Raw genomic sequence first — 288,358 nt, 5'->3', positions numbered from 1 at the left:
GCCTTCAGGCTTCCGTACCTCCTTCCTGATGGTAACAATGAGAAGAAGGCCTATCCTGAGTGGGGTTCTTAATGATGGACACTGCCTTTTTGAGGCACCACTCCTGGAAGGTATCTTGAATACTATGGAGGCTGGTATCTCAACTTTAGAAGTAATTATATATCAAACCTCTAAACACACAAAAACCCAGGCCAAGATGCCCAGTAAAAGATAATGGCCCAGATTTTGTGTTGGAGTCTCTGGAGGAGGGCTCAAACCGATAACCTTCTGACTCTGTGATAAGTTGGCTACCCACAGGGATACCTGAAGATTTAAGAACCCAACCAATAACAGGCAGTGCAGCCCACAACCAAATTAATTTGCAGTGGTTGGCCACAGACAGCTTTATTCTATACCTGTGTCACCTGATGCAGCGATCACAGTAAGCAGTGAGTAGATTTATGCCACTGGCTGGGTATTAGCTCTCCCTGCCCAATTTAGCCACCCTTACTACTCTAACAGAGGAAGGTCAAGCCTGTCAGATGAGTGCCACCTGTGACAAATGCCAGCCTGGTTTGACCAGCTGATCTTACTTCCTGCTTTGCGGGAGCCATCTGGTCTCGACTCGATCCCTTTCCCTGACCTGTCAAGGCTCGGATTTGGAACTGGTCCAAAGCTGGCATTGTCTGTTGTGCCCATGCCAGGTTTCTACAAAGCTTTCCAATTAGTCCCTCTGTTTTTGGATCTGTCCTTGAACATTGCAAATGATGCACCTTCAAGCATATTGGTTTCCATGTGTTTACTATGAATCTGATACACAGCCTGTGTTGGCACTGTATTCCAGGCCACAGCAACTAGTTGTGCAAAAGGTTCACAAACATGACAAAATCTAAAGCACCAAACACAAAATGCTGGAGTAACTCAGCAGGCCAGGCAGCATCTATGAAAAAGAGTAAATGGTCACTGTTTTGGGCTGAGACCCCTCATCAGGACTGGAAAGGAAGAGAAGTAAGAAAGTGAGGGGATGGGGAGGAAGAAGTACAAGGTGATAGGAGGGAAGAAGTAAAGGGCTGGGAAGTTGATTGGTGATTTAAGATGGAGAAAAGGAATCTAATAGAAGAGGGCAGAAGACCATGGAAGGGAGGTAAGGTAATACGGTGAGAGAGGGAAACTGGAATGAGGAATGGTGAAGAAAAGAGTGCGAGAGGGTTAATTACCAGAGAAATTGATGTTCATCCCAGCAGGATAGAGGCTACCCAGGTGGAATACAAGGTGTTGCTCCTCCAGCCTGAGTTTGGTCTTATGGAAGTAGAGGATTAACGTGTTGGAATGGGAAGTAGAATTGAAAAAAGTGGCCACTGTGAGATGCCACTTTTTCAGGCAGACAGGGCATAGGTGCTCGGTGAAGCATGAAGCCAATCTACATTGATATACAGGAGGCCACACAGTCGCAGGTGAACCGTTGAAAGGATTTTCGTTTTTCCTTGATCTTTAAATTTGCGCCCTCTACATACCACTTGCATGGAATAGAAAGAATTCAGAGCTTCATCTTTGGTTAATTTCCCTTCCTCTTCGACCACCTACCCCCCCCCCCCCACCAAACATGTGCATTTAGCCTCCCTCTATTCATACATGGGATGTTGTAAAATTTCAATTCCTTATGACCCCATAACTCTACCATGTACAGTCCAAGCCTGGTTGTGAAAGGGGGAGAGTTGGGCATGGGGTCTAGCAACACCATCCCGTAAATACCTAGCACTACAGAAATGCCAATAGAAGCTTCAACAACCTCAACCCTGGGAGAGGAAGAGTACACCAAGAAGATGGGCTACTCCCAGAAACATCGTGAAAGCCTGGCCCAGGACAGAGGACTAAGGCCACTGACAGCAGCTTGCCTATTTCGCCAGTAGAGGTGATGGGCTGAAGTAAATAAGTTATTGCCCCTCTGGAAGTAGTGATATTTCTAAGACATTTGATATGACTGATCAAGTCATATTGGAGATCAGTCAAGAATCAATTGCATTACTATGGCTCTTGTGTCAAATAAACCAAACATCCGATTTCCTACCATAAAGAGAATCTATAGACATAGGAGAAGAATTAGGCCATTCATTCAGCCTATCAAGTCTGCTCTGCCATTCCATCATGGCTGATTTATTATCCCTCTCAACCCCATTCTCCTGCCTTCTTGCAACCTTTGCCATACTTACTAATCAAGAACCTATCAATCTCCGCTTTAAATATACCCAGTGACTTGGCCTCCATAGCCGCCTGTGGTAATGAATTCCACAGATCCACCACCCTCTGGCTAAAGAAATTCCTCCTCATCTCTGTTCTAAAGTGACATCCTTCCATTGCGAAACTGTGCGCTCTGATCCTAGACTCCCACACAATAGGAAACATCCTATCCACGTCCCCTCTCCCTAGACCTGTCAATATTTTGATCGTTTTAATGAGATTCTCCCCCCACCACCATTGAGTACAGATTTGTAATTAAGGTAAGAGCTCTGATAATTAGGCAGCATCAGGACTAGGTAGTGTTGAACTGGCAGTTTCTTTTCCCAGTCTGTTAGATATTATTCCTATTAATAGACCAACACAGTTTTTTTTAATTCAAAAAAAGTATCCGGAGGAACTCAGCACATCCGCAGCATCTGTGGAGGGAAAAGTACAAAGTCTCAGATCGATGCAGACAAGGTTTTAACCTGAAACACCGACTGTCCATTTTCCTCCAAAGATACTAGCTGTCCTATTAACTTCCTCCAGTCTTGTTCGTTGCACTAAATTGCACCGGAGTGTAGAATAAGCGGAGATCTCATTGAAGCCTGTCAAATATTGAAAGGTCTGGATAAACTGGATGTAGGGAGGATGCTTCCTATAGTGGGTGGGTGTAGGACCAGAGGGCACAGCCTTAGACGAGAGGCTGTGCTCTTTCCCCACCGAACTGTCACAATGCCTGCACCAACCTTGAATGTGAATGTGCCAGTCAGCAGCGTTCCTCCTCGGACTTCTCGATGCGCTGGCAAACCCAAGGGCAGTAAAATTCAAAGTAAATTTTATTATCGAAGTACCTATATGTCACCGTGTACAATCCTGAGGTTCATTTTTTGTGGTCATACTCAGCGAATCTCTAGGTTAGTAATTATAACAGGATTAAAGAAAGCTCAGGAGAATGAAGATAAACTGTGAAAATACAAATAAATAACGGGAACATGAGATAACAAGATAAAGAGTACTTTGAAGTGCAAGCATTGGTTGTGGGAATATTTCAATGATGGGGCAAATGAGTGTCGTTATCCCCCTTTGTTCAAGAGCCTGGTCGTTCTGACAGCTCACTGACTCAGACCTGAAGGAGTTAAAGAAGGGGGAGACCTCCTGTTAAATAGCGGCTGATGTCAACAGCAAGAGGTGGAGCCTAATGCTGGATCTCACTGTCTGATCCATTTAGAGGCTCAGAAAGGGGAAATCAGCTGGGCAGAGACAGTGGGGAGAGCTATCATTAGTCAGCCTGTGGTCAAACCAATGCTGTGTGCCTAGTGGTTCTGAGCGCTGGTTTTCTATTTAGTCGATCCTCTGCGAACTGAGCTGCTGAGAGAGATGAAGGGGCTGACTGTGGCGTCCAGAGGGGCAATTAAAGTCGGGGCACTGGAGAAGCGGAGCGAGAGCCTGCTGCAGCTCTGGAAGAAGAAGCAGTGCACACTGACCCGGGACAGCCTGCTGCTGACCGACGGCGATGGCAGGGGCTGTCGCTGCAAGGAGCTGAGCTTCGACACCATCCGCAAGCTGGAGTGCGTGGAGAGGAAGGGCACGCGTGTCTACTTCACCATCGTGACCACCGACTGGCGGGAGATCGACTTCCGATGCGAGGATGCCAGCTCCTGGAACGCCGCCATCACCCTCGCCCTGGTAGCCTTCAAGAACGAGCGGGCGGTGAGGGAGTTCCACGCGAGGAAGCCCGTCAAGAGGTGGCGGGGGTGGGCTGCGTGAGGTGAGTGAGCCAGGGGAAAGCGGCTGGGTATTTGCGGGGGGGGGGGCATCCCACACCTAGTAACATCATTGGGATGAGACCATTCGGCCCGTCAGGTGCAGTCCACCAATCAATGAACCTTGGTCTTGCAACTCTGCTTTCCCCACAGACCTGCCCACACACCAAAGACACGACAGCGACGTTTAACAGGCATTCAGACAGGCAAATGGATGGGCAGCAGAATATTGGCATCATGGTCGGCGTAGTCATTGTGGGCCGAAGGGTGTCTTCTTGTGATGCACTGGTTTACGCTCCAACACCCAGCAGTTGCGGTCCTCCAGGCTGCCCGGTTAGATGATGAACTAAGGGGACCAGCGAGTTCCAAATCAGCTTCAGGAGATCAATCTCCAATAAAACCAATACTATTACCCTGTCAGAAGTTAACCCAGCAGCTACCCAGAAAACACATAGTCTGAGAGACGTGAGGTTAAAGGTTAGGTGAGACCTTCCAGTCTGCCTGTCCCACCTAAATTGGTGACTAACACCATTAGTAAGTTAGACCTTTCAGTTGTAGCTTCAACAGACCCCTGTGTTCCTCCATTAGCTACTTGGAACATTTCCAGAAGGCAGTGAATCTGTGGAATTCATCATCAAGTCTTTATGGATATTTAAGGCAGAGGTTGATGGATTTTGATAGTCCAGGGCATGAAGGGATACATGGAGAAGGCAGGAGATTGGGGTTAAGAGGAATGCTGAAATGGTGGAGAAGACTCGATGGGTCAAATGGCCTAATTCTCCTCCTATATCTTATGGACTTGTGGTCATATGGGTTACAATTCATCTGGGAGTTAGAAGCTCACAGGTTCAAACCCTGACCAGAGTCGGTCATGGGTGGCACACTGACGCAACTAGGAGGATTCCGGCCTCACAGTATCAGGGACCCAGGTTCAATCCTTACCTTGGGTACTCTCTGCCTGAGTTCAGACATTTTCCCTGTAACTGCAAGTTTTATCCCAAAGATTTGTCTGTTGATAATTTCCCAACAATTTTGGTTCTGGTGAATGCCATGTTTTTGTGAGGAAATTCTGACCCATTAGTTGTGGATCAAACAAAAGAGATTGAATTTCTCAGTCAGATTGTTAGACCTTCACCCCCCCCCTACCCTCAGACCATTAATTGTACCCACTAACAGAAGAGATTCTGCAGGTTCTGGAAACCTTGAGCAACACAAACTGCCGGAGGAACTCTGCATGCCAGATAGCATCTATTGTTGTTCCTCTCCGCACCTTGTGGTGCATTGTGTAGCAACCGTGCCGTTTCTTCAGCATTTGTCTGTTTTTACGAGGCCAAATTGCTAGCTCAACACTCAACACAGATGGAAAAGCATGCAAGGAGCCACTGGATGCTAACCCATGACCATTTGCCTCGATGTCCGGTGCTGATGCCACTACACCACCGCCCAGCAAGACAGCATCTAGGGAGAGGAATAAATAGTCAATGTTTCTGGCTGAGATCCTTCATCAGGACACCAGCCACTAACCCACTTCTGAATCCCAATCCTACCTGTGATCCTATGACAACACATTGTGGTCGGTTTCTCATATTCCACTTTGTAGAGTGTAGCTCATCCAAATTTCTGCCACCTGTGACATCCACACCAAGATTTCCCATTACTACTGCTACTTCTCAACCTGCTTGCTGAAGCTTCCCAGGCCTGAGATTTTAAGTTTCTCTCTGCATGGATGCTGCCTGGCCTGCTGAGTGTTTCAAGCATCTTCTGATTTTTTTTTTTTTTACACACATTTTCACCATCTGCGGTTTCGTTGATAATATCCACTGATTTGCCTCCCTGTATAATGGAGTATGAGTCGAATTGCAGGGACATTGAGTCCTTTGGTTCATTGAGTCTACCCCTGTCATCAATCCCAATTTACCTTTCCCACTTCCATCAACCTCATCTCCCCAAATATAGACTATTGGTTAGGTGACATTTGGAGTACCATGTGCAGTTCTGGTTGCCCCTCTATACAAAAGGCATGATTGCACTGCAGATAGTACAGGGGAAATTTGTCAGGATGTTGTTCAGGATGGAATGTCTCCTCTTGACTGTATGGGCCTGCGCTTGCTTTCCTTGAAACCGAGGAGGTTGACAGAGTTATCCAAAATTATGAGAGGGTAGGTAGCAGGAAACTTTTCCCCATGACTTACACTGGAGGGCACAGGTTTAAACTGACAAGTAAGAGGATTAGCAAGAAACTGAGGAAGAATATTTTTCGCCCAGAGGGGCTTAAAATGTGGACCGCACTGCTGAAGGTACTGGTGGAGGCAGAGAGATTATATATTTTTTTTCTTTGTATGTTTTTCTGAAGTCTTATCTAGAAGTGCTATTTGTGCTGTGTGATGTTGGTAATGTGATTTGCACGTTGGCCCCAGAAGAACGCTGTTTCGCTTGGCTATATTTATGTATGTTTGAATGATAATAAAACTTGATCTTACCCTTAACAACGTGTAAGAAGCAGCTGGAGGCGCACTTCAATCACCTAAACATAATATGCTATGAAGCAAGTGCTGGTGAATTGCAAAAGGGTTCTTGATGATTGGGGTGGACATGGTGAACTGACCAGCCATATGAATCTTATGATCCTATTTTACCACCCACCCTCATTGGGGGCCAGCTGAAGCAAAAAAAAAGAAACTACCAATTTGCACGTCTCTAGCATGTGGGAGGAAACCAGAGTGCTTGGAGGAGACCCATGCAATCACGGAGAGAGCATGGAAGCTGCGCACACGCTGGGGTTGCGAGGCAGCCACTCGATTGGTTGTGGCGATATGCCACCCATACCACTGATATCCAAAATGCACTCAGTTAATTCCGGCTTCTCGGCTGACCTTGAATTTAATCACTTGACTCTCAGTCATCATATCCTGAGCTCTGGAATTCCATTCCTAATCCTCCCGGTGTCTCCATTAAAGCACGGTCTCTTCTAATGTCACGTAGATCAGAGTCAGACTAGTGTCTGATTTCACACCCCGGACCTTTTTTATGAATTGGCAGTCACTGGGCTGTGTTTGTTCGCGGTACAGATAAGCTGTTAACGACATGGTGGCACAGCTGATGGAGAGGCTGCCTTGCAGCTCCTTACAACCTGCGTTCAATCCTGATATCCGGTCCAGTTTTTTGCGGGGTTAGCAAATTCTCCATGACACCATAGGTTTTCTCCAGTTACTCTTCTTCCTCCGAAGCCTATCACTGAGTGTATTTGGAGACTGGGATTATTCTGGGTGCTGGCATAGACCCAGTGGGTTATTGCTTTCCTTCGTACACTCAAGCTGTAGGGGACCTGAGAGGGACAGAGGGACTTGATCAAAAATGGCACGGTAGTTTAAGCACAAGCGACCCGGGTTCAATTCCTACCGTTGCATGTAAGGAGTTTGTACATTCTCCCAGTGACTGTGTGGGTTTTCTCCAGTTTCCTCTTATAGTCCAAAGAGGTACCGGTAGGTAGGTTAATTAGCCCCCATTCCCATTCCAACATGTCAGTCCATGGCCTCCTTTTGCCATGATGAGGCCACTCTTATGAGTAACACCTCATATTCTGTCTGAGTAGCCTCCAACCTGATAGGCATAAACATTGATTTCTCCTGTCGGTAACTTTTTCCCTCCCCCTCCCCTCTTCTTCTATTCCCCACTCTGGCCTCTTGCCTCTTCTCACCTGCCTATCAACTCCCTCTGGTGCCTCGCCCTCTTCCCATTGTCCCATGGTCCACTCTCCTCTCCTATCAGGCTCCTCCTTCTCCAGCCCTTTACCATTCCCATCCATCTGTCTTCATCTGCCACCTTCTAGCTAGTCCTCCTTCCCCCTCCACTCACCTTTTTATTCTGGTGTCTTCCCCCATTCCTGGCCAGTCCTCAGCCTGAAAAGTTGACTGTTTATTGCCCTCCGTAGATGCTGCCTGACCTGCTGAGTTCCTCCAGCATTCTGTGTGTGTTGCTCAAGATCTTCAAGGTTGTTTTTGAGACTGATAGGGATGTACAAATTCATAAGGGGCACACCCAGAGATGATGAATGCACTCAAGTCTTTCTCCCAGGGTCAGCGAATGAAAAACAAGAGAGTATAGGTTAAAGTGAGAGAGGAAAAGTTTAATAGCAACTTGAGCAGCAACCTCCTCATACAGAGTATGGATGCCGAATGAGCTGCTAGAGGACCTGAGCTACAGGGAAAGGTTCAGTAGGTTAGGGTTTACTCCCTGGTTCAAAGTTCAAAGTAAAATGTATTTCCAGAGTACCTACTTGTGACCTCATACAACCCTGAGGTTAGTTTTCCCTGCGGGCAAACTCAGTGAATAGTAACTGTAAACAGGATCAATGAAAGAGCAAGAGTATAGAAGACACCAACACTGCAAATGCAGAGTTAAATAGCAATAAAGATGATAAATAGATTAAATAGCAATAAATAACAAGATAAAGAGCCCTTAAAGTGATATCATTGGTTGTGGGAACATCTCAATAGATGAGAGTAGTTATCCTCTTTTGTTCAAGAGCCTGATGGTTAAGGGGTAGTACCTGGTGGTATGAGTCCTGAGGCTCTTGTACCTTCTATCGATGGCAGCAGTGAGAAGGAGCATGGCCTGGGTGGTGAGCATCTTTGACGATGGATGCTTCTTTCCTATGACAGAGTTTCATGCAGAGGTACACAATGGTTGGGAGGGCTTTTCCCATGACGTACTAGGCCGAATCCACTACCTTTTGTAGTACTTTTTGCTCAAAGATATTGGTGTTTCCATGCCAAGCCGTAATGCAGCCACTCAATACGCTTTCCACCACACAACTATAGAAGTTTGTCAAGGTTTTTGACGACGTGTTAAATCTCCGCAGACTCCCAAGGAAGTAGAGAGGGCATCATGCTTTCTTTGCAATTACATTTGTATGCAGGAGAATGACAGGAAATTCATTGAAAGTTGCCACGGGTAGCTAGGGTCGTAAAGAAAGCTTTTGGCACATTGGTCTTTATAAATCAAAGCATTGAATACAGAAGATGGGATGTTATGTTGAAGTTGTAAAAGTCATTGGTGAGGCCTAATTTGGAGTATTGTGTGCAGTTTTGCTCGCCAACCTACAGGAAAGATGTAAATAAGGTTGAAAGAGTGCGGAGAAAATTTACAGGGATGTTGCCAGGTCTGGAGGACCTGAATTAATAAGGAAAGATGGAGTTGGTCAGGACTTTATTCTTGGAATGTAGAAGATTTGATAGAGGTATACAAAATTGTGAGGGTAAATGCAAGCAGGCTTTTTCCACTGAGGTTGGTTGGGACTGCATCTAGAAGTCATGGGTTAAAGGTGAAAGGTGAGAAGTTTGGGGGGAACATGAGGAGAAACTTCACTCAGAGGGTCATGAGAGTGTGGAACAAGCTGCCAGTGTAAGAAGTGCATGCGAACAATTTCATTGTTTAAGAGAGGATAGGTAAATGGATTGTAGGGGTATGGAGGGCTATGATTCCACTGCAGATCGATGGGCGTAGGCAATTTAAGTAGTTTAGCTTGGACTAGATGGGCTGCAGGGCTTTTCTTCTCAATGACTCTGGGAAGTGGTTGAGGCAGGTACAATAACTGTTAAAGGATAGTTGGACAGATACGTGGATAGGAAAGATTTAGAAGGAACTGGGGTAAATAGTTTTAGCTTGGATGTCCATCTTGGCTGGTATGCACCAGATGGTCCAAAGACTCTGCTTTTTTTTAACAAAACTACGGAAGTTTATTTGCACAAAAAATGCACAAAATACAAACATCAAATATTTACATGACTGTGAATAAATTCAAATTAAAATATGATTATTACTGCCTATAAACCACTCAATTCACTGGGGGGTGGCCCCACCGCTCCTGGAAATCCCCCAGGAAAAACCCATCATGACCGCATGCTCCCTCTCCGAGGATGGCCGGGAATGTGTCCTCAGAAAAGGGGCAGGCAGTCGGCACTGGCGGAACCATCAATGTCCCGCCACCTGGACCCATGAATGGCCACCTTGGCCGGACCCAGGAGCAAGCCTGGCAGTAAATCCTCTGCGTGACCCGCCTCTTTCGTTTTGGGTCCCCGTATATAAGGAGCGCGAGGCTGAAATGTAATCCAAAGCTGAGGAGCAGCCCCTTCGGATATTCAAAAAGAGGCTGCCACCCCTCACATTCTGTATATCCCTAGTACACTGACTCCAGTCCCCGAAGAGCCTGTTTCTGTGCTGTGTGTGTCTATGACTGAATGAATCATCATCACTGTCATTGCATAGAAATTAACTATTATCTGTCCACCAACTCTTTCTCCTCCAGACTGCAAGCTAAACTGATCTTCAAAGCAACGTCAGTGTCGGGACCAATCATGAAGTTTTGGCTCCATATTTCAAAGCTGCAGGGTCCCAGACTCTCAGAATTTTCGCAGCTCGGACCCCCACCTCCCTCAACCTGACTTCCAGCCCAGCATCCAGTTTGGCAGCGAACTGGGGCCTCTGACCAGAATGGAATGAATTGGGAATAGTAATCGATCCCCGCTGGCAGTCCCTGTTCAGATCACCAGAGGGAAGAAAGCGAGTTGCCCCAATTCCTTTTATTGGACAGGTGAAAGTCAGATTTGAAATGCCCTCGTGTCCATTGGAACAGCAGGATTGGGGAAATCAAACTCAGAAGCTGCCACCAACATCAGTCCAGAGATACCATGGGATTTCCTGGAATTAAATCCAGGAAACAGCAATAAAAATGGACAGGAAAAAAATTATTTTGTTTTTTTTGAACTCTTTTGTTGTAGAAATATTGTAAGTGGGATGATTGAAGGACAGTTAAGAGTCAACCTGTCATTTTCGCTTTGGCATTCCAGTTGGCCCAGCAGAGGCGGGACATTGCAAAGATGGACGTACTGGGTGGGCTCTTGGAGACAAGACAATGTGGTAAAAACTCCAGGAATATTCCAGAATGTAGGGGACTAAGGATCGGCATACCTGGAAGCTCTTGAGGGCCCCTGGTAACTTGGGGACATAATCTCATGGAGGACTCAGTCACAAAGCCCGGGATAGCCTGTGCAGAGCAAACCTTTTGATCTTCCAAGTAGCTGCCAGCCCTTGACACGGGGTCACCTGCCGCCCAGACACGAGCGTGGCCCGCATCAATAAGCGTCTGCAGCGAGAGAGCTCTAGATGTGTGCCCACTGAGCAGTCTCCCCAGCGACGGCTCAGTGAGTCGGTGATGTCAGTGCCTTGCTGAGTCAGATCGCCTCAAGAGCATGCCAGTATTGACTGCATTCCTGCTCCTACTGGGCTTTTCCAGGCCTCCAGCTCCAGCTGCCCCTTCGCATTCATAATCAGAAAATCTCGCGGCTTTGTGAGGGTCCCTGCGGACTGAGCCTCCTGATGGAACCGGCTGCTGGGTGGTTCTTTCCCAACCCCCCCGTTTGATTTTTTTTTAGCGCTTCCTCTCTGTTTGACATATTTATTGTCTGTCTGCATAACGTTAATAAAAGTAAATCTGTCTGTCAGCCGTAGGCTGTTGGTTTCTGGTTCACTTGAGCGGCCGTTGCTGCGGCAACGTGTGCCGAGGGAGGCGGGGGAAGAACTCCGCAGTGCTCAGATGGGAGCGGTGCTGCGGTATTTTGTTCTCATAGAGTCGGACCCGTCGCAAGATCAGGCTGAGTTACATGTCATCCGCAGGGTGGTGAGGGCTCTCAGCCCCAGTGGTCAGGAGCAAAACTAGGAAGGGTTTTCTTTTTCCCATTCCCAGTCAGAACCTAGAGCTCGCTTTCCCTAAAAGGCTGAGGCTGATTAAAGAGAAAAGATCTTAAGAAATATACAAGAGCAATGGGTAAAGCTAGAGGGACGGAATGACCTGTTTCTATAGGAGCAGCTTAAGGGGCTGAACAGCCTTTTTTTATTACATGGTGTATTTGAGGGGCTAGATACTTTATACTTTATTGTCACCAAACAATTGATACTAGAACATACAATCATCACAGTGATATTTGATTCTGTGCTTCCCGCTCCCTGGGTTACAAATATTAAATATTAAAAATAGATGACCAGCAGAGTAATAGATCTCTGGATATTAAGAGAATCAAAAGGATATAGGGTTGATAGCAGTAAATGCCACTGAGGTAAAAGATCAATTATAATGGTGTTAAATGGTGGAGCATGATGGCCGGTGGGGTAGTGGGATCGGCACCGGACTTTGAGGCGAGTGGTCCCGGCTCCAAAATCTGTGCTGAGCTGAGTGTTGAGCTAGCAATTTGGCCTCGTGAAAAAACAGATTAAAAGTGCCAAAGGAACGGCAAGGTTGCTGCCCGATGCGCCACAACGTGCGGAGAGGAACAACAACAAAAATAAAACAAAGCAAATGGTGGGGCAGGTGTGAGGAACCAAATAACTTCCTTTCGGTTCTGTTCTTCTTGTGTCATGGCAGACTTGGCGGGGAGGGATTGTTTTTCTGACCCTACCCGCATTTAACAAGTTTCCATTGATGTCATGGTTTCAATGTAGTGTACCACAGCACAGGAACAGGCCCTTTGATCCATCTAGTCCATGCTGATCTGTTATTCTGCCTACTCCCATCAACCTGCACCAGGACCATTGCCCTCCATACCCCTTCCCATCCGTGTCCCTATCCAAACTTCTCTTGTGTTACAGTTGAACACTACATCCAGATTTCACCTGTCAGCCATTACCCACCCTCCCCTCCCTCTGGCTGAAGTTCAAAGTTCAAAGCAAAATTTATTATCAGAGTACATACATGTCACCACAAGCAACCCTAAGATTCTTTTTCCTGTGGGCATACTCAGCAAATCTATAGAACAGTAACTGTAAACAGGATCAATGAAAGAACAAGAATATTGAAGACAACAAACTGTGCAAATACAACTATAAGTAAATAGCAATAACTAATGAGAACATGAGATAAAGAGTCCTTAAAGTGAGATCATTATTTGTGTAAACATCTCAATAGATGAGTGGAGTTATCCTTTTTTTTCAAGACCACCCCCCCCCAAAGAAGATGCCCCTCAGGTTTCCCTTAAATAATTCCCCTCTCAGCCTTAACCCATGATCTCTAATTTTAGTCTCACATGACCTAAGTGGAAAAAGCCAGCTTGCCTTTACAATAGACAATAGGTGCAGGAGTAGGCGATTCGGCCCTTCGAGCCAGCACCGCCATTCACTGTGATCATGGCTGATCATCCACAATCAGTATCCAGTTCCTGCCTTATCTCCATAACCTTTGATTCCGCTATCTTTAAGAGCTCTATCCATCTCTTTCTTGAAAGCATCCAGAGACTTGGCCTCCACAGCCTTCTGGGGCAAAGCATTCCATATATCCACCACTCTCTGGGTGAAAAAGTTTTTCCTCAACTCCATTCTAAATGGCCTACCCCTTATTCTTAAACTGTGGCCTCTGGTTCTGGACTCACCCATCAGCGGGAACATGCTTCCTGCCTCCAGCGTGTCCAATCCCTTAATAATCTTATATGTTTCAGTAAGATCCCCTCTCAGCCTTCTAAATTCCATAGTATACAAGCCCAGTTGCTCCAATCTTTCGACATATGACAGTCTCGCCATCCCGGGAATTAACCTTGTGAACCTACACTGCACTCCCTTAATAGCAAGAATGTCCTTCCTCAAATTTGGAGACCAAAACTGCACACAGTACTCCAGGTGTGGTCTCACCAGGGCCCTGTACAGCTGCAGAAGGACCTCTTTGCTCTTATACTCAATTCCCCTTGTTATGAAGGCCAGCATGCCATTAGCTTTCTTCACAGCCTGCTGTACTTGTATGCTTGCTTTCAGTGACTGATGTACAAGAACACCTAGATCTCGTTGTGCTTCCCCTTTTCCTAACTTGACTCCATTTAGATAATAATCTGCCTTTCTGTTCTTACCACCAAAGTGGATAACCTCACATTTATCCACATTAAACTGCATCTGCCCACTCACCCAGCCTGTCCAAGTCACCCTGCATACTCATAACATCCTCCTCACATTTCACACTGCCACCCAGCTTTGTGTCATTGGCAGATTTGCTAATGCTACTTTTAATTCCCTCATCTAAATCATTAATATATATATTGTAAACAGCTGCGGTCCCAGCACTGAACCCTACGGTACTCCACTGGTCACCGCCCGCCATTCCAAAAGGGACCCATTAATCGCTATTTGTTTTCTGTCAGCCAGCCAATTTTCAATCCATGTCAGTACTCTGCCCCCAATACCATGTGCCCTAATTTTGCCCACTAATCTCCTATGTGGGATTTTATCAAAGGCTTTCTGAAAGTCCAGGTACACTACATCTACTGGCTCTCCCTTGTCCATTTTCATAGTTACATCCTCAAAAAATTCCAGAAGATTAGTGAAGCACGATTTCCCCTTCGTAAATCCATGCTGACTCGGACCGATGCTGTTACTGCTATCTAGATGTGTTGTAATTTCATCTTTTATAATTGACTCCAGCATCTTTCCCACCACTGACGTCAGGCTAACCGATCTATAATTCCCTGTTTTCTCTCTTCCTCCCTTCTTGAAGAGAGGGACAATATTAGCCACCTTCCAATCCACAGGAACTGATCCTGAATCTATAGAACATTGGAAAATGATTACCAATGCGTCCACGACTTCTAAAGCCACCTCCTTAAGTACCCTGGGATGCAGACCATCAGGTCCCGGGGACTTATCAGCCTTCAGACCCAACAGTCTATCCACCATTTCCTGCCTAATATAAATTTTCTTCAGTTCATCCATTACCCTAGGTCCTTTGGCCACTATTATATCTGGGAGATTTACCCTATGTACACCGCTCATAATTTTGTATACCTTTATCAAATCTCCTCTCATTCTCTATGCTCCAAGCAGTAATATACATGTGCTACATAGCTCTATCTCAATTATTTGGACTGATTCACAGCTCAATGGGATCATGGACACCTGCAGACTTTGTCATGCTAATGGGACACATTGTGATCAGGTAATGGGATGAATCGCATATTACAACAAAAATTCAAGGAGTGGATTCCAGAGTACAGCCAGGAGGAGAGATCAGATAGCAGAAGATCAGGCTAAAACCAGCAAACACAACTTGTATATGTTTCTTCTCCTTTCCACCCTGACCTGCAGTAATTTCTCTGGAGCTGCCAAACTGGGCTCCATCAGAAGGGATTTAATTCCCTTAAAGCCACAGACCCTGGCATTGTGAAAAGAGAGAGGTGGAATGTAAAGGAGTATTGCAGTACCATTCTATCTCAACATGAACTCTGTACTCATCTCTCTGGAGGAAACTCGTGTTTGAGTGGGTCTTGGTATGACTCTGAAGTTTGGAGTGTGAGCAGAAGCTGTGAAAGTAATGCAGGTGTGAGAAGAGGGAAATTATTCGCCCACTTTACATTTTATACAGTAGTAGTCATGCAATCCTCAACAAGTATGATGTTCTCCTGAAAGGTTGTCTATTGGTGGGTCTTCAGACACGTATAGAGGTCGACCTGAGACCCACATATTCTGAGGCGCTTCCAGACTTCCTGCCCCACTTTGCCACTTGCTGATTGCCATGGGACTTAATCCAGGATGTTAGGGTAGATTCCCTTAACAGAGAACATCTGTGTCTGACTTTGTTTAACACCTGGAGTCTGATGCACAGGCAGCCATCACACGGTTCTAGGTGGATCAGGATCAGGGGCAGGGTCCAGAGGCATGGAACACAAGGTGACTAAAGACTCTTCACAGCCATTGTGATCTTCTGCCAGCTCCACCATTGAGTTCTCGGTTGGATTGGTCTTTGTCTTGAACCTCTCCCTTGACCTTACCACCATGAGTAACTCTACCAGGAGACAACAGCCAGTTTGCTAACTCTTGGGAACTCACAAGCCTCCTCATGACAAGGTGACGGTGCTCAGAGAAGATGGTACATATGGTATATAGCTGTATACACACATATATACTAATGTACAGATGCTCACAGACACAGAATACATGTATTAACACTCACATATGTCCACAGTCATTTGCCATCCCTTCCCCCCCCCAGCTATCTTTGCTCCAATCCCTCTCCAGCAAATACTTGAAAACTGTAACCATTTGTAGTTAACCCTCCCCGTCCAGCCTCCTCCTCTTCCCATGGGACCTTTACCAGTGTTAGCAGGAGAGAATGTTCTTGGGATGTCTTGTGTCTAAAAAATGTCTGAATGCAGGGCAAAGTCAGACAAGGTCCTCAAAATAGAATTCAGCCACAATTCATGGGATTGTCACCTGTAGCTCAGGGCTAGGAACATAAGACATAGGAGCAGAATTAGGCCATTTGGCCCATCAAGTCTGGTCTACCATTCCATCATGGCTGTTTTATTATCCCTCTCAACCCCATTCTCCTGCCTTCTCCCTGTAACCTTAGACACCCTTACTAATCAGCCTCCACTTTAGTATACTCAACAACTGTCCATGACAATGAATTCCACAGATTCACTGCTCTCTGGCTAAAGAAATTCCTCCTCATCTCTGTTCTAAAGAGATGTTCTTGTTTTCTGAGGCTGTGTCCTCTGGTCCCAGATTTCTTTGACGCAGAAAATTGTGAGCTTGCTCTTGACTCTCAAACATGGCAAATTTAAGCTGATTAATTCACTTGTGTACTGAGGGAATGTGGCACTGTTAGCCCCAGATGATGTTTAGCCTTCAATTAAAATAATTAATAGTTTCTGATCAGGGGTAAACATTTGAACCTTAAGGTTTGCTGAGTCACTGCCTGATATGGAAACCGCACTGCGGCAGACAGGAAGACTAAACGGGTAGTCAAAACTGGCCAATGCTTCACCTACCTGCCATCAAGGACATATATACAGAAAGGTGCCAGAAAAAGGGCCAGTAACATCATGAAGGATCCCACCCACCCTGCTCATGGACTGTTTGTCCCACTCCCATCAGGGAGGAAGCTACGTAGCATCCACGCCAGGACCACCAGACTCAAAAACAGTTGCTTCCCCAAGCAATAAGGCTGAGCAACACCTCCACCAACCCCTCCACACCCCCCATTACCACTACTTAATCATTTCCTGTTAGAGTGACCTTGTGTACAGACACTCCTGTCCCTTGTATCACTTTATGGATGTACAATCAGTCTATGTATATAAGCTATATTGTGTGTTTATGTTTATTGTGTTAACTTATTCTGCTTTTTGTACTGTATCAGATCCATAATAATAATTATTTCATTCTCCTTTACACTTGTTTACTGGAAATTAAATTAAACAATCTTTAATCTTGATGTGGGGATGTATGATTGAGCAGTCTATATGCAATACCAGCATTCTGACACTAGATGGCAGGCTGTGTTCAGCGTTGCCATCTTGGCCAGTCATTTGGGACCCTAGGGGTTAAACCCTAATCTAAGGGAGAAGTAATTCATTATTAAGTTATAACCTGACCCAGCAAGGACCATTCCATACTTGACAGGATTTGTCAGATTTCAACCGAAAGATCTGTAGTGTGAAGGGTGAGGTGCTGGTCCTGACAGAGACAGTGTCACATGGAAGAACTGCAGTGACTCAACAAATTCATTGGGGCATGGAGTGAGGAAGATGCTTTTGGAAGAAAGGGGGCAGTAAATGTTGAGGCAACAAGATAGGCATTGCGTGAAAGAGAAAATTGAGGGAAGCCCGCCAATATAGGAGGGCTAACGCGTCAGGTCAAGACTCAGCTGTACATCTCCTCCTAAAGGACAAGGGACACTCGCTTGATAACAATGTGCACATTTTGGACGGGGAGGACAGGTGGTTTGAACGAGGGGTAAAAGAAACCATCTTGGTCAAACTTTTCCAACCCCTCCCTGAACAGAGGGGGTGCGACACCACCTATCAACTACTTACAATGCAGTCCTAACATCTCTACCCCTGCATCTCCACAACAGTTCACACCTCTATTCATGCAAAGATAAAACTCTCATTGCCTCTATGACTCTTAACGACCCTCATGTGATTGCTGTACCTTTAAACAACTCACAGAGTTTATAAGCCAGAAAACTAACCACCATGGATCAGAACGGAAGAAGCCTCCCGGATGGGTGGTGAAACGTCTCCTAGACAACACAGCAAGTCCAGCTGCCTTGATATACAATAACCTGGATGACTGAGAACCTTCATAGACATATTGAGGGAAGGGAGTTTCTGGGGGCTAGGAAGGGCAACAATGAGGAGGTCCATTGTCAAATAGAGGAACATTGGGAATGAACTGATGAGGAAAGATATTCGTCGTCATGTCTATCCCTCGAGGTCGAGGATGATGGTCTTCATTCTGTTGATCTACTTATGGACTCTCAAGTGGCTTATGAGTCCAATCTTGGCTTTGGAAGTTCTTCCGCATTCAGGACAGGTAGTTCCAGATGGCTTTGGTGGCTGCTGCCTCTCTTTCCATTTTCTTCTCTTTTCTTCTAATTCTGCACATCTGTTGGCTTCGAAAGTTGCTGTTCCTTCTCGGATGATGGCTTGCCAGAGCTTCCTGTCCTTGGCATTGGTTTCCCAATTGTTGATGTCGATGTTACATTTCTTCATGTTGGCTTTTAAGACGTCTTTGAGTCTCTTCTGTTGTCCACCTCTTTTACGTTTGCCTTCTTTAAGCTGGGAGTAGAAGATTTGTTTCGGCAGACGTACGTCTTTCATCTGAACAACATGACCGCTCCATCTTAGTTGGTTCTTGATGACGTAGGCTTCAATGCTTGTTGTTTTTGCTTCATTTAGCACACTGATGTTGGTTCTTCTATCTTCCCAGCTGATATTTAAGATGTTTCGAAGACAGCGTTGATGGAACTTTTCAAGTGCCTTATTGGGAGGGACATTGAGATGAAGTGGGGTTCATAAGTGGGGCATTCTGGAGGGATATTGTGGGGAGAATTGAGTGGCATGGTCACGGAGAAGGTGGCATTGAAGAGGGGGGTATTTAGTGGAATGGTCATCGAGTGAGGGTGTACCAAGGAGAGTGATGGGACTGTCGGGGAGTGGGTGGTGAGAGGAACAGAGCGGTGGTGGGGTGAATTGAGTGAGCAGAAGAGTACTATCAATGGGAGGGGAATGGTGTGAAAGAGGGGTGTTGGGTAGGCAGAGGGCAGTTGAGGAACAGGGCATTAAACTGAAGGCCTCTGTGAGAAAAGGCAGCGCGCGAGAAAAGGGGCGCGCGATAAACGGCAGCGCGCGATAAACGGCAGCGCGCGAGTAAAACAGCGCGCGATAAACGGCAGCGCGCGAGTAAAGCAGCGCGCGAGTAAAGCAGCGCGCGATAAAAGGCAGCGCGCGAGAAAAGCAGCGCGCGATAAACGGCAGCGCTCGAGTAAAGCAGCGCGCGATAAAAGGCAGCGCGCGATAAAAGGCAGCGCGCGAGAAAGGCAGCGCGCGAGAAAAGCAGCGCGCGATAAAAGGCAGCGCGCGCCCCGAGCAGCCAAGCTCCTCCCCCGGAACTGCGTTCTAGCCGGCACGTGCCTGTGAGCACCCGTGCTTTATGTCGATTTATTTTGAGCAGCCGTTAGCAAGGTGAGTTCTGAGGTATCGGAAAAGCCTAAAAGAGCTCGTAAGGTGTTACACTTAGCGTAAAACTAGGCATAATTAAGCGTTTTGATCGTGGTGAACGAAGTACGGACAAGGTGAGTTTGGCTTGTGGGAGGTGACGAAGATGATATTGAAGAGGTTTTGGCATCCCATCACCAAGAACTGATAGATGAAGAGCTGATGCAATTGGAAGAGGAAAGAACAACACTCAAAACCGACTGCAGTAGCGAAGGGACCGAAACTGAAGTTGCCCAGGAACTGAACGTGAAGCAACTGCGTGAGATGATAGAAAAATGCGCGAGGCTAAGCAGTCAAGCATACTGTCGTTTTTCAAGCCTTCCACATCAGCCACAGCAGACGACGAACCTCGACCTTCGACATCGAGGCAGGCAGACATAGAAGATGACCTGCCTGCCCTGATGGAAATAGACAATGAGATGACACCCCAGTGTCCCACCACCCCAATCCCCGGGCCGTGGAACGATACATTGCCGTGGAGAATGCAGCAGTAGCTGGGATGCACCCAGCACATCCTTAAGAAAAAATGCTGAAATAAACAAGCTAATTAATTAGGTGCCACCCAGTACGTAACTGTCGGCCCAGATCAGAGGCGATTGCCGATTGCGTCGCCTCTGATCTGGGCCAACATTTACGTGCCGGGCAGCACCTAATTAATTAGCTTGTTTATTTTGGCTTTTTTCTTAAAGATGTGCTGGGTGCATCCTGGCTACCGCTGTACCCCTGCATGTGTCACGGATTGGTATTAGTCGGCGGACTGGAGTTTAGGGACTACTGCACCACCCCAACCTCCGACGACTCAGCCTATCACGCCATCATCAGTGTGCTCGGCACTGTCTTCCTAATTCTGGTAAGTGATACTACACTGTACATACATTATTTCTACTTTATATAGGCTGTGTATTTTTATGTGTTATTTGGTATGATTTGGCAGCTTCATCACGTAAAGGTTACTGGAGAGAGTGTTTCTGCCCAGAGCGCCTGCGTTGTGTTTCTGCGGAGAGCGCTTGCGTGAGATTTTCGCTACGGAGAGCAGTGCGGCAATGATTGTAGAAAAGTATTTCTACTTTATATAGGTTGTGTATTTATCATATCATTCCTGTTTTTACTATATGTTACTGTTATTTTAGGTTTTATGTGTTATTTGGCATGATTTGGTAGGTTATTTTTTGTGTCTGCGAACGCTCACAAATTTTTCCCATATAAATAAATGGTCATTGCTTCTTCTCTTTACGACATTCCGGCTTATGAACCATTCCATAGGAACGCTGTACCTTCGGATGGCGGGGGAAACCCGTATTATATATCCGGACCTGCCTCTCAGTTTTTTTTTGCACTACCTTACTTTCCATTTTTCTATTTTCTACTTATGAGTTATAATTTAAATTTTTAATATTTACGAATTTTTACTATTTTTAATATTTTTAATATTTAATATTTGTAATCCAGGGAGTGGGTAGCGCAGAATCAAATATCGCTGTGATGATTGTACGTTCTAGTACGAATTGTTTGGCGGCTATAAAGTATTAAGGGAGGCACTTTTGTTGGTCCACAAATCAAACAGGTCACCAGTGACAGGCAATTAGAACTTATAATGGGTCTGGAGAAAATCACATGGAGGGCATTCAAGGATGTGTTCAAAATTTTCTTGGCTACGACAGAGCGCCAAACTATGAGCAGCTGGGTGACAACATGCTTCAAGCATACAAAACCATGAAGTGCAACATGTCACTAAAGATTCACTTCCTGCATTCCCATTTAGACTTCTTCCCTGCAAATCCTGGTACTGTCAGTGACGAGCTCGGTGAAAGATTTCACCAGGACATTGCAGTCATGGAGAAATGGTATCAGGCAACTGGGATCCATCAATGCTGGCTGATTATTGTTGGACACTTAAGCGAGAAGCCTCATACACTGAGTACAAATGAAAATCATCGACAAAACGTATTTAGCTTAGTTTGACCATTGCAAAGCATCAATTATTCAATTAAATACGTTATATTCAATAAGTTTGTTTCTTGTTTCTCCAAATTCCTGTGTGTTAAAAGTAGTCTGAAATTATATTTGTGTTCAGCTTCAAGCGGTCTATCATAAACAAAAAAAAAAATTCTGAGGAAGCAACACTTCAGAAAAAATTTGTTGTCCAGTGTATTCACCAACACTTTTATCCTTTGCAATACTGGCAGACTTTTACACCGTATGGGGAGAATAGAGGAAGATCAGCAGCTTAAATTTGCATCGTGGTTGGCACAGGCATTATGGGCCGAAGGGCCTGTTTCTATGCTATACACATACCCTCTCAGACAAGCCCCTTTACCTGAATTCTACCATGAACTGCAGCTGAATAATTTCACAAGAACGATCCCAGGAGTGGAAAGGCTAATGCATACGGAGTGTTTCATGGCTCTGGGCCTGTCCTCACTGCAGTTCAGAAGAACGATTGAAATCTCATTGAAACCAACTGAATATTGAAAGGGCTAGACAAAGTGGACGTAGAGAGGATGTTTCCTATAGTGGGGGAGTCTAGGACCAGAGTGCACAGCCTCAGAATAGAAGGACCCCCCTTTAGAACAGAGATGAGGAGGAATTTCTTTAGCCAGAGGATAGTGAATCTGTGGAATTCATTATCACAGGCAGCTGTGGAGGTCAAGCCGTTGGGTCTATTTAAAGCAGAAGTTGATTGGTTTCTGATTAGTCAGGGTGTCAAAGGTGAGGGGAGAAGGCAAGAGAATGGGGTTGAGAGGGAAAATAAGTCAGCCGTACTGGAATGGAGAAGCAGATTCAATGGGCTGAATGGCCTAATTCTGCTCTTAGGTCTTATGGTCTAAATCTGAATAGAGTTCAGATTAAAGTTCATGAACCTGAAAGGTTAATTCCTGATTTTCTCTCTCCTCTGATGCTCCCAGTTGCAGCGTTTTCTGTGACCTCCAGCCTTTGCAGGAAGTTGTTCTTGTTCAGGAGGTGAACTGAGATGGAACAAGCAGATTGTATGTCTGGGTCACACCCAGTAAGTCTGTGGCCACAAGAGTGTGAAACCATAGCTCTTAATCCTAAATGCAGACTTCCTTAGTAAATTAGAAACAGTGCTTTAATTGGAGTTAGACAGTCTTAGAAAAAATTACATAATTACTACATTTAAATATATTGGCATTTGTTGGTTTGACCAAGAATGGTCAGTATAGATGTGGCCAACAGCTTTTGAGTGGAAAAAGGGTTGTTTTATGCAGAATTGTTGAGGAACATATTGAAGTTTACTCAAATGAGAGGTGACCTTGAAGTATACAATATTCTGACGGGGTTGATGAGGTAGGTGCTGAGGAGATGTTCTGCCTTCAGAGAAAACTCACAAGGATGATGCCAGGGATGGAGGACCTGAGTTATAAAGAACGATTGAATAGGTTGGGACTTTATTACTGGGAACTTAGAAAGGAGATTGAGGGGAGATTTGATAGAGGTATATAAAATTATGAGGGGTGTAGATAGGGTAAATGCACGCAGGCTTTTTTCCACTGAGGTTGGGTGGGACTACAACCAGAGGTCATGGGTTAAGGGTGAAAGGTGAAAAGTTTGAAGGGAACATGAGGGGGAACCTCTTCACTCAGAGGGTGGTGAGAGTGTGGAACGAGCTGCCAGCACAAGTGGTGGATGCAGTCTCGATTTCAACGTTTAAGAGAAGTTTGGATAGGTATATGGATGGGAGGGGTTTGGAGGGCTGTGGTCCTGGTGCAGGATGATGGGAGTAGGCAGCTTAAGTGGTTCAGCACAGACTAGATGGGCCAAAGGGCCTGTTTCGGTGCTGTACTTTTCTATGACTATGATTCTTCAGGTGGGTGGAATTTGGAACAGGGGGTGGGATTTTGGTATTTAATGGCACTGGTAAACAGCAACATCCTGGATTTGGCCAGTGAGGGGTCAGAGTGTCTCAGTGCAGCAAGGCAAAACATGCCATAACAGATTGCCACATTACTTTGATAATCTGACCGATTTCTTCTCCTTAGTGGCTGGACGATTTACTATTCAGTCCCCACCCGAGAATGAGGCCCCCATTGGTCAGGGACAACCATGGATTTTACATCGTAGCAAAGACATAGTCGGCACGCAAGCTGGGGCAGTATGATATGGAGAGCAAGCTGTTGCCCGTGTAGCAGGCTCCCCTTCCCAAGCAGCTGATGAATCCAAAGGAACGTTAGTAACTGATACAGTTTGGCACCAGTGGCATTGCAGGAGTTGCCAGTCAGTGTTGAACTCAACGTCAGTCTGCCTTAGGGACTCCAGCTCCGGATTTTTCCCTCAGGGTTTACTCCCGAAGCCTTCCCAAAGAGTGGATACAGCCGCGAGGCAGTGATGGTTTGAGGTCAGAGTTTTCCTTCTCCCAGATAAGCTGCCAACCATGGCTGACAGTCCCCATCCCTCCCCCACCTCCCACTGTCACTAAATTCCAGCAATATTACTTATTTCTGTTTTGTTTATAAGAGCTTTGCTTCACTTTGAAGGGCCTTTGGTGTAATTCCTCCAATTACTTGAGCTCTAAACTTTTTGGGCTTCTCCTCAAGGGAAATTAATCTCATTGCACTCCATTCTGCCCGGCCATTCACAGTGCCCTGCCGTAGTCTGCCCGTGTCCTGCCTCACTGAAGGTGGGAGACGATAATCTGATTACGCGTCATTTGGACATTGTATCACCTGGAATCAGGGGGCGCTTCCTCAGAAGGTAATAACTCTTGGCTGCTCCTGGAACAGAAATCTATTGGACCTGTGGACATCGAGATAGTGGGAGGATTGTGGAGGAACTGGGTGACTATTGAAAAGGGTGCGGACTGTCTGGAGACTCTGGAATGGACAACGACCATGTGACGGACTATAGAAGGAAGTGGGACAAACAAATATATAATTCAATCTCAGCAGAGACACTGAAATGGTGGGACATATGGACAGGGGGTCATCTATTGCATCCGGTGCTCCCGGTGCGGCCTCCTCTACATCGGCGAAACCCGACACAGATTGGGGGACCGCTTCGTCGAGCACCTCCGCTCCGTCCGCCACAACAGACAGGATCTCCCGGTAGCCACCCACTTCAACTCTGCTTCCCATTCCCATTCAGATATGTCCATACATGGCCTCCTCTACTGCCATGATGAGGCTAAACTCAGGTTGGAGGAGCAACACCTCATACATCATCTAGGTAATCTCCAGCCCCTTGATATGAACATAGAATTCTCCAACTTCCGGTAATTCCCTCCCCCTCCCTTCCTCTATCCCTATGTCACTCTGCCCCCTCCCCCAGCTGCCTATCACCTCTCTCATGGTTCCACCTCCTTCTACTACCCATTGTGTTTTCCCCTGTTCCTTCTCCACCTTTCCTGCCTATCACCTCCCTGCCTCCTCTCCCCCACCCCTTTATCTTTCCCCTTACTGGTTTTTCACCTGGAACCTACCAGCCTTCTTCCCACCCTCTCCCACCTTATTTATAGGGCCTCTGCCCCTTCCCTCTTCAGTCTTGACGAAGTGTTCTGGCCCAAAATGTCAACTCATTGTTTCCACGGATGCTGCCCAACCTGCTGAGTTCCTGCAGCGTGTTGTGAGTGTTGGACAGAAGCACTGTTTCTTCTCAACTGCAAGGGTGCGTGGCCGCGCAGTGACTGAAATGCTCCTTGTCATGTGGGCAAAGTCACCGTAGAGACTGTACGAACAGTAGTCTTTTTATTTGATGCACACACTCACAAATAAGCTGACTATCTTTTGGAGGGTGAGGAGGGAGAGGGGGAGGATGGAGTGGGAAGGGAGGCGGGGAGTGGGAGGGTAGAGAGAGAGGTAAAAAAATGGAAAGAACAAACAGCTATTTGCTATATGTGCTAAACCCAAAAAGCACTCTAACAGAGATGAGAAAAAGCTTACAAAATGTGAACGATTTGCTTTGCTGTACTGTATTTCAATATACCCTTCAATTAATACATAAAATCATAAGTATGTGATTTTTCAATTTTCGTTCTAAATATTCACATTACAAAAAAAGCCATTTAAAGTGCCACTCAGTTTTCAGACTGTGCAAAAATTTCCTGCTCAGAGCAATGATTGGTCCACACAGCGGTAAAAAAAATTTAAAGAGAAAGTTGGATAGAGACAAAACACAGGACAGACACATAGACAGAGGGAGTCTGATGTAGACAAAGGGGGTTTGATGTAGACAGACCAGTGAGTCATGTATGGACAGTGAGACAGACATTGAAGGGTTGGTGGAAACAGTGTGAGATACAGACAGAGATAATAAAGCAGGCAGAGACACCGGGGGTAGTCTGATGCACATGGAGATATATGCAAACACCGAGACAGACACCGATGCACTGGAGTGGATAGTGAACCAGAGGTAGAATGCACAGACGGTGATTTGGAGAGTTTGGATGCAGTTAACTGCGCAGTAATGGTACCCTAATGATTACAAAAAAATTGGAAAAATGATATCGCAGCAACATTTGATGGCTCTGGGTCCGTATTCACTAGAATTTAGAAGAATGAGGGGTGACCTCATTGAAACCTATCAGATGGTGAACAACCTTGATAGAGTGCAGGTGGAGGGGATATTTCTAATGATGGGAGAATTTAAGACCAGAGGACATAGACTCAGAATAGAGAGTTGTCCTTTTAGATTAGATTAGATTCAACTTTATTGTCATTGTGCCGAGTACAGATACAAAGCCAATGAAATGGAGATGAGGAGGAATTTCTTTAGCCAGATAGTGGTGAATCTGTGGAATTCATTGCCACAGGCAGTTGAGGAGGTCAAGTCTTTATGTATAGTTAGGGCAGAGGTTGATAGATTCTTGATTAGTCAGGGCATGAAGGGATACGGGGAGAAGGCAGGAGACGGGGACTGAGAGGACCATTGGATCTGCCAGGATGAAATGGCGGAGCAGATTCAATGGGCCAAATGGCCTAATTCAGCTCTTATATTTTACCGTTTTATAGTATTATTACAGTACAGTGCCAGAAATCAACAATGGGGGTTTGATTCCCACTGTTATCGCTAAGGAGTTTGTACGTTCTCCCTTGTATGTGAGGGCTTTGTTACAGGTGCTCTGGGTCTCATATTCCAAAGATGTACCGGTTAGAGATTGGGTTAGTGAATTGAGGACATGATATGTTGGTGACACTTGCGGGCTGCCCCCAGCACAGTCCACGCTGATTTAATTTGGCGCAAGTGACGCAGTTCACTGTGGGTTTCGACGTGCATGTGAGAAATGGAGCTAATCTAACAGTCTGCTGATCTCAGTGCAGTCTCCACAGGGTCAGTGATGCTAGAAAAGAGGGAGAAAATAAACACAAGCACGCTTACAGGCAGGGTGCAACGTGTATCCATGGCAACGCGACTGGATGGAACAGTCCGACAACTCTTAAACAACAACTTGATATTCACTCTTGTCTTTGATGCTTTCATAGAAGTGGCCTGTGTCATTTGGATAGGTGTGCTCAATGTTCCATTTCCTTTCAATTATGTCCAGAATGCACTGGTGTAGGAAGGTATACAGAGCCTAGAAAAGCAGGAAATTGAAATGTTACTCACAGTGAGACGAGCCAAGCCATCCCTACTGTAGTTATGAAAAGAAGTAGGCTCCAGTTTGCCTACCGGAGCAATTAGTCCACGGCAGATACCATCTCATTGGCTCTTCACTCAACCCTGGAACATCTCGATGCTCTTTATGAAGTACAGCTTAGCATTCAACACCATCATTCCCACAAAACTAATCAAAAGACTCCAAGACCTTGGCCTCAACACCTCCTTGCACAATTGGATCCTCACATGCAGACCTCAGTCACTTCGGATTGGCAACATCTCCTGTATGATCTTAGCCCCCTGCTCTACTTGCTGTACACTTATGACTGTGAGGCTAAGCACAGCTCCAATGCCATATTCAAGTTTACTGACAAAACCACTGTCATGGGTTGAATCAAAGGTGGTGACGAATCAGCATATAGGAGGGAGATTGAAAATCTGGCTTAGTAGTGCCATAACAACAACCTCTTCTCAATGTCAGCAAGACCTAGGAGCTGATTATTGACTTCAGGAGGAAACCAGAAGTCCATGAGCCAATCCTTATCAGAGGATCAGAGGTGGAAAGGGTCATTAACTTTAAATTCCTCAGTGCTGTCATTTCAGAGGACCTGTCCTGGGCCCAACAAGTAAGTGCAATTATGAAGAAAGCACAGCAGCACCTCTACTTCCTTAGAAGTTTGCGAAGATTTAGCATGATATCTAATACTTTGACAAACCTGTATAGATGTGTGGTGGAGAGTATATTGAGTGGCTGCATTACAGCCTGGTATGGAAACACCGATATCCTTGAATGGAAAATCCTGCAAAAAATTAGTGGATACAGCCCAGTCCATCATGGGTAAAGCTTTCCCCACCATTGAGCACATCTACATGGAGTGTTGTCATAGAAAAGCAGCATCCATCATCAGGGATGCCCACCACACTGGTCATGCTCCCTTCTTGATACTGCCATCAGGAAGAAAGTACAGGAGCCTCAGGACTCACACCACCGGGTTCAGGAATGGTTATTACCCTTCAGCCATTGGGCTCTTGAACCAAAGAGGATAACTTCATTTGCCCCATCATGGAAATGCTCCCACAACCTATGGACTCACCTTCAAAGACTCTTCGTCTCATGGTCTCTATACGTATTGTTTATTTGTTTATTATTATTATTATTTCTTTAATTTTGCATTTGCACAGTCTGTTGTCTTTTGCACATTGGTTGAATGCCCAAGTTGGTGCAGTCTTACATTGATTCTGTTATGGTTATTATTCTATTATGGATTTATTGAGTATGCCCACAAGTAAATGAATCTCAGTGTTGTATATGGTGACATATTTGTACTTTGATAATAAATATTTTTACTTTGAACTTTGAATTTTGAACTTTAATGATTTTCACTGGCATCAGACCTACAGCGGCTTTTCAAAGTTCGAAGTTCAAAAGATCAAAGTAAAATTACTATCAAAGTACATATATGTCTCCATATACAACCCTGAGATTCATTTCCTTGCAGGCATTCACGGGAAAATAAAGAAATAAATCTAGAAGGGCCGAGATGGCCTGTTTCCGTGCTGTGACTGTTAATTGTTTTGTTAAATACAATACAATCAATGAAAAGTTACATACAAAGATTTGCAGACAACCGATGTGCAAAAGCAGAGACACTGTGGAAATACAAAATAAATAATAAAAAAATATGCTCAGTTCTTGTGAAAAATACAAAGCTCTCATTCATTTTTGAGGCATTAACAGTGGCTGAAAAGCAGATGGGGAAAGGTCCTTTGTTCTCTTCTGCACCAATTGTACATGGATTTGGCCGCAGAAGGAAGTGACATGAAGGAAATTTGGTCTTCTGAAGGATGAGGGTGGCTTCTGATCTCAGCCATCCTAGGTGAAGCCGGTTGGGGAGAACAAGTTCACTGGGATCAAAAAGTATCACTCTTGACATTATTGATCATCATTGCCCTCTAGAGAGCAATTAGGAATGGGTACCTCCTCCTTCCCTTTCTCCTGTGGTCCACTCTCCTCTCCCACCAGATTCATTCTTCTCCAGCTCTTTACCTTTTCCACCCACCGGACTTCACTATCACCTTCTAGCTTGTCTTCCTCCCCTCCCCCCACCTTCTTATTCTGGCATCTTCCCCCTTCCTTTCCAGTCCTGAAACATCGACTGTTTATTCATTTCCATAGAGCTGCCTGACCTGCTGAGTCTCTCCAGCATTTTGTGCTCTACCAATGGGCAATAAAGACGGGTCTTGACAGCGATGCCCACATCCCCCCAAAAAATAAGACAGGTTAAATAAGCAGTAAAATTCCTTCCGCACCACCCCGTCAAACACTCCCAAGGCAGTGATAACACAGGTTAGGTACAAAGTCAAGCTCCCCTAACACCGTCCCATAAAGCACTCACATGGTCTGGAGACCATAGGTCTCCCAACTGAGTAACAAATAAAAGAAACTGTAAATGCTGAAAGAAAAAGAGAAAATGATGGAATTATTCAGCCCATTAAGACAGCATCTGTGGAGAGAGAAATCGAGTTAATGTTTCAGGTTGAGACCATGATATACTCATGATATAGTCAGAAAGTATTTTAAAGGTCTCTGTTGACAATCTCATGATACACTCCTAAGGTAGGTTAGATACAGAGTCAATCTCAATCTGAATTGTCCCATCAGCTACTTCCAGGGTAATGTCAACATGGATTACTCTGTATAAGCTCCCTCTGCATTGGCGCACTAGGCATTCCCAGGGTAGGGATAGCAAACATTGCTGGTCCCTAAGGTCCTAGATACCTTAATCCCCGCTGCTAAAGTTCAAAGTAAATTTATTAGTAAAGTACATATAAAGATAGCTGGCTGGTGGTGTAGTGGCATCAGCACTGGACTTCGAGGCAAGTGGTCCTGGGTTCGAATTCGGCCAGCTCCTTGCACACTTTCCAACCGTGCTGGATTGAGCATCAGGCTGGCAACTCTGCCTTGGCAAGAATGCTGTTGGATGCACCAAACAAGGCGCGAGAAGGAACTGAACAACGTGTACAGTTCAATTCCGGCGCCGTCTGTAAGGATTCCATATGTCCTCCCTGTCAAATGCGTGGGTTTTCCCTGGGTGTACCGGTTTCCTCCCACAGTCTAAAGACCTACCGGGTAGGTAAATTGGTCATTGTAAATTGTCCCATGATTAGATTAGGGTTAATCAGATTTGTTAGGGATTGCTGGGGCAACATGGCTCGAACAGCCAGAAGGGCCTATCCTGCACTGTGTTGTTGAAAAAATAAATACTACCTTGAGATTCATCTTCTTGTGGGCTTTCACAGTAGAACGGAGAAATACAATAGAAGCAATGAAAAATTATATGCAAACAAAGACCGATGTGTAAAAGACAAACTGTGCACATTAAAAAAAACACGTTTTGTCCATACATTCTTCTTGTTTGACCGTGTTATTCATCTAGAGAACATCTATTGGTATATCTACAGTGCTTTCACAATCTTAGGAATTACCATCTCAATTAACTATTGAATTACTGTCACAGAAGCCTGAAGGCACACACTCAGCGATTCAGGAACAGTTTCTTCCCCTCTGAGGTCCGATTTCTAAATAGACATTGAACCCGTGAATACTGACTCACTACTTTTCATTTGTTTCTGTTTTTGCACTACTTATTTTAACTTATTTAATTATATATACTTACTGTAATTCAATTTTTTTCTATATTTACCATGTATTACATTGTGCTGCTGTTTAGTTAACAAATTTCACGACATATGCTGGTGATATTAAACCTGGTTCAGATTCTGATTCTATAGACAATAAAAACCCACTGACTCCACCACTACTTTATTATTTCCTGTCACTCACCTTATGTACAGACTAGTGTCACTTTCTGGTCGTACAATTAATCTATGTATATAAGCTATCTTATGTATTTATATTTATTGTGTGTGTGTTTTAGTACTATAGTACTTTTGTAGTTTTCTTTGTGCTGCATCGGATCTCGAGTAACAATTACTTCATTCTCCTTTATACTTATGTACAGGAAATGACATTAAACAATCTTGAATCTTGTATCTATGTGCATATCTATGTGTATAACCTATCATTTGTACTTATATTTATTATTTTTCTCGTGTTCTTTATCTTTTGTGTTTTTGTATGCTACATTGGGTCCAGAGTATTAATAATTTAATTAAACTTGTGCACTGGAAATGATATTAAACAATCTTGAATCTTCGACCTACCAAGTCTGCAGTGATCATCAACCACCTACTTACGGAATCAGAATGAGAATCAGGTTTATTATCACTGGCCTGTGTCGTGGCATTTGTTAAGTTAGCAGCAGCAGTTCATAACATAGAAGAAAAATAATAATAATCAATTATATTGATAAGAGTAAAAATCGTGCAAAAACAGAAATAATATACATTTAAAAAGTGAGGTAGTGTTCACGGGTTCAATGTCCATTTAGGAATCGGATGGCAGAGGGGAAGGAGCTGTTCCTGAATTGCTGAGTGTGTGCTTCAGGCTTCTGTACCTCCTACCTGATGGTAACAGTGAGAAAAGGGCATGCCCTGGGTGCTGGAGGTTCTGAATAATGGACGCTGCCTTTCTGAGACACCGCTCCTTGAAGGTGTCTGGGTACTTTGTAGGCTAGTGCCCAAGATGGAGCTGACTACATTTATGACCTTCTTTCAGTCCTGTACATCAATCCCATTATATTCTCCCACATTCCCCTCAAATCTTCTTTACTTCTAGCACACACACATGCACACACAAGGGCAATGGGCAATTTATAGCACACCACAACCTGTCTGGGATGCAGCAGGAAACTGGGACTCTTGAAGGAAATCGAAATGGTCAGAGGGCATATGTGCACACAGGGAACACCAGAGGTCAGGGTTGCGCACAGGTCAGGGGAACTCAGAGGCAGCAGGTCTGCAAGTGCACCATTGAACTGTCACTACAGGCGAGTCAAGTTCAAATCAAGTTTACTGTCATTTGTCATACATGCATACCATTAAATGAGACAGTGTTTCTCCAGACTAGGAGAAACACATGGCACACATATAATACACAATAACTTGGGAAAGTAAGGATGACACACGTATAATATACAATTGTACACATGACACATGTATAATAGTAGTAGTAGTAGTAGTAGTAGTCATACTTTATTGATCCCGGGGGAAATTGGTTTTCGTTACAGTTGCACCATAAATAATAAATAGTAATAGTAATATTACTATTAGTAAATAGTAAATAGTAATACTCATAGAAATAATAAATAGTAATAGAATAGTAGTAGAAAATAGTAATAAATAGTTAAATAGTAATATGTAAATTATGCCAGTAAATTATGAAATAAGTCCAGGACCAGCCTATCAGCTCAGGGTGTCTGACCCTCCAAGGGAGGAGTTGTAAAGTTTGATGGCCACAGGCAGGAATGACTTCCTATGATGCTCTGTGCTGCATCTCGGAGGAATGAGTCTCTGGCTGAATGTACTCCTGTGCCCACCCAGTACATTATGTAGTGGATGGGAGACATTGACCAAGATGGCATGCAACTTGGACAGCATCCTCTTTTCAGACACCACCGTGAGAGAGTCCAGTTCCATCCCCACAACATCACTGGCCTTACGAATGAGTTTGTTGATTCTGTTGGTGTCTGCTACCCTCAGCCTGCTGCCCCAGCACACAACAGCAAACATGATAGCACTGGTCACCACAGACTCATAGAACATGCTCAGCATCGTCCAGCAGATGTTAAAGGACCTCAGTCTCCTCAGGAAATAGAGACTGCTCTGACCCTTTTTGTAGACAGCTTCAGTGTTCTTAGACCAGTCCAGTTTACAGAATAACTTGGGAAAGTAAGGATTAAATCTACAAATAAATTACGCATAGATAAACAAAACAGTGCATAAATTAAATACTGTAGGGTACAGTACAAATTATCTGGTGACACTTCGAATGTGATGCAGCAGGGAGTTCAGAAGCCTAATGGCCTGAGGAAAGAAACTGTTCCCCATCCTGACCGTTCTTGTCTTTATGCATTGGAGTCTCCTACCTGTTCATAGAAAGTCAAAGAGGATGCTGGATAGATGGGTGGGATCCTTGAGAACACTAAGTGCCCTGTGTACACAATACTCCTGATAAATTTCCCCGAGTCGGGAGACCCCTACAATCCTCTCGGCCATTCTCACAGTCCTTTGTAGGAATTTCTGGCCCGATGCCCTGCTGCTCCCATACCAGATGGAGAGGCAGCTTGTCAGAAAGCTCTCAATGGTGCTCCTGTAAAATTCAGTTAAGATGGGGGTAGGAGGGGAAGGCTGAATTGAGACAATGCTAAACTGAGCTCAGCAAACTCCCACCGATATCACTTAGATAATAGCAAGTGTAATCTCTCCCATGGTGGCTAAATACTTGCCACAGGATAACTTTCCAGTTCTATAGAACAGGGCTATGGGATCTTTGGCATCCACTTGAGAAAACACAAAAGATGGTGTTACTTTCAGACACACAAAATGCTGGAGGAACTCAGCGGGTCAGGCAGCATCGATGGAAATAAATAAACAGTTGACATGTCGGCTGAGATCCTTCTTCAGGACTGGAAAGTAAAGGGGGGGGGAAGACAACAGAATAAAAAAAGATGGGGTGAGGGGAAATAGGCTGGCTGGAAGGTGATAAGTGAAGCCAGGTAGGTGGGAAAGATCAAGGGCTGGAGAAGAAGGAATATGATAGGAGAGGAGAGTGGATAGTAAGAGAAAGGGAAGGAGGTGGTGACCTGGGGGAAGTCATAGGTAGGTGAGAAGAGTTAGAAGGTCAGAGTGGGGAATAGAGGAAGAGGGCAGGAGATGGGAAAAATGTTTACCAGAAGGAGAAATTGATATTCATGCCATCAGGCTGGAGGCTACCCAGACGGAATATAAGGTGTTGCTCCAGAAGGACTGACATATCAGAATAGGAATGGGAATTAAAATGTTTGGCCACCAGGGAGTTCCGCTTGTGGCAGATGGAGCAGAGGTGCTTGACGAAGCAGTCCCTCAGTTTAAGGTCGGTTTCACCAATGTAGAGGCAGAACATCGGGAGCACTGGATACAATAGACAACCCCAGCAGATACTTAGGTGAAGTGTTGCCTCACCTAGAAAGGCTGTTTAGGGCCCTGAATGGACAGGAGGGAGGAAGTGGCTACTTTCTTAGAAGTTTGTGAAGATTCAACATTTCATCTAAAACTTTGACAAACTTCTGTAGACGCACATTGGAGTGTATCCTGACTGATTGCTTTGCAGCCTGGCATGGAAACACCAATGCCGTTGATCGGACAAGCCCACAAAAAGCAGTGGATACAGTTTAGGCCATCACAGGTAGATCCCTCCCCACCATTGCTGTCACAGGAAAACAGCATCCATCATCAGGGACTTCCACTGTCTAGACCATGTTCTCTTCTTACTGCTGCCATCAGACAGAGTGTGCAGGACCCTTAGGTCCTACACCATCAGGATCAGGAACAATTATTACGTCTCAACCATCAGGCCCCTGAACCAGCGTAGAAAACTTCACTCGTCCCGACACTGAACTGATTCCAGAACCTATGGGCTCACTTTCAAGGACTCTACAACTCATGTTCTCGATATTTATTACTTTTTGATTTATTATTATCATATTTCTTTTTCCTTTTTACACAATTTGTTGTCTTTTGCACATTGGTTGTTTGTCAGTGTTCGTGTGCAGTTTTGTATTGCTTCTATTGTGTTTCTTTGAATTTACTGTGAATGCCTGCCAAAAATGAATCACAGGGTTGCATATGGTGACATATACTGTATGTACTTTGGTAATAAACTTACCTTGATGGTTGTTGACTTCAGGAGGACACAGAGCGACAACTCTCCACTGAACATCGACGACTCCTCCATAGAGATCACTAAGAGCACCAAATTTCTTGGTGTTCACGTGGCGGAGAATCTCACCAGGTCCCTCAACACCAGGTCTATAGCAAAGAAAGCCCAGCAGCGTCTCTACTTTCTGCAAAGGCTGGGAAAATTCCATCTCCCACCCCCCATCCTCACCCCATTGTATTGAGAGCATCCTGAGCATCTGCATCACTGCCTGGTTTGGAAATTGCACCATCTGGGATCGCAAGACCCTGCAGCGGATAGTGAAGTCAGCTGAGAAGATCAGCGGGGTCTCTCTTCCCGGCATTACAGACATTTACACCACACGCTGCATCCGTAAAGCAAACAGCGTTATGAAGGACCCCACGCACCCCTCATACAAACTCTTCTCCCTCCTGCCATCTGGCAAAAGGCACCGAAGCATTCGGGCTCTCACGACCAGACTATGTAACAGTTTCTTCCCCCAAATCATCAGACTCCTCAATACCCAGAGCCTGGACTGACACCAACCTACTGCCCTCTACTGTGCCTATTGTCTTGTTTATTATTTATTGTAATGCCTGCACTGTTTTGTGCACTTTATGCAGTCCTGGGTAGGTCTGTAGTCTAGTGTAGTTTTTGTGTTGTTTTATGTAGTTCGGTGTAGTGTTTTGTATTGTTTCATGTAGCACCATGGTCCTGAAAAACATTGTCTCATTTTTACTGTGTACTGTACCAGCGGTTATGGTCGAAATGACAATAAAAAGTGACTTGACTTGACTTGCATTTCAGCAGTCAGTAGTACACCACGAGAGGCAGCCTCTAGATTTTCTGCTCAAGTCTCATGAATGGGACCCAAATCGAAAACCCTTAGAGAAGGAGGGTCCCAACCATTTTTATGCCATGGACGAATGCTGTTAAGCAAGGGATCTGTAGGCCCCAGGTTGGGAACCTCTGTCTTAGACCTAAATGGCAGTCAGTTACTCATCAAGACTATGCCCCTTACTGATATGGAATATGATCATGTGTAGAGACAAAGTCTAGGTAAAGATTTTTCACTCTAATATGGATCCCCAGCACCCAGGCCATGTTCTTTTCTCCCTGCTGCTATCAGGTAGAAGGTACAGGAGCCTCAGGACTCACACCACCAGGTTCAAGAACAGTTACAACCCCACAACCATCAGGCTCTTGAATAAAAGGGGATAACTACACTCATTTCCCCATCCATTGAAGTTCCCACAACCAGTGATCTCACTTTAAGGACTCTTTATCTCATGTTCTCATTATTTATTGCTATTTATTTATATTTGCGCAGTTTGTTGTCTTCTGCACTTTGGATGATCTTTCATTGATCCTGTTATAGTTATTATTCTATAGATTTGCTAAGTATGCCCACAGGAAAATGAATCTCGGGATTGTATATGGTGTCATATATGTACTTTGATAACAAAATTTACTTTGAACTTTGAACAAATTTCCAGTGAAAGAACACCATGGATGTGTGGGAGGCCAGAGTATTGTTAGCCACTGTGTTTTGAGAATTGGTCAGATCTTGCCAAGAGGGTGAATATTCCAAGCTGGAGTGGAACTCAGCGTGATAATTAATAATACTGAAGCTGAACCAACAGCAGAAACTTCTCACCTCAGACTGGACCATGGACGACCGATTCATCCTAATTTTACTGATGACCCCATGGACATCAACCACTGCCTCCTTTTCTACCTGTTGCAGGATATAGTCAAGGGCTATGAAAGTGCCAGTCCGTCCTGAACCAGAGCTGAAATGAAACAAGATTATCATCATTTTCAGATTTATATTCTTTTCTCAGTCTCCATGGCAACATGGGCTGCATTTAAAAATTCTGATTAAATCAGGCATTCTTTAGACAATTTTATTCACCCTCACAATAAATGTCTCCCTTACTCTGTCGGTAATACCTCGCCTCCAGCACCCAGTCTAACCTATATCCCTTCATGCTAATCCACCTCCCTTGTGCAGTCCCACTCCTCTCCTCCAGTGGACCATGCTACTAATTAGCTCTGTCCAGACATTAACCCAGCTCCCTCATATGTCCTTCAGTAATCACTTCCCTCAGCAGCCTGCATCACTGAGGTGTTAATCCAGCCCTCTCAAATGTACTCAGTCACCCCTCTTCCCCAGTGCCTTGCACTGCTGCCTGGTTCGCTCCCATGCTAACTCAGCTTCCTCACGCTGTCATAAACACAAGAGATGCTGGAAATCCAGAGCAACACACGCAAAATGTGGGAGGAACTCAGCATTTTGACTGTTCTTCTACAAGGCCACGTTGCTAGAATGGAAAGTGTGCAAGGAGCCGGCCAGATTCGAACTCAGGACCATTTGTCTCAAAGTCCAGTGCTGATGCCACTACGCCAGTGGCTGGCAGGGCAGTATCTATGGAGAGGAATAAACAGTTGTTGTTTCGGGCCAAGTCCCTTCATCAGGACTGGAAAGGAAGGGGAAAGAATGCCTAATAAGAAGGTGGAGGAGGGAAAGGAGTACAAGCTAGAAGGTGATAGGTGGAGAAGGAAGGGATGAAGGAAGAAGCTGGGAGGTGATAGGTGGAAAAGGTGAAGGGCTGGAGAGGAATGAATTTGATAAGAGAGGAGAGTGGACCATGGGAAAAAGGGAAGGAAAAGGGGCACCAGGGGGAAATGATAGGCAGGTGAGGAGAAGAGAAGAGGCAAGAGGCCAGAGTGGGAAATTTAAGAAGAGGGAAGGGGAAGGAGGAAACATTTCTGAAAGTTGGAGAAATCAATACTCATGCCATCAGATTGGAGGCTACCCACACAATTATGAATTGGTGCTTCTGCACCCTCAGAGGGGTTCTTATCATGGCAGAAGAGGAGGTCATAGTCCGACATGTTTGAACGGGAATGGTGATTGGAATTGAAATGGTTGGTCACTGGGAAATCCTGCTTTTTTGCAGAATTCTTCAATTCCCCTCTTACCTCTTCTCTTCAGCTGCCTATCACCTCCCCCTGGTGCCCCTCCCCTTGCGGTCACAAGGAGAACATACAAACTCCCCACAGTCAGCGGTGGAATTGGACCTAAGTCACTGGTACTGTAATAGCATTACACAAACCACTATGCTAGAGCCTTAAAGCATGGAAAGATGCATTTTGGTCAAACTTGCTCTTGCTACCAAGTTGTCTACCTGAGCTGGTTCCATTCTGACTACATTTGACCCTTATCCCTCTAAAACTTTTTCTTTCCATGTACTTGTCCAAATGATGTCCCTGGTCCTCACCTTTCACCCTACTGGTTTTATCATTGTCAGTTCCACCAACCAGCCACTTCCTTCCCCTTCCTATCCTACCTACGCCTTATATTCTGAGGACATCCCTTTAGAACGGAGAATGAAGAGGAACTCCTTCACCCAGAGGGTTGCGAACCTGTGGAACTCATTGACACAGATGGCTGCGGAAGCCAATTCATTGTGTATATTTAAAGTGGTGATTGGTAGGTTCTTGAGGAGAAGGCAGGAGAATGGGGCTGAGAGGGATAATAAGTCAGCCATGATGGAGTGTTGGAGCAGATTCAATGGGCTGAATGGCCTAGTTCTGCTCCCAGCCATTATGTTCTTACAGTTTTACCCAATCTGTTATCTGCTGGGATCCTCTCCTCATGACTCCCTGGTTTTGCTCATCTCTGCAAACCTGGCCCTTCCAGCTCCCTGGCACTTAACCTTTCAACCATAGGAAGTGCAATACTTGTCTCCACACCTCCTCCTTCATCTCTACTCAGAGAACTGAACAGCACTTCCATTCACTCCAGCCCCATCTACTGAATTCAATGCTTTTGTTGTGGCCTCCTGTACATCAGCAAGACCAGGCATAGACAAGACATATACATTGACTGCCCTAAGAAGCATTTGCTCTTTGTCTGGATTGGCCATCCAGAGGTCCTATTTGCAGACAAATTCAACTCCACTTCCCATTCCCACGCCGATTTACAGCTCCTGCCCTTCTCTACTTCTAGGGTGAGATCAAACACAAATCAGAAGTCATATTCTGCCTGTGTAGTCTACAATCCAATGGTATAGGCACTGTGCTTTCCATTCTCCAGTAACGCCCCTCCCGGCCCCCGTTCCTTTCTCCCTCCTTCTGATCCACCCTGATATGGTATGCTCCCGACCACTCCAGCCTCCAGGGTTTAGATTCTCCGATTCTCCAGAGTATGGACAGCTGGCATGGCCCCCTTAAACAGTCTAGCTTGCTCCGCTAATTGGCGGCCATGTTTTGGTGCCAGGATCTGGATATTTAAAGAGCACCTGAACTCAGGTTTGGGGCTCAATTGTCAGCTCAGTCTGTGATTGCATTTAGGATTTCTGTCTTGTTTGGATTCTCATCTAGTCTCGTCAGATTCTCGTCTAGCCAGTCAAGAACCCTGTTCTCGTCTCAGTCTCGAAAGCGTGTCTGGATTCTAGTCTCAGATTCTCAAGCACTTGGGTCCTTACCATCCTCATCTAGTCACACATCCATGTTCCTTCATGCTCCTTTAGCTAACCCCCTCTCTAAGTGCTAACCCGTTTAGATGGGTGCCAGGCCTTTTTCCATTTGTGTATAAGCCACACAATTAATATAATGGGTCTTTCTCCCCTCTCCCATCTGTTCAGAGCATCCCTCCTTTACCTAGATCCTCTCTTCAGCTTCTCACCTCACCTCTACAACACCTGCAGTTCCCCCTGTGGCCCAACTCCATCTGACCATCATCCCTTTTCTCACATGTTTCTACTATGGCCTGCCTAACTGACTCACCCCTTCATACTCTCAGTCCTGACCCACTATGTCATCCCACCCCTCTGCCTTCACAGATGCTGCCTGACCTGTTGAGTTTTTCCACCTTTTGCTCCTGATTACATCTGGAGTTGAACAGTTTTGGGCCCCTTATTTAAGAAATGATGTGCTGAGATTGAAGTTCAGAAAATGATTCCAGGATTGAAAGGCTCATCATATGAGGAGTGTTTGATGGCTCAGGGCCTCTACTCACAGGAATTCAGAAGAATGAGGGGTGACCTAATTGAAGCATATCAAATGTTGAAAGGCCTTGAAACCCAGTGATGTGGGGAGGATGTTTTCTATGGTAGGGGAGTCTAAGACTAGAGGATACAGCCTCAAAATAGAGGGGCGTCCTTTTAGAATGGAGATGAGGAGGAATTTCTTTAGCTAGAGGGTGGCGAATCTGTTGAATTCTTTGCCACAGGTGCCTGTGGAGGCTAAGTCATTGGGTATATTTAAGGCAAAGGTTGATAGGTTCTTGATTAGTCACAGCATGAAGGGATACGGGGAGAAGACAGGAGATTGGGGCTGAGGGAGAAAATGGGTCAGCCATGGAGCAAGCTCAATGGGCCAAATAGCCTTATTCTGCTCCTATATCTTATGGTCTTATCTGCAGTTTCTTCTGTCTAACTCCCTTTGTCATTTGGTAACCTCTTCTTCAAAGCTGTGTTGGATTTGACCTCCAGTGATGTCAGTGCAGCTCACTGTCACACAGTAACCCCTTTTCCCAATTTCCCTGCATAAGTTCTTGTATCCCTACCACTTCCCTCACACCATGATATAAAGATTAAAGTACCCACTATCACTGCTACTTTGATTATTCAACTAGAACATGCCCATAATTAGTTAACTAGGATATGAAATTAACACTCAGACCTCTTGTGAATACAAGAGTTGTAAGGTGATGTTGCAGCTCTATAAACCCCTGGTTAAACCGCACTTGACATATTGTGTTCGGATCTGGTCCCCTCGTTATAGGATGTTGAAGTTTTAGAGTGGGGGGCAGGAAGATTACAAGGATGCTGCCTGGATTAGAGAGCATATCTCATGAGGATAGGTTGGGCGAGCTGGGGATTTTCTCTCTGGAGTGAAGGAAGTGACTGGACAGAGGTGTACAAGGTGATAAGAGGCATAGGTTGAATGGGTAGCCAGATACATTTTCCCCCAGAGTGGAAATGGCTGAAGCAGAAGGGGGGTGGGCGTAATTTTAAGATGATTGGAGAAACGTATAGGGGATGTCAGAGGTGAGATTTTTTTTAAACAGAGGGTGGGGAGAGTGTGGGACGCCCTGCCAGAGGTGGCCATAGAGACAGATACATTAGAGACATTTAAAAATCTCTTAGACAGGGAGATGGATGATATAAATATGGAAGAGCTGGATTGATCTTAGATTAGATTATAAGGTTGGACAACATTGTGGGCTGAATGGCCTGCACTGTGCTGTAGTATTCTATGTTCTATAAATGAAGAGTCAGCAGAGCAAAGGCTGGAAGAAAAGGAAGTGTAGCTCATAACAGAGCAGTAGTAAGACTCTTGATGGGCCTTTTAAGACATACCCTTAACTGAGAATTGAAGTCCGTAAAGACTGAACAAAGGAGATGCTTACCTACAATGTACGACAGGAACTCCTCCCTGACCTTTGTTGAGGTAATTCCGGATCATCCCGTGGAACTGCAGCAGGTTCTCTGTGGTCTTAGGAATACTCTGGTTTGACCAGCAAGTGAATTGGAACTGGGTGACTCTACGTGACTCTGAGGATCCAGCCTAAGCGAAGAAGGCAAAGCATCAGTCACAGACTCAGAATCACAGTCAGGCTCATTGTCACTGTGGTAGATGACTTGAAGCTCATCACTCTGCGACAGCAGTGCAGCATGAAAGCAAACAAGAAACTTGAAATTTAAAAAAATAATGTGGAATAATGAGGGTTCATGAGCCCATCAGAAACCTGATGGTGGAAGAGATGAAGCTGTACCAGAATTATTGAGTGTGTGTCTTCATGCTCCTGTACTTCCTCCCGGATGGTAGTAACAGGAAGAGGGCATATCCTGGGTAGTGAGGGTCTTTAATCATAGAATCATAGAAATCTACAGCACATTACAGGCCCTTCAGCCCACAATATTGTGCCGACCATGTAACCTACTATAGAAACTGCCTAAAATTACCTAACTGCATAGCCCTCTATTTTTCTAAGCTCCATGTACCTACCTAAGAGACTCTTAAAAGACCCTGTTGTATCCGCCTCTACCACTGTTGCTGGCAGTGCATTCCATGCACCCACCGCTCTAACATCCCCCTTGTTCCTACCTCCAAGCACCTAAAACTATGACCCCTCGTGTTAACCATTTCAGCCCTGGGAAAAAGCATCTGGCTATCCACATGATCAAAATGCCTCTTATCATCTTATATGCCTCTGTCAGGTCACCACTCATCCTCCGTCACTTCAAGGAGAAAAGGCAAAGTTCACTCAGCCTATTCTCATAAGGCATGCTCCCCAATCCAGGCAACATCCTTGTAAATCTCTGCGCTCTCTCTATAGTATCTACATCCTTCCTGTAGTAATGATGGATGGTGCCTTCTTGAGGCAGCCTCTCTTGAAGATGGCCTCGATGAAGGGGAGGGTTGTGCCCTGATGGAACTGGCTGAATCTACAACACTCTACAGCCTCTTGTGATGCTGTGCACTGGGGCTTCCACACCAGACAATAAGAATGATCTGCACCATACGTCTATAGAAATTTGCACGAGTCTTTGTTAACAAACCCTAAGGAAGTTGAGCTGCTTGCATGCTCTCCTTGTGATATCTTCAATGTGTTTGGTCCAGGAGAGATCCTCAGAGATGTTGACACCCAGGAACTTAGAGCTGTGCACACTTTCCTCTGCTGACCCCTCAATGACAACTACTGTGTGCTCTCCTGACTTCCACTTGCTGAAGTCCACAGTCTTGCTGATACTGAGTAGGAGGTTGTTGTGGTGACACCTGTCATCCAGCTGATCTATCCCACTGCTGTATGCCTCCTCATCACCACCTGAGATTTTACCAACAGCAGTGGTGTTATCTGCATCTTTATCAACAGAGAAAGGGCTCGTGGTGTCCATTCTGGGGCAGATCACTGCTCTTTGGTCCCCTGTGGCTCCAAGTAGCTGCTGACACCCTGGTACACCGCTTCAACAGGTGGGCTAAACTGGGTGAGGGTGGCCGGCAGGCCTTATACCCTGGTAAGAAAGGGACATGCCTGACCTAGCATGAACACTCAGCTCTAGAGGACTGGGCAGATGAGAGTAACACTGAGATTCAGCAGCCAGGAAGCTGGGTTTGCAATGCTCCATGGAGAGCGAAGGGCATGACAAGGCACAGGAGAAGTCATAGTCATCCACTGCAACCACAGAAGACTCCAGTTTGTGATGACCGATCGTACCACAGGACCCAGACGCCTGCAGTTCAGAACTGCCCCAGTGCAGTGGCTTTTCCACTTCAAAAACTCCTGCACCGGTTTCAAAAAACTGTCATTGTCGGGTACAGTGGACAACCAATCACCACAAGTGGGAAGTAAAATGCAGGAACAATAAAACAGGCAATGACCAACTAAGGAACTAAATATCTGGCGAAAGAGAAAAACAAGAAAGTCTGCAGATGCTGGAAATCCAAAGTACCACACACAAAATGCTGGAGGGAGGCAGCAGGCCAGGCAGCATCTATGGAAGTGAATAAACAGTCGACATTTCAGGCCAAGATTCTTCGTCAGGACTGGAAAGGAAGGGGAGAAGTCAGAGTAAGAAGGTGGGGGGAGGGGACGAAGAAGTACAAGATGGAAGGTGATAGGTGAAACTAGGAAACGGGGAGGGGGTGAAGTAAAGAGCTGGAAAGTTGATTGGTGAAAGAGATAAAGGGCTGGAGAAGGGGGAATCTGATAGGAGAGGACAGACCATGGAAGAAAAGGAAGGGGGAGCATTAGAGGGATGTGATGGACAGGTTGTATTTTACTAATCAACTTCAGGATTTCAGGATGTATATTGTATACATTTCTCTGGCATTAAATTGAACCTTTCAACCCAGCTCCTTCAACCCCTCCCCCTGCTTCACCTCGCACCTGCCACTTTGTATTTCTTCCTCCCCTGCCCCCACCTTATTCTGACTCCTTCCCCCTTCCTTTCCAGTCCTGATAAAGCGTCTCGTTGTGAAACGTCAATTGTTTACTCTTTTCCACAAGTGCTGCCTGACCTGCTGAGTTCCTCCAGAATTTTGTGTGTTGTTCTGGATTTCCAGCATCTGCAGATTTTCTCCTGCTTGTGATAATGACCAGCTAATTTGCTTAAGCAATGTTGGCTATGGACTTTTAGCCAAATCATTCAAGAAAGGCATCATTAGGTGTGGGCAGTGAGAGCTTTGGAACAATTGATGGATAATTGATGGCAGATAGAAGGAGTGCTGGGATAAATTCAAAACAGATCCATAGAAATCATATTGCAGTGTGTAAATGAGAAGTAATTGAAACAAGCTCCTTAAGGAAATGATTCATGTATATACAAATAATATCAGAATCAGAATCAGAAAAATAAGGCACAACAGCAGCTAGGCTTCATTAGGAATTTAAGGAGATTTGGTATGTCACCAAAGACACTCACAAATTTTTACAGATGTACCATAGAAAGCATTCTAACTGACTGTATCACTGTCTGGTATAGGGGAGGGGGGCATTGCATAGGATCGAAATAAGCTACAGAGTTGTCTGTTGTCTACTCAGAGTTGTCTACTTAGTCAGCTCCATCATGGGCACTAGCCTCTGTAGTATCCAGGACAGTTCAAGTAGTGATGCATCAAAAAGGCAGCATCCAACATTAAGGACCCCCATCGCAGGTCAAACCTTGTTCTTATTGCTACCATCAGGAAGGAGGTACAGGAGCCTGAAGACATACACTCAACAATTCAGTAACAGCTTCTTCCTCTCTGCTATCCAATTTCTGAATGGACATTGAACTCATGAACACTACCTCACTATTTTTATTTCTATTTTTGCACTACTTAATTAATTTAACTATTATATATTTACTTTAATTCACAGTTCTTTTCCTCTATTATTGTGTATTGCATTGCTCCCCCCTTCCTTTTCTTCCATGGTCTGTCCTCTCCTATCAGATTCCCCCTTCTCCAGCCCTTTATCTCTTTCACCAATCAACTTCCCAGCTCTTTACTTCATTCCCTCCCTCTCTCCTGGTTTCACCTATCACCTGCCATCTTGTACTTCATCCTCCCCTCCCCTCAGCTTCTTACTCTGACTTCTTCTCTTCCTTTCCTGTCCTGATGAAGAATCTTGGCCTGAAACGTCGACTGTTTATTCATTTCCATAGATGCTGCCTGGCCTGCTGAGTTCCTCCAGGATATATACATAAGTGTAATTCACATTTTCTTTTATTATGCATTTCATTGTACTGCTGCCGCAAAGACAGCAAATTTAACATATACCAGTGATGTTAAACCTGATACTGATTCTGATCCTATTTAGAATCAGGTTTAATATCATCAGCACATGTCATGGAATTTGTTGCTTTGTGGCAACAGTACAATGCAATTCATAATAGAAAAAACTATAAAATTGTAACTGTAAGTTACAAAGAGAGAGGGAAAATACTGAGGAAATATTCATGGGTTCAATGTTCTTAATTTCCTCTCTGTTTGAGTACAGAGAGGAAATTAAGAACCTGGTGGCATGGTGCGAAGAAAATAACCTATCCCTCAACGTCAGCAAGATGAAGGAATAAGTTGTTGACTTCAGAAGGAGTAGCAGACCGCACGACCCAATTTACATTGGTGGTGCGCAAGTGGAACAGGTCAAAAGCTTAAAGTTCCTCGGGGTCAATATCACAAATGACCTGACTTGGTCCAACCAAGCAGAGTCCACTGCCAAGAATGCCCACCATCGCCTTTACTTCCTGAGAAAACTAAAGAAATTTGGCCTGTCCCCTAAAACCTTCACTAATTTTTATAGATGCACCGTAGAAAGCATTCTTCTAGGGTGCATCACAACCTGGTATGGAAGTTGTCCTGTACAAGACCAAAAGAAGCTGCAGAAGATCGTGAACACGGCGCAGCACATCACACAAACCAACCTTCCGTCCGTGGACTCACTTTACACCGCACGCTGTCGGAGCAGTGCTGCCAGGATAATCAAAGACACGACCCACTCAACCAACACACCTTTCATCCCTCTTTCCTCCGGGAGAAGGCTCAGGAGCTTGAAGACTCGTACGGCCAGATTTGGAAACAGCTTCTTTCCAACTGTGATAAGACTGCTAAACGGATCCTGACCCGGATCTGGGCCGTACCCTCCAAATATCTGGACCTGTCTCTCAGTTTTTTTACACTACCTTACTTTCCATTTTTCTATTTTTTATGTATGATTTATAATTTAAATTTTTAATATTTACTAATTTTTACTATTTTCAATATTTTTAATATTTAATATTTGTAATCCAGGGAGCGGGAAGCACGGAATCAAATATCACTGTGATGATTGTACGTTCTAGTATCAATTGTTTGGCGACAATAATGTATAAAGTATTCAGAAATCTGATGGCGGAGGGGAAGAAGCTGTTCCTGAATCATAGAGTGTGTGTCTTCAGGCTCTTGCATCTCCTCCATGATGGTAGATATCTGAACAATTTGAGACAAATGTATAATGTTTGGGAGGATCTTGGTTAGTTTTCCTGTGGTTACATCTGGGTTATTTTCAATTGAATTGATAGTTGTGATCATATGACTATCTGGATGATAATGTGGTTAACTGGATCAGCAAATCTGTGGATGACACCAAGTCTGAGGCTGTACTGACAGCGAAGAAGGCTATCATGGCTTGCAGCGGGATATGGACCGGCAGGCAAAAAGGCTGAAAAATGCAGACAGAATTTAATGCAGACATGTGGGAGATGCTGCACTTCAGTAGGACCAACCAGGGTAGGCCTTACACAGTGAGCGGTGGGGCACTGAGGAGTGTGGTAGAACAAAGGGATCTGGGAATACGGGCCCATAATTAACTGAAAGTGGCGTCTGAGGTAGTTAGGGTCATAGAGAAAGCATTTGGCACATTGGTCTTCATAAATCAAAGTACTGAGCACAGGAGACTGGATGTTATGTTGAAGTTGTATAGACATTGGTGAGGTCTAATTTGGGGTAATGTGTGCAGTTTTGGTTGGTTACCTACCCTCAGGAAAGATGTAAGTAATGTTCAAAGGGAATAGAGGAAATTTACAAAGATGTTGCTCTGTCTGGAGGACCTGAGCTATAAGGAAAGATCGAATAGGTTAGGACTTTATTCCTTGGAACATAGAAGAGGATGTAACTAGTAGAGTGGATAGGGGAGATCCAGTGGATGTGGTAAATTTGGATTTTCAAAAGGCTTTTGACAAGGTCCCACACAGGAGATTAGTGTGCAAACTTAAAGCACACGGTATTGGGGGTAAGGTATTGATGTGGATAGAGAATTGGTTAGCAGACAGGAAGCAAAGAGTGGGAATAAACGGGACCTTTTCAGAATGGCAGGCGGTGACTAGTGGGGTACCGCAAGGCTCAGTGCTGGGACCCCAGTTGTTTACAATATATATTAATGACTTGGATGAGGGAATTAAATGCAGCATCTCCAAGTTTGCGGATGACACGAAGCTGGGTGGCAGTGTTAGCTGTGAGGAGGATGCTAAGAAGATGCAGAGTGACTTGGATAGGTTGAGTGAGTGGGCAAATTCATGGCAGATGCAATTTAATGTGGATAAATGTGAAGTTATCGACTTTGGTGGCAAAAATAGGAAAACAGATTGTTATCTGAATGGTGGCCGATTAGGAAAAGGGGAGGTGCAACGAGACCTGGGTGTCATTATACACCAGTCATTGAAAGTGGGCATGCAGGTACAGCAGGCGGTGAAAAAGGCGAATGGTATGCTGGCATTTATAGCGAGAGGATTCGAGTACAGGAGCAGGGAGGTACTACTGCAGTTGTACAAGGCCTTGGTGAGACCACACCTGGAGTATTGTGTGCAGTTTTGGTCCCCTAATCTGAGGAAAGACATCCTTGCCATAGAGGGAGTACAAAGAAGGTTCACCAGATTGATTTCTGGGATGGCAGGACTTTCATATGAAGAAAGACTGGATGAACTGGGCTTGTACTTGTTGGAATTTAGAAGATTGAGGGGGGATCTGATTGAAACGTATAAAATCCCCGATGTTGGGGAAGTCCAGAACGAGGGGTCACAGTTTGAGGATAAAGGGGAAACCTTTTAGGACCGAGGTGAGGAAAAACTTCTTCACACAGAGAGTGGTGAATCTGTGGAATTCTCTGCCACAGGAAACAGTTGAGACCAGTTCATTGGCTATATTTAAGAGGGAGTTAGATATGGCCCTTGTGGCTACGGGGGTCAGGGGGTATGGAGGGAAGGCTGGGGCGGGGTTCTGAGTTGGATGATCAGCCATGATCATAATAAATGGCGGTGCAGGCTCGAAGGACCGAATGGCCTACTCCTGCACCTATTTTCTATGTTTCTATGTTACTAAGATGGAGATGAGATTTAATAGAGGTATCCAAAATTATGACGGGTATAGATAGGTTAAACACAAGCAGGCTTTTTCAACTGAGCTTGGATGGGACTACAACTCGAGCTCGTGGGTTAAGAGTGGTGAAACCTTTAGGGGGAGCGCAAAGGGAAACTTCTTCACTCAGAGAGTCATGAGAGTGCAGAATGAGCTGCCAGTGCAAATGGTCCACGCGAGCTCGATTTCAATGCTTCAGAGAAGTTTGGATAGGTACCTGAATTGTAGGGATATGGAGGGCTATGGTCCTGGCGCAGGTTGATGGGAGTAGGCAGGTTAAATGGTTTGGCATGGACTAGACGTGACGAAGGGCCTGTTCGTTTGATGTACTTTTCTATCACTCTTGTGACTCTGTGACATAGGAGCAGAATTAGGCCATTCAGCCCATCCATAATGGCTCTGCCATTCCATCATGGCTAATTTATTATCTCTTTTAACCCTATTCTCCTGCCTTCTTCCCATAACCTTTGACACCCTGACTAATCAAGAACCTATTAACCCCCACTTTAAGTGACTTGGCCTTCACGGCCACCTGTAGCAATGGATTCCACAGATTCACTAACCTCTGGCTGAAGCAGTTCTTCCTCATCTCCGTTCCAAAGGGACGACCTTCTGTACTGAGGCTGTGCCCTCTGGTCCTAGATTCCCCCACTGAAGGAACATCTTGTCCATGTCCACTCTTTCTAGGCCTTTCAATATCCGATAGGTTTCAATGAGATCCCCCCTCATTCTAAATTCCAGTAATTGCAGGTCCAGGCCCATCAAATGCTCTTCATTCCCAGAATGATTCCTTTTCATTTCCAAGATCATTCCCCTGAACCTCCTTTGGTTCCTCTCCAGCACGTTCCTTCCTTAGGTAAGGGGCTCAAAGTAGCTCACAATACTCCAAGTGCAGTCTGACCAATGCCTTAAAGTAACACACAGAAAATGCTGGAGGAACTCAGCAGGCCAGGCAGCATCTATGGAAAAGAGTAAACAGTTGACGTTTCAGACCGAGACCCTTCATCAGGGCTGGAAAAAAGTCCAGTCCTGATGAAGGGTCTCAGCCCAAAATGTCAACTGTTTACTCTTTTCCATAGATGCTGCCAGGTTTGCCGAGTTCCTCTAGCTTTTTGTGCGTGTTACTTTGACCTCCTGCATCTGTAGACTTTCTCCTGTTTGGAATGCCTTATAAAGTCTCAGTCAGCAATCAGCTAGTTCTCCATGGTGGTCTCTTTGTAAATAACTCTTCACCTTTTTGATATTAAGTTCCCTGATTGTCCAAGTAGGGCAGCGGCTTAGTGAAATGACATTCACTGTGAAGTCTCCGTAGATGTCAGTGTCGTTATCCTTTGGCCAGTATTCTTCGCATTTGTCCTGGAAACAAAACAGTTAAAAGAATGATTAGGGGACTAATCGGACTAGGAGCTGGCTTTGCAATCCTCTTCCCAGTGAGCCACGGTACTAAACGCAACCAAGTAGTTTCACTCTGGCCTCCAAGTTGGAAGATTCCAGGGTCAAACGTCTCCTAACTACTCTTCACAATTAGAATCAAGTTTAATATCACTGACAAATGTTGTGAAATTTGTTAACTTTACGGCAGCAGTACAATGAAATACATGATAAATTTAATAGAGAATAAACTGAGTTACATTAGTTATATATTAGTTATATTAGTTAAGTTAAAATAAGTAGTGCAAGAAAAAGCAGAAATATAAAAGTAGTAAGGTGGGTTCAATGTCCATTTAAAAATCAGATGGCAGAGGAGGAGGAAGCTGTTCCTGAATCACTGAGTGTGTGCCTTCAGGTTTCTGTACATCCTTCCCGACAGTAACAGTGTGAAGCGGGCATGTTTTGGGTGGTGGGACTGGACCCGGACTTCTGAGGTCAAGGGAGTGGAACTGTCCCAATGCAATGGCATTTCCACTTCTAAAACTTTTCCGCACAGGTCTCCTGTCATCATTAGACACGACAAGACAACCACCAGACTCTGAGCAGGCATGTTCTAGATGCCATTCAACATTAAGTTCTCTGGATGGGAAAGATTTGCCTCAGTCTGCCCCTCACCATTTTGCTGGATACTGAAGCAACTAAGGGAAGGAAAAGCTTCAGAGGAACATGATATCTCATCCCTGATTTTGGTGAAGTAGAGAGATGCAGGTAAATCAAGTTTCAAGGATCAACTTTATTTCCATGACATGAGTTATGAATTTCTGTGGTGTGTTGGTTGGGGTGCGACATGCAACAAAAAAGCAATAACATTTAACAATTTTAAAGAGTAAAGAATAATATAAAATATGAAGTTAGAGGTTAAAGTATGGATAGGTAATATAACATGCAAAATTATATAAAGTAAGAGTTGCATCCCCACTGCATATCCCCTGATGGCTGCTTTGAGTTTGGACCACACTGGGTATCAGCAGTTGTCCGATATACCAATTCTCTGATATTATATGTTTGCGTCATCACAGATTAATATTGGGCATGTGTTGCAGTACGTGTCTTAACTTACCCACTCCCCCGTGGGAGGCAGGAATTGGCTCGTGTAAGAAGCATTGCAGCCCCTCCCACTAGCTTCTTTACTAATGACGTCACAAAGCCGCTAGGGTTTAGATCTAGCACGCGTTCTCTTTTCCTCTTGGGTCATAGTGGAGCAGTTAGATTAGGTTGCCATGGATACGGTAGACAGTGGGGGGAGGGAGGCGAGCTGCAGTGCAAAGGGCCCGAGTACACACATTAGATAGACATTTGACACTGTGTGTATGTTTCACGTTTGCTTTGTCCTGATCCTTTGGACACTCAGTTTAGATAAGTATTTGTAACTGAGTTTGCTTGAAGGGTTTACTAACTGTTTAGTGTCTGTCTTGTCTTGTAAATAAATAGTTAACCTGCTTTCTGGAAATCTTTCTCCTATTTTCCACTCTCCTCTCCTATCAGATTCTTCCTTCTCCAGCCCTTGACCTTTCCCAACCACTTGCCTTCACTTATCACCTTCCAGCTAGCCTCTTTTGCCTCCCCACACTTTTTTTATTCTACCGTCATCGCCCCTCCTTCTCAGCCCTGATGAAGGGTCTCAACCCGAACGTCGACTGTTTACTCTTTTCCATAGATACTGCCTGACCTGTTGAGCTTTTCCAGCATTTTGTGTGTGTTTACTGGTAACGGGTCTCTCCTGTTCCCACTCACTGAACCCATGAACCTGATTTCCCACAACAAAATGAAAAAAGTGAAACAGATCTGGAAAGCTCATGGTTTAATAAGGCAAAGCAGCAGAATCAGGCTGCTCGATCCATCAAGCCAAGAATTGTACACAAGCTACCCAACCTGTTCAGCTAACGCATCACCAGTTTACTACATACTGCTGTGGGGACGTAGGTTCAATTCTGGAATTATGTACTGCCACAGATTTATAACCTCCAAGAGGACCACGTCTTTTCCTGCTTTGGAGGCTTGTATGCCTCAGTGACCTGGAGAGCTATGTTGGCTAGAGTCAGGGCTTTATGCTTTGGCTCATGGTAGGGTCACCCATGTCAAACAGGTCAAAGGATAGAGGCCAGACTAAGACTGGTCCACTGGTCCTCCAGGTTCGGAGGTTCAGCTCTGGGTTAACAACTCTGACTGGTCCAAAAAACTGTTAAGGAAACAGCAATGGGTATTCCTTTCACATCTGAGTGTGATTGTATTGCTGAGTCTCCACCCAGGACTTGCATGACTGATAGTAGTGAAAACTGAGCTACTGACATGATGAAGGAAGCCCTGAACACCATCAGAGATGGAGGACCTTCATTGTTGCCCTGAACACTATGACATAATGGGCTGTGGAGATGTTCTTCGTACACACACCCTCTCAAAGAGGCTCCTGATTTGAATGGAAGTCTGTGGGTTTTATAGTAGGGGTGAGTTTATAGCAGGGAGTATTTTGATAACAGAGAAAGACACGACACAGCTGTCATGGGGGAGCAGGGGGGAAGAAGTGCCCCCTCCCACGACAGCTTAAAGATGTCTATGGTTTCTATTAAGAATAAATTGGACAGATACATGGATGGGAGGTGTATGGACCTGCACATGGACCAGGGATATGGTCCATGTGCAGGTCAGTGGGACTAGGCAGAAAATGGTTCGGCACAGCCAAGAAGGGCCAAAAGGCCTGTTTCTGTGCTGTAGTTTTTCTATCGTTTCTATGGATTAAAGAACTGATGCCACAGATGCCAATGGGGAGGGAATGCCATTATGAAATGGAACAACCTCAAAGATATGAAAGTGATGAATTATGGTCTCTGTAAAAGTAAAAAAAAAATGGTTTGTTTTGAGCGAGAAGATTGAAGCTACTTTCCAATGACTTAATGGAGGTAGACCTTCCCTTGCAAATAATAAATGTGCATATAATTTGATTTGCTGTGAATTCGTTGTAGTTTGTTACTGTATATTAGAAGACCTTACTGAAGAGTAGATGATGCACAGTGCTATTAATGGCATGGGCATCGGAGTGGTGAGTTCAATTCTGATGTCCTCTGTAAGGAGTCTCTGTATGCCCTCCTCATGCAATTCATGATGTTTCCTCCAGGTGCTCCAGTTACCTCCCACTGTCCAAAGACATAGCAGGTAGGTTAATTGGTCATTGTAAATTGACCCATGATTAAGTTAGGGTTAGATTGGTGGTTGTTGGGGATGCTGGGCAGCACAGCTTGAATGATTGGAAGGGTTTTTTCCACGATGTATCTCCAAATAACGTAGAATAAATAAAAACTAGGGACTCACCTGATTGTGCTCCACACATTTGGTCAGCATCACAATGACCTCTGACTTCTGCTCCCAAATCATTTGCCAGAAGTCTACCACTGTATCCGGCAGGGGTCCCTGTGTAGCAATGAATGCCTTTTTGCGATTGTAACCCTACAAGGAACCAGAAGGAGAACCCTGAAGAGAAGCCAACAGAAGTAAAAGAAAATCCTGAGGTGTGAGATGCCCTCCTGGCTGGAGGTGGGAGGAGAAGGGTTGGAGTAAAAAGATGGGGTCTGGTAGAGTCTTCTCAACTAAAACCGAAAGACCTCCCAGTAAAGCCTCCATTCATTCATCCTAAGACACTAAAGCAGAGCTGATACATTACTTTTGGGCATCTAAGTGTGAGGCTAAGTTTATGGGTATAGTTTCCTCTCAATATGATCTTGTAGCAGGCAAAAACACAAGAGATTTTGCAGATGCTGGAAATCTTGAGCAGCTCACACAAAACACTGGAGGAACTCAGCAGGTCAGTTATCATCTATGAAGAGGAATAAACAGCTGATGTTCCGGGCTGAGATCCTTCATCATTGGAAAGGAAGGGGGAAGAAGCCAGAATAAAGGGCGGGGGGTGAGAGGGTTACAAGATAGCAGGTCATAGGTGAAATCAGGTGAGGGGGAAATAGAGTAGGTGATGGAGAGGGAATGAGACTGGAAGGAGATAGCTGGAAGATGTTAAGATTCCCTAAGATTAAAAGATGCCCGATGAGGTAGTCCCTATTCTGTGTTGGGTCTCACCTTTGCAGAGGAAGGCACACTGAGAGCAATAGAGGTCCCCGACAGACTCGCAGGTGAAGTGTTGCCTAAACCAGAAGGACTGAACGGCAAGAGAGGAGGTGTAGCACTCGTTACGCTTGCAGGAATAATTGCCAGGAGGGAGATCAGTGGGAAGGGATGAGGAAATCATGCAAAGAGCAATCTCTTCGGAAAACAGAGAGGTGACAGGGGAGGGAAAGATGTGCCTTTGTGATAGGATCCTGTTGAAGATGGTGGACATTATGGAGACTCGTGGGGGTGGTAGGAGAAGACAAGGGGGAACCCTATCCCTGTTATGAAGGTGGGATGATGGGGTGAGGGCAGATGTGCTGGCTTTTTGTGGGGTGTGACCAGATACTCCTCCTCTAAGAGGACCACGACCCTATCGTGATTTGGAAGCTTGTGTGCCCCAATGACCTGGAGAACCATGTTGGCTGGAGTCTGGGCTTTATGCTTTGTCTCTTGGTAGGGTCGCCCATGCCAAACAGGTCAGAGGGTAGAGGCCAGGCTAAGAGTGTTCCAGGGCTAAGAACCCTGGCTGGTCAAAAACAGATTGTTACAGAATCCTTCTTTATCTATATGTGATAGCATACGGCCATGGGCAGAGATGGAGGAACTTCATTACTTCCCTAAGTGCCAGCAAGACGTAATGAGCAGTAACTAACCAGGTACTGCTGTTCTAGCTGTCAGCTGTCTCTATCTTATCGCCATTTAATGTTTTGTGCTTGCAACGACACATGGGAACTTACTGACACTGGATGGTGCCAGAGAAGAGAAAGAATTAACATTTCAGATGGTAGGTCCTATGAGTTTATGAATTGTCCGTGTAGGAGCCACATCTGTTTTCTATATACATTGTATTTTGCGTTGTACGTTCATAATGGTAGATAGTCACATGGGTGGGGGTGTGTGGTAAAAGCGAAGAGGGTGTTGGTTACCTCTGCATGCTTTGTTTTTAGTTCAGTCTGAGTTTGGTTAGAGACAGTTAGAGGTAGAGACCGCCGGGTATGATAGATTTTTTGTTGACCTGTTAATTACGCTTAATGTGGCTTAAAAGAGTTCAATTACATTGAAGAAAGCTGAAGTACGTTTATTATGTTAAACCTGTTTATTTTTTATATCATTAGTTTTAGTTCATTAGTTTTATCACTTCAAGTTTGTTTTGCTCGTTGCTTAATAAAGGAACGAATATATTCCTTTGAATTTCAACCCTATTACAATGGATAACAAAGGTTTTGCTTCCTGAATAACGTTTGGGTGTATCTTTCGGATTTTGGACTGCTGATCATGAAAATCATCCTAAAATTTTCCTATCGCATGCCTTTTTAAAAAAAAAATCATCTCTTTGTTATTTCAATTCCTCATTCAAGTAAATTAAAATGTTGTACAATGTAAGCTGAAAAGTTTTCTATCTTGTTCAGACATGCTTAGGCAGGGCAGATGCTGCATGGCAGGACAGGATTCAGAAAGGATATAAACTTCCATTAAGGTTTTTGATATTTGAGACAGATGTTTCCCAGAGTAACAGATTATCATGATTAAGGAAGGCATTTTTATTGGTCTACAAATCAAACAAGTCAGCAATGACAGGCAATTTGAGGAACTTCTAGTGGGACCAGTGAAAATCACATGGAAGGCATTCAAGGATGTTGTTGAAAATTTTCTTGGCAACTACAGAGCACCAAACTACGTGCAGCTGGTTGACAACATGCTTCAAACACACAATACCATGAAATACAACATGTCACTAAAGATTCATTTTCTGCACTCCCATTTAGACTTCTTCCCTGCAAATCTTGGTGCAGTCAGTGACAAGCATGGTGAAAGGTTTCACCAGGACATTGCAGTCATGGAGAAACGGTATCAGGGCAACCGGATTCCATCAATGCTGGCTAATTGTAGTTGGACATTTAATTTCTTGTTTTTCCAAACTTCTACGTGATACGAGTCTTAAATTATTGCTCCACTCTCTAGGCCTTTCAATTTTCACAAAATTCTGGAGCTCAGCAGGCCAGGCAGCATTTGTGGAAAAGAGTATAGCTGATGTTTCAGGCCGAGACCGTTCAACAGATCCTAATGAAGGGTCTCGACCCATAACATCGACTGTACTCTTTTCCACAGACACTGCCTGGCCTGCTGAGTTCCTCCAGCATTTTGTGTGTGTTGCTTGGATTTTCAGCATCTGCAGATTTTCTCTTGTTTACCTTTCAATATTCGATAGCTTTCAATGAGATACCCCCCCCCCCCATTCTTCTTAACTCCAGCAAGCACAGGCCCAAAGCCATCAAATGCTCCTCATACATTAACCCTTTCATTCCCGGGATTATTCTCATGTACCTCCTCTGGACCCTCTCCATTGCCAGTACATCGTTTTTTAGGTAAGGTGCCCAAAACTGCTCACAATACTCCAAGTGCGGTCTGACCAGTGCCTTATCTAAGGCTTCGTCTGATCAAATGCGTTTGACCAGAAAAATTCACTCCTTCTCCCTCTGCAGTTGCTTGGTCTGTTCAATATTTCCATCACTTTCTGTTTTAGTTCAGACCTCCAGCACCTGGGATGCTTGATTCTTGGAGCTGAACTGGGAGTGTGAGGGCAAGAGAAATTGAGACCTAGAGATGACAGTTCACATCCTAACATGGATTAGAGGACTATGGCCCAGGTAGAGGCGTCAATGGGATTAGGCAGAACAACAGTTCGGCTTGGATTAGATGGGCCAAAGGGCCTGTTTCTGTGATGTAGTGATATATGACTCTGACTCGATTGAAGTTGGTACTTTTAAACAGTTAAAGAACAGGGAATTAAGGAAAGTTAGCATCTGTGCTGCTGACCGGTTTCCAGTTCACTGCAAGTTCCCATCGGGTCATGCTAATCCTTTATGAGTGGCACAGCGGTTGCAGCTGCTGCTTCTCAGCTCCAGTGACCTGCTTGAGCCTGACCTCAGATGCTGTCTGAGTAAAGTTCGCACATCTTCCTCTGACAACGCACTGTTTCCTCTGGGTGCTCTAGCTATGGCCTGTAATTCCAAAACATTAAACTAATTCAGAGACAGACACAGGAGTCTGAAATGCGGGTCTAACTTTAGGTTTACTTTAAGTGAGGCGTGCACATATCACGAGGTAGCATGATGAGGTATGCAATTCACATATTTATACTCATAACCTGTAATTAATTACTTAAATGAACAAGAATGCTTAATCGAACTATACATTTAGCCGGTTCTGCTCTGCGACGTTTTACACTGCTCTCCTCGGCGCTGAGGCTGTGAGACTGCTCCGGTTACTACGTACTTCGTGACTGCGAGCTTCATGGCGATTTGCCCCGCTATATGACGAACTGAGACCGAATCTGTGGGCCTATTCCGGCTTCGCCGGGGTTCAGGTTCACGGACTCAATTTCATTTTGAAAGCTGTTAATTGCTTTTATCGTTTGCATGGTTCGTGTTTTCTTCCTCTCTTTCTCTGCGCATTGGGTGTTGTCTTTTTTAAAATTGGGTTCTTGCGGGTTTCCTGCTTTGTGGCTGCTTGTAAGCAGACAAATCTCAAGGTTGTATAATTTGATAACAAATGTACTTTGAACTTTGATTGATATATATATTCAGAGTACGTTATCATCAAAGATTGTATACAACCTTGAGATTTGCTTGCTCTCAAAGAAACCCAAAGGAACCCAATTAAAGAAAAAAAAGAATAAAAATAAAAGACCAACACCCGATGAACAAGAGAAAGAAAAAGACACAAACCATGCTAACATTTCAAGCGGACAACAGCATTCCGAACCAAGCAACACATACAAAGCGCTGGAGGAACTCAGCGGGCCAGGCAGCATCTCTGGGAAAAAGTACAGTCGACGTTTCGGGCTGAGATAGAAGATCTGAAAGCTGGGGGGGGGGGAGGGGAGAGAGAGACACACCAGGTGATAGGTGAAACTTGGAGGGAGAGGGATGAAGCAAAGAGCTGGGAAGTTTATTGGTGAAAGAGACAGAAGGCCATGGAAGAAAGAAGAAAGCCGAGGGGTGGGTGCAGGAACACCAAAGGGAGGAGATGGGTGGGCAAAGAGATAACATGATAGAGGGACAAGGGGATGGGAAATGGTAAATTCCTCCAGCATTTTGTCTATGTTGCTCGGATTTCCAGTATCTGCAGATTTTCTCTTGTTTGCATTCCGAACCAAATTGAGTCCTCAGGTTCAAACCCAGAGCAGCCTGGAGTAGGCCCAAAACCTCGCTTACCAGCTCATCATGTTAGTGGGCACAGAGCACAGCAGACAGGGGAGTCTTCATAGCCTCAGCGCCATGGAGAGAGGAGTGACCATCACGGAGAGCGAGCGAAATCAGCTCTCACTTTGGATCCTGACACCCCGATATGAAACAAGGAAGGAAGGAAAAAATCTGCCAGCCTTATCTAATCTGACAAACGTGTGACCCGATTCCACACCCTCATGACTAATTCTCGAGTTTCTTTTTCCTTGATACCTTCTCATGGGAGAGTAAAAACGAGTAATAAATGTTGCCCTCACAGTCGGAGAGGGTGAGAAGTGGAGAAGAGATGATCGCTAGGCTGATTCAGTGTGCTGTGTGCATGATGTGGGAGGTCTGGAACACTGATGGTGCCTCTGGATCCCACACCTGCAGAAAATGTGTCCAGATTCAGCTTCTGAAGGACCGTGTTGCAGCACTGGAGAGGCAACTGGATGACGTTAGGTTAATCCGGGACAACGAGAGTTTTCTGGACAGGACCTACAGTGAGGTCGTTACACCCAGGATACAGGAAGAGAGTAGGAGGACGACGATGAGCAAGGAAAGGATGCTTGAAATACAGGAGACCCCAGGAGATGTGCCTCTCGTAAACAGGTTCTCCCTCTTGGAAGCTGTCGGGACAGAAGACACTGCCAGTCTGAGAGGTGGACGGCTCTGTGAATCAACAATTGGCGCTGAGGCAAACCCAAGGAGACAGAAGTCAGGCAGAGCCGTGGTAGTAGGGGACTCCATAGTGAGGGGTACAGAAAGGGGTTTCTGCGGCAACAGGCGGGATTTAAGGATGGTGTGTTGCCTCACTGGTGCCAGGATCCAGGACGTCACGGACCGATTACAAGGAATCCTCAAGGGTGAAGGAGAACATCCGGAAGTGGTGGTGCATGTCGCACAAATGACGTGGGAAAGAAGAGGAAAGACATTCTACAGCGCGACTTCAGAGAACTCGGAAGAAGGCTGAAAAGCAGGACTTCCAGGGTGGTTATCTCCGGTTTGCTTCCAGTTCCTCGTGCTGGAGTGGTCAAGAACAGGGAGATAATGGATCTGAATGTGTGGCTGAGGAACTGGTGCAGGAATCAAGGATTTACATTCTTGGACCACTGGGGTATGTTTCGGGGTAAGGATGAATTGTACAAAAGGGACGGGTTGCACCTTAATAAGCGGGGCACCAGCATTCTGGCACAGGTTTGCCTCTGCAACGCGGGTGTGCTTAAACTAAGTAGTGGGGGGGAGGGGACGAACTGGAAATATAAGGATGGAGATAAAGGGAAAGTGAGAATAAGAAAAGTTAAGAAAGGCAGCAGAATCAACAGAGCAGAAAGCTCAAGAAGGGATCGTACAGTATGGCCAAGTGAAATAGGAATTGATATGGGAGGTGAGGGGAGTTATGAACTAAAAGTATTATGTATGAATGCACGGAGTATAAGAAATAAAGTAGATGAGCTTGAGGCACAGTTGGAAATTGGTAAGTGTGATGTTGTGGGAATAACAGAGACATGGCTTCAAGTGGACAGGGCCTGGGAAATAAATATTCAAGGGTATACGTCCTATCGAAAGGACAGACTGATGGGCAGAGGGGGTGGGGTGGCTCTGTTGGTGAAGAATGATATTCAGTCCATTGTGCGGGGGGACATAGGAAGGAGACGTAGAGTCAGTGTGGATAGAACTGAGAAATTCTAAGGGTAGAAAGACCCTAATGGGAGTTATCTACAGGCCCCCAAACAGTAGTCTGGATGTAGGGTGTAAGTTGAATCAAGAGTTAAAATTTGCATGTCGCAAAGGTAATGCTACAGTTGTTATGGGGAACTTCATCATGCAGGTAGACTGGAGGAATCAGGTTGGTACTGGACCCCAAGAAAGGGAGTTTGTGGAGTCCCTCCGAGATGGATCCTTAGAACAGCTTGTACTGGAGCCTACCAGAGAGAACGCAATTCTAGATTTACTGTTGTGCAATGAACTGGATTTGATCAGGGACCTCTAGGTAAAGGAGCCATCAGGAGATAGTGACCATAATATGATAAGTTTTAATCTACAATTTGAGAGGGAGAAGGGAAACTCGGAAGTGTCAGTACTACAGTTGAACAAAGCGAACTATGGTGCTATGAGGGAGGAGCTGGCCAAAGTTCAATGGAACAATACCCTAGCAGGGATGACAGTGGAACAGCAACGGCAAGTGTTTCTGGGAATAATGCGGAAGGTGCAGGATCAGTTCGTTCCAAAGAGGAAGAAAGATCCTAAGGGGAGTAAGGGGAGGCCGCGGCTGACAAGGGAAGTAATGGACAGCATAAGAATAAAAGAGAAGAAGTATAACATAGCAAAGACGAGTGGGAAGCCAGAGGATTGGGAAACTTTTAAAGAGCAACAGAAGGTAACTAAAAAGGCAATACGCAGAGAAAAAATTAGGTACGAAGGTAAACTAGCCAAGAATATAAAGGAGGATAGTAAAAGCTTCTTTAGGTATGTGAAAAGGAAAAAAATAGTTAAGACCAAAATTGGGCCCTTGAAGACAGAAGCGGGTGAATTTATTATGGGGAACAAGGAAATGGCAGACGAGTTGAACAGGTACTTTGGATCTGTCTTCACTAGGGAAGACACAGACAATCTCCCAGATGTAAGTGGCCAAAAAACCTAGGGTAATGGATGAATTGAAGGAAATTTATATTAGGCAGGAAATGGTGTTGTATAGGCTGTTGGGTCTGAAGGCTGATAGGTCCCCGGGACCTGATGCTCTGCATCCCAGGGTACTTAAGGAAGTGGCTTTAGAAATCGTGGACGTATTGGTAATCATTTTCCAATGTTCTATAGATTCAGGATCAGTTACTGTGGATTGGAGGGTGGCTAATGTTGTCCCTCTCTTCAAGAAGGGAGGAAGAGAGAAAACAGGGAATTATAGACCGGTTAGCCTGACGTCAGTGGTGGGAAAGATGCTGGAGTCAATTATAAAAGATGAAATTACAACACATCTGGATAGCAGTAACAGAATTGGTCCGAGTCAGCATGGGTTTACGAAGGGGAAATGGTGCTTGACTAATCTTCTGGAATTTTTTGAGGATGTAACTATGAAAATGGACAAGGGAGAGCCAGTGGATGTAGTGTACCTGGACTTTCAGAAAGCCTTTGATAAAGTCCCACAGAGGAGATTAGTGGGCAAAATTAGGGCACATGGTATTGGGGGCAGAGTACTGACATGGATTGAAAATTGGCTGGCTGACAGAAAACAAAGAGTAGTGATTAACGGGTCTCTTTTGGAATGGCAGGCAGTGACCAGTGGGGTACCACAGGGTTCAGTGCTGGGACCGCAGCTGTTTACAATATATATTAATGATTTAGATGAAGGAATTAAGAGTAACATTAGCAAATTTACGATGACACAGAGCTGGGAGGCAGTGTGAAATGTGAGGAGGATGTTATGAGAATGCAGGGTGACTTGGACAGGCTGGGTGAGTGGGCAGATGCATGGCAGATGCAGTTTAATGTGGATAAATGTGAGGTTATCCACTTTGGTGGTAAGAATAGGAAGGCAGATTACTATCTAAATGGAGTCAAGTTAGGAAAAGGGGAAGCACAACGAGATCTAGGTGTTCTTGTACATCAGTCACTGAAAGCAAGCATGCAAGTACAGCAGGCAGTGAAAAAGGCTAATGGCATTCTGGCCTTCATAACAAGGGGAATTGAGTATAAGAGCAAAGAGGTCCTTCTGCAGCTGTACAGGGCCCTGGTGAGACCACACCTGGAGTACTGTGTGCAGTTTTGGTCTCCAAATTTGAGGAAGGACATTCTTGCTATTGAGGGAGTGCAGCGTAGGTTCACAAGGTTAATTCCTGGAATGGCGGGACTGTCATATATCGAAAGATTGGAGCGACTGGGCTTGTATACTCTGGAACTTAGAAGGCTGAGAGGGGATCTTATTGAGACATATAAGATTATTAAGGGATTGGACACGCTGGAGGCAGGAAGCATGTTCCCGCTGATGGGTGAGTCCAGAACCAGAGGCCACAGTTTAAGAATTTAGGGGTAGGCCATTTAGAACGGAGTTGAGGAAAAACTTTTTCACCCAGAGAGTGGTGGATATATGGAATGCTCTGCCCCAGAAGGCTGTGGAGGCCAAGTCTCTGGATGCTTTCAAGAAAGAGACGGATAGAGCTCTTAAAGATAGCAGAATCAAAGGTTATGGGGATAAGGCAGGAACTGGATACTGATAGTGGATGATCAGCCATGATCACAGTGAATGGCGGTGCTGGCTCGAAGGGCCGAATGGCCTACTCCTGCACCTATTGTCTATTGTCTATTGTCTAAATGAGGAACAGTAACAAAATAAGGAAGTAATTCCTGATTACTTTCAGCTATAGGGGAACCAAAGGGATTCAACCTCCCTCTCCTTAGTCATCACAATCCACAGATTAGACAACTGACAAAGGTAATCGCAGTCTTTCAGAACTTTCAGTTTTAAGACTACAAGATGTAGGAGCAGAATTAGTCCATTCAGCCCATTGAGTCTGCTTATTCCATCATGGTTGATTTATTAGCCCTCTCAACCCCATTCTCCTGAGACTTTTGATGCCTCGACTAATCAAGAACCTATATGTTAGGTATTTAATATTTAAGTAATATTTGAGGGATCTAGTATATATATAGGTTAATTAAGCTTTCTTGTTTGTTTAAATAATTAATTATGGGTTATATGTAAAACTATGATAATTACATAAGTCATCACGCTACCACATGATCCGTGCGCGCCTTGTTAAAAGTAAAGATGAAGCTAGATCCATGTTCCCAGACTCTTGTGTCTTCCTTGAAATTAGTTTAATGTTTTGAAGTTACAAAATGTAACACTATAAACCTCCGCTTTAAATGACTTGGCCTCCACAGCCACCTGTGGCAATGAATTTCACAGATACATCATCATGTGTTGCCTCACTGGTGCCAGGATCCAGGACGTCACGGACCGATTACAAGGAATCCTCAAGGGTGAAGGAGAACATCCGGAAGTGGTGGTACATGTCCTGGGAAGTGCTTCCCCAATCTTGGAAAGGCAAAAATTAAACGTGGAGTGGAAGGATACTTGAGTGCCTCTCAAATTCCAACTCAACATCCCGTCTCGAGAGGTGGAAACAGGCGAGGCTGGCCAACAGGGCTCTGGTGAAGCTCTGTAGGCCAATCCCCTGTACAGTGGATACAATGGTTACAAAAACATTGATGAACTCCAACCATACTATCGACTTTGTGAGAAGGGTTTTATCATCGAGTGAGCACATGGCACAGCACAGGGAAAGCCATCAGGATCCTGCATGGCCAACTTCTCTTTTGTCATCAAAGCTCATTTATCTGTCTTGGGCTTTGTGTGGGAACCATGTACCAGACAGGAAAATAACACCTCAAGCTTTCATCAATCAGTGCCCGAGAAGGATCCTAAACATCAGATGGACTGACAGGCCCTGTGGGGAAAACACCAACCAGGAATCCATAGAGATACAAACAGAAGTGGAAGTGGATTGGCCACATCTCGAGGAAGCCAACCAGCACCATCCCTCGGCAGGCATTAAAATGGAATCCCCAAGGAAAAAGGAAAAAGGACATGGAGGAGAGACGTCGAGGCCGAAATTAGACAACGGGGACACCCCAGGTGCCCCCTCAAGCAACTAGGTCAGATCAGAGTTCAATGGAGACAGGAAGTCATCGATGGCCTATGCTCCACTGGGAGCTAAGGGGCCAAGAAGAAGAAAAAGATACTTGAGTATCCATTATTATTGATCTGTTCAATTGGCAAGCAAGGGACTTAGCATCAGCAAGAGTTTCGCTATTTAACAATCTTTTGATGCTCATTTATAGATATAGCACAGTAACAGACCCTGTCAGCCCAACAAGCCTTCTTTGCCCAATTAACCTACTAACCTATGTAAATGGGATGTGGAAGGAAACCGGGAAACCTGGAAGACACCCACACGGTTGTGGGGAGAGTGTACAATCTCGTTACAGACAACGGGCCGCTGGTGCTGTAAAGCGTTATGTTAACTGTAGTGCTATTGAGCCAGCTGTAATACAATATTATTGTAATATAACCTGAACTTGCATTGGAAGCTAATCAAGGACATGATGACTACATCGATTTGGGGTTGCAAAACGAAGTTCAGTGCTTGGATGATCTTGTACTAAAAAGATTGAGAAGGGCTGTACTTGGGCAGCACACCTGCACTTGCATTCATTGGTAATGCACTGGTGGGTCCCTGCCCACCATGGTCCTTAGATGACAAAATCTGCAGATGCTGGAAATCTCTGCAACTCACACAAAATGCTGGAGGAACTCAGCATGTAAGGCAGCATCTCTGGAAAAGAGTAAACAGTTGACATTTCAGGCTGAGATCCTTCATCAGGACTTCATCAAGGACCACCATAGTTCTCATTCACTTGTACAATGTGTTCATCACCTGCCTTTGACAATGCTCTGCACTTTCTAGTTAAGCAAGTTCTCAGGAGTTTGAAGTGAATATTTCAACGAAACATACACACCCGATATTCGCTAGAAAAGCCAATGTTTTTGTTGCACAGCACGTAGCTCTTGTATTCACTCACGGGGATGGGCCTGGGGAGCAAAACAAAGTGTAGGTGACTTTACTTGATTCAGATGTTCACCCTAACTCAGCTAGTGCTGACTCATTAGGTTCTGCAATGCAAACCTAACACGAAACTCTAGGCTTATGTTTCAGTGTTACCTTGAGCAAGTTCTGCAATATTAAAAGAGTCTTAGCCTTCTCTCTCATCTTTCAAATGAAACAAAAGACCAAGACCATGCATTCTTTCTTTGCTCCCATCAAAAGGCCTTTGGCCTTGTTGTCAAGGGCAGTTGTACTGTTTTGCAGTGACTCATCCCTTAATCATGAACTCAAGAATTTCTGCAGATGCTGGAAATCCAAAGCAACACACACAAAATGCTGGAGGAATTCAGTAGGTCAGATAGTACACACATATCACTGGGCATTATACCACTGCTTGGTGCAATATCAGTCTGCAAGCTACCAGCTGCGTGGCTGTGTAAGGTTGTTATAGCCAGGGAAGGCAGTGGCGAATAGCTCCTACTACTATTGAATGTTCCCAATGGTATGCATCTCAAATCGCCTCTGGCGTAGCTAACTCACGGCTTAGTTACTAAGCCTGCGGGAACCATTTACACTGGCAGAATGGGCAAAGTAGGATTACTGGCACCTGAACACCAGTCACTTTGGGCAGATGGGACTCATCAGCCATTGTTGGCAGCTCATCTAGAAGGAAAACTCATCTCAAACCTCCTCTGCCTGTCAGCTATAGCCACTCATGGGGAGCAAACCCCAAGGAAAAGTCTAGAGCTAAAGTCCCTAAGGCAGTCCTATGCTGATCAGCAACCCCTGCAATACCACTGGTGTCTGAATGTATCAGTCTCTGCCGTTCCTCTGGATTCATCAGCTGTGTGGAGAGGGGGAGCCTGCTACATGGGAAGCAGCTTGCTCTCCACATAGTTGCGCTCTGACTTGCGTATCACGTAAATGACTAAAAAGCAATGTCCTTGGTCGGCCCCTGAACAGTGGAGGGCTTCAGGCAAGATGCTATTAAATTAGAGAGAGGGGCCAATGTAATTCAGAGTACAGCCAGCACTGATGGAGAGACAGCAGCTGCAGTATCATAGACAGTGGTGGAGGTAGGGGAGGGAGACAACCCAAGTCATCAAGAACACAAAAAAAATCCACGTACTTGTATGCTGAAGAAAGGGCAATCGTTGATAAAAATTCTGACTCACGATTCATCCTGGAATGATAAAAATGACTTGTTAATGTCAATTTCTATCACTGTAATATATTAAAATTTCTTAAGACATTCTGCAACAGAAATTGATGTTGATCTGTATATTAAATTGGGTCCTATAGGACTAAAGAAAAACAGAGGTAGAGAGTTTTAGGAAGAAATACCAGAATTTGAGGCGTAGATTGATCCATGGATGATAAGTTTAGGGGAGTGTAGACGCTCAGTGGCCATGTTATTAGCTACCCCCTGTACCTAATAGAATGGCCACTGAGTGTATGTTCATTGTCTTCTGCTGCTGTAGCCCATCCTCTTCAAGGTTCAATGTGTTGTGCACACAGAGGTGCTCTCCTGCACACCACTGTTGTAATGTTGTTATTTGAGTTACTGTCGCCTTCCTGTCAGCTTGAACCATTCCGGCTATTTTTCTCTGTCGTCTGGCATTTTCACCCACAGAACTACCACTCACTGGATGTCTTTTTGTTTCTCACACCGTTCCCTGTGTACACTATCGTATTTGTAAGTAGGATGCCGTGCACAATCCTGATTTGATGGAGACAGCCATGAGAAGCACGAAGGAACATCTGGAGAAACTTCTGAAGTGCCCGCTTTGCTGCCACTGCTACTGCGCGATCGAGAATCTCTGGAGGGGAAGGCCCCAAATCCTTGGCTTTGCCTGTTGCCGGGGCCGAGGTCGAAGCGCTTGGCAGAGATGGTGCTTGGTGCTCGGTGTCGGAGGGCTGGTCGGAGGCTTGACATTTTTGGACAGACTCAAGAGTCGGCTGTGGTCGGCTGCTTCCAGGGTGCTGCATCAGCAAGTTTGCAGCGCTGGAAGCTCATGGCAGGAAGAGAGTTTCTCTTCCTTCTACCATCTGCGTGAGATGATGGGACTTTCGAGAGACTTTGAGATTTTTTTTTACCGTGCCCATGGTCTGTTCTTCTATCAAATTACGGTATTGCTTTGTACTATTGTAACTATATGTTATAATTATGTGGTTTTTGTACAAACTTTGTAAGTTTTTTAGTCTTGGTTTGTCTTGTGTTTCTGTGATATCATTCTGGAAGAACATTGTATCATTTCTTAATGCATGCATTACTAAATGATAATAAAAGAGGACTGCGTGTCCTCAATCTAATCTAATCTAATCTAAAGACTGAAAATCCCAGGGGATCAGCAGTTTGAGATTCTCAAACTACCCCATCTGACACCAGCAATCATTCCATGGTCAAAGCCACTTAGATCACATTTCTTCCCCACTCTGATGTTCAGTCTGAACAACAACTGAAGTTCTTCTTCTTCTATTTCCGGCGGTTTAGACGCATCTAGGCGGATTACTGCCCTCTGCAGGATGTGTAATTATAGAACTTCAAGGAACTCAAATTCTCGAATATAACCTAGTCTCATGTATAAACTGAATAATAAACTCTTCAATCAGATGTTGGTTCTCATGATGGGCAAACAAAGATTTAATAGGAAACCAAAGTACATTTAAGCCAGATAGCCTCTTGAACAACATGCTTCTTTCAATTTTGTATCTATTACAGCTCAGCAAAACATGCTGGACTGTCTCTGGACTACCACGGTCACATAATCCAGTAGGATGTTTTCCTATTATCTTTGAATAATAGTTTAGCCCACAATGCCCCAACCTAAGTCTTGTTAATTTCTCCAGATCTCTACGATTTGAAAGGTAACAGTCTGAGACCTTTTTAACCAGTGGGTGACTAGAAAAATAATGCCTGCCCCTTAATTCATTTTTCCAATCCTCCTGCCACTTATTCTCTATACCTTTTTTAATCCTACATCTCAATTCTGCTTTGCCTAGGGGAGCTCTAATTTCTACTTGCCTGCTCTGTAAGGAAAACTTTGCAATGCCATCCACAATTTCATTTCCCTCCACCCCAGCATGCCCAGGTATCCATGAAAATCTAACTGCACAACCCATCTTCCCTACTCTAAACAACACTAAGAGAATCTCAATAACTATTTCAGGATGAGCTTTTGATTTATTCCTTTTATAGCCTCTAAGACAGCGGCAGAATCTGAACAGATGATAACCCTACATGGTTGAGAGTCTTCTATTTACCATAAAGCCCAGAGGATTGCTAGTAATTCTGTTGCAAAGATAGAAACACCTTCTGAAACCTGGTGACCAAACTTAACTCCAAGTTGAGACATATACATCCCAAACCCTGCCTACTGCTCTCTGGGTCCACTGAGCCATCAGTAAAAATCTTCAGATAAGATCCCCATTTATTATTTAAATATTCATTTGTGATGAACGCTGATGAAATTGCTCTGCTTCCTTAAAGCTGAAAAAGGAGGAATAGGACTACTTCTGGTTCCGGCAAGAGCCAAAAAGGGACGGGTGGCAAGCAAATTTGGTCAACTATGTCTTCCTCAGTCAGTTTCAATTTCACAGCCCAGTTATTAACCAAATCTAAAAATGGACATCTTTTAATTTTACTTTGGCACTCCAACTTCCCCTAAAAAAGACACTTTGGCAAACAGCTGTGATTGAATCCATTTAGTTTTGCCCAATACTGCAGGCCCAACTGAATTCGTCTTAAATGTAGAGGCACTTTCCCATCTCCATATATAATACCGGGACTGATGTTCTAAAAGCTCCACAACAGAGTCTAAGTGCTTTGGATTGCACAGTGTCTAGTTTTCTAAGCACTGCCGTAGCAGTGGAACCATAAGCAATACAACCATAATCAATAACTGATCTAATCATAGCTAGATATATTAAGTACATAGTTTCCCGCCCTGCTCCCCAGTCGCATCCAGCAATACTTCTCATAACATTTAAAACTTTCTCACTTTCCAATTGTTTTATCTATATGAACCCTCCAAGTAAGTCTTTCATCAAACCAGACATCTAAAAACTTGAATACCTTGACTTTTTCTAGTGGAGAATCATATAGACACAATTCACAATCAGGAATCTTTCTTCTAAAGCCAAAAATCATATATTTGGACTTAGAAGCAGAAATCCTGAAACCCCATTTATTACTGCAAATACGAGGAAATCTGTAGATGCTGGAATTTCAAGCAACACACATAAAAGTTGCTGGTGAACGCAGCAGGCCAGGCAGCATCTCTAGGAAGAGGTACAGTCGATGTTTCGGGCCAAGACCCTTGAGTCCTAATGAAGGGTCTCGGCCCGAAATGTCGACTGTACCTCTTCCTAGAGATGCTGCCTGGCCTGCTGCGTTCACCAGCAACTTTTATGTGTGTTACCCCATTTATTAGCCCAGTTTTCAACTGATCTTAAAGCCTTTTGTAGCTGCCTTGATATATACTCGATGTTTCTTCCTCTTTTCCAGATTGCACCATTGTCTGCAAACAATGATTTGCCAAATCCTGTCCCTTCCTGATCAAAGATATCATTTATCATGACCTTAAAAAGAACTGGACTAATGACACTTCCTTGAGGGGTACCATTACCTATTTTAACTGACTTGGAGCTTGTTCCGCCTATTCTTACTTGAATTGTCTTTTCCTTAAGGAAATTTTTGATCCAATTAAACATTCTACCTCTAATTCCCGCATCATAGAGTTTAATTAATAAGCTATCCTTCCATAATAAGTCATATGCTCTTTCAATATCTAGAAATACACTTACCATTACTTCTCTATTTTGAAATGCTTTTTTAATATCATGATCTAAAAGGGCAACAGATTCCATTGTTGATCTTCCAGTTCTGAAACCACTTTGATATGCAGCAAAATGTCCCTTATTTTCCAAAATATAAACAAGTCTGTTGGTGACCATTCGTTCCATAATTTTACAAAGCACTGGCATTAAAGCTATAGGCCGATACGAACTAGGACTAGACGCGTCCTTACCTGGCTTTAAAACTGGAACTACCACCGCATGCTTCCATTCTACTGGTAATTTTCCTTCTTTCCACTCTGAATTAAACAATGCTAGTATTTCTATTAATACAGAGCCATCTCAATGCTTAAGCGATTCATAACACAGTCCATCCCTACCAGGAGAAGTGTTTGAACCTGATTGGACAGCTTCCTGCCATTCCTGAAGGGAGAAAAACAAATTTATGGAGCTATTATCATCCAAACTCCTGTCCAATTTCCAACTTTCCTTTAACATAATTTCCTTTCTCAAATCACCTAACTCTCCAGAACTGTGTAACGCTTGGAACACCTCTACAAACATATCAGCCTTTTCCTTATTGGTTACAGCTTCAATATCTCCTTCCAGCAAAGCTGGGACAGATGGTTTCCTATATATCCCTGCTATACTGTGAATGATCATCCATAACTGCTTTATAGGTGTCTCAGGGCTCAGGGCTCCACAAAATCTTCTCCAACTATCCCTCTTTGCATTTTTAATTACTCTCCTTGCTACTGCTCTTTCCTTTTTATACTCCATAACATTATCTAACATTGGGTACTTTCTTAATTTCCTGTAAGCTCTATTTCTGTTTCTTACTGCTATATCACCATTTTTATTCCACCACGGAACTAATGCTCAAGCCTTAGGAACATTCTGTAGCAGAATAGTCAACTGAGCAACTTTATGAATTACAGAACAGAGGGATTCATTCCAATTGTCTATGGAGCTCTCGCTATTAATCTCTTCTATTATATCCACAGGTTTCTCCTGGTACTCATCCCAATGGGCCAAAGAAAAATTATACCTAGCAGACCTCTCCTCAACTTCTACTATCAAATTTCTACCAAATCTACATAATGTAGGATAGTGATCACTTCCTACTGTGTATCTGACCATAACATCCCATTCCCCAACCCTAGCTAAGTTTGAGGAAGTGATAGACAAGTCTAAGTGACTACAAATATTCTTTACAATATTAAATCTTGTAGGCCTTCCGTCATTTAGCAGTACCATGTTGTATTTATCTAGAAACTCCTCCACCACCACTCCATTACTATCTTTACTTTCACTACCCCATATAGGATTATGGGCATCGAAATCTCCCACCCAGATTACTGGGGATCTTACCTTATTCATAATTTCATCCAAATCTGATAACATCATATTACCTGGATTAAAAAAGTTAATGGAAGTTATTTGACCACGAGAGCTCCAAACCTCCACAGCCACAATTTCAAGGTTAAATCAAGTCTTCTAAACTGGAGTCCTGTTTTTATGAAAGTTGCACACCCTCCACCAGATTTGCCTGTTCTGTCAGCTCTCAAACTGTCATATCCAGGGATCACAAAATCTAAATGAGGCTTTAACCATGTCTCCTGTATACAGATCAAATCAGGCTTGTCTTTAAAAGTTCCAACAAATCTTTTTAATTCTTGACCATTTGCAGATAAACTTCTTGCATTACATTGTAATATTAAAAACATCCAAATACTAATTATTGGCCTCTTCATCCACATAAAGCTCCTCTGTACTCTCTGATCCTGACAACTGGGAAGTATTCATTGATTGTTTGTCTGTCATATACTCATGTAATTTTTCTGGCAAAATCTGTTTTATATTAAGGAATCTCTCGGCAGCTCCAACAACTACTTTTATTATATCCAACCTCTTGGTTGTAGTTTTGGCCCCAACCAGTACATCAACAACAAACGCCAAAAAAGACTCTTTAGTCGTCAACAACATGCCTGAATGAACCATAATTGGAGAACTCAGAATGTACTGACTCTCCATCATTCCAATTTTTTCTTTACTTATCCTTTGCTCTCCATCAACTTTCTTCACTGCCTTAGCATATGATATTTTTTGTTGGATACTAACATCCTGAATCTGCTTTGCCTTACTAAAATGCTCACATCCTCTGAATGCCGCTATATGGTCCCCTCCACAGTTACTGCATTTAGGCACCGCTGCCTTACATGCTTTAATATCATGATCCTCTCCACATTTCATATATCTTCTTTTACCTCGACATGAACCAGCAACGTGTCCATATCTCTGGCAATTATAACAGCACAAGGAAGGTCTAATGTATTCTCTAACTTGATAAGACATGCACCCAAGATAGACTCTAGTTGGAAGAACATCACCTGCAAAAACCAGAAGAACAGGAGAATCCCAATCACCGTCTTCTCTTGATTTTAATCGTTTGGCTTCAATCACTCGACCACCTTTAATATTGTCCAAAATTTCCTTTTCAGTCATGCCAGACCAAATACCATACACTACCCCCCTAACTCCCTTCCTTATGGAGTAATACACTCCACTTTAACAACCAATTTTCCCACCATTTTAGCACTGTTATATTGGTCAACATCTTTGCAACAAATTTTCAGCAATCCATTAGAAAAAATCTTGGTCGGGAATCCTTTACCTATTTGGTTCTCTAATGCTGCTGACAATTTCAAAGGATTAAGGGCTCTAAATCCTCCTTCCTCTTCCTTCTGACCTTTAATTTTATACAGAACTATAAATTCCTCCAATTCACCCATTTTCTTCAATTTGTTGTCTCCCATTACTTCGGGTCTTCCACTTGATACACCCCTTTTTTGGCTACCCTTACTTCTGGAGTATTCCACAGTCTCCTGCCCTCCTCCTTCAATCTCAACCCCTCCCCTCCCTTTTACAGCCATAGGCCACAAACTAACCCTTTCCAAACTACTAGGCTCCTCCATGCCCAAGACCCCACCCATTCAATCAACAGCCCCAACTGCCAGTCTCCAGCTGGACCTTCAGCCCAGCCACTGAACCTCTTGACCATGTCTGCATGCTTTTATGCACTGAAGTGCTGCCACAGGATTGGCTGATAAGATATTTGCATTAATGCGCATGTGTACAGGTGTGCCGAATAAAGTAGCCACTGAGTGCAGATCCTGAACAATCCTGGGACTGGAGGGGATTATAGAAACAGGAAGTGATGGGCCCAAGACAGGATGTAGAAACAAAATAATTTTACTAAAATTGAGGGTCTACTTAGCCAAGATACAGGTGAGTGAGCGTAGGATTATCAGTATGTGGTGCAGGTCCAAATAAAAAGTGTTGCTGAAGTACATGGCCCTCAGACCATAACATGTAGGAGCAGAATTAGGCCATTTAGCCCATCGAGTCTGCTTCGCCATCTCATCATAGCTGATCCATTTTCCCTCACAATCCCAATCTCCTGCCTTCTCCCCATAACCCTTCATGCTCTGACCAATCAAGTACCTATCAACCTTTGCCTTAAATATACATAAAGACTTGGCCTCCACAGCTGCCTGTGGAACTAATTCCACAGATTCACCACTCTCTGGTAAAGAGATGCCTTCTCATCTTTCTAAAAGGACGGGTATCTATGCTGCTGCTGTGTCCTGTGGTCTTAGCCTCTCCCACCAGAGGAAACATCCTCTCCATATCCATTCCATCAAAGCCTTTCACCATTTGATAGGTTTCAATTAGATCACCCCTCATTTTTATGAATTCTAATGAATACAGACCCAGAGCCATCAAATGCTCTTCATATGACAAGCCACTCAGTCCTGGAATCATTTTTGTGAACCTCCTTTGAATCCTCTCCAGTTTCAGCACATCCATTCTAAGACAAAGGGCCAAAAACTGCTCACAATATTCCAAGTCAGGCCAGTGCTTTATAAAGTCTCAACATTACATCCTTGCTTTTATATTCTAGTCCTCTTGAAATTAATGCTAACATTGCATTTGCCTTGCTCACCACAGACTCACACTGCAAATTAACCTTTAGGTAATCCTGCATGAGGATTCCCAAGCCCCTTTGCTCCTCAGATTTTTGTATTTTCTCTTATACTCTTCTAAAAATAACTGGAGAGAAAATACTTCAAACATTTTACACCGGAATGAAGAGAGGAAAAAGTCAACATAACTTGAGTGAGGCAGGCCTCCAGGGTCAGGAAACAATATCAATTGCAGTTCTCCATCTGTTAGTGTTGCTATCAGTGGTGAGAAGGTTTGGGCATCGTCAAGTTTCTTTAAATCTCCATCAGTACACGTTCATTACCATCACTGAGTAAGTCCTCTTACCTCCGAAATCTGACTCTATAGAAGAACAGTAATACTCCAATTAGGATCAGACCCAGCAGAGGGCCCACAGTCGCTCCAATGATAATGGCTGTAAATATGAAAAAATACATGGTTATCCCACTAGAAGGAGTTTGGGACATGTTATCAGGTAAACAAGGGATGAGCCAATCCGCGTAAAAGACCCCACTCACCCCATAACTGCTGCTGCCGTTATCTAACTGCAGTGGCCTAGCCCCCTTTCTTGCGGAAAAAACGTTTACTTAGATGTTTCTCGTGCGAATACTGCTCACCTGATGCTATGCCATGATCGACTCCATTTCTTGCTGATCTCGCTTCCAGGAAGATTGAAAACTTTGAGGCGAGTGTGGAAGGTGAGCAACTGTTGCCGGAGGAAGGTGTCTGTGTGTGACACTCTCTCTCTCTCTCTCCCTCATTGTTGTCAGAGGAAGGTGTCTGTGTGTGACTGTCTCTCTCTCTCTCTCTCTCTCTCTCTCTCTCTCTCTCTCTCCCCCTCTCCCCCCCTCTCCCTCTCCCTCTCCCTCTCCCTCTCTTTCTCTCTCTTCCTCCCCCCTCCCTCTCACTCACTGCTGCCAGAGGAAGGGGTCTGTGTGTGACTCTCCCTCTCTCTCTCACTCTCTCCCTCTCGCTCACTGCTGCCGGAGGAAGGGGTCTGTGTGTGACTCTCCCTCTCTCTCTCACTCTCTCCCTCTCGCTCACTGCTGCCGGAGGAAGGCCACTGCACTTGAATGATCTCTTTCTGCCTCGATGCTGTCGGAGGATGATGCCAGAGCAAAGTTTAAGTGGTGATAGTTCATATTATGTTGTGTTTTCTGGTTTCTGGTCGTTCATTTTTCTGTTGCTATCTTTTGGCGACTTTGAATTGGGGTGGCCTGCAGATAATGAACACTGAGCTGATCTGAACACAGTTGCGATTTGCTTTTTACGCATAAGGGGGGTGAGTTGATGTTTTTCTATGAATAGGTTCCATAGCTTTCCTTGTTTCGTGGCTGTCAATGGGGACAACGAATCTCAGGGTTGTATACTGCATACATACTTTGATGATAAACGTACTTTGAATCCTTTGGTACTTGCCCGTGATGCTGTTGCAAAGAAGTTCTCCATTGCACCTGTGCATAGATGTATTTGAGCCTATGACTGTAAATTCAGCTTTACTGTGAGTCAGTGTTTCTCATTGTACTACAGTCCCAGGTTTCTGATATTTTGATTTATTAGACTGAATCAGCTTTAGAAATAGAATGAGGTTTATTATCACTGACATACGTGGACTCTGGCCACTTTATTATGTGCCCCTTGTTCCTAATAAAATGGCCACTGAGTGTATGTTCATGGTCTTCTGCTGCTGTAGCCCATCCACTTCAACGTTCAACGTGTTGTGCATTCAGAGGTGCTCTTCTGCACACCACTGTTGTAATGTGTGGTTATTTAAGTTACTGTTGTCTTCCTGTCAGCTTGAACCAGTCTGGCCATTGTCCTCTGACCTCTCTCATTAACAAGGTGTTTTCACCAACAGAACTGCTGCTCAGTGATGTTTTTTTGTTCTTTGCACCATTCTCTGTAAAATCTAGAGACCATTGTGCATGAAAATCCCAGGAGATCAGCAGTTTCATATATGCTCAAACCTCCACAACTGGTATAGAGTCATAGAGTTATAAAACACTACAGCACAGAAAAGGCCCTTTGGTTCATCTACTCTGTGCAGAACTACTCTGCCTGGTCCTATTGACCTGCACCAGCACCATAACCCTCCATATTCCTCCCATCCATGTCCCTATCCAACTTCCTCTTCAGTTTTGAAATTGATCAGATATATATCAGAGGGATGAGGTCCTGAAGTGTGAGTTTCGGGAACTAGGCAGAAGGCTGAAGAACAGGACCTCAAGGGTGGCGTTCTCAGCATTGCTGCCAGTGCTACGTGACAGTGATGGTAAGAATTGGAGGAGATGGCAGCTGAATGCATGGCTGAGGAGTTGGTGCAGGGAGCAGGGTTTTAGATTTTTGGATCGTTGGGATCTCTTCTGGGGAAGGTGGGACCGGTACAGATTGGATTGGTTGCACCTGAACTCGAGGGGGAGCAATATCCTTGCAGGTAGGTTTGCTAGCATGGTTCGGGAGGGTTTAAACTAATTTGCAAGGGGGATGGGACCCGGGAGCGATAGAGCAGTGAAAGAAGTGCATGGAGTAAAGCCAGATACAACATTTAGAGAAGCTTTGAGGAAAGAGAAACAGAATGAAAGGTGTAAAGGTAGTAAAGTAGAAGGGCTAAAGTGCATGTACTTCAATGCAAGAAGCATCAGGAACAAAGGTGATGAACTGAGAGCTTGGATACATACATGGAATTATGATGTAGTGGCCATTACGAGACTTGGCTGGCACCAGGGCAGGAATGGATTCTCAATATTACTGGATTTCAGTGCTTTAAAAGGGGTAGAGAGGGCGGAAAAGGGGGAGGAGGGGTGGCATTACTGGTCAGGGATACTATTACAGCTCCAGAAATGGTGGGTAATGTAGCAAGATCCTCTTTTGAGTCAGTATGGGTGGAAGTCGGGAACAGGAAGGGAGCAGTTACTCTATTGGGAGTATTCTATAGGCACCCTGGTAGCAGCAGAGATACCGAGGAGCAGATTGGGAGGCAGATTTTGGAAAGGTGCAAAAATAACAGGGTTGTTATCATGGGTGACTTTAACTTCCCTAGTATTGATAGGCACCTGATTAGTTCCAAGGGTTTAGATGGGGCAGAGTTTGTTAAGTGTGTCCAGGACGGATTTCTGTCATAGTATGTTGACAGGCCGACTAGGGGGAATGCCATACTAGATCTAGTATTAGGTAACGAACCGGGTCAGGTCACAGATCTCTCGGTGGGTGAGCATCTGGGGGACAGTGACCACCGCTCCCTGGCCTTTAGCATTATCATGGAAAAGGATAGAATCAGAGTGGACAGGAAAATTTTTAATCAGGGAAGGGCAAATTATGAGGCTATAAGGCTAGAACTTGCTGGTGTGAATTGGGATGATGTTTTTGCAGGGAAATGTACTATGGACATGTGGTCGATGTTTAGGGATCTCTTGCAGGATGTTAGGGATAAATTTGTCCCGGTGAGGAAGATAAAGAATGGTAGGGTGAAGGAACCATGGGTGACAAGTGAGGTGGAAAATCTAGTCAGGTGGAAGAAGGCAGCATACCTGAGGTTTAGGAAGCAAGGATCAGATGGGTCTATTGAGGAATATAGGGTAGCAAGAAAGGAGCTTAAGAAGGGGCTGAGGAGAGCAAGAAGGGGGCACGAGAAGGCCTTGGCGAGTAGGGTAAAGGAAAACCCCAAGGCATTCTTCAATTATTGGAAGAACAAAAACATGACAGGAGTGAAGGCAGGACCGATTAGAGATAAAGGTGGGAAGATGTGTCTGGAGGCTGTGGAAGTGAGCGAGGTCCTCAATGAATACTTCTCTTCGGTATTCACCAATGAGAGGGAACTTGATGACAGTGAGGACAATATGAGTAAGCTTGATGTTCTGGAGCATGTTGACATTAAGGGAGAGGAGGTGTTGGAGTTCTTAAAATACATTAGGACAGGTAAGTCCCCGGGGCCTGACGGAATATTCCCCAAGCTGCTCCACGAGGTGAGGGAAGAGATTGCTGAGCCTATGGCTGGGGACTTTATGTCCTTGTTGTCCACAGGAATGGTACTGGAGGATTGGTGGGAGGCGAATGTTGTCCCCTTGTTCAAAAAGGGTGGTAGGGATAGTCCGGGTAATTATAGACCAGGGAGCCTTACGTCTGTGGTGGGAAAGCTGTTGGAAAAGTTTCTTAGAGTTAGGATCTCTGGGCATTTAGAGAATCATGGTCTGATCAGGGACAGTCAGCATGGCTTTGTGAAGGGCAGATCATGTCTAACAAGCCTGATAGAGTTCTTTGAGGAGGTGACCAGGCACCTTCTACCTCTTTGATGAGGGTAGTGCAGTGGATGTGATCTACATGGATTTTAGTAAGGCATTTGACAAGGTTCCACAGGGCAGGCTTATTCACAACGTCAGAAGGCATGGGATCCAGGGAAGTTTGGTCAGGTGGATTCAGAATTGGCTTGTCTGCAGAAGGCAGAGGGTCGTGGTGGAGGGAGTACATTCAGATTGGAGGGTTGTGACTAGTGGTGTCCCACAAGGATCGGTTCTGGGACCTCTACTTTTCATGATTTTTATTAACGACCTAGATGTGGGGGTAGAAGGGTGGGTTGGCAAGTTTGCAGACGACACAAAGTTTGGTGGTGTTGTAGATAGTGTAGAGGATTGTCGAAGATCGCGGAGAGATATTGATAGGATGCAGAAGTGGGCTGAGAAGTGGCAGATGGAGTTCAACCCGGAGAAGTGTGAGGTGGTACACTTTGGAAGGACAAACTCCAAGGCAGAGGACAAAGTAAATGGCAGGATACTTGGTAGTGTGGAGGAGCAGAGGGATCTGGGGGTACATGTCCACAGATCCCTGAAAGTTGCCTCACAGGTGGATAGGGTAGTTAAGAAAGCTTATGGGGTGTTAGCTTTCATAAGTCGAAGGATAGAGTTTAAGAGTCGTGAGATAATGATGTAGCTCTACAAAACTCTGGTTAGGCCACACTTGGAGTACTCTGTCCAGTTCTGGTCGCCTCACTATAGGAAGAATGTGGAAGCATTGGAAAGGGTATAGAGGAGATCTACCAGGATGTTGCCTGGTTTAGAGAGTATGGATTATGATCAGAGTTTAAGGGAGCTAGGGCTTTACTCTTTGGAGAGAAGGAGGATGAGAGGAGACATGATAGAGGTATACAAGCTATTAAGAGGAATAGATAGAGTGGGTAGCCCAGGGCACCACTGCTCAATACAAGAGGACATGGCTTTAAGGTAAGGGGTGGGAAGTTCAAGGGGGATATTAGAGGAAGGTTTTTTACTCAGAGAATGATTGGTGTGTGGAATACACTGCCTGAGTCAGTGATGGAGACAGATACACTAGTGAAATTTAAGATAATACTAGAGGAATTTAAGGTGGGGTGATATATGGGAGGCAGGGTTTGAGGGTCAGCACAACACTGTGGGCTGAAGGGCCTGTACTGTGCTGTACTATTCTATATGTACTTTAACAGAAAACGATACTGTAGTGGTTAGTGAGATACCATTACAGCTTGGGGCGTCAAAGTTTGGAGTTCAATTCCAAAGTCAACTTTAAGGAGTCTGTACGTCCTCCCCATGGAATACATGGGTTTTCTCCAAATGCTCTGGTTTCCTCCCACAGTCCAAAGATGTACTGGTTGGTAGGTTAATTGGTTATTGTAAATTGCCCTGTAATTAGGCTAGGGTAGAATTAGGGGTTGCTAGGGTGAAGCGACTCAAAGGGCCAGAAGGACATACTCTGCACTTTATCTCTAAATAAAATAACATTTTAAAGTATAAATCAAATAGCAGCTGGACAGCATCTATGGGTTGCTGAGACTTTGGGTCAACAAACAAAGATATCATGAACAGACTACTGGCAGGAGGTGCAGGCATTTGGATGTCATCTCTGGATAAGGGCAGGCATGGCGGTGATGCATTGTTGAGCAGCAGGTGATGGGTTCACTCACTGAGCCATCAGGAAAAGTTGCCACCTTTGAAAGGTGAACTTTTGATCTAGCCTCGCTGTTCAAAGACAATGATTAGGATATTAATGGTAAGACTCCTGGCAGTGTGGAGGACCAGCGAGATGTCGGGATCCATGTCCATAGGACACTCAAAGCTGCTGCGCAGGTTTACAGTGTTATTAAGAGGGTGTATGTTGTGTTGGCCTTCATCAACTGTGGGATTGAGTTCAAGAGCCTTGAGGTAATGTTGCAGCTGTATAAGACCCTGGTCAGACCCCACTTGGAGTACTGTGTTGAGTCCTGGTCACCTCATTACAGGAAGGATTACAGAGAGTGGAGAGGAGATTTACAAGGATGTTGCCTGGATTGGAGAGCAAGCCTTATGAGAATAGGGTGAACGAACTTGGCATTTTCTCCTTGGAGTGACGGAGGATGAGAGGTGACCTGCTAGAGGTGTATAAGATGATGAGAGGCATTGATGGTGTAGATAGTCAGAGGCTTCTTCCCAGGGCTGAAATGGCTAACATAAGAGGACATAGTTTTAAGATGCTGGGAAGTAGGTACGGGGGGATGTCAGAGGTAATTTTTTCACACAGAGTGGTGGGTACATGAATGCATTGCCAGCGAAGGTGGTAGAGGCAGATACAATAGGGGCTTTTAAGAGACTGTTAGATAGGTACATGGAGCTTAGAAAAATAGAGGGCTATGCAGGTGAGAAACTCTAGGCAGTTTCTAGAGTAGGCACAACATTGTTGGCTGAAGGACCTGTAATGTGCTGTAGATTTTCTACGTTTCTATAACAGCGGGGGAGGAAAAATTCGCATTCAGAATACTCACGCTCTGAGCTGGTCCAGCATTCCTTGATCTCCTGCTTGCTGTATGTCTGCCCGCTCACCGTGGTGATTTCGATTGTGTACTTGCGTCCAGGCTGAAGATTAACAACTCTCAGCGCATTCTCGTCCTTCCCAATGGTACGATTAATCAATAGTCGGTCACCGATGTATGTAATGGCTTTGAAACTGGTGAACTTGCCCTTTGGTTCGTTCCACTCCACCCCGATCGTGTATCCTGTGCTCCCAGTGCAGCGGAAGTTGGAAATAGTATCAGGAACTAAAAAATGGATGGAACAGACTGAGTCCAGTTTTCTCTCTGGTGACACAAACTGAAGTGAACTTTACACTGACCAGCAAGGCAGGGAGAGTCTGCAAAGGCAGGTGCAGTTGAAATAAAACACAAAATCAATCTGAGGAAAAAACAATATAACAGAAAGATAGAGACACAGATAGAGTGGTGAGGATGTAGAGAGATCTGTCTCTTATTTCCCATTGAAAGTCTGGTGGGATCAGAGTTACCAGGAACTGAGAAATCCACACAACTATGGAGAAACAAGAATGGCACTGATTGGAAAAGTGTTTCAAAGGGCTGAACATAAACAAGACACCGAATGACGATCTTAAACACAAGAGACTCTGCAGATGCTGGAAATCCAGAACAACACACACAAAATGCCAGAGGAACTCAGCAGCTCAGGCAGCATCTGTGGAGAGGAATAAAGATTTGAAGTTTTGGGCTGAGATGGTTCATCAGAAAGTCTCCCTTTCTGTTTTGTTTCTGTGACCACCCAAGGATGAAAAGCAATGTGGAATAATTAGCCCAACCTAGATTTTCTATATGATTTCAGCTGGTATGGCCTCTGCAAAGCCCTGATCTGAACATCATTGAGTCCGACTGGGATTAACTGGAGAGACAAAAGGAAGCGAGACAGCCAAAGTCTGCGGAAGAACTGTGGTAAGTTCCCCAAGATGCTTGGAACAACCTACCAGCCGATTTTCTCATAAAACTGTACAGAAGAGAATTGAAGTGTTTTAAATGTTCCATGAGGAGTACGCCACTACTGGCTGGTTCAGGCATTGTCCCTTCGAACTCCACCATGGATGGTCCCAAGCCTGGCTGTGAAAGGAGGAGAGGTGCACATGGGGACTAGCAATGCAATTCTGTAAAATCCCAGTGCTACAAAGCTCCAGAGACCTCATCCCTGGGAGAGGAAGGATCCTCGAGGATGGGCTAAACATGGGAATGACTTGAAAGACTAGCCCAGGACGGGGGAATCTGGTGAGCTGCTGTGGGCAGCCTACACCCCAGTAGGGCTGATGGGTTAAATAAATACTGTCCCTTCAGGAGTTACTTACCCGTGGTGTTTATCACCTCCTCAGGAGAGCTCAGTGTGTCCTCTGGAGTTACTGACTGCACTGACAGATCGTATTGATCTCCAGGATCCAGACCTGTCACTGTGAACATTGTCTCGTCTATTTTTGTGTTGTTGATCTGACTGTTATTATTCATCACATTAGAGACTGTAATTTTGTAGGTATAGTCAGAGGCTCTTGTATCAGTTGGCTTTGTCCATACAATTGTCAATGAATTTGTTGTCCTGTTTACCACAGACAGTCTGGTGACTGGTAATGGATCTGTTAAGAGAAAAGACAAGGGATGGTTAATTAGTGTGAGAGACCCTCCATCATGATTGCTCTGGGACAGTGAGACCTTTTCAAGGTGAGTGCTATTCTTTAGCTCTTTGCATGGATAAGCATTGGCCTCACAGTCAGACAGAAATATCTGACATCATCTGGCATGGATATAATTAAAAATTACCTGGAGTTTCTCCCATGGGAGAGTGTGTACTGTGAGACTTCTGCACTGTTGGAGAATACTATCAATACTGGTGACTTTGAAAATATCAGAGGATTTAAAATTAAGTGATGGTCATTCTATGACCTAACGCACCTATCCCAGTAACAACACCTGTAAAATGCTGGAGGTACACAGCAAGTCCGACAGCTCATGTGAATAAACAGTCAACATTTTGGGCCGAGACCCTTCTTCAGGAGGAGAAAGGAAAGAGGAAGATCCCAGAATGAAAAGGTGGGGGAGTGGGGAAGCAGGATAGCTGGAAAGTGATAGTCGAAGCCAGATGGTTGGGAAAGGTAAAGTTCTGGAGAAGAAGAAATCTAATAGGGGAGGTGAGTGGACTGTAGCAGAAAGGGAAGAAGGAGGGGCACCAGGGGGAGTTGATAGGCAGATGAGATGAGGTGAGAGGCCAGAGTGAGGATAGAGGAAGATGCAAGGTAGAGGGAATTTCTTAAACACAAAATACTCTGCATATGATGGGGTCAAAGCAACATGCACAACATGCTGGAGGAACTCAGCAGGTTCGGCAGCATCCGTGAAACCGTGGAATTTCGTTTCCCCACAATTAGTTTTCATCTTTTCATGCCTCTAGTTCTTTTTGGTATTTAAACAAAATTGAAGAAAAAGGAAATGAAGCTATTGTCCATGCAGCAGCTAATATGGATGCATAGCGTACTATACCATCACTTGAACTGCCAAATTCATGTTGTGAAGAGTTGAGACCTGAGACTCTTCTCTGAGCTGGGTGAACCTGATGCCCTCTGCGTGCCACCACCTGTACCTCAGCCAATATATATTATTACGAACTGTGACTATCTTGTATCGCTGGCCAGTGGGGTAATGACATCCGAAACAGTCTTAAGACGAGTGGTCCCAGGCTCAAATCTGGCCATCTCTTTGTACACTTCCCATCTGTGCTGGGTTGAGTATCAAACTAACAACTCGGCTTCGTAAAAAACAGACAAAAATGCTAAAGAAACGGCGAGGTTGTCACCCGATGCGCCACAAGGCGCGGAAACGAACAAGAAGAAGTGACTATCAGGTAACTCTACTTGACACAAGGAAGTTTAATGTCATTTCCTGTACACAAGTATAAGGAAAACAAAATAGTTGTTACTCTGGATCCAACACAGCATAAAAAACTGTAAGATAAACAACACAATAAGAATATTAAAAATGTAATAATATTGGAACTGTTGTTGACTGAGACACTGGAGCAGGTATTGACCTTTACAGAATTACTTACTTGTGGTGCCTGTCACCTCCTCAGCAGAGCTCTGTGTGTTATTCAGAGTTACTGACCGCACCGATAGTTTGTACTGATCTCCAGGATGCAGGCCTGTCGCTGTGAATGTTGTCTCACTTTTATTTGTGGTTCCGTTATCAATGGGAGCATTCGTAAGAGTAGTGACTATGACTTTGTAAGTATAGCAAGAGGCTCTTGTATCAGTTGGCTTTGTCCATTGAATTGTCAATGAATTTGTGGTCCTGGTTACCATAGACAGTCCGGTGACTGGTGATGGATCTGTTAAGAGAAAAGACAAGGGATGGTTAATTAGTGTGAGAGACCCTCCAACATGATTGCTCTGGGACAGTGTGACCTTTTCAAGGTGAGTGCTATTCTTTGGCTCTGTGTATGGATAAGTGGTGATCTTACTGTCAGACAGAAATATCTGACATCATCTGGCATAAACTTGATCAAAATCTGCATTAATATTCGTGGATGTTAAACTAAGTGATCACCATTCTATGACTTAACCCACCTTTCCCAATATTCTTCATTTCATTCTCAAAAACGAAATTAAATTTCTGTTGTCAAATGTGCAAGTACATTGCAAATTGTTCTAATACTCTGCTTGCTGAAGTTCAGCCAAACTTCATTTCTGAAAATCTAAGCATTGCTCTCACTCCGTACTGTTCAATCACAGACCACCACAATTAGTAACAAGAGAAATCTGCAGATGCTGGAAATCCAGAGCAACGCACACAAAATGCTGGAGGAACTCAGCAGGTCAGGCAGCATCTATGGAGCATCTAACGCAGTCGACATTTCGGGCCAAGACCCTTCTTCAGGACTGAGAAGGAAGGGGGAATATGCCGGAAAAGAAATTTGGGGAAGGGGAAGGAGCTGGCAGGAAGGTGATAGGTGAGCCAGGTGGATGGGAAAGGTAAGGGACTGGAGAAAAAGGAATCGGAAGAGAGAGGAGAGTGGACCATGTGAGAAGGGGAAAGTATTGGGGACTTAGGGGGAAGTGATAGGTAGGTGAGGGTAGGGGCAAGGTCAGAGTGGGGAATAGAGGAAGAGGGTGGTGGGAGTGGGTAGTTTTTCTACGGGAAGGAGAATTCAACATTCATGCCAGCAGGTTAGAGGCTACCCAGACAGAATATAAGGTTTTCTCTTCCATGCTGAGGGTGGCCTCATCACGACACAAGAGGAGGGCATGGGCATGGACCGACATGTCAGAACTGGAATGCCAATGGGAATTAAAATTTTTGGCCACCGGGAAGTTCCGTTTGTGGCAGATAAAGTGGTCCCCACGATTAGTTCTCATCTTTTGATACCTCTAGTTCTTTTTTGTATTTAAACTAAATTAAAGAAAAAGGAAATGAAGCTGTAGTCCATACAGCAGCTAAGATGGATGAATAATGTACTAAACCATCGCTCAAACGGCCCGGCCCATGTTGTGAAGAGCTGAGACCTGAGACTCTTTTCTGAGCTGGGTGAATCTGATGCCCTCTGCTTGCCGTCACCTGTACCTCAGTCAATACATATTATTACGAACTGTGACTATTTTGTATCGCCAGCCAGTGGGGTAGTGACATCCGCAACAGTCTTGAGACGAGTGGTCCCAGGCTCAAATTTCGCCATCTCCTTGCACACTTCCCATCTCTGCTGGGTTGAGTATCAAACTAACAACTCGACCTCGTAAAAAACAGACAAAAATGTGAAAGAAACGGCGGGGCTGTTACCAGATGCGCCACAAGGCGTGGAAAAGAACAAGAAGAAGTGACTATCTTGTAACTCTACTTGACACAAGGATGTTTAATGTCATTTCCTGTACACAAGTATAAGGAAAATAAAATAGTTGTTACTCTGGATCCAACACAGCATAAAAAACTGTAAGATAAAGAACACAATAATATGAAAATATAATAATATTGGAACTGTTGTTGACTGAGACACTGGAGCAAGTATTGACCTTTACAGAATTACTTACTTGTGGTGATTATCACCCTCTCAGGAGAGCTCAGTGTGCTCTCCGGAGTTTCTGACTGCACCGACAGCCTGTATTGAACTCCAGGATTCAGGCCTGTCAGTGTGAAATTTGTCTCGCCTTTTTTTGTGTAGTTGATCCAAATGACATTGTCCATCACATTAGTGACTGTAATTCTGTAGGTATAGTTAACGGCTCTTGTATCATTTGGCTTTATCCATTCAATTGTTAACGAATTTGTTGTCGTCTTTACTGCATTAAGTCCAGTGACTGGTGATGGTTCTGTTAAGAGAAAAGACAAGGGATGGCTGATTAGTGCCAGACATCCTCCATCCTGATTGCTCTTGGATAGTGTGCCCTTTTGAAGGTGTGCTCTATTCTTTGGCTCTGTGTATGGATAAGCGGTGATCTTACAGTCAGACCGAAATATCTGACATCACCTGGCTTAGATTTAATTCATTATTAAAGACTACCTGGAGCCCCTCCCATGAGAGAGTGTATACTGTGAGACTTCTGCACTGTTGGAGAATACTATCAATACTGGAGACTTTGAGAATATCAGAGCGTTTTAAATTAAGTGATGGTCATTCTATGACCTAATACACCTATCCCAATAACAACACATGTAAAATGCTGGAGGAACTCAGCAAGTCAGGCAGCACCTATGTAAATGAATAAACAGTCAACATCTTGGGCTGAGACCCTTCATCAGGAGGGGAAAGGAAAGAGGAAGATGCCAGAATGAAAAGGTGGGGGAGTGCGGAAGCAGGATAGCTAGAAAGTGATAGTTCAAGCCTGATGGTTGGGAAAGGTAAAGTTCTAGAGAAGAAGAAATCTAATAGGGGAGGTGAGTGAACTGTAGCAGAAAGAGAAAAAGGAGGGAATTTCTTAAACATAAAATACTCTGCAGATGCTGGGGTCAAAGCAACACGCTGGAGGAACTCAGCAGTTCGGGCAGCACCCGTGGAACCGTGGAATTTCTTTTCCCGGAAGATGAAATTGATTTTCATGCCATCAGGATGGAATCTCAATATTCCCAATATCCCAATATTCTTCATTCCGTTAATTCTCAATGTGAATTTGAATTTCTGTTGCAAATTGTGCAAGGGTCTTGCAAGTTGTTCCAGCACTCAGTTCGTTGAAGTTGAGCCAAACTTCATTCGTCAAAAGCATGGCATGAATTTTCACTCCGTGCAGCTCTGTCTTTGACCAGCTAAATCCATTTCAGTGACTTCACAGTTAGACAGAAATGTCTGATATCATCTGGCATAAATATGATTAAATTCTCCATGGAATCTTTCTTATGGGAGAAGGTGTACTGAAAGACTGCTGTACTGTTGGAGATTTCTATCAACACTAGATACTCTGGGTGTTGCATAATGAACCAGTTTTCATTAGGGTGCTTCAGGTAAAGGAACCCGTAAGAGACAATTCACCTTGAAGCTTGAGAGGGAGGAGCTAAAATAAGACATATCAAGATTACAGTGAGGTAAAGAGATTTACGGAGGGATCAGAGAGAAGCTGGCCAAAGTTGAGCAGAAAAGGGTGATGGCATAACAGCAATGGCTGGAATTTCAAGGAGCAATTGGGAAGGTGCTGGACAGATAAATCCCATAGAAAGTTGTTCAACATTGTTACAAATTGTTTCAACATGCTGCCTATTGAAGATGAGCCAGATTTCATTCCTCAAAAGCATGTCTTTATTTTCCACAATACACCGTTCATTCCTGGATCTGCATGACTAGCTTATGTATTTTAATCACTAATTCCTTTTGATATTTAACCTAAACAACCTGCCATTGCATGAAATGCACCAGCAGTTTCTGCATCAGTTAAGGTGGATGTATAGCTTTTTAAAGCATCATTTGATCTTCCAAATTCATACTGTGAGGATTTGAGCTTCTTTCCCCACCTATGCTAATCTGATGCCAATCCAGTCTGCCTTTTGACTGCCGTCACTGAAGCCTCAGCCAATAAATATTTTGATGAGCTGTGGCTCCCTTGTAATTCTAGTTGATTTGTACCCTCATGCAGGCTGCCCTTGGATTGCTATTGTCTGCCTCAGACAATGATACAATATATTGCTTTCAGGATTCACATAGGCAAAGCTCCCAGTATGTGGGAGTGTTGGTGTTCTAGTCCTTCATGTTCTGTCCCTTTTGATATCATTGCACATTGCAGTCAGGCCTCAAAAGGTTAATCATTTATGCTCCCTCTGCATGCACACAGTGGAGGCCAAAATGTATCTTTTGTTCAGAACTGTCAAAACTCTGCGTGGTAAATAAGGAGACACAGTGAGGGTTACTCCAGTCTGGTTCAGACATTGGAACTGTTATTGGATAAGGCACTGGAGCAGCTACTGACCCTTATGGAATTACTTATGGAATTTTGGACCCTTATGGAATCCACAATACCCTGAAAAGGGAGAGTGAGCAGCCAGAAATTCTGGTACATATTGGTAACAACAATATAGGTAGAAAAAGGGAGGAGGTCCTGAAAATAGAATACAGGGAATTTGGAAGGAAGTTGAGAAGCAGGACCTCAAGGGTGGTAATCTCGGGATTGCTGACTGTGCCACGTGACAGTGAGGACAGGAATAGCATAAGTTGGCGATAAATGTGTGGCTGAAGAATTGGGACAGGGAGCAGGGATTCAGATTTCTGTATAATTGGGACCTCTTCTAGGGCAGGTGGGACCTGTACAAAAGGTACAGGTTGCACTTGAATCTGAGGGGGACAAATATCCTTGCAGTCAGGTTTGCTAGAGCTGTTGGAAGTGGTTTAAGTTAATACGGCTGGGGGAATGGGAAATAGTATGACAAAGCTGAGGATGAGCCAGCTGGTTTACAAGTAGATGATGTAATATGTAATGTGAATGTAAGGAAGGACAAGCCAATGATTGGGTACAAATGCAGACAGAGCGAAGAGTTATGTTGTGCCACAGAGGCAAAATTCATATGGACGAAGAATGCAGGACTGAAGGTGCTAAACTTAAATGCACATAGCATGTGGAATAAGGTGGAAAAAATCGTGGCACAATTAGGGATTGGTCCATATGACATTGTGGGCATCACTGAGTTGTGGCTGAAAGGTTATAGTTGGGAGTTTAACTTCAAAGGATGTACTTTGTATTGAAAGGACAGGCAGGAAAGCATAGGTAGAGATGCGGTGCGGTAAGAGATGGAATTACTTCTTTAGAAAGAGGTAACATAGGATCAGAGAATCTTGAATCTTTGAGGGTGGAGTTAAGAAACTGCAAGGGTAAAAAAAACATTCTGGGAATTATATAGAAGCCTCCAAATAGTAGCCAAGATGTCGGGTTGAGATTGCAAAGGGAGCTGGAAAGGGCATGTAATTAGGGTAATGAATGACACATTAGTAATAGGAGACTTCAATATTTAAGGCAATTGGGAAAATCAGGTTGGTGTCAGTTTGCAAGAAAGGGAATTTGTTGAATGCCTACAAGGTGGCTTTTTAGACCAGCTTTTGCTTGAGCCTTTTCAAGGAAAGTCTATCTTAGATTGGGTGTTGTGTAATAATCCAGATCTAATTAGGGAGTTTAACATAATGGAACCCTCAGGAGGCAGTGTTCATAATAAGATTAAATTCATACTGCAATATGAGAGGGAGAAGCATTAATCAAATGTGTCAGTATGGCAATGGAATAAAAGTAATTACAGAGGCATAGGAGAGGAGCTTGCCCAGGTGGATTGGAAGGTGATACTGGCGGGGTGAATGGCAGAACAGAGGTGACTGAAGTTTCTGGGAATAGTTCACAAGGCACAGGATAGATATGTCCCACAGAAGAAGTAGTTCTCAAACTGCAGGGCTAGGCAACCGTGGCTGAGAAGGGAAGTGAAGAACTGCATAAAAGCCATGGAAAGGGCATATAAGGTAGTAAAAGTGAGTGGGAGGTTGGATATTGGGAAGTTTTTAAAATCCAACTAAAGGCAACTAAAAAAGCTATAAGAAGGGAAAAGATGAAGTATGAGGGCAAACTAGCTGATAATATAAAGCAGGACACTAAAAGTTTTTTCAGTTATATAAAAAATAAAAGGGAGGTGAGAGTTGATATTGGACCACTAGAAAATGATGTTGGTGAGGTAGTAATTGGGGACAGATGAACTTAATAAGTATTTTGCGTCAGTCTTTACTGTGGAAGACACGAGCTATATGTCATAGGTCTGTAAGAGTCAGGGAGCAGGAGTGAGGGCTATTGCTATTACAAAGGAAAAGGTACTAGGCAAATTGAAGTCTTAAGATGAATAAGTCACCTGGGTCAGATGAATTACATCCCAGAGTCCTGAAAGAGGTTGCTGAAGAGATAACAGATGCATTGGTCATGATCTTTCAAGAATCACTTGATTCTGGCATGGTACCAGAGGACTGGAAATTTGCAAATGTCACTCCACGCTTTAAGATGGGAGGAAGTCAAAAGAGAGGAAATTATAGGTCAGTTAGCCTAACCGCAGTGGTTGGGAAAGTGTTGGAATCCATTATTAAGTATGAGGTTTTGGGCTACTTGGAGGCTAATGATAAAATAAGTCAAAGTCAGCATGATTTCTGTGAAGGGAAATCTTTCCTGACAAATCTCTTAGAGTTCTTTGAAGAGGTAACAAGCAGGGTGGACAAAGAAGAGGCAGTGGATGTCATTTACTTGGATTTTCAGGAAACATTTGATAAGGTGCCTCATATGAGGTTGCTTAACGAGATAAAATCCTCTGGTGTTACAGGAAATATACTGGCATGGATAGAGGAATGGTTGACCAACAGAAGGCAGCAAGTGGGAATAAAGGGGGCCTTTTCTGGTTGGCTGCCAGAAACTAATGGTGTTCCTCAGGGGTCAGTATTGGTACCGCTACTTTTCACATTGTTTGTCAGTGATTTAAATACTTTGTGGCAAAGTTTGCAAATGATGTGAAGATAGGTGGAGGGGTAAGTAGAGTTGAGGAAGACAAATTGTAAGAATGGGCAAAAAATGGCAGATGGAGTACAGTGTTGGGAAATGTATGATAATGCATTTTGGTAAAAGGAATGATAGTGCAGACTATTATCTAATTGGGAGAAAATTCAAACATCAGAGGTGCAAAGGGACTTAGGAATCCTCATGCAAGTCTCCCAGAAGGTTAATTTACAGGTTGAATCTGTGGTAAAGAAGGCAAATGCAATGTTGGCCTTTATTTCAAGGGGAATAGAATATAAAAACAAGGAGATAATGCGGAAGCTTTCATTATGGCAGAGCATACTCGTGGGCTGAATGGCTTAATTCTGCTCCTATGTCTTATGGTCTTACTTACTTGTGGTGTTAATTAAGTCCTCAGCAGAACTCCAACTGCTGTTCGGATTTACTGACTGCACTGATAGATTGTATTGATCTCCAGGATCCAGGCCTCTCACTGTAAATATTGTCTCATTTGCTTGTGTGTTGTTGATCCATTCATGACTATTGATAACATTAATGACTGTAATTCTGTAGGTGTAGCTATCGGCTCCTGCATCATTTGGCTTTTTCCATTCAATTATCAATGAATTTGTTGTCTTGTTTACTGCACACAGCCCAGTGACTGGTGATGGATCTTGTAAGGGAAATGCCAAGGGATGGTTAATTAGTGTGAAGATGCCCTTCAGCCTGAATATTCTTGGGCTGTGAGTCCTCTTTAAGGTGCGTGCTGTTCTTTGGCTGCTGTGTGTGTCGGCTATGACCTCAACTTTAGACCATGGGAAAGAGTGCACTGTTGGAGCTTCCTCTTAATAATAGGAATAATCTTTTTTTAAATTGAGATATGGTGTAGAGTAGGCCCTTCTGGCCCTTTGAACTGTGCCGCCCTGCAACCGCCAATTTAACCCTAACCTAACCTAATGATCAATTAACCTATCAACCGGTAGTCTTTGGACTGGAGGAGGAAACTGGAGCACCCGGAGGAAAACCAAGCGGTCACAGGATAAACATACAAACTCCTTACAGGCAGCAGTGGGAATTGAACCTGGGTCACTGGTTTTAAATGTATTCCTCTTATTCAATGTTAATGACCTTGGAAAAGTGATCGTCCCACTCCACGGCAAGTACTGACCTGAAGCATGAACTCCGTTTTATGTCCTACAAGTACTAACAGTCCTACCAAGTAATTACTGGTCTATTGATCTCCTATTGATAACAGTCTTTAAAATATCAGTGGATGTTATACAAAATGATGATCATCTGTCCCACCGATCACTGTTCCTTTGGTTCCCAAAAGGTTATTCTAATTTCTGTTGCCAATTGTCTACCCTAATATGGGTCTTCAGAAAAGGATCTGAAATAAATCTCATCAATACTAAAGAGGGAAAATTAAAAGGTGGACAACTTTGTACTACTCTTAGGTTTTGAGAAAAACTAAGATTGCACATTCTTATATTAAATATATGAAAACTTTCAGATTTCTGGGTTCTTTCTTATCTGAGCTATGTGCAGGACACACCTACTTTCTATTTTAATATATCTTTAAATAAGGAGAATGAGGGGAGATTTTATAGAGGTATATAATATTCTGAGGGGTGTGGATAGCTGAAGGCATGCAGGCATTTTTCCCTCTGGTTGGGCGAGACTAGAGCTAAAGGTCATGGGTTAAGGCTGAAAGGTGAAGTATTTCAGGGGAATCTGAAGAGGAAGTTCTCCACTCAGAGGGTGGTGAGAGTGTGGAACAAGCTGCCAGCAGAATGGGTAAATGCGGATTCAATTCTGACACTGAAGAGAAGTTTGGGTAGGCACATGGGTGAAAGGGGCATGAAAGGCAATGGCCATGGGAGCAGGTAGATTGGGCCAGGCAGAAGCACATGTTGGCATGGTCTAGATTGGCCAAAGAGCTAGCTTCTGTGCTGTAGCGCTCAATGATGCAGAAGGAAGTCATTCGACCCAATGGGTCATTTACTAGTTTCCAGGTAAGCAACGGCATCACACTAAATAAGACATAAGAGCAGAATTAGACCATACGGCCCATCAATTCTGTTCCGCCATTGCATCATGGCTTGTCTTGGATTGGATTCCCCTCTCTTTATTTTCCTTCTTCTCAGCAGTTCCCCTCTGATTCATTTTGTCATTAAACTACTTTAAGTTTACACCAACTTGCTCACACGCTACACCTTCACAGCCATTTCCCCGGCTCTCTCTCTCCACCCCTCCCTATTTTCTACAGCTTGAAACATGTTTCTATGACTTGCCAGTTCTGACGAAATGTCATCTGCCTCAAACGCTGACTCCATTTCCCTTTCCTGCTCCCACAGCTTTTAATTCAGCAGCAGGGTCCAAAAGAAATGATCGTAAAATCAAAATAAAATGGTGGCACTTACTTGTGGAAGATTGACTGCAGATGACTTCCTGTTGATGAAGAAATATCATTAATAACAAGATATTATAATAGTCCTTAATCTCATGTCAAAAATTACTTTCCTTTGTATATTTCTCAGCATAAGCCACTATTAGAAACCATCATAATATCACCTGACTTCTTAAACAACACACACAAAATGCTGGAAGAACTCAGCAGGTCAGGCAGCATTAATGGAAAACATACTTCATGTTCCTGCCATTAGATCGGAGGGTACCCAGATGAAATATAACATGTTGCTCCTCCACCCAAGGGTAGCCTCCTCTTGACGTGTCCAAATGTATGAACTGGTTTATGCTGGAGGTGCGTACTGGGTGTAACGGGCTGTCACTGGAGTCATACATAGGACATTGGTAGATTCTGCAGTCTTTGCCCCATCCCTCACTGACTGTACAGCAGCACTGATGCCATGTCAGCAGTACCAGAATATCGATTTCTCCTTCCGGTGAACATATTCTGCCTCCCCACCTCTATTCCCCACTCAGACCTTTCACTGCTTCTCACCTGCCTATCACTTCCTCCTGGGTCCCCCTTCTCCTTCCTTTGCTCCCGTGGTCCACTTTCCTCTCCTATTCGATTCCGTCTTCTCCAGCCCTTCACCTTTTCCACCCACCTGGCTTCGCCTGTCACCTAGATAGCCTCTTTCCCCTCCCCACACCTTTTTATTCTGATATCTTCCCCCTTCCTTCTCAGTCCTGAAGAAGGGTCTTGGCCTGAAACGTTGACTGTTTATTCATTTCTGTTTTAAATGTTTTTATTGTGAAGCAACATCAGCTTAACTACAAACTGTACAACTGACAATGTCCTAAAGTACAATGCTTCTTTCTTCTTTTCTTTCTTATAACAACATAATGAAAGTCAAATGAATGTAAGTAAACAAGTAAAAAGCAAAGGAAACCCTATCACTCCGTCTCCTTTCCCCTTCCCAGCCCTTCCCTCCCCTCACCCCTCCCGTATGTGCTGTTTAGGTCCTACCGCCCCCAACACTTAGTTCAGCTGTCGGTCTCTGCAAATACAGCAGTAATGGTTGCCAGATTTTTTCAAATTTCTTGAGTCTGTCCTTGATAACATATCTTATCCTCTCTAGATGCAGAGGACTGTTTATTCATTTCCATAGATGCTGCCTGACCTGCTGAGTTCCTCCAGCATTTTGTGTGTGTGTGTGTGTGTGTGTTGCTTTGGATTTCCAGCATCTGCAGATTTTCTTGTGCCTGACTATTTAAACTCTGCAGTTTAACTACTTACTATTAAACCATCACTGGTTTATTGAGTAGTCTTCTGTTAAGTTGAGAGTACTCCAGGCAGTTTGAGTGAATTTGAGTTCACATTTCAACCTTCGCTCAGGATCCCTACATGGGAGAAGGGAATAATGGAGGGATGAGAGGCTCATACAGGAAAATGTAGATGTGATAGTTAAGAGCTATGGGGAGTTAGTCACCCCTATGTTGTAGGCAGCAGCTCCCTGGGTGACTGTTGGGAGAGGAAAGGGAATATAGCCAGTGCAGAATAACCCAGTGGCCGTTCCCCTTAATAATTAGCATACCATGAGATACTCTTGGGGGGAGTGGGGGAAGCTGCAGCAACCCGGTCTCTGCCACTGGGTCTGGTTCTGTGGCTCAGAAGGGAAGGGGGAGAAAAAGGGGTGCAGTAGTGATAGGGGATTCCATAATTAAAGGATGTTGGAAACCATTTTTTTTATTAATACTTTTTTATAAGATTTGTACTTCTTTACAAACTCATGTATTTTTCACCCTCACTGGCAGAAAGTGGTATAGCAGCTAAACTAATGGTTTGTCTCATTCCTCATTGGCTAAGTATTAGCACATTACCCATGTGATTCAATAATTTTAATTATGTAGCCTATTAACTGGTTTATCACTATCTAAGGTATTTTCTTTGACTTACCTATAAAAGTGGTAGGTTTTCAGAGGCACCAGCTTTTATTATTTTGTCTACAGGAAAGAAATAATCTCTCTGACACAGTGGTGTCAAGAAAATGACCTCTCTCTCAATGTCGCAAAAACAAAGGAACTGGTTGTGGATTACAGGAGGAATGAAGACGGGCTAACCCCTATTGGCATCAATGGATCTGGGATTGAGAGGGTAAACAGCTTTAAGTTCCTCAGCATCCACACACCAAGGACCCCATGTGGTCTGTAAACACCAGCTGTGTGGTGAAAAAGGCACAACAGCGTCTCTTTCACCTCATACTGTTGAGGAAGTTTGGTATGGGGCTCCAAATCCTAAGAACTTTCTGCAGGGACACAATTGAGAGCATCCTGTCTGATTGCATCTCTGCCTGATATGGAAACTGTACCTCCCTTAATCGCAAGACTCTGCAGAAAGTGGAGCAGACAGCCTAGCACATTCGTAGTTGTGAACTTCCCATGATTCAGGATATTTACAAAGACAGGTGTGAGGAAAGGGCCCGAAGGATCATTGGGGACCTGAGTCACCCCAAACACAATCTATTCCAGCTGCTACCATCAGGGAAACGGTACCGAAGCATAAAAGCCAGGACCAACAGACTCGGGGGCAGCTTCTTCCACCAGGCCATCAGACTGATTAACTCACACTGATTTGAGTGTATTTCTATGTTACATTGACTGTTCTATTTATAGAAACATAGAAAATAGGTGCAGGAGTAGGCCATTCGGCCCTTCGAGCCTGCACCATCATTTATTATGATCATGGCTGATCCTCCAACTCAGAACCCCGCCCCAGCCTTCCCTCCATACCCCCTGACCCCCGTAGCCACAGGGGCCAGATCTAACTCCCTCTTAAATATAGCCAATGAACTGGCCTCAACCGTTTCCTGTGGCAGAGAATTCCACAGATTCACCACTCTCTGTGTGAAGAAGTTTTTCCTAATCTCGGTCCTAAAAGGCTTCCCCTCTATCCTCAAACTGTGGCCCCTCGTTCTGGACTTCCCCAACATCGGGAACAATCTTCCTGCATCTAGCCTGTCCAATCCCTTTAGGATCTTATACGTTTCAATCAGATACCCCCTCAATCTTCTAAATTCCAACGAGTACAAGCCCAGTTCATCCAGTCTTTCTTCATATGAAAGTCCTGCCATCCCAGGAATCAATCTGGTGAACCTTCTTTGTACTCCCTCTATGGCAAGGATGTCTTTCCTCAGAATAGGGGACCAAAACTGCACACAATACTCCAGGTGTGGTCTCACCAAGGCCTTGTACAACTGCAGTAGTACCTCCCTGCTCCTGTACTCGAATCCTCTCGCTATAAATGCCAGCATACCGTTCGCCTTTTTCACCGCCTGCTGTACCTGCATGCCCACTTTCAATGACTGGTGTATAATGACACCCAGGTCTCGTTGCACCTCCCCTTTTCCTAATCGGCCACCATTCAGATAATAATCTGTTTTCCTATTTTTGCCACCAAAGTGGATAACTTCACATTTATCCACATTAAATTGCATCTGCCATGAATTTGCCCACTCACCCAACCTATCCAAGTCACCCTGCATCCTCTTAGCATCCTCCTCACAGTTAACGCTGCCACCCAACTTCGTGTCATCCGCAAACTTGGAGATGCTGCATTTAATTCCCTCATCCAAGTCATTAATATATATTGTAAACAACTGGGGTCCCAGCACTGAGCCTTGCGGTACCCCACTAATCACCGCCTGCCATTCTGAAAAGGTCCCGTTTATTCCCACTCTTTGCTTCCTGTCTGCTAACCAATTCTCCACCCACACCAATACCTTACCCCCAATACCGTGTGCTTTAAGTTTGCACACTAATCTCCTGTGTGGGACCTTGTCAAAAGCCTTTTGAAAATCCAAATATACCACATCCACTGGTTCTCCCCTATCCACTCTACTAGTTACATCCTCAAAAAATTCTATGAGATTCGTCAGACATGATCTTCCTTTCACAAATCCATGCTGACTTTGTCCGATCATTTCGCCGCTTTCCAAATGTGCTGTTATCACATCCTTGATAACTGACTCCAGCAGTTTCCCCACCACCGAGGTTAGGCTAACCGGTCTATAATTCCCCGGTTTCTCTCTCCCTCCTTTTTTAAAAAGTGGAGTTACATTAGCCACCCTCCAATCCTCAGGAACTAGTCCAGAATCTAACGAGTTTTGAAAAATTATCACTATTGCATCCACTATTTCTTGCCCTACTTCCTTAAGCACTCTAGGATGCAGACCATCTGGCCCTGGGAATTTATCTGCCTTCAATCCCTTCAATTTACCTAACACCACTTCCCTACTAACATGTATTTCGCTCAGTTCCTCCATCTCACTGGACCCTCTGTCCCCTGCTATTTCTGGAAGATTATTTATGTCCTCCTTAGTGAAGACAGAACCAAAGTAATTATTCAATTGGTTTGCCATGTCCTTGCTTCCCATAATCAATTCACCTGTTTCTGTCTGCAGGGGACCTACATTTGTCTTTACCAGTCTTTTCCTTTTTACATATCTATAAAAGCTTTTACAGTCCGTTTTTATGTTCCCTGCCAGTTTTCTCTCATAATCTTTTTTCCCTTTCCTAATTAAGCCCTTTGTCCTCCTCTGCTGAACTCTGAATTTCTCCCAGTCCTCAGGTGAGCCACTTTCTCTGGCTAATTTGTATGCTTCTTCTTTGGAATTGATACTATCCCTAATTTCTCTTGTCAGCCACGGGTGCACTACCTTCCTTGATTTATTCTTTTGCCAAACTGGGATGAACAATTGTTGTAGTTCATCCATGCAACCTTTAAATGCTTGCCATTGCATATCCACCGTCAATCCTTTAAGTGTCATTTGCCAGTCTATCTTAGCTAATTCACGTCTCATACCTTCAAAGTTACCCCTCTTTAAGTTCAGAACCTTTGTTTCTGAATTAACTATGTCACTCTCCATCTTAATGAAGAATTTCACCATATTATGGTCACTCTTACCCAAGGGGCCTCTCACGACAAGATCGCTAATTAACCCTTCCTCATTGCTCAAAACCCAGTCCAGAATAGCCTGCTCTCTAGTTGGTTCCTCGACATGTTGGTTCAAAAAACCATCCCGCATACATTCCAAGAAATCCTCTTCCTCAGCACCTTTACCAATTTGGTTCACCCAATCTACATGTAGATTGAAGTCACCCATTATAACTGCTGTTCCTTTATTGCACACATTTCTGATTTCCTGTTTAATACCATCTCCGACCTCACTACTACTGTTAGGTGGCCTGTACACAACTCCTACCAGCGTCTTCTGCCCCTTAGTGTTACGTAGCTCTACCCATATCGATTCCACATCTTCCCGGCTTACGTCCTTCCTTTCTATTGCGTTAATCTCTCCTTTAACCAGCAACGCCACCCCATCTCCCCTTCCTTCATGTCTATCCCTCCTGAATATTGAATATCCCTGAACGTTGAGCTCCCATCCCTGGTCACCCTGGAGCCATGTCTCTGTGATCCCAACTATATCATAATCATTAATAACAATCTGCACTTTCAATTCATCCACCTTATTACGAATGCTCCTTGCATTGACACACAAAGCCTTCAGGCGCTCTTTTAAGAACTCTCTTAGCCCTTATACAATTATGCTGAAAAGTGGCCCTTTTTAATGCTTGCCCTGGATTTGTCGGCCTGCCACTTTTACTTAAAAATTTAAAATAAATTATTTTAAATTACTATGATTGCACATTGCTCATTTAGATGGAGACATAACGTAAAGATTTTTACTCCTCATGTATGTGAAGGATGTAAGAAATAAAGTCAATACGATTCAATACTTACACCCCTTAGCATTGATCCCCCTCTTAGCACCATTTCTCAGCTCCTTATTCAGTTTGTTTAGTACTTGTATGTTTGTTTGTACTCCACAATAAACTGAAATCTTGGAATTAAGACTGCTTGACTCCCAGAAGAATGCTAAGGATCAGAAAATCAACAGAGTTCCAACAAGGAGCAGAAGGCAATAACTGTGACCATGAAATAAACCCCCCGGATGGTCGGGTGCCAGGGTCAGGGATGTCTCAGGTCAGGTCCACATCATTCTAAAGTGGAATGGTGAGCAGCCATAAGTCTTGGTACATATTGATGATAATATAATCATATAACAATTACAGCATGGAAACAGGCCATCTCGGCCCTTCTAATCCGTGCTGAACTCTTACTCTATCCTAGTCCCACCGACCTGCACTCAGCCCATAACCCTCCATTCCTTTCCTGTCCATATATCTATCCAATTTAACTTTAAATGAGAACGTAGAACCTGCCTCAACCACTTCTGCTGGAAGCTCATTCCACACAGCTACCACTCTCTGAGTAAAGAAGTTCCCTCTCATGTTGTCCCTAAGCTTTTGTCCTCTAATTCTCAACCCATGTCCTCTTGTTTGAATCTTCCCCACTCTCAATGGAAAAAGTCTAACCACTCTATCAATCCCCTCATAATTGTAAACACCTCTATCAAGCACCCCCTCAACCTTCTATGCTCCAAAGAATAAAGACCTAACTTGTTCAACCTTTCTCTTTAACTTAGGAGATGAAACCCAGGCAACATTTCAGTAAACCTCCTCTGTACTCTCTCAATTTTATTGACATCTTTCCTATAATTCGCTGACCAGAACTGTACACAATACTCCAGATTTGGCCTTACCAATGCCTTATGCAATTTCAACATTACATTCCAACTCCTATACTCAATGCTCTGATTAATAAAGGCCAGCAAACCAAAAGCTTTCTTCACCACCCTATCCACATGAGATTCCATCTTCAGGGAACTATGCACCATTATTCCCAGATCCCTCTGTTCTAAAACATCCTTTAATGCCCTACCATTTACCATGTATGTCCTATTTTGATTAGTTCTACCAAAATGTAGCACCTCACATTTTTCATAATGACATAGGTAGGAAAAAGGAGGAAATCCTGAAGAGAGATTTTGGGGAGTTAGGCAGAAAGCTGAAAAACATCACCTCTAGGGTAGTAATCTCTGCATTGCTGCCTTTGCCACGTGCCAGTAAAGGTAAGAATAGGATGATTTGGCAGATGAATGCACAGCTGAAGAATTGATGTAGGGGTAGGATTTCAGATTTCTGGATCACTGAGATCTCTTCTGGGAAAGATAGGACCTGTACAAAATGGATGGGTTGTACCCAAACCCAAAGGGGAGCAATATCCTTGTGGGCAGGTTTGCTAGAGCTGTGGGGAAGGGTTTAAACTAATTTGGCAGGGGCTGGAAACTGGAATGATAGGGCTTAGAATGGGGCAGTTGGTATACAAGCAGATGCAGTGTGTAGGGAGACGGTGAGGGAGGACAGGCAGATGATAGGGCAGAACTGCAGTCAGTGGGATGAGTTTCACTGTAACAGGGGAATGACATCAAAAAGGGTGATGAACACAGGACTGAAGGTGATGTATTTGAATTCATATGGTATATGGAACAAGGTAGATGATCTTGAGTTGCAGTTAGGGATGGGCAGATATGAATGATGTGAGCATCTCTGAGTCGTGGCTGAAAGAATAACTTCCGCGTTGTATCGAAAGGATAGGCAGGTAGGCAGAGGAGGTAGGGTGGCTCTATTGGTAAAAACATAAAATTAAATCCTTAGAAAGAGGTGACATAGGATGGGAGGATGTGGAATTCTTGTGGGAAAGTTTGGCCACCAGGAAGTCCTGCTTGTGGAGGTGCTTGATGAAGTGGTCCCAGAATTTATGAAGCATCTCATCAATGTCGAGGAGACCGCATCAGGAGCACAGAGTACAATAGATGACCCCAGCAGATTCACAGGTGAAGTGTTGCCTCACCTGAAAGACCTGCCTAGAGCCCTGAATGGTGGTGAGTGATTTCAAAAGTTCAAAGGGAACTTATCAGAAGGAGTATATATATATATATATATAACTGTAAACAGGATCAATGAAAGAGCAGGAGCATAGAAGACAACAAACTGTACAAATACAAATAAATAAATAGCAACAAATAACGAAAGCATGAAACAACACGATAGAGTCCTTGGTGAGGTCATTGGTCGTAGGAACATCTCAATAGGTGAGTGTAATTATCCTCTTTTGTTCAAGAGCCTGATGGTTGAGGGGTATTAACTGTTATTAAACCTGATGGTGTGGGTCCTGAGGCTCTTCTATCTCTTGCCTGATTGCAGCTGTGAGAAAAGAACCTGGCCTGGATGGTGACAACAGCATTTTATGCAGTGGAGAATGTAAAAGTGTTTCATGTAGCTCAGTGGTTGGGAGAACTTTACCCTTTATGTACTGGGTCGTTATGTATTGTATCCGCTACTTTCTGTAGGATTTTCCATTCAAAGGCATTGATGCACCAAGCCGTAATGCAGTCAATCAATACGTTTTCCACCATACATCTATAGAAGCTGGGCCCAGAACAGGTCCTCCGAAAATAATAACACTGGGAAATTTAAACACCCGGGATGGTATGAACATCTAATTGGACTCCTGCCCTTCACTCAACCGCACTTCAGTTGTGTTTTTTAAAATTTTTCCCCTTCTATATCCCTCTGCATTGCAGATAGCCTTTGAGAAAGATGGTGTGTTTCTCAACACAAGCACAAAACGGACACATGACCAGGACACGCACATCCCTGAGGTGATCTGGATCATTGAAAAGGTAAGTGGAGGGGCTTTTGTGCTTTCTTTGCAATTACATTTACAAGTATGTAATGGGTCCAGGACAGGAGACACACAAGAATTTAAAGTTACTGACCCTCTCCACCTCCGATGAAGACTGGCTCATGGACCTCTGTTGTTATGGCACCACTCAGCCAAATTTGCAATCTCCCTCCTGTCTGCTGATTCATCACCACCTTTGATACGGCCCACAACAGTGGTGTCATTAGCAAACTTGTATCTGGTGTAGGAGCTGTACTTCGCCGCACAATCATAGGTGTAAAGTGAGTAGGGCAGGGACCTAAACACACAACCCTGTGGTGGAGGCAGGATGTGAATGTGTGCCTAAGGTGTAAGATCTTTATACCTGAATGTCAAATCGAATTATTATTGTCAGCACTATGGGAAGAGAAAATTTCAACATTTGTAATGACTGCAACCTCATTGGAATTTTTATGACACTGTAAATCTTTAGGAAGTGTTGCTAATGCAAATTAGAACACTTATTTCCTGATCTTCATGCCAAATACGAAATAACGTGGAGGTTCTTGTTGGTCAGAGTCAAAATCAAGTTTAATATCACAGGCCTATGTTGTGAAATTTGTTAACTTTATGTCAGCAGTACATTGCAATACATGATAATAGAGAAAAATGTGAATGATGGTCAGTGTATATATATAAAATAGTTAAATGAAATAAGTAGTGCAAAAATAGAAATAAAAAAATAGTGAGGTAGTGTCCATGGGTTCAATGCCCATTCAGAAATCAGATGGCAGAGGGGAAGAAACTGTCCCTGAATTGTTGTGTGTGCCTTCAGGCTTCTGTACCTCCTTTGTGATGGTAACAATGAGAAGAGGGCATATCCAGGGAGATGGGCGTCTTTAATCGTAAACACAATGCACCCATGCTGAGCTCGTCAATTTCATCGACTTTGCTTTTCACTTCCACCCAGCCCTCAAACTCACTTTGTCCATCTCGGACACTCCTCTCCCCTTTCTCGATCTCTCGGTCTCTATCTCGGGAGACAGACTGTCCACTGACATCTTCTATAAGCCCACTGACTCTCAAAACTACCTCGACTATACCTCTTCCTACTCTTCCACATGCATAAATGCTATTCCCTATTCTCAGTTCCTCCGTCCTCGCCGTATCTGCTCCCAGGATGAGGCTTTCCGTTCCGGGACATCTCAAATGTCCTCTTTCTTTAAGGTTCGTGGTTTCCCTTCTGCCATCATCAATGATGCCCTCATCCACATCTCCTCCATTTCCCGCACTTCGGCCCTCACCCTATCCTCCCGTTACCACAACAGGGACAGAGTTCCCCTTGTCCTCACCTACCACCCCATCAGCCTCCGGCTCCAGCACATTATCCTCCGCAAATTCTGCCACCTTCAACATGACCCCACCACTAAGCACATCTTGCCCTCTCTACCCCTCTCTGCTTTCTGCAGGGATCTGTCCCTCTGCAACTCCATGGTCCACAACGTCCCTCCCCAGGGATCTCCTACCTGGCACTTATCCCTGTAAGTGTAAGTGCTACACCTGTCCCTACACTCCTCTCTTGCCACCATTCAGGGCCCCAAACAGTCCTTCCAGGTGAGGCAACACTTCACTAGTGAGTCTGTTGGGGTCATCTATTGCATCCGGTGCTCCCAGTGTGACCTCCTCTACATTGGTGAGACCCGATGCAGATTGGGGAACCACTTCGTCGAGCACCTCTGCTCCGTCTGCCACAACAGACAGGATCTCCTGGTTGCCACCCACTTCAACTCTGCTTCACATTCCCATTCGGATATGGCCATACATGGCCTCCTCTACTGCCATGATGAGGCCAAACTCAGGTTGGAGGAGCAACACCTCATATACCATCTGGGTAGTCTCCAGCCCCTTGGTATGAACATTGAATTCTCCAACTTCCGATAATTCCCTCCCCCTCCCTTCCCCCATCCCAGTTTCAGTCTGCCCCCTCCCCCAGCTGCCTATCACCTCCCTCATGGTTCCGCCTCCTTCTACTACCCATTGTGCTTTCCCCTGTTCCTCCTTCACCTTCCCTGCTTATCCCCTCCCCCACCCCTTTATCTTTCCCCTTACTGGTTCTTCACTTGGAACCTACCAGCCTTCTCCTTTCCACCCTCCCCCCACCTTCTTTATAGGGCCTCTGCTCCCTCCCTCTTCAGTCCTGACGAAGGGTCTCGGCCCGAAACGTTGACGGTTCATTTCCACGAATGCTGCCCGACCTGCTGAGTTCCTCCAGCGTGTTGTGTGTGTTGGGGGTCTTTAAGGATGGATGCCGCCTTTTAGAGGCATCGCCCCTTGAAGATGTCCTGGACACTACGGAGGCCAGTGCCCGTGATGGAACTGGAACTAATGATCACTCTTCTGACCGTGTGAAAAGATGACCCTTTCTGATTAAAACCTTGCTGTAACTGGCCTCACTGGAATACTCCCCTTGCTGTAGCAAACCCTCACTGTAGCATAAAGGCAAGAGATTCTGTAGATGCTGGAAATCTAAAGCAACACACAGAAACTGCGGGAGGAACTCAGCAGGTCCAGCAGCACCTCCGCGCCATCCACCACAAGCGGGACTTCCCAGCGGCCAAGTACTTTAATTCCCATTCCCATTCCCATTCCAACATATTAGTCCATGGCCTCCTATTGTGCCACGATGAGGCCACCCTCAGGGTGGAGGAACAACACCTTGTATTCCATCCGGGCACCCTCCAACCTGATGGCATGAATATTGATTTCTCCTTCCAGTAAACAAATTCGACTCCTCTTTTTTCTATTTCCCACTCTAACCTTTTATTTCTTCTCATCTGCCTGTTACTTCCTCCTCTTTCATCCCTTTCTCCTATGGTCCACTCACCTCTCCTATCAGATCCCTTCTTCTCCTGCCCTTAACCTTTCCCACCACCTGGCTTCACCCATCACCTTCCAGTTGTCCTCCCCCCCATCTTTTTTATTCTGGCATCTTCCCCCTTCCTTCTCAGTCCTGAAGAAGGGCCCGAAACGTTGACTGTTCATTCATTTTCATCTATCTGGACTGACCTGCTGTGTTCCACCAGCATTTTGTGCGCCTCATTGTGACATACCCTCACTATGTCACTTTCTGCAGTAGCATTAACTCAGTACATTTCGCCGCAAAGCTCTCTGCACTCTGTTCGATGTAACACCATGATTAGCTCACTACTGTATATCAAACTCTTCAATGTATGAACTCTTCACTGTAGCATGCCCTCATGGTGATTCCCCCCCCCCAACCGCCACTTTTCTCATTTTAACCTCCCCATCACTGTAATACATCTTGCTCTTGCGCCCATCTCTCTATACTACACAACTGGAACTCTTGTCCTGCTCTAACCTTATTTCCTGGCATAATTTACATATTACTATTTAATTATTTATGGTGCAACTGTAATGAAAACCAATTTCCCTCGGGATCAATAAAGTATGACTATGACTATAAACCCGACCCCAATGCCCTGTAACAATTTGCTCTCTGTTAACACTACTCTCCACTTCATCTCTGGAACCCTTGGAGATTTTCAGCACAATCCTTCAGATAGAGTCATAGAGAAGTAAAGCACAGAAACAGGCCCTTTGTCCCATCTAGTCCATACCAAAACCATTTAAACAGCCTACTTCCATCAAACTGTGCCGGGACCATAGCACTCCATATCCCTACTATCCATGTACCTATCCAAACTTCTCTTAAAAGTGTGATCGAGTTATAGAACAATTTTACTGAGAGCGTTTTTGATTCACCTTCAACAATAGAATATCTAACTGTCAAGATTAAAGCAAAGCACTCTCACACATAACAGAAGTGATTTGATTAGAGTGGAACATTCAATAATGTGACAGAGATTGCAAGGCTCACCCAAGTCAAGATCAGTGTCAGCAGCAGAAGCTGGTGCCGGTTGAAGGGATTCATGCCAGTTTCAATCCAAGATCACTTTAACAAGTTTGGGAAGCTTTCTCCTACTAAGCTCCACCGGCAGGAAACTTTTTTCCTTTTTCCTGTCCACCCCTCTGCGTTGGTGTGATCGTTTCTGCAGTAATCATTGAAACCACAAAGGCACAAACTTAACTTTTGCCCAACCCAATAAGGAAATGAAAGTCGCAGTTAATTTCTAATCTTGATATGATTTACTGCATGAATTTTTACTTTGAACTTTGTATAACTGCAGTCTGTTAACTGTTTTCTGTATATATCCACTGCTAGAGTCAGGGGGGTGGGGTGGGGGGAGGACACTTCTCTTCGCAAAAGGTGGTGGGGAGGGGCCTTGATCCGATGCTGTATGCTGAATCCCACAGCACATTTCCAGCCGCAGTTTTAACAGCGGGGTCCAGCTCAAATTTTACATGTTGTCTTATGGATATATAAGGCATCTTCAAGGAGTGGATCTTCAGAAAGGTGCTGTTCATCATTAAGGACCCCCACCAGCCAGGATGTACCCTCTTCTCATCGTTACTGTCAGAAAGGAGGTACAGAAGCCTGAAGGCACACACTCAGTGAAATAGGAACAACATCTTCCCCTCTGCCATCTGATTTCTAAATGGATATTGAACGCATGGACACTACCTCACTTTTTTATTTTTTCTGTTTTTGTACTATTTTTAATTTAACTATTTAATATACTTACTGTAATTGATTTACTTGTTCATTTTTTTCTCTATACTATTATTTATTGCATTGTATACCGCCGCTAAGTTAACAAATTTCAAGATGTACGCCGATGATATTAACCTGATTCTAATATGCAGAAAGGTGCTGGAAAAGGGCCAGTAACATTATAAAGGATCCCACTCACCCTGCTCATGGACTGTTGGTTCAACTCCCAACAGGGAGGAGGCTACATAATATCCATGCCAGTCTCAAAACTAGTTACTTTCCCCAAACAGTGAGGCTAATCAAGACTCTCATGTTCTCAGTATTTACTGCTTATTTATTTTTATTTCTATTTGTTTCCTTTTGTATTTGCACAATTTGCTGTCTCTCACACACTGGTTGTTTGCCCATCCTGTTAAGAGCGGTCTTTCATTGATTCTGTGATGTTTCTTGGACTTACTGTGTATGCCCGCAAGAAGACAGTAGTGCAGTGGCTGAAGCAACACTATTACAGCACGGGATCTTTCAGAGCCTGGAGTTCAATTCTGGCCCCGTCTGCAAGGAGCCTGTACACCCTCCCCATGGAATGTGTTAGCTTTCCGCAGGTACTTGTAACGAGTTCATATATTCTCCGCATGACCGCATAGGTTTCCTTTGGGTGCTCTAGTTTCCTCCACGAAGACACGCCGATTGGTAGGTTGATTGGACATTGTAAATTGTTAGGGTTAACCGGGGTTTGCTGGGCAGTGCGACAAAGAGCCTAAAGGGTCTCCTCTGCGCTGTATAGCTAAATGAATAGATAAATAAAATCTCAGTGTTGGATATAGTGATAATAAATTAACTTTGAGCTTTAAAGTTTGATCAATACCCTCTAACCACTAACTGCATCTGTCAGTCACTTTATGTACAGCCTGTCATCATTTTATGGACATGCAATCAATCGAGATATGTAAGCTACCTTCTGTATCAATATTTATTGCTTTTTATATTATTATTGTATTCTATATCTTTTGTGGGAGTGTTTTGTGCCGCATCAGATTCAGTGCAACAATTAATTCATTCCCCTTACACTTTTGTACAGGAAATGACATTAAACAATCTTGAATCTTAAATCTTGGATAATCTTCCAGGGAGAGGGAGAGGGAGAGGGAGAGGGAGAGGGAGAGGGAGAGAGTGGGAGAGATAGATCTAGTTCATTTGAATGTTTCTAGGCGTTCGTTTCTCTGGGGATCTCTTCTGTTGAAGGCACAGTACAAAAAGGAGGGGTTACACCTGAGCATGAGAGGGAACGATGTCATTGAGGGCAGGTTTATTAGAGCTGTTGTGGAGAATTTAATCTCGGTTGGCAGGGTGATGGTAACAAGAGAGCTGGGTCAGAAGGGAATTAGAAAAAACCAGGAAGAGTCATGAAAAGCCTCTGGCAAGTAGGATTAATGTGAATCCCAAGGCATTCTATACATATATCAAGAGCAAGAGGATAACTAGGGAGAGAGTGGGACCACTCAAGGATAAAGAGGGGAATATTTTCTTGGATGAGGAGAATGTGAGTGAGATACTTAATGAGTATTAAGTATTTACCAAGGTGAAGGACATGAAGGATCAGGAAATCAGTGCTGAGTGTATAAATATGTTAAGGCATTTAGAGGTCAAGGAGGTCAGTGGATGAAAAGGGGGAAGATGTTGGCCATGGCAGATTTAAAATATGGAAGAAAACATTGAACTCAAATGGGTCAAAGACAGTGAAAGCAGGCAGATCAATTGTCTTTGTTCCTGCCCTGTGCTTGGAGATTTTGTGGAACTGTTTTACATCCTCCATTTCGTGAGATGAAGTTGCTTGGCTTTCTATGTTTTAAAGTAGACACAATGATGCTTCAGGTAATCTGCTGGACTAGTGGTCATTTCCAAAGAAAATGTTATTTGTGAGGTGTCTTTGATAACATGCAGGTTTGTGAATGTTGGGGTTGGTGCCTGCCTGGAGTGATTTGACCTGGATACTGAAGAGAACAAAGAGTCATAAATTACTGACTGTCATTTGCTTGGAATAGGACAATAAATGGATGCTGCTCAGGAGCAGAACCAATAAACAGGTGTTAAAGGTCAGACACATGACCTACAGCTAATGACACTGGAATACATTATTTGAATTGGTTAGGAATGAATAAAAAAAGAGGACACTTCAGTGGTGCAATCAGTGATAACTCTTTCAAGAGACCCACCATTGCAATGAAGAACCTCCACATCAGGGTCTAGGAAGAGAAAGGATTGATCATCTGGCCAACGGAGATCTCTTATTTTGGTGTTATAAATTGGACAAGTTGTCTTGGTGAGTATTGGTACAGAGGGAACAGTAGGATTCATGTTCGAAGTTGTTGGCCTGGGGTCAACATAGTTACTTTATTGCTTGTGCAGAGACAATAAAGTGCGAGCTTCGAATAATTACGAGTTACCGATTGAGTTTCCTAACCTAGTTCCACTGACGAATGGTTAACATGGAAAAGGACATGGAGGACCAGGAGGTCAGTGCTGAGTGTATAAATATGTTAAGGTCAAGGAGGAGGAAGTGTTGGGCCTCCCGATGAGTATAAGTCCCCAGGGCCAGATGGAATTTACCTCAGGTTATTGAAGGAGGCAAGCAACAGGATTGCTGGGGGCTTGACTAGTATCTCCGTGTCCTCTCTAGGCACAGGCCAGGTCCAAGGAGACTGGAGAGTGGCTAATGTTGCTCTCTAAGAAGAAAACAAGGGAAAATCCTGGGAACTATAAACCAGTGAGTTTCACATCAATCATAGGGAAATTGCTGGAGAAAATTCTTAGTGATAGGATACATAACCATTTGGAAACCCATGGCCTAATTAAGAAGAGGCTGCATAGCTTTGTGTTTGGCAGGTCATGTCTTAACAATTTGATTGAGTTTTTGACAAGGTAACGAGAGAGATTGATGAGGGTAGGGCAATGGACGTTGTCTACAGAGATTTTAGTAAGGTGTTTGACAAAGTCCCTCATGGAAAGCTGATCCAAACTGACTGGGGCCTACAAGGATCCAGGATCCAGTTGCACAAGAGGATATTGAGGTCCAGATCTTGGAATTTACTGATTAGTTTTGAGGGAATGATGGTGTTAAATGCCGAGCTTTAATCGATAAAGAGCATTCTGATGTATGCATCTTTGCTGACCAGATGTCTGATACCAGAAGGGATGCATTGAAGGTGAGAGGGGATAGGTTAAAATCGGATGTGAGGGGTAAATTTTTCTTACTCAGAGGCAAGTGGATGCCTGGAATGCGCTGCCTGGTATGGTGGTAGAGGCAAATATGTTAGAGGCTTAATTTACTTTGTGGGTTTAATGGCCTATTCCTGTGCTGTACCCTTCTATAATGCTATAATTCCAATAAAATGGAGGTATATGCAATGTGTAGATGGACTGTGAGGAAGGATAGGCTGTGGATGGGGCATAAATGCAGACTATTGGATAGGTTGACATATGTGAATGATGATAAACCTGATTCTGATATGGGTCTCTGTTGTGGACAGAGAGTGGGAAGGGGGCACAGAGAGGAGAATCATGGTTGGGGAAAAGTGGAAGGGAGTGGGAAGCACCAGAGAGATATTCTGTAATGATCATAGAAACTTGAAATGTAGAACAACTACAGCACAATCCAAGCCCTTCGGCCCACAATGCTGTGCCAAATTATGTACTTACTTTAGAAATTACCGCGGGTTATACATAGCCCTTTATTTTTCTACGCTCCATGTATCTATCCAGGAGTCTCTTAAAAGACCCTATCAAAACCGCCTCCACCACTGTTGCCGGCAGCCCATTCCAGGCACTCACCATTCTCTGTTTAAAAAAAACTTACCCCTGAAATCTCCTCTGTACCTACTTCCAAGCACCTTAGAACTGTGCCTTCTTGTGATTGCCATTTCAGCCCTGTGGAAAAGCCTCTGACTATCCACACGATCAATGCCTCTCATCACCTTATACACCTCTATCAGGTCACCTCTCATCCTCCGTCGCTCCAAGGAAAAAAGGCCAAGGTCACTCAACCTATTCTCATAAGGCATGCTCTCCAATCCAGGCAACATCCTTCTAAATCTCCTCTGTCCCTTTTCTATAGTTTCCACATCCTTCCTGTAGTCAGGTGACCAGAACTGAGCACAGTACTCCAAATGGGGTCCAACCAGGGTCCTATCTAGCTGTAACATTACCTCTTGGCTCTTAAACTCAATCCCACGGTTGATGAAGGCGAATGCACAGTATGCCTTCTTAACCTGCGCAGCAGCTTTGAATGTCATATGGACTTGGACCCCAAGTTCCCTCTGATCCTCCACACTGCCAAGAGTCTTACCATTAGTACTATATTCTGCCATCATATTTGACCTACTAAAATGAACCACCTCACACTTATCTGGGTTGAACTCCATCTGCCACTTCTCAGCCCAGTTTTGCATCCTATTGATGTCCCGCTATAACCTCTGACAGCCCTCCACACTATCCACAACACCCCCAACCTTTGTGTCATCAGCAAATTTACTAACCCATCCCTCTGCTTCCTCATCCAGGTCATTTATAAAAATCACGAATAGAAGGGGTCCCAGAACAGATCCCTGAGGCACACCACTGGTCACCGACCTCCATGTAAAATATGACCTGTCTACAACCACTCTTTGCCTTCTGTGGGCAAGCCAGTTCTGGATCCACAAAGCAATGTTCCCTTGGATCCCATACCTACTTACTTTCTCAATAAGCCTTGCATGGGTACCTTATCATATGCCTTGCTGAAATCCATATACAGTACACTACATCTACTGCTCTACTTTCATCAACATGTTTAGTCACATCCTCAAAAAATTCAATCAGGCTCGTAAGGCACGACCTGCCTTTGACAAAGCCATGCTGACTATTCCTCATTATATTATGCCTCTCCAAATGTTAATAAATCCTGCTTCTCAGGATCTTTTCCATCAACTTACTATCTACTAAAGTAAGACTCACTGGTCTATAATTCCCTGGGCTATCTCTACTCCCTTTCTTGAATAAGGGAACAACATCTGCAACCCTCCAGTGCTCCAGAACCTCCCCCATCCCTATTGATGATGCAAAGATCATTGCCAGAGGTTCAGCAATCTCCTCCCTCGCCTCCCACGGTAGCCTAGGGTACATCTCGTCTGGTCCCAGAGACTTACCCAATGTGATGCTTTCCAAAAGCTCCAGCACATCCTCTTTCTTAATGTCTATATGCTCAAGCTTTTCAATCCGCTGTGTCATCCCTACAATTGCCAAGATCCTTTTCCAGAGTATTCATTAAGTACCTCTGCTATCTCCTCCGATTCCATACACACTTTTCCACTGTCACACTTGATTGGGCCTATTCTCTTATGTCTTATCGTCCTGCTCTTCACATACTTGTAGAATGTCTTGAGATTTTCTTTAATCCTGCTCGCCAAGGCCTTCTCATGACCCCTTCTGACTCTCCTAATTTCATTCTTAATCTCCTTCCTGCTGGCTTTATAATCTTCTAGATCTCTATCATTCACAAGATCACAAGACAAAGGAGCAGAAGTAGGCCATTTGGCTCATCGAGTCTGCTCCGCAGCTCCCCCATGAGCTAAACTATTCACCCATCTATTCCAGTTTCCGGCTTTTTCCCCATATCCCTTGATACCCTGACTAATTAGATACCTGTCAATCTCCTCCTTAAACACCCTCAATGATCGGGCCTCCACAGCCATATGTGGCAACGAATTCCACAAATCCACGACCCTCTGGCTAAAAAAAATTCTCCTCATCTCTGTTTTAACTGGGTACCCTCTAATTCTAAGACTATGGCCTCTTGTCCTGGACTCACCCACCAAGGGAAACAACCTTTCCACATCTACTCTGTCCAACCCTTTCAACATTCAAAACGTTTCTATGAGATCCTCTCTCATTCTTCTATACTCTAATGAATACAATCCAAGAGCCGACAGACGCTCCTCATATGTTAGCCCCTGCATTCCAGGAATCATCCTTGTAAATCTTCTCTGAACTCTCTCCAACATTAGTATATCCTTTCTAAGATAGGGGACCCAAAACTGCACACAGTATTCCAAGTGAGGTCTCACTAATGCCCCATAAAGCCTCATCAACACCTCCTTACTCTTATACACTATTCCTCTCGAAATGAATGCCAACATAGCATTCTCTTTCCTTACCGCCAATCCAACTTGGTGGTTAACCTTTAGGGTATCCTGCACGAGGACTCCCAAGTCCCTTTGCACTTCCGATTTTTGAATTTTCTCCCCATCTAAATAATAATCTGCCCGATTATTTCTTCTTCCGAAATGTACAACCGTACATTTGTCAACGTTGTATCTCATCTGCTATTTCTTTGCCCACTCTCCTAAACTGACTAAGTCTCTCTGCAACCTTTCCATTTCTTCAACGTTTCCTGCTCCTCCACCTATCTTGGTGTCATCCGCAAACTTGGCCACAAAACCATTAAATCCACAATCCAAATCATCGATATACATCGTAAAAAGAAGCGGCCCCAACACCAACCCCTGCGGAACACCACTAGTAACAGGCAACCAATCAGATTAGGATCCCTTTATTCCCACCCTTTGCTTTCTGCCTATCAGCCAATGCTCCACCCATTTCAATATCTTTCCTATAATTCCATGGGCTCTCATCTTATTAAGCAGCCTCATATGCGGCACCGTATCGAAGGCCTTTTGAAAATCCAAATACACAACATCCACAGCCTCTCCCTTGTCAATCTTATTCAAGATTACCTCAAAAAATTCCAATAAGTTGGTAAGGCAGGATCTTCCCTTCATGAAACCATGCTGGCTTCGGCCTATCTTGTCATGCACCTCGAGGTATTTCATAACCTCATCCTTGAGGATTGACTCCAATATCTTTCCAACCACCGATGTCAGACTAATAGGTCTGTAATTTTCTTTTTGCTGCCTCCTTCCTTTCTTAAATAGCGGAACTACATTTGCAACCTTCCAGTCCTCCGGAACCATGCCAGAGTCTATTGATTCCTGGAAGATCATTTCCAATGCTTCCACAATCTTCAAAGCCACCTCCTTCAGAACGCTTGGGTGCACCTCATCGGGCCGGGAGACTTATCTATTCTTAGTCCACTTAGCTTCCCAAGCACTTTCTCTCTAGTTAGCTTGACTGTACCTAATTTTATTCCCTGATACCTCTGGCTATCAGGTTTATTGCTCATGTCTTCCACTGTGAAGACTGATGCAAAATATTCATTCAGTTCCTCTGCCATCTCTTTGTTATCCATTATAATTACTCCAGCATCATTTTCAATTGGTCCCATATCTACTCTTGTCACTCTTTTACTCGTCATATATTTAAAAAAAACTCTTAGTATACTTTTTTATGTTAATCGCCAACTTCCTTTCATAATTCATCTTTTCTTTCCTAATAACTTTCTTAGTTTCTTTCTGTAAGTTTTTAAAGGTCTTCCAGTCCTCATTTTCCCCACTAATTTTTGCTTCCTTGTACGCTGTTTCTTTTGCTTTTATTTTTGCCTTAACCTCTCTCACATTTGTGCCATTTTTCCATTCATGATTTTCTTTTTTCTTGGGATATATTTTTCCTGCATTTTCCTTATTTCTTGTAGGAATTTCATCCAATTCTGCTCTGCTGTCCCTCCATTTAGTTTACTTTTCCATTTGACTTGGGCCAGTTCCTCTCTCATACCAGTGTAATTTCCCCTGTTCCACTGAAATATTGATACACCTGATACCAGCTTCTCCTTTTCAAATTTGAAACTGAACTCAATCATATTATGATCACTACTTCCAAGAGGTTCCTTTACCTCCAGCTCCCTAATCGCCTCAGGTTCGTTACACAGCACCCAATCTAAAACAGCCGGTCCCCTGGTGGGCTTCTGGACAAGTTGCTCCAAAAAGCCATCCTGTAGGCATTCTACAAACTCCCTCTCCTGAGATCCATTACCTTCCTGACTTTCACAATCTACTTTCATATTAAAATCCCCCATAATTATTTGGACATTGTCCTTCTGACACGCTTTTTCTATTTTCGGCTGCAACTTGTAGTCCACATCCCGACTGCTGTTTGGAGGCCTGTATATAACTGCTATTAGTGTCTTTTTACCCTTGCCATTTCTTAATTCTACCCATAAGGATTCTACCTCTTCTGATCCTATGTCCCTTCTTTCTATTGATTTGATATCGTTACTTACCATCAGGGCCACGCCACCCCCTTTACCTACCTTCTTATCCTTCCTGTACACTGTGTATCCTGGAATATTCAGCTCCCAATCACATCCATCATTTAGCCATGACTCGGTAATGGCCACAATGTCATACCTTTTAACCTGCAGCTGTGTAGCAAGGTCATCCACTTTATTTCTAATGCTGCATGCATTTAAGTACACTACATTTAGATCGGTACCTGTTGCCACCTGTTCATTAGCTAGTTTTTTGAACCTTTCGTAAACTTTTCTTTTCTTCTTGACTAGATTTTCAACAGTCTTTGTACACCACGTTTCCTGTACCCTACCATCCTTTCCCTGTCTCATTGGAAGTACCTATGCAGAACGCCGTGCAAATATCCCCTGAACGTTTGCCTCATTTCTGCCGTACATTTCCCTGAGAACATCTGTTCCCAATTTATACTTCCATGTTCCTGCCTGACAGCCTCATATTTCCCCTTACCCCAATTAAACGCTTTCCTAACTTGTCTGTTTCTATTCCTCTCCAATGCTATGGTAAAGGAAATAGAATTGTGATCACTATCTCCAAAATGCTCTCCCACTGAGAGACCTGACACCTGACCAGGTTCATTTCCCAATACCAGATCAAGTACAGCCTCTCCTCTTGTAGGCTTATCTACACATTGTGTCAGAAAACCTTCCTGAACACACCTAGCAAACTCGACCCCATCTAAACCCCTCGCTCTAGGGAGATGCCAATCGATATTTGGGAAATTAAAATTTTCCACCACGACAACCCTGTTATTATTACACCTTTCCAGAATCTGTCTCCCTATCTGCTCCTCAATGTCCCTGTTACTATTGGATGGTCTATAAAAAATACCCAGTAGAGTTATTGACCCCTTCCTGTTTCTAACTTTCATCCACAGAAACTCAGTAGACAATCCCTCCATGACTTAGTCCTTTTCTGCAGCCGTGACACTACCTCTGATCAACAGTGCCACGCCCCCACCTCCTTTGCCTCCCTCCCTGTCCTTTCTGAAACATCTAAAGCCTGACACTCGAAGTAACCATCTCTGCCCCTGAGCCATCCAAGTGTCTGTAATGGCCTCAACATCATAATTCCAAGTACTGATCCACGGTCTAAGCTCATTCACTTTGTTCATGATGCTTCTTGTGTTAAAATAGACACATCTCAAACCATCGGTCTAAGTGCATCCCTTCTCTATCACCTGCCTATCTTCCCTCTCGCACTGTCTCCATGCTTTCTCTATTTGTGAGCCAACCGCCCCTTCCTCTGTCTCTTCAGTTCAGTTCCCACCCCCCCCCACCGAGCAATTCTAGTTTAAACTCTCCACAATAGTCTTAGCAAACCTCCTTGCCAGGATATTGGTCCCCCTCGGTTTCAAGTGCAACCTGTCCTTTTTGTACAGGCCACACCTATCCCAAAAGAGATCCCAATGATCCAGAAATCTGAATCCCTGCCCCCTGCTCCAATCCCTCAGCCACGCATTTATCCTCCACCTCTCTCTATTCCTATACTCATTGTCGCATGGCACAGGCAGTGATCCCGAGATTACTACCTTTGAGGTCCTGATTCTCAACTTCCTTCCTAACTCCCTGTAGTCTGTTTTCAGGACCTCTTTCCTTTTCCTGCCTATGTTGTTGGTACCAATATGTACCACGACCTCTGGCTGTTCATCTTCCCACTTCAGGATATCATGGACGTGATCAGAAACATCCCGGACCCTGGCACCTGGGAGGCAAACTACCATCCGTGTTTTTTTCCTGCGTCCACAGAATTGCCTGTCTGACCCCCTAACTATAGAGTCCCCTATCACTGCTGCCTTCTTCCTTTCCCTACCCTTCTGAGCCACAGGGCCAGACTCCGTGTTAGAGGCACAGGCACTGTTGCTTCCCCCGGGTAGGCCGTACTCCCCCCCCAACAGTACTCAAACAGGAGTACTTATTGTTCAGGGGGACAGTCACGGGGTACTCTCCAATATCTGACCCCTGCCCTTCCCTCTCCTGACTGTTACCCACTTATCTGTCTCCCAAGGCCCCAGTGTGACTACTTGCCTACAGCTCCTCTCTATCATCTCCTCACTTTCCCTGACCAGACGAAGGTCATCAAGCTGCATCTCCGGTTCCCTAACGCAGTCCCTAAGGAGCTGAGCTCGACACATCTGGTGCAGATATGGCCGCCTGGGCAGCTGGGAGTCTTCCGGACATCCCACATCAGACAGCCAGTACTGAACACCGACCTCACAGACATACTTCCTGTTTCTATTCCTCACAGGTAACTTACCTCACCTCGACCCGTTATCGCCTACCACTCTGCCTCAGATTACTCTGTCAATGACCACTCCGCTAGGTGGTGTCTCCCTTTTATGCCTGAACCTTCCTTACTATTTAACTCGCGATTGGTGCTCCGGTTATAGCTGCTGATAGGCCACGTATAATGGACAAACGTTCTCGAAGCTCCCTTTTTAAATAACCAATAAACCAGATGATAGGAACCAAGTGACTTTGCCTGGTGTCTCAGGGCTGGGTGTGTCTGCACCCTCGCCACCCCGCCCCCCAGCCTCTGGCACTCCTTCTCTGCCTCCTGTGCCACACCCCTCCCATGGTGCTCCACCCTCGCCACTCCCAACATCCTTTGCTCCCACCAGAATTACAAACTTGCTCTCTGCTCCACGTTGACAAATCCAGTACTGTGCAAAAGTCTTAATCAGCCTAGTTATATATGTATGCCTAAGACTTTTGCTCAGTACTGTAGATGATTAGCTAAAATCTTATTGAATGAAGGAGCAGGTATAAGGACCCAAATCCCCTTCTCTTGCTTTTAATCCTGTTGCCATATAGCAGCCTCAGGGGTGTCGTTTCTGAGTACAGGTGTCCCCCGCTTTTCGAACGTTCGCTTTACGAAACCTCACTGTTACGAAACACCTACATTAGTACCCTGTTTTCACTTTCAGAAGGTGTTTTTACTGTTACGAAAAAAAGCAGCGCACGATAAAAAATTCAGCGTGCGAAAAAAATCAGCGCGCGATAAAAGGCAGCGCGCGCCCTGAGCGGCCGCTCTTCCCCGGATTCGGAACTGCATCCTTGCCAGCATTGCTTAAACATGTGTCTGTGAGCAGCGGTTTGCAAGATGAGTTCTATGGTCTCGTAAGGGTGTTACACTTAGTGTAAAACTAGACATAATTAAGCGTGTCGATCGTGGTGAATGAAGTAAGGACTAAGTGAGTTTGACTTGTGGAAGCTGACGAAGATGATGTTGAAGAGGTTTTGGCATCCCATGACCAAGAACTGATAGATGAAGAGCTGATGCAATTGAAAGAGGAAAGGATAACAATCGAAACCGAATGCAGTAGCGAAAGTGAAGCAACTATGTGATATTTTCGCTGCAATGATAAAGTACAACTTTAATTTTGAAAGGATACGTAGGTTTAGGGGATATTTGCAAGATGGTTTGAGTCCTTACAAAGAACTGTTTGATAGAATAATGCACGAGGCTCAGCAGTTAAGCAAGCCTTCCACATCAGCCACAGCAGACGACGAACCTCGATCTTCAACATTGAGGCGGGCAGTCATCGGAGAAGATAAGCTGCCTGCCCTAATGGAAACAGATGATGAGATGACACCCCAGTGTCCCACCACCCCAACACCCAGGCCGCGGACAGATACTGTATCGATTCGCGGAGAATGCAGCAGTGGCCGGGAGGCACACAGCACATCTTTAAGAAAAAAGCCGAAATAAATATGCTAATTAATTAGGTGCCGCCCGATACGTAATTGTCGGCCCAGAGCATAGATGATGCAGTCGGAAATCGGCACTGATCTGGGCCGACAATTACGTGTCGGGCTGCACCTAATTAATTAGCATGTTTATTCTGGCTTTTTTCTTAAAGATGTGCTGTGTGTCTCCCGGCTACCGCTGGACCCCTGCGTGTCTCGCGGCAATGTATCGGTTGGCGGCCTGGAGGGTGGGGGCCACTGCACCAGCCAACCTGCGACGACTCAGTCTAACACACCATCATCAGTGTGCTCTACGCTGTCTTCCCAATTCCAGTAAGTGATACTACACTGTACATACATTATTTCTACTTTATATCGGCTGTGTATTTTTACGTGTTATTTGGTATGATTTGGCAGCTTCATAGCTTAAAGGTTACTGGAGAGCGCTTGCGCTGTGTCTTTGCCAACAGCACTTGTGTGAGATTTTCTGCCGACGGCGCTTGCGTGAGATTTTCGCTACGGAGAACAGTGCAGTAATGGTTGTGGAAAAGTATTTCTGCTTTATATAGGCTGTGTATTTATCATATCATTCCTGCTTTTACTATATGTTACTGTTATTTTAGGTTTTATGTGTTATTTGGCATGATTTGGTAGGTTATTTTTGGGTCTGCGAACGCTCACAAAATTTTCCCATATAAATAAATGGTAATTGCTTCTTCTCTTTATGACATTTCGGCTTACGAACTGTTTCATAGGAATGCTGTACCTTCGGATGGCAGGGGAAACTGTATTCTCTTGCTTTAACAACCTTCCCATTGATGTGATGCTTTCAACGTGGTAAAACTGTACAAAGTAATATGCCTCATCACACCACTACACCTTGAGGCCCACGACTGGGTCAGGGTTGACCATGGATGTTGTGTCCTAGCTGTCTACGTGCAGGCTAGTACGAAAGCCAGGGCAGTACGATATGGGGAGCAAGCTGCTTCCCGTGCAGCAGGCTCCCCCTCTTCACAACGTCGATGAATTCAAAGGAATGACAGAGACTGATACAGTTTGGCACCACCAGCGTCACAGGAGCTGCCAGTCAGCGTTGAACTCAACGTAGGACTGCCTCAAGGACTTCAGCTCTGGATTTTTCCCTCGGGGGTTTACTCTTGAAGCCTTCCCCAGGAGTGGGTATAGCCACAATGCAGCGGAGGTTTGAGATTAGAGATTTCCTCCTCCTAGAAGAGCTGCCAGCCATGGCTGAAGAGCCACCATCTGTCTGGAGCAGTTGGCTTTAAAGCGCCAGTAACCTGCTTTTGCCCCTTCTCCTGCCAGAAGTAATGGTTCAGCAGGGCTTAGTAGCTAAGCCGCACGTGAAAGCCAGGAACTAGACTTACTTACTCAGATTAAACCTACATTACTCCCACTTAGATCAGATTCATGCATCAAAGGGAGGATATAAATATGGCACAAATTCAAGGATAGGAATCCAGGTAACACCCAGGAGGAGACTGCATCAGTTCAGCAGATTGAACCATAAAATACAATAGAAATGTCTTGTTATGATTTACCCTGAGCCATAGCAGCTTCTCCTCCCCTGGAGTTTGTCAGCAGGGCTGAACCCAATGTTTGGGCAACAATTCAGACACCAGGCCATATTGAAAAGGTCTGAGGTGACGGACTGGCCTTTACAGCTCGCTGCTCTGCACTGCACTGAACTAAGGGTCTGGGGACGTACTCTCTCTGTGAACTTCAGTACAGAGCACTACTTGCTTGTGTTTATTGTTCGCCTGATTTGTGTCTTTTTTCCCCACACATTGGGTGTTTGACGGTCTTTTTTAATGGGTTCTTTTGGGTTTCTTTGTTTCCGGGCTACCTGTTGAAGATGAATCTCAAGGTTGCATAATGTATACACACCTTGTTAATAAATATACTTTGAACTTTGAAGATGAGGAGGAATTTCTTCAGCCAGGGGGTGGTGGATCTGTGGAATTCATTGTCACAGATAGCTGTCGAGGACAGGTCACTGGAGGTCGATAGATTCTTGATTCGTAAGGGCATCAAAGGTTGTGGAGACAAGACAGGAGAATAGGGCTGACAGGGATTATAAATCAGCCGTAGTAGAATGATGGGCTGAATGGACTAATTGTGTTTCTGTGTCATATAGTCTTTGAACAGCCTTAAAGCCATAAACAATAGAGAGGGAAATGCATAGGAGTCTAAACGGGAAATGCAAATCATGGGGAGGGGCACTGGGGGAGTAGAGGAATGACATGCTTGGAGCATTGTGGAGGGGAGAATTAAGTTGATGGCAGTGAGTGGTGTCGAAGAGGGAGCTGTTTGGTAGGATGGGGCATAAGGGTATTTGAGTGAGAGGGATAGTCCACGGAGTAGGGAGTGGGTCTTTGAGGAGCAGTGCTGGGGAAGGAGGCTGGAGTTGAGAGGGGCATTGATTGGGAAGCCTTTGAAGAGAGTGTGAACTTTAATGGGATGGGGAAGGTATCAAAGAGGCTACTGTGCAGGCGGAGGAATAGGACATCAAACTGACCGGCTCTGAGATTACCTCAGCTGCACAGGACAGGTAGCTGGACAGGATGTGGAGACTGATCCTCAGATTTCTTGCGCAAGGCGTGCGCGCACGTATGCACACACACTCACTAACATGCACCAATACCTTGTCTCAATTACTCACTTTTATATGGCAGCGAATGGAGGCATATTGACCATGTGCAGATTAAATTAGCAGCATCGATGGCACAGATTTTGTGGGACAAAGGGCCTGTTACTGTGCTGTATGTTCTTTGAACTCCTCCCCCCCCCCCCCACAAACAGGACCACAGCCTTGTCGCGGTTTGGAGGCTTTCGTGCCTCATTAGCCTGGAGAACTATGTTGGCTGGAGTCAGAGCTTTAATGCTTTGGCTCTTGGTAGGGTCACCTATGACAAACGGGTCAAAGGGTAGAGGCCAGACTAAGAGTTGTCCGCCGGTCCTCCAGGTTCGGGGGTTCAGCTCAGGGCTAACAACCCTGACTGGTCCAAATGAAAAACTGTTAAGGAAACAGCAATGAGTATTCCTTCCACATCTGAGTCTCCACCCAGGACTTGCATGACTGATAGTGAAAACCAAGCTACTGACATGATGAAGGAAGCCCTGAACACCATCAGAGATGGAGGACCTTCATTGTTGCCCTGAACACTGTGGCATAACGGGCTATGGAGATGTTCTTCGTACACACACCCTCTCGAAGAGGCTCCCAACTCTTGTATTTTTTTCACCCAAATTCTCTCATCAACAGCAAGAGCTTGATATACAACAAATAAATTTAATCTTTATTGCTTTGAATAATTATAAATCTGAATAGAATTCGGATCAAGGTCCATCAACCTGAAAGTTAATCCCTGTTTCTCTCCCAGTTCCAGCGTTTTCTGTGACCTCCAGCCTTTGCAAGAAGTGGCTCTTGTACAAGAGGTGATCCGAGACAGAACAAGATGGAGTGCGTGTCTGGGCCACACGCATCGAGTCAGTGGCCACAGCAGTGTGAAACCACAGATCTTAGTCCTAAATGCAGACTCCCTTAGTAAATTAGAAACAGTGCTTTAATCGGTATCATACAAAAATTATATAACCACTACATTTAAATGCTAATTGATTATTGGCACTTGTTGGTTTGAGTGAGAATGGTCAGTATAGATGTGACCAAGAACTTTCGATAGGACAATGTATTCCATGGAAAAGGAATTGTTTTATGTACAATTATTGAATGGAGTATTAAAGGTTATTCAAATAAGAGGTGACCCCTGAGGTATATAATATTCGGAAGAGGTTGACAGGGTACGCGCTGAGATATTCTGTCTTCATGGGATGGGGCAGTTTAGAACCGGTGCAGTTTTTCAGAATATGGGGCTGATTATTGGAGATAGGGATGAGGAAGGAAAGGAATTCTTCTCTCAGCGAGTTGTGCATCGTGAAATTCTGTACTGTCGAGAGTTTTGGAGGCTAAGTGTATATTCAAGGTTGGGACGGACTTGGAGGGTCAAAGGTAACAGAGAGCAGGTAAGAAAGTAGAGTGAGACCAAGGTCAGATTGGTTCTAATGGTATTGAATGACGGCGCAAGCCTTTTCTTGCTCCTGTTACATTCTTATTGGAAATGGTCTCAAAAGAAGTCATAGTATTAAGCCCCACAAAGCCCCACAGTTGACTGCAGTGTGAACAATATTACTGCGTTACACGTGTGCATACTCACACACTCTCCTGTGTGTGACTTTCCCACTTGCCACACCAGAAATATGCGACCTCGTGTGCTGATAAATAGCAGAACCCTGGGCATGGATTTAGAATCCAGGGCAACGAGGGGCTAGGGTATTTTAGACCAGTTATTGCGAACACACATATCGTATTGACAGAGTGGGAGTAGAGAGGAGGAGTCTAGGACCAGGGGGCACTGCCTCAGGATAGAGGGTGTCCTTTTAGAAGTGAGATGAGGAGGAATTTCTTTAGCCAGAGAGTGGTGAATCTGTGGAATTTTTGGCATAGGCAGCTGTGGAGGCCAAGTCTTTAAAAGATTAAAGAGGTTAATAGATTCTTGAAACAGGGAGAAAGCAGGAGATTGGGGCTGAGAGGGAAAATGAATCAGCCATGATGAAATGGCAGAGGAAAGTCAATGGGCAACAAGGCCGAATTCTGCTCCTATATCTTATGGTCTTTTGGTCTTATTGCTAGGCTGTTTAATTATCTGCCACTCTTCTTCTCATTCATGATGGGCTGTGTGTATAACTCATGATGCACAGCATCCCCACCATCACTAAATTCTAGTGATAGTACTTATTCCAGTTTTGATTTGAAGGGTATTGCTTCCTTTTGGAGGATCCCTCTGTGTGTCGTAGCCCCCATTACTTGACTTCAGAACGCCATCAGCCTTTCTTCAGTGCATTGTAGTATCAGGCAATTAAATAGTCCTGCTGCACTCTCTTCTGTCTGGCCAACCACAGTGCCCAGCTGTGGCCTTGCTGTGTCCAGCCTCATTTAAGGTGGGGCCAGTAGTCTGTGGGCAAGTGTGTGCCTGATGTCCCTGTCGTAAACTGCAGATTATCTGGACATTCCCTCACCTGGAAATTAGGAGTCTGTTCCTCAGAGGGAAATAATTCTCGGCCACTCCTGGAGAAACTTTGCGCAAACCTGGAGTCTGTAGGATCTAAGGACAAGCAGATAGCGGGGGGGGGAAGCAAGGTGCTTCTCAAAAGCGTGCCTGGAGACAGCAGCAAAGACTCAGACAGAAAGTAGGTCAGAGCTGGAGTCACAGACAGCGGGTCAGAAATGGAGACAATGGACTGGAGGTGAGCTGCAGGCAATTGCTCAGCCAATGTTGCAGACCATGAAACAGAGTCTGAGACAGTGGGGGGGGGGGTGGTGGAGGTAAATGGTTTGACACTGAGATACTGTACATCCCAGAACACGCTGGGACACATCTTCAGTGATGTAACCTGGGGTCATCAGGTCTTTCAACATCAGACGCTCTCGCCCAGGCGACCCAGCCAGGGCTGATTAGTCCCCGGCTTGTGTTTTTTTTTCTCCCTGTGGACCCAGAGGAACACAGAAATGGTGGTAGAGATGGGCGGAAACTACCAGTAGGACGGACGAGGGATCAATGTGAATATTGAGTGACGTTTGGAGGAAGCAAGACAAATGTAGAGATGTTGGTGAAAATAGTGTGAGAGAGACAGAAACAGTGTAATATGTAGAGAGAATGGGGCAGTTTGATATATGCAAGGAAACATGCAAACACTGCGACGGACATGGATGCACTGGAGCAGACAGCGGACCAAAGATAGATGGTGAGCTGGACTCTGTGCAGTTAAAGTGCACCAGTGACTATAAAAGGTCGGAAAGGAGACAATACTCTGCTGACATCAGTCCAGTCTTCATATGATCAGGGATGGTAGAATATTGAAAAAGGCACAGCCACAGCCATGATCACAGACAGAGTGCACCCTGTATCTACAGCAACAAAACTGCAGGCAATAGTGCTGTAGCTCTGACTACTGGTTGTGATTATACGCAGCTTTGATGGCACTGGCGTTCTCGTAGATGAGGTCTGTTTGATTCTCATAGATGGGTTCACTGACGTCTTTCTGTTGTATTGAGTCCAGAATGCACTGGTGCAGGAAGATATACTGAGACTGAAAAAACAAAAAAACGGAAGATGAGACACAAGTGTTACTCAGGATGAGATGATACAGACATTAATATTGAAAGTAAAGCGTACAGTTATTAATCGGAGAAGATGAAGGGAGAACAGTTATTACCCCTCAACCATCAGAGTCTTGAACCAGTGGGGATAACTTCACTCAACTTCAGTCATCCCATCACTGAACTATTCCTACAACTTCTGGACTCACTTTCAGGGACTCTTCATCTCATGTTCTCTCTACTTAGAAACCATAGAAAAATGACAGTGCAGAAACAGGCCTTTTTGCCCTTCCTGGCTGTGCCGAACCATTTTCTGCCTAGTCCCACTGACCTGCACATGGACCATATCCCTCCATACACCTCCCATCCATGTATCTGTCCAATTTATTCTTAAATGTTAAAAAAGAACCCGTATTTTACCACCTCATCTGGCAGCTCATTCCACACTGCCACCACCCTCTGTGTGAAGAAGCCCCCACTATTGTTCCCTTTAAACTTTTCCCCCCTCACCCTTAACCCATGTCCTCTGGTTTTTTTCTCCCCTTGCCTCAGTGGAAAAACCCTGCTTGCATTCACTTTATCTATACCCATCATAATTTTATATACCTCTATCAAATCTCCCCTCATTCTTCTATATTCCAGGGAATAAAGTCCTAACCTAGTCAACCTTTCTCTGTAACTGAGTTGCTCAAGTCCCAGCAACATCCTTGTAAACCTTCTCTGCACTCTTTCAACCTTATTAATATCCTTCCTGTAATTTGGTGACCAAAACTGAACACAATACTCCAGATTATTCCTCACCAATGCCTTATACCTCAACAAAACATTCCAGCTCTTATACTCAATACTTTGATTAATAAAGGCCAACGTACCAAAAGCTCTCTTTACGACCCTATCTACCTGTGATGCCACTTTTAGGGAATTTTGTATCTGTATTCCCAGATCCCTCTGTTCTACCTTGGTTTGTCCTTCCAAAGTGCAATGAGGGAGGGTCCCACTTCCTCCCTTACCACCAGTCAGGGCCGTAGACAGTCCTTCCAGGTGAGGCGACACTTCATCTGTGAGTCGGCTGGGGTGATATACTGCGTCCGGTGCTCCCGATGTGGCCTTCCATATATTGGCGAGACCCGACGCAGACTGGGAGATCATTTTGCTGAACACCTGCGCTCTGTCCGCCAGAGAAAGCGGGATTTCCCAGTGGCCACACATTTTAATTCCACATCCCATTCCCATTCTGATATGTCTATCCACGCCTCCTCTACTGTAAAGATGAAGCCACACTCAGATTGGAGGAACAACACCTTATATTCCGTCTGGGTAGCCTCCAACCTGATGGCATGAACATTGACTTCTCTAACTTCCGCTAATGCCCCACCTCCCCCTCATACCCCATCTGTTATTTATTTATATACACACATTCTTTCTCTCTCTCTCCTTTTTCTCCCTCTGTCCCTCTGACTATACCCCTTGCCCATCCTCTGGGTTTTCCCCCCTCCCCCTTTTGCTTCTCCCTGGGCCTCCTGTCCCATGATCCCCTCATATCACTTTTGCCAATCACATATCCAGCTCTTGGCTCCATCCCTCCCCTCCTGTCCTCTCCTATCATTTTGGATCTCCCCCTCCCCCTCCCACTTTCAAATCTCTTACTAGCTCTTCCTTCAGTTGGTCCTGACGAAGGGTCTCGGCCCGAAATGTCGACTGTACCTCTTCCAAGAGATGCTGCATTCACCAGCAACTTTGATGTGTGTTGCTTGAATTTCCAGCATCTGCAGAATTCCTCGTGTTTCCAATCTTGGTATCATCAGCAAATTTGCTGATCCAATTTACCACATTATCATCCAGATCATTGATATAGATGACAAATAACAATAGACCCAGCACTGATCCCTGTGGCACACCACTGGTCACAGGCCTCCACTCTGAGAAGCAATCCTCTACTACCATTCTTTGGCTTCTTCCATTGAGCCAATGTCTAATCCAATTTACCACCTCTCCATGTATACCTAGTGACTGAATTTTCCTAACTAACCTCCCATGCGGGACCTTGTCAAAGGCCTTACTGAAGTCCATGTAGACAACATCCACTGCCTTCCTTTCATCCACTTTCCTGGTAACCTCCTTAAAAAACTCCAATAGATTGGTCAAACACGACCTACCATGCACAAAGCCATGTTGACTCCCCTAATAAGTCCCTGTCTATCCAAATGCTTGTAGATTCTGTCTCTTAGTACTCCCTCCAATAACTTATGCACTACCGACCTCAAATTTACCAGACTATAATTTTCTGGATTACTTTTCGATCCTTTTTTAAACAATGGAACAACATGAGCCACTCTCCAATCCTCTAGCACGTCACCCGTAGATACTGACATTTTAAATATATCTGCCAGGGCCCCTGCAATTTCAACACTAGCCTGCTTCAAGGTCCGAAGGAATACCCTGTCAGGTCCTGGGGATTTATCCACTTTAATTTTCCTCAAGATAGCAAGCACCTCTTCCTTTTCAATCTGTACAGTTTCCATGATCTCACTACTTGTTTCCCTTAATTCCATAGACTTCCTGCCAGTTTCCTTAGTAAATACAAACGCAAAGAACCCATTTAAGATCTCCCCCATTTCTTTTGGTTCCGCACATAGCCGACCACTCTGATCTTCAAGAGGACCAATTTTATCCCTTACAATCCTTTTACTCTTAATATACCTGTAAAAGCTCTTTGGATTATCCTTCACTTTGACTGCCAAGGCAACCTCATGTCTTCTTTCAGCCCTCCTGATTTCCTTCTTAAGTATTTTCTTGCACTTTTTATACTCCTCAAGCACCTTATTTACTCCTTGTTTCCTATGCATCTCATACAACTCTCTTCTTCTTCATCAGAGTAGCAATATCCCTTGAGAACCAAGGTTCCTTACTCCTATTCACTTTGCCTTTAATCCTGACAGGAACATACAAGCTCTGCACTCTCAAAATTTCTCCTTTGAAGGCTTCCCACTTACCGATCACATCCTTGCCAGAGAACAACCTGTCCCAATCCACGCTTTTTAGATCTTTTCTCATTTCTTCAAATTTGGCCTTCTTCCAGTTTAGAACCTCAACCCTAGGACAAGATCTATCTTTATGCAAGATCAAGTTGAAACTAATGGTGTTATGATCACTGGAACCGAAGTGTTCCCCTACACACACTTCCGTCACTTGTCCTAACTCGTTTCCTAATAGGAGAACTAATATTGCATCCTCTCTAGTTGGTACCTCTATATATTGATTTAGAAAACTTTCCTGAACACATTTTACAAACTCTAACCCATCTAGACCCCTAACAGTATGGGAGTCCCAGTCAATATGTGGAAAATTAAAATCCCCTACCACCACAACTTTATGTTTCCTGCAGTTGCCTGCTATCTCTCTGCAGATTTGCTCCTCCAATACTCGCCGACTATTGGGTGGTCTATAATACAACCCCACTAATGTGGCCATACCTTTCCTGTTTCTCAACTCCACCCATAAGGACTCAATAGACAAGCCCTCTAATCTGTCCTGCCTGAGCACTGGTGTAACATTTTCCCTGACAAGCAATGCTACCCGCCCTCCCCCACCTTTCATTCCTCTGCCTCTATCACATCTGAAACATCAGAACCCTGGAATATTAAGCTGCCAGTCTTGCCTCTCCTGTAGCCAAGTTTCACTAATTGCTATAACGTCATAATTCCACGTGTCAATCCATGCCCTCAACTCGCCTGCCTTCCCCGCAATACTCCTAGCATTGAAATATGTACACCTCAGAAGATTTTTACCACCACTCACAACCTTTCTATTTGGGGCTTTGCTTGAACTTTTAACATCATTTATTTTCACCCTAGCCCCGCTGTCAGCTCTGGCACTCTGATTCCCATCCCCCTGCAAATCTAGTTTAAAGCCTCCCCAATAGCACTAACAAACCTCCCTGAAAGGATATTGGTCCCCTTGTAGTTCAAGTGTAACCTGTCTCTCTTGTACAGGTCCCACCTGCCCCAGAAGAGGTCCCAATGATCCTGAAATCTGAAATCCTGCCCCCTACACCAGTTCCTCAGCACTTGTTCATCCTCCAGAGCATCCTATTCTTACCCTCACTGGCACGTGGCACTTATTGATCAGTTATTTATTATTAACTTTTTTCCTTTTTGTGTTTGCACAGTTTGTTGCTTTTTGCACACTGGCTGTTTGTCCATCCTGTTGGGTGTGGACTTTCATTGATTCTATTGAGTTTTTCTGTTTTGTGAATGCCCGCAAGAAAACATATCTCAGGGTTGTGTATGGTGATATATACATACTGCAATAATACATTTACTTTAATCTTTGCTGACGATGGGCCTCTGCCATCCAACATTTGCCTGCAGGGATTGCACATGCTCAGTCCTCAAAAAAAAAATTGCAACCTTCCCATAATTGCCGAAGCTTTGGTGTTGGCCGAAGGGTCGACAGCCTCTGCGCTCTAGACAGGGAAGGCTTTTCCTGTGACCCGTTCTACATCAGCTGTATAAAGGAGTTGGCCTTGATAGGAAATGACATGAAGCAGATTGATCTTCTCGAGACTCAACAGGACAGTGTGGTCTCTGACCTCAGCCCTCGAACTGATGCTAGCATCGAAAAATGAGACAGCAGGTATTGTCCCTGTTATGATCACTGTCTTCTTGAGGGCAATTATGAATGAGCAGTGAATATTGAGTCTTACCAATAATGCCCACATCCCAAAACACATTTTAAAAATACAGTGAAGTTCCCTCCACACTGTCCCATCGAATACTCCCTCTGGTTTGAGAGTTGGAAGGTGACCCGATTTCAGTGGATCGATAGCAAGAATCCGATTTCAATTGCATGTGGCTGATCGATTGCTCAGTGATTGGGCTTGCCCACCTCCCCCCCCCCCACTCTTTCATGCGTGCTTTCAAGTGTACATGTTTTTATTGTCTCAGGGGTCTCGGCTCGTTGTTCCCACATTGTAAGTTACCCAGCATGTTACCGACATGACTCAGTGCGCCACAGTAGCGTAGCGGTTTGTGCAATGCTTTACAGTGCAAGTGACCCGGATTCAATTCCTGCCGCTGCCTCTAACGAGCCCGTATGTTCTCCCCGTGACCGCATGGGTTTCCTTCGGGTGCTCCGGTTTCCTCCCATGGTCCAACAACATACCAGCTGGTAGGTGAATTTGTCATCTTAAACTGTCCTGTGATTAAGCTAAGGTTAAATCGGCAGTTGCTGGGTAGCATGGCTCAAAGGGCCAGAATAGTTTATTCTACTTTGTATCGCAATAGATAATAAATAATTAAATGCATCTAATCATACTACTCCATTGTCAGTCTTGCTCTGCACCTATGTAACAGTCAGGAACATGTCAATGGAGAGAAATTCACTCAAATTGATCATGATTAATGGCAAAGAATGAAAATGTAGAAACTCCTCACCTCGGTCTGCACCATGCACGTCCGATTCATCCTCATTTTACGGACAATTCCATAAACATCAACCAATGACTCCTTCTCCACACGTTGCATTAGGTAGTCAAGGCCAATGAAAGTGCCAGTCCGCCCGACACCTGCACTAAAATTAAACAGGAACATTAAACACATTTCCTCCAAGAGGAATCCCTTGTCATAAGCTTTGGAGGCTTGTGTATCTCAATAACCCAGAGAACTTTGATTTAGCTCTTGGTAGGGTCACCCATGCCAAATTGGTCAAGGAGTACAGGTCAAACCAAGAGTGGTCCACTGGTCCTCCAGGTTTGAGGGTTCAGCTGAGGGCTAACAACCCTGACTGGTCTAACAAAATTATTACAGAAAAAGCTGAGTGTAATGCTATTCCTGAGTTTCCATCTGGGACTTACATGACTGACAGCAGTGAAAACTGAGAGGAAGTTACTGACATGATGAAGGAAGCCTTGAACACCTCCAGAGATGGAGGACCTTCACTCTTAATGGGCAGTAAGTAATTAAGCACAGTTGATATATTGATCTTCTTATCTTAGTTTTGATGGCCTTGATGGAGTGGATGTAGGGAGGATGTTTCCTATAGTGGGAGAGTCTAAGATAGAGGACACAGCCTCAGAATAGAGTGGTGTCCTTTTAGAGTGGAGATGAGGAATTTCTTTAGCCGGAGTGTGGTGAATCTGTGGAATTCATTGCCATAGGTAGCTGTGGAGGCCAAGTCATTGAGTATATTTAAGGCAGAGGTTGATAGATTCTTGATTGATCAGGGCATGAAAGGTTACGGGAGAAGGCAGGAGATTGGGGCTGAGAGGGAAAATGGATCAGCCATGATGAAATGGTGGAGAAGATTCGATGGGCCAAATGGCCTAATTCTGCTCATATATCTTATGGCAATATCATCAGTCATAAAAAATTCTGATTAAATCAGGTGTTCCTTACGAATTTTTTATTCACCCTAATAATAATCCATTTCCCTCAGTTACTCAGTAACCTCTCTCCCCCAGCACTTTGCCTGACTAGCTGTATCTCTCCTGATGTTAATCATGGTAGCGTACCAGTTAGCACAATGCATTATAAAACCATTGACCTGAACTCACTTCCCGCCGCTGTCTGTAAGGAGTTTGTACATTCTCCCCGTGACCTCCAGGTGCTCTAGTTTCCTCCCACATTCCAAAGACTTACGGGTTATTAGGTTAATTGGCCGCATGGGTGGAATTAGGTGTGGGTCGGTAGGACCTGAAGGGCCTGTTACTGTATCCTTAAAGTCAAAAAACTCCAGCCGCCTCACTGATGTTCAGTAACCCTATCCTTCAGTGCCCTGTTACTGACACAATGCCCATTAAATCAAGTTTCCTCAGCACCTGGTAATGGTTACACTCAGTGGCCACTTCATTAGGTTACCTGTACCTATTATTAATTAAACCTCTTGTTTAATTTCTTGTTTTAGTTCCAAATTTCTGAATCAGCTTCTTCCTCTCCTTGTTTTTCTTCTAACTTGACATCAGACATTTGTGCTTCAGGAGCAGTCTGTTGAGATTTTGAGTCTGTGCTACTGACTGATACTCATTAGTGATTTGCTCGTTAATGCAAATATCTCATCAGCCAATCGTGTGGCAGCAACTCAAGGCATAAAAGCATGCAGACATGGTCAAGAGCTCCAGTTGTTTTTCAGACTGAAACATCAGAATGGGGAAGGAATGTGATCTAAGTGACTTTGACTGTGGAATGATTGTTGGTGCCAGATGGGGTGGTTTGAGTATCTCAGAAACTGTTGACCGCCTGGTATTTTCACGCACAACAGCCTCTAGAGTTCACAGAGAATGGTGCGAGAAACAAAAGAAAACATCAAATGAGCGGCAGTTCTGAGGTGAAAACACCTTGTTAATGTGAGAAGTCAGACTGGTTCAACTTGACAGGAAGGTGACAGCAACTCAAATAACCACATGTTACAACAGTGGTGTGCAGAAAAGCATCTCTGAACGTACGACATGTCGAGCCTTGAAGTGAATGGGCTACAGCAGCAGAAGCCCACACCAGGTTCCACTCCTGTACCTAATAAAGTGGCCACTGAGTGTATATCTCAACCAGTGTTATTCCAGATATCAGAGCGCCTTGTTATTGCTTGGAAATTTAATTGGACAATGTCCATAAGGATGAGAATTTAACGATCTAATCCCTAGAGAAGATATAAATGAAGAATTCACAAGACAGGGACTGGATGAAAAGGAATTCTAGCTTATAAAAAAGCAGTACTGAAAGGCTTGGATTGCTTTTAAGATATAACCTCAATTTGTGTACAAAAATGAACAAGCCAGAACCTTTGAGCATCTTACCTACAATGTACAACAGGAAGTCCTCCCTGATTCTTGATCATGTGATCACGGACAAACTTTTGGAACTGCAGCAGTTTGTCTGTGGTGTTAGGAACGCCGTGATCTGGCCACGAGGTGAAATGCATCTGGGTGACTGTACGGGGCTGTGAGCATCCGGCCTGTTTGAAGAAGGCGAAGCGTTAGTCCCAACCTGTTTCTCCTCTCAGACCTCCCGAGCAAGCAGGTGCACAGATAATCATCACCCTCTGTTACCTCAAGTACCTATATTGCACCTGTACAATCATCTGTTCCTTTACTTGTCCAATTACCTTACAGGTAGTGCACTAGGAGTATGAACTGATCTGCTGGTTCCTTCAGCCTGTTTTGATGATCAAAAAATCTGATTCCATTCTTAACTCTTTACTACTGTTCAAATTTTCATCCCCTTATCATTCAGAATCTCAGAATCAGGTTTATCATCATGACCTACACTTAATGCCCATTTCATTAGGCACCTCCTCTTTCCAATGAAGTAGCCACTGAGTGTACGTTCATGGCCTTCTGCTTCTGTAGCCCATCTCAATGTATTGTGCATTCAGAGATGCTCTTCTGCACACCACTGTTATAACATGTGGTTATTTGAGTTACTGTCACCACCTTGTTAGCTTGAACCAGTTCGGCCATTCTTCTCTGAGCTCACTCCTTAACAATCCATTTTCGCCCACAGTATTGATGTTCCCTGGATGTTGTTTTTTTTTGTTTTTTGCACAATTCTCTGTAAACTCCAGAGACTGTTGTGCTTGAAAATCCCAGGAGATCAGCAGCTTCTGAGATACTCAAACCACCCCATCTGGCACCAACAATTTTTCCAAAGTCACATAGATCTCATTTCTTCCCCATTGTGATGTTTGGTCCAAACAACAACTGAACCTCTTGATCATGTATGCATGCTTTTATGCATTGAGTTGCTGCCACGTGATTGGCTGATTAGATATTTGCACTAACAAGTAGGTGTACAGGTGTACCTAATAAAATGTATGTCTTGAAATTTGTCGTTTTCAGGCAGTGATACAGTGCAAGACGTAAAAACCTTTTCTGAGCATGAATGTGTCCAAAAATCTTTTAAATGTAATTGTACGTGCCTCTACCGTTTTCTCTGGCGACCTGTCCAATATGTTGTGAAGTTTGTTGTTTTGACGAAGCTGTACCCTCTAAGCCTTTCATATCCACTAACCTAGCCAAAAGTCTTTTTAAGCATTGTAATCATACCCATCTCTACCACTTCCTCTGGCAGCTTGTTCCATATAACCATACTGAGCATGCCTGAAGAGCGCTAGAGATATTTTTATGAAATTAAATTTGTAGTTGAGGCTTATATTGCTGTAGCATTTTTCACAAGCTCCTTCTCACCTTCCTATCGCCTCTCCCTGGTGCCCCTCCTCTTTCTTCATGGTCCACTCTCCTCTCCTATCAGACTCCTTCTTCTCCACCCCTTTGCTTTTTCCACCCACCACCCCCCAGCTTCTTATTTCACCCTTCACCCCCCCCCAACCTACCTGGCTTCACCAATCACTTTCTAGCTTGTCGCCCTCCCCCTCCCACAGTAATATTCTGCCGTCCTCCCCCTTCCTCTCCAGTCCTGAAGAAGGGTCTTGGCCTGAAACGCTGACTGTTTATTCATTTCTATGGATGCTGCCTGACCTGCTGAGTTCCTCTAGCGTTTTGTGTCTATTGCAATGGATTTCCAGCATCTGCAGAATCTCGTGTGTTAAAGATATGTACAAGCTGTAGTTGCGGTATATCAGATGGATAAATATATATTTTTGAAATAAAAAGCAATTGATACAGCAAAGAGAAAGGGGGAGCCAGCTATGGAATATTGTGACATTCACAGAGGGTTGCCGGTTATATAGACAGGAAGGACCAGTGTTTTAAATAGGGTGCAAACAACAGGAATTCTGCAGATGCTGGAAATTCAAGCAACATACATCAAAGTTGCTGGTGAACGCAGCAGGCCAGGCAGCATCTATAGGAAGAAGCGCAGTCGACGTTTCAGGCCGAGACCCTTCGTCAGGACTAACTGAAGGAAGAGTGAGTAAGGGATTTGAAAGCTGGAGGGGGAGGGGGAGATGCAAAATGATAGGAGAAGACAGGAGGGGGAGGGATGGAGCCGAGAGCTGGACAGGTGATAGGCAGAAGGGGATACGAGAGGATCATGGGACAGGAGGTCCGGGAAGAAAGACGGGGGGGGGTGACCCAGAGGATGGGCAAGAGGTATATTCAGAGGGACAGAGGGAGAAAAAGGAGAGTGAGAGAAAGAATGTGTGCATTAAAAAGAGTAACAGATGGGGTACGAGGGGGAGGTGGGGCCTGGGAAACAACACTGATAAGCAGACTGAAAGGCTGATGGTGCATGTAATGAGCACTGTAAATTATGGGGGATGTGGACAGTGAAAGCTTTGGAACAACTGTGCCTGAAGCATGGATGGTGGATGGTGTGGGGTAGGTGGGTTAGATATAGAATATGCTGAAAAATAAGTATCTACAGAGACCATATTTCAGTGAATGAGAAGTTGGATGAACAGGGTTCCTGAGAAAATAATAAACGTAAATCCTTACAAGTCATAGTTTAGTAACAGGGTCTTGAGCATTTTGAGACAAGTGTAAAGGATTTGCAATTATCTTAACTCAAATCTCTGCATTAGGGCATTGTCTTGTAGTTCCATCTAAGCTATGTTTGATTCAGTGATAAGATAGTAAGATATAGGAGCAGAATTAGGCCATTTGGCCCATTGAGTCTGCTCTGCCATTTCATCATGGCTGATCCATTTTCCCTCCCAGCTCTGATCTCCTGCCTTCTCCCCGTATCCCTTCATGCCCTGACTAATCAAGAATGTATCAGCCTCTGCCTTAAATATATCTAATGACTTAGCCTCCATAGCCTCTTATGCCAATGAATTCCACAGATTCATCACTCTCTGGCCAAAGAAATTCCTCCTCAACTCCATTCTAAAAGAACACCTCTCTATTCTGAGACGCCGAATGTTTGTTCATTTTTGTGGATGCTGGTCCTCCGTCCTTAGACTCCCCCACCATAGGAAACATCCTGTCCACATCCACTCTATCAAGAACCTTCAACATTTGATAGGTTTCAATTAGGTCACCCCACTTTCTTCTGAATTCCAGTGAGCAGAGGCCCAGAACCATCAAATGCTCCTCATATGACAGGCCTTTCAATCCCAGAATCATTTTTGTGAATCCCCTTTGAACTCTCTTAATGTCAACACGTCCTTTCTTAGATAAGAGACCCAAAACTGCTCACAATACTCCCAAGTGAAACCTCACCAGTGCTTTATAAAGGCTCAAAATTGCAACCTTGTTTTTATATTCCAGTCCCCTCGAAATGAATGCATTTGCCTTCCTCACCACTGGCTCAACCTGCAAATTAACCTTTCGGGAATCGTGCACAAGGACTCCCAAGTCCCTTTGCACCTCAGATTTTTGAATTTTCTCTCCATTTAGAAAATAGTCAACTCTTTTATTTCTTATACCAAAGTGCATGATCATATACTTCCGAACATTGTATTCCATCTGCCATTTCTTTGCCCATGCTCTTAATCTGTCTAAATCCTTTTTAAAGACTTCTGAAGGATAAAAGACTTATGGTTGTGATCAATCATTGATCAGCTAGCTGTCCCTTTTGATCAATCATTGATCAGCTAGCTGTTCCTTTTTGATCAGACATTGATCAGCTATCCCTTTTGCAGACATCCCACCCTGCAAAAACTCATTTCGGAGAGGTAGCACCATCAATTTGCGGGAGACTCCCGGAACTTCTGGGAGAGGTGGGATGTCTGCAATAGAGTAGCTCCTTAGCAGCTAGCCAGCTAGTTTAAGTAACATTAGCGATGCTAATGAACGAATGACACCTGTTAAACTCACCTCAACATGTCTTTTACAGTTTTAACCCACCACGGGCAATGGAAAAGTCACTGTTGCAAACAGTGCAGCGAGCAACACTGTCATCATTTTTGACCCCTGTTAGGCAGGGGTACACTTTAGTGTAGTCTGGGGTAACGTACGTTTCATATTTTCTTTTTTTGGAACACTCTTGCTCTTGCTGCCTCTCGCGTGCGCGCTCTCTCACTCGTGGTCACTCTTGCTCGCGCTCGCTGTCTCGCGCTTGCTTTCTCGCTCTTGCTCTCGCTCTCGCGCTCTCTCGTGGTCGCTCACTCGCGCTTGCTCTCTCATGCTTGCTTTCTTGCTCTCGCTCGCTCTCGCGCTCTCTCGTCGCTCTCACTTGCGCTTGCTTTCTCACTCTCGCTCTTGCTCACTCATTCGCGCTCGCTGTCTCGCGCTTGCCTTTTTGCTCTTGCGCTCGCTCTCTTGCTCTTTCTCGCACGTTCTCTCATGCTCGCTCTCAAAAAAATCAATTTCCGGGACATTGTATATAATTTGCGGGCATCAGGGAGCCACTATTAATATGCGGGAGACTCCCGGAACTTCCGGGAGAGGTGGGATGTCTGCTTTTGATCAGTCAGTGATCAGTTAGCTCTCCCTTTTGATCAATCATTGATCAGCTAGCTCTCCCTTTTGATCAATCATTGATCAGCTATCTCTTCCTTTTTGATCTGTCATTGTTCAGCTATCCCTTTTGATCAGTCAGTGATCAGCTAGCTCTCCCTTTTGATCAATCATTGATCAGCTAGCTCTCCCTTTTAATCAATCATTGATCAGCTAGCTCTTCCTCTTGATCAGTCATTGATCAGCTATCCCTTTTGATCAGTCAGTGATCAGCTAGTTCTCTCTTTGTCCCTTTACAAATGACACTCCACCTTCTCGACGAGGAGATTCCTGATTGTCCATTCAGGCAAAATCTCTTCTGAAATGATTTTCACTGCAATATCCCCGTAAACAGACGTTCTGTTGTCCATTGGCCAATACTGTTCACATTTGACCTGGAAACAATTAAAACAAGTTTAAGGCAGGATTCACACAAGGTAAGTGAAAGCAAGTTGAGCAGCTGGTCAGGGTTCTGCCAGGGAAAGAAGTTGGCTATGCAATCCTCTGCACAATGAGTATTAGTACCAACTGCGATTCTAGCATACAAGCTCGAAAATTCCAAGATCAATTTTCACACAGTAAGCCTTATGGTTGGTCCAGCTCCAAACACTGGTTTACGCCTAAAGGACAGTCACTGTCTGGTCACTTTGGCGAGATCTCACCATACAGGGTTAACAGCTCATTTGCCTATGGCTTTTGATTGGTGGCAAGACAGCCACAGCCTTAACTTTATAATCTTACAAGTAGTCTCTCAGCATGTTCTTTTTTCCCAGTCCTGATGAGGGGTCTTGGCCCGAAACGTCGACTGTTTACTCTTCTCCATAGATTCCTCCAGCATTTTGTGTGTGTTGCTCTGGATTTCCAGCATCTGCAGATTTTCTTGTCTCTCAAATTTTTAATGTGTACACTACCACAATTATACAGTTTTCGAAATTTTGACTGAACTGCGATAGTGTAGCAGTTAGCAGGATGCTCTTACAGTTCAACGTTCAGTTCCAATGTCATCAGTAAGGAGTCGAAATGTCCTCCCCGTGAAGTGTGGGGGTTTTCTCCGTGTGCTGCTGTTTCCTCCCAAAGACATATCAGTTGATAGGTTAAATTGTCATTGGGTTAAATCGAGGGCTTGCTGGGTGGTGCTCGAAGGGCCGGCAGGGCCTGTTGAGTGCTGTATCTCACTAAAATAAATGAATACCTAAGACATGAAGAAGGCCTAATCATCACAAGATGTTCATGTTGGCTGAAAACATTATTCCTCTTCCCAGTTTACAGGGCTTGAAAAACCAAAACTAACCTGGAGAGATCACTCTTTAAATATTTAATTTCTCTGCAGCCAGTGAACAGTTGAGGGTAGAACTCTGACTTCTGTCCTGGCATGCTCATAGACTGAGAGGTTTAGTTTGGGATCTGCTACTGACATTCCAAAGTCATACGGTTAGGGTTCGTGAGTTGTGGGCACGCCATGTTGGAGCTGGAAGTGTGGCAACACTTGCAGGCTGCCCCTGGCACAAACCTCTGTGATTTCATTTGGCTCCAACAGTGAATTTCACTGTACAGTATGTTTCGATGTACACATGACAAATAAAGCTAATCTCTAGTCGTTAAGGATTAGGGACTCACCCGATTTAGCTCAATACAGTTGGTCAGCATCACAATGACGTTTGACTTCTGCTCCCAAATCATTCGCCAGAAGTCCGCCACTGTATGAGGCAGGGGTCCCTGGGCAGCGATGAAGGCCTTTTCGAGATTGTAACCCTTTGAGAAAACAGAAGGAAAGGCCTGAAGAAAAGCCAACAGGAGTCAGAGAAAACTGGTGAGTGGAGTACCCTCCTGGATGGACTATGTGAGGCTACATGCTTTGAATGGGAGGGGAAAGAGTAGGGGTGGGGGTGCAAAAGATGACGTTTAGTAAGACAACTCAGCTAACACCCAAAACAGTAATCTACCCTGTGGGACACCAAGCGAAGATGATATACTCCTTGGAGTGAAGGCTAACTTTAAGGGTCAAATGTTAATCTGGTGTGGCCTCAATGTGTTCTTGTACCAGGCACTGCTACTTACAGCTGCGAGCTCTGTTTGTTGCTTGATCTTCGGCCATGTGCTTGCACCTACATGAAAAAACTCACGGACACAACACCTCTCTGGCACCGTTCAGTGTGTGTGTTCAACGTCTGAGAGTCCAGACAATGTTCAAAGTTCAAAAGTTCAAAGCATATTCATGATTAAAGTACATATAAATTATACAACCTTGAGATTCATCTCCTTACAGGCAGCCACAGAAAAAGAAATCCAAAATAACCCATTTAAAAAAGACCAACAAACACTCAATGCACAGAGAGAGAAACACACACACATCGAGCAAAGAATAAAAGCAAGCTACAGCATTCGCAATGAAAGTGAGTCCACAGTCAGAAAGGCCAGAGCAGGCCACAACTTCAGCCTCAGTTCATCACACAGCAGAGCGAAATGTCGCAGAGTCACAGACACGAAGCCCAGAGCAGGCCCACAGCCTTGGCCTCAGTGCCGTGGAGAGAGGAGCGAATGTCGCGGATGTGTCAGAGATTGTACACTCATCATCATCATCGTCATCATCACCATCATGTGTCATGCGTATGACATCATCAGCAGACAAATCTCAAGGTTCTATAATTTATACATTCTTTGATAATAAATGTACTTTGAATCTGATGATTTTTTCTATGATATTTCAGACTTGGAATGTGTTGCTGGGAAGACTAGCACTTGTAACCCATCTTTGGCTACCTGGAATGGTCGTACAGCATTCAGACCCAGTAATAAAGAAGAAAAGGCAGATATACTCTGACACCAGGGTGCTGTCTGGTTGAAATGGGAACCTAGCATGAATGGTGTTTCCATGTTGCCCTTGGTGGCAGAGGTCACAGGGTTAGAAATATATCAAAGAATTCCTCAAAATCGCTCCAGTGAGTTTTCACACGGTGTTCAAATATTTTCCACCTCACTACCTTGTTCAGTATTAACTCGTACGTTGGCAAGGTTACTGATTTTTAATGAGCTATAGTTGTCTTAGACCTCTGTGTATCTTTGCCTTTGTAACCATGCATCTGGTGCCTTCTCCTAACATTATCGAGGCACAGTTTATATACAAGTGCTCTGTAAATGTTTGCAACTTATAGTTTTATGCTTTTGATAGGTTGTATTTCAGAGTTTCAAAGGTTCATTTATTTTCAAAGTATGCAGCTCTGAAATTCGTCTTCTCCAGATAGTCATGAAACCAAGAAAGAAAAGAATGGCAAAACAATCATCAATCCCCAAATCCCCCTCGCCCCGACACAAAAAATAAACAAAAATGGAACAGGAACATCAAATTCCAAATCCCCCTCTCTTGTCCAGCATAAAAATGAACAAAAACGGAAATCGATTTGCTGGATAGGGTAACAAAAATGGCTATAAAGCAATAGATCCTTGTAATTATTGTGAGGGAAAAGTCCAAGCAACCGGAGGAACATATTACTACACTGGACAATTTAATTAATTTAATTGAACTAAGGATTCATTTCAGTGAGGAATTCTGACTGGAGTTTGCATGGTCTCTCTGGTAATGCATGGGTTTCTACCAGTGTGCTCCAGTTTCTTCCCATATCCCAAAATTAGGAAAAGAGAAGAATTAAATGGGAAAAGGTGAAATACTGAGCAGGTCAGGCTGCATCGGTGGGAAGGGAAACACAGTTAATGTTTCGAGGGAAGAACCTTCGTTAGAAATGGACTTGCTGGTTAATTGCTGTAAATGTCATCTAGCCTGTAGAGGAGTTGTAGAATCTAGAAGGAGTTGCTGATGAGAATGTCCATTCAGAAATTGGATGGCAGAGGGGAAGAAGCTGTTCCTGGATTGTTGAATGTGCGTCTTCAGGCTCCTGTACCTCCATCCTGATGGTAGCAATAAGAAGAGGGCATGTCCTGGGTGACGGGGGTTCTTGACGATGGGTGCCGCCATTTTGAGGCTTCGCTCCTTGCTGATGTCCTGGATGCTACAGTGACTAGTGCTCATGATGGAGGTGGCAGAGTTCACATCTTTCTGCAGCTTATTTCTATTTCCCCCCCCCCCCCGCAATACCAGATAAGTGATACAGCCAGTTACAGTGCTCTCCATGGTACATCTGTAGAAATTTGCAAGTGTCTTTGGAGACATACCAAATCTTCTCAAATTCTGAGTGCAATGTAGCCACTACCTTCTTTGTAACTGCTTCAATATGTTGGGCCCAGGATAGATCCTCAAAGATATTGCCACCCAGGAAGTTAAAATTGCTCACTCTTTCCACTTCTGATTCCTCTATGAGGACTGGTCTGTGTTCACTTGTCTAACCCTTTCTGAAGTCCATAATCAGTTCTTTGGCCTTACTGATGCTGAGTGCAAGGTTGTTGCTGCGACACCACTCAACAAGCTGAAGTATCTCGCTCCTGTATGCCTTCTCATGATGATGTGAAATTCTGCCAGCAATAGTTGTGTCCTGGCAGATTTATAGATAGCACTTGAGCTGTGCCTGGCCACACAGTCATGGATGTGGAGCAAGAAGAACAGTGGGCTAGGCACGCATCCTTGAAGTGTGCCAGGTTTGATAGTCAGCGAGGTGGAGGTGTTATTTCCAACCTGCACGGACTGTGGTCTTCTGGTGAGGAAGTTAAGGATCCAGTTGTAGAGGGAGGTACAGAGGCCCAGGTTTTGGACATAGGTCATGAAACTTGTTGTTTTGTGGCAACAGTACAGTGCAAGGCATAAAAATTGTAGTAACCTAACAACAAAGGATGAATAGCAAGGTAGTGTTCATGTGTTATGGACTATTCAAAAACCTGATGGCAGAGGGGATAAGACTGTTCCTAAGTCACTGAGTGTGGACCTTTAGTTTCCTGCATTTCCTCTCCGATAGTGGTAATGAGAGGTGGGCATGTCCTGGATGGTAAGGCTTCTTAATGATAGATGCCACCTTCTTGAGTTACTACCTTTTGAAGATACCTTCTTCCGAACCTGCACATTGGAGCCTCATGGACCCCTTGCTTAATGGTATCGGTCCATGGTATGAGAAAGGTTGGAGACACCTGTTCTATACCAATTAGTGATGCAACTGATGCTCTCCACTGTAGAAATCTGTTAAGAGTCCATGGTGACATACCAAATCTCCTCAAACTCCTAAAAATAATAGCATGCCTTCTTGATGATTGCTTCAATGTATTGGGTTCAGGATAGGTCCTCTGAGATGTTGACGCTCAGGAACTTGAAGCTGTTCACTCTTTCCACCACTGGCCCCTCGACAAGGACTGGTGTATGTTCCCTCGACTTCCCCTTCCTGAAGTCCGCATTCAATTCCCTTATCTTGCTGATGTTGAGTAGAAAATCCTTGAGCCCATCAGCTAACTACGTGCAGGCCCTGGAAAACACCTTTGGCACTAAAAAAAATTCAGCTGATCTCATGGTGAAGTTCAGACACACATTCCAAGAGGAAGGAGAGAAACTCTCTGCCTACCTTTTCAGGTTAGACTAACTGCTGCATTGTTTGTGCCACAAAGGGGGCATTCAGTTGTCTGAGATAATTCAATTGCTTGAGAGTGGAGTGGAGCAAGTTGGGAAGGGCCCACTGTCACAGACATGGTTGCTCTACATATTCGAAAGACCCACAAGATCCAGCATCTTTTACTGAGTTACTTAAAGAAGTTAGAGAGGAGGAAGATATGTTTGAAAGGGACTTTCAAACTTTTATGGTTTTGTTTACCCAAATCATATTTTCCCGAGACATGGATATTTATTGGAAGTGTCCTTTTCATTGTTATTCCCCATGCATTATAGAGTTATGTTGCTGTTGTCTTGTATTCTCAGTAATAGCTGACTCATTATGAGCCTATGGTGAAAGGATTACTTATGCACTGTACTCCCTTCTCATGGGAAATAAAAAAAGGTAATAAATGTTAAACTCACTCTCTAATTGAGTAAGATTATAAGACCATAAGACATAGGAGCAGAATTAGGCTATTTGGCCCATCGAGCCTGTTCCGCCATTCAATCATGGCTGATCTTTCCTTTCCCCTCTCTGCCCCACTCCCTGGCCTTCTCCCCATAATCTTTAATGCAGTGGCCAATCAAGAACCATAGAACCATAGAAACTACAGCACAGAAACAGGCCCTTTGGCCCTTCTTGGCTGTGCCAAACCATTTTCTGCCTAGTCCCACTGACCTGCACACGGACCATATCTCTCCATACACCTCCCATCCATGTATCTGTCCAATTTATTCTTAAATGTTAAAAAAGAACCCACATTTACCACCTCGTCTGGCAGCTCATTCCATACTCCCACCACTCTCTGTGTGAAGAAGCCCCCTCTAATGTTCCCTTTAAACTTTTCCCCCCTCACCCTTAACCCATGTCCTCTGGTTTTTTTCTCCCCTTGCCTCAGTGGAAAAAGCCTGCTTGCATTCACTCTATCTATACCCATCATAATTTTATATACCTCTATCAAATCTCCCCTCATTCTTCTACGCTCCAGGGAATAAAGTCCTAACCTATTCAACCTTTCTCTGTAACTGAGTTTCTCAAGTCCCGGCAACATCCTTGTAAACCTTCTCTGCAGTCTTTCAACCTTATTTATATTCTTCCTGTAATTTGGTGACCAAAACTGAACACAATACTCCAGATTCGGCCTCACCAATGCCTTATACAACCTCATCATAACAATCCAGCTCTTATACTCAATACTTTGATTAATAAAGGCCAATGTACCAAAAGCTCTCTTTACGACCCTATCTACCTGTGACGCCACTTTTAGGGAATTTTGTATCTGTATTCCCAGATCCCTCTGTTCCACTGCACTCCTCAGTGCCTTACCATTAACCCTGTATGTTCTACGTTGGTTTGTCCTTCCAACGTGCAATACCTCACACTTGTCAGTATTAAACTCCATCTGCCATTTTTCAGCCCATTTTTCCAGCTGGTCCAAGTCCCTCTGCAGACTCTGAAAACCTTCCTCACTGTCTACTACACCTCCAATCTTTGTATCATCAGCAAACTTGCTGATCCAATTTACCACATTATCATCCAGATCATTGATATAGATGACAAATAACAATGGACCCAGCACTGATCCCTGTGGCACACCACTAGTCACAGGCCTCCACTCAGAGAAGCAATTCTCTACCACCACTCTCTGGCTTCTTCCATCGAGCCAATGTCTAATTCAATTTACCACCTGTCCATGTATACCTAGCGACTGAATTTTCCTAACTAACCTCCCATGCGGGACCTTGTCAAAGGCCTTACTGAAGTCCATGTAGACAATATCCACTGCCTTCCCTTCATCCACTTTCCTGGTAACCTCCTCGAAAAACTCCAACAGATTGGTCAAACATGACCTACCACGCACAAAGCCATGTTGACTCTCCCTAATAAGCCCCTGTCTATCCAAATGCTTGTAGATTCTGTCTCTTAGTACTCCCTCCAATAACTTACCTACTACTGACGTTAAACTCACCGGCCTATAATTTCCCGGATTACTTTTCGATCCTTTTTTAAACAACGGAACAACATGAGCCACTCTCCAATCCTCCGGCACTTCACCCATAGACAGCGACATTTTAAATATTTCTGCCAGGGCCCCCGCAATTTCAACACTAGTCTCCTTCAAGGTCCGAGGGAACACTCTGTCAGGTCCCGGGGATTTATCCACTTTAATTTTCCTCAAGACAGCAAACACCTCCTCCTTTTCAATCTGTACAGTTTCCATGGTCTCACTACTTGATTCCCTCAATTCCATAGATTTCATGCCAGCTTCCTTAGTAAATACAGACGCAAAAAACCTATTTAAGATCTCCCCCATTTCCTTTGGTTCCGCACAAAGCCGACCACTCTGATCTTCAAGAGGACCAATTTTATCCCTTACAATCCTTTTGCTCTTAATATACTTGTAAAAGCTCTTTGGATTATCCTTCACTTTGACTGCCAAGGCAACCTCATGTCTTCTTTTTGCTCTCCTGATTTCTTTCTTAAGTATTTTCTTGCACTTCTTATACTCCTCAAGCACCTGATTTACCCCCTGTTTCCTATACATTTCATACAACTCCCTCTTCTTCTTTATCAGAGTTGCAATATCCCTTGAGAACCAAGGTTCCTTATTCCTATTCAATTTGCCATTAATCCTGACATCCGCCTTAAATACACCAACCTGGCCTCCACAGCTGCCTGTGGTAACAAATTTCACAAATTCACCACTCTTTGGCTAAAGAAATTTCTCCTCATCTCTGTTTTAAATGGACGCCCCTCTATCCTGGAGGCTGTGCCCTCTTGTCCTCGACTTCACTACTATGGGAAATATACTTTCCCCATCTACTCTGTCTAGGCCTTTCAACATTTGAAAGGTTTCAATGAGATTCCCCCCACATCCTTCTAAACTCCAGCGAGAACAGGCCCAGAGCCATCAAATGTTCCACATATGATAACCCTTTCATTACCAGTATCATCCTTGTGAACCTTCTCTGAGCCCTCTCCAATACTAGCACATCTTTTCTTAGATAAGGAGCCCAAAACTGTTCACAATACTTAAGGTGAGGCCTCAGCAGTGCCGTATAAAGCCTCAGCATCACATCCCTGCTCTTATATTCTAGCCCTCTTGAAATGAATGCTAACATTGCTTTTGCCTTCGTCACCACTGACTCAACCTGAAGGTTAACCTTTAGGGCGTTCTACCCAAGGACTCCCAAGTCTCTTTGCATCTCAGATTTTGGGATTATCTGAGATAATTATCAAGGTAATCAAGATTTTTGGATTATCATCAAAATAAGGAAGTAATCCCAGATTTAGATAATCTTTCAAGAACAAGGGAGCTGAATGGGTTGAAACCTTGTCTCCTCAGTTCTTTCAATTCACAGTTTGGAGTGCTGATAGAGATACTCACAGTTTCTCAGAATCGTTTGTTTTGAATGTTTTGGGTGGTGGTGGTGGGGTGGGGTCCATAATTATAGATACAAGTGTGCAAAACTCACAGGCATGTAACTTGCATTGATGTAATTGGAAGAGCTGCTATCGGGCTGCTGGCTAAGTTTAACCCTGGCGGCATCGTCTGAAAGAGAAAACCATGTCATTGGAATGAGCAACACACAGTAAATGCAGTCTCTTCAATGGAATAAGAAGCCATTTTATGCATCAACAAGGGATGAACTGTCCTTTGTAACCTCCTGATGGTAACACCTTTGACAGATACATTGGTACTGACAAACAGTAGTAGAACATTTGGTCCCTTACACCTGTTCATCTACCCACCTTCTCCTTATGTCACTTAAAATCTTTGGTGTGGTACAGTAACATTTTTACCCAACTACCATCCAAACAGAAGCAAGAACTTGAACACCAGAGAAGAATGTTTCTCACTGTCTACTTTGACCTGTTTGCTCAAAGTTCAAATTAAATTTTACTATCAAAGTACATATGTGTCACCATATACAACCCTGAGATTCATTTTCCTGTGGGCATACTCAACCAATCTATAAAATAGCAACTGTAATACGATCAATGAAAGATCAACCAGAGTGCAGAAGACAACAAACTGTGCAAATGCAAATATAAATAAATAGCAATAAATAATGAGAACATAAGGTAATGTGATAGAGAGTCCTTAAAGTGAGATCATTGGTTGTGGGACCATCTCAATAGGTGGGCAAGTGAGTGTCATTATCCCTTTTGTTCAAGAACCTAATGGTTGTGGGTAGTAACTGTTCTTGAACCTTGTGGTTTGAGTCCTGAGGCTCCTGTACCTTCTACCTGAAGGCAGCAGCGAGAAAAAAGCATGGCCTGGTTGTGGGGAGCTCTGATGATGGATGCCGCTTTCCTACGACAGCGTTTCATGTAGATGTGCTCAATGGTTGGGAGGGCTTTACCCGTGATTTACTGGGCCGAATCCACTACCTTTTGTAGGATTTTCCACTCAAAGGCATTGGTGTTCCCGTACCAGGCTGTGATGCAGCCAGTCAATACGCTCTCCACCACACAACTATAGACGTTTGTCAATGTTTGCTGTTAATTTTTAAAATCTGCATTTAAATAACACTATTAAGCCAGCTTTTTTAAAAAGTTTAATCTCTAGAGGAGTTCAGGACTTACTTCTGGTGAATCTAAGGTGACCTCCCATATAGGCCTACAGATTCTTCCACAGGAATGGTCACTCCCCTCCAGGTGCAGTCTCACTAGAGATTTATTTCACTATTTCAGAGCATGGATTGGGAATAAATGAAAAAGCAATAATGTGACCATGAAATTATTGGATTGTTTTAAAAGCCCACCTGGCTTACAATGGTGCTTCAAGGAAGGAAATTTGCCTTTCTGATCTAGTGTGTTTGCCTCACAGAATTGGTTCAAGCTTTACTGATCTCAGAAACTGACTGAGCAACTCATTCAGTTTGTGAAAAATTAAAATGAACAGTAAGTGCTGGTCTTGCCATCGATGGTACACATCTATAAATTTCAGATTTAAGCTTATTTTGTATCAACTATAGATAGCACAAGAGCATAGCCAGTAAAGTGGTTGTCTAATGGCTCCAGCACTGTGGGTTCAAAACCTGACCTCCAGTGCTGTCTGCGTGGAATGTTCACATTCTGTTTGTGAACAAACTGGTTTCTACCAGGTCTTCTGGTTTTCTCCCACATCCCACAGCAATGTAGCAGTTAACGCAATGCTATTACAGCTCGGGCATCGGAGTTTGGAGGGTAATCCCGGCATCCTCTGTAAGGAGTTTGTATCTTCTCCGCATGGAATGTATGGGTTTTCTCTGTGTATTGTGGTGTATTACATTTTTGTAAAATATTGGATGAAGTTCTGAACCGCTCCAAATGACACTTTAACTCTTTGGGAGCTTGCAGCGTGTAAGGTGTCTGTGCAAGTTTGTTAACTGTTTGCTGATAGCAGCTGGAGTCTTCCTTGGCCTCAGGCACAGTGACATCAGGATGTCTGTTGATGAACACGAGTTGTTTGAATGAATGAAACCATGCTGAGTTAGTGGCATGAGAACAAAACATCAAATAGTTTGCCTGGTTCTGTGTGTCTTGCTATGCTTGTGGATTGAACCCTTATTTATTGAGGCACCTTTCGCTCAGTTTTTGGGACTTCACCTAGACCGAAGAATCGCGATCGGTCAGTGCCTAGGACCCAGACCTGGGGTGGTTTCACTAGTTGGAATACAGAGTTCCTCCGACAGCAGCGACAATCAAATCCCCTGATAACAGCAACAATCGAGTGATGACTAAGAATCATGAGCCCTGAAATCTTTGTGGAAATCTTTGTAACTTACTACATAGTATTGAGTGTGGTTTATTTGTGCTATCTGTTTTATGATAATAAATTAGGCTCAGGTTACTTTGTTGAGCTTGTACGCTTATTGCCACATCTCCTGGACACTCGGATTGGTTTGCGTCTTTCGGGTCTGATCAACCCAGCTCATTTCACTCCAAGTGCTCTAGTTTCCTCCCACAATCCAAAGACGCACCAGTTAGTAGGTTAATTGGTCATTGTAAGTTGTCCCGCAAGCCGGCTGGTGGTATAATGTCATCTGCACCAGATTTTGAGGCAAGTGGTCCCGGGTTCAAACCCGGCCGGCTCCTTGCATGCTTTCCATCTGTGCTGGGTTGAGCATCGAGCTAGCAACTCAGCCTTGTGAAAAAAACAAGACAAAAGTGCTAAAGGAATGGCAAGGTTGCTGTGCGATGCGCTATGAGGTATATAAAAGAACAACAATAAATTGTCCTGTGATTAGGTTAGTGTTAAACTGAGGGTTGTCTGGGGTTAATGGACAGTGTGGCTCAAAGGGTCAGAATTGCCTATTCTGTGCTGTATCTCTAAATAGAAATAAATTCAAAATTAAAAATCCCAAAGGTATGTGGGTTACTGGGTTAATTGGCCACTGTATAATACCTATAGTGTGTGGGTGAATGGCAGACGCTGGGACCCGTTGAGGGGAAAGTGGGGGAAAACTATGGGGGGATTGCTCTGTGAGTTGTTATGAACTCAGTGGGTTAACTGCCTCCTTTATTGTCAAGAAGTATGAAACTAATATTTGCTAAGAAAAGTGTCAAATTGTTACCACTCACTGCAGGTCAAGTTGCAATCAAAGTCCTAGCCCTAATGTTTAAACTGTTTCCCAACACCCCTTGTCATTCAACCATGCATGAACATCTTAGGCAAAGGGCACAGATCGATTAACATCTGCACATCTCCAACATGCAAATATATGCCAGTCAAATAATCACCAAGGAGATCAAAACAGACTCAAAGAGTTCAGAGGTAAGGTATTTTCCCAACGAGTACTAGGAACTTGCTTCCACATGGGGTGGCTGAGGTGAATAATATAGGTGCATTTAAGGGGAGTATGGACAAGGGAGAAGAGAATAGATCTACATGGTGAAGATGGGAGGAGGTTGAATGGAGTATAGGTATCAGTATGCAATAAATGGGCCGAATAGCCTCCTTCTGTGGTATAGGTCATTTGTAATCCATGGGCAACACTATCAGGAGAGATAAGGAGAAGTGGGTACACTGGCAGTAAAGACCATTGCCAATGTCTTCATAGTTACCTAGTAAATGCCAAGCTGAGTACTTACAAGGAAAAATGTTAGTGTATCGATTCTTTGTTCTGTTCTCTGGGAGTTGGGAAGCTTCCTTTGACTGTTCTGTGCCGATGTTTGCCAGACTCTGCAATGAATTGAAGAGGATTGTTTGTCAGCCGTGTCAGGAGAACTCAAACCTATTGGACTGCATAATATACACTCTGCTGCACAGTACCATAGCTACAGTGGCACTGTACTGTGCCTTGGCACAATGCAATAGTGTGGAAACACCAATGCCTATGTACAGAAAAGCCTATGAAAAGTATTGGTTACTGCCCAATCCACCACAGGAAAAGCCTTCCCCAGCATAAAACACATCTACAAGGAGTGCTGCCACAAGAAAGCAGCATCCAGCATCAAGGACCTAATAGCAACAGCGAGGAAAGAGCACGGCCTGGGTGGTGAGGATCTTTGATGATGGATGCTGCTCTTCTACGGCAATGTTTCAGGTAGATGTACTCCGTGGTTGGGAGGGCTTTACCCATGATGTATTGAGCTGAATCCACTATCTCTTGTAGGATTTTCTGCTCAAAAGTATTGGTGTTCTCCTACGAGGCCGTAATGCAGCCGGTCAATACACTTTCCACCATACGTTTCTAGAAGTTTGCCAAGTTTTTGATGACATTCCAAGTCTACGCATTCTCCTGAGGAAGTAGAGACCCTGTTGTGCTTTCTTCACAATGGGCTCAGGGCACGATCTGTGGCCAAAACTATGTTTATTGGTTTATGCCATGACATTATTTTTAACAGCACACTGCATATTCTCTGTAAGTTCTCAAAGTTCAAAGTAAATTTATTTTCAAAGTTGTATATGTCACCATATGCTCTCTTATGATTCATTTTCTTGCAGCATTCGCAGTAGAACTTCAATAGAATCAATGAAAAACTACATATAAAGACTGACAAATAGCCAATGTGCAAAAGAAGACAAACTGTGCAAATTTTTAAAGAGGTATAAATAATACTGAGGACATGAGTTGTAAAGTCCTTGAAAGTGAGTCCACAGGACTCCTGTGTTGTGGAATCAATTGAGGTGAGTGAAGTTATTCACGCTGGTTCAGGAGTCTGATGGTTGAGGGGTAATAACTGTTCCTGAATCTGATAGGGGTGGGACCTGAGGCTCCTGTACCTTCTTCCTGATTGCAGCAGCAAGAAGAGAGCATGGCCTGGATGGTGGGGGTTCCTTGATGATGGATGCTGCTTCTTCTGGCAGCAGTCCTTGTAGATGTGCTCAAATGATGGGGAGGGCTTGCTTGTGATGGACTGGGCTGTATGCACCACGCTTTATAGGCTTTTTTCTGTTCTTGGCCATTGGTGTTTCCATACTAGGTTGTGATGCAAACAGTTACAATACTCTTCACTGTACACCTATAAAAGTTTGTCAAAGTTTTAGATGACATTCTGTATCTGCGCCAACTTCTAAGAAAGGAGAGGCGCAGTCGTGCCTTCTTTGCTCAGGCGCTCAGAGTGAACATTTGAACAAACATACACACCTGATACTCCTCAGCAAATCCAATATCTGTGTCCGCATGCTTCTTCTGGAAGTACCTCTCGTAGTCACTCAGTGGAATGGGCCTAATGAACAAAGTATAAAGATGTAGGTATACTTACTTCAAATGTTAACTCTACCTCAGCTGGTGATTTCTTGCTGCTGACTCAGGTGCGCGTTGAAAACCTTGCACCGAAATCTGGGCTAATCCTGTAGTGGGCAGTGTGGTAGTGTAGTGGCTAGCACATTGCTTTACAGTTCCAGCAACCCAGGTTCAATTCCCGCCACTGCCTGTAAGGAGTGTGTACGTTCTCCCCGTGGTCACGTGGGTTTCCTCCGGGTGCTCCGGTTTCTTCCCACAGTCCACAGACGTACCAGTTAAATCAGAATCAGGTTTAATATCACCAGCACAAGTCCTGAAATTTGTTGACTTTGCGGCAGCAGTACAATGCAATACATGATAAATATAGAAAAAAATGAATTACAGCAAGTAATTAAATATATATATTAAATTAAATATATAAATTGTATATTAAATAGTTAAATTCAGATAAGTAGTGCAAAAACGGAAATTATTTTAAAAAGTAGTGAGGTTATGTTCACGGGTTCAATGTTCACTCAGAAATCATATGGCAGAAGGGAAGAAGCTGTTCCTGAATCGTTGAGTGTGTGCCTTCAGACTCCTGTACCTCCTTCTGATTTTGATTCTGATTACCGGTTGGTAGGTTAATTGGTCATTGTAAATGATCCCGCTTATTAGGCTTGGATTAAATTGGGGAATTGCTGGGTGCAGCGGCTCGAAGGGTCAGAAAGGCTTACTCCACATTGGATTTCAATAAATCAAGTAATTGCCAGGTGTCAGAAGGGCCGTCTTTTAGATAAGACATTAAAGCAAGGCCGTACATTCTCTCTTTGGTGGCATCAAAGTAACCTTGGCATTATTTCGAACAGCAAGAGAACTGTCCTGTGCAGACTTATCCCTTAATCAACAAAACAGAAAGCCAGAAAGCTCATTGTATCATGGCTCTTGGTGAGACACAAGAGAATTGAGATGCTGGGATCTAGAGCAGAAAAGAGTCAGTGGGTCAAGCAGTCTGTAGAGAGAATGGGATGGTGGATGTGTTGGGCTGAAATTGGACATGTAGGGTCTCAACCTGAAACAAGGACCATCCTTTCACCTCTGTTGATGTTGCTTGGCCTGCTGGGCTACACCAGCACTTTCTTGTGGTGGCTTGCTGTGATGATTTATTCAACCAATATAACACTCTTAGCATAGGCTGATAATTTATTTACTTATTGAGATACAGCACAGAATAGGCCCTTCCAGCCCTTCGAGGCATGCTGCCCAGCGATCCCCCTGATTTAGCTAAATTACAATGACCAATTAACTTACGGTACTGTGGGAGGAGACCGGAGCCTCTGAGGAAACCCACAGGTACAAACTCCTTATAGGCAGCAGCGGGAATTGAACCGGCTTGCCTGTACTGTAAAGCGTTGTGCTGACCACTATGCTACCATGCCATCCTAAAGGCTGATTTATACTTGTGCGTACCAGCTTACGCCGTAGCCTACGCAAGTGGGCTACGCTGTTGTGAGCATTTATACTTGTGCGTTGGTGTGTCTGCGTCGCTCTGCAATTTACGCACGGCACACATGCTCACACACCTGCCCGTGCAAGGCTTCATGGTCATGGTAGTCTTTCTGGGAGTAAACAAGTTTAAAGCGAGCGTCTTTTTTCGTAAAAGCGAAATGTGTCCTCCATAATTTCGGAGGTCCGTAAAGCTTTATGGAAAGCATTGCAGCCAGAGTTCTTTCCCTGCCCTTCAGTCGCCCAATGGGAAGCTATTGCAGCGTAGGAGGAAATGCGATGCTACCAAGCGGACCGATCACAGCTGTTGTGGTCTGCGTTGCCGCAACGCGTAGTTACATTTTGGGAGAGGTGCGCGTCAAGCTATGGCGTAGGGATCCGCGTAGGCACGGCGTAGGGTTCATGGCTATGCTGTACCTATGGCGTCAATTTGACGCACAAATATAAATCAGCCTTAATGAGTTAGCTGTCACTGAGAACACAAACTAACAGTAACATACCTTGACAATGCATGGGGAGTAACGATAAAAAGGCTACTTCCAATAAATAGACACAACTACAGTAAATATGGTTCAGTTAACTACAAACACAAAAATTTGAATTCCCTTTGATGGAAAATTAGATTATCACTTGTATGAACACTGACACACCCATGCAAATTCAATAAACTAAAACAAACAAAATAGAGAAAAAGTCTCCATTACATATACAGTATATACGCCTACAGTGTGCACATAATCGTTGAGCTCATTATTGCATAATCAATCCAGTTTGCTTAGACTAATAGAGTCATAGCGAAGTACAGCACAGAAACAGGTCCTTTGGTCCATTTAGCCCATGCTGAAACCGTTTAAATTGCCTATTCCCATCGACCTGCAACTGGGACCATAGCCTTCTATACCCCTACCATCCAAGTACCTATCCAAACTTCTCTTAAATGTTGAAATCGAGCCCACATGCATGGCTTGTGCTGGCAGCTCGTTCCACACTCTCACGACCCTCTGAATGAAGAAGTTTTTCCTCATGTTCCCCTTAAACCTCTCACCTTTCACACTTAACCCATGACCTCTAGTTGTAGTCTCACCTATCCTCAGTGAAAAAACCTTCTTGCGTTTTCCCTCTCTACAACCCTCATAATCTTGAATACCTCAATCAAATCTCCTCTCAGAATTCTATGTTCCTAAGAGTACAGTCCTAACCTATTCAATCTTTCTTGATAACTCTGGTCCTCCCAGACGCAGCAACATCTTGTAAATTTTCCTTGCACAATTTCAACCTTGCTTACACCTTAGGTGACCAAAACTGCACACAATACTCCAAATTAGTCTTTGTGGGTAGATCTGTTTTGAGGGAGGCTACACACTCAATACCTTACAGCGGTAAGGCACACTTAGGCTGTTGTACCAATGCCGCATTCTCTAAGTCTTCAGTAGACCAATGAATTTCATGGTGGCAACACCAGGACAGAAACCAAAGACCTTCTGCTGAGGAAACATACTTCTTTTGATATTGGCAAACATGGGACTGGGGTGAGGAGAGAATACTAAAACAGCCCATGAGTGGGACTATAAATCTTTGGTTAAGATCCTGCAGCCTGAAGCTTTCCATTGTTGGTTGTTCCATCCATCCCTCTTCACATATGGAACAGCAGAGACGGAATATCACTGGGGACTTATACTGCTGGTTGATGCCATGTGCATGTGGATTTATTATCTGTGTGTGAGGTGCGGATGTTTATAAGCCAGAGGACTCTGCAATTATTGCTTCTAGGAGAAAGAGGCTGTGGCAACTTAGATTGCAGCCTGCATAGGTTTAGGGATTTCAGCTGCAGTTTCACGCTGCAACCTGCCAGCTTTCAAGGGGAAGATGAGATGTAATCGGAACAATGAGAGAAAAGTTCCACCTACTTGTATTCTGGGAAAAGGACGCCCATTGATGAAGATCCTGGATCAGGCTTCTTCCTGGAATTTAATTAAAAAATGTAACTAATATCAATCTCTATAACTTTAAAGATCACAGTAAATTTATTGTCAAAGTACATATTCACTCATTGGCCATGTTATTTGGTACAACTGTACACCTGCAATATAATGAAAATATCAAGACTAGCAAGAATTGTTTCACCCTTTTCACCGCATTATAAGACCATAAGATATAGGAGCAGAATTGGGCCTTTTGGCCCATCAAGTCTACTCTGCCATTTCATCATGGCTGATCTATTATTCTTCTCAACCCCAGTGTCCTGCCTTCTCTCTGTATCCCTTCATGCCTGTAACACTAGTTCCTCTTGATTTAAAAAAGAAGACAGCAGTTGCAGGAAATGCAATGCCAGTTTCTGCATTGGTTGAAATATATGCATGGCATTGTAATGCATAAATCTATCCTGGCAATACATACTGTATTAGCTCTACCTGTAAACCTGCTCATTAATGCAAATATCTAATCAGCCAATCATGTGGCAGCAACTCAAGCATAAAAGCTTGCAGATGTGGTCAAGAGGTTCAGTTGTTGTTCAGGCCAAACATCAGAATGGGGAAGAAATATGATTTCTAAGTGATTTTAATTGTGCAATGATTATCGGTGCCAGGTGGGGCGGTTTGAGTATCTCAGAAACTACTGATCTCCTGAGATTTTGATGCACGGTGTGTAAAAACAAAAAATCATTCAGTGAGTGGCAGTTCTGTGGGTGAAAACGCCTTGTTAGTGGGGGAGGTCAGAGGAGAATGGTCAGACTGGTTCTAGCTGAGGGAATGCGACAGTAAATCAAATAATCACAAATTACAACAGTGGTATGCAGAAGAGCATCTCTGAATGCACAACATGTCGAACCTTGAAGTGGATGGGTTACAGCAGCAGAAGGCCAGGAACAGACAGAAATGTACTCAGCGGTCGCTTTCCTAGGTAATATCTGTACCTAATAAAGTGGCCACTGAGTGTATGTTACTATGCGCTATATTGAGATTCATTTTCTTGAAGGCATTTATAGGAAAATAAAGAAATACAATAGAAGTTACGGAAATCTATTCATAACAAAGACTGACAAACAACCAATCTGAAAAAGAAGATAAATCACAGAAATAATAAGATAAGTAATAAATTATATTGAGAATGTGAGTTGCAGAATCTATGAAAGTTATTCTATAGCTTGTGCATCTTTACTGTCCAGATGATCCAGAGATGAATGAAGAGCAGTTGAAATGGCATCCGCTGTTGACTTGTTGTGACAGTGGGCAACTTGGAGTGGATCCAATTCACTTCTCAGGATGGAGTTGATATGCAAATCAGAAACATGGCAAATTCTGCAGAGGCTGTTAATCCAGAGCAAAACACACACACACACAAAGTGCTGGAGGAACTCAGCAGGTCAGGCAGCATCAATGGAAATGAGTAAACAGTTGAGGTTTCGGGCTGAGACCCTTCATGGGGACAGAGAGGGAAGGGGGAAGATGGCAGAATAAAAAGGTGAGGGGGAGGGGAAGGAGGCTCGCTGGAAGTTGATAGGTGGAGCCAGGTGGATGGGAAAGGTCAAGGGCTGGAGAAGAAAGAATCTGATAAAAGAGGAGAGTGGACCATGGTGAAAGGGGAGCCCCTTCATGGGGACAGAGAGGGAAGGGGGAAGATGGCAGAATAAAAAGGTGAGGGGGAGGGGAAGGAGGCTCGCTGGAAGTTGATAGGTGGAGCCAGGTGGATGGGAAAGGTCAAGGGCTGGAGAAGAAAGAATCTGATAAGAGAGGAGAGTGGACCATGGTGAAAGGGGAGGAGGAGGGGAGCCAGGGTGAAGAGATAGTAAGGTGAGAAGAGGTGAAAGGTCAGAGTGGGGAATAGAGGAAGGGGGGAATTTTTTACTGGAAGGAGAAATTGATATTCATGCCATCAGGTTGGAGGCTACCCAGGTGGAATATAAGGTGTTGCTCCTCCACTCTGAGGGTGGTCTCATCTTGACACAAGATATGCTTCATGACCCACTTCTTAAAGCATTTCATCACAGAGGATGTAAATGCCACTGCACAAAAGCACTTCAATATGTTAAAGTTTAATTTATTAAAATGTCTTAACTAATTTAACAGGAACTTTATCAAACAAAAATGATCCACGTAATACAGGTCATACAGAATTAATATAAAAAGGTGGAGAGTTTAAAAAAATGAGGAAACAGAACTAAAACTTAAAATTAAGGTGTTGCTGAGCCAAAATTTAGGTGAGTGAAAAATATTTGGTGCACTTCTAAAATAGGAGGATTGCTGAATGATGTGAATGGTGTGCCATCAGATCACAGTCTCGCCATTAATACCTTCCACTGAGAGCTCCTATGACTCCCCATCTCCAAACCTGTCATCATTAACTGATTGGTTTGTTAGAGCGATTTTTGGGGTTAGCCATGTAATAAATTACTTTAACTGACGTCAGCCATTCGCCTTCGGATTTGAATATGCATTGAAGATTAAATTTAAAATACAGACCAAACAGATAATCTCTCCCTCTCCCTCCCCCTCCCCCTCCACCTCTCTCTCTCCTCTCTCTCGCTTTCTCTCTATTATATATACATATATCTCCCATGATATTTTGTCGAATAACGAGACAACTTCATACCTACCAGAACTTCTCTCCAGTGACTTCATTCACACAACAACAACTTAAAAATATGAAATCTCTTTGCATTATCTTATCACTTGGGGTTAGATTTAGAATAAACTTACATGCATTTTATGTCAACTTGTACATCTACAGAAATTTTTTGTATGTGAAATAAGGTGCTTTGCACCCTGGTTCCAGAGGCACATTGTTTCATTTAGCTGTATATATCAGTGAGGAATGACAATAAACTTGAACTCTAAACTGGAAAAAGAATATATAACCACTGAGTAAATCTCCATCAACGACAGAGTGGTTAACATAAAGCTCATTTGTAGCAGAGAAAAAGTTTCTTAAGGTTGTCGTAGCTGGGGATAAGCTCGCAGCTCATCTGGGACTGGGGTTCCCAACCTTTGTTATGCCGTGGACCCCTGCCATTAACTGTGGGGTCGCTGGACCCTAGGTTGGGAATCCTTGATCCAGGAGGAAGAAAACTCTGATCTCAACTGTCTGCTGCCTTGTGGCTATACCCACTCATGGGGAAGGCTGGGAGTAAACCCTGAGGAAAAATCCAGAGTTGGAGCCCCTAGGCAGTCCTACTTTGAGTTCAATCCTGACTGGCAACTCCTGAGACACCGAAGAGTGCCAAGCTGTATCAGTCTCTGCCGTTCCTTTGGATTCATCAGCTGTGTGGAGAGTGGCCGCCTGCTGCATGGGCAACAGCTTGCTCTCCATATTGTACTGGCCTGGTTCGTAAATCGACTTCAACAGCTAGGATGCAACCTCCATGGTTGACCCCAGCTAACGGAGGACCATAGATAGCAGAAAAAAGCATGGGCTAGATCTGGAGTAAAGCTCCTTCACTTAGAAAAAAACAGAAAAGAATTATAAGCAACTTCCTGCACAGCTTCCTCGTGCAGGAAGCACAAGAACCATATACAAACTGAAGCCTACTTTACATTTGCTAATGATAGATCTTCAGAAAGTAGGTTCTCGTACTGTACAAGCAGGATATTACCTTGCTACATTACTCTGAACATTATCATTTATAAAGGGTTCTGTTTTATTCCTGTTCCAACGTGTCAGGCCATAGCCTCTTCTTGTACCAAGATGAGGGCACCCTCAGGGTGGAGGAGCAACACCTTATATTCCGTCCGGGTACCTTTCAACTTGATAGTATGAATATTGATTTCTCCATCTGGTGAACAAATTTCTCTCCCCCCCCCCCCCAACCACTGGCCCCTCTATCCCCCACTCTGACTTATACTTCTTCTCGCCTGCCTATTACTTCCTCCTGGGTCCCCTCCACCTTCCCTTTCACCTATTGTCCACTCTCCTCTTCTATCAGATCCTTTCTTTTCCAGCCCTTGACCTTTCCCACACACCTGGCTTCACCCATCACCTTCCAGCCAGCCCCCTGCCCCTCTCCCCCATCTTTCTATTCTGGCATTCCCTTCCTTCTCAGTCCTGAAGAAGGGTCTCGGCCTGAAAAGTCATTTTCCACTGTTGCTGCCCGACCTGCTGAGCTCCTCCAGCATTTTGTGTGTGTTGCTTCTGTTTTATGGTTCTGTGTTCACTCAAGAGTAACTGGAAGGGAAGTATTTCAAATAGTTTCACCATGGGTCATGGGCACCATGATAGTGTACTGTTTAGCACGATGCTGTCACAACTCAGGACATCAGGGTTTGGAGTTCAATCCTGGCATCACCCGTAAAGAGCCTGTACGTCCTCCCTGTGGAATGCGTGGGTTTTCTCTAGGTGTTCCAGTTTCCTCCCGCACTCCTCAGACGTAGGTAGGTTAACTATTCATTGTAAATTGTCCCACGATTAGTTTAGCGCTAAATCGGGGCTGTCGGGGTTGCTGGGGCAGCACAGCTCGAAGGGCTGGAAGGGCCTGTTTTGTGCTGTATCCCTAAATAAAATCTAAGTAAATAAAAGATGTATCCCAGTGGAATAATCGAATGAGTAGGGAGAACACAGTAACTTGATTCCAACATTCAAGTTTAATCATCATCCAACCATACATGAATAGAGCGAGATCGGTGTTGACCATGGGCGTTGTATCCTAGCTGTCTACTTGACAGTTGTATACTAGCTTTCTACGAGTCTGTGGTGGCCAGTGCTATCATGTTTGCTGTCGTGTGCTGGGGCAGCAGGCTGAGGGTAGCAGACACCAACAGAATCAACAAACTCATCTGTAAGGCCAGTGATGTTGTGGGGATGGAACTGGACTCTCTCACGGTGGTGTCTGAAAAGAGGATGCTGTCTAAGTTGCATGCCATCTTGATCAATGTTTCCCATCCACTACATAATGTACTGGTTGGGCACAGAAGTACATTCAGCCAGAGACTCCTTCCACCGAGATGCAACACAGAGTGTCATAGGAAGTCATTCCTGCCTGTGGTCATCAAACTTTACAACTCCTCCCTTGGAGGGTCAGACACCCTGAGCCAATAGGCTGGTCCTGGACTTATTTCCTGGCATAATTTACATATTACTATTTAACTATTTATGGTTCTATTACTATTTATTATTTATGGTGCAACTGTAACGAAAACCAATTTCCCCCTGGGATCAATAAAGTTATGACTATGACTATGCATCTAGTATGCAGGCAGGGCAGCACGATATGGAGAGCAAGCTGTTGCCCATGCACCAGGCTCCCCCTCTCCATGCAGCTGATGAGTCCAAAAGAACAGCAGCGACCGATCTAGTTTGGCACCAGCAGCATCACAAGAGTTACCTGCCAGCATTGAACTCAGTGTAAGACTGAGTTAAGGACACCATCTCTGGATTTTTTCTCGGGGTTCATTTATGAAGCCCTCTCCATAAGTGGGTATAGCTGCAAAGCAGTGGAGGTTTGTAATCAGAGTTTTCCTTCTCTTAAATGAGATGCCAACCTCAGCTGATGAGCCCCATCTGCCCAAAATACATAAACATAACCAAATGGAACAGTGGTCCTCTGGGGCCAAGGTGAAAAACGCATTACCAATGGCACACAGCGAAGGCAGGGTACAGTGCCACAGTGCACTTATTAATCTGTCTGGTAATGATGCTATCAGTGGCGAGACAGACTGGGCACTGTCAGTTTCTTTAGAATTCCCATCATACATATTCATTACCATCCTTCAAGCAAGCTCTCTTACCTCTGACGCCTGGCTCTGTAGAAGATGAAGAACAGTAATACGCCAATTAGGATCAGGCCCAGCAGGGAGCCCATGATCGCTCCAATGATAATGGCTATAAAGTACAAAAAGTGCATGGTTGGTTGGTTAGTTAGTTAGCTATCTATCTGACTATTTATTAGAGTTACAACGTGGAAAAGGCTCTTTGAGCTGCGCTGCCCAGCAACCCCCGAAAACCCTGATTTAACCCTAGCCTAATCATGGGACACTTTACAATGGCTTATTAACCTCCTAACCAGTACATCCTTGGACTCTGGGGGGAAACGGGAGCACCCGGAGAAAACCCACCCATTGCACGGAGAGAATGTACTGAGACTCCTTACGGAGCTCGGAACTCTGATACTCCGAGCTGTAGCAGCATTGCACTATCCCAGAGAAAGGAGCTAGGCACTTGCTCATCAGCCAGTCCAGTTTGTCATTAAGACCCCAGTCATCCCATGATATCTGCTGCTGTCAACTGGCCACTGTGTCCCGAACCAAACCTAGGGGCAGTCTGAGCCAGTGTTTTCAATTGTATTATTTACTTACTTATTGATTCAGTGTGGAACAGGCCTTTTGAGCCCAACGAGCCACCACCCAGCGACCCATCCATTTAACACAGGGTAATTTACAATGACCAATTAACCTACTTACTGGTATATCTTTGGACTGTGGGAGGAAACTGGAACATCCAGAGTTCACGGGGATAATGTACAAGCTCCGTACAGATGGAATTCAACTCCAAACCGCCCCGGTCTGTAATAGCGTTGCCCTAACCGCTATGCTACCATGGTATTTATATCCCAGATTTAATGCTATTTTGAGATCTAATTAAAAGATCTAATTGCGTTGAGATTTCAAACTCAAACGGTGAAGGTTAAAACAGTTTTTTTTCCCCCCATGGAATTGTAAGCATGCTCATTTTATTTGTGGTTTGCAAGTTAAATTTGCATGATTACCAGCCGTGCGTGAGATTCTGGCAGTAAACCCCATTATCCCACATCATAGTGCATCTCAATCTCCAGTGTAGATTGTTTAAAATGACCTCTGAGGGCAAAGAACAGATTACTACCGGCGCTTATTGTGGCACAAAGATGGGTATATTAATTGGTCACTGTAAACTGCCCCTAGAGTGCAGTGAGTGGGAAAATCTGGGGGGAAATGATTGGAATGTAGTGAAGGATAAAATAGGATGAATGTGAATGGTTGATAGCTGGCACGAACTTGGGGAGTCAAAGTGTCTCCTTCCATACTGTATCTCTTTATGGCTCTATACCATTTCATTGTCTCTTCATTCTGTGCCTAAAACTTAGACTCAATCTCTCAGAGGTGTCCAAAATATGAAATTTGACAGACAATTTGAATGCGGCAAGCTCCACCGAATACATAAAGCTCCACATAAAACAAATCCTCAGCAGCTAGGTTGATGAAGTGGGGAACCACGATTCCAGATGTGTGAACAAAGAGATCAGGAACAGGCTGCTGCGAGGAGATGCACGCAAATAGGTGTCAGCCCTGGACAAGAGTCGACTCCATCATCATCATCATCATCATCATCATCATCTGGACAAGGACAACCGTGGCAGAAATGCAGGTTGGGGGATGGCATCATGACCCTTTGAAAGATGAGCTTTTGATTTTATAAAAGCGGAGGAGGAAATATTTACATTCAGAATACTCACGCTGTGAGTTGGTCCAGCATTCCTTGACCTCAGGCTTGCTGTATGTCTGCCCGCTCACCGTGGTGATTTTGATGGTGTACTTGCGTCCAGGCTGAAGATTAGCAACGCTCAGCGCATTCTCCTTCCCAATGGTACGATTAATCAATAGTCGGTCACCGTCAGATGCAGTAGCTGTGAAGTTGCTAAACCTGCCCTTTGGTTTGTTCCACTCCACCCCGATCGTGTATCCTGTCCTCCCAGCGCAGCGGAAGTCGGAAATAGTATCAGGAACTGAAAAATGCACGGAACAGACTGAGTGCAGTTCTCTCTCTGGTGACACAAACTGAAGTGAACTTTACACTGACCAGCAAGGCAGGGGGAGGCGCAAAGGCAGGTGCAGTTGAAATAAAACACAAAATAAAACTGAGGAAAAAAATATAACAGAAAGATAGAGACACAGGTAGAGTGGTGAGGATGGAGAGAGATCTGTCTCTTATTTCCCATTGAAAGTCTGGTAGGATGAGAGTTACCAGGAACTGAGAAACCCACAACACTTGGTGGTTTTGTTGTGTTCTGCCTTGTTCTGCTGAATATTATGGACATGCTATATTGGCACTGGAATGTGTGGTGATAAATATAGGCTGCCCCCAGCCCATCCTGAGGTGGGTTGGTTGTTAACGCAAAAGGCGCCTCTCACTGTAATGAGTAAACCTGAGTCTGAAATATGAAATCAGAACTCCAACCAGGCATGAACAAGCTGAACTCCGAGGTTGAAAAGACCATCAGAATGGCTTTGTGGATGGGGTATCACAGTATGATTAGACCGGGGGAACTGGGGGAGTGCCTGATGTGTGCTGAGCTTCCAATTGTACAACTACTTTAAGAAGCACAGAATTACTTGTGTGGGGATCACCACATTCATACAGGCACTATAGACTTTCTAAGTAGTGGCTGACCACTCCAATGATTGTACCTCAGTGAGCAGGTGTTCAACTAGAATCTTAGATGCTCCTGAAGACATTGGAGAAGCTTCGTTTTGAAGTTAAATTCATGAGCTTTGATATGGGGCATAATTCTCACACAGACTATCACATGTAACATTACTCAGAAAAAGTAGATTGCAGAGTGCGTCATTGACACATCAAACTCCAAATCCCAATCTTCAGCACATGTTACATATTTTCACCCTTGGATGGTGGAAGGGAAAAGGTAAATTTGATTCCTCCGTGGTATATTCTGAAATAAACTGGAAGTCGGGAGGACAACGTGCTTTGAACTTGGAGGGGACTGTTTTGGAAAGTACATGAGGACAGGTCCACAGCGATGTTTAGAGATAGTTGAGCGAAATCAAGTCTACAGCCATAACAGTGCAAGATGGTGAAAAACATGGTTTTCTGGGAAAGGCTAAGTCATTGTACCAGTGCAGGTACAGTGTAAGAGGTTTTGAAGGGTAAAAAAAGGGGCACCTTCTTGGTGTAAGGAGAAGGTTTGTCTTAGGTTGGATCACAGGGAGAGTCAGGCTATGTCGAGTCAGAGAGAGAGAGAGAGGGGGGGGAAGAGAGAGAGAGAGAGGGAGAGAGAGAGAGAGAGAGAGGAGAGAGGAGAGAGAGAGATATCTCGATCTGTGGCCCTCTGCAGATCGGCTTGGTTAGTGAAGAATAACCATAATTTTGATTTCTCTGCTGCTCCCACATAACAAATTTATTTATTTATTTCTGTATTGCATTTGTGCTAGTTCTAGTAAAGAGTTCACTTGAGGCCTTGAACATGTGTGTCGTCTCCTTTGCTTGCGAATACCCTGAGCTAAACCAGGAAAGAACACATAACAAATTTTAAAATAGTTTTCGTTTACAGGAGGTTATGACATTGTCCCAGGCCACCATGAAGAGAGCATTTTAAGAACTATATGTTGGCCAGGAATCAGTGTTGCAGTGATAGAGCAACTGGCCTGCATCCCCATGCGGCTCTCTCTGCCTTGTTTTCTTCTTTGTCATCCATCTCCCTCTGTCTCCCAGCTTCACCCTATCCTCACCTGCGTTCACCTGCCTATAACCCTTCACTGCTTCTCAGTCCACCAATCACCTACTGTCCCTCGTCTCCCCACTCCCATTTACACTGGCTACTTTGACAAATCCTTTCCTCCACAGATGCTGCTTGACCTGCTGAGTTCCTCGAGCAATTCGTTCTTTGGTTCACCAATTTGTGCTGTTTGCCACTTTCTCGGGGGAACTCAGTGTTCTTCCAGGAATGACAGGCTCCACCATCAGCTTGTTTTGGGGCCCAGGGATAAGTTTTTTCAACATGAATACTGTCTCATCTGGACTTGTGCATCTTGTTCGACTGTCACCACCAATGATATTAGAGTCTGTAAATTTGTATTTCTCTTAAAATCTACCCCTACACCCTGTCAGGAGAGATGGAAATCAGTAAGGCTGGTGAACAGGGCTCTGGTGAAGCTGTATAGGGCAATCCCCTGTACCATGGGTAGAAATGGATTACAGAAGCGTTGATGAACTCCAACCATACCATAAGACCATAAGATATAGGAGCAGAATTAGGCCATTTAACCTATCGAGTCTCCTCCGCCATTGCATCATGGCGGGTCCAATTTTCCTCTCAGCCCCAGTCTCCTGCCTTTTCCCCCTTATCCCTTCGTGTCCTGACTAATCAAAAATCTATCAACCTCTGCCTTAAATATACATAAAGACTTGGCCTCCACATTTGCCTGTGGCAACGAATTCTTCAGATACACCACCCTCTGGCTAAAGACATCCCTCCCCATCTCCATTTAAAAAGACACCCCTCTATTCTGAGAAAGTGTCCTCTGGTCTTAGACTCTGCCACCATAGGAAACATCTTCTCCTCATCCACTCTATCACGGCCTTTCACCATTCGATAGGTTTCAATTAGGTCACCCCTTATTCTTCTGAATTCCAGTGAATACAGGCCCACAGGCATCAAACGCTCATCATATGACAAGCTCTTCAATCCTGGAATCAGTCCTGGAGTACCACTGACTTCAGAGGACGATAGAGGTGGGAGGTCATCAATGGCCTATGCTCCATGGGGAGCTAAGGGCCCAAGTAGTAATTTTGGTTGCATAATTAATGGTTTTTTATACTCCTCCACTGTTACTTACTTGTGGTGTTTGTCAACATCACAGGGGCGCTCTGGGTGTTCTCGGGAGTGACTGACTCCACGGTTAGCTCGTATTGTTCCCCTGGAACCAGTCCCGTCACGTTGAACTCTGTACTGCCTGGATCTGTGACTGAAGATCTGCTAACACCAGTATTTAGATCTCTGTAGCTAGATCTGCTAGCAACTCTGGTAGCAGTGATATTGTAGGTATAGTCAGAGGCTCTTGAGTCATTTGGTGCTGTCCATTTTAATTCAAATGAGACCGCTGTCCTGTTGACCACAGAGAGATCAGTGACTGATGATGGATCTGTCAAGAGAATGGCAGAGAGAGGGTTAATTGGTGTGAGAAACCGCCCATGCAGTGGCCTCCAGTGCGAGGTGTGTGCTAGTCTTTAGCCTTTGGATGTGGGTTATCAGTGATTAAAGCCATACATTGAGGGGATCCAGGTATGAGAAATTCTTTAGAAAATTTCTGGCACTCACGTATCTGGAGATGTACACTCAGTGGCCATTTTATTAGGTACGCCTGGACACCAGCTCATTATTGGAATCCAATCAGCCAATCAAGTGGCAGCAACTCAATGCATAAAAGCATGCAGATGTGGTCAAGAGGTTCAGTTGTTGTTTAGACCAAACATCAGAATGGGGAAGAAATGTGATCGAAGTGACTTTGACTGGGGAATGATTGTTGATGCCAGACAGGGTGATTTGAATATCTCAGAATCTGCTGATCTCCTGGGATGTTCACGCACAACAGTCTCTAGAGTTTACAGGGAATGGTGCAAAAATAAAACATCCAGTGAGCGCAAGTTCTGTGGGTGAAAATGCTTTGTTAATGAGAGAGGTCAGAGGAGAATGGCCAGACTGGTTCAAGCTGACAGGAAGGCGACAGTAACTCAAATAACCACACATTACAAAAGTGGTGTGCAGAAGAGCATCGGAATGCACAACACATCGAACCTTGAAGTGGATGGGCTACAGCACAGAGGACCATGAACATACACTCAGTGGCCACTTTATTAGGCACAGGAGATATCCAATAAAGTGACCACAGAGGGTATATCATTTGTGGCTTAAGCAGAGTTTCCAGCTGCTTCTTAGGTAAAAGGTAAAAGGTAAAGGGTAAAGTTCCCTCCTGCATCTTGTTTGGCGCATCAGGTGGCAACCTTGCCATTTCGTTCGTGTCTGTTTTATGAGGCCGAGATGGTAGCTCGATGCTCAACTCAGCACGGATGGAAGGCGTGCAAAGAGCCGGTCAGATCTGAATCCACGACCACTCACCCCAAAGTCCAGTGCAGATGGCAGCACACCAGTGGCCAGCTGACTTCTTTAAAAGCTTTACAAAAACAGGAAAAAATCAGCAGATGTTGGAAATCCAAAGCAACACACACAAAATGCTGGAGGAACTCAGCAGGTGAGGCAGCTGCTTTGGAAAAGAGTAAACAGTTGACGTTTTGGGTTGAGGCCTTTCTACAGGATTTATGAAGGGTCTTGGCCTGAAACATCGAATGCTTACTCTTTTCCATAGAAGCTACCTGGCCTGCTCAGTTCCTTCAGCATTCTGTATGTGCTTCTTTAAAAGCTTGGTGACAACTTTTACACTGAGAAGCACATTCATTGAACAGCAAAAACAGTTTTCCTCTTTTCATCCTGTTAGCTCCTCTTGATTTTTTTAAAAAACAAACTATGGCTGCAGGAAATGCAACAGTAGTCTCTGCATCAGCGGAGACAGATGCATTGATTACAAAAACATCAACACAGTCCCCCAATGCTATAGAGAAAACCTTTCACTCTCTTCTGAGCTAATCTGCGTGCACGTCCAGTCTGCCTCTGACTGCTTCTGTCTGTGTTCATGGTTGGTCAATATGTTGCCTTCAGCATCATCAGCTGCTGCACTTTCAGTGTGTGGAGATTTAGTAATCGCTCCCATCAGAAAGCACTTTGCAGAGGCTCACTTTAATATGAAACAGTTACATATGAGAGTCTGCCCCTGAAAGCTTATCCATCTCGGTTCACTATTCATTCAGAAAATTATATTTTCGTTCAGATCTGTCAAAGCATTGCCGCGACCCTCACCCCAGCACCCAGGACATGCACTGAATCTCAGATGCCAATGAGCGGACGTACAGGAGCAAGATATACCAGCTGGTTGAGTGGTATCACAGCAACAACCTTGCTCTCAATGTCAGTAAGACCAAAGAGCTGATTGTGGACTTCGGAAAGGGGGAAAGGGTAAGATGACGGAACACAAACCAATCCTCATAGAGGGATCAGATTTGGAGAGAGTGAGCAATTTCAAGTTGCTGGGTGCTAATATCCCTGAGGAATTAACCTGGTCCCAACGTATCGATGCAGCTATAAAAAAGGCAAGGCAGTGGCTATATTTCATTAGGAGTTTGAGGAGATTTGGTTTGTCACTTAAAACACTTGAAAATTTCTGGAGGTGTGCTGTGGAAAGCATTCTGACTGGCTGCATCACCATCTGGTTTGGGGGCTGGGGAGGGGTCGCTACTACACAGGATTGACGTAAGCAGCAGAGAGTTGTAAACTTAGTCTGCTGTATCACGGGCACTAGCCTCCCTAGTATCCAGGACATCTTCAGGGAGCGATGCCTCAAAAAGACAACATTTATCATCAAGGACCCCATCACCCAGAACATGCCCTCTTTTCATTGCTACCATCAGGAAGGAGGTACAGGAGCCTGAAGACACATACTTAACGTTTCAGGAACAGTTTCTTCCCCTCCGCCATCAGATTTCTGAATGGACGTTGAACCCATCAATACTACCTCAGTATTTTTCTTTCCTTTATTTTTGCATTACTTATTTAATTTAGTTGATATAGAAAGTACTGTGGAAAAGACTTAGGTACGTATATATAATTAGGGTGCCTAAGACCTTTGCACAGTATTGTATTTGTCAATGTGAAGCAGAGAGTGAGTTTGTAAATGATGTTGGGAGTGGTGATGGAGGGATGTAGGACAGGTGGCAGAGAAGGAGTTCTGGGGCAGGGGAATGGCATGGGTGCAGGCAAACCCAGCACTGAGACACCAGGCAAGGTCATTCAATTCCATTCAATTGGTTTATTGATCATTACAGAATGCCTCGCTGGTGCTCCCCACTCCCTCTCCTCTCCCTTCCACTTTTCCCATCCATGATTCCCCTCTTCCTGCCCCCTCTCCACTCTCAGCGCACAATAGGGACCCATATAAGAATCAGATTTATCATCACTTAAATATGTCATGAAATGTGTTTTTTTTTGCGGCAGCAATACAGTGCAATACATAAAATTACTACAGTACTATGCAAAACTTTTAGGTATCCTAACTATATACGAGGGGTGATTGATAAGTTCGTGACCCAAGGTAGAAGAAGAAGCTCTCGTTACACGCACTTGCAATTCAACTCTTTGAATGCTTATGCAGAAAGTTTGAGGTTAACAACTTGTATGGTATTTCTGTTTCAGATAATTGAAAGTTACAAGTAAGCACTGTCTGAGAAAATGGACAACATCAGCCTTCATGCAGTCATCTGCTACCTTGGTCTCAAGGGCTTATCACCCAAGGAGATCCTTGAGAACAGGGTGGTAACACGAGGGGAGGGTGCCCCTTCTTACCGCATGGTGAAGAAGTGGGCTGCTGAATTCAAACGTGGCAGAGAGAGCCTGGAAGACGACCCCCGTCCTGGAAGGTCTGTCACCGTCACCACACAGACCATTGACAAGATCCATGACATGATCTGGACAGATCGATGAATAACACAGCAGTAAATTGCCACAGAGCTAGGTATCTCCCAGGAATGTGTCCATGCAGTTATCTACAACGAACTCCAAAATGACCAAGGTGTCAGCTCGCTGGGTCCCGAAACTCCTTGGGCCTGATGAGAAGCGGGTTCAGCACAACATGTCAAGGGACAATCTAGCCATTTTTGAGGCAGATCCCGAGAGATTTCTCCAGCAACTTGTAACCATGGATGAGACTTGGATCCACAGCTTCCAACCAGAGACGAAAGAACAATAGAAACAGTGGAAACACCCAGGACCTCCGGCTCCCAAGAAAGCCAAGTCAGTGACGTCCGCAGGCAAGGTGATGGCCTCCGTCTTCTGGGATGCAAAGGGAGTGCTGCTGGTGGACTACCTGGAAAAGGGTCACACTATTACAGGGGCCTACTATGCTGATCTCTTGAGACAACTACGGGAGAAAATCAAGAACATTCGGCGCGGGAAGCTGACAAGAGGAGTGCTCTTCCACCAGGACAACGCTCCATCCCACAAGTCCACCGTGGCGATGGCTGCCATCCAGGAATGCCGATTCAAACTCGTCGAACACCCGCCCGTTCACCTGATTTGGCACCCTCGGACTACTACCTGATCCCCAGGATGACGAAGGCACTCAGTGGTCGCCATTTTGACACTGATGATGACGTCATCGCTGCTGTGGACCACTTTCTGGAGGTCAAAGACGCCGACTTCCGCAAAGAAGGGATCCGTATGCTCCACGACCGCTGGACTAAGTGTGTACATGTAGGAGAGGACTATATTGAAAAATAAATGTGCTAGGGTTTCTAAAATTAACTCCTTCTACCTTAGGCCACGAAGGTATCAATCACCCCTCGTATATGTACCTGAGACTTATGCACAATACTGTAGATATATACCCAGTGACCCCAGTTTATGTCACTCATGTAGTGTCCAGACCATTGTAAAGTGTATTCTTCAGATCAAAAAATATATATAAAATTGTAATTTATATTTTTGTTATTAGTTATTGCAATGTACTGCTGCTGCATAACAACAAATTTCATGACCTATGCCGGTGATATTAAAGGGTAAGGTTTGCTTCAGTACTGACTGGTTCAGATGTAGGATCAGGTTCCGAGGCACTAACTCCTGTAGAATTACTTACTTGTGGTGTTTGTCACCTCCTCAGGAGAGCTCAGTGTGTCCTCCAGAGTTACCGACTGCACTGATAGATTGTACTGATCCCCAAGACCCAGGTCTCTCACTATGAACGTTGTCTCACCTTTTCCTGTCTTGTTGGTCCCAATTCGATTATTTGCATTAATGTAGAACACAAGAGCTCATGGACCGAAGACCAACTCCTGCAGAATACCACTAGTTACCGGCAGCCATTCAGAAGAGGCCCTCTTTACTTCCACACTTTGCCGTCCCTCAGACAGCCAATCTTCAGTCCATGTCAGTGCATTTCCTAAACTGCCATGGGCTCATCCTGTATCTTGTCATTGAGACACTGGAGCAGGTACTGACTTTTATAGAATTACTTACTTGTGGTGTCTGTCACATTCTCAGGAGAGCTCAGTGTGTCCTCTGGAGTTACTGACTCCACCGATAGTTTGTATTGGTCTCCAGGATGCAGGTCTGTCACTGTGAAATTTGTCTCGCCTTTTTTTGTGTTGTTGATCCAACTGTGATTATCCATCACATTAGTGACTGTAATTCTGTAGGTATAGTCAGAGGCTCTTCTATCAGATGGCTCTATCCATTCAATTTTTAATGAAATTGTTGTCCTCTCTACTGCATTAAGTTCAGTGACTGATGATGCATCTGTCAAGAGAAAACACAAGGGATGGTTAATTAGTGCGAGTCGAGTGGGTCCAGGCTCAAATCCGGCCATCTCCTTGCACACTTCCCATCTGTGCTAGGTTGAGTATCAAACTAACAACTCAGCCTCATAGAAAACAGACAAAAATGCTAAATAAATGGCAAGGTTGTCACCCAATGCAATCCACAAGGGGCGGAAGGGAACAACAAGAAAAAATGGCTGTCTTGTAACTCAACCTGATACAAGAGTAAGGAGAATTAAATAGTTGTTACTCTGGATCCAACACAGCAGAAAAAACCATAAGGTAACGAACACAATAAGAATATTAAAAACATAATAATAATGGAACTGTTGTTGACTGAGACAGTGGAGCAGGTATTGACCCTTACAGAATTACTTACTTGTGGTGTTTTTCACATTCTTAGGAGAGCTCAGTGTGCCCTCTGGAGTTACTGACTCCACCGATAGTTTGTATTGGTCTCCAGGATGCAGGTCTGTCACTGTGAAATTTGTCTCGCCTTTTTTTGTGTTGTTGATCCACTTGTCATTATTCATCACATTAGTGACTGTAACTTTGTAGGTATAGTCAGAGGCTCTTCTATCAGTTGGCTTTGTCCATTGAATTGTCAATGAATTTGTGGTCCTGTTTACCACAGACAGTCCAGTGACTGATGATGGATCTGTTAGGAGAAAAGACAAGGGATGGTTAATTAGTGTGAGACATCCTCATCATGATTGCTGTGGGATATTGTGATCTTTTCAAGGTGAGTGCTATTCTTTGGCTCTGTGTATGGATAGGCGGTGATCTCACAGTCAGGCAGAAATATCTGACATCATCTAGCATAAACTTGATTAAAATCTGCATTAATATTAGTGGATGTTAAACTAAGAGATCGCCATTCTAAAACTTAACCCACCTTTCCCAATATTCTTCATTTCATTCTCAAAAATAAAATTAAATTTCTGTTGTCAAATGTGCAAGTAAGTTGCAAAGTGTTCTAATACTCTGCTTGCTGAAGTTCAGCCAAACTCCATTTCTCAAAATCTAAGCATTTCTCATCACTCCATACTGTTCAATCACAGACCACCACAACTAGTAACAAGAGAAATCTGCATATGCTGGAAATCCAGAGCAGCACACACAAAATGCTGGAGGAACTCAGCAGGTCAGGCAGCATCTGTGGAGAGGAATAAGCAGTTGACATTTCAGGCCAAGACCCTTCCTCAGGACTGTGAAGGAAGGGGGAAAATGCCGGAAAAGTAATTTAGGGAAGGGGAAGGAGCTGGCTGGAAGGTGATAGGTGATGCCAGGTGGATGGGAAAGGTAAGGGACTGGAGAAGAAGGAATCTGAAGGGAGATGAGAGTGGACCATGGGAGAAAGAGAAAGTATTAGGGACTTAGGGGGAAGTGATAGGTAGGTGAGGGTAATGGCATGGTCAGAGTGGGGAATAGAGGAAGAGGGTAATGGGGGTGGGTAGTTTTTCTACGGGAAGGAGAAATCAATATTCATGCCTCCAGGTTAGAGGCTACCCAGACGGAATACAACGTTTGCTCCTCCATGCTAAGGGAGGCCTCGTCACGGCACAAGAGGAGGGCATGGGCATGGACTGACATGTCAGAACTGGAATGTCAATGGGAATTAAAATTTTTGGCCACTGGGAAGTTCGGTTTGTGGCAGATAAAGTGGTCCCCACAATTAGTTTTCATCTTTTCGTACCTCTAGTTCTTTTTGGTATTGAAACAAAATTGAAGAAAAGGGAAATGAAGCTATAGCCCATCAGCATCTAAGAAGGATGGATAGTGTACTAAACCATCACTTGAACTGCCAAACTGCCATTCTGATTTCTCTGCTGCTCCCACATAACACATTTATTTATTTATTTCTGTATTGGATTTGTGCTAGTTCTAGTAAAGAGTTCTCCTGTGGCCTTGAACATGTGTGTCGTCTCCTTCGCTTGCGAATACTCTGAGCTAAACCAGGAAAGAACACATAACAAATTTTAAAATAGTTTTCGTTTACAGGTAATTATGACATTGTCCCAGGCCACCATGAAGAGAGCATTTTAAGAACTATATCTTGGCCAGGAATCAGTGTTGCAGTGATACAGCAACTGGCCTGCATCCCCATGCGGCTCTCTCTGCCTTGTTTACTTCTTTGTCATCCATCTCCCTCTGTCTCCCAGCTTCACCCTATCCTCACCTGAGTTCACCTGCCTATAACCCTTCACTGCTTCTCAGTCCACCAATCACCTACTGTCCCTCGTCTCCCCACTCCCATTTACACTGGCTACTTTGACAAATCCTTTCCTCCACAGATGCTGCTTGACCTGCTGAGTTCCTCAAGCAATTCGTTCTTTGGTTCACCAGTTTGTGCTGTTTGCCACTTTCTCGGGGGAACTCAGTGTTCTTCCAGGAATGACAGGCTCCACCATCAGCTTGTTTTGGGGCCCAGAGATAAGTTTTTTCAACATGAGTACTGTCTCACCTGGACTTGTGCATCTTGTTCGACTGTCACCGCCAATGATATTAGAGTCTGTAAATTTGTATTTCTCTTAAAATCTAACCCTACACCCCCATCAGGAGAGGTGGAAATGAGTAAGGCTGGTGAACAGGGCTCTGGTGAAGCTGTATAGGGAAATCCCCTGTACCGTGGGTAGAAATGGATTACAGAAGCATTGATGAACTCTAACCATACCATAAGACCATAAGATATAGGAGCAGAATTAGGCCATTTAACCTATCGAGTCTCCTCCGCCATTGCATCATGGCTGGTCCAACTTTCCTCTCAGCCCCAATCTGCTGCCTTTTCCCCCTTATCCCTTCGTGTCCTGACTAATCAAGAATCTATCAACCTCTGCCTTAAATATACATAAAGACTTGGCCTCCACGTTTGCCTGTGGCAATGAATTCTTCAGATACACCACCCTCTGGCTAAAGACATCCCTCCCCATCTCCATTTAAAAAGACACCCCTCTATTCTGAGAAAGTGTCCTCTGGTCTTAGACTCTGCCACCATAGGAAACATCTTCTCCTCATCCACTCTATCACGGCCTTTCACCATTCGATAGGTTTCAATTAGGTCACCCCTTATTCTTCTGAATTCCAGTGAATACAGGCCCACAGGCATCAAACGCTCATCATATGACAAGCTCTTCAATCCTGGAATCAGTCCTGGAGTACCATTGACTTCAGAGACGATAGAGGTGGGAGGTCATCAATGGCCTATGCTCTATGGGGAGCTAAGGGCCCAAGTAGTAATTTTGGTTGCATAATTAATAGTTTTTTATACTCCTCCACTGTTACTTACTTGTGGTGTTTGTCACCTCCTCAGGAGAGCTCAGTGTATCCTCCAGAGTTTCCGACTGCACTGATAGATTGTACTGATCCCCAAGATCTAGGTCTCTCACTATGAACGTTGTCTCACCTTTTCCTGTCTTGTTGGTCCCAATGCGATTATTTGCATTAATGTAGAACACGAGAGCCAATGGACCCAACACCAAGTCCTGCAGGACACCACTAGTTACCAGCAGCCATGCAGAAGAGGCCCCCTTTATTTCCACTCTTTACCGTCCCTCAGACAGCCAATCTTCAGTCCATGTCAGTGCATTTCCTAAACTGCCATGGGCTCATCCTGTATCTTGTCATTGAGACAGTGTAGCAGGTACTGACTTTTATAGAATTACTTACTTGTGGTGTTTGTCACCATCACAGGGGCGCTCAGGGTGTTCTCGGGAGTGACTGACTTCACGGTTAGCTCGTATTGTTCCCCTGGAACCAGTCCCGTCACGTTGAACTCTGTACTGCCTGGATCTGTGACTGAAGATGTGCTAACACCAGTATTTAGATCTCTGTAGCTAGATCTGCTAGCAACTCTGGTAGCAGTGATATTGTAGGTATAGTCAGAGGCTCTTGAGTCATTTGGTGCTGTCCATTTTAATTCAAATGAGACCGTTGTACTGTTGACCACAGAGAGATTAGTGACTGATGATGGATCTGTCAAGAGAATGGCAGAGAGAGGGTTAATTGGTGTGAGAAACCGCCCATGCAGTGGGCTCCAGTGCGAGGTATGTGCTAGTCTTTAGCCTTTGGATGTGGGTTATCAGTGACTAAAGCCATACATTGAGGGGATCCAGGTATGAGAAATTCTTTAGAAAATTTCTGGCACTCACTTATCTGGAGATGTACGCTCAGTGGCCATTTTATTAGGTACGCCTGTACACCAGCTCATTATTGGAATCCAATCAGCCAATCAAGTGGCAGCAACTCAATGCATAAAAGCATGCAGATGTGGTCAAGAGGTTCAGTTGTTGTTTAGACCAAACATCAGAATGGGGAAGAAATGTGATCGAAGTGACTTTGACTGGGGAATGATTGTTGATGCCAGACAGGGTGATTTGAGTATCTCAGAATCTGTTGATCTCCTGATCTCCTGGGATGTTCATGCACAACAGTCTCTAGAGTTTACAGGGAATGGTGCAAAAATAAAACATCCAGTGAGCGCAAGTTCTGTGGGTGAAAATGCCTTGTTAATGGGAGAGGTCAGAGGAGAATGGCCAGACTGGTTCAAGCTGACAGGAAGGCGACAGTAACTCAAATAACCACATGTTACAAAAGTGGTGTGCAGAAGAGCATCGGAATGCACAACACATCGAACCTTGAAGTGGATGGGCTACAGCACAGAGGACCATGAACATACACTCAGTGGCCACTTTATTAGGCACAGGAGATATCCAATAAAGTGACCACAGAGGGTATATCATTTGTGGCTTAAGCAGAGTTTCCAGCGGCTTCTTAGGTAAAAGGTAAAAGGTAAAGTTCCCTCCTGCATCTTGTTTGGTGCATCAGGTGGCAACCTTGTCAATTTGTTTGCATTTGTCTGTTTTATGAGGCCGAGTTGGTAGCTCGATGCTCAACTCAGCACGGATGGAAGGCGTGCAAAGAGCCGGTCAGATCTGAATCCAGGACCACTCACCCCAAAGTCCAGTGCAGATGGCAGCACACCAGTGGCCAGCTGACTTCTTTAAAAACTTTACAAAAACAGGAAAAAAACAGCAGATGTTTGAAATCCAAAGCAACACACACAAAATGCTGGAGGAACTCAGCAGGTGAGGCAGCTGCTTTGGAAAAGAGTAAACAGTTGACGTTTTGGGTTGAGGCCTTTCTACAGGATTTATGAAGGGTCTTGGCCTGAAACATCGAATGCTTACTCTTTTCCATAGAAGCTACCTGGCCTGCTCAGTTCCTTCAGCATTCTGTATGTGTTTCTTTAAAAGCTTGGTGACAACTTTTACACTGAGAAGCACATTCATTGAACAGCAAAAACATTTTTCCTCTTTTCATCCTGTTAGCTCCTCTTGATTTTTTAACAAAAACAAACTTTGGCTGCAGGAAATGCAACAGCAGTCCCTGCATCAGCGGAGACAGATGCATTGATTACAAAAACATCAACACAGTCCCCCAATGCTATAGAGAAAACCTTTCACTCTCTTCTGAGCTAATCTGCGTGCACGTCCAGTCTGCCTCTGACTGCTTCTGTCTGTGTTCATGGTTGGTCAATATGTTGCCTTCAACATCATCAGCTGCTGCACTTTCAGTGTGTGGAGATTTAGTAATCGCTCCCATCAGAAAGCACTTTGCAGAGGCTCACTTTAATATGAAACAGTTACACATGAGAGTCTGACCCCAAAATCTTATCCATCTCAGTTCACTATTCATGCAGAAAATTAAGGGAAAATCATATTTTCGTTCAGATATGTCAAAACATTGCCGCGATCCTCACCCCAGCACCCAGGACGTGCACTGAATCTCAGATGGCAATGAGAGGACGTACAGGAGTGAGATATACCAGCTAGTTGAGTGGTATCACAGCAACAACCTTGCACTCAATGTCAGTAAGACCAAAGAGCTGATTGTGGACTTCGGAAAGGGGGAAAGGGTAAGATGAGGGAACACAAACCAATCCTCATAGAGGGATCAGATTTGGAGAGAGTGAGCAATTTCAAGTCGCTGGGTGCTAATATCCCTGAGGAATTAACCTGGTCCCAACGTATCGATGCAGCTATAAAAAAGGCAAGGCAGTGGCTATATTTCATTAGGAGTTTGAGGAGATTTGGTTTGTCACTTAAAACACTTGAAAATTTCTGGAGGTGTGCTGTGGAAAGCATTCTGACTGGCTGCATCACCATCTGGTTTGGGGGCCGGGGAGGGGTCGCTACTACACAGGATTGAAGTAAGCAGCAGAGAGTTGTAAACTTAGTCTGCTGTATCACGGGCACTAGCCTCCCTAGTATCCAGGACATCTTCAGGGAGCGATGCCTCAAAAAGACAACATTTATCATCAAGGACCCCATCACCCAGAACATGCCCTCTTCTCATTGCTACCATCAGGAAGGAGGTACAGGAGCCTGAAGACACATACTTAACGTTTCAGGAACAGTTTCTTCCCCTCCGCCATCAGATTTCTGAATGGACGTTGAACCCATCAATACTACCTCAGTATTTTTCTTTCCTTTATTTTTGCATTACTTATTTAATTTAGTTGATATAGAAAGTACTGTGGAAAAGACTTAGGTACGTATATATAACTAGGGTGCCTAAGACCTTTGCACAGTATTGTATTTGTCAATGTGAAGCAGAGAGTGAGTTTGTAAATGATGTTGGGAGTGGTGATGGAGGGATGTAGGACAGGTGGCAGAGAAGGAGTTCTGGGGCAGGGGAATGGCATGGGTGCAGGCAAACCCAGCACTGAGACACCAGGCAAGGTCATTCAATTCCATTCAATTGGTTTATTGATCATTACAGAATGCCTCGCTGGTGCTCCCCACTCCCTCCCCTCTCCCTTCCACTTTTCCCATCCATGATTCCCCTCTTCCTGCCCCCTCTCCACTCTCAGCGCATAATAGGGACCCATATAAGAATCAGATTTATCATCACTTAAATATGTCACGAAATGTGTTTTTTTTTGCGGCAGCAATACAGTGCAATACATAAAATTACTACAGTACTATGCAAAACTTCTAGGTATCCTAACTATATACGAGGGGTGATTGATACGTTCGTGATCCAAGGTAGAAGAAGAAGCTCTCGTTACACGCACTTGCAATTCAACGCTTTGAGTGATTATGCAGAAATTTTGAAGTTAATAACTTTTATGGTATTTCTGTTTCAGATAATTGAAAGTTGCAAGTAAGCACTGTCTGAGAAAATGGACAACATCGGCCTTCATACAGTCATCTGCTACCTGGGTCTCAAGGGCTTATCACCCAAGGAGATCCTTGAGGACAGGGTGGTAACACGAGGGGAGGGTGCCCCTTCTTACCGCATGGTGAAGAAGTGGGCTGCTGAATTCAAACATGGCAGAGAGAGCCTGGAAGACGACCCCCATCCTGGAAGATCTGTCACCATCACCACACAGACCATTGACAAGATCCATGACATGATCTTGACAGATCGATGAATAACACAGCGGTAAATTGCCACAGAGTTGGGTATCTCCCAGGAATGTGTCCATGCAGTTATCTACAACGAACTCCAAAATGACCAAGGTGTCAGCTCGCTGGGTCCCGAAACTCCTTGGGCCTGATGAGAAGCGGATTCAGCACAACATGTCAAGGGACAATCTAGCCATTTTTGAGGCAGATCCCGAGAGATTCCTCCAGCAACTTGTAACCATGGATGAGACTTGGATCCACCGCTTCCAACCAGAGACGAAAGAACAATAGAAACAGTGGAAACACCCAGGACCTCCGGCTCCCAAGAAAGCCAAGTCAGTGACGTCCGCAGGCAAGGTGATGGCCTCCGTCTTCTGGGATGCAAAGGGAGTGCTGCTGGTGGACTACCTGGAAAAGGGTCACACTATTACAGGGGCCTACTATGCTGATCTCTTGAGACAACTACGGGAGAAAATCAAGAACATTTGGCGTGGGAAGCTGACAAGAGGAGTGCTCTTCCACCAGGACAACGCTCCAGCCCACAAGTCCACAGTGACGATGGCTGCCATCCAGGAATGCCGATTCAAACTCGTCGAACACCCGCCCGTTCACCTGATTTGGCACCCTCGGACTACTACCTGATCCCCAGGATGACGAAGGCACTCAGTGGTCGCCATTTTGACACTGATGATGACGTCATCGCTGCTGTGGACCACTTTCTGGAGGTCAAAGACGCCGACTTCCGCAAAGAAGGGATCCGTATGCTCCACGACCGCTGGACTAAGTGTGTACATGTAGGAGAGGACTATATTGAAAAATAAATGTGCTAGGGTTTCTAAAATTAACTCCTTCTACCTTAGGCCACGAAGGTATCAATCACCCCTCGTATATGTACCTGAGACTTATGCACAATACTGTAGATATATACCCAGTGACCCCAGTTTATGTCACTCATGTAGTGTTCAGAGCATTGTAAAGTGTATTCTTCAGATCAAAAAATATATATAAAATTGTAATTTATATTTTTATTTATTGCAATGTACTGCTGCTGCATAACAACAAATTTCATGACCTATGCCGGTGATATTAAATGGTAAGGTTTGCTCCAGTACTGACTGGTTCAGATGTGGGATCAGGTTCCGAGGCACTAACTCCTGTAGAATTACTTACTTGTGGTGTTTGTCACCTCCTCAGGAGAGCTCAGTGTGTCCTCCAGAGTTACCGACTGCACTGATAGATTGTACTGTTCCCCAAGACCCAGGTCTCTCACTATGAACGTTGTCTCACCTTTTCCTATCTTGTTGGTCCCAATTCGATTATTTGCATTAATGTAGAACACGAGAGCTAATGGACCCAACACCAACTCCTGCAGAACACCACTAGTTACCGGCAGCCATTCAGAAGAGGCCCCCTTTATTTCCACACTTTGCCATCCCTCAGACAGCCAATCTTCAGTCCATGTCAGTGCATTTCCTAAACTGCCATGGGCTCATCCTGTATCTTGTCATTGAGACACTGGAGCAGGTACTGACTTTTATAGAATTACTTACTTGTGGTGTCTGTCACATTCTCAGGAGAGCTCAGTGTGCCCTCTGGAGTTACTGACTCCACCGATAGTTTGTATTGGTCTCCAGGATGCAGGTCTGTCACTGTGAAATTTGTCTCGCCTTTTTTTGTGTTGTTGATCCACTTGTCATTATTCATCACATTAGTGACTGTAATTTTGTAGGTATAGTCAGAGGCTCTTCTATCAGTTGGCTTTGTCCATTGAATTGTCAATGAATTTGTGGTCCTGTTTACCACAGACAGTCCAGTGACTGATGATGGATCTGTTAGGAGAAAAGACAAGGGATGGTTAATTAGTGTGAGACATCCTCATCATGATTGCTGTGGGATATTGTGATCTTTTCAAGGTGAGTGCTATTCTTTGGCTCTGTGTATGGATAGGCGGTGATCTCACAGTCAGGCAGAAATATCTGACATCATCAAGGATAAACTTGATTAAAATCTGCATTAATATTAGTGGATGTTAAACTAAGAGATCGCCATTCTAAAACTTAATCCACCTTCCCCAATATTCTTCATTTCATTCTCAAAAATAAAATTAAATTTCTGTTGTCAAATGTGCAAGTAAGTTGCAAAGTGTTCTAATACTCTGCTTGCTGAAGTTCAGCCAAACTCCATTTCTCAAAATCTAAGCATTTCTCATCACTCCGTACTGTTCAAACACAGACCACCACAATTAGTAACAAGAGAAATCTGCATATGCTGGAAATCCAGAGCAACACACACAAAATGCTGGAGGAACTCAGCAGGTCAGGCAGCATCAATGGAGAGGAATAAGCAGTTGACATTTCAGGCCAAGACCTTTCCTCAGGTCTGAGAAGGAAGGGGGAAAATGCTGGAAAAGAAATTTAGGGAAGGAGAAGGAGCTGGCTAGAAGGTGATAGGTGATGCCAGGTGGATGGGAAAGGTAAGGGATTGGAGAAGAGAGGAATCTGAAGGGAGATGAGAGTGGACCATGGGAGAAAGAGAAAGTATTAGGGACTTAGGGGGAAGTGATAGGTAGGTGAGGGTAATGGCAAGGTCAGAGTGGGGAATAGAGGAAGAGGGTAATGGGGGTGGGTAGTTTTTCTACGGGAAGGAGAAATCAATATTCATGCCTCCAGGTTAGAGGCTACCCAGACGGAATATAACGTTTGCTCCTCCATGCGAAGGGAGGCCTCATCATGGCACAAGAGGAGGGCATGGGCATGGACTGACATGTCAGAACTTGAAAGTCAATGGCAATTAAAATTTTTGGCCACCGGGAAGTTCAGTTTGTGGCAGTTAAAGTGGTCCCCACAATTAGTTTTCATCTTTTCGTACCTCTAGTTCTTTTTGGTATTTAAACAAAATTGAAGAAAAAGGAAATGCAGCTATAGCCCATACAGCATCTAAGAAGGATGCATAGTGTACTGAACCATCACTCAAACAGCCAAATTCATGTAGTGAAGAGCTGAGATCTGAGACTCTTTTCTGAGCTGGGTGAACCTGATGCCCTCTGCTCGCCACCACCTGTACCTCAGGCAATACATATTATTACGAACTGTGACTATCTTGTATCACCGGCCAGTGGGATAGTGACATCCGAAACAGTCTTGAGACGAATGGTCCCAGGCTCAAATCCAGCCATCTCCTTTGCACATTTCCCATCTGTGCTGGGTTGAGTATCAAACTAACAACCCAGTCTTGTGAAAAACAGACAAAAATGCTAAAGAAATGGCGAGGTTGTTACCCAATCCACCACAAGGGGCGGAAAGGAACAACAAGAAGAAGTGGCTGCCTTGTAACTCTACAAAAGAGTAAGGAGAATTAAATAGTTGTTACTCTGGATCCAACACAGCATAAAAAATCATAAGATAACGAACACAATAAGGATATTAAAAACATAAAAATTTTTGAACTGTTGTTGACTAAGACAGTGGAGCAGGTATTGACCCTTACATAATTACTTACTTGTGGTGTTTGTCACATTCTCAGGAGAGCTCAGTGTGTCCTCCAGAGTTACCGACTGCACTGATAGATTGTACTGTTCCCCAAGACCCAGGTCTCTCACTATGAACGTTGTCTCACCTTTTCCTATCTTGTTGGTCCCAATTCGATTATTTGCATTAATGTAGAACACGAGAGCTAATGGACCCAACACCAACTCCTGCAGAACACCACTAGTTACCAGCAGCCATTCAGAAGAGGCCCCCTTTATTTCCACACTTTGCCATCCCTCAGACAGCCAATCTTCAGTCCATGTCAGTGCATTTCCTAAACTGCCATGGGCTCATCCTGTATCTTGTCATTGAGACACTGGAGCAGGTACTGACTTTTATAGAATTACTTACTTGTGGTGTCTGTCACATTCTCAGGAGAGCTCAGTGTGCCCTCTGGAGTTACTGACTCCACCGATAGTTTGTATTGGTCTCCAGGATGCAGGTCTGTCACTGTGAAATTTGTCTCGCCTTTTTTTGTGTTGTTGATCCACTTGTCATTATTCATCACATTAGTGACTGTAATTTTGTAGGTATAGTCAGAGGCTCTTCTATCAGTTGGCTTTGTCCATTGAATTGTCAATGAATTTGTGGTCCTGTTTACCACAGACAGTCCAGTGACTGATGATGGATCTGTTAGGAGAAAAGACAAGGGATGGTTAATTAGTGTGAGACATCCTCATCATGATTGCTGTGGGATATTGTGATCTTTTCAAGGTGAGTGCTATTCTTTGGCTCTGTGTATGGATAGGCGGTGATCTCACAGTCAGGCAGAAATATCTGACATCATCAAGGATAAACTTGATTAAAATCTGCATTAATATTAGTGGATGTTAAACTAAGAGATCGCCATTCTAAAACTTAATCCACCTTCCCCAATATTCTTCATTTCATTCTCAAAAATAAAATTAAATTTCTGTTGTCAAATGTGCAAGTAAGTTGCAAAGTGTTCTAATACTCTGCTTGCTGAAGTTCAGCCAAACTCCATTTCTCAAAATCTAAGCATTTCTCATCACTCCGTACTGTTCAAACACAGACCACCACAATTAGTAACAAGAGAAATCTGCATATGCTGGAAATCCAGAGCAACACACACAAAATGCTGGAGGAACTCAGCAGGTCAGGCAGCATCAATGGAGAGGAATAAGCAGTTGACATTTCAGGCCAAGACCTTTCCTCAGGTCTGAGAAGGAAGGGGGAAAATGCCGGAAAAGAAATTTAGGGAAGGAGAAGGAGCTGGCTAGAAGGTGATAGGTGATGCCAGGTGGATGGGAAAGGTAAGGGATTGGAGAAGAGAGGAATCTGAAGGGAGATGAGAGTGGACCATGGGAGAAAGAGAAAGTATTAGGGACTTAGGGGGAAGTGATAGGTAGGTGAGGGTAATGGCAAGGTCAGAGTGGGGAATAGAGGAAGAGGGTAATGGGGGTGGGTAGTTTTTCTACGGGAAGGAGAAATCAATATTCATGCCTCCAGGTTAGAGGCTACCCAGACGGAATATAACGTTTGCTCCTCCATGCGAAGGGAGGCCTCATCATGGCACAAGAGGAGGGCATGGGCATGGACTGACATGTCAGAACTTGAAAGTCAATGGCAATTAAAATTTTTGGCCACCGGGAAGTTCAGTTTGTGGCAGTTAAAGTGGTCCCCACAATTAGTTTTCATCTTTTCGTACCTCTAGTTCTTTTTGGTATTTAAACAAAATTGAAGAAAAAGGAAATGCAGCTATAGCCCATACAGCATCTAAGAAGGATGCATAGTGTACTGAACCATCACTCAAACAGCCAAATTCATGTAGTGAAGAGCTGAGATCTGAGACTCTTTTCTGAGCTGGGTGAACCTGATGCCCTCTGCTCGCCACCACCTGTACCTCAGGCAATACATATTATTACGAACTGTGACTATCTTGTATCACCGGCCAGTGGGATAGTGACATCCGAAACAGTCTTGAGACGAATGGTCCCAGGCTCAAATCCAGCCATCTCCTTTGCACATTTCCCATCTGTGCTGGGTTGAGTATCAAACTAACAACCCAGTCTTGTGAAAAACAGACAAAAATGCTAAAGAAATGGCGAGGTTGTTACCCAATCCACCACAAGGGGCGGAAAGGAACAACAAGAAGAAGTGGCTGCCTTGTAACTCTACAAAAGAGTAAGGAGAATTAAATAGTTGTTACTCTGGATCCAACACAGCATAAAAAATCATAAGATAACGAACACAATAAGGATATTAAAAACATAAAAATTTTTGAACTGTTGTTGACTAAGACAGTGGAGCAGGTATTGACCCTTACATAATTACTTACTTGTGGTGTTTGTCACATTCTCAGGAGAGCTCAGTGTGTCCTCTGGAGTTACTGACTCCACCGATAGTTTGTATTGGTCTCCAGGATGCAGGTCTGTCACTGTGAAAGCTGTCTGGCCTTTTTTTGTGTAGTTGATCGAACTGACATTATGCATCACATTTCTGACTGTAATCTTGTAGGTATAGTTAACAGCTCTTGTATCATTTGGCTCTGTCCAATTAATTGTTAACGAATTTGTTGTCCTGTCTACTGCATCAAGTCCAGTGACTGGTGATGGATCTGTCAAGAGAAAAGACAAGGGATGGTTAATTAGTGCGAGACATCCTCCATCCTGATTGCTCTTGGATAGTGAGACCTTTTCAAGGTGAGTGCTATTCTTTGGCTCTGTGTATGGATAAGCATTGGCCTCACAGTCAGACAGAAATATCTGACATCATCTGGCATAGATATAATTAAAAATTACCTGGAGTCTCTCCCATGGGAGAGTGTATACTGTGAGACTTCTGCACTATTGGCGAATACTGGAGACTGAGAATATCAGAGGATTTTAAACTAAGAGATGGTTATTCAATGACCTAACACACCTATCCCAATAACAACACATGTAAAATGCTGGAGGAACTCAGCAAGTCAGGCAGCACCTATGTAAATGAATAAGCAGTTGACAGTTTGAACCAAGTCCCTTCTTCAGGACTAGAAATGAAGGAGGAAGATGCCAGAATAAAAAGGTGGGGGAGAGGAGAAGCATGATAGCTAGAAAGTGATAGTTGAAGCCAGATGGTTTGGAAAGGTAACGTTCTGGAGAAGAAGGAATCTGACACGTGAGGTGAATGGACTATAGGAGAAAGGGAGGAAGGAGAAGAGGTTCCGGGGGAGGTGATAGGCAAATGAGAAGTGGTGAGAGGCCAGAGTGAGGATAGAAGAAGATAGGAGGTAGAGAGAAATTCTTTTCCCAGAAGATGAAATTGAATATTCATGCTATCAAGTTGTTATCTCAATATTCCCAATACCGCAATATCCTTCATTCCATTAATTCCCAACGTGAATTCGAATATCTGTTGCAAATTGTGCAAGGGTCTTGCAAGTTGTTGCAACACCCTGTTTGTTGAAGTTGAGCCAAACTTCATTCTTCAAAAGAGTGGCATTAATTTTCACAGTGTGCAGCTCAGTCTTAGCCCAGCTAAATCCATTTCTTCTTTTCGCACTACTTTTAATAGTTCCTTTTAATATTAAAAAGATTATCATCTGGCATAAACTTGATTAAAATCTGCATTAATATTAGTGGATGTTAAACGAAATGTTCGGCATTCTTTGACTTAATCCTCTTTTCCCAATATCTTTAATTTTGTTCTCATAAATGAAATTTCTGTTGCCAGATGTGCAAGTAAGTTACAAATTGTTCTAATATTCTGCTTATTGAAGTTCAGCCAAACTTCATTTCTCCAAATCTAAACGTTACACATCACACCGTGTTGTTCAATCAGACCACCACAATGAGTAACAGCAGAAATCTGCAGATACGGGAAATCTAGAGCATCACACACAAAATGCTGGAGGAACTCAGCAGGTCAGGCAGCATATGTAGAGACGAGTAAACATTCGACGTTTCAGGCCAAGAACCTTCTTCAGTACTGAGACTGAAGGGGCAAATGCCAGACAAAAAAGTCAGGGCAGGGGTAGGAGTCTCACTGAAAGGTGATAGATGAAGCCAGGTGGATGGGAAAGGTAAGGGACTGGAGAAGAAAGGTTCTGACAGGAGAGGAGAGTGGACCGTGGGAGAAACGGAAGGTGTTGGGGACCTAGGGGCAAGTGATAGGTAGATGAGAAGAGGTGAAAGATCAGAACAGGGTATAGAGGAGGAAGGTTGGCGGGGAAGAGTTTTTCTGCCAGAAGGAGAAATGGACATTCATGACATTAGTCTGGAGGCTACCCAGACGGAATGGATGGTGTTGCTCTTCCACCCTGATGCTTCACCTTGGCACAAGAGGAGGGCATGGACTGACATGTCAGAGCCGGTTTGTGGCAGATAAAGGGGCCCTCATCTTAAATTTTATCTTTTCGTACCTCTAGTTCTTTTTGTATTTAAACAAAATTAAAGATAAAGGAAATGAAGCTTTAGTCCATCCAGCAGCTGAGATGGATGCATAGTGTACTGAACCATCACTCAAACAGCCAAATTCATGTAGTGAAGAGCTGAGATCTGAGACTCTTTTCTGAGCTGGGTGAACCTGATGCCCTCTGCTCACCACCACCTGTACCTCAGGCAATACATATTATTACGAACTGTGACTATCTTGTATCACCGGCCAGTGGGATAGTGACATCCGAAACAGTCTTGAGACGAATGGTCCCAGGCTCAAATCCAGCCATCTCCTTTGCACATTTCCCATCTGTGCTGGGTTGAGTATCAAACTAACAACCCAGTCTTGTGAAAAACAGACAAAAATGCTAAAGAAATGGCGAGGTTGTTACCCAATCCACCACAAGGGGCGGAAAGGAACAACAAGAAGAAGTGGCTGCCTTGTAACTCTACAAAAGAGTAAGGAGAATTAAATAGTTGTTACTCTGGATCCAACACAGCATAAAAAATCATAAGATAACGAACACAATAAGGATATTAAAAACATAAAAATTTTTGAACTGTTGTTGACTAAGACAGTGGAGCAGGTATTGACCCTTACATAATTACTTACTTGTGGTGTCTGTCACATTCTCAGGAGAGCTCAGTGTGTCCTCTGGAGTTACTGACTCCACCGATAGTTTGTATTGGTCTCCAGGATGCAGGTCTGTCACTGTGAAATTTGTCTCGCCTTTTTTTGTGTTGTTGATCCACTTGTCATTATTCATCACATTAGTGACTGTAATTTTGTAGGTATAGTCAGAGGCTCTTCTATCAGTTGGCTTTGTCCATTGAATTGTCAATGAATTTGTGGTCCTGTTTACCACAGACAGTCCAGTGACTGATGATGGATCTGTTAGGAGAAAAGACAAGGGATGGTTAATTAGTGTGAGACATCCTCATCATGATTGCTGTGGGATATTGTGATCTTTTCAAGGTGAGTGCTATTCTTTGGCTCTGTGTATGGATAGGCGGTGATCTCACAGTCAGGCAGAAATATCTGACATCATCAAGGATAAACTTGATTAAAATCTGCATTAATATTAGTGGATGTTAAACTAAGAGATCGCCATTCTAAAACTTAATCCACCTTCCCCAATATTCTTCATTTCATTCTCAAAAATAAAATTAAATTTCTGTTGTCAAATGTGCAAGTAAGTTGCAAAGTGTTCTAATACTCTGCTTGCTGAAGTTCAGCCAAACTCCATTTCTCAAAATCTAAGCATTTCTCATCACTCCGTACTGTTCAAACACAGACCACCACAATTAGTAACAAGAGAAATCTGCATATGCTGGAAATCCAGAGCAACACACACAAAATGCTGGAGGAACTCAGCAGGTCAGGCAGCATCAATGGAGAGGAATAAGCAGTTGACATTTCAGGCCAAGACCTTTCCTCAGGTCTGAGAAGGAAGGGGGAAAATGCTGGAAAAGAAATTTAGGGAAGGAGAAGGAGCTGGCTAGAAGGTGATAGGTGATGCCAGGTGGATGGGAAAGGTAAGGGATTGGAGAAGAGAGGAATCTGAAGGGAGATGAGAGTGGACCATGGGAGAAAGAGAAAGTATTAGGGACTTAGGGGGAAGTGATAGGTAGGTGAGGGTAATGGCAAGGTCAGAGTGGGGAATAGAGGAAGAGGGTAATGGGAGTGGGTAGTTTTTCTACGGGAAGGAGAAATCAATATTCATGCCTCCAGGTTAGAGGCTACCCAGACGGAATATAACGTTTGCTCCTCCATGCGAAGGGAGGCCTCATCATGGCACAAGAGGAGGGCATGGGCATGGACTGACATGTCAGAACTTGAAAGTCAATGGCAATTAAAATTTTTGGCCACCGGGAAGTTCAGTTTGTGGCAGTTAAAGTGGTCCCCACAATTAGTTTTCATCTTTTCGTACCTCTAGTTCTTTTTGGTATTTAAACAAAATTGAAGAAAAAGGAAATGCAGCTATAGCCCATACAGCATCTAAGAAGGATGCATAGTGTACTGAACCATCACTCAAACAGCCAAATTCATGTAGTGAAGAGCTGAGATCTGAGACTCTTTTCTGAGCTGGGTGAACCTGATGCCCTCTGCTCGCCACCACCTGTACCTCAGGCAATACATATTATTACGAACTGTGACTATCTTGTATCACCGGCCAGTGGGATAGTGACATCCGAAACAGTCTTGAGACGAATGGTCCCAGGCTCAAATCCAGCCATCTCCTTTGCACATTTCCCATCTGTGCTGGGTTGAGTATCAAACTAACAACCCAGTCTTGTGAAAAACAGACAAAAATGCTAAAGAAATGGCGAGGTTGTTACCCAATCCACCACAAGGGGCGGAAAGGAACAACAAGAAGAAGTGGCTGCCTTGTAACTCTACAAAAGAGTAAGGAGAATTAAATAGTTGTTACTCTGGATCCAACACAGCATAAAAAATCATAAGATAACGAACACAATAAGGATATTAAAAACATAAAAATTTTTGAACTGTTGTTGACTAAGACAGTGGAGCAGGTATTGACCCTTACATAATTACTTACTTGTGCTGTTTGTCACATTCTCAGGAGAGCTCAGTGTGTCCTCCAGAGTTACCGACTGCACTGATAGATTGTACTGTTCCCCAAGACCCAGGTCTCTCACTATGAACGTTGTCTCACCTTTTCCTATCTTGTTGGTCCCAATTCGATTATTTGCATTAATGTAGAACACGAGAGCTAATGGACCCAACACCAACTCCTGCAGAACACCACTAGTTACCGGCAGCCATTCAGAAGAGGCCCCCTTTATTTCCACACTTTGCCATCCCTCAGACAGCCAATCTTCAGTCCATGTCAGTGCATTTCCTAAACTGCCATGGGCTCATCCTGTATCTTGTCATTGAGACACTGGAGCAGGTACTGACTTTTATAGAATTACTTACTTGTGGTGTCTGTCACATTCTCAGGAGAGCTCAGTGTGCCCTCTGGAGTTACTGACTCCACCGATAGTTTGTATTGGTCTCCAGGATGCAGGTCTGTCACTGTGAAATTTGTCTCGCCTTTTTTTGTGTTGTTGATCCACTTGTCATTATTCATCACATTAGTGACTGTAATTTTGTAGGTATAGTCAGAGGCTCTTCTATCAGTTGGCTTTGTCCATTGAATTGTCAATGAATTTGTGGTCCTGTTTACCACAGACAGTCCAGTGACTGATGATGGATCTGTTAGGAGAAAAGACAAGGGATGGTTAATTAGTGTGAGACATCCTCATCATGATTGCTGTGGGATATTGTGATCTTTTCAAGGTGAGTGCTATTCTTTGGCTCTGTGTATGGATAGGTGGTGATCTCACAGTCAGGCAGAAATATCTGACATCATCAAGGATAAACTTGATTAAAATCTGCATTAATATTAGTGGATGTTAAACTAAGAGATCGCCATTCTAAAACTTAATCCACCTTCCCCAATATTCTTCATTTCATTCTCAAAAATAAAATTAAATTTCTGTTGTCAAATGTGCAAGTAAGTTGCAAAGTGTTCTAATACTCTGCTTGCTGAAGTTCAGCCAAACTCCATTTCTCAAAATCTAAGCATTTCTCATCACTCCGTACTGTTCAAACACAGACCACCACAATTAGTAACAAGAGAAATCTGCATATGCTGGAAATCCAGAGCAACACACACAAAATGCTGGAGGAACTCAGCAGGTCAGGCAGCATCAATGGAGAGGAATAAGCAGTTGACATTTCAGGCCAAGACCTTTCCTCAGGTCTGAGAAGGAAGGGGGAAAATGCCGGAAAAGAAATTTAGGGAAGGAGAAGGAGCTGGCTAGAAGGTGATAGGTGATGCCAGGTGGATGGGAAAGGTAAGGGATTGGAGAAGAGAGGAATCTGAAGGGAGATGAGAGTGGACCATGGGAGAAAGAGAAAGTATTAGGGACTTAGGGGGAAGTGATAGGTAGGTGAGGGTAATGGCAAGGTCAGAGTGGGGAATAGAGGAAGAGGGTAATGGGGGTGGGTAGTTTTTCTACGGGAAGGAGAAATCAATATTCATGCCTCCAGGTTAGAGGCTACCCAGACGGAATATAACGTTTGCTCCTCCATGCGAAGGGAGGCCTCATCATGGCACAAGAGGAGGGCATGGGCATGGACTGACATGTCAGAACTTGAAAGTCAATGGCAATTAAAATTTTTGGCCACCGGGAAGTTCAGTTTGTGGCAGTTAAAGTGGTCCCCACAATTAGTTTTCATCTTTTCGTACCTCTAGTTCTTTTTGGTATTTAAACAAAATTGAAGAAAAAGGAAATGCAGCTATAGCCCATACAGCATCTAAGAAGGATGCATAGTGTACTGAACCATCACTCAAACAGCCAAATTCATGTAGTGAAGAGCTGAGATCTGAGACTCTTTTCTGAGCTGGGTGAACCTGATGCCCTCTGCTCGCCACCACCTGTACCTCAGGCAATACATATTATTACGAACTGTGACTATCTTGTATCACCGGCCAGTGGGATAGTGACATCCGAAACAGTCTTGAGACGAATGGTCCCAGGCTCAAATCCAGCCATCTCCTTTGCACATTTCCCATCTGTGCTGGGTTGAGTATCAAACTAACAACCCAGTCTTGTGAAAAACAGACAAAAATGCTAAAGAAATGGCGAGGTTGTTACCCAATCCACCACAAGGGGCGGAAAGGAACAACAAGAAGAAGTGGCTGCCTTGTAACTCTACAAAAGAGTAAGGAGAATTAAATAGTTGTTACTCTGGATCCAACACAGCATAAAAAATCATAAGATAACGAACACAATAAGGATATTAAAAACATAAAAATTTTTGAACTGTTGTTGACTAAGACAGTGGAGCAGGTATTGACCCTTACATAATTACTTACTTGTGCTGTTTGTCACATTCTCAGGAGAGCTCAGTGTGTCCTCCAGAGTTACCGACTGCACTGATAGATTGTACTGTTCCCCAAGACCCAGGTCTCTCACTATGAACGTTGTCTCACCTTTTCCTATCTTGTTGGTCCCAATTCGATTATTTGCATTAATGTAGAACACGAGAGCTAATGGACCCAACACCAACTCCTGCAGAACACCACTAGTTACCGGCAGCCATTCAGAAGAGGCCCCCTTTATTTCCACACTTTGCCATCCCTCAGACAGCCAATCTTCAGTCCATGTCAGTGCATTTCCTAAACTGCCATGGGCTCATCCTGTATCTTGTCATTGAGACACTGGAGCAGGTACTGACTTTTATAGAATTACTTACTTGTGGTGTCTGTCACATTCTCAGGAGAGCTCAGTGTGCCCTCTGGAGTTACTGACTCCACCGATAGTTTGTATTGGTCTCCAGGATGCAGGTCTGTCACTGTGAAATTTGTCTCGCCTTTTTTTGTGTTGTTGATCCACTTGTCATTATTCATCACATTAGTGACTGTAATTTTGTAGGTATAGTCAGAGGCTCTTCTATCAGTTGGCTTTGTCCATTGAATTGTCAATGAATTTGTGGTCCTGTTTACCACAGACAGTCCAGTGACTGATGATGGATCTGTTAGGAGAAAAGACAAGGGATGGTTAATTAGTGTGAGACATCCTCATCATGATTGCTGTGGGATATTGTGATCTTTTCAAGGTGAGTGCTATTCTTTGGCTCTGTGTATGGATAGGCGGTGATCTCACAGTCAGGCAGAAATATCTGACATCATCAAGGATAAACTTGATTAAAATCTGCATTAATATTAGTGGATGTTAAACTAAGAGATCGCCATTCTAAAACTTAATCCACCTTCCCCAATATTCTTCATTTCATTCTCAAAAATAAAATTAAATTTCTGTTGTCAAATGTGCAAGTAAGTTGCAAAGTGTTCTAATACTCTGCTTGCTGAAGTTCAGCCAAACTCCATTTCTCAAAATCTAAGCATTTCTCATCACTCCGTACTGTTCAAACACAGACCACCACAATTAGTAACAAGAGAAATCTGCATATGCTGGAAATCCAGAGCAACACACACAAAATGCTGGAGGAACTCAGCAGGTCAGGCAGCATCAATGGAGAGGAATAAGCAGTTGACATTTCAGGCCAAGACCTTTCCTCAGGTCTGAGAAGGAAGGGGGAAAATGCCGGAAAAGAAATTTAGGGAAGGAGAAGGAGCTGGCTAGAAGGTGATAGGTGATGCCAGGTGGATGGGAAAGGTAAGGGATTGGAGAAGAGAGGAATCTGAAGGGAGATGAGAGTGGACCATGGGAGAAAGAGAAAGTATTAGGGACTTAGGGGGAAGTGATAGGTAGGTGAGGGTAATGGCAAGGTCAGAGTGGGGAATAGAGGAAGAGGGTAATGGGGGTGGGTAGTTTTTCTACGGGAAGGAGAAATCAATATTCATGCCTCCAGGTTAGAGGCTACCCAGACGGAATATAACGTTTGCTCCTCCATGCGAAGGGAGGCCTCATCATGGCACAAGAGGAGGGCATGGGCATGGACTGACATGTCAGAACTTGAAAGTCAATGGCAATTAAAATTTTTGGCCACCGGGAAGTTCAGTTTGTGGCAGTTAAAGTGGTCCCCACAATTAGTTTTCATCTTTTCGTACCTCTAGTTCTTTTTGGTATTTAAACAAAATTGAAGAAAAAGGAAATGCAGCTATAGCCCATACAGCATCTAAGAAGGATGCATAGTGTACTGAACCATCACTCAAACAGCCAAATTCATGTAGTGAAGAGCTGAGATCTGAGACTCTTTTCTGAGCTGGGTGAACCTGATGCCCTCTGCTCGCCACCACCTGTACCTCAGGCAATACATATTATTACGAACTGTGACTATCTTGTATCACCGGCCAGTGGGATAGTGACATCCGAAACAGTCTTGAGACGAATGGTCCCAGGCTCAAATCCAGCCATCTCCTTTGCACATTTCCCATCTGTGCTAGGTTGAGTATCAAACTAACAACCCAGTCTTGTGAAAAACAGACAAAAATGCTAAAGAAATGGCGAGGTTGTTACCCAATCCACCACAAGGGGCGGAAAGGAACAACAAGAAGAAGTGGCTGCCTTGTAACTCTACAAAAGAGTAAGGAGAATTAAATAGTTGTTACTCTGGATCCAACACAGCATAAAAAATCATAAGATAACGAACACAATAAGGATATTAAAAACATAAAAATTTTTGAACTGTTGTTGACTAAGACAGTGGAGCAGGTATTGACCCTTACATAATTACTTACTTGTGGTGTTTGTCACATTCTCAGGAGAGCTCAGTGTGTCCTCCAGAGTTACCGACTGCACTGATAGATTGTGCTGTTCCCCAAGACCCAGGTCTCTCACTATGAACGTTGTCTCACCTTTTCCTATCTTGTTGGTCCCAATTCGATTATTTGCATTAATGTAGAACACGAGAGCTAATGGACCCAACACCAACTCCTGCAGAACACCACTAGTTACTGGCAGCCATTCAGAAGAGGCCCCCTTTATTTCCACACTTTGCCATCCCTCAGACAGCCAATCTTCAGTCCATGTCAGTGCATTTCCTAAACTGCCATGGGCTCATCCTGTATCTTGTCATTGAGACACTGGAGCAGGTACTGACTTTTATAGAATTACTTACTTGTGGTGTCTGTCACATTCTCAGGAGAGCTCAGTGTGCCCTCTGGAGTTACTGACTCCACCGATAGTTTGTATTGGTCTCCAGGATGCAGGTCTGTCACTGTGAAATTTGTCTCGCCTTTTTTTGTGTTGTTGATCCACTTGTCATTATTCATCACATTAGTGACTGTAATTTTGTAGGTATAGTCAGAGGCTCTTCTATCAGTTGGCTTTGTCCATTGAATTGTCAATGAATTTGTGGTCCTGTTTACCACAGACAGTCCAGTGACTGATGATGGATCTGTTAGGAGAAAAGACAAGGGATGGTTAATTAGTGTGAGACATCCTCATCATGATTGCTGTGGGATATTGTGATCTTTTCAAGGTGAGTGCTATTCTTTGGCTCTGTGTATGGATAAGCATTGGCCTCACAGTCAGACAGAAATATCTGACATCATCTGGCATAGATATAATTAAAAATTACCTGGAGTCTCTCCCATGGGAGAGTGTATACTGTGAGACTTCTGCACTATTGGCGAATACTGGAGACTTTGAGAATATCAGAGGATTTTAAACTAAGAGATGGTTATTCAATGACCTAACACACCTATCCCAATAACAACACATGTAAAATGCTGGAGGAACTCAGCAAGTCAGGCAGCACCTATGTAAATGAATAAGCAGTTGACAGTTTGAACCAAGTCCCTTCTTCAGCACTAGAAATGAAGGAGGAAGATGCTAGAATAAAAAGGTGGGGGAGAGGAGAAGCAGGATAGCTAGAAAGTGATAGTTGAAGCCAGATGGTTTGGAAAGGTAACGTTCTGGAGAAGAAGGAATCTGACATGTGAGGTGAATGGACTATAGGAGAAAGGGAGGAAGGAGAAGAGGTTCCAGGGGGAGGTGATAGGCAAATGAGAAGTGGTGAGAGGCCAGAGTGAGGATAGAAGAAGATAGGAGGTAGAGAGAAATTCTTTTCCCAGAAGATGAAATTGAACATTCATGCTATCAGGTTGTTTTCTCAATACTTTATACTTATACTTTATTGTCGACAAATATTTGATACTAAAACGTACAATCATCACAGCGATATTTGATTCTGCGCTTCCCACTCCCTGGATTACAAATATTAAAATATTAAAAATAGTAAAAATTATTAAACATTAAAATTTTAAATTATAAATCATTAATAGAAAATAGAAAAATGGAAAGTAAGGTAGTGCAAAAAAACCAAGAGGCAGGTCCGGATATTTGGAGGGTACGGCCCAGATCCGGGTCAGGATCCGTTCAGCAGTCTTATCACAGTTGGAAAGAAGCTGTTCCCAAATCTGGCCGTACGAGTCTTCAAGCTCCTGAGCCTTCTCCCGGAGGGAAGAGGGATGAAAAGTGTGTTGGCTGGGTGGGTCGTGTCCTTGATTATCCTGGCAGCACTGCTCCAACAGCGTGCGGTGTAAAGTGAGTCCACGGACGGAAGATTGGTTTGTGTGTTGTGCTGCTCCGTGTTCCTGATCTTTTGCAGCTTCTTTCAGTCTGGGACAGGACAACTTCCATACCAGGTTGTGATGCACCCTAGAAGTATGCTTTCTACGGTGCATCTATAAAAATTAGTGAGGGTATTAGGGGACAGGCCAGATTTCTTTAGTTTTCTCAGGAAGTAAAGGCTCTGGTGGGTCTTCCTGGCAGTGGACTCTGCTTGATTGGATCAAGTCAGGCCATTTGTGATATTGACCCTGAGGAACTTAAAGCTTTCGACCTGTTCCACTTGCTCACCACTGGTGTAAATTGGGTCGTGCGGTCCGCTACTCCTTCTGAAGTCAACAACCAACTCCTTCATCTTGCTGACGTTGAGGGATAGGTTATTGTCTTCGCACCATGCCACCAGGTTCTTAATTTCCTCTCTGTACTCAAACTCATCATTACCCGAGATATGGCCTACAATTGTGGTGTCATCAGCAAACTTATATATTGAGTTTGATGGAAACTTGGCTACACAATCATGGGTGTACAGTGAGTACAACAGGGGGCTGAGTACACAGCCTTGTGGGGCACCGGTGCTCGGAGTGATTGTAGAGGAGAGTTGTCCCCTATTTTTACAGCCTGGGTCCTGTCTGTAAGGAAGTTGAAGATATCGCAATATTCTTCATTCCATTAATTCTCAACGTGAATTCGAATATCTGTTGCAAATTGTGCAAGGGTCTTGCAAGTTGTTGCAACGCTCTGTTTATTGAAGTTGAGCCAAACTTCATTCTTCAAAAGCATGGCATTAAATTTCACACCGTGCAGCTCTGTCTTAGCCCAGCTAAATCCATTTCTTCTTTGCACACTACTTTTAATAGTTCCTTTTAATATTAAAAAGATTATCATCTCGCATAAACTTGATTAAAATCTGTATTAAAATTAGTGGATGTTAAACTAAGTGTTCGGCATTCTAAGACTTAATCCTCTTTTCCCAATATTCTTGATTTTGTTCTCGAAAATGAAATTTCTGTTCCCAAATGTGCAAGTAAGTTTCAAATTGTTCGAACATTCTGCTTATTGAAGTTCAGCCAAACTTCATTTCTCAGACTCTAAACGTTACACATCACACGATGCTGTTCAATCACAGACCACCACAATCAGTAACAGGAGAAATTTGCAGATGCGGTAAATCCAGACCAACATACACAAATTGATGGTGGAAGTCAGCAGGTCAGTCAGCATCTGTGGAGAGGAATAAGCAGTCAATATTTCGGGCCGTGTCCCTTCTTCAGAACTGAGAAGGAAGGGGGAAAATGCCAGATTAAAAAAGGTGGGGCAGGGGTAGGAGTCTCGCTGGAGGTGATAGGTGAAGCCAGGTGGATGGGAAAGGTAAGGGCCTGGAGAAGAAAGAATCTGACAGGAGAGGAGTGTTGACCATGGGAGAAACGGAAGGTGTTGGGGACCTAGGGGGAAGTGATAGGTAGATGAGAAGAGGTGAAAGGTCAGAGTGGGGAATAGAGGAGGAAGGTTGGCGGGGAAGAGTTTTTCTGCCAGAAGGAGAAATGGACATTCATGACATTAGTCTGGAGGCTACCCAGACGCAATGGATGGTGTTGCTCTTCCACCCTGAGGCTTCACCTTGGCACAAGAGGAGGGCATGGACTGATATGTCAGAGCTGGAATGGGAATGGGAATTAAACTTTTTTGCCACTGGGAAGTACCATTGTGGCAGTTTTCATCTTTTCATACTTCTAGTTCTTTTTGTATTTAAACAAAATTAAAGATAAAGGAAATGAAGCTGTAGTCCATACAGCAACTGAGATGGATGCAGAGTGTACTAAACCATCACTCAACGGCCCAGTTCATGTTGTGAAGAGCTGAGACCTGAGACTCTTTTCTGAGCTGGGTGAACCTGATGCCCTCTGCTTGCCACCACCTGTACCTCAGGCAATACATATTATTACATAGAAACATAGAAAATAGGTACAGGAGTAGGCCATTCGGCCCTTCGAGCCTGCACCGCCATTTATTATGATCATGGCTGTTCATCCAACTCAGAACCCCGCCCCAGCCTTCCCTCCATACCCCCTGACCCCCGTAGCCACAAGGGCCATATCTAACTCCCTCTTAAATATAGCCAATGAACTGGCCTCAACTGTTTCCTGTGGCAGAGAATTCCACAGATTCACCACTCTCTGTGTGAAGAAGTTTTTCCTAATCTCGGTCCTAAAAGGCTTCCCCTCTATCCTCAAACTGTGGCCCCTCGTTCTGGACTTCCCCAACATCGGGAACAATCTTCCTGCATCTAGCCTGTCCAATCCCTTCAGGATCTTATACGTTTCAATCAGATCCCCCCTCAATCTTCTAAATTCCAACGAGTACAAGCCCAGTTCATCCAGTCTTTCTTCATATGAAAGTTCTGCCATCCCAGGAATCAATCTGGTGAACCTTCTTTGTACTCCCTCTAAGGCAAGGATGTCTTTCCTCAGATTAGGGGACCAAAACTGCCCACAATACTCCAGGTGTGGTCTCACCAAGGCCTTGTACAACTGCAGTAGTACCTCCCTGCTCCTGTACTCGAATCCTCTCGCTATAAATGCCAGCATACCATTTGCCTTTTTCACTGCCTGCTGTACCTGCATGCCCACTTTCAATGACTGGTGTGTAATGACACCCAGGTCTCGTTGCACCTCCCCTTTTCGTAATCGGCCACCATTCAGATAATAATCTGTTTTCCTATTTTTGCCACCAAAGTGGATAACTTCACATTTATCCACATTAAATTGCATCTGCCATGAATTTGTCCACTCACCCAACCTATCCAAGTCACCCTGCATCCTCTTAGCATCCTCCTCACAGCTAACACTACTACCCAGCTTCGTGTCATCCGCAAACTTGGAGATGCTGCATTTAATTCCCTCATCCAAGTCATTAATATATATTGTAAACAACTGGGGTCCCAGCACTGAGCCTTGCGGTACCCCACTAGTCACCGCCTGCCATTCTGAAAAGGTCCCGTTTATTCCCACTCTTTGCTTCCTGTCTGCTAACCAATTCTCCACCCACACCAATACCTTACCCCCAATACCGTGTGCTTTAAGTTTGCACACTAATCTCCTGTGTGGGACCTTGTCAAAAGCCTTTTGAAAATCCAAATATACCACATCCACTGGTCCTCCCCTATCCACTCTACTAGTTACATCCTCAAAAAATTCTATGAGATTCGTCAGACATGATTTTCCTTTCACAAATCCATGCTGACTTTGTCCGATCATTTCACCGCTTTCCAAATGTGCTGTTATCACATCCTTGATAACTGACTCCAGCAGTTTCCCCACCACCGAGGTTAGGCTAACCGGTCTATAATTCCCCGGTTTCTCTCTCCCTCCTTTTTTAAAAAGTGGAGTTACATTAGCCACCCTCCAATCCTCAGGAACTAGTCCAGAATCTAACGAGTTTTGAAAAATTATCACTATTGCATCCACTATTTCTTGGGCTACTTCCTTAAGCACTCTAGGATGCAGACCATCTGGCCCTGGGGATTTATCTGCCTTCAATCCCTTCAATTTACCTAACACCACTTCCCTACTAACATGTATTTCGCTCAGTTCCTCCATCTCACTGGACCCTCTGTCCCCTGCTATTTCTGGAAGATTATTTATGTCCTCCTTAGTGAAGACAGAACCAAAGTAATTATTCAATTGGTCTGCCATGTCCTTGCTCCCCATAATCAATTCACCTGTTTCTGTCTGCAGGGGACCTACATTTGTCTTTACCAGTCTTTTCCTTTTTACATATCTATAAAAGCTTTTACAGTCCGTTTTTATGTTCCCTGCCAGTTTTCTCTCATAATCTTTTTTCCCCTTCCTAATTAAGCCCTTTGTCCTCCTCTGCTGAACTCTGAATTTCTCCCAGTCCTCAGGTGAGCCACTTTCTCTGGCTAATTTGTATGCTTCTTCTTTGGAATTGATACTATCCCTAATTTCTCTTGTCAGCCACGGGTGCACTACCTTCCTTGATTTATTCTTTTGCCAAACTGGGATGAACAATTGTTGTAGTTCATCCATGCAACCTTTAAATGCTTGCCATTGCATATCCACCGTCAATCCTTTAAGTGTCATTTGCCAGTCTATCTTAGCTAATTCACGTCTCATACCTTCAAAGTTCCCCCTCTTTAAGTTCAGAACCTTTGTTTCTGAATTAACTATGTCACTCTCCATCTTAATGAAGAATTCCACCATATTATGGTCACTCTTACCCAAAGGGCCTCTCACGACAAGATCGCTAATTAGCCCTTCCTCATTGCTCAAAACCCAGTCCAGAATAGCCTGCTCTCTAGTTGGTTCCTCGACATGTTGGTTCAAAAAACCATCCCGCGTACATTCCAAGAAATCCTCTTCCTCAGCACCTTTACCAATTTGGTTCACCCAACCTACATGTAGATTGAAGTCACCCATTATAACTGCTGTTCCTTTATTGCACACATTTCTAATTTCCTGTTTAATACCTTCTCCGACCTCACTACTACTGTTAGGTGGCTTGTACACAACTCCCACCAGCGTCTTCTGCCCCTTAGTGTTACGCAGCTCTACCCATATCGATTCCACTTCCTCCCGGCTTATGTATCACAAACTGTGACTATCTTGTATCACCGGCCAGTGGGGTAGTAACATCCGAAACAGTCTTGAGATGAGTGGTTCCAGGTTCAAATCCAGCCATCTCCTTGCACACTTCCCATCTGTGCTGGGTTGAGTATCAAACTAACAACTCGGCCTCGTAAAAAACAAACAAAAATGCTAAAGAAATGGTGAGGTTGTTACCCGAGGCACCACAAGGGTTGAAAGGAAGAAGAAGAAGAAGTAGCTGCCTTGTAACTCTACTTGACACAAGAGTAAGGATAATTACATAGTTGTTACTCTGGATCCAACACAGCATAAAAAACCATAAGATAAACAACACAATAAGAATATTAAAAACATAATAATAATGGAACTGTTGTTGACTGAAACAGTGGAGCAGGTATTGACCCTTACAGAATTACTTACTTGTGGTGTTTGTCACCTCCTCAGGAGAGCTCAGTGTGCGCTCCGGAGTTACTGACTCCACTGATAGTCTGTATTCAACTCCAGGATTCAGGCCTGTCACTGTGAAATTTGTCTGGCCTTCTTTTGTGTAGTTGATCGAACTGACATTATCCATCACATTAGTGACTGTAATTCTGTAGGTATAGTTAACAGCTCTTGTATCATTTGGCTTCATCCATTCAATTGTTAACAAATTTGTTGCCCTCTTTACTGAATTAAGTCCAGTGACTGGTGATGGATCTGTCAAGATAAAAGACAAGGGATGGTTAATTAGTACAAGACATCCTCCATCATGATTGCTCTGGGACATTGTGATCTTTTCAGGATGAGTGCTATTCTTTGGTTTGTGTATGGATATGTGGTGATCTCACAGTCAGACAGAAATATCTGACATCATCTAGCATAAACTTGATTAAAACCTATCTTAATATTAGTGGATGTTAAACTAAGGGATCGCTATCCTATGACTTAACCCATCTTTCCCAATATTCTTTATTTCATTTTCAAAGATGACATTAAATTTCTGTTGTCAAATGTGCAAGTAAGTTGCAAATTGTTCTCATACTCTGCTTGCTGAAGTTCAGCCAAACTTCATTTCTCAAAATCTAAACGTTACACATCACACCGTAATGTTCAATCACAAACCACCACAATTAGTAACAAGAGAAATCTGCAGATGCTGGAAATCCAGAGCAATGCACACAAAATTCTGGAGGAACTCAGCAAGTCAGGCAGCACCTACGTAATGAATAAGCAGTTGACAGTTTGGACCAAGTCCCTTCTTCAGGACTGGAAAGGAAGGAGGAAGATGCCAGAATAAAAAGGTGGGGGAGAGGGGAAGCAGGATAGCTAGAAAGTGATAGTTGAAGCCAGATGGTTGGGGAAGGTAACATTCCCAACCACAGAAAACATAGAAAACCTACAGCACAATATAGGCCCTTTGGCCCAACAAAGTTGTGCCGAACATGTCCCTACCTTAGAAATTACAAGACTTCCCCATAGCCCTCTGTTTTTCTAAGATCCACGTACCTATCCAAGAGTCTCTTAAAAGACCCTATCATATCTGCCTCCACCACCGTTGCCGGCAGCCCATTCCATGCACTCACCACTCTCTGAGTTAAAAACTTACCCCTGACATCTCCTCTGTACCTACTCCCTAGCACCTTAAACCCGTGTCCTCTTGTGGCAATCTTTTCAGCCCTTGGAAAAAGCCTCTGACTATCCACACGATCAATGCCTCTCATCATCTTATACACCTCTATCAGGTCATCTCTCATCCTCCGTCACTCCAAGGAGAAAAGGCTGAGTTCACTCAACCTGTTTTCATAAGGCATGCTCCCCAATCCAGGCAACATCTTTGTAAATCTCCTCTGCACCCTTTCTATGGTTTCCACATCCTTCCTGTAGTGAGGCGACCAGAACTGAGCACAGTACTCCAAGTGGGATCTGACCAGGGTCCTATATAGCTGCAAAATTACCTTTTGGCTCCTAAATGCAATTCCACGATTAATGAAGGCCAATACACTGTATGCCTTCTTAACCACAGCTTCAACCTGCGCAGCGGCTTTGAGCATCCTATGGACTCGGACCCCAAGATCCCTCTGATCCTCCACACTGCCATGAGTCTAACCATTAATACTATATTCTACCATCATATTTGACCTACCAAAATGAACCACTTCATCTGGGTTGAACTCCATCTGCCACTTCTCAGCACAGTTTTGCATCCTATCAATGTCCTGCTGTAACCTCTGACAGCCCTCCACACTATCCACAACACCTCCAACCTTTGTGTCATCAGCAGACTTACTAACCCCTCCCTCCACTTCCTCATCCAGGTCATTTATAAAAATTACTAAGAGTAAGGGTCCCAGAACAGATCCTTGAGGCACACCACCGGTCACCGACCTCTATGCAGAATATGACCCGTCTACAACCACTCTTTGCCTTCTGTGGGCAAGCCAGTTCTGAATCCACAAAGCAATGTCCCCTTGGTTCCCATGCCTCCTTACTTTTTCAATAGGCCTTGCATGGGGTACCTTATCAAAAGCCTTGCTGAAATCCATATACACTACATCTACTGCTCTTTCTTCATCAACGTGTTTAGTCACATCCTCAAAATATTTCTGGAGAAGAAGGAATCTGATAGGGGAAGTGAGTGACCTACAGGAGAAAAGGAAGAAGGAGGAGGGGTTCCAGGGGGAGGTGATAGGCAGGTGAAAAGTGGTGAGAGGCCAGAGTGAGGATAGAAGAAGATAGGAGGTAGAGAGAAATTCTTTCCCCAGAAGATGATATTGAAAATTCATGCTATCAAGTTGTTATCTCAATATTCCCAAAATCGCAATATTCTTCATTCCATTAATTCTCAATGTGAATTTGAATATCTGTTGCAAATTGTGCAAGGGTCTTGCAAGTTATTGCAAGTTCATTGAAATTGAGCCAAAATTCATTCTTCAAAATTATGGCATTAATTTTCACACCGTGCAGGTGAGTACTCTACAATCACTCACTGAGACATATCATCGCTTGCGGGGTCTCTACCAGAGCAGAAGTCCAAGAAGGAGATTGGTGAGTCCATCGTTCTGGAGCAGATTCCTCTCCAGACACTAGAACATAGGTCCAAGGGCACAAGCCAGTGGATGGGCTCCCTGTGGCCCAATTTACCTGCAGTACCTCAATGCCACAAGGGGTCACCATGGCAGCCATCATTCCAAAGTAGCAGGGACTCTAACGCTGCAAAGACTGTTAGGGTAACTCTGCAGGATTGGGGAGTAGGAGAAAAGAGGGCAAAGAATCTTTGGTAGTTTCTTCTAAGACTCCTATTTGCTTCCATTGTCAGCAGCCAGGTCATAAGTCCTCTGTGTGTCCTCTCAAGTAACCAGTGTTCAATTCCCGCCACTGTCTGTAAGGAGTTTGTTCCTTCTCCCCATGGCTGTGCTGGTTTCCTCCGGGTGCCCTGCTTTCCTCCCGCATTCCTACAACGTACGGGTTAGTAGGTTAATTGGTCACATGGGTGTAATTGGGTGGCGCAGGCTCGTTGGTATATTTAGCGGTTATTATTACCGCTAAATAAAGAAAGCCCTGTATAATTACATTTTCGATATCAAGTGCAGGCTTTTCTTGCCTTGCCTTTCAGGAATGAGTGTGTTATTGCTTGAGGATGTATTCAGTTGGATTTGATTTTCTCAGGAGCTTAGGAAACTGGAAGGTGATTGAGTGAGCAACAATACAGTTGGTTCGTGCGACTGCCTTACAACTCCACTGACAGGTTTTCCAACCTTCCTTCACGATGGGGAGTTGCCCATTTAGAACTGAGATAAATAGACATTTCCTTACTGGGTTATTTTATTTAGAGGCACAGCGCATACAGCCTTCCCAACCGCGCTGCCCAGCAACCACCGACAGCACCCGATTTAACCCTAGCCTAATCATGGGAGAACTTACCACGACCAATTAACTGACTAACCGGTACGCGTTTGGACTGTGGGTGGAAGCCGGAGGTCCCAGAGAAAACCCACACATTCCACGGGGAGGACGTGCGGGATCCTGACAGAGGATGCTGATGCTGAGCTCCAAACTCTGATGCCCCGAGTATTAGTGGCGTCACACGAACCACCGTGTCACAGTAGCTTATCGGTTGTAAGTATTTGAAATTTTGTTTTCAATAGGTACATTTAATGCCAGAGAAATGCATACAATATACATCCTGACATTTTTTTTCCCCCGAGATAGCTGAGGATTCGTAGTGAGTGTAATCATTACTAAGACTGGGAATCGTTTGGATGTGAGGAAATTAAAAAGCGTTGGATCGGAAAGTGCTATGGAGGCAAAGCATAAACCGTGATCAAAGCAGAACAAACTGGGAGGTATTGGCACAAGAGATTCTGCAGATGCTGGAAATCCAAAGCAACACACACAAAATGCTGGGGGATTCATCTGGACAGACAGTAGCTATGAAAATGAATAAACAGTCAACGTTTTGGGCTGAGACCCTTCATCAGGACTGGAATGGAAGGGGGGAAGAGGCCAGAATAAAAAGGCAGTGGGGGGAAGGAAGACAGACTGGAAGGTGATAGGTGAAGCCAGGTGTGTGGGAAAGCTAAAGGGCTGGAGAAGAAGGGATCTGATGGGAGAGGAGAGTGGACTGTGGGAGAAAGGGAAGAAGAAAGAGGGCTGGACAGCTGAGGAGATTCGACAAGAGGCCAGAGTGGGGAATGGAAGACGAGGGAAGGGGGAGGGGAAAAGAAAAAAAAGAGCAAAAGATTACCGGAAGGAGAAATCGATGTTCATGCCATCAGATTGAAGAAGGTACAAATCTATGTGGCAAAAGTAGTAAGGCCAGTGGTCTGGTTTCAACCCTGACCTCCGGTGCGATCTGTGCAGAGTTTGTGTCCCGTCCTTGTGCCCACCGGTTTCCTCTGGACCCTCTGATTTCCTCCTACATCACAAAGAATGGGGGGGTGGTGGAGTTGATAGCTTAATCAGCCACCGTAAGTTGCCCCTGGTATGTAGAATCTCGGGAGAGCTGTTGGGAAGGTGGGGTGGATCGAACGGGATTACTGTAGCTGGGTGCTGGGTTATTGGTGTGGACAGTGAGCCAAATGGCCTGTATTTGTTCAGCATGGCATTATTGCTCATGTTTTGTTCTCAAACCTCCAAGAGGACCACAACCTTGCCAGAGGGTTTGGAGACTTGCGTGCCTCAATGGCCCGGAGAACTATGTTGGCTGGAGTCAGGGCTTTACGTTTCGGCTCTTGGTAGGGTCACCCATGCCAACCAGGTCAAAGGGTAGAGGCCAGACTGAGAGTGGTCCACTGGTCCTCCATGTTCAGGGGTTCAATTCAGGGCTAACAACCCTGACTGGTCAAACAAAACTGTTATGGAAACATCAATGAAGAATCTTTCTACATCTGAGTGTGACAGTATTCCTGAGTCTCCACCCAGGACTTGCATGACTGACAGTAGTGAAAACTGAGAGGAAGCTACTGACATGATGAAGGAAGCCCTGAACACCACCAGAGATGGAGGACCTTCATTGCTGCCCTAAATGCCTGTGATGTAATGGGGAGCAAATAAACTTGTTCTCAAAGGAAAATCTGTTTGCCATGTCTGCTGAGGGTGACTAACAACTAATAGCAACAGCAAATAAAATTCATGTTAAATGGGCCACGGGCTGTTTATCTGTCTCAAGTTATGTGGCAATCTTTAACTGCTGAGGGGGGCATCTCATCAAAACATACCAAATATTGAAAGGTTTAGGTAGAGAGGACATTGCAAGGATGTTTCCTACAGTGGACCAGAGGGCACGACCTTGGAATAGAAGGGCGTCCCTTTAAAAGAGAGATGAGGAGGAATTTCTTTAGACAAGGGTTGGTGAATCTGTGGAATTCATTACCACAGATGGCTGTGGAGGCCAAGCCAATGGTTATATTTAAATCAGAGGTTGATAGGTTCTTTATCAGTCAGGGCATCGACGGTTATGGGAAGAAGGCGGGAGAATGGGGTTGAGCGGGACAATAAATCAGCCATGATAGAATTGCGGAGCAGAGGGTGGACCGAATGGCTTAATTCTGTGCCTGTGTCTGATGGTCTTACGTTGAACGTGGGTTATTAGTAACTCCATGATCAAGTGAAGAACAAGTGAAAGTTTTTCCATAGAGTGCTTCATTCAATTACAGTAACAGAAGACGTTGCTGCTTAGAACTTTAAACTTTAACTGTATTCCCTTGAGTGTTTCTATAGTTTTCTTTGAAATAGTGGGTATAGCCTGGGGTACATTTCCGGAGGATGGAATGTGGAGAACAATTTGATTCTGGTATGGTTCCTGCTGAGGATGTGGAAGTGGAGTAAGGTTTAGTGTGGGGTAGAGTGCTCATTCTGGCCTGATGTAAGATATGCCAACTGTGAGCTGGAAGCTGTATTGTGGCATGTTGCAAGGTATGGTAAACTGAATATGAATTTGAAGGCTGCCTTGAATTATCTATTTCTCTCTCATACTTTTCTGTATATGCTGAGTGCAATTGGTTTCCTCCAGGTGCTCTGGTTTCCTCCCAGAGTCCAAAGATGGACCAGTTAGTAGGTTAATTGGTCATTGTAAATTGTCCTGTGATTAGGCCAGGTTTAAATACATGGGTTCAACCCTGGACTAGTCACAGGACAATTTACCATGCTGCTCGTTGGGCCAGAAGAAGGAGATCTGCGCTGTACCTTTAAATACCTGCAAATAGAGTCCAAAATCTAGCTGACATTATCTGCCCAGCACTGAGGGAGTGCTGTGCCTTTCAAAGATTCAATGGTACCATTCATTCACTGAAGTACAAGAGAGTTTTTGCCGGTATGTATTGCCAATGTTTATCCCTCACTCAGTACTTCCGAAACAAATGATCTCCCCTGCTATTCCTTTATGCAGACTGCTAGAGGAATAGCAGTGATTACTCTTCAAGAGGATTTATTTTGCTGTGAAGAGCTTTGAATGTCCTGGAAGGCAAAAGGAATTTTTTTTTTCTTTCACAGGCCTTCATCATCACTTTTGGAATCTTGATGCACCCTTGCCCCAAAGGAATAGGTGTCTGCATTTTCCAAAGGCCTCAGTGGCATCCAAGGCTTTTGACAGGAAAACACGCATGAAGGGGATGGGGACAATGGTAGATCACACAAATAGCTCCGGCCCAATCCTGCCCTTATTCAATACCATCATGTTTGAGGATTCCTATATTGCATTATCTTGCTTCCCACAGGGGCCTGAGTTATAGAACACCCAAAGGAACCTCCGTTGCGATTTGTTGGCTAGGCTGAAGTAAAGAACCAAATGACTTTAGGGCCACTGGGTTTCGCAAGCGAGGGGCGGGGTTGGAGAGTTATTCTCAGATGACTTCCCATGTCTTGCTTTAATTTGTGATTTATAATGAACTTACTTGTTGCTGTTGATAGATTACAGTTGAATGATCCATTTGTGTATTCAACATGGATGGAAATATTATAGTTCGTCCCAGGTTTAAGTTTACCAATGATCTCTTCATCGCCGCTGTTGATGAATCTTGTAACTTGATCAATGGTGATGGTGATATTGATCTCTTTTAAGTCTTTAGCTATGGAGCTCCGGGCAATTTTCAGAGCTGTCGTGTTAACAGGCGAGACTTGAATATCTAGGTTGTTGAGAGTGAGGAAACACAATTTTGGAAAGAAAATGGTTAGAACATTCATACATTTTATTTTATGTGAAACATCATGGGATGTCCACGGGAAACCCACAGCCCATGAAGCAATTCAATGTGAAGATGCTGAGGTATATCCTAGGATGTGCTGGGTCACATCACCAGCAATGTAACTTGGGCCATCGGGTGATTTGGGTCTTTCAACATTTGACATTCTTGCCCAGGAGACCCAGCCAGGGTTGATCAGGCCCGGCTTGTGTCCCAGCAGCAGTGGTCCACAGGTCACACCTCTAGTTCTACAGCCACCTAGAGGCTCACTCAGCGGACCCTGTGAAAGGTCTGGTTAAGTAGTCAGGTAAATGACCTTAAAAAGGTAGCTGTGAAAATGACTGACCCGACATCATGAGTCACATAGTGCTCTCCACAACTAGCTGCCAACAGATGCTTGGATTAAGATATTTAATGAGAAAGTTCTTCTATACCAGGTGCTCACAACCTTTTTTGAAAGTTCAAAGTACATTTATTATCAAAGCAACTTTGATGTATGTTGCTTGAATTTCCAGCATCTGCAGAATTCCTGTTGTTTATTATCAAAGTATGTATTATACAACCTTGAGACTGTCTCCTAACAGGAAGCCACGAAGCGAAGGAACACAAAGGAGCTCATAAAAAAAGATCGTCAAACATCCGATGCGCAGAGAGGAAAAAAAACAAATCATGCAAGCAATAAACGCAAGCAAATAGCGTTCTGAACTAAAGTCCACAGAGAGTCTGTCCACAGTCCCTTAGTTCAAAGCAGAGGCAAGCAGTGAGTGAAGCCGGCCCGTCCCTCACTTCGGGCCCCAACACCCTGATGCTTTCAATCTGGCCCGGTGCCTAAATCATTGTCCAAACTTTGGGTCCAGTGGCTTCAATATGCTCTGGGGCCCAGGCCTGCCGCCTTGCCCGGCCTGTAGCTGACCTTTCCAATTTGGCCCAGTACTTAAATCATCATTTAAATTTTGGACAAAGGCCAGTACAATTAAGGAAGGGGTCCATGGACCCCCAGGTTCTGAACTCCTGGTCTAGACCCAATCCACACAGGCTTCCATTTGCATCATCAGCTCTCTTATCATTGGGTATCTCCTGACGTCTATATTATCACATAACTTCCCATTGGTTATCTTTACCCCACCTTACTTTTTCTCCATCCAAACACAATTTTATTTTTTTTCGGATGAAAGGACATTGATTTGAAAGATTAAATTTGTTTTTCTCTCCACGGATGCTGCTGGAGCCATGGAGTACTTCCAGTATCTTAATAGTCTCTCTGCCTCTTAGCAACTCCAAAGTTCAAAGTTCAAAGCACATTTATTATCTAAGTATGTATACATTATACAACTTCGTTATATAGATTCGTCCCTTTACAGGCAGCCCCGAAACAAAGAAACCCAAAAGAGCCCATTTAAAAGCAAACACTCAAACACAAAATGTGCAGGGAAAAACACAAACATGCAAACAATAACCACAAGCAAATAGTGTTCTGAACTGATGTCTGCAAAGGGAGTCCCATAGATCAGCGCGGAGCAGAGTCATGGAGCAAAGGGCCAAGCTGACCCCTCCCTCACCTCAGGCCCTGACACCCTGACCTTTTCCGTCTAGCCCAGCACCTAAATCGACGTTCAACCATTGGCTTCAATCGCCTCGATATGCCCTGGGGCCAGGACCCTACCTCCTCGATTCGGCCTGAACTTGCCCTTTCCGATTCGGCTCTGTGCTTAAATGTCTGTCCGAACATCAGTTTCAGTTGCCCTGATCTGCTCTGGTGTCTGAACCCCGATCTGGCCTGTAACCGATCTTTCCAATTCGGCATGACGCTTAAAATGATCGAACCTCGGGTCTGCCTCACTCTCGACAACCAGCCCGCCTTGCCTTGCCTTGCCTCGGTCCTGCTACATTCAATTGCCTCTTCTGCACACCACTCAGTAAGCGAGAGAAGCGGGGTAAGGGAGCGATTCCCCTCTTCTCAGGTGCCTCTCTGAACTGTAAATAAAAATCAAAAACTGCAGAAATTTGAAATGATACCAGAAAATACTGGGGCCACCCAGGGGAACATCTGTGGAAAGAGAACTGTTTCTGGTTGAATAGACTTTATTAGAGTATTAATCTTTGACCTGAATTGTTACCTCTGTTTTTCTTTCCACACTTGCTTCCTGACTTTGTGAACCTTTAGGAAATAGTGTACATTATATAATCTTGAGATTTGTCTCAACAACTCATAACTAATGTTATGAGTTCAGAGGTTGCAGGAAAAGTGTGTCAACTACCTCAAATCAGGCAATCAGTAATATGAGTCCACCGCTGGTTTGGACAAAAGAAGCTTCGTTTCTCTGTGATATTCTACATTTATTTCTACAACCTGTGCTTATCGGGCTCCAATTGTGTCTTCAATGAATAAAAGAAGTGCTTCTTGTCGTGTAAAGTGCAAACACCATATGTTATATATACAAGATAAGGTGGAAGTTCTGAAAAAACTCAACAGTGGTGTGTCTGTGAAAAGCATTTGCAACTTGCATAACACCATTCTTCCACAGTTTGTGATATAAAGAAACCCAAAAAGGGAAGTTGCTCCAGTTCTTTGCTGACAGCAAATGAGAAAAAAAAACATGTGCATAAGGCAAACAATGAAAGGTGGAAGATATTCACAACTAAAGTTCTCAGAAAGTGGTTTCAACTCATGTCAGCAAAGGTGTGTAACTGTACTGTACTTCAATAAATCTCACTTACTTTTCATTTGTTATTTCTTTTTTCTTTATTTATTTGCGGAATACTTTAAAGAAAGGGTGAGGTGATCATTAAGAGGATTAGAGGTGTTTATTTATTTAACCCTAACCTAAGCCACCTGTGATTCAGCAAAATCACTCACCCAGCATTGCGCAGGCAGGACCCGATCATTCTGGATTTGTGGTGGTCAACCTGGACTAGGATGGTACAACGATGCAGGAATTAATGGCAGTACCTCCCAGCTCTAGGGACCCAAGTTCATTCCTGACTTCAGATGCTGAATGTATGCACCTTATTCTCTGAGTTCCTCATGCCAGAGCATATTGACCCAGTGGCCACTTTATTAGATAACCCCTGTACCACTGAGTGTTTATACATGGTCCTCTGCTGCTATAGCCCATTCACTTGACGTTTGAACGTTTTGTGCATTCAGAGTTGCTCTTCTGCACGCCACTGTTGTAATGCATGGTTACTTGAGTTACTGTCGTCTTCATGTCTCCTGAACTAGTCTGGCCATTTGTCTCTGACTTCTCTCATTAGCAAGGTGCTTTTGCCCACAGAACTGCCACTCACTGGATGTGTTTTTGTTTCTCACACCATTCCCTGTAAATTCTAGAGATTATTGCGTGTGAAAATCCCAGGAGATCAGCAGCTTCTGAGATACTCAAACCAACCTGTCTGGCACCAAGGCACCAATAATCATTGCACAGTCAAAGTCACTTAGATCACATTCCTTCCCCATTCTGATGTTTGGTCTGAACAACAACTGAACCTCTTAACCATGCCTGCATGCTTTTATGCATTGAGTTGCTGCCAAATGATTGGCTGATTTGATATTTGCATGAATGAACAGGTGTACAAATGTACCTTATAAAGTGGCCACTGAGTGTATATGTTGAGAATTTAACTAGTTATTGTAACCACTATGTTTACCTACCACTAAACATATCCTTACCTCCCCCCCACCCACCTTCCGCTTTCCACAGGGATCCCTTCCTTCGCGATTCCCTGGTCGATTTGTCCCTCCCCACTAACCTCCCTCCCAGCAAACAGCACTGCAAACAGCCCAAGTGTTGCAGCTATCCAAATGCCTCCTCCCTCACCCCCAACAGTCCTTCCAGGAGAGGCAGTACTTCACCTCCGAATCTGCTGTGGTTGTCTATTATGTCTGGTGCTCCTGGCATGGCCTCCTCTACATTGGTGAGACCCATCGTAAGCTGGGGACCGCTTCGTCGAGCACCTCTGCACCATCCACCATATGCGAGACTTCTCGGTAGCCAAACATTTTAATTCCCATTCCAGTGTGTTGGTCCATGGCTTCCTTTTGTGCCAAGAAGAGCTACCCTCAGGGTGGAGGAGCAATATTCCATCTGGGTAGCCTCCAACCTGATGGCATGAATATCGATTTCTCCTTCCAGTAAACAAATCCCCCCTTCCTTTACTCCCCACTATGACCCTTCACCTCTTCTCACCTACCTATCACTTCACCTTGGCTCCCCTCCTCCTTCCCTTTCTCCTATGGTCCATTCTCCTATCAGATCCTTCCTTCTCCAGCCCTTGACCCTCCTGGCTTCAGCTATCACCTTCCAGCTGGACTCCTTCCCCTCCTCCCACCTTTAATTTAGACACCTCCCCCTTCCTTCTCAGTCCAGAAGGAAGGGCTTGGCCTGGAATATCAACTGTTTATTATAGATACTGCATGACACTCCAGCATTTGGTATGCGTTGCTATAGATTTCCAGCAACTACAGAATCTCTGGTGTTTATCGAGGGGAAAGTTGATGGCCATTTAAGGGAACATAAATTAGTGAACTGCAAGGAAGATGTACAATTGAAATTCTCTGCCAAGAGGAAGCATTGTCTTAATGGGTCCGAAGGCCTCCTGTGTTGTATTGTAGTTAAGGGAAGAAGAAAAAAAATAAGGGACGTTTCAGAACTTCACTACAGAAAGTAGATAAAGCTGCAGGAATGCAGTAAAGGAACAAAGGTTAACACATCAGCAAATAGTATTGGTTATCCTGAAAATCATATTTACATAATTATCAGCCTTGAGTCAACTGTTCAGAACTGTTCCTCCTTTAGGCCAGCTCAATTGAGCTGTCCTAATAGGTATTTTTTTTTGTTGCTGTTCTTCTGCTTGCCAAAGGAAGTATCTACTCTTTCACAGATCCATGCATTATAGAAATCTGAAAGTCTATCATATTCGTGCTAGCTTCAAGGATGTAATGCTGAGGATTTATAAGGCATTGGGCAGACTGCTTTTTGTGTACTGTGAGCAGTTTTGTTCTCTTTATCTAAGAAAAGATGTGCTGGCATTGGAGAGGGTCCAGAGGAGGTTCACGAAAATGATTCTGCGAATGAAGTGGTTAATGTCGAAGGCGTTCTAGGCTCATACTCGCTGGATTTTAGAAGAATGGGGGTGGGGGGGTCTCATTGAAACATAGAAACATAGAAAACCTACAGGACCTTCAGCCCACAAAGCTGTGCCGAACATGTCCTTACCTTAGAAATTACCCATAGCCCTCTATTCTGAGCTCCATGTACCCATCCAAGAGTGTCTTAAAATACCCTATCATATCCGCCTCCACCACTGTCGCTGGCAGCCCGTTCCACATACTCACCACTCTCTGTGTAAAAAACTTACCACTGATATCTCCTCTGTACTCACTTCCAAGCACCCTAAGACTGTGCCCTCTCGTGCTAACTATTTCAGCCCCGGGAAAAAGCCTCTGACTATCCACATGATCAATGCCTCTCATCATCTTATACAGCTCTATCAGGTCCACCTCTCAACCTATTGAATATTGAATGACCTAGATATGGACAAGATGTTTCCAATAGTGGGGCAGTCTAGACCAGAGGGGACATTATCAGAATAGAGGTGTGTCCATTTAGAATAGAGATGACTGCAATTTCTTTAGTCAGAGGACAGTGAATCTGTAGACTTCATTGCCACAGATGGCTGTAGGGGCCAAGTCATTGAATATATTTGAAGTGGAGGTTGATAGGTTCTTGATTAGTCAGGGTGTCAAAGGTTACAGGGAAAAGGCAGGAGAATGAGGTTGAGAGGATCAATAAATCAACCATGAAGGAATAGCGGAGCAGAATTGATGGGCCAAATATCCTAATTCTGCTCCTGTCTTATGGTCTAAAATGGGTATTTATGTTATTCCTACTTTTCAGCACCCAGTATGCTACAACTCTTCAGATGCTTCTTTGAGGGCTTTTTTTCAGATTGTGAGGCCTTCTGCCTCCATCAGTCCTTCAGACAATGAATTCTAGATCCTCCACTCTTTGAGTAAAAAAAGGCCTTCCTCAACTCCCTTCTGATTGTCTCACCAATTAAATTACATTTATGTCCTCAGTTACCAACCTCTCTGCTAAGGGAAGTATCTGCTTCAGTGCACCATGCCATAGACACGTAAAACTTCCATTTCATTTCAATTAAATTTCCCCTTGGCCATCTTTGTTCCATAGGAAGTTACTCTAGGTTCCTCAGAACCCTAACCAGTAGCACAGACAATATCACTCAACCTCTCTTCTGTGTCCTCTCTTGTACTATTGCAACCTTCCTGTGGTGCTGATCTAATAATAGGTGCAGATCACTACTTAAACATTAAAATAAACTGATGCCAGAAATCTGAAATAAAACAGAAAATACTGGAGAGACACAGTAGGTCAGGCAGTGTCTGTGGAGAGACCAAAGATAATGTTTCAGGTTGTAGCTGCTTTATCAGACCTGAGAAAGGGAGTCCTGACGAAGGGTCTCGGCCTGAAACGTCGACTGCGCCTCTTCCTATAGATGCTGCCTGGCCTGCTGCGTTCACCAGCAACTTTGATGTGTGTTGAGAAAGGGAGTCAACAGATTTCTCACTTCTTTAGTGAAATGTTTCCTTAACATCTACCCATGTGGTTTATGATAATATAAAGTGACAAGGACTCTCATCGGCTTGGCCACAAAATTAAAACCTGACATTAATTGACCTGATCATAGAAACATAGAAAAGCTACAGCACAGTACAGGCCCTTTGGCCCACAAAGCTGTGCCGAACATGTACTTACTTTAGAAATTACCTAGGGTTACCCATAGCCCTCTATTTTTCTAAGCTCCATGTACCTGTCCAAGAGTGTCTTAAAATACCCTTTTTATCCGCCTCCACCACCATCGCCGGCAGCCCATTCCACATGCTCACCACTCTTTGCGTAAAAAACTTACCCCTGACATCTCCTCTGTACCTACTTCCAGGCACCTTAAAACTGTGCCCTCTCGTGTTAGCCATTTCAGCCTTGGGAAAAAGCCTCCGACCATCCACAAGGTCAATGCCTCTCATCATCTTATACACCTGGTCAGAGCCAGATTGGATTGATGTTCACCAATCCAGATCTGACTGATTTGGCCAATCTTTATTCAACATCTGCCCTCAGCCAATCCAGACCTGACCTTGCTATGACAAATCAAGATCTGACTTAGCCTTGGCCAATCTGGGCCCATTTGGAGCTGAAGGTTCATATTGTTTCACACTCAGTCGCCACTTTATTAGGTACACCTACGCACATTCTCATTAATCAGCCAATGATGTGGCAGCAACTTCATAAATAAAAGCAAGCAGACATGGTCAAGAGGTTCTGTTGTTGTTCACACCAAACTTCAGAATGGGGAAGAAATGTGCTCTAAGTGACTTTGACTGTGGAATGATAGCTGGTGCCAGATGGGGTGGTTTGAGTATCTCAGAAACTGCTGATCTCCTGGATTTTCATGCAAAACATTCATTAGAGCTCACAGAGAATGGTACGAGAGACAAAAAATATCCAGCAGGTGGCAGCTCTGTGAGTGAAAATGCCTTGTTAATGAGAGAGGTCAGAGGAGAATGGCCAGACTGGTTCAAGCTGACAGGAAGGCGACAGTAACTCAAATAACCACACATTACAACAGTCGTATGCAGAAGAGCATCGCTGAACACACAACACGTCAAACCTTGAAGTGGTTGGGCTGGAGCAGCAGAAGACCATGAACATACACTTAGTGGCCACTTTATTAGTTACAGGAGGTACCAACTAGAGAGGATACCGAGTGCAGATCTCGCCTGATCATTGCCGTGAACGCAATGGCCTTGAAGGGGTTACTTGCATGCTGAGAACATTACACAAGCCAGTCTGGTTCTGTTAACGTGCTGAGCTGGACCTGATGTGATGGGGTTAATCATACAACATTTTACCAGGTTAAATGCTTGAAGTAAACAGCAATTATTTTTGTCTTGCCTTTGAATGATCCAATCACCTTAGAAGAGCATCCTATATCAAGTGTGAAATTTCCCTCCATTGAAGGTCAAAGTTAGTCGGTAAATACAAGACAAGATATTCGTCCTGATTTTATCTATTTTTGGCTTAGTATAAGGCACGTGCAGCCTATCCCTATCACCTAGGTATTTTTTGCAGGTTACACACCCTGTTGCTATAACTCAGTGCTTAGGAATTTCGTTCCACCCACCATTTTAAAATTAAATATGGTTACGGGTTTGAGCCATCAGTTTGGCCATTTCCAATGGCATTTCTGCTAACAACTAAACATGTTTATTTGCATGGTATTGTTTATGATTGTGTAGTGATATGACATCATTTTTGCATTGACTTCAGAGATTGGTGAGTGTGATATTTGACAGAAGAAAATCTCAAATCGGAGTAGGCGTTAGTTGCTCGACAACTGCTCGAGACAATCTGTCTCCCTAGTATATTCCTGCCCTCTTTATGTCCCTTGTTAACTGGCGCATTGCCTGTTTTTTAACAGAAGTTGAGTTTCTAGCTCGGCACTCAACCCAGCACTGATGGAAAGCGTGCGAGCAGCCGGCCGGTTTCGAACCTGCGACCACTTGCCTCGAAGTCCAGTGTGAATGCTATTACACCACTGGCCAGCCTCTTGTTAACCTTAGCCTGTGTAAATCTATTTACTTCATGTTTAAATGCTCTTGCACATTGGTTGTTTGTCCATCATTGTTCTGTGTACAGTTTTTCATTGATCCTATTGTGTTTCTTTGTATCTAGTGTGAATTCCCACAAGAAAATAAATCTCAAGGTGACACATACAGCACGGTGCAAAAGCCTAGATTTTTTTATATGGTTTCAGATGGTATGGCCTCCACAGAGCCCTGATCTCAACATCATCGAAACTGTCTGGGATTACCTGGAGAGACAGAAGCAAGTGAGACAGCCAAAGTCTAAAGAACTATGGCAAGTTCTCCAAAGTGCTTGAAACAATCTATCAGATGATTTTCTTATAAAACTGCATGACAGTTTTATGTAAGAGAATTGTTAAGACAAAGGCAAAGGGCTGTTTTCACCAAATACTGAATTTGATTTAGATTGTTACTGCTTACTGCTCTTTATAGTAATTTTTTTGATATTTGGAAACTTTTCATTTTATTATTTTTAAAGGCATCAGAGTTTATTTACATGTACCTAAGACGTTTGCACCGTACTGTACATACGTTGATAATAAATGCACTTTGGACTTTGAAATGCATTAAACAAACATGTCTACACAGACTTCTGCAATAGAGAATCCCATAGGGTCATCGCCCACTTTCTCTTCATCTCAGTCTAAAAGTCCTACCCTGTATCTTGAGACCACAACCTGTTTCTGTAATGAACCTTACTATTTCCAGACTAATCACCCTATCGAAATTTTGTACCTTTGAATTAGTATTTGTGTATAGCTTTTCATTGATTCTATTGTTTTTTCCTTTGTTCTACTGTGAATGCCTGCAAGAAAATAAATCCCAGGGTAGTATAAGGTGATACATACATACTTCGATAATAAATTTACTTTGAACTGAGATGCATTCTCATTATTCTGAGCCCATGTTCACCCAGACCCTAATAGGAGAGGACAGAAGGACATGGATGAAAGAAAAAATGGGGAGGAGCACCAGAGGGAGGTGATGGCAGGAAAGGAGATAAGGTGAGAGAGGGAAAAGGGGATGGAAAATAGAGAAGTGGGGGGCATTACCAGAAATTACGATTGTCCTCTCCTATTAGATTCCCCCTTCTCCAGCACTGCATCTCTTTCACCAATTTTCCAACTCTTTACTTCACCCTTCCCAGTTTCACCTATCACCTTGTTTTTCTTCCTCCACTCCCTTCTAACTCTGACTCTTTGTTTCTCCAGTCCTGCTGACGAGTCTCGACTCAAAACGGAGACTGTACTCTTTTCCATAGATGCTGCCTGGCCTGCTGAGTTCCTCCAGCATTTTGTGTGTGCTGCTTGGATTTCCAGTCTCTGCAGATTTTCTTTCGTTTGTGATGGGCTAGAACTTTATTCCTTAGAGAGAGATCTGATAGAAGTATACTAAGTTATGAGGGGTGTAGATAGGTAAATGCAAGCAGTCTTGTTCCACTGAGGTTGGGTGAGACTACAATGAGAGATCATGGGTAAAGGGTGAAAGGTGAAATATTTAGGAGGAACATGAGGAGAAACTCAGAGGATGGTGAGAGTGTGGTGCATGTGAGCATGTGTTCAAGAGAAGTTTGGATAGACACATGGATGGTGGGCAGGTCAATGGGAGTAGGAAGTTTAAATGGTTCGGCATGGACTAGATGGACCAAAGGGCCTGCTTCTGGTCGTACTTTTCTATGGCTGTAATCAGAAGATATTTATTCCTTTATTCTTTATTTATTCGACTAGAGTGGATGATATCACATTTCTTCACATTACGCTACATTTGCAGTTTATTTGCCAAATCACACAACCATTTTACACGTTGACTGTCTTCTGACCTTGAATATTTCTGAATTGCTTTGCTATAATAGTCTTAATGATAGAGTCATAGAACTCTACAGCACAGAAACAGGCCCTTCGGCCCATCTAGTCCACCTGAGCCATTTGAACTGCCTACCTCTATCAACCTGCACCTAGACCATAGCCCTCCACATCTCTCCCATCCATGTACCTATCCAAACTTCTTTTCAATGCTGCAATTAAACCTGCATCCATCATTTCCGCTGGCAACACATTCCACGCTTGAGTGAAGAATTTCCCACTCAGATTCTCCTTAAGTATTTCACCTTTCATCCCAATCCTATAACCTGTAGTTCTAGTCTCAGCCAACCTCAGTGGAAAAAAACAGCTTGCATTTACCCTATATATAACCCTCATAATTTTGTATACCTCTATCAAATCTCCCCTCATTCCTCCATGCAGGGGGAGAAAAAACCCTAACCTATTCAGCTTTCCCTGTAACTCAGATCCTCAAGTCTGAGCAACATCTTTGTAAACTCGCTCTGCACTCTTTCAATCTTATTGATATCTTTCCTGTAGGCAGGTGACCAGAGCTGTACACAATACTCCAAATTTGGCCTCAGCAACATCTTCTACAGCTTCAACATAACACCCCAACTCCTGTACTTAATAATCTGATTTATGAAAGCCACTGTTCCAAAAGCTCTCTTTACAACCCTATCTATCTGTGACACTCTGGATCTGAATTCCCAGACTTCTTCGCTCTACCACACTCCACAGTGCCCTACCGTTCACTGTGTAAGTACTACCCTGGTTTGTCCACCCCCCGGCCCCCCCAAGTGCAACATCACACACTTGACTGAATTAAATTCCATCTCCCATTCTTTCTGCCCATTTTTCCAGCTGGCACAACTGGATATAGCTTCTTACATCAAAGTTGCTGGTGAACGCAGCAGGCCAAGCAGCATCTGTAATAAGAGGTGCAGTCGACGTTTCAGGCCGAGACCCTTCGTCAGGACTAACTGAAGGAAGTTAGTCCTGACGAAGGGTCTCGGCCTGAAACATCGTCTGTACCTCTTCCTACAGATGCTGCTTGGCCTGCTGCGTTCACCAACTTTGATGTATGTTGCTTGAATTTCCAGCATCTGCAGAATTCCTGTTGTTTGGATATAGCTTCCGACATTTTCCTGTTATTGAATGCTAAGCTAACTGCCCTGTACTTTCCTGTTTTCTGTCTCTTCTCCATTTTTTTAATAATTTGTCATTCTCCATTTAAATGGAACCTTCACTGCACCTGAGAAATTCAGGAAATCAAAATCTATGCATAAATTTCCTCAATATCCACTCGATTTTAAGAACTCAGAAGAACAGAGGTGGAGAGTGTTAGCAGCATTAAATTCCCGGGTGTTACTATTTCAGAGGACCCGTCCTGAACCCAGCACGAAGTGCAATTACGAAGAAAGCCCAGCAGGACCTCAACTTCTTTAGGAGTCTGCAGAGATTCGGCATTACTTCTAAAACTTTGACGAACTTCTATCGGTGTGTAGTGGACAGTGTATTGACTGGCTGCATCACAGCCTGGTATGGACACACCAATGGCTTTGAAAGGAAAATCCTTAAAAGGTAGTGGACCTGGCCCAGTACATCACGGGTAAAGCACTCCGAACCATTGAGCACGTCTACATGAAACGCTGTCATAGGAAAACAACACCCATCATCAGAGATCCCCACCACCCAGACCATGCTCTCTTCTTGCTGCTGCCATCAAGTAGAAGGTACAGGAGCCTCAGGACTCGCACCACCAGTTCAAGAACAGTTACTACCCCTCAACCATCAGGCTCTTGAACAAAGTGGTTAACTACATTTACTTGCTCAACCTATGAGATGTTCCCACAATCGATGATCTCACTTTTAAGGATTCTTTATCTCATCATCTCATGTTCTCAATACTTATTGCTATTTATTGATATTTACATTTGCACAGTTTGTTGTCTTCTGCACTCTGGTTGATCTTTCATTGATCCTGTTATAGTTACTATTCTATAGATTTGCTGAGTTTGCCCACAAGAAAATGAATCTCAGGGTTGTATGTGTTGACATATATGTACTTTGGGAAAAAAAATCATTAACCCAGCAAACTTCAAATACTAAAAGAAAGAGAAAAAAAGAACTAATAATTGTGATAAATAAATAAGCAATAAATATGGAGGTTGCGTTAGTAATAAGGAAGGTAAATACAATGTAAGCATTTGTTTCAAAAGGACAAGAATATAAAAACAAGGATGTAATGTTGAGGCTTTATAAAGCACTGGTGAGGCCTCACTTGGAGTATTGTGAGCAGTTTTTGAACCCTTATTTAAGAAAGGATGTGCTGATGTTCTAGAGGGTTCAGGAGAATGATTCCGGGAATGAAAGACTTATCATGTAAGGGGCAATTGGTGACCTTGAGCCTGTACTTGATGGAGTTTAGAAGAATGGGGGTGGGGGTAGAGACCTCATTGAAACCTATCAAATGTTGAAAGGCCTCGATACAGTGGATGTGGAGAGGATGTTTCCTATGATGGGGGAGTCTCGGACCTGAGGGTGCAGCCTCAAAATTGAGGGATGTCCATTTAGAACGTAGATGAGGAACATTTTCTTTAGCCAGAGGGTGGAGAATCTTTGGAATTCATTGCTACAGGCCGCTGCTGAGGCCATGTCATTGGGTGTATCTAAGGTAAAGGTTGATAGGATCTGGATTAATCAGGGCATGAAAGGATACGGGGAGGAGGCAGGAGAATGGGGTTGAGAGGGAAATGGATCAGTCATGATGGAATGGCCTGGATGGCCTAATTCTGTTCCTATATCCTACTGTCTTATGTTCTTATGTCCTCACTGGTGGGGAAGACTTTACCCATGATGGGCTGGGATGCATACACTTCAGTTTGTAGGTTTTTCAGTGCCAGTGCTGATTGAGTTCCATCAAAACTGCCTTAATCTTAAAATACCAACCTTGGACTCATTCTTACTCTTCAAATTGGTTGTAAAATTTGTTATCTTCCCCTCCCCCTTGACACTCCAAAGTGCTTACTCCCTCCCAATACTCTGGTCCTTACCACCAACACCACATTGCATCTCATGCCACGGTTTTTCTTCCAACCGCAGCAGGTACAACACCTAATCTCTTACTAATCCCTTTCCTCCTTCAACATGCTCATGACATGACCTTCTTTAGTTTGGAATTACCAAATAGAGACTTGGATTTTGCTTTGTAGAACATTTCCATTCAGTTTGCGTTGGGGCATCTGAATTTCCAGTTGCCCATCGTTTTAATTCTCCATCCCACTTTCACTCTGTTCCTCTCTATCTTTGGCATCTTACAGTGTTTCAGTAGCATCCAAACTTCCTTCATGTTAAGATGTCATGGTGGTCTGTTCTTTTTTTTAAAAATTAGGCCATTTGGCCCATCGAATCTACTCCACCATTTCATCATGGCTGATCCATTTTCCTTCTCAGCCCCAATCTCCTCCCTTCTCCTTATGTCTCTTCATGCCCTGACTAATCAAGAATCTATCAACCTCTGCCTTAAATATACCCAATGATTTGGCCTCCCCAGCTGCCTGTGGCAATGACCTTTACAGAGAAAGGTTGAACAAGTTGGGTCTTTATTCTTTGGAGCGCAGAAGTTTGAGGGGGGACTTGATAGAGGTATTTAAAATTATGAGGGGGATAGATAGGGTTGACGTGGATAGGCTTTTTCCATTGAGAGTGAGGGAGATTCAAACAAGAGGACATGAGTTGAGAGTTAAAGGGCAAAAGTTTAGGGGTAACATGAGGGGGAACTTCTTTACTCAGAGAGTGGTAGCTGTGTGGAACGAGCTTCCAGCAGAAGTGGTTGAGGCAGGTTCGATGTTGTCATTTAAAGTTAAATTGGATAGCTAGATGGACAGGAAAGGAATGGAGGGTTATGGGCTGAGTGCAGGTCGATGGGACTAGGTGAGAGTAAGAGTTTGGCACGGACTAGAAGGGTTGAGATGGCCTGTTTCCGTGCTGTAATTGTTATATGGTTATATGTTATATGGTTATATGAGTTCCACAGATTCACCACATGAGCTAAAATGTTGAATTCACTGTTAAATCCCAAGGATTGTACCTTGCCAAATCAACAATTCCAGATAACCAGCCCTTCCAGTTTGCATCAAAATTGGCCAGACCTGACAATAGGTCATTGATCTGAAATGCTGACCTTGTTTTTTTCTGCACAGCTGCTCTCCTTCCTGCTGACTATTTCCAGCTTCCTCCGTGTTTACTTCACCAACACTGTTAGATATTAACATGGAGGAAGCTGATCTTTACTCTTTTGGCTGTTTTTCTTTATTGCCTGTGAATGTGCTGAGAGAACACATGTCTACCAACCAAACTCTTTGCTGTAAACACATGGGCATCTGCTAACAATCATGCAGTAATCCAAGATAATCTGCAAGCAAAAAAACGTCGCCACTGGCTCAGAGAAGAACTAGATAATAATACATTACAACAACCACCACGTTATCTACGATTCTAGTCTTACGATGATATAGACCCATCAAATTGCTTGTTGTCTCCCGGGTGAAGAGTATAATTACACCAGTTGGATTTTCCCCTCTCCTTATTTCCCTGTATTCCATTAAATTATCCTCTCTCACATGACTTTCAATTCCCTTTGATTCATTTGAGAAGCTCAGGGGAGGAGACGCCAAGGCGGTACTGTTCGCTGGTGTTCGCTCAGTGCTGAGCTCCTGTGTACACCTGGTGTTGCACTCCAGTGCTCGCTCGGTGCTGCGCACAAGCGTTGGCTCGGTACTGCCCTCCGCTCTTCGCTTGGTGCTACACTCCAGTGCTCGCTCGGTGGAAGAACAAGCGGGACCTGGACAACTTACCGAAAATCTCATTGTGCCATACAGGGAGTTCTGAAACCATAACCCTCTGTGCTCTCGGTGCTGTGTACTATGTGCAGTAATGTGTTTTGCAGCTTGGCCCTCAAAGAAAGCTGTTTCGTTTGGCTATATTCATGTATGGTTGAATGATAATGAAACATGAACTTGAATTTTGTCACTAACCTAATTTAAATTTACAGCTAGCCAATTATACCATCATTTCAGCGCAGACATCGCTCCTGTCCTCTCCACACTCCTTCTTCTCTACTAATTAAGACATGTTGGACAGTTCTGAGGAAGGGCCACCTGAATTGCTGATTTAGTTTTCCTTTCCCACAGGATTGAAAAGGCCAGGTGTCGGGACTGTTCTACTTGATGCTCCGCGACATTTGCTCTCCACGGCACTAAGGTACGGCCATGATCCTGCCTTGGGCTCCATTCGTGGGCCTGCTCCGGCTTCTCCGGGCTCCGTGCCTTTGGACCCACTTTAGTTCTGAATGCTACTTGTTTTTACTGTTTGCACAATTTGTGTTTTTTTTCTCTCTCTCTGTGAACTTTGGGTGTTGTGTTGGTCTTTTCTTTTAATGGGTATTTCCAGGTTTCTTGTTCTGTGGCTGCCTGTGTGGAGACGGATCTCAAGGCTGTCTAATTTATACATACTTTGATAATAAATGGGTTTGAACTTTGAACATTACTATTGCTGTTTTTAATTTGGCAGCGTGCTCAACTAGAAATGATCATCGAAACTAAGTAGAACTATGGAACTCACCTGAGCAATTTTGACTGCAAACACCTTCCTGTTGATGAAAAAAGAGAGAACATTATTAAGAAACTATAATCATAACTGATCTCATATCAGTAATGACTTTACTTCTTGCAATCCTTTGCATAAGTTCCTGTGATGTCATCACAAAGAAAGAACGCCAGTTACTATACTTCATCGGGAGTCTGAGAAGGTTTCTTATGTCACCAAAGACTAACAAATTCCCACAAATGCATGTTGGTGGGCATTCTGACTGGCTGCATCACCCCCTGGTGTGGAGGTGCCACAGCACACGATTGAAGGAGGCTTCAGGTTGTAGAATCGGCCAACCTCATCATGGACACAAGCCTCCACACCATCTTCAGAAGGTGGTTCCTCAAAAAGATGACTTCTGTCGTTAAGGACCATCACCATCAAGGACATGCCCTCTTCTCATTACACCATCAGAGAGGAGGTACAGGAGCTTGGTGACACTCAGAGTTTTGGGAACAGCTTTTCCCCCTCGGCCATCAGATTTATGAAACTTCTCCCTTTTTTTATTGTAACGTATTATTTTATGTATTGCATTGTACTATTGTCACAAAACAACAAATGTCATGATGTATGCCAGTGAAAATAAACCAGATTCTGATTCTGACAAACCCACCACTACAACCATTTATTATGTTACTGAGTGTTAACAGTTATAAGACAACAAAGATTTTGCTTCCTGAATATTTTTGGGTGTATCTTATGGATTTTGGCCTGCTCATCATGAAAATCACCATGGAATTTCACTATTGCATCTTTTTTAGAAAAGTCACCTGTATTTGTTATTTCTATTCATAAATCAAGGTAATTAAAATGTTGCCTACAAGGTAAGCTGAAACCATGAAGTGAGGCATATCACTAAAGATTCATTTTCTAAATTCCCATTTAGACTTCTTCCCTGCAAATCTTGACGCTGTCAGTGACAAGCACGGTGAAAGGTTTCACCAGGACATCGCAGTCACGGAGAAACGGTATCAGGGCAACTGGAATCCATCAATGCTGGCTGATTATTGTTGGACACTTAAGCGAGAAGCCTCAGACACTGAGTTCAAATGAAAATCATTAACAAAACATTTTTAGCTTTGTTGAACTATTGCAAAGCGTCAGCAACGTTATGCAATGAAGTGCATTATTTTCGATAACAGTTATTTTTTGTTTCTCCTTATTCCTACATATTACAAGTAGTCTGAAGTTACTTGTGTTCAGCTTCAAGTGGTTTATCATAAAGAAAAAAATTTCTGAGGAAACAAAACTATCAAAAAAAAAAATTGTCCAGTGATATAGGAGCAGAATTAGGTCTTTTGACTCATCAGTTCTGCTCTGCCATTTCATTATTACTGATCCATTTTCCTCTCAGCTCCAATCTTCTGCCCTGACTAATCAAAAACCTATCAATCTCTGCCTTAGATGTACCCAATGACTTGGCCTCCATTGCCACATGTGGTAATCAATTCCACAGATTCGCCTCTCCTTGACTGAAGAAATTTCTCCTTATCTCTGTTCTAAAGGGACATCCCTCTGTTCTGAGGCTGTGTCCTCTGGTCTTAGACTCCCCCACCATAGGAAACATCTTCTCCACATGTAGTCTATCAAGGCCTTTCAACATTTCGATAGGTTTCTATGAGATCCCCTCTCACTCTTCCAAACTCCATTGAGTACAGATCAGAGCCATCAACTGACGATGGGTCAAGCGGGTCAATTTACGATGGGTCCCACCAATGTCGAAGAGGCCGCATTGGGAGCATAGGACACAGTAGACGACCTTAGCAAATTTGCGGGTGAAGTGTTGCCTCACCTGGAGGGACTGTTTGGCCCCTGGATAGAGGTGAGGGAGGAGGCGAATGGGCAGGTGTAGCACTTAGGCCACTTGCAGGGATAAGTAGAATTGGTGTTGTATTGACAGCATAGATATTATCGAACCAATCTATGATACGTGCAGGTGATTGGAATGATAGGAGTGGAGATTGTGGACTGAAGGGCCAGTTTGTGGACTCAATTAGATTATGATGTCACGGTAGCGTAGCAGTTACGCGATGTCGTTACAGAGTTCAGAGTTCAATTTTTTTTTACTGAGATACAGAGTGGAGTAAGTCCTTCCAGCCCTTCGAGTCGCACCGCCCAGCAACCCCCGATTTAACCTTAGCCTAATCACGGGACAACTTTACAATGACCAATTAACCTATTAACCACTACACCTCTGGATGGTGGACGGAAACCGGAGCACCCGGAGGAAACCCACGGGGTCACGTGGAGAACGTACAAACTCCTTACAGGCAGCGGCAGGAATTGAACCTAGGTCGCTGGTACGGTAAAGTGTTGTGCTAACCACTGCGCGGCCGTGCCGCCCCCAGTTCCAATGTCAGCTGTAAGGAGTCTGTGCACCTCCTCATGGAATATGTGGGTTTCCTCCAGGTGCTCCGGTTTCCTCCCTCATTTCAAAGACGTACCGGTCGGTAGGTTAATTGGTCATTGTAAATTGCCCTGTAATTAGACTAGGGTTAAATCGAGGGATTGCTGGAAGGTGTGGCTCAAAGGGCTAGAAGGGCCTATTCCACACTGTATCTCAATAAATAATACAACCAAGGATAAGGGAAGATGGGAACAGCGGGAGTTTATTGAATCCTAAATCTTATGACCTTTGTACCTTCAGGACAAATCTAATTATTATTAGCATTGAGAAGGAAGTTTAGCCTTTTGCAATTCCCTCGCAGATTTAATAAAAGTTTATGATTTTATGATTCTGGAATATTTTTTAAAGTTCAAAGTTCAAAGTAAATTTATTTTCAAGGTACAGCTATGTCACCATCTACAACCCTGAAATTTGTTTTCTTTTTCTGGGCACGCTCAGTAAATCTAAGAACCATAATAGAATCAAGGAAAAGACCGCATCCAGCAGGACGGACAAACTGTCGATGCGCAAAAGGTAACTAACTTTGTAAATACAAAAGAAGAAAAATAATAATAATAAATAAAAGCAATAAATAATGAGAACGTGAGATGAAGAGTCCTTGAACGTGAGTCCATTGGTTATGGGTACAGTTCAGTGATGGGGCAAATAAAGTTGAGTGAAATTGTCCCCTTTGGTTCAATAGCCTGATGGCTGAGGGATAATCACTTTTCCTGAACCTGGTGGTATCCGTTCTGAGGCTCCTGTATCTTCTACCTGATGGCAGCAGTGAGAAGAGAGCATGGCCTGGGTGGTGGGAGTCCTTGATGATGAATGCAGTAGTCTGTAAATATGCTCAACTGTGGGGAGGGCATTGCCCATGATGAAATGGGCTGTGTCCACTACTCTATTTTGATATTCTGTGTTTCCATACCAGGCTGTGATGCAGCCAATCAATATACCCTCCACCACACATCTAAAGAAGTTTATTGAACTTTTAAGTTATCATGCCGAATCTTGGCAACTTCTAAGGAAGTAGAGGCGCTGCTGTGCTTACTTTGTAATTGCAGGACAGTTCCACTGAAATAATAACACTGAGGAATTTGGCTGATGTAAGTTAAAGCAGTTATTTCCTGATTCGTATTCCAACAAGAAATGAGGTTAACATTTATTATTGACATGATATTTCCTGTTGGGTTGATGTTATTTTCTAGTTTAGAGTCGTAAAGTTGGCCCACCAAGCTGTAATAGTGGAACCACACAGGCATTTGTTTCTCCCTGGGGTAGATTGTCCACTCCCTTCTGCTTGGTCACACAGTGGTTGTTGGCGGAAATGTACAGAGGCTTGGAGACAAGAGTTCAAATCCCATTCCTTTGCTGATTCAAGCAAATACACTCGGTGGCCACTTTGCTGGGTGCATCCTGATCATAGTAAAGTGGCCAATGAGTGTATGCTTGTAGTCTTCTGCCTCTGAAGCCCATCCACTTTGAGGTTTGATGTGTTGTACATTCAGAGATGCACTTCTGCATACCACTGTTTTGACACGTGGTTATTTGAGTTGCTGTTGTCTTCCTCCCTGCTTAAACCATTCTCCTCTAACCTCTCTCATTAGCAAGGCATTTTCACCAACAGAACTGCCACTCACTGGATGCTCTTTGTTTGTTGCACTGTTCTCTGTAAACTCTAGAGTAGGGGTTCCCAAACTTTTTTATGCCATGGACACCTATCACTAACCGAGGGGTGTGTGGACCCCAGGTTGGGAACTCCTGCTCTAGAGACAGCTGTGCGTGAAAATCCCTGGAGATCAGCAGTTTCTGAGATACTCAAACCACCCCGTCTGGCACCAACAATCATTCCACCGTCAACACGAGGAATTCTGCAGATGCTGGAAATTCAAGCAACACACATCAAAGTTGCTGGTGAACGCAGCAGGCCAGGCAGCATCTCTAGGAAGGGGTACAATCGACGTTTCGGGCCGAGACCCTTCGTCAGTCAAAGTCACTTAGATCGCATTCCTTCCCCATTCTGATGTTTGGTCTGAACAACAGCTGAACCTCATGTCTGCACACTTTTATACATGAAGTTTCTGGCAGATTAGATATTCGCATTGACGAGCAGGTGTGTAGGAGGCACCCAATAAAGTGCCTCTGGTGTAAGTGGATCTGGGTAGACAAAAGCACTGCATCGGGAATGGTCGCCATCAAAACACTGGATGGCAGCATTTTATTCCAGTCTAGTTGCGGAACAGTAGAGGAGATCTCCTTGTGCCCTTGGGCAGGTTATCCTTGATTAACCACTGAAACATGATCTGTTTCTTATTCCATTGTTATTTCCAGAGTTGCCAGGCTACATTGGTGCCATTCTAAGACTGGTTGTTAACAATCACTGCTGCCTTAACACTGCACAGCTTTAAGGAATGTTATCACACGCAGCTAACTGTTACTGAGGTGACTCTTATATTTAAAAAAAGTAAAGGCCATTTGGCCCATTAGGTCCATGACATCCCAGAGGAGCAAGATCAAGATTTCCAACTCCCTCCCACTATTTCTCTACACTCATGTAAACTTCTCTCTCATGTCTACTCAACCAATCTCCTTTGGCCATTTTATTCATTGCCATTATAACAGTTCACACAACGCTATCACAGCGCCAGCGACCCAGGTACAATTCCTACCACCAACTCTAATTTTTTTCGTACCTCCATTGCGCTGAGCTGAAAACATTTACGCAGCCCGAAAAGTGCATGGAACTTTTTTATTCGCATTATATAAAAGAAAACTCCAGCTGCGCGTTAACAAAGGCTACGTGCGTGGGAGCATTTCAGTTACCGCGTGGCCACGCGCCTGCGCAGCTAAGAAGGAACAGTACCCATTACAGTGAGGTGTTTGTACGTTCTTCCTGTTTCTTCTGGTTTCCTGCCACATTCCAAGGATGTACTGGACGGTAGGTTAATTGGTCATTGTAAACTTTCCTGTAATTATGCTGAGGTTAAGTCGGGGGTTGCTGGGTGGCGTTGCTTCAAGGCCTAGGAGGACCTAATCCTTGCTGTATCTCAATAAATAAATAAATCTCTAAGTAAAACAAACAAATAAATCAATAAAATAAAAGGTAATTTATAGTAACCAATTAACTTATTGGCAGATCTTTGGTATGACACTTAGTGGAAAATGCACACTGATGGTTCCACACCAGAAGGCAGGAGTGAAACCAGATCCCTAAAGCTGTGAAGAGCAATTTGTTGTAGTGAGTGGAAAGTTCCAGTAAGTCTGCCTGGATCTACAGAAGAAAACCACAGCAGGAAATGAGCCCTGCGGGCTTTCCTTCCACTTAATGTACCCTAAATGTTTGAATCCCTAACTCTTTTCCAGGGTCCCAGAGAGAGATGCAGAGACATTACTGCTTCCAGAACATTCTGAAAGGTGTTTGAGAAAGGAAAAGCATGACTCTGGGGCATTGTGATTATATTTGCTTTTTGCTCGGTTCACTCTGAGTAGTGCTTGCACTGCAACCTTCCAAGTTAAATATTAATGAAACCATTTGTGTCAAACTCTCACTTCCTCATAAAATAGAAATGTTAAGGAAGTTCAGAGCCAGGGGCCACAATCTGGTATGCGTCAGGCTGAATACAGTTCCTCTCGCTTAAAAAAAATAGATGAAGGAATATGGGAAGAAAGTAGAAAAGAAAGGGTGGACTGAACTTGAATGAAAACATTCTGCAGATCTAAGAGAGAGCTAGCAATACTCTGCAGCATGTCAGGAAAAAGAAAAAGTCATATTCCACACAAACAAGAGATTCTGCAGATGCTGGAGGAACTCACCAGGAGTAAGCAATTGACGTTTCGAGCTGTTGACAATCTTCATGTCAGAGACCCTTCCTCAGAACTGAGAGGAAGGTAACTTATAGGTTGCAGAGAAGATACTGGGAGAGGTGGATAGGACAAAGGGATTTTTTTGTGTTTAGGATGAAGGTAGGTCAAATGGTTCACATTTATTTTAGAGGATGACGATGCATCCTTGTCTATGCGATGTGTTAACCAGGATTTACCCAAAGGACCATTAGTCTGGCCTGGGAAAAAAACAAAAATTGCATGGAGACTGGAAACAGAATAGTGTGGGCCCCGACACTGTTGCAGTGATGACTAACACAACCTCATCCTTTGCCTAGTTATGCCACAGCCTTCGGAGTGATAATTCGCGGCGGTGTAGCGGTTATCACGGCGTTATCACAGCTCAGGGCGTTGGAGTTCGGAGTTCACTTCTGATCTGTAAGGAGCTTGTATGCCCTCCCCGTGAAATGTGTGGGTTTTGTCTCCCACAGTCCAAAGACCTAACACTTTGGTCAATGCAGATTGTCCCATGATTAGAGAAGGGTTAAGTCGGGGACTGCTTTGAGCTGAAAGTGCCTACTCTGTGTTGTATCTCAATAAATAAATAAACTTTAGGTCATTTGTTGCATCGACCTGTTTCAAGCCTTGTCACTTCTGATGTAGCATGCCCCCCTTGCTATAACATTCTGCTTGTACAACGTACGGTCTGTTTTAACATTCCATTACTGAAGCAAACCTGGTTATAACTCCAGGGGCACAGCACCAATCCTTCTGCTGTAATATTTTCAATTCCTGGGTATCAATATCTCTGAGGACCCAACCTAAACCCAACGTATAGATGCAGCTACAAAGAAGGCAAGACTGTGGCTTTACTTTACTTTATTTACTATGTTTCATTAGGAGTTTGAGGAGATTTGGTATGTCACCAAAAACACACAAATTTCTACAGATGTGCTGGTGAGAGCATTCTAACTGGCTGTATCACTGTCTTGTGTGGGGAGGGGGGAGCTACTGCACAGGATGGAAATAAGCTGCAGAGAGCTGTAAACTTAGCTCTGTCATGGCCACTATCCTCCATAGTATCCAGGACATCTTCAAGGAGCGACGCTGCAGAAAGTTGGCATCCGTCATTAAGGACCCCCATCACCCAGGTCATGCCCTGTTCTCATCGCTACCATCAGGAAGGAGGTCCAGGAGCCTAAGGGCATACGCTTAGAGATTCAGGAACAGCTTCTTCCCCTCTGCCATCCGACTTCTGAATGGACATTGAACCCGTAAACTCTACCTCACTACTTTTTCTCTCTCTTATCACGTACTGCATTGGACTGCTGATGCAAAGTTAACAAATCTCATATGCTGGTGATATTAAACCTGATTTTTATTAGATTCCCATTGCTGTAAAACATTCTGTAAAGGGCATTTTGCTGCAATGCCTTTCCTGTAATAGTCTGTCTTTGTTTACTCATGGATCCACAATATTCATGTGGTAAAACCCCACCCATTATATCTAGCCCCTTAATATAACACTGAATTGATGTTTTCCTCTCCACTGTTTGTAACAACCAACTACAGTAACTATTCTTGCTGCAACATGCCCATAATGGAATATTTTCCTCTATACAGCATCAATTTGCAGAAACATTTCCCCTGCTGTAATACCCAGAGTAATATTTTTATTATTGTTTATCATATCTCTCCTCAAGCTGGTAAAACCTGAGGTAAGGACATAGCTAAGCACATTCATTCTGAATTGCCGGGAACTTTGGGACTATTCTGGTATTGTGGCTTCCTGGAGATTTACATAGATTTTACTGTGTGGTCTTAATTGCTTAATGTTACTGTGTGGTGACTTTGGGAAGATAACTATTGGGACAATGTATACTCTGTTCATGTTCCATTGTCTTTTAACTTAATCTTTCAATTCAGCATATTCCTGGTGGTTTTCACCTAATGATTTCTGTATGTTATGTGGGTTTGGAATGGCTATATCTATTAAGTACAAACAACAGGAATTCTGCAGATGCTGGAAATTCAAGCAACATACATCAAAGTTGCTGGTGAACGCAGCAGGCCAGGCAGCATCTATAGGAAGAGGCGCAGTCGACGTTTCAGGCCGGGACCCTTCGTCAGGACTAACTGAAGGAAGAGTGAGTAAGGGATTTGAAAGCTGGAGGGGGAGGGGGAGATGCAAAATGATAGGAGAAGACAGGAGGGGGAGGGATGGAGCCGAGAACTGGACAGGTGATAGGCAGAAGGGGATACGAGAGGATCATGGGACAGGAGGTCCGGGAAGAAAGACGGGGGGGGGGTGACCCAGAGGATGGGCAAGAGGTATATTCAGAGGGACAGAGGGAGAAAAAGGAGAGTGAGAGAAAGAATGTGTGCATTAAAAAGAGTAACAGATGGGGTACGAGGGGGAGGTGGGGCCTAGCGGAAGTTAGAGAAGTCAATGTTCATGCCATCAGGTTGGAGGCTACCCAGACGGAATATAAGGTGTTGTTCCTCCAACCTGAGTGTGGCTTCATCTTTACAGTAGAGGAGGCCGTGGATAGACATGTCAGAATGGGAATGGGATGTGGAATTAAAATGTGTGGCCACTGGGAGATCCTGCTTTCTCTGGCGGACAGAGCGTAGATGTTCAGCAAAGCGGTCTCCCAGTCTGCGTCGGGTCTCACCAATATATAAAAGGCCACATCGGGAGCACCGGACGCAGTATATCACCCCAGTCGACTCACAGGTGAAGTGATGCCTCACCTGGAAGGACTGTTTGGGGCCCTGAATGGTGGTAAGGGAGGAAGTGTAAGGGCATGTGTAGCACTTGTTCCGCTTACACGGATAAGTGCCAGGAGGGAGATCAGTGGGGAGGGATGGGGGGGACGAATGGACAAGGGAGTTGTGTAGGGAGCGATCCCTGCGGAATGCAGAGAGAGGCGGGGAGGGAAAGATATGCTTAGTGGTGGGATCCCGTTGGAGGTGGCGGAAGTTACGAAGAATAATATGTTGGACCCGGAGGCTGGTGGGGTGGTAGGTGAGGACCAGGGGAACCCTATTCCTAGTGGGGTGGAGGGAGGATGGAGTGAGAGCAGATGTACGTGAAATGGGGGAGATGCGTTTAAGAGCAGAGTTGATAGTGGAGGAAGGGAAGCCCCTTTCTTTAAAAAATGAAGACATCTCCCTCGTCCTAGAATGAAAAGCCTCATCCTGAGAGCAGATGCGGCGGAGACGGAGGAATTGCGAGAAGGGGATGGCGTTTTTGCAAGAGACAGGGTGAGAAGAGGAATAGTCCAGATAGTTGTGAGAGTCAGTAGGCTTATAGTAGACATCAGTGGATAAGCTGTCTCCAGAGACAGAGACAGAAAGATCTAGAAAGGGGAGGGAGGTGTCAGAAATGGACCAGGTAAACTTGAGGGCAGGGTGAAAGTTGGAGGCAAAGTTAATAAAGTTAACGAGTTCTGCATGCGTGCAGGAAGCAGCGCCAATGCAGTCGTCGATGTAGCGAAGGAAAAGTGGGGGACAGATACCAGAATAGGCACGGAACATAGATTGTTCCACAAACCCAACAAAAAGGCAGGCATAGCTAGGACCCATACGGGTGCCCATAGCTACACCTTTAGTTTGGAGGAAATGGGAGGAGCAAAAGGAGAAATTATTAAGAGTAAGGACTAATTCTGCTAGACGGAGCAGAGTGGTGGTAGAGGGGAACTGATTAGGTCTGGAATCCAAAAAGAAGCGTAGAGCTTTGAGACCTTCCTGATGGGGGATGGAAGTATATAGGGACTGGACATCCAAGGTGAAAATAAAGCGGTGGGGGCCAGGGAACTTAAAATCATCGAAAAGTTTAAGAGCGTGAGAAGTGTCACGAACATAGGTCGGAAGGGATTGAACGAGGGGTGATAAAACAGTGTCGAGGTATGCAGAAACGAGTTCGGTGGGGCAGGAGCAAGCTGAGACAATAGGTCGGCCAGGACAGGCAGGTTTGTGGATCTTGGGTAGGAGGTAGAAACGGGAAGTGCGGGGTGTGGGAACTATAAGGTTGGTAGCAGTGGATGGGAGATCCCCTGAGCGGATAAAGTCGTTGATAGTGTGGGAGACAATGGCCTGGTGCTCCTTGGTGGGGTCACGATCGAGGGGTAAATAAGAGGAGGTATCCGTGAGTTGTCGCTGTGCCTCGGCAAGGTAGAGGTCAGTACGCCAGACTAAAGAAAGGGCTTCCCTTCCTCCACTATCAACTCTGCTCTTAAACGCATCTCCCCCATTTCACGTACATCTGCTCTCACTCCAGCCTCCCACCACCCCACTAGGAATAGGGTTCCCCTGGTCCTCACCTACCACCCCACCAGCCTCCGGGTCCAACATATTATTCTCCGTAACTTCCGCCACCTCCAACGGGATCCCACCACTAAGCATATCTTTCCCTCCCCGTCTCTCTCTGCATTCCGCAGGGATCGCTCCCTACACAACTCCCTTGTCCATTCGTCCCCCCCATCCCTCCCCACTGATCTCCCTCCTGGCACTTATCCGTGTAAGCGGAACAAGTGCTACACATGCCCTTACACTTCCTCCCTTACCACCATTCAGGGCCCCAAACAGTCCTTCCAGGTGAGGCATCACTTCACCTGTGAGTCGACTGGGGTGATATACTGCGTCCGGTGCTCCCGATGTGGCCTTTTATATATTGGTGAGACCCGACGCAGACTGGGAGACCGCTTTGCTGAACATCTACGCTCTGTCCGCCAGAGAAAGCAGGATCTCCCAGTGGCCACACATTTTAATTCCACATCCCATTCCCATTCTGACATGTCTATCCACGGCCTCCTCTACTGTAAAGATGAAGCCACACTCAGGTTGGAGGAACAACACCTTATATTCCGTCTGGGTAGCCTCCAACCTGATGGCATGAACATTGACTTCTCTAACTTCCGCTAGGCCCCACCTCCCCCTCGTACCCCATCTGTTACTCTTTTTAATGCACACATTCTTTCTCTCACTCTCCTTTTTCTCCCTCTGTCCCTCTGAATATACCTCTTGCCCATCCTCTGGGTCACCCCCCCCCCCCGTCTTTCTTCCCGGACCTCCTGTCCCATGATCCTCTCGTATCCCCTTCTGCCTATCACCTGTCCAGCTCTCGGCTCCATCCCTCCCCCTCCTGTCTTCTCCTATCATTTTGCATCTCCCCCTCCCCCTCCAGCTTTCAAATCCCTTACTCACTCTTCCTTCAGTTAGTCCTGACGAAGGGTCTCGGCCTGAAACGTCGACTGCGCCTCTTCCTATAGATGCTGCCTGGCCTGCTGCGTTCACCAGCAACTTTGATATCTATTAAGTAAGTTGTTCTTGCTTGTTTATCCTGTATTATTATATCCAGATGGTTATTATGGATTGTCCTATCTGTAATAACGGATCAGTCGTAATATAATTTGTGGGACTCTGACTCTAAACTGAATCAGGCTTGTATTTACAGTAAGGTATGGAGTCTTTTATGATTTTGTATTTTAAAGCAAGAATTTGGTGAATGACGTTTGTCACTTGATGGTGTCTATGTAAGTAATCAGACTGAGTTAAACTGATAATTATTATTATTATTCTGATATAGGGAGGGGAGTTACTGCGCAAGATCGCAAGAAGCTACAGAAAGTTGTGAAATCAGCTCCACTAGCCTCCACGGTATCCAAGACACATTCAAGGACCGGTGCCTCAGAAAAGACCATAAGACAAAGGAGCAGAAGTCAGCCATTCGGCCCATCAAGTCTGCTCCACCATTCACCCAGGATGTGTCCTCTACACATTGTTACCATCAGGAAGGAGGTACAGAAGCCTGAAGGCATGGGTTCAGTGATTCAGGAACAGCTTCTTCCCCTCTGCTATCTGGTTCCTAAACGAACATTGAACCCATGAACACTACTTCACCTTTTTTATATCTGCTTTTGCACTATTTTTAATTTAACTATTTTATATATATACTCTAATTTATATATATATATACTCTATTTTATATATATATATACTCTAATTCTCTTTTTCTATATTTATAATGTATTGCATTGTGCTGCTGCTGCAACATTAACAAATTTCACAACGATTAGGGTCACGAGAAGCTATGGGAGCAGGCGGTGGATGGTTATGTGAGCGGCTGTCCAGGGCCACAAGTCCTGGTTATGCATCCACTGACACCGGGCAGACAATCTCTGAAGAGTGTTGATAATGGCTGGGGTTGCCCGTCTTTGTAAAGGCACTGCCCAGAAGAAGGGAATGGCAAACCAGTTCCTCAGAAAAATCTGCCAAGAACTATAAGAACAATCGCAGTCGATCACCCACGTCATGCGACACGGCACATAATGATGAAGAAGATGAAAAAAATGACTTTGAACTTTGAAAGCAGACCACATTTGTAACCTCATGCAGTGACGACCTTTATTGTAGTAATGTAATTTTTGTTATAATCACAAATCTGTCACAATCCCCTTGCTAGGACATGTTTTTATTGTAAATCCCTCCTGTCACATGCCTTCCACTGAACTCCTCGCTCTGTCACTGTAACCCCTCCCCTGTAATACACTGTTGCCGGGATTTTGGGTGAGAAGCAGTGACTGTAATGCCACCATTCAAGAAAGGGAAAGGAACGAAAACAGGGAAGTGCGGATAATTCATGATGAATAGGCAGATTTTATAAATAGGCGTAAGGCAAGAGGACGCTAAATGGTCAGATAGGGCCAATCAAATGTAAAATGTTTAAATGCTGTGAAAATGAAGTAAGAACTGTGAAACACTGACAAAATGCTGGATGAGCTCAGCAGTCCAGGCAGCATCTATGGAAAAGATTAAACAGTCAACACTTTGGGCCAAAACCTTTCGTCAGGTTTCAAGAACAGGGTTATTGATTTTTAAAATTACTTGCACAGTATATCTGCTTTTGTACGTTGGTCAGTTTTTCTTTATGTACAATTTTTCGTAAATTCTATTGTTCTTTTTAAACATTTCCTGGATATACCCACAAGAAAATGACTCTCAGGGTAGTACAAGGCGACATATATGTACTTTTATAATAAATTTACTTTGAGCATTGAAAGCACTTGTAACTTCATAGAGTGGTAATCTTCATTGTAATAATGTAATTTTGGCATGGTCTCACTGTAAATCTCCTCCCCCCACTCACTGCAGAATTCCTTCTGCTGATCACCCAACCTCTGATAATAAATTTACATTGACCTTGACTTTGAAAAGACCTAGCAGGTCAGACAACAACAATGGTGACAAACACCAGAAAATCTGCAGATGCTGGAAATCCAAAGCGACCCACACAAAATGCTGGGGGAACTCAGCAGGCCAGGCTGCATCAATGGAAAAGAGTAAACAGTCGATGTTTTCGGGTTGGGACTCTTCTTCAGGACTGGGGTGGGGGGGAGGAGACAGGCCAGGAAGATGGGGGGAGGGGAAGCCGGTGGGTGGGAAGGGTCAAGGGCTGGAGAAGAAAGAATCTGACAGGAGAGGAGAGTGGGCCATGGGAGAAAATGAAGGAGGAGGGGACCCAGGGGGCAGAAACAGCTCTTTCTGAGCTACCCGCCACTTGAATTCTTCTTCCCTCTCCCATGCTAACCTTTCATCTTCAACCTGCCACGCTGTTCCTCGTGGAGCCTTCACAAGTCAGAACTGAACTCAGTAATTCAGCTTGTCTTTATCAGAACTGGCCTATGCTGAAGTAGTATCGTCCACTTGTCCCGTTGACTTTAGTTTCTTTACAGAGACTAGCTGATCAGCTACATATTACCGCTCTCAATCCCACTCTCCTGCCTCCTCCCCACAACCTTTGATGTCCCGACTAACCAAGAACCTATCAAAGTCTGCTTTAAATATACTCAAAAAACTTGGCCCCTGCAGCCATCCGTAACAATGAATTCCAGGTTCAGCACTCTCTGCTGCATATTATATAGGCGGGGGGAGTCTAGGAGCAGAGGGCACAGCCTCAGAATAGAGGGACGTCGATTTAGAACAGAGACGAGGAATTTCTTTAGACCGTAAGACCACAAGACCATAAGATATAGGAGCAGAATTAGGCCATTTGGCCCATTGAGTCTGCTCCGCCATTCCATCATGGCTGCTCCAATTTTCCACTCAGCCTTCCCCCCATACCCCTTTGTGCCCTGACCAATCAAGAATCTATCAACCTCTGCCTTAAATATACATAAAGACTTGGTTTCCACTGTCGCCTGTGACAAAGAATTCCACAGATTCGCCACTCTCTGGCTAAAGAAATTCCTCCTCATCTCCGTTCTAAAAAGGACAACCCTCTATTCTGAGGCTGTGTCCTCTGGTCTTAGGCTCCCCCACCATAATAAACATCCTCTCCACATCCACTCTGTCAAGGTCCTCCAGCATTTGATAGGTTTCAATGAGGGCACCCCTTAGCCAGAGGGTGGTGAATCTGTGGAATTCATTGCCACGGACAGCGATTCATTGAAAATATTTAAAACAGTTGTGGATAGGTTCTTGGTCAACCAGAGCATCAAAAGTTACAGGGAGAAGGCAGGAGAATGGAGTTGAGAGGGATAATAAATCAACCATGATGGAATGGTGGAGCAGACTCGATGGGCTGAATGGCCTAATTCTGCTCCTGTATCTTATATTTTCAGCATATACTTTCATGTCAGGTGACCAGCAACTGCTGTGTTTAGTAGTTTTATTTTTCTTTTCCAATCCTATACTGATCTCATTCACTAACTAGAGTCTGGTTCTCTCTCTCACACAGCACCAAATGCAGTCAAGTTTGGTTCTGTAAATTATGGTCTTATGGTCTATCTAAATCAGAGAAATTCCCATTGTTAGCTTCACCCCTCCTTCCTTTCATAACTTAAAACATATTCCTTTTCTTAATTTTTCAGTCCATTGGCCTGAAATGTTAATTTTCTTTCTGTCTCCATGGATGCTTCCTAATTTTGCTGAATATCACAAGTATTTTTCTTATACCCTTTCTTGAGCAAAGTAACAACATTGGCTACTCTCCAGTCCTCTGGGACTTCACCAGACTAATGAGCACATCCTACATGTATTTATGAAATAGAAAATACACTCGGTGGCCACGTCATTAGCTTCCTCCTATGCCTAATAAAGTGGCCACTGAATGTGTGTTCATAGTCTTCTGCTGCTGTAGCCCGTCCACTTCCATTTTTGCACGTGCTGTGCATTCAGAGATGCTCTTCTGCACACCACTGTTGTAACACATGGTCATTTGAGTTACTGTCACCTTCCTGTCAGTTTGAACCGGTCTGGCCATTCTCCTCTGACCTCTCTCATTAGCAAGGAATTCTTGCCCACAGAACTGCCGCTCACTCGATTTTTTTTTTTGTTTTTCACACCATTCTCTGCAAACTCTAGAGACTGTTGTGTGTGAAAATCCCAGGAGATCAGCAGTTTCTGAGATACTCAAACCACCCTGTCTCGCACCAACAATCATTCCATGGTCAAAGTCACTTAAATCACATTTCCTCCTCATTCTGATGTTTGGTCTGAACAACGACTGAACCTCTTGACCATGTCTGCATGCTTTTATGCATTGAGTTGCTGCTACATGACTAGCTGATTACATATTTGTATTATATAACCATATAACTATCACAGCACAGAAACAGGCCATCTCGGCCCTTCTAGTCCGTGCCAAACGCTTACTCTCACCAAGTCCCACCAACCTGCACTTAGCCCATAACCCCCCATTCCTTTCCTGTCCATATAGCTATCCAATTTAACTTTAAATGACAATTTGTATTAATGAGTAAGTGTGCAGATGTACCTAATAAAGTGGCCACCAAGTGTACATTTGGCGAATATGTTATTTAAACCTGAGAGATTCTACAGATGCTGGAAATCCAAAGCGACACATGCAAAAAGCTGGAGGAACTCAGCAGGTCGAGTGGCAGCTATGGAGAGGAATAAACAGTTTTGGGCCGAGACCCTACTTCGGGACTGAGATGGAAGGGGAAGGATGTCAGAATCTGTTAAATGTTTTTGAGGTGGTAACTAGCAGAATAGATAGAAACATAGAAACATAGAAAATAGGTGCAGGAGTAGGCCATTCGGCCCTTCGAGCCTGCACCGCCATTTATTATGATCATGATAAAGAGGAAACCATTACGGTGTGTTTGGGCTTTCAATAGACCTTTGATGAGATGTCACACAAGAGGCTATTAAGTGAAAGGGGTGGTTAGGATTAAGGACCGGTTACTGAACACTGAATAGAGACCAAAAATCAAAATACTGCTCTCACATTGGAAGGCCCTGACTAATTAGCCAGTGGAGGGAGGGGCCATAGCTAGAGAGCTCACTGTTCATAATCTGCAGTCGTGATTTGAATGAGAAGATCGAGTGTGTTATGGAGGTCAGGTGGAGAATGAAGGTCAAGTGTATTAAGATGGTGGAAAGTGAGTTCCCACGGTTGAGGTGAAGACGGGATGTAGAGGCGTCTCCAGGGGGGATATAGACAGCAAAGCAAATGGGCGAGGAGGTAGAATAAAAATGCGGAAATATCTGAGGTCATCCATTCGAGTGAAATAATGTGGAAGTGGAGTTCATCCTCCAGTTCTGTATTTACTTCAACAAAATAGATGATCTCCTGCTCAACTAAAAGGTGTTGGTGTTCAGAGGGACCTGGGTATCCTTCCACACAAATCGCTGAAAGCTAATGGCAGCACAGCAAGCCACTGAGTAGTCAAACAATAGTTTGGTCTTTTTTGCGAAAGGATTTCAAAATTCAAAGTACGTTAACTATCAAATGATGTATGCATTATACAACCTTGAGATTCATCTCCTTACAGGCAGCCACAAAACAAGGAAACCCCCAAAAGAATCCGTTAAAGAAAATGCCGACAACAGTCAATGCGCACAGAGAGAAAGAAATTGTGCAAACAATAAAATTAAGCCAATGGCGTTTCAGAACTGAAGATTTACAAAAGACGCAAAAGCCAGGCATCAGTGTGGCCGGAACAGGCCACAGTTTCAGTTCAGCGCAGAGCTGAGTAAACATCATGGAGCATCAGGCAGAACCAGCCCATCCCGCCACCCAGACCATTGCATTCACGTTGGGTTGTTCCTCGCTCTTGGACTGGGGCCTGGACCCCGACACCAGGATTCGGCCAGTACCCGATCTTTCCAATTCGGCCCAGCGCGTAAATCAATCAGTCATTGGGACTGCTGCCTCCACTATGCCTCGCCTTTGCCTCTGCCTGTCATGGTCCGGACCGGGTTCCCTTTAAATTTACTTTGTTTGTGTTACGATCCAGACCGTTGACTCCCTGTTTCCCTTTGGTTCCCTGTTTTCCCGTGTCCCTCGGGCTTGGTGATTGGAGGCTTCCAGTATCAACTCCTGGCTCCGGAGGCTCCAAGTGTCAGGTCCTGGCCCTGGAGGTCCGTGATTCCAAGTCCTAGCCCAGACCCTTAGTCCCAGCCTAGTCCAAGGCCTGAGTCCCTGTCCCGTCCATTACACTATTCCTGCTTCTCCTTGTAACGAGCAATAAACTCAATTTAGTTTACCTCATATAGTGTTTTTGTGTCTTGCATTTGGGTCTCCCAGCGCCCCCACTGTGACACCGCCCTCACCTCCCCGTGGCTAGACTTGCCTCTGCACACCCCTCCATTGCTAACGGTGATCATTATTATCGGCAGTTAGTCTCGTGAGACCATGGATTTGCACCTTGGAAGGTTTCCAGGGCGCAGGCCTGGGCAAGGTTGTATGGAAGACCAGCAGTTGCCCATGCTGCAAGTCTCCCCTCTCCACGACACCGATGTTATCTAAGGGAAGGGCACTAGGTGACAATACAGCTTGTGTCATTGTGTCGTCGCAGAGCAGTGTGTGGTTAAGTGCCTTGCTCAAGGACACAACACGCTGCCTCAGCTGAGGCTCAAACTAGCGATCTTCAGCTCACTAGACCAACGCCTTAACCACTTGGCCACAAGCACCAAGTGGTTAATGAAGTGTTATTAATAAAGTGTTTAGTAGTTTTCTTTGTTCTGTGTTTTGCTGCAGGTAAGTAGTCGTTGGGCATCACCAACGCCATCTTAGACCGGTGTGTAAGAGTAAAGGGATCATACTGAAATTATATAAAACTTTGATGTGACCCTGCACCATCCCATTGGTCAGGGGACGTCCCTGAGGACTGAAGAGTAGCCAATGTTGTTCTTTTGTTCAGGAAGGGAAATAGGGATAAGACAGGAAACTATAAACCAGAGAGCCTCACGTTAGTGGTAGGGAAGTCATGGAGGGTATTGTTAGTGATAGGATTTACCTGCATTTGGGGAAACATGGACTGATTAGTCAACATTGCTTTGTGTTGGGTTTCTTATGTCACGCAAACTTGATTGAGATATTTGAGTTGGTGAAAAAACTGCTTGATAAGATAAGATAAAACTTTATTTATCCTGAAGGAAATTATTGTTGCAATGTCGCTCAGTCAGAAATATATACTTTAAAATACAAAATATAAGCATTGAGGTAAGAAAGAGAATGCAAAATAAGCATTCAAAAGCAAGATGAGGGTAGGGCACTGCCGCCTATATGAACTTCCGCATTTGAGAAGATACTTCCTGGTAGGTTGAACCAGGCAATGCAAATGCATAGGATTTACAATCACGTAGTAGTTTATATTCAAATCTGGCTTGTCCATGGAAGACAGAGGGTAGTGCTGGAATGGCTGGAGGCCCATGAGCACTGGTGTTCCGCAGGGATCAGTGCAGGGACTGCCATTGTTTGTAATAGAACAGAGAACAGTACAGCACCAGAACAGGCCCTTCAGCCCACAATGTTGTGCTGAACCAGCTCAAAAGTAAATCAGAAAACCCCAAGGTGTCTGCTCCTGTGCTGTCCTGTAAGGCAATATTAGGTATAAGTCTGGTCTTTTATGTAAGGAAGGATATAGTTGCAATCAAGAGAGTTCAACAAAGGCTAGGTACTTGCCCTATGAGATTAAACAGGCTTGACTGATTCCCTCCAGAAATATAAGAAAACAATCCCAGGAATGAAAGGGTTAACATACGAGGAGCAGTTTTTTTTTGGCTCTGGGCCTATGCTTGCTGGGCCTTTGAAGAATGGGCAGAGGGAGGACCTCATTGAAGTCTACCCAAATATTGAAAGACCTAGAAAGAGAGGATATTTCCAATAGTGGGAGAGTCTCGGACCAGAGGGCACAGCCTCAGAACAGAAGGATGTCCACTTAGAACAGAGATGAGGTGGAACTTATTTAGTCAGTGAGTGGTGAATCTGTGGTATTCATTGCCAGGTGGTTGTTGAGGCCAAGTCACTGGGTATGTTTAAAGTGGAATGTGATTTCTTGCCACAAGAAAGCAGCATCTTCAACAGGGATCCACACCATCCAGGTCAAGCTCTCTGCTCACTGCTGTCATCAGAAAGGAGGTACAGGAGACTTAGCAACACACAAAATGCTGGAGGAACTCAGCAGGCCACGCGACATCTATGGAGAAGAGTAAACAGTCAAAGTTTTGGGCCGAGACCCTTCATCAGAACTGGAAAGGAAGGGACTCGGCCCGGAACATCGACTGTTTATTCCTATCCGTAGATGCTGCCTGACCTGCTGAGTTCCTCCAGCATTTTGTGTGTGCTGCTTCGGATTTCCAGTACGTGCAGATTTTCTCTTGTTTGTGACAGGAGCCTCAGCTCCTTCACCACCAGGTTCAGGAACAGTTATTACCGTATAACCTTCAGGCTCCTGAACCAGCGTGGATAACTTCACTCACCTCAACTCTGAACTCTGAAGTGTCAAGGACTCTACAACTCGTGTTCCGAATATTACTTATTGCTATTATTACATTTTTGCATTTGGACACTGTCTTCTTTGGTTGCTGGCCCATCTTTGCTTATGTGTAGGTTTTCATTGATTCGAATTTACTGTGAATGCCCACAAGAAAATGAATCTCAGGGCTGTACGTGGTGACACCTACATAGTTTGATAATAAATTAACTTTGAATCCTATTTCTTCTGTTCCTATGTAATATATCACCTTACTTGCTGGATCACCATGTCAGCAAGAGGGGTGTTACAAGGAGGAGCGTGTCACTGCATGGAGGGTACTACAGTGAGGAGGGTGTCCCAGCAATGGAAATGATACCACAGAGATAACACCTCTGCAAGGAATGTGTTTCATTGTACAGATGTTATGGTGAGGGGAATTTCCGTCAAGGGGAAGGTTATAATGTGAATGCTGTCCCAGTGTGGAGGGTGTTACAGCAAGGCACTGTCCCATGCAGGGGAAGGTTACAGCAGGGGGAGTAAAAGTGTAAAATCATTACAATGAGGAAAGTGTCACACCAAGAAGGAAACGTAGATAGACATGTTAAGTTAAAAATGCTTACTCCTGGGTAGTCTCCAGTAACATGAATATTGATTTCTCCCTCCAGTTTAAAAAACCTCCCCCTCCCCTCCCTTTCTCTGTTCCCCACTCTGACCTTTCACCTCTGCTCACCTACCTATCACTTCACCTTGGGTCCCCTCCTCCTTCCCTTTCACCATGGTGCACTCTCCTCTCCTATCAGATTCTTTCCTCTCCAGCCCTTTACCTTTCCCACCCACCTGGCTTCACCTGTCACCTTCCGGCCAGCCTCCTTCCGCTCCCCCCCCAACTTTTTTATTCCGGCTTCTTCTCACTTGCTTTCCCGTTCTGATGAAGGGTCTTGACCCGAGATGTCGACTGTTTATTCATTTCCATCGATGCCACCTGCCCCGCTGAGTTCCTCTGGCATTTTGCATGAGTTGCCCAAGAAATCCTTAAGTCAAAATTCATTGTAATTTCTTGTGAGTAACCAGGGAAACTAGTGCTGAAATTTTCAAACAACCTGTACGATGAAAGAAAATTCTGAAAAACAAGCTTCTACGTAGAATTTTGACACTATGGCACGTACCAATTGGACTGCTTCTGCTTTCCAGCTCTCAACCTTACTGAGAAATAGGAAACATTGGAGACGTCACTTGAGTGAGGCCCATTCAACAAATATTTTAGAACGCCGAGAGGTTCAAGCATTTTGTTTTAACATTTTGATTGTGCTCATGATTAAATGCGAAGCAGGATGAGGGTGGATGAAACTGTGATCAGCGTGTCAAAGGTTACGGGAAGAAGGCAGGAGAATGAGGATGGAAGAGGCATTGAATCAGCCATGATGGAATGGTAGAGCAGACTTGACGGGCCGGTGGCCTAATTGTGCTCCGATGTCTCATGATCCTATGGTCCCCAAAATAGTGCTTCCAGGTGAGGCAGCACTTCACCTGCCAGTCTGTCGGTGTCATATCTACTGTAACCAGTGCTCCCGGTGTGGCCTCCTGTCAGACATGACGCGCAGTAGATTGGGAGACTGCTTCGTCAAGCACCTTTGCTCCATCCACCACAAAAAATGGGATTTCCGGCAGCCACCCATTTCAATTCTACTTCCCATTCCCATTTCGACACGTCAGTCCACGGCCTCCTCTACTGCCATGATGAGGCCAAGCTCAGTTTGGAGGAGGAACAGTCTAAATTCCGTCTGGGTAGCCTTCAACCTGATTGCATGAACACGGATTCTTCGAATTTCCGGTAATTGCCCACCTCCTCTTCTTCACCATTCCCCACTCTTGTTTCCCTATCTCCTTACCTGGCCATCACCTCCCTCTGGCGCTCTTCCCCCCACCTTTCTCCAATGGTCTTCTGCCCTCTCATATTAGATTGCTTCTTCTCCAGCCCCTTATCTCTTTCACCAAGCAACTTCCCAGCTCTTTGCTTTACCCCTCCCCCTCTCCAGGTTTCACCTTTCACCTATCACCTTGCACTTCTTCCTCCCCTCCCCCCCCCCCACCTTCTTGGTCTGACTCCTTTCAAATCCAAAAGAAGGGTCTCAGTCCAAAATATCGACTGTTTACTCCTTCCCATAGATGCTGACAGACCTGCTGAGTTTCTCCAGCATTTTGTGTGTGTTGCTTTGGATTTCCAACATTTGCAGACTTTTTCATGTTTGTGGTCTTACGGTCTAAATCAGGAAGAGGGCAGGGGTGATTATTGGTTTGTGAAAAACTGAATGGTGAAAGAGATGAAAGAGGCTCAAGTCAAACTCTGTCGACATGCATGGAAACAGAAGATAACAAAGTTTTACTTAAAGTTAAAGAATATTGTGCAAGGGAAGTGCAGCCGGGGTTAAATCACCAGCACAGAGTGATAGAGTGATGGGGGGGGGGGGGGGCGGTTCTCTAAGTGTATGTCAGAGTAAGGGACAGAGCGTCACAGAGAGTATCACAGCGAGGAGAGTTTTACAGAGGGGACAGGGTGTTACAGAAAGTATCACAGTGAGGTGAGATTTACAGAGAGGGACAGAGAGTTACACAGAGTATCACAGTGAGGTGAGTTTTACAGAGGGTACAGGGTGTTACAGAAAGTATCACAGTGAGGTGAGATTTACAGAGAGGGACAGAGAGTTACACAGAGTATCACAGTGAGATGAGTTTTACCGAGACAGACAGAGTGTTACTGACAAGATTACCGTGAGGTGATTTCTATAGAGAAGGACAATTATGCTAAGCAGTAAGGGAGTGGTTCAGTAAAGATGCTGAGATACGTTCTAGGTTGCGCTGGGGCACATCATCAGTGATGTAACCTGGGGTCACCGAGTGTTTCAGTGCTTTCAACATCAGACACCCTCACCCAGGCGACCCAGACGGGTTGATCAGTCCCCGGCTTGTGTCCCATCAGCGTCGGTCCACGTCCATGTGGAGGCTCACTCAGCTGCCTCTGTGACCATCCTGGTGACTCTTTTCTTTGCAACCCCCACAGTTTGGTTGACCATCCAAGGAGAGAGTAGGTTCTACAGAGCGAGCAGCCAGGAAAACCTCTACACCCCAGCTCTGTAGGCACGCATCGTGCCCTCTACCCCTGTCTCTGGTACTGCTCTACCATCTCCTGGTATTTGGCTTTCTTATGTTCAAACACTTCCTCAATCCAGTCTTCCCTAGGAACTGAGAAGTATTGCAATGAAGTGGAATAACCTTCATTCTCCTGAACTCATGAAAAGTTTGGCCTTCCTGTAACATTCCTCTTCCTGTAAGAAGCTGTTACCTCATCATATCACCCTCAACTTTGCATTATTTCTCTCTGCAGCATTCTCTTGATGTTACATTCCTTTTACCTTGTCATTCCCTGATTGCATCACTCTGTCGTCACCAGTAATAAAATAACTAGAAGAACCGGGCCCAGAACACACGCACTCTTATGAGTCAAACATACTTTTATTTTACTTGTTCACAAGGAACACAGCATGGCCCCTGTCACTCACACTGTTCTGGATCCAGGATAGAAAACTCGCTATTTTTATATTCTGTCTAATTAGCCACAAACCTGAATATTGATTTCTCTTTCTGGTAAAAGAAGTTTTTTTCCCTCCCCCTCCCATCTTCTTCTATTCCCCACTCTGGCCTTTTACAGCTTCTGCCCTGCTTATCCCTACCCCTTGAGACCCTTCCTCTTTCCCTTTTCCCTCTGGTCCTCTCTCCTCTCCTATCAGATTTCTTCTTCTCCACTCATTCACCTTTCCCATCCTCCTGGCTTCACCTATCACCTCCAGCTTGTCCTTCCTCCCCTTCACCCACCCTTTCTGTGCTGATATCTTTCCCCCTTCCTTTCCTGTCCTGATGAAGGGTCTCATCCCGAAAGATCGACTGGTTATTCATTTCCATGGAACCCGCCTGACCTGCTGAGCTCCTCCAGCATTTTTATGTGTTATTTTCAGACAGAATTGGCCACTTGCCAAATTATATACCTTTCAATTCCTTTGCAAGATCATACACAAGTCACAAAAGGTGTTAAAAGTCAATTGAAACTACAAGCTAAAACTTTGAAGTTAGTAAAGCAATTGTCCCTTAGTTGTTGGGTGTGTTTCACATCCTTCCATTAATCCTGTCTTATCTGTCTCCAGCACTTTCTATTGTGTGAAGAGAAGCAATGTTTTTGAAAGACCTTTCCAGAAAAGTTTCAATGGAGAGATCTCACTCATCTGCTGTCAGTGCACACTGCCGCAATCACCCCCCAACTGTCTGCCCGCAATGGGCAAGTTGTCTCTAGCAGTCTCAGTTCAAAGCTCTCCCTTGTCTGGGTTTGACTACTCACTGCCACAGTCATCCTTGCCTGGATGTTGTCTTTTACTCTCGCCTTACTGCAACTTCCATTGCTCCTCTTAGAATAAGAGCCCCCCACTATAACAGGTCCTCACTGTGCCATCATGCCCACCCCAGTTTTAACGTTTCCCTTCCTGTAGCACATTGAGTATACAACATTACAGCACAGTACAGGCTCTCCAGCCCACAATGTTGTGTCAAACTTCTCACCTACTCTAAGACTAAACAAACCTACATAGCCCTCCATTTTCCAATCATCCATGTACCTATCTAAGAGTTTTTTAAACGCCCCTAATGTATCTGCCTCTACCACTACCCCTGACAGGGAGTTGCACGTGCCCACCACTCACTGTGTAAAGAGCTTAACTCTCACACCTCCCTTCATGAATCAGAATTCTTATAGAATCTAAATCAGAATCAAATTTGGAATTAGAATCAGAATCAGGTTTAATATCACTGATGGGTGCCATGAAAGGTGTTGCTTTGAATCAGCAGTACAATGTAATATATATAAAAAAGATTATTCTTTCCTCCAACCGTCTGAAAATTATGACCCCTTTTATTCACCATTTCTGGCCTGGGAAGAAGTTTCTTGTCCTCACCCTCTTGTCGTCATACTGTAGGCCACCATTACCTCCTCCTGAAGGGGTCTCTTAGACAGCTCTAATCATTTTGCAAACCAGCCTTCACCCTAACCCCGACTCCTTGTAATAACTCAACCACTGTAACACCTTCCCAGTACGACACTATTACGGCTCAGGGCTTCAAAGTTCGGAGTTCAATTCCGGCAAGGGGTCTCTGTACGTCCTCCCCAATGATTCCCTTCACTTACAGGGTAGTGGGGATCTGGATCTTCTGCCTGGAGTGAGGAGGGGCTACACGGTAGCGTAGCGTTTTGCGCGACACTATTACAGCTCAGGGTGTTGGAGTTCAGAGTTCATTCCGGCATTCTCTGTACGTCCTCCCCATGGGACGCGTGGCTTCCCCCCGGGTGCTCTGGTTTCCTCCCACATTACAAAGACGTACCAGTTGATTGGTCATTGTAAACTGTCCCGTGACTGAGTTAGTGGTGAATCGGGGTTGTCAGGCGTTGCTGGGACAACTTGAGTTGAAGGGTCGGAAGGGCCTATTCCGTACTGTACCTTTAAATTAATTAATTAAATAATTTTCTCTGTTACCCTCACAGTTCTTTAACGGACCTTTCATGTAACTTGTCTTTCTGTTACACTGCACATATGATCTTTTTTTATATCTCCCCACTTACTTTACATGAAAAACGTGGAATTTTTCTTTCCCTAAAATAATTAACTCCCAAGACTGGAACTAAGTGCCGTCATACCCAAGTGAAACTAAATAGTCTATTAAATAGTGTGGCAGAGAATGTTTGACTCACCCAAGTTGAGAGCAGTGATAGCAGCAGTAGCAGCCAGCAGTTAAAGGGTCTCATTCCTCTTTCCATCCAAGACCACCTCATCCTATTCAGAATCTTCCCTTTCATTTACGTCCGCCAGCAGATGCCATCATTTCCTTGCCTGTGTTGGTGTTAGGCTGTTTGTCATTGTGAAACAATCTCCATTAATGACTGAGCTGCAATGGCGTGATCTTGACTTTTGCTCTGTGTATTCAGCCCAACCCAATGAGGAAGTGAAAGTAGCAGTCAGTTTATGAACCTGCTTGATTTTGCTACGTGTGTATATCACCAGCCCATTAGCAGCCGCTCTCTGTACAGAAACACAGTTCAGTCCCAGGTGTGTGTTTCTCCCCACCGTGCTGCGCAAGAGGTGGCAGGGGTATTGACCCAGGTACTGTCTGCTGAATCCCACAGTGCATTTCTAGCTGTGGATTGCCGGCAGGGCTTTGTTTCCATGTCAGCTCCGGGCAAGGGAAAAGCAACCCTTTATCTGAAGAAGTTTCAGGTATTCTATTGCCTGCCGCAGGGGATTTAGTTTCAATCTGTGCAGGTGTATACTTCCAGAGTGCATTGTCTCCTCTGCGCATACTCTCTTGCTTTCAATCAGGGGAATGAAATAAAAAAAACAACTCTTCCCGCTGGGAGGGTGGCTCTGGGCAGCCTACATTATCAACTCAGCCTCCTACACTTTGCCCAGAAACAAGCCATGACTGCCTTCACAATAAATTAACTATTGTACTCTGGTCACCCTGGAGACCGCTCTCCCTGCGGTTTGATCAGTTCCTTTATTCTCTCTCCTGGTTCTGAGGAAGAGCCATCGAATCAAATCATTCGTCCTGTTTCTCTTCATACAGATCGGGCCCGTCCTGGCATCGTGTGCTTTTACTTTTGATTTTCATCGTCTACACCATTTGTTTAATTTTCATTAACTCTTTCCCTGTGACTCAGCTGGACAGATTCTGAATAGTCTATTCCCTACAGTTTAAATGTTGTTATGTTATTCCTCTCTGCGCCTTGTCGCGCATCGGGCGGCCATCTTGCCACTCCTTTGGAAAGCGCATATGGAGCCGGCCGGATTCGAACCCAGGACCCGTCGCCTTGAAGTCCGGTGTGGGTACCACTACACCACTGGTTGGTAAAGTTTAAGACATTCACTCATTATTCCCATGCTCAATCAACAGCCTGTTCCCTCGGCTGGTTAACCCTGAGACTGGGCTAATCCAGGTTCCTTCCTCATCCAGGTTGTGAGTGCGGTGGATTCCAGTTCATTGGCCATTGGTTAATCGGGGCAGCCGCTTATTTGGGACAACTCTTGAAGAACACAAACAAATCGAGAAAATAGCTGGGATTCCCTTAATTTATTCGGGACACTATTCTGCTTAATTGGGACAGGAAATTGTTGTCGAACAGTTTCTAACTAACGTCAGTCGTGCTCACTTGTGTGGCTGTTAGACACTAAACCGTGCTTAGAGCGAACACTTTTTAAATAGCATCAGTTATATGTGCTTGTGTTCAAAAACAATGATCTTTGTTAATGATACTAGGCAAGAAATAAGCAGTAAGACAACTCAGAACTGTTTTGCTCAATGCGGTTTCAAGCATTCAGGCTTGAAAATGCCAGAAGTGTCTGGGACCAAAAATGAAACTATTTCACTACTTCAACAAGTTAGAAACTATGAGGACTTTGGCGGTATTGACAATCATCTTGAATGTTACAATGAAAATGAAGATATGGAGGATGCAATTGTTGCAGACATTGTATGAAGGCAGTCAATTATCTACACTAGTTGTCCGCATTGATTTTGTTCATTTGCAATCAATCAAAAGCATGCAACAGCATACACTCGATCAATTCTTCCATCGATAACTATCAGGAACTAATACACAGTTTTATACAGTTGAAAATATTCTAATTTGTTCTGTATTTCATTTAAATACATAATTGGTTACTCAGTTAAATGGTAGTTTGTCTTTTTAACTACTTCCATGAAACTTCATCTAGTTGGGGCAGCCTTTTAATTGGGCCATAACGTACCAACGCTGATGTGTCCCAACTAACCAGTATCCACTGTATTCAATTTACAACAGACCCACGCATCCATGTCCTTAATCAGGCAATGCGTGGTCCGTTTTCCAGCAATGTAACTATTTCACTCATGTTTTCCCTCATGTGAAGACTGCGCCACTCTACACCACATTTAACCCTTAAATGTCTTCCCATATACAGATGCTGAACTGTAAGTTTTCTGGCAATTCAACGCCTTCACTCAGATCTTCCCCTACACAGAGTTTTGCAACAGACAAACCCTTCTGTCAGCTTTTCCCAGCTACAGACAGCTGCCAGTTTCCAGTAGATTAAATCACTTACTCGTGTTCTGCCGTAAGTGCTGATTGTTACCCCTCTCAGATTAACCCATTCATTCATCTCTTTCCAAATGCAGACACTAAACAGCCTAGTCTCTGCAAGTATTAACTCCTTCATCTCACCCCCATCTAGATTTATGGAACATCCTATTCCCAAAAGACATCAACTCTTGAGACGTACATAGAATACTGTAAGCATCCATTGAGCAGAAGTTCTGTGGGTGAAAATGCCTTATTAATGTATTCAATTCAATTCCAGTTAATTCAGCCATTCGCACATAGTACAAAACACAGATAGCATGTATAAGATGGAAAGATACAGTCAGGTTCTAAAAGAGGGAGTCACCTGATGCCGCAGAAATCTGCAGACAACCTCAATAGGGCTCGTCTTCTGCCCAGTGAACATTAGGAGGGGCAGCACTGACTCCAGCCTGAATGTCGCACCATACTGTCCCCGGTGGAGCACACCGGCTCCGATGCCTCTTTCCTGGTGGCTGTAACCAGGTGACACCACGGCTTGAGGCCTAGTCCTTGGTCCTTGCATGGGAAAGATAGCAAACATATATAAAATAGCAGTAAAATACAACCTCACTATATATATATATAGACAAGACCCTGTGTCCACTGAAATCTTCAGAAAAAAGAGTCAGAGGAGAATGGCCAGACTGGTTCAAGTTGCCAGGAAGGTGACAGTAACTCAAATAACCACTCTTCACAACAGTGGTGTGCAGAAGAGCATCTCTGAACACACAACATGGATTTCTCCAGGATGCTCCGGTTTCCTCCCACAGTCCACAAACCTACCGCTTGGTGGTTAATTGGTCATTGTAAAATGTTCTGTGATTAGGCTAGGGTTAAATTGTGGGTTGCTGGGCGCCGCGGTTCTAAGGGCCCAGAGGGCCTATTCTGCACCGTATCTCAATAAATAAATAAATAAAACAATTCTACTGTGTTTCTTTGTATCTACTGTGAGTGCCCACAAGAAAATGAATCTCAGGGTAGTATATAGTGACACATACAGGACATATAGTGAAATATTTCGACGTTGGGAACCACGGTAGCGTAGCGGTTAGTTAGGTAATGCCTGTTACACCGCTGACGTTTAGGGCAGCAATGAAGGTCTTCCATCTCAGTCAGGCATTAGCCAGATACAATTGTACACAGATGTAGAAGGATTCTTCGTTGCTGCTTCCGTAACAGCTTTGTTTGGCCAGTCAAGGTCGTTAGCCCTGAGCTGAACCGCCTGAACCAGGAGGACCAGTGAACCACTCTTAGTTGGGCCTCTACCCTTTCACCTGCTTGGCGTGGGTGACCCTACCTAGAACCAAAGTTTAAAGCCCTGACTCCAGCCAACGTAGCTCTCCAGGTCACTGAGGCACGCAAACCTCCAAGCCCAACGACAAGGTTGTGATTCTCTTAGAGGGACGTAGCGTTTAACGTGGTGCTATTACAGCTCAGGGCGTCGGTGTTTAGAGTTTAATCCTGCCATCCGCTGTAAGGAGAAAACCTGCCCCGTGGAATGGGTGGGTCTTCCCCTAATGCTCTAGTCTCCTTCCCCAATCCAAAGATATACCAGTTAGTAAGTTAATTAGTGATTGCAAATTGTCCCGTGATCAGGAAAGGGTTAAATCGGGGCTTGTTGGGGATTGCTGGGCGGTGTGGGATCGAAGATCCAAAAGGGGTTGTCCCTGCTGTGTCTCTAAGTTGATTTGATAATAAAGTACTTTGACCTTTGAAAGCAAAGAGAAGTGTAAGGGCTGTGGAATGCAAGTCAGCATTCCACAGATCTCACTGACCTAGGAAGATCCTCCCCCGTGCGGTTGGGAAATGACTGATAACTATCAGTTATCAGTCATTTGAAGTCAAGTGATGCAGCGGTCACCAGGATGTGGAATTTTGTGAGAAAGGGTAGTAGGTGGAACTTAATCCTGACGTTAGTTTAGAAGTGCGGTGTTTGTGCAGGGAAGGTACTTGATTGGTGCTGTCACGAGAGGCTGGATAAACTTGTTTTCTCAGGCCAGATCTGATGGCGGTTTACAAGGTTATGAGAGGCATAGATGGAGTGGATAGAGAGTATCTCTAAGTTCAAAGTAAAATTTATTATCAGAGTACATACATGTCACCACATACAACTCTGAGATTCTTTTTCCTGCGGGAATACTCAGCAAATCTATAGAACAGTCACTGTTAAACAATATCAATGAACAGTAAACTGTGCAAGGGAAAATATAAATTACAAGCATGAAACAACAAGATAAAGAGCCCTTAATGTGAGACCATTGGTTAGACTATAAGACATAGGAGCAGAATTAGGCTATTTGGCCCATCGAGTTTGCTCTGACATTCCATCATGGCTGATCCCTTTTTTTCTCCTCCTCAACCCCATTTCCTGGCCTTCTCCCCATAGCCATATCCAATCAAGACCGTATCCATCTCTGTCTTAAATACACCCAATGACCTGGCCTCCACAACTGCACGTGGCAACAAATTCCACAAATTCACCACCCTCTAAAGAAATTTCTCTGCATCTCTGTTTTGAATAGACGCCCCACTATCCTGAGGTTATGCCCTCTTGTCCTAGATTCTCCCACCATGGGAAACATCCTTTCCACATCTACTTTGTCTAGGCCTTTCAACATTCAGAAGGTTTCAATGAGATCCCCCTTCATCCTTCTAAATTCCAGCGAGTACAGACCAAGAGCCTTCTGACATTCTTGGTATGATAATCTTTTCATTCCTGGAATCATCCTTGTGAACATCCTCTAGACCAGTGGTCCCCAACCTCTGGGCCACGGACCGATACCAGGCCGCGAAGAATGCAGCGGTAGCCAGATCTGGGCCAACAGTTATGAGCCAGGCGGCACCTAATTAATTAGCTTGTTTATTTCTGATTTTTTCTTAAAGATGTGCTGGGTGTGTTCTGGCTACCGCCGCATTCTTTGCGGCCCGATATCGGTCCACGGCCCGGAGTCCGCACATTTACTTCTACTATCAAAGTACGTGATCCTGCATTCTCCAACATTGTATTTCATTTGCCATTTTCTTGCCCATTCTCCTAATCTGTCTAAATCCTTCTGCATCCTACCTGTTTCCTCAACAGTACCTGCCCCGTCACCAATCTTTGTATCATCTGCAAATTTGCCATCTATTTCATCATCTAAATCATTTATATCCAGCATAAAAAGAAGCGGCCCCAACACCGACCCCTGCGGAACACCACTAGTCACTGGCAGCCAACCAGACAAGGATCCTTTTAATCCCACTCACTTGCCTTCTTCCAATCAGCCAACCATCTTAGTAACTTTCCTGCAATACCACGGGCTCTTAACTTGGTAAGCAGCCTTATGTGTGGCACCTTGTCAAAGGCCTTCTGAAAGTCCAAATATACAACATCCACAGTATCCCCTTTATCTATCCTACTTGTAATCTCCTCAAAGAATTCCAACAGGCTCGTCAGGCAGGATTTTCCCTTAAGGAAACCATGCTAACTTTGTCCTATCTTGTCCTGTGTCACCAAGTACTCCATCACCTCATCCTTAACAATTGACTCTAACATCTTCCCAACCACTGAGGTCAAGCTAACAGGTCTATAATTTCATTTCTGCTGCCTTCCTCCTTCTTAAAGAGTGGAGTGACATTTGCAATTTTCCAGTCCTCTGGCACCATGCCAGAGCCCAATGATTTTTGAAAGATCATTTCCAATGCTGCCACAATCTCTAACGCTACCTCTTTCAGAACCCTAGGGTGCAGATCATCTGGTCTGGGTGACTTCTGTACTTTTAAGTCTTTCAGCTTTTTGAGCACCTTCTCCCTTGTAACAGTAACTGCACCCACTTCTCTTCCTTCACACACTACAACATCTGGCACACTGCTAGTGTGTTGCACAGTGAAGACTGATGCAAAATACTCATTTATTTCATCTGCCATTTCCTTGTCCCCTGTTATTATTTCTTATTTTCTAGCAGTCTGATATCCATTCTCATCTCTCTTTTATTTTTTACATACTTGAAAAAGCTTTTACTATCCACTTTGATATTATTTGCTAGCTTGCTGTCATAGTTCATCTTTTCCCTTCTCATGATTCTTTTAGCTGCTTTTTGTAGGTTTTTAAAAACTTCCCAATCCTCTATCTTCCCACTAATATTTGGTTTGTTGTATGCCCTCTCTTTTGTTTTTACATTAGCTCAGACTTCCCTTGTCAGCCATGGTTGAACTATTTTGCCATTTGAGTATTTCTTCATTTTTAGAATACACATGTCCTGCATCTTAGAAACATAGAAACATAGAAAATAGGTGCAGGAGTAGGCCATTCGGCCCTTTGAGCCTGCACCGCCATTTATTATGATCATGGCTGATCATCCAACTCAGAACCCAGCCTTCCCTCCATACCCCCTGACCCCTGTAGCCACAAGGGCCATATCTAACTCCCTCTTAAACATAGCCAATGAACTGGCCTCAACAGTTTGCTGTGGCAGAGAATTCCACAGATTCACCACTCTCTGTGTGAAGAAGTTTTTCCTAATCTCGGTCCTAAAAGGCTTCCCCTCTATCCTCAAACTGTGACCCCTCGTTCTGGAACTCCCCAACATCGGGAACAATCTTCCTGCATCTAGCCTGTCCAATCCCTTTAGGATCTTATACGTTTCAATCAGATCCCCCCTCAATCTTCTAAATTCCAATGAGTACAAGCCCAGTTCATCCAGTCTTTCTTCATATGAAAGACCTGCCATCCCAGGAATCAATCTGGTGAACCTTCTTTGTACTCCCTCTATGGCAAGGATGTCTTTCCTCAGATTAGGGGACCAAAACTGCACACAATACTCCAGGTGTGGTCTCACCAAGGCCTTGTACAACTGCAGTAGTACCTCCCTGCTCCTGTACTCGAATCCTCTCGCTATAAATGCCAGTATACCGTTCGCCTTTTTCACCGCCTGCTGTATCTGCATGCCCACTTTCAATGACTGGTGTATAATGACACCCAGGTCTCGTTGCACCTCCCCTTTTCCTAATCGGCCACCATTCAGATAATAATCTGTTTTCCTATTTTTCCACCAAAGTGGATAACTTCACATTTATCCACATTAAATTGCATCTGCCATGAGTTTGCCCACTCACCCAACCTATCCAAGTCACCCTGCATCCTCTTAGCATCCTCCTCACTGCTAACACTGCCACCCAGCTTCGTGTCATCCGCAAACTTGGAGATGCTGCATTTAATTCCCTCATCCAAGTCATTAATATATATTGTAAACAACTGGGGTCCCAGCACTGAGCCTTGCGGTACCCCACTAGTCACCGCCTGCCATTCTGAAAAGGTCCCGTTTATTCCCACTCTTTGCTTCCTGTCTGCTAACCAATTCTCCACCCACACCAATATCTTACACCCAATACCGTGTGCTTTAAGTTTGCACACTAATCTCCTGTGTGGGACCTTGTCAAAAGCCTTTTGAAAATCCAAATATACCACATCCACTGGTTCTCCCCTATCCACTCTACTAGTTACATCCTCAAAAAATTCTATGAGATTCGTCAGACATGATTTTCCTTTCACAAATCCATGCTGACTTTGTCTGATCATTTCACCGCTTTCCAAATGTGCTGTTATCACATCCTTGATAACTGACTCCAGCAGTTTCCCCACCACCGACGTTAGGCTAACTGGCCTATAATTCCCCGGTTTCTCTCTCCCTCCTTTTTTAAAAAGTGGGGTTACATTAGCCACCCTCCAATCCTCAGGAACTAGTCCAGAATCTAACGAGTTTTGAAAAATCTTCCTCATTTTCCCCAGAAATGCTGCCATTGCTGCTGTGCTGTCATTCCTGCCAGCAGTTTCTTCCAATTTACTTTGGCCAACTCCTCCCTCATACCACCGTAATTTCCCTTACTCCACTGAAATATTGCTACGTCAGACTTTTGTTTCTCCCTATCACATTTGGTTGTGGAGCACTAGAAATAGAATGAGTGCAGTTATCCCTCTTTATTCTAGAGCCTGATGGTTGTGGGGTAGTAACTGTTCCTGAACCTGGTGGTGTGAGTCCTGAGCCCCTTGTACCTTCTACCTGGTGGCAGCAGCGAGAAAGAGCATGGCCTGGGTGGTGACGATCTCTGATGGTGGATGCTGCTTTCCTGCGATGATGTTTCATGTTGATGTGCTCAATGGTTGGAAGGGTTTTACCCGTGATGTACTGGGCCGAATCCAGTATCAGTTTCCCAGAATTGAAATGTCTAGTACCAGGGGACATGCATTGGAGGTGAGAGGGGGTAGGTTCAAGGGGGACGAGAGGGGTAAGTTTTTCTCTCAGAGAATCATGGATGCCTGAAATGCACTGCCTGAGTCATGGATACCTAGAAGCAAACAGCATTTTGAAGGACCCTACGTACCACTCATAAGAACTCTTCTCCCTCCTGCCATCTGGCAAAAGGTACCGAAGTATTCGGGCTCTCACGACCAGACTATGTAACAGTTTCTTCCCCCAAGCCATCAGACTGCTCAATACCCAGAGCCTGGACTGACACCAACCTACTGCCCTCTACTGTGCCTATTGTCTTGTTTATTATTTATTGTAATGCCTGCACTGTTTTGTGCACTTTATGCAGTCCTGGGTAGGTCTGTAGTCTAGTGTAGTTTTGTGTTGTTCTTTACGTAGTTCAGTGTAGTTTTTGTATTGTTCATGTAGCACTATGGTCCTGAAAAATGTTATCTCGTTTTTACTGTGTACTGTACCAGTAGTTATGGTTGAAATGACAATAAAAAGTGACTTGACTTGCCTTGACTTGACTTGATTTGAATGTGCTGCATTAGAGGCTTTTGAGAGACGTTTGGATAGGCACATGAATGTAAGGATATGGACTTTGTGTAGGTAAGAGGGATTAGTGTTTGGGTATATTTGATTTGCTTTTTAGCTGGTTCGGCACAACATTGTGGGCCGAATAGCCTGTCCTGTGCTGTACTCTTCTATGTCCTATGTTCTACGTTTCTTGTCACCCATGTACCTTCTCTGCTCCCTGATGCATCTACCGCTTGGCCTCCAGCTCGGCTACCCAGAGCCAAAGCTCCTTAAGCTACAAACACAGCAGTTAGCATCACGCCAGTGTCGAGTGGCTCCCACGTGTTGCAGCCATGATATATCACTTGTGTACCAATTTCAAGGATCAACTTCATTTGCTATATACCGTACATTTCAAAGCTCAAAGTAATTTATTTTCAAAGTATGTATACCGTATACAGCCCTGAGATTCATCTTCTTACAGACAGCCACAAAACACATTGGAATCCATGAAAAACCACATACAACAAAGACAAATAAACATCCAACGTGCGACAAAGAACAAATGTGCAAATAATTTTTAAAAAGTAAATAAATAATACCCAGAGCACGAATGGCAGGATAAGCGGATTGGGAATTTGCTGTGGTGTGTTGGAACGACCTGTAACGAAAAGCAACGATGAAAGAATAGAGAATTATGTAAAAATAAATTTAGAATATGACATGGAATGAATTGTGCATAAATACGTAAATACTAGCATGTATTTAAAATGTAAACAGCTTTATAAAAAAGTCATTTAAAGTGTTCACAGTGCTGTGCAGTGATGGGGTAATAGATAAAGGGGGGTGTGGGGGGCTAACTAAAGAATGGTTGATCAGATTAACTGACTGGGGGAAGAAAGTTTTAAGATGGTGTAAAGTTTTTGTTTTAATAGCCCTGTAGCACTTTCCAGAAGGGAGCTTTTGGAAAAGACAGTTTGCAGGGTGGGTAGTGTCCACAACGATTTTATCCTGCCCAGTTACTTTTCCTGATGCATGCAAGTCCTGCAGTAATGGTAGACTCCAGCCAACATTACATACAAAGGTGGTCCTATTGAATTCAGTTAAGATTGGGAGGGAGCCTTGCTCGACTCAATCTCCTTCGGAAGTGGAAGCACTGCTGTGCCTTCTTGTTCAGGTTAAGGGACCAGGTGATGTCATCTGTGAACTCACAGAATCCTGGCACACTTAACTCTCTCTCTACAGAGGAGCCTTAAAGAACAGGAGACTGGCAAGCAATGCCAGAGCTTCTGACATTTACTCTGGGCTAGGGGCAAGAAGATGCAGTGGTCATGGTACATGTAGGTACCAGAATGAACTGAAAATACACGTGGACTAAGGTGTTAACTGTCCTGTGCTATCACCAGTAGGATCATCAGTTGATCTGCCACCTGTCTTCAGGAGTTTCGGCCCACTTATGATCAAGGCTCCCTCGAGGTGGTGGGCCAGCAGTGCTAAAGCACCACCTTCCACTGGTGAGCTTAAAAACTTGGCATCTGCCTCTATCAGAGTTGTTGGTCACTTCCATCCAACAGATAGTCTGCTCTTCAGGTGTCTATGCAACTACTGAAGGGTTTGCAAGACATGTATACACTGTCTGACTATCTGCCCCTCTGGACATACTTGGTCCATACCCATGCTGATCCTGTCTCTGCTGCCTCAGCTACAGCCCTGCTGGTTGACTTGATCTCTCTTCTAGTGAAGCCAAGGTCATGCAGCCACTTCTGGAAAGTTAACGCAATAAACCCACGGCAGCCTACTCAAATGGGTAGCATGAGACCTTCCACCCTCTGTCTCTGCACTCTGATCTTAATTCTGCATACTTGGTTAACTTGCGCTCATGGGCTTCATCGATGTTGTCTTCCCAGGGGACTGTGAGTTCACCATTAACCGCTTCTCTGCTGGTGTCAGACCATACCATTATATCCGGACGCAATGTGGTGAAAGCTATTTGCTCCGGGAAACTGCCTTTCCCGTCCAGGTCAGTCTTGACACACCAATCATTGGCTGAAGAAAGTATGCTTGATCGTGAGCCTGCACTGTACACCCTTGACTTGGAGCCTTCTTTCACAAATGAAATACGATGTTCTGTGCAGCATGGGGCATGAAATAAGTTGTGCTGCAGTACTCTCTGCTCAGCCGCTTCTGTTACAACTTTGAGAACGTTGTTATGTCTCCAAGTGTACAGGCCGCTGGAAAGATTGACTCTGCATGCACTCAAAATATGTTGAAGTGTTCCCTTCTCGCCACAAGCAGCACACCTGTCTGTCTTACCTTCATACCAGGTGCTGAGGTTGGCAGGTGTTGGGAGCAGATTGTGCGCTGCTCTGCATAGAAAAGAAATGCGGAGCAGTTCCATCTGCCACAGAACATTCCAAGATAGATGTTGTTGTTCAACACTTTCCCACCGGGTCCAAGCCCCTTGTTTGGCCAGGCCAGCTGTTTTAGTTAACCTCTTCTCCTCTTCTACCTCTCGTATTTCTTGTGTTACAAGCTCACGGCGCTCCTTACCTGTAGAAGATGACCACCACTTGTGGGTTGTCCATCCAAGTCCCTGGCGGCCTAGCTGGATAGCCCCAACCGTCTCCTTGTGCTTCAATCTAGACTCTGATTCATCAACTGCTACACGGGCTGACCACTTCCTGCCTGATTTCGTCATAACGTAGGCAGGGCAAAAAAATTTTTATATAGTTAATATGAGGATTTAGGTGCCCAGTTAAGAAGCAGACCTCTCTAGACGCACGTGCAATAAGGCAAGAGATTAGTTTTGACATCGGTATATCGAAGCATACCGTGAAATGCATCAGTTACATCAAGTTAAATCATCGAGGACTGTGCTTGGCAGCACACAAATGTTGCCACACTCCCAGTGCCAATATAGCACACCCACAACTCATCAACACTAACCTGTATGTCTTTGGAATATGGGAGGAAACTGGAAAGGGTTCAAAGGAGGTTCACGAAAATGATTCCAGGATTGAACAGCCTTGTCATATGAAGACCATCTGATGGCTCTGGGCCTGTTTTCACTAGAGTTCAGAAGAATGAGGGGTGACCTCATTGAAACTTATTGAATGGTGAAAGGCCTAGATAGAGTGAACGTGGAGAGGATGTATCCTATGATGGGAGAGTCTAAGACCAGAGGATACAGCCTCAGAATAGAGGGCCATCCTTTTAGAACGGAGATGAGGAGGAATTTCTTTAGCCAGAGAGTGGTGAATCGGTGGAATTCTTTGGTACAGGCAGCTGTGGACGTCAAGTTTTTATGTATATTTAAGGCAGAGGTTGATAGATCCTTGATTGGTTAGGGTATGAAGGGATACGGGAAGAAAGCAAGAGATTGCTGCTGAGAAAAATAATAGATCAGCCATGATAAAATGGTGGAGCAGACTCGATGGGCCAAATGGCCTAATTCTGCTCCTATATCTTATGGTCTTATGGAAACCCATGTGATCACAGGGAGAACATACAAACTTGAACTCCCGACATAATGTTAGTGTCTTCTTCGCTGACGAGTGATGCAAAATATTTATCCATTTCATCCACTATTTCCTTGTCCCCCATTACTAACCCTCCAGCATCATTTTTCAGTGGTTCAATAGATACTCTCGCCTCTATTTTACTTTTTAGATATCTGAAAAGCATCTAGTATCCTCTTTGATATTATTGGCTAGCTTACCTTCATATTTCATCTTTTTCCTCCTTATGACTTTTTTAGTTGCCTTCAATTAGTTTTTAAAAGCTTCCCACTAATTATTGCTCTGTAATATGCCCCCTCTTTTGCTTTTACATTGGCGTTGACTTCCATTGTCTGCCATGGTTGTATCAACCAATCTTTAGAATACTTCATGTTTTTTGGTACTGATCTTTGGAAAGCCGAACCACACCGCATCCAATTTCTCATCCAGGCAGTGTACGATGTGCTTCCAAGCCCATCAAACCTGCACACATGGGGCAAGGCAGAGTCATCTGCGTGCCCACTGTGCTCCAAGCGAGGAACCCTGGAGCACATCCTCAGCGGCTGCACAAGGGCACTTGGTGAGGGACAGTACAGGTGGAGGCATGATCAGATCCTGAAGACCATCACTGAAGCCGGCAGCGCAGGAGTTGAGTGGGTGAAGTGGTCCCGCCCCTCCAAGCAGACCATTGCCTTTGTCAGAGCTGGGGAGCAGCCAATACCTGCCAAAAGGACATCTGCAGGCATTCTGACCCCTGCAAGGGACTGGCAGCTGTTGGTGGACCTCGAAGGGCAGCTGAAGTTCCCCAACCATATCACAGCCACCACCCTGCGACTAGACATTGTCCTAGTGTCTGAGTCTACTAAGCAAGTGGTGCTGCTGGAGCTGACAGTCCCATGGGAAGATAGCTTGGAGGAGGCCTTCGAAAGGAAGCTCTCCAAGTACGCAGGACTGGTCAGCAACTGTCAGCAGGCTAGATGGAGAGCAAGGTGTCTCTCAGTGGAGGTTGGTTGTAGGGGATTTGTAGCCCGTTCCTTAGTTAGAGCCTTCAGCATTTTGGGCATCGAGGGAGAGAGGAAGGGGAGAGCCATCCGCAGTACCACCGATGCAGCAGAGAGGGCCTCAAGGTGGCTATGGCTCAAAGGAGGGGAGCCATGGAGTCATAAGTAGCTAGCCATCTGGACACAAGCTGGAGCCTGATCAGCCCCGGCTGGGTCACCTGGAGGAGATTGTATGACATTGAAAGATCCGAAACACCCGGTGATTCCAGGAACATCACTGAAGACGTGTCCAGAAGCATCAATAATGTATGTACACAGGTATGTATCTATCCTGTACCTTCAGAATTGTTCCCAAAAAGTCCAACCATTGCTGTTCTGCTAGTGTCCCATTGCAATCAACTTTGGTCAGCTCCCCTGTCATGCCTCTGTCATTGCCTTTCCTCCATTGTAATACTGATACATTTGACTTTAGCTTCTCCCTCTCATATTTCAGGGTGAAGTCTGTCATATTATAGGCCCTATCTCTTAAGGGTTCCTTTACCTTAAGCTCACTAATTAAATCTGATTCATTACACAACACCCAATCCAGAACAGCTGATCCCCTATATAGGCTCAACCACAAGCTGCTCTAAAAAGCCATCCCATAAGGATTCCACAAATTCTCTCTCTTGGGATCCAAAATCAGCACCAACCTGATTTTCCCAATCTATCTGCATATTGAAATCCTCAATCACTATCATAACATTGCCTGTTTGGCATGTATTTTTTATCTCCTGTTGTAACTTGTAGCCCACATTCTGGCTACTGTTGAGAAGCTTGCATATAACTCCCATCAGGATCTTTTTACCCTTACAGTTCCTTAACTCTTCCCACAAGGATTCTACATCGTCTGTTCCGATGTCACCTATTTTCAAGGATTTTATTTCATTTTTTACCAACGGATCCACACCACCTCCTCTGCCTAATTGACTGTCCTTTTGATACAGTGTGTACCTTTGGATGTGAATCTCTCAAACATAATCTTCTTTCAGCCGTGACTCAGTGATGCCCACAATATCATATCTGCCAATCTCTAACTGTGCCACAAGATCATCTACCTTATTCTGTTTACTGTGTGCATTCAAATATAACACCTTCAGCACTGTATTCATCACCCCTTTCAACTTTGTCCCCCTGTTACACTTCAACTCATCCCACTGACTGCAATTTTGCCCTTTCCGACAGTCTCACTACACACTGCCTCTGCTTGCATACCAACTGCTCCATGTCCAGTCCTGTCATACTGGTTCCCATTCCCCTACCAATTTAGTTTAAACACTCAACACATCTAGCAAACCTGCCTGCAAGGATATTGGTTCTCCTCAGGTTCAGGTATAACCTGTCCCTTTTGTTCAGGTCCTACCTGAGATCCCAACGTTCCAGAAATCCAAAACTCTGACCCCTCCACCAGTTGCTCAGCCATACAATCATCAGCCAAGTCATCTTATTCATACCCTCACTGGCATATGGCACAGGCAGCAATCCAGAGATTACCAGACTGGAAGTCCTGCTTTTCTGCTTTCTATCTAGCTCCCTAAATTCTCCCTTCAGGATCTCCTCTCTTTTTCTACCTATGTCATTGGTGCCAATATGTACCAGGACTTTTGGCTGCTCACCTTCTCCTTTAGAATGTTGTGTGAACCTGATCTGAGATGTCCCTGACCCTGGTACCTGGGAGGCAACACACCATCCGGGTGTCTCTACTGCATCCAAGAATCTCATATGTACTCCTCTAACTATGGAATCCCCTATCACTACTGTAGTCCTCTTCTCCCCACTTTCCTTCTGAGCCACAGCGCTAGACTCAGACTTTTGACCCAGTCTTTGCCAAGAAGTAGGTTGCCCCCCTCCACCTCCCAACAGTTGCCAAAGTGTTTTACTTATTATTGAGGGGAACTGCCACAGGGGTACTCTGAACTGGCTGCCCATTTCTCTTCCCTCTCCTGACACTCACTCAGGTACCTGCCTCCTGCAACGTAGGGGTGACTACCTCCCTGTAGCTCCTATCTATCATCTCCTCAGTTTCCCATATGAGTCGAAGGTCATCCAGCTGCAGCTCCACTTCCTTGACACGTTCTCTGAGAAGCTGCAGTTCGGTGCGCCTGGTTCAGATGTGGCTATCTAGGAGGCTGGAGGTCGGCCAGGATTTCCACATCTCACGTGAAGAACGCAACGCAGACTCTGGAGCCATCCTCACTGCTCTAACTATGTATGAACAGAAGACAATGAAGAATGAAGAAGAGGAAACTTACCAGATATGTACCCCACATAGCCTTTTCTTGCCCAAGTCTGTTGAGCCAAAGCATCCCTACTCTAATACTGGTCCACTCCAACAATGGCTGGTCTGCTTGTCCCAACCTTATTCTTATTTGCCTTTGCAAATCACTATTTGATTGGAACGCTGGAAAATGCCAAAAGACCGCAAATTCTTCTTTTTTAAATCCCAATCACAAACCTGGTGCTTCCTCTCCCGCTCCCGATTCGATTGGGCTGTCATAAAAACATCTGTCAGAAGTGGCTGGTATTGAACCCTGACCTTTCGGCTGGTACTGTGATAACATTGTGCCAACTGCTGTGCTACTGTGCCAGCTGAAGCTCTACTTCATCAGGAACTTGAGGAGATTTGTATGTCACCAAAAACTCTTGCAGATTTCTATAGATGTATGACAGAGAGCACTCTGATTGGTTGTATCACAGCCTGGTATGGAGTCGCCAATGCACGGGACTGCAGGAGTCAGTGGAGAGTCAGAGGCTCGGGCGGTTCTATCAGCAGGCACAACCCTCTCCACCACTGAGGACATCTTCAGAAGATGGCATCCATCACCATCCAGGACATGCCATCGTCTCATCACTACCATCAGGGAGAAGGTCCAAGAGCCTGAAGACTCGCACTCAATGATTCAGAAACAGCATCAGATTTCTGTATCGTCCGTGAACTCATGAACACAGCCTCATTACCCATCTTTCTTGCACTATTTATTTATTTAGTAAGGCTGGTGGTTGTGGAAATTTAAAGGAGATAGGTCTAAAGCTTACCATATATTTTTACAGAAAAAGTGTTATTCATAAAGTATTTTGTTGGTATTTCTTGCTTTATGAATTGCCAGTGAGCTGTTTGATAAGAAAGGGAGGAACCAGGGGAGAGTGAAGAGGATTAAGTGTCCCGGGACAGACGTGACCACCATTGATTAGGTTTACCGGAAAGCTCACTCACTTGCAAACCCTAGAGTAGGAAAACTGCATCTTAAATTCATTATGAAGCAGCTTCTGTAGGGCCCATTCAAATTTTCTCAGGTAAGCCTTATAACGGGTGAGACTCACAATAAAGCTCTTTGTGCACCAACACATCAAATCACCTCCAGGACAGGGAATCCATGCATTAGTACCATTCGTACTCCTGGAGGGCTCAGAAGAGGGGAGAATGAGCAACTTCAAGTTCCTGGGTGTCAGTATCTCCGAGGACCTAGCCTGGTCCCAACATGTCGATGTGGCTATAAAGAAGGCAAAACAGTGACTATATTTCATTAGGAGTTTGAGGAGATTTAATTTGTCACCTAAAACACTCGGAAACTTCTACAAATGTACTATGGGGAGCATTCTGACTGGCTGCATCACCGTCTGGAATGGGGAACAGTGCTTCTCCACAGGATCAAAGTAAGCTGCAGAGAGTTGTAAAATTAGTCAGCTCCATCCAACCTCTGTAGTATCCAAGACTTCTTTCAAGGAGCGGCGTCCATCATTAAGGACTCCCACCACACAGGATGTGTTCTCTTCTCATTGTCACCATTGAGAGGGAGGTACAGTAGCCTGAAGATACACATTCAGTGATTCGGGAACAGATTTTCCCCCTCTGCCATCCGATTTCTGAATGGGCATTGAACCCATAAACACTCATTATCATCATCAGGTGCCATGCCCAGTTTGAGCTTTGACTGCCATGGCCCACACACTCCTGTTTCAGGTCAAGTGGATCAATTCATTGGTATTCATTTCCAGTTCTCTGGCTGCTGTCTCCATCATCATTTGTCTTTGCCTTCCTCTTGCTTTCTTTCCTTCAATCTTTCCCATAATTACCGTGCATTCTAACTCCTCTTTCCTAATCACATGTCCAATGAAGACACATTGCCTTTTCATGATCTCATACATTATTTCTCTTTTTGTGCTTGCTCTGTTCATGACATCCTCGTTAGATATTTGTTTCGTCCATGATATTCTTTGCATCGTCCGCAAAAACCACATCTCCGCTGCTTCAATTTGTTTCTTCATGTTGCTAGATATTGTCCAACATTCTGAGCCATATAACATAAATGGATAAACGTAACATTTCAGTGCTCTGAGGCGGTTTGTCATACTTAGTTTAGTGTTGGTCAGTATGCTCTTCATTCTCGTGAAGGTGTTTTTTGCCATCTCTATTCTTCTTTTGATGTCCATGTTGCACCTACCATCTGATGTCACCCAGCTTCCTAAGTAGCAAAAGTTCTGTACTTGTTTTATGTCTTCCCCATTTATTCTCAGCCTGCAGATAGGATTCTCCTTCTTTTTGGATATCACCATACATTCTGCCTTTTTGCAATTGATCGATTGACCCATTTTCACACTTTCTTCAACAACTATATCAATTAAGTTTTGTGGTTTAATGAACACTACCTCAGTATTTTGTTTATTTCTGTTTTTGCACTTGTTGTGTATGTGGCTTGATTACACAACAACGCTCTTAATAAAAACGCTAGAGATGGGAGCCAAGGTTCATGGTTCTTTACTGGCAGAAACTGAACTCGGCACACGTGTACAGATCAATACGCGCTTAATAGCGCATGCAATGACGTGTTAATAAAACATAAAGTAGTCCCTTATTATACTGTATGCTATACGGTACACTCCTCCCCTTGTATTTTAATAGTGTATAATTTTGTTTTAACTGGGGCACTACACTAAACAAATATGTTTACCCTTAACATACAAATGCCTACCATTTGTTTACTTAGTAACTTAATAATATCAAATTATAACAAAGTAACATAACAACATCAAATTATAACGAGTCTTTTTTTTACTTTTGGTCTAAGACCCATTTATAACTCAAGTCTCTGGGGGGCGGGGGGGATCTTCTCTGCCTCTCCGGGTAATGTCTGTCAATAAACTTCAAGATTCAAGATCCAAAGATTCAGAAAACTTTATTGTCATTCTAACCATACATCAGCTCTGCAGGGCAGAATGAGACAGCGTTTTTCAGGGGCAGTGCAATCATAACATAACAAACGCAACACTAAATAATAAACATAACAATAAATAGTAAAACACAACAGCCACATGTCAGTTAAAATCAGTTATAAGTGTCCAGTGCAAGTTAAAAGTGTCCAAAGCAGAGTCAGGTAGAGCAGCTATTTAGCAGTCTGACTGCCTGTGGGAGGAAGCTGTTTAGTAGCCTTGTGGTTTTAGTTTTGATGCCCCTGTAACGTCTGCCTGATGTCAGAAGAACAAACAGTTCATGGAGAGGGTGTGAGGGGTCTTTAATGATGTACTGTGTCTTCTGGAGGCATCGACTCTGAAAGAGGTCTTGGACAGAAGGTAGGGAGACCCCAATAACCTTCTCTGCTCCCCTAACCACCCTCTGCAAGGCTTTTTTGTCGACAGCACTGCAGCTGGAGTACCAGGTTGTGATGCAAAAGGTCAGCACACTCTCAACCACGCCTCTGTAGAATGTAGTTAAGATGTTAGTGGGGAGTGATGCTTGTTTAAATTTCCTCAGAAAGTGCAATCTCTGCTGGTCTCGTTTCACAATCCCAGTGGTGTTCCTGGACCAGGTGAGATTGTCCGAGATCTGCACCCCAAGGAACTTGATGTTTTCCACTCTCTCCACTGTGGAGTCGCTGATGCTGAGGGGTGTGTGCTCTGGCTGAGACCCTCTGAAATCGACGATCATCTCCTTGGTTTTGGTGACATTAAGCATCAAGTTGTTATCCCTGCACCAGCTCTCTAGGTGTTTGACCTCCTCCCTGTACATAGTTTCATCATTTTTGCTGATTGTTTTAATACAGATTTCCATATAAAAGTCATGAAAAGTTGACCTGTGAGCATAGGGAGTTAAGAAGATGTGCGCCTCCAACTGGCTAAGATTTCTAGGCAGCTGATCGCCTCCGTATAATGAAGACTCCTCTGTGCAGCTGTTCTAGGTATATACGCATCTTTGTACTATCACTTGTCTTCCTTACCTATATCTCATTTGTTCCAACTGAGCTAATTACACAGCCAATCTTCGTATTCTCCTTAGATTCCAAATAGAGAGCCTGACCTTTATGATACCATCTCTTATCATAATATAACTTTTCATCATCTATTCGTGCTTCATATCTTTGTGCTGGTGATTCAGCAGGAGTGCTGGGAAGATGCTCAGGAGAAGACAGATGCTGGTCTTTTCAGAGACTTAAGCTTATTGAGAGTTCGCAGATCTTACATTATCTGTTCATCTGTTAACAAGTAATTTAACTGCGCAGGTGCAGGTTTTTGTCTTTTGTCTGTAATTGGAACAGAGTCATTAGGTCTCCTCCTTAGTTTCCTAGTCATTATTGGCTTTACCTCCATAGAATCTCCTGTGATTTCCATTGTTGGCCTCTCATTCTCAATCATCTTTTTCTTTTCTTCTAACTCAATCTTTTTATCTTCAAATTCCTTCACTGCTGCTTTCTTCTCTTTAATATAATTCCTTTCCACTTGTCCCGTCTCCAGTTGCAGAAAAAGCTCTGCATTTCATATTCTTTCCTTGTATTGTTGATCTGGTTTCTTCATCCATTTCTGATACTCCTGCAAAGTGCCTTCCTGTAACTGCTGTAGCTGTCTTTTGAGAGATACCAATTTCTACTGTTACATCTGCTCTTTTACTTCCAGGTAGTCTTCATCATCCTGCTTATTGGCAATATCTGTCTCCCTTGCATTGTCTGTATCTTCATCCGTGTCGCGGCCACGGATACTGCGTTCGTCCTCATCGTCGACGCTGTCTAGCTCCTCCTTGTCATTGTAATAGTTGACAATGGGTGAGAGGAGAGCTGCGGACATCTTCCCCGCCGAGCTGCCCTCCTTTGTTGACACATCCAGTGCCTTGATGGTGTGCCAATCCAACTGGATTTTCCTGAGCCGTTCCCGTCCCAGCAATGGTGGTCCTCCATTTTTTAGTACATAGAGGTTCAGCTGCTGTGTTTTGTCTCTGTAGGTCACCGTCACTTTAATTTTACTTTTGGGATGCACTTTCTGTCTTGTGTAAGTCTTTAGTAGAAGTTTAGTTCATTTCAGGGGTATGTGCGAAAACAGTTGTTTGTAGTCGTGTACAACGATCACTGTTAAAGCTGAGCCTGTGTCAAACTCCATTTTCAGTCTCACGCCCGCCACTTGTGGAGTGATCGATATTACTCTTTGATCATCTGTTTCTTTCATGCTGTGAAGTTGCCGACAAGACAATTCGCTTTCATCGGAGTCGTTTTCATCAGAACTGCTTTCATCAGAACTTCCTTCTTTCATTTTGTGTACCTTGTTGTATTTTCCTTTCTGGGGTTTCTTGTTTCTCTCTATTTTGCCTTTTTTCTGCTGTTGACTAGCTTTGCATACTCTGCCAATGTGGCCCTGTTTGCCACAGTTTCTGCATTCTTTGTCTTTAAACCAACAGTCATCTGGGTCATGTGACCTGTTCCCATCACGATAACATTTCTTTCCTTCAATCCTGTTCGGTGACATTTTATTTGTGGCATATTCCAGAGATTTTTGTTATATTTCGGAAGCACCCTGTGCCACTGTTTCTGTTGATATTGCAATGTTTAGCACTTTCTCAAACGTAAGGTCTTTTTCACACAGAAGCTTCTTCTGTGTGGTTTCACAGTGCATGCCACACAGAACCTGACCCTCAATGCATCCGATAGACCAGCTCCAAATTGACAATGTTCTGATAAATTACGCAATTCAGCTCAATATTCGGAAATGCTTTCATTTTTGCTCTGATTCGGATTGTGAAATTTAAATGTTTCTGCAATGACCAATGGTTTGGGGTTTAAATGCTGTTGGAGAGTGTCTACTGTCTGCTTGAACGCTTTGTCAGCTGGCTTTTCAGGGGTTAACAATCTCTGTAGCAGGCCGTATGTTTTTGCTCCCATAATACTGAGTAAGACGCTGGCTTTCTTTTCATCCTTATCACCATTACCCACACAATATAACTCCACTCTTTCAGTGTAAGCTGCCCAGTCTTCAATGCCACTATCAAATGCTGTAATGGTTTCAATCATTGCCATCTTTATTATGTTAATTAAGCCCTGTTCTCCCCTTATTTCCCTTTTTGACTCACGTGTCCTTTGTGTGTATCGCTCCTTTTTATCTTCCTTCTGGGGCAGGCAGACCCTCAGCCCCTGGGGCTCAGCGTCGGCTGTGGTCTCGGCTGGATGTGCCGCGGCTCTGACTGCATCTCTTGGTCTCCTGACATTCCGGACCCCGGCTGTGCTCCCGCTTCTTTTCAGACTCACGGCCTCGCTGTGCCTCCTTCTCCCGCTCCTTGGCTCGTTCCTGGCGCTCTTCCTCCGAGTGTCATTATCAATTAAAACACGGTGTTCCGATACGATGTAGGTTCATTAACCTTGTCGCCAATTTGTTTTGTATGTGGCCTGGTTACACAACAATGCTATTAATAAAAACGCTGGAGACGGGAGCTAAGGTTCATGGTTCTTTACCGGCAGAAACCGAACTCGGCACACACGCACAGATCAATACGCGCCTAATAGCGCATGCAATGACGTGTTACTAAAACATAAAGTAGTCCCTTATTATAAGGTACAGCACTGTTTATTTTAACTTAACTATTTAAGTTACACATATATATATAATGACTGCAATTCAGTTTTTTTCTATATGTATCATGTATTGCATTGTACTGCTGCCACACAGTTAACAAGTTTCACGACATGAGCCGCTGATGTTGAGCCTGATTGTGATTGTGAAATGCCCCTCACACTGTCTTATCAGAGGGTCTGTTCCTGGCCCTGGCCAAGGTGCCGGTCCTACTCCAGTCGACAGGCCACTGGACCGTCTATACAAGCCGAGTGCCTGCCACTCTCCTGGGAAAACGTTAATATTCCTGGAGAGGGAGGGAGGACACATAGTCCATCAGATCGCTGGAATGTATCCAGTGCAGACTAGAGTGTATCCACTCAGCGAAGGTAGCATTTTAATTTAAATGTTCTAAATAAAGTTATTTTTAATACAAAATGAGGAACTAGGTCTGAATTCAAAAATAAAACATGAGACAGACATTAAAGTTCCCTCTACACTTTCCTGTCAAACTCTCCCATGAGGAGATGTTCTCAATGTATTATTTTTATTATCAAAATAGACTTCATTCGTGACAAAGAATGAACCTTGCAATGCTTTTCCATTCTTTACACATACTTTCAGTCCTGTTCTGTTGCATTCCTATATATCAATAGCACAGTTCCTGCTCATGTGAGATCCTTATTTCAACTGGACAGACTGGAAAACTGGGTGGAACTTTCCGGTGCAGTTCTAAAGTTGTGTAAACCGTATTTACAGGGCAGGGCCTATTTTGTATCGATTGGCATCCGACCAAACGAAAATGACATGCTGAGTGTCTCAAGGATCATATGCACGTGCCCTCTAGCTCAAATCATGGTAAGCAATAAAATAACTTTCCTTAATTATGTGGATGACACTCAAATTTATGTAACTGTGTCATCAAGTGACTGTGCTTCCATACAATGACTAAAAAACTGTATTGAACAAATCACTGATTGAATGAGTCAAAATCTCTTCCAAAAGAGAAAACTGAAATAATTGTTTTTTTGGTGTTAAAAAAAAAGAACGGCTATAAGTCAGTGGTCACTTAGAATCCCCGTCATTACAGATCACAAACTAAGCTAGAAATCTTGGCGTTATGATGGACTCTGACTTAAGTTTTAACTGCCACATTAAGACAATTTCAAAGTCAGCCTACAACCATCTTAAAAATATAGCAAGAGTTAGGGGCTTATGTCGCAGCAAGATCTAGAAAAACTCGTCCATGCGTTCATTTTCAGTAGGCGTTTCACAGGACTCAGTAACAAATCCCTCAGATGACTGCAGCTCATTCAGAACACTGCTGCTGGAGTCCTCACTAAGACCAAGAAAGTAGACCATATCAGTCCACTTCTCTTCACTGGCTTCCTGTCCAGCGGATTGACTTTTAAATATTACTACTGGTTCATAGAGCACTGAATGGTCTCGGGACATGTACTTTTCTGATCTCCGGCTGCATCATGAGCTCTCAGGCCGTCGGGGGTGGGTCTGCTTACCGTCCCCAGGGTCAAAACTAAACATGGTAAAGCAGCGTTTAGTTACTATGCCCCACATAGCTGGAATAACTTCCTAGAGGATCTGAAGTCTGCCCCAACTTTAAGCTCTTTTAAATCGAAACTTAAAACTTTTCTTCTTGCTGTAGCTTTTAATTAGAATCTCCTACACTGTAACTTCTATTTATCATATCTGTTTTTGTGTGATTTTAATCTCTTATATATTGCCTGAAATTTGATGTTTGATTTTTATATCTTGTTCCATGTGAGGCAATTTGAACTGCCTTATGTTTGGTAAAGTGCTACACAAATAAACTTGCTTGTTTGCTTACTGTAATTGAGCATCTTCCTCGCCCAACCTGGCCCTCCTCTCTCCAGTAGCAGAGAAGCCCATACTGTGGTCCTTCCCCACCAAGTCTCTCAGCGCGTACACCTGCAGCTTGGAACGTGTTTGTTCTCGCTGTCCCCCGGATTCTATTGACCACCTATTTATATACATACCGTGGGCAGTGTATAGTAACCAGATAATCCACCAACCGGTACGTCTTTGAGATGTGGGAGGACACTCGAGCACCTGCAGGAAATGCAAGGGGTCACAGGAAAAAAACATGCAAAGTCCTCGCAGAGTGACTTCGAGTGAGAAGCCCAAAGACACCCACTCAATGATTCAGGAGCAACTTCCCCTCTGCCATCCGATTTCTGAATGGACATTAAGTCTATGAACACTACCGCACTACTTTTTTATTTCTATTTTTGCATTACTTATTTAATTTAACTATTTAATACACATATCTATATTAGATTAGATTATGAGGACACGCAGTCCTCTTTTATTGTCACTTACTAATGCATGCATTAAGAAATGATACAATGTTCCTCCGGTGTGATATCACAGAAACACAAGACAGACCAAGACTGAAAGACTGACAAAAACCACATCATTATAACATATAACAACAGGAATTCTGCAGATGCTGGAAATTCAAGCAATGCACTTCAAAGTTGCTGGTGAACGCAGCAGGCCAGGCAGCATCTCTAGGAAGAGGTACAGTCGACGTTTCAGGCCACTTTCAAATCTCTTACTAGCTCTTCCTTCAGTTAGTCCTGACGAAGGGTCTCGGCCTGAAACGTCGACTGTACCGCTTCCTAGAGATGCTGCCTGGCCTGCTGCGTTCACCAGCAACTTTAATAATAACATATAGTTACAACATTGCAAGCAATACCATAATTTGATGAAGAACAGACCATGGTCATGGTAAAAAAATATATATACGGAGCTTAGAAAAATAGAGGGCCTCGAGGTAACCCTAGGTAATTTATAAAGTAAATACATGTTCAGCGCAGCATTATGGACTGAAGAGCCTGTATTGTGCTGTAGGGTTTCTATGTTTCTATGTATATATATATATATATACACACACACTTAATGTAATTTACACTCACAACACGCTGGAGGAACTCAGCAGGTCGGGCAGCATCCGTGGAAACAATCAGTCGACGTTTCGGGCCAGAACCCTTCCTCAGGACTGAAGAGGGAGGGGGCAGAGTCCCTATAAAGAAGGTGGAGGGAGGATGGGAAGGAGAAGGCTGGTAGGTTCCAGGTGAAAAACCAGTAAGGGGAAAGATAAAGGGGTGGGGGAGGGGAAGCAGGGAGGGGATAGGCAGGAAAGGTGAAGAAGGAATAGGGGAAAGCACAATGGGTAGTAGAAGGAGGCGGAACCATGAGGGAGGGGCTAGGCAGCTGGGGGAGGGGGCAGGGTGAAACTGGGTTAGGGGAAGGGAGGGGGAAGGAATTACCAGAAGTTGGAGAATTCAATGTTCATACCAAGGGGCTTAATGTAATTTACTTTTTTCCTATTATTATGTATTGCATTGTACTGCTGCCATAAAGTTAACAAATTTCACAACATATTCTGTTGATATTAAGCCCGATTCTTATCCTTGATGAGTTCCTTCAGCGTTGTGGGTGCATTGCTTAAGATTACCAGCATCTGCAGAATCATGCACAAAATGCTGGAGGAACCCAGCAGGCAGGCAGCATCTGTGGAAGTGCCTAAACACCCGACGTTTCAGGCCGAGACCCCTCACCACTCTTGGTGAGGGGTCTCGACCTGAAACGTCGACTGTTTATTCCTTTCCATAGGTACTTCCTGGCCTGCTGGGTTCCTCCAGCATTCTGTGTGTGAATTTCCAGCATCTGCAGAATCACCTGAGCCTAGTTCTAGAACCAATGGAATGGCAGACACACATCGCCATCTAGAGGCAAGAGCGTGTAAGGCAGGAAATAACTCACATCAAACAAGACGCTGGAGGAACTCAAATACGCGAGGCGGCATCTATAGAGGGGAAGGAACAATCAAAGGTTTGGCTTGAGACCCTTCAAGTAGATATCTGACCCGCTGAGCTCCTCCATGTTGCTCCAGATTCCGTCAACTTGGAGTCAAAATGAAAGTAAGTGGGCCTTGTTCACAATTTGTTGGTTTAAAGTGGTCAAAGAGTGGCTGGCCGAGTAATAAATGGGGTTTCAGGATTTCTGCTTCTAAGTCCAAATATATGATTTTTGGCTTTAGAAGAAAGATTCCTGATTGTGAATTGTGTCTGTATGATTCTCCACTAGAAAGAGTCAAGGTATTCAAGTTTTTAGATGTCTGGTTTGATGAAAGACTTACTTGGAGGGTTCATATAGATAAAACAATTGGAAAGTGTGAGAAAGTTTTAAATGTTATGAGAAGTATTGCTGGATGTGACTGGGGAGCAGGGCGGGAAACTATGTACTTAATATGTCTAGCTATGATTAGATCAGTTATAGATTATGGTTGTATTGCTTATGGTTCCGCTGCTACGGCAGTGCTTGGAAAACTAGACACTGTGCAGTCCAAAGCACTTAGACTCTGTTGTGGAGCTTTTAGAACAACATCAGTCCTGGTATTATGTATGGAGATGGGAAAGTGCCTCTACATTTAAGACGAATTCAGTTGGGCCTGCAGTATTGGGTAAAACTAAATGGATTCAATCACAGCTGTCTGCCAAAGTGTCTTTTGCAGGGGAAGTCGGAGCGCAAAAGTAAAAATAAAAGATGTCCATTTTTAGATTTGGTTAATAACTGGGCTGTGAAATTGAAACTGACTGAGGAAGACATAGTTGACCAAATTTGCTTGCCACCCGTCCCTTTTTGGCTCTTTCCAGAACCAGAAGTAGACCTATTCCTCCTTTTTCAGCTTCAAGGAAGCAGTGCATTTTCATCAGCGTTGATCACAAATGAATATTTAAATAATAAATGGGGATCTTATCTGAAGATTTTTACTGATGGCTCAGTGTGCCCAGAGAGCAGTAGGACAGGATTTGGGATGTATGTGTCTCAACTTGGAGTTAAGATTGGTCACCGGGTTTCAGGAGGTGTTTCTGTCTTTGCAACAGAATTATTAGCAATCCTCTGGGCCTTATGGTGGATAGAAGACTCTCGACCACATAGGGTTATCATCTGTTCGGATTCTGCTGCTGCCTTAGAGGCTATAAAAGGGAGTAAATCAAAAGCTCGTCCTGACATAGTTATTGAGATTCTCTTAGTGTTGTTTAGAGTAGGGAAGGTGGGTTGTGCAGTTAGATTTTCATGGATACTTGGGCACGCTGGGGTGGAGGGAAATGAAATTGTGGATGGCATTGCAAAGTCTTCCTTACAGAGCAGGCAAGTAGAAATTAGAGTTCCCCTAGGCAGAGCAGAATTGAGAAGTAGGATTAAAGAAAGGTATAGAGAATAAGTGGCAGGAGGATTGGAAAAATGAATTAAGGGGCAGGCATTATTTTTCTGGTCACCCACTAGTTAAAAAGGTCTCAGACTGTTACCTTTTAAGTCGTAGAGATATGGTGAAATTAACAAGACTTAGGTTGGGGCATTGTGGGCTAAACTATTATTCAAAGATAATAGGAAAACATCCTACTGGATTATGTGACCGTGGTAGTCCAGAGACAGTCCAGCATGTTTTGCTGAGCTGTAATCGATACAAAATTGAAAGAAGCATGTTGTTCAAGAGGCTATCTGGCTTAAATTTATTTTGGTTTTCTATTCAATCTTTGTCTGGCCATCAAGACAATCAACATTTCATTGAAGAGTCTATTGTTCAGTTTATACGTGAGACTAGGTTGTATTCGAGAATTTGAGTTCCTTGAAGTTCTATAAATAATTATACATCCTGTGGAGGGCTGTAATATGCCTAGATGCGAAAAACAGCCAGAAATAAAAGAAGAAGAATATGGGGGAGGATAGGCTGAAATGGGGCAAGAAAGAATAATCCCCGGACCCCAACAAAAATTTGGATAAATTGTGGTAAGATTCCCCCAAGGTGCTTTGCAAGAGTGCCATCAGACAGACTAGGTGAGGGGAAGCTGGGAGGTGATAGGGTGAAGAGGTAAAAAGTTAAGAAGAAGGGAACTGATAGGAGAGGACAGTGGACCATGGGAGAGAGGGAAAGGGAGGGGGAAGAGATGTGGGCAGGTGAGGAGAGGGGGTGAGAAGCAAATAGAAACAGTTACACGAGGAATTCTGCACATGCTGGAAATTCAAGCAACACACACCAAAGTTGCTGGTGAACGCAGCAGGTCAGGCAGCATCTCTAGGAAGAGGTACAGTCAATGTTTCGGGCTGAGACCCTTTGTCAGGACTTCTCAAACTTCCACTAATGCCCACCTCATCCGTTATTTATTTATTTATATACACACATTCTTTTTCTCTCTCTCCTTTTTCTCCCTCTGTTCCTCTCACTACACCCCTTGCCCATCCTCTGGGCTTTCCCCCCCCCCTTTTCCTTCTCCCTGGGCCTCCTGTCCCATGATCCTCTCATATCCCTTTTGCCAATCACCTGTCCAGCTCTTGGCTCCATCCCTCCCCCTCCTGTCTTCTCCTATCATTTTGCATCTCCCCTCCCCCTCCCACTTTCAAATCTCTTACTCACTCTTCCTTCAGTTAGTCCTGACGAAGGGTCTCAGCCTGAAACGTCGACTGTACCTCTTCCTAGGGATGCTGCCTGGCCTGCTGCATTCACCAGCAACTTTTATGTGTGTAAATAGAAACAGTTAAAGCTTTAGGTCAAAGACCTTTTGTCAGAACTGGGAAAGAGAGGTGATAAAAGCATTTTAAGTCGCAGAAAATGTGGTGGGAGAAGCAGTGCAATAGAGAGCGATGACAGATGTGTGTTGCTTGAATTTCCAGCATCTGCAGAATTCCTCGTGTTTACGATGACAGAGAGTTGTTTTTGTGTTTGGACACCTGTGTCCCAAAAAGTTTGATGCTGGTATATTTCCTGATTGTCAGATATCTGAATAATTTGGATGTGGATGTCAGAGGCATGATCACAGATGACACGGCGGAGTTGCTGATAGAAGTGGAGGGCAGTCCGAGGCTGCAGGGTGATATTTATATTCAATGGCCACTTTATCAGTTACCTCCTATTCACCTGCTCGTTAATGCAAATGTCTAATTAGTCAATCATGTGGCGGCTTCTCACTGCATAACAGCATATAGACATGGTCAATAGATTCAGTTGTTGTTCAGACCAAATATCAGAATGGGGAAGAAATCTGATCTAAGTGACTTTGACTGTGGAGTGATTGTTGGTGCCAGATGGGGTGGTTTGAGTATCTCAGAATCTGCTGATCTCCTGGGGTTTTCATACATAGCAGATATCCACAATCTCTAGAGTTTACAGAGAATGGTGTGAAAAACAAAAAACATCCAGTGAGTGGCAGTTCTGTGGGCGAAAATACTTTGTTAATGAGAGAGGTCTGAGGAGAATGGCCAGACTGGTTCAAGCTGAGAGGAAGGTGACAATAAGACCATAAGACATAGGAGCAGAATTAGGCCATTTGGTTCATCAAGTCTGCTCTGGCTAACAATCATGGCTGATCCCTTTTTTCCCTCCTTTGGCCCACTTCCCGGCCTTCTCCCATAACCATTGATGCCATGTCCAATCAAGAACCTATTAAGCTCTGCCTTAATACCTGGCCTCCACAGCTGCCTGTGGTAACAAGTTCCACAAATTCAACACCCTCTGATAAAGAAATTTCTCCTCATCTCCCAGCCTCTATCCTGAGGCTGTGCCCTCTTGTCCTACACTGCCCACCACGGGAAACATCCATTCCACATCTACTCTGTCTCGGCCTTTCAACTTTTGAAAGGTTTCAATGTGATCCCTCCCCATCCTCCTAAATTCCAGCAAGTACAAACGCAGAGCTATCAAATGTTTCTCATATGATAACTCTCACTCCCAGAATCACCCTTGTGAATCTCCTCTGAACCTTTTCTAATGCCAACGCATCTTTTTTGGGTAAGGAGCCCAAAACTGCTCAGAATACTCAAGGTGAGACCTCACCAGTGTTTTTTAAAGTCTCAGCATCACACCCTGATCTTGTATTCTAAACCTCTTGAAATGAATGCTAACATTGCACTTGCCTTCTTCATCACCGACTCTACCTGCAAGTTAAACTTTAGGGGGGTCTGCACAAGAACTCCCAGGTCCCTTTGCATCTCAGTCATTGGCAGCCAACCAGAAAAGGATCATCTTATTCCCACTCACTGCCTCCTACCAATCAGCCCATGCTCTAACCATCCCGGTAACTTTCCTATAATACCATGGGCTCTTAATTTAGTCAGCAGCCTCGCGTGGAATCTTGTCAAAGGCTTTCTGAAAGTCCAAATATACAATATCCACTACATCCCCTTTATCTATCCTATCTGTAATCTCCTCAAAGAATTCCAACAGGTTCATCAGGCAAGATTTCCCTTAAGGAAACCATGCTGACTTTGTCCTATCTTGTCCTGTGTCACCAACTACTCCGTAACCTCATCCTTAACAATTGACTCCAACATCTTCCCAACCACTGAGGTCAGGCTCAGGACTCACACCACCCCTCAACCATCAGGCTCTGGAACAAAAGGGGTAACTACACTCACTTGCTCAATCATTGAGATGTTCCCACAATCAATGATCTTACTTTAAGAACTCTTTATCTCATTATCTCATGTTCTCGTTAGTTATTGCTATTTATGTATATTTTCCTTTGCACAGTTTGTTGTCTTCTGCACTCTGGTTGATCTTTCATGGATTCCCGTTGTGGTTACTATTCTATAGAATTGCTGAGTTTGCCCACAGGAAAACGAATCTCAGAGTTGTATATGTACTTTAATAATAAAATTTACTTTGGATTTTGAACTTTACTTTGATCTCAACGAAGTGTATGGTAAATTAGCAGTTTGATGGATCCGATACAGGGTTGAAATAATGGTTCACTCACTGAGGACAGAGATGAGAAATATTGAATCTTTGAAAATTAATATGCAAGAGTGATGTAGCACCCAACTTGTTGTGTATACTGACTCAAAGGACCTTGCCCACATCATCAAGCACAGCTTCCCCTCCTTTATCCTTTATTCAGTTCTGGTCACCTCACTACAGGAAGGATGTAGGAACTATAGAAAGGGTGCAGAGAAGATTTTCAAGGATGTTGCCAGGATTGGGGAGCATGCCTTATGAGAATAGATTGAGTGAACTTAGCCTTTTTTCCCTTGGAGCGACGGAGGATGAGAGGTGACCTGATAGAGGTGTATAAGATGATGAGAGGCATTGATCGTGTGGATAGTCAGAGGCTTTTTCCCTGGGCTGAAATGGCTAGCAAGAGAGGGCTCAGTTTTAAGGTGATTGGAAACAGGCACAGAGGAAATGGCAGGGGTAAGTTTTTTATGCAGAGAGTGCTGAGTGTGTGGAATGGGCTGCCGGTGATGGAGGTGAAGGCAGGTACGATACGGTCTTTTAACAGTCTCCTGGATGGGTACTTAGAGCTCAGAAACAGAGGGCTATGGGTAACGATAGGTAATTTCTAAGGTAAGGACATGTTCGGCACAGCTTTGTGGGCCGAAAGGCCTGTATTGTGCTGTAGGTTTTCTATGTTTCTATGTTATCCTATTTATGGGTCCAATTTGGCATTTTTCTTTATTCTGTGGGCCCCACTGGATAAACATGCATTTGTTAATCAGGATTTTTTTTTTGGCGTGTGCCTGCGTGCGTCCGTGATGATGGATTTTTCATGGCTTTTTTACAAGGCGCGGAGCGAGCGAGAGAGCGACTGTGGCTCGCCATTCCTCACACAGACATTTTTGCAGTATTTTTTCTTTGTTTTATGAGGTCGAGTTGCGTTCTCGACACTCAACCCAGCACGGATGGAAAGCGTGCTTGGGGACGGACCCGACTAGTTTCGAACCCGGGAACCTCCGCTCCCGGGTCCGGCGCCGATGTCGTTGCGTCACCAGCCGGCCCTGTTAATCCGGATTAATTGTCATTGAACTGAGAAGTCTCCAAGTTCCAGTTCAAGTTTACTGTCATTCAATCATACACAGCTAAACGAAACATCGTTGCTCAGGGACCAAGGTGCAAAACACAGTACATATATCACATACCACACATAAGGTAAATAATAATATTAACAGATTAAAAATATACTCTGTAGATGTACAAATTGACATAAAAAGCATACACAACATATAGTTAAATATACAACTGTATTATTGCTACTCCACTTCATAAGTCAAGTCACTTTTTATTGTCATTTCGACCATAACTGCTGGTACAGTACACAGTAAAAACGAGACAACGTTTTTCAGGACCATGGTGCTACATGAAACAATACAAAACACTACACCGAATGACATAAAACAACACAAAAACTACACTAGACTACAGACCTACCCAGGACTGCATAAAGTGCACAAAACAGTGCAGGCATTACAATAAATAATAAACAAGACAATAGGCACAGTAGAGGGCAGTAGGTTGGTGTCAAGCCAGGATCTGGGTATTGAGGAGTCTGATGATTTGGGGGAAGAAACTGTTACATAGTCTGGTCGTGAGAGCCCGAATGCTTCAGTGCCTTTTGCCAGATGGCAGGAGGGAGAAGAGTTTGTATGAGGGGTACGTGGGGTCCTTCATAATGCTGTTTGCTTTACGGATGCAGCGTGTGGTGTAAATGTCTGTAATGGTGGGAAGAGAGACCCCGATAATCTTCTCAGCTGACCTCACTATCCACTGCAGGGTCTTGCGATCCGAGATGGTGCAATTTCAAGGGAGTTGGAGGGTCAGACACCCTGTGCAGATAGGCTGGTCCTGGACTTATTTCATAATTTACTGGCATAATTTACATATTACTATTTAACTATTTATGGTTCTATGACTATTTATTATTTATGGTGCAACTGTAACGAAAACCAATTTCCCCCGGGATCAATAAAGTATGACTATGACTATGTATCCTTCCACTTCAACAAAATGGCCCTCCTAGCTAGCAATGAAACAAATGCAATAACATGTTGGTCAGGCACAGAAATACCATGGATGTTTTGTGAAATTATTCAAAAATTCCATAACAATTTTGTTTTACCAGTCAGGTTTGTTAGCCCTGAGCTGAACCTCCGAACCTGGAGGTCCAATCGGCCGCTGTTAGTCTGGTCTCTACCCTTTGACCTGTTTGGCATGGGTGACCCTACCAAGAGCCAAAGCACAAAGCCCTGACTCCAGCCAACATCGCTCTCCGGGTCATTGAGGCACACAAGCCTCCAAACCCTACAACAAGCTTGTGGTCCTCTTGGAGGCCAGCACATTTTACACTGCGTTGATGTCAAACACGTCTGAGATGAGGGATGCTTGATATTACCCTGAGAGTTTATGGCGCATGGAGACCTCTTGTGGTAGTACTGGTTTATTGCAGGCAGTGACTGAAAATGCTAGAAGTTTCAGATGACATTACTGTCGTAGGTCATATCTCAAATAATGATGCATCGGAGTACAGGAGGAAGATAACGAGTTTAGTGGCATTGCATCTGTTAAGGGAGTTGTGTGAAAATAGCAGATATTAATTTAAATTTCCTGTATAAGATGGTGCTACTGAAGTTGGGCAACAGCTCACTGGTAATTAATAAAGCAAGAAATACGACTGAATACTCTATTAGTAACACATTTTCTGTGGTAATTTGTGGTGAACTATCACCCCAACCGATGAAGAGGTGAGCGAAAGCAAGGCCGACTCGAGGGCCGGGCCACGCGGACGCGACGGAAAGTCGGAGCGAGGCATGCTTGAGGAGAAGTGGTCAAAGCAAGGTCGAGGCATGGTCGGGATGGTGTTAGGATCGGAGGTGGAGTTAGAATGAGTGAATCGGAGAGGAGTCGGTGCGGAGAAGTTTCAGAGTGAGGTTGGATCAGTCCAATTTGGAAAGGTCAGGAATGGCCTCAGGCTGGGCAACGGAGTGCAGGCCCAGAGTGCAGACATCCCACCTCTCCCGGAAGTTCCAGGAGTCGCCCGCATATTGATAGCGGCTTCCTGATGCCCGCAAATTATATACGATATCCCGGAAATCGATTTTTTTGAGATCAAGCAAGAGAGAGCGAGCGAGAGAGAGCGCGAGAGCACCATGGCAGAATGTTCCAAAAAAAGAAAATATAAAACGTACGTCACCCCAGACTACACTAAAGTGTACCCCTCCCTAATAGAGGGTCAAAAATAATGACAGTGTTGCTCGCTGCACTGTTTGCAACAGTGACTTTTCTATTGCCCGTGGTGGGTTAAGACTGTAAAAGACATGTTGAGGTGAGTTTAACAGTCATTCGTTCATTAGCATAGCTAACGTTATTTAAACTAGCTGGCTAGCTGCTCAGGAGCTACTCTATTGCAAACATCCCACCTCTCCCGGAAGTTCCGGGAGTCTCCTGCAAATTGATGGTGCTACCTCCCTGAAATGAGTTTTTACAGGGTGGGATGTTTGAGAGTGTATCACTGCGGCAGTGCCCGGGTCCTAGTGTGTGGGGGAGTGACCCGGTGTTTGGATTATCTAAACGCTGTCCCAGAGGGACTGAAAAGGCAGGGGTTCGGACAGAAGGCAAGGGTCAGACAATTCCGCTCGCTCTTCCTCCTCGCGGCATTTACCCCTCTCTGCAAAACGCGGAGACTGTGAGACTCCGGCTGCTGAAACAAAATACTGTAATTGCAAGCTTCCTGAGGCTGCAAATTACTTCAGTCTATATTTGCCCGGATCACTGCAGGGCAGTGAACGCAAACCCCATTGTGTTAACGTTTCACTGATGCATATGCAGTCACCGAGCCTGTGGGGGAGCCTGTTCTTAAGGAAGTGCAAAGACAAGGCTTTTATCTTCAATTCACTGCTTGCTTGCAATTTATAATCCACATTCAGGACTGGTTCAAAGTTTCAAAGTACATTTACTATCAAAGTACATAGAAATTATACAACCTTGATATGCATCTGCTTACAGGCAGTCACATAAATCAAGAAATGTGAAAGAACCCAATTAAAAAAAGACCAACATCCACTGCACAGAAAAAGAAGGAAAAAAATCACACAAATCATGCAAGCTATAAAAGCAAGCAGCAAACAGCATTCCAAACCAAACTGAGTCTATGTACCGGGAGCAGCCGGAGTAGGCCCATAGCCTCACAGAGTGGGGCAAATCGCCGTGAAGCTCACAGACATGAAGCATGAAGCAGCTGAGGTGGGCCCACAGCCCTTGGTCTCAGTGCAGCAGAGAGCAGAGTAAACGTCCCGACCCTCAGCCTTTTCAATCCATCTGGCCCTGCGTTTAAATCATCTGAATATCAGGTCGATACCCACTGAAAGATCTGGGCCCCGTTGCCTAGATACGCTCTGGGCCCGGACCCCCCCACCAAGTTTCCCCCCATACCCAACCTCTCTGAAATAGTACTATCCTGTCAGTAACACCCAGATCCGATGAAGGCCGATATGATGCAGAGTAAAGCTCCCTCTACTCTGTCCTACCAAATACTCTCAAGGCGGCAGCAGAAGAACCTGCTGGGAAACTCAGCAGATTGAGCAGTTGCTTGTGTCTCCAGGATCAACTCAGACTTGGACAGCGTCACACAGAGTCGGGCCGTGCAGCAAGGTTCAAGGTTGCTTCACACACTCCCAGGGGCGCCTGCCATTTCTGGAGCCCATCTTACACGTATATATGGAGTGTGAGAGATTGCATTAGGAGTCATAACTATTCTTTTTCTTTAGAGATACAGCATGGTCACTGGCTCCTCTGGCCCAAACAGCTCATGCTGCCCAGTTACACACGTGTTGACCCACTAACCCGTACGAATTAGGAATGTGCGCCTGGCGGAAACCAGAGCACCTGGAGGAAACCTGTGCAGTCATGGGGAGAATGTACAAACTTCCTGCAGACAGCAGTGGAATTGAACCCGCGTCGTTGGCACTGTAACCACGTTACGCTAACCAGTACACTGCCATATTGAGCATTTATATATATACGTACAGTATATATCTGTGTGGTTGTGTTTTTACTAATATTCTATATGTGTGCTTCAAAGCCGTGGTGTTACCTAGTAGGTGATAGGACTGCTCGACAGATGATATCTTTTTTAATCTTTTTATTAATTGTCAAATTCATAAACGTAGCAACAGTACTAATACAAAGAGATCGGGATTACATTATTGGTAATTGACATATGCAAGTAAAAACTACAGATAATACAAGTATATTAGACCTCCCAAACTCTTAATATAATTAAACATAATAAAAAGAAAAATGAAAAAATATCAAGAAAAAAAACCCAAAATAAAAAAAAACCTAAACTAAACTGAATTAAACAAAACTAAACAAAGTTGGGCTATTATATTACATCGAATACAATCATTAATGTCGTTTCGACAGATGATATTGGTGGGCTGGGGGTGGAGGGGGGGTCTGGACTATACACATGCATATTCTGTGCTGTTGTACTTTACTGATATTCTGTGTGGGTTTGTTGAGGACTGGGCGTCAGGACTCTTATTGCACGATTGTGATCTTGTGTGTGACTGCTGGTAATGTGTCTTTGCACCTTGACCCGTCAGTAACGCAGTCTCCTTTACTGTGTTCATGTACGGTTTAATGACAGTTAAACTTGCATTGGACTGCATTCCTAACCTCCTCAAACTCCTCATGAAGTATAGCCGCTGAGATGCTTTCATCATAATTGCATCGATACATATGGGACAGTTACAGAGTAAAGCTCTTTTTGCATCATCCTGTCAATTATTTCTGGGCCAGCGAGAATAATAGAAAGTTTCATCTTTGCCTCAGCGGCTGCCCTCGCTGAAGTGTTGTAACATCATCTAGAGAGTCAGTCTAACTCCACTCAAAAATGACATGAGAGTCAGGGTATAGGCTCCTAGCTCCTTGGGTTTATTGCAGACTGAGTAGCATGGCGTAGTGAATAAGGAATGAAGAAGCAATGCTTCTGCTGGGGAAACAACATGATGGCTTTAAACAGAAACTTCCTTCACTCCTAACATCAACCTCTGGCCTCCTGCCAGTCAACGTGCTTTCCTGCTTACTCCTTCCTGGCTGCACAGGAAGTGACCTAATACAGATCTGAAACCGCTCATTAAAATAAAAGCTGCATGTGCTTAGTCACATAGGAAAATACAAATGAATTGCCCGAAGGGTCAGAGTGCATGGTCAAGTCCGTCCTGAGAGATTCAGTCGGAAAGATTTACGCTGAGAGACACAAGATACTGCAGATGCTGGAATCTGGAGCTATAAACAATCTGATCGAGGATGCAGAGTGGCATCTGTGAGCAGTGGGGAGGGCAGGGGATGTGAAGGAATTGTCGAGGATGCAGGTGGGAATCTTACATCAGGACTGCCGGCTCTAATCGGCACTGTTGGAAGTGCTATTGACCTCTGTTCCTTCCAATGGATGTAACTGGAATTAATTTGGTAAAGGGTGCGAAGGTGGAAGAGATAGCGGGGCCACTGCCTCATGGCTCCAGAGATCACAGATACCATGGAACTGAGCAAAAGCTGGCGACATTACCCATGTATGGGGAGGGTTTGACATGCATGCCTCCACTGCCCGGTGATATCACCCCATTATACTCTCGCCCTTCCGGACAGATTCAGCAAAAGGCTCTATGCAGCGCGTGAACAAGACAGGGGAGATTCAACAATTCTTCCTGACTCCAGATTTGATGGGAAAGCTATATTCCTGCTGCCGTGTGTGAGGAGTTTGTATGTTCCGTCTGTAAGCGCCTGGGTTTCCTCCGGGTGCTCCGGTTTCCATCCACATGAGGTTTAGGGTTAGTGAGTTGTGAGCATGCTGTGGTGGTTCCAGAAGTGTGGCAATACTTGCTGGCTGCCCCCAGCACATCCTCGGACTGTGTCGGTCATCGACACAAGCATTTCACTGTATGTTTCAACTTTTCAAGGTACGCATGACAAACAAGGCTGACCTTTCTATTTTTCATCTTTATGTCTGTCTCTTTACAGATGCAGATGAAAATCAAACCAGTTTTGGAAGCCAAAGTGGATTAGTTAACCCACATCGATACCGTGCAGAAACCGGCACGAGGGGAGTCTGGCGCAGTGGCCCAGCCTCACAACTCCAGAGTCCCAGGTTCAATCCTGCCCTCAGGATCATCCTTGTAGAGTTTGCGTGCTCCCTGTGTGAACGTCCTCCCACGTGAGGGATCCCTCCGATTTGCCTGTTTCCACCCACGCCACATCTGAAAGGGTTGGTAGGATAGTGGGGGTGAGAGAGAGAAAATAAATCAGCCACGATCGAATGGTGGAGGAGACTCATTGGGCTGAATGGCCTAATTCTGCTCCTGTGTCTTAGGGACTCAGGGTAAAGGAGGGGACAGTGGAAGTGCTGGTCTTTGATCCTGACCTCGGGGATTGTCTGTGTGGAGTCTGCACGTTCTCCCTGTGACCACATGGTGTTCCTGCGGGTGCTCCAGATTCTTCCCTCACCCCAAAGGCGTGCAGGTTGATGGGTGAATTGCTCCTAGTGTGTAGGTGAGTGGTGGGATTTTCAGACAGCCCGCCCTGCAAAAACTCATTTCAGGGAGGTAGCACCATCAATTTGCAGGAGACTTCCGGAACTTCCGGGAGAGGTGGGATGTCTGGATTTTGGGGGGTATGGATGGGAATATGGGAAGAAAAAAGGGGTGGCAACAGTAGTTTAACCCTATTACAGCCCCAGTGACTCGGTTCAATTCCCGCCACTGTTTGTAAGGAAAACACTGTATGTTTCCTCCCACATAGAATCACAGCGCTGAAACAGGCCCTTTGGCCCATCTAGTCCATGCTAAACTCTAGTTCTGCCTAGTCCCATTGACATGCTCCTCCCATCCATGTACTTATCCAAATTTCTCTTAAATGTTGAAATCAAACGTTCATCTGTCAAATTCCAATATTCCAAAGACTAACCAGGTAGTGGGTTAATTGGCCCCATGGGTGTAATTGGGCAGTGTGGGCTCATTGGGCCAGAACAGCCTGTTATTGTGGTGTATCTTTTTAAATTCCAAAATATACTTTATTTAAAAATAAAATTATATACAATAAACCATTCAGTGACTCTCAATCCTTTACATATGTTTCTCTTATGGTCTCTACATATCCATACTTTTGGCCACCCACGTAATAACGTAAGTCAGGTTGAAACTAGTGTGTGTAAATGCTAGGTAGCTAGCATTGACTCGATGGGCTGAAGGGTCTGTTTCTGAGCTGACCCTGAGAGCAAAGAGCTCTCCATGGTGACCTGATCAATAATTACCCCCCAGGAAATACCTACAGATTCAATTTCAAGGATGCTACCACTCATGTTTTCAGTTGTATGTATGTGTTGTAACATGAACAAAGTCACCAGAGAGATGCTGAAGCTAGTGGATATAGAATTCCTCGTGTTTGCGGATATAGAAGTGTGTTAGTCAACAAAAACGAGCAGCAGGTATCATATTAAAACAATCTTGGA

General features: G+C 44.2%; 3 protein-coding genes across 7 annotated transcripts; 1 reads left to right on the top strand and 2 right to left on the bottom strand.

Moving 5' to 3' along the window:
- Nucleotides 1–3,423: 3,423 nt before the first annotated feature.
- LOC134354405 (pleckstrin homology-like domain family A member 2) lies at nt 3,424–11,458 on the top strand. Its single transcript, XM_063063403.1, has 2 exons — nt 3,424–3,967; nt 10,270–11,458. The coding sequence occupies exon 1, from the start codon at nt 3,577–3,579 to the stop codon at nt 3,964–3,966; it is 390 nt and encodes a 129-aa protein (XP_062919473.1). The 5' UTR covers nt 3,424–3,576; the 3' UTR covers nt 3,967; nt 10,270–11,458.
- A 13,724-nt stretch (nt 11,459–25,182) lies between these two features.
- On the bottom strand, nt 25,183–105,299 carry LOC134354404 (receptor-type tyrosine-protein phosphatase H-like). 3 transcript variants are annotated; one of them, XM_063063399.1, is made up of 14 exons: nt 105,090–105,299; nt 92,580–92,607; nt 85,258–85,536; nt 83,286–83,564; nt 81,541–81,819; nt 80,189–80,461; nt 73,753–73,840; nt 65,753–65,806; nt 64,538–64,610; nt 53,004–53,138; nt 49,500–49,622; nt 41,302–41,459; nt 36,538–36,673; nt 25,183–27,020 (listed from the first exon to the last, which is right to left on the bottom strand). In XM_063063399.1, the coding sequence occupies exons 1-14, from the start codon at nt 105,141–105,143 to the stop codon at nt 26,883–26,885; spliced, it is 2,097 nt and encodes a 698-aa protein (XP_062919469.1). In that variant the 5' UTR covers nt 105,144–105,299; the 3' UTR covers nt 25,183–26,882. The 3 variants fall into 3 exon arrangements, with proteins under 3 accessions (XP_062919469.1, XP_062919472.1, XP_062919471.1); XM_063063402.1 differs by having other exon boundaries at nt 92,580–92,603; XM_063063401.1 differs by lacking the exon at nt 53,004–53,138.
- Nucleotides 105,300–121,065: 15,766 nt separating this feature from the next.
- On the bottom strand, nt 121,066–248,971 carry LOC134354118 (receptor-type tyrosine-protein phosphatase H-like). 3 transcript variants are annotated; one of them, XM_063062900.1, is made up of 26 exons: nt 248,547–248,971; nt 222,794–222,821; nt 206,396–206,626; nt 199,443–199,721; nt 192,965–193,243; nt 190,637–190,915; nt 188,309–188,587; nt 185,981–186,259; nt 183,288–183,566; nt 181,340–181,618; nt 179,012–179,290; nt 173,719–174,024; nt 170,432–170,710; nt 169,754–170,032; nt 164,472–164,777; nt 161,354–161,623; nt 159,654–159,747; nt 153,843–153,896; nt 150,352–150,433; nt 148,853–148,943; nt 145,249–145,325; nt 137,868–138,002; nt 136,523–136,645; nt 131,709–131,866; nt 129,355–129,490; nt 121,066–123,909 (listed from the first exon to the last, which is right to left on the bottom strand). In XM_063062900.1, the coding sequence occupies exons 1-26, from the start codon at nt 248,649–248,651 to the stop codon at nt 123,769–123,771; spliced, it is 5,127 nt and encodes a 1,708-aa protein (XP_062918970.1). In that variant the 5' UTR covers nt 248,652–248,971; the 3' UTR covers nt 121,066–123,768. The 3 variants fall into 3 exon arrangements, with proteins under 3 accessions (XP_062918970.1, XP_062918971.1, XP_062918972.1); XM_063062901.1 differs by lacking the exon at nt 183,288–183,566 and having other exon boundaries at nt 248,547–248,970; XM_063062902.1 differs by lacking the exon at nt 173,719–174,024 and having other exon boundaries at nt 248,547–248,969.
- Nucleotides 248,972–288,358: the final 39,387 nt, after the last annotated feature.

This window comes from Mobula hypostoma, chromosome 11 (genome assembly GCF_963921235.1).
Source record: "Mobula hypostoma chromosome 11, sMobHyp1.1, whole genome shotgun sequence".
Classification (NCBI taxonomy): domain Eukaryota; kingdom Metazoa; phylum Chordata; class Chondrichthyes; order Myliobatiformes; family Myliobatidae; genus Mobula; species Mobula hypostoma.
Note: the sequence above shows the minus strand (reverse complement) of the source record. Positions and strands in the feature narration are given on the sequence as shown.

Excerpts from the sequence above, each read along its gene's own strand:
- LOC134354405 (XM_063063403.1), top strand. The coding sequence starts at position 3,577 with ATGAAGGGGCTGACTGTGGCGTCCAGAGGGGCAATTAAAGTCGGGGCA.
- LOC134354404 (XM_063063399.1), bottom strand. The coding sequence starts at position 105,143 with ATGAATCCCTTCAACCGGCACCAGCTTCTGCTGCTGACACTGATCTTG. Across the intron at positions 81,820-83,285 it reads GGAGGTGACAGGCACCACAA|ATCCATTACCAGTCACCAGA; the intron begins GTAAGTAATTCT and ends TTCTCTTAACAG. Across the intron at positions 27,021-36,537 it reads CGTCCATGGTCCAGTCTGAG|GCTCTGTATACCTTCCTACA; the intron begins GTGAGAAGTTTC and ends CTGCTTTTCTAG.
- LOC134354118 (XM_063062900.1), bottom strand. The coding sequence starts at position 248,651 with ATGAAAGGGAAGATTCTGAATAGGATGAGGTGGTCTTGGATGGAAAGA. Across the intron at positions 159,748-161,353 it reads ATGCTGGACCAACTCACAGC|CCATTATCATTGGAGCGATC; the intron begins GTGAGTATTCTG and ends TGTACTTTATAG. Across the intron at positions 136,646-137,867 it reads ACTGTATTGAGCTAAATCGG|GTCAAATGTGAACAGTATTG; the intron begins GTGAGTCCCTAA and ends AATTGTTTCCAG.